The sequence below is a fragment of the Apus apus genome, chromosome 15 (genome assembly GCF_020740795.1).
Source record: "Apus apus isolate bApuApu2 chromosome 15, bApuApu2.pri.cur, whole genome shotgun sequence".
Taxonomy (NCBI): Eukaryota; Metazoa; Chordata; class Aves; order Apodiformes; family Apodidae; genus Apus; species Apus apus.
In genome coordinates this window covers 9550085-9836321 of record NC_067296.1, presented here as the reverse complement: position 1 = coordinate 9836321, position 286237 = coordinate 9550085, and the positions used below count along the sequence as shown (strand labels likewise).

The window sequence follows — 286237 nt, the reverse complement described above, 5'->3', positions numbered from 1 at the left end:
CTTTTTAATGCCTAAAGTTCAAATGCTTTGTACTGGAGCTAGACACAGACCTCAAGGCCCTATTTGTGTTTCCAGCCCAGGTCAGCTCACCCATCTTTAAAGAGCTTTTCCATACAACTTCCTGCCCATAGTACAGGTGAGATAAAGGTGGTCTCTGCACAGATTTCTATATTATACTGGCATAGGGTGGAAAGTCTATTTGGTGGGAAAGTCTGTGATCCAGCGATTAAACTGGACAAGGGATGTGAACAGGCACTGGAACCTCCTATTGTTCATCTCAGCAGCAGCGAGAGCAAACTACTTGCTATGAGAGCATTTTATGCTGTCTAATGTTTGTGGGTGTCTGCATACATAAAAAAACACTTCATACTGCTGCTGAATGACTTTTTTCTCCCTCCTTATTTGGATGAGTTCCAAAGCCAGGATTATAACTGCTCTTTGCTAAGCAACAAATATTAGCTATTGCTACTTCATAAAAATCCTGCACCAATGTATTTAACCAGTTTATCAGTCAGGAAGATGATATTTTCATATTTGCTAGCCTGGAGCTTCACTAAAATTAAGATCAACTGAGTACAACTATAACAATTATCAATTTTCATTCTTGGATAACAGCTTGAAATTGCCTTCAGGAAAAAGGAGGGTCCTTTGCTTTGGATGCAAAAAAAAAAAAAAATTATATATAAAATTAACTACTCTTTCTCCCTCAGGCTAAACATGTGGTTAAGCTCACTAAAATTATTCAACAACTTTACATGTTGCATCCCTATTTGCTTTAGCTTTTTGGTTGGTATTAAAAAAAAAAAAAAGCAGCTGTCAGGTATATTAAATTGCATTCTCAGCCTGCACTTCTACCTATCCTGTACTAAATTACTTCCTGCAGCCAACTGAAACTGTACTGAGTGGGGAAATTTGAAGTACCTCTGAAAAAATGCCTTCAAAACTGCTGAGGCCAATTATTATATCACCCACTGGATGCAATACATTTTCAATCCAGACCTAAATACACTATTGGTAACAGTGGAAAATCCTCTTTACCAAAGCAGTTTAATGTTAATTGAGGAGAAAATAGTTTTACTTCAGTAGCATGATAAAGGTGAAAATATTATAATATCCATTGCTGAATGCTTGGTGATCACAGAAATTAGATTTTGATCACATTAAATTACTTGCAAACTGAGAGGTGAACAAACTGTCTCCTAAAGCTTCTGGGCTTAATTTCCGTCTGTGGGCCTGACATAAATACCTGGAAGATCTGGTGGCTCCATCCCTCAGCAAACTTCTAGCTGGGCATTTTCCCGATTCCTCAGGCAAACAGAACAAAGCTTTTATGTACTCTTTTTAAGAAAGCTCCCAAGGGCAAAGAAAATTAGCTACATTAGAAATCAAAATAGTTTATGTCAAAATAGAAGAGTAAGCAAAATAAAATTGTCCTTTCCTCTCCCCCCCTTCCTTCTACCTATTTTTCTATTTTAAAATGCCAGGTTGTTTATTTATACATTTATTCGGATGCAAAATGAGGTTTCTTACATCATTAAAAAAAAAAAGTGTTTTGTTTTTTTTTTCTCCAAAGTATTTTTCCTTTTGAAGATTTCCCAGTGAACACATACTTAACCATTTTTAATAGATCCTACCAACCGCAGTGAAGCAAACACATGCAACCCAATACTGAAGTAATGTCATCTCTGGATTGCTTAAAGCTGTACAAAGATTAAAGCACCTCAGTTCTACCTTGCTCAATCTGCAAGACTGCAGACTTCTACTTCAAGGCACGTGTGGCACTGCATTGCATGGGACTGTGTATCCCAGGAAAAGGTCAAAGGGACTGATATCCTGTTGAGCAACATTTTCTATGAGACAAATGGAGCATCAGATCAAAAGGGAGTAGGTTGAGTAAAGGATCAGCTAGCTATCAATTTGAAGACACAAGAAAGACAAAACAATTTCATCAAGAAAAAATTAACTTATGTAGGTAAGGACAGATGGTGAAACTGTTTCAAGATATGTTGATAAAACTACTTCATCAAAGTGATAAATTGTGTATAAAAGTAAATCTCCTGGTGAACCCGGACAACTTTTTTTTTTTCCAGTGAGAACATTTCCACAACAGAGTGTGCCATTTGTGATTTCCAGATGTAAGATCATAATAGGAAAGCAGAAAACATCCCCACAGGTTGAGGTACACCACGTCAGCAACTGCATAAATCTGTGCCCTGTTTTCAGCTTATTTGGTTGAAAAGTGAGACACATCATATTTCAGAGGTGGGAGACAACTGAAAAGTAAAGATCCCAATTCTTTCTGATACTAACTTCTGACTACAGCCAGCAACCAAAAGAGATGTCTAGATCTACAGACCTAACTGTTTAACTTGGCAGCTACGCCCCAATTAGTGCTCAATGGCAGAGAGCAGTTTCCTTCCCAACAATATGCCAAATGCACTTCTTGCTGATTAAGCTGCATGGGTGAGAACAATTCCACCACTAGAAGAATGAGTGGCACCTTCAGGAAGATTATTCATAAGGGGAGCTGCTAAACTGTAGCCCAGCAGGGCTTTCCCTCCCCTACTCTGCTTTAATCAAGAGTACCAGGCAGCAATTAGAGCCACCGAAAACAGCTGCTCCTGTACCATTGAGAAGCGACCATCCTGCTGGGGCTCTGAAGCACTGCCCTTGGTTTGCAATTAACACACTGCTAACAGCTCTCTTCAGATCAACAAGCTATGACCACAGTCAGAAAAACACATTGGGCAGATTCATTTTCAATCACAAAGATAAGTCGCAGCAAGGCAAAACAATAGCACACTGGGCAAAGAATCGCTTGGGGATCTCTCTTCAAAGACACAGATACCTTCTTCCCCTTCCTATGTTCCCACTGATAGTTCAGTAATGCTTGGCATTGGTGACAACACCAAGGAACTGTTGGGGTAAAATTCTGGAAGTCTTTTACACCTGTTATGCTATACCTGACACTACTAAACGATCCATGATTCATTCTTTTGCTGAGGCAAAGTTGGCTTATTTTGCATACGTCATAGTAAGAGGTAGGGTGCTCCCAGCTCCGATTTTAGTAGGAATCAATTAGTAGGTATGTTTAGTTCCTGTGAACACCTTGGCCATGGGAGATCAGGGTACAACAACTATAAAGCAGTCTACAAAGAGCCTTTCCATTACAGTAGTTTCCCAGGAACTTTCAAACATTTATTTTGTCCTCGAGTCTTCTGTGTCTGGAAACACAGACATGCTCAAGCTTTTGTAGATTAATGTAAACAGCATATGAAATTGAGCATAGCATTAGGATTCAGGCCCCTCTAGCTCCTGCAAATGTAGAGGAAGTTCAGGATTACTAACACGTAACTGCGGAGTTGGGGGAGCCAGCCCAGCATCTGACTTTTCCCTTGGTTCAGATTTCCCTGCATATAGAAAGAGTGGGTGGATATGGCAAAACATACACTATTTATGTATCAGCTGATGTCACATCTGAATGCAACTCTAGATTTACTATTACAACTCTTCCTTCATCTAGGCAATAACTACTTGCCTGCTAAAAGGCATCAGATTCTTTTATTGTTAAAATGAAACCGGACCTGGTACCCTGGGGCAAGTGATTTCAATCTCCAAGTTCATATGGTTTTTCTTGCTGACATGACTGGTTTGAAGAAGAGCCAAAATGCCAGCGGCACTTGCCCTTGCTAAGAAGAACCTTGAAAGACATTACAATGATTGTTAGAGTACGCACACAATTTTCTACCATAAACTGGCAGATTCTAACTGTTTCGCCCAATACTGTACATGAGACTGACGAGAGAAGGACACAGGAGGCAGTTTGTGTCCTATTGGGGAGGAGATAAGAAATCTTGGGTTTGAAGGAAGTAAAAATGTCTCCCAAGTGTCACCCTGTACTGCCAGCTGGTCATTCCTTGAATGCAGGAGGCACTGACTGATCATCTACACTTGCAAATAGCAGGTTTTAGTGTATTCTAAGGGCTGTCTTGCACAAATCAATCATAACTTCGTGCATTTTGCTGGTGTATGTGCTATTGCCTCACCAGTCTTTTGAATATCAGGCCTGATGCTTTAGGAGTACAAAGAATTCCAAAGAGTCACCAATTCTGAAGTGATGGAAAAGCTTCTCGATTGCTCAATAATATAGGAAATTTCAGAATAGTGGTATTGCATTTTTGTTGTTTCTACAGCTGTTTCCACACATTTGTGCTACATTCCCATGTGATCCACTGTAACAACACAAACACCCAACTCTGCTGTACAGCACATTATTACAAATCTACCAGACAACATATGTAATCCTGGAGGAGCACCTTGCTTAGTTCATGTCCTCTGCTTTCCCTGCAGTCAACAGAACTGTGTACTCTACAAGGTCTCTGCAGTTTTCATAAAGAAATTGTATATCATGCAATTTAAACTATATGAGCTCTGATTTATCTTAAAGGAGCATGACAGTTATTAAAAATATAATTTTTTCCCTACTATTCAATTGCTGCATTTGCAGCACTTTCTAGGCAAAGGTTTAGTATGGTAGGTTAGTCTATGCTAAGCAGTTGCTCTGAATAATTGCATCCAACAGTTCCAGTTTTTCTGGACCTGCTGCATTTTTCTACATTTTGCAAACACTTTAGGAAAAAAAAGGGGGGTCGGGGGTGTCAGAAACCACAAAAAAAAAAAAACAAAAAAACACACACCCCACCACACACAACAGGCTGCAGCTACTAAAATCCTCAGGCTGCGAGTCAGCTCATGGAGCTTCTGGCCCATGGCATCAACCAGGGGCCTATGTGCCTGTGTGATTGCTCTAAAATACTTCAACCAATGTCCCTTCCTGTTGGGGTAAGAGACTCACACAGATGCAACTTCCTTAGCCACCCAAAGCACTTACTATGCTCAGCTGAAAGCAATGTCAACCACTTTGGCTCCAGGACCACTTTTATGAAAACCGAGGCTCAGATGACTCCATTGGTTTTCATTTACAGCTTCTGCTACATTGGTACACGTGTATAGACCACTCTCTGCCAGGCAGAGGGACTCTGACCAAGCTAGCAGTGGGAGGCAGGGATGCTGCTTGCAGCTTTCCCTGGCCCTGATCCAATGCTGCAGTGCTGTAGGAGTCAGGGCACACCATGGGCAGAGGGGAAGCTGAGCTCGGCACCCACTAGGGAAAACCTGTGAGGACAACATCACTGTCAGGAACAGAACCAACATTAGCTGAGGTTCCATTAGTAGCCTTTTTGTATGAGCAAAAGGCTGCAATGGTCTTCCTGGCCAAACATTCCCAAGAGCGCTCCAGCAGCTTCTTGCAATGAGAAGCTACTTCTTCCCAGTCAGTAACCTTGGTCCAAAGGCAGCCACATACTCCGTGGCAGACAAGCATATTCCTTGTAAGTCTTCTTTCCCACTTCCAGAACTAAGTTCAACATCCTATTTATTTCTGTTCTTTTTTTTTTTTCCCTTTAAAATAGACTATCATTTTTGATACTGAAGCTTGGATTTACATGATCTCACCATTTGAATAAAGTACTGAATTAGCTGCTTGGGACTAAATGATGTAAAAGCAGTTCACCTTTATCCCCAATCTACCATACCTGGAGAAAAATGTTGTATGCAGTCATTCCACAGATACAGCTTTTGGTTCTTGATTTTAACTTGTAACCGAGTGTATTTAGTTTCCCCAGCATTCAGGATATCTGACAATTGTTAGCAGCACACAGAAGTCATGGACTCATGTCACTTCTAACTTTATCAATTTTAATTTTTTTTCTCTTATTTCCTAGACAGGAAAAAAACCTAAGTCTTCCAGAAATTCTCTGTGTAAGATGCAGACCCCAGAAATGAGACAACATGCCTACCAACAGCAGGCAGTATCAGAGAAGGGCTGTAATCACAAGTATACCCTGTACATTGGGGGGGTTGTGTTTCTGGATAATCAGGTTAAATATTTTGGTCAGATGATGTTTCTTAGGCAGCCTTAATTTCTTCAGCAACCTTAGAAGGACAAATATAGCTCTTCTGCCAATCCTTATTAGAATTCAGACATCTTTTCACTCTATTGTTCCATTTAAAAAAAAAAAAAAAAAGGCAATTTGTTAGATTTAGAGATTAAATGCAGTCTATTCCAGCCCAGCAAAGGGTTCTCCCCCTGGTAACCACTTTTTCATAAGACACTCCCTTAGAGCTCCCAAACTCTGGAATATCTGCCCAACCAATGCAAACCAGGAGTTTAGCCCTCCTAGCTCACCAGTGAGTCTCTTCACCTTGCACTATGAGGAACTGGGAAGGAGCTGCTAAATAATGTGGGATTCTGACAGAAGTGACAGTTTCTTTTACCAGACTATTTTGAGTCTGTATATATGTAAATAGTCTGTTAATAGACAGCAACAGATGGCTCTTAACTTGGCAGCAGCATAATTATAGCTACTTTTATTTGATCTGAGGTGGTTATGGAGCCATTTGTTTATTAGTGTATTTTTAAAATAAAATCATCTGCAGTGCCCAAAGCGTTGCTTGGTGCTCTTTTCTTACAGTTTGTAAAACTCCACATCCAAATGGGAGGCAAGCTGATCTTTCTTTGGAGCTTTGTCAGTGCAACAATAGGGTTCTGGTTGCATCACTAAGTATTCATAGCAAAGCAAAAAGAATCAAAATAGCACATTTCCAGAGCTGTGAATTTGCAGTTGTGTTCATCCATACATGAAGATGACTAAGCTTCCACGTATTTTTTATACTACTGTTCACATAACTGAGGGTAAAGTGACAAGTAGGCAACCATGGGGATGCACTGGAGACATGCATTTTGGAGTAGTCTCACACTGTTACAGCCACCTTGCTCTCAAGTACATTAAGATCATGTTAGAAAGTCACAGTCTGATACGCGCTGGCAACCCTAGATGGCCTTATCTTATTTCTCTCAGCAGGACAGGAACATGAATGGGTGGATATCAATGGTTCTTTCTGATGGCTACATGGGATTGATTTACAATTCTGACTGTAAATCCCGCCCTCATTTCTCCAATCGCTTGCTGCATTTGTAAGAGTCATGCAGAAGCAAGGATGGCCTCCTGCATCATGGCGTGCCAGCCCCACCTGCATATGCACAGAATCATTGTTTCCACTAACAACCATCACTGCCACACACACTCAGACACCGCCCCAGGACGCAGTGCAACTATCCTACTTGAATAGATGCATCCAGGGCAGACACAAAGCAACTTGTGTACCTCCCAGTAAAGGCATGACAAACACAACATCCACAACTGTGGGTTGTGGAGCAAAGCAAGAGGATGGAAAACGAGTCTGGGCTGCACTGGCTTTCTGATATTGACATATATGCTTCTTGGAAGATTTATACACAGATATTAAATACAACTAAAGTATAGACAGACTATAAAAATGGCCTCCCTTACCTACCATCTGCAGCTTCTAAATTAAAGCACTGCTAAAAGCACATACATGCGGACAGAGTAGGCACCCAGCTCACAGACTTCATTACTGAAGCTACCATTTGCAGTCAGCTTTGCAAGATAGGACTTTGCATGCACTGGAGACAGTTGTGCAAACAAATGAGGGCATCAAGTCTCCACAGCTGGAGGGGACAGTCACAGCAGCCTCAGACTGGGGAGTTTAGCTCTGTAGGTTTGCTGGCGTCTCAAGCAGGTTTGACAACAACACTGCGTTCCTCTCTCCAACAGTTGCACAGCAAGTGCCTCAGCAGCCCAAAAAAGCTCCCTGCCAGCCTCTGTGCAGGCATAAGCCAAGCTACCAACTTGCTCACAATTTGTTAATTAGTCTAGCACGACTGAAAAAAAAAATAAATAAAACTCAGAGGCTACATTACTCTTAAAACACGCTTGAATTTTCCCTTTATCAGTTATCATGAAGATGGGTCAGGCAAGGGTTTTGGTCATCCTATCACCTTTCAAATTATTTTTGCTTCAAAACAGTATCTTAATCTTTTTTTTAAAGTTTGCTTTGATCTAAAATTACATTTAATAAAGACTTGCAGGGGAAAAAAAAACAAAAAACAAAAAAAGAAACAGTAAAAATATCCTCTTAAGACAATGAAACTTATTAAAAATTAAGAGGAGGAAATAGTCACCCTTTTAAATTCAAGCTAGCAGGAGTATGTAAGAGCTCAATCAGCAGCACTAATGTGAACTCAAGCCTATTCCAAATGTCCCAACCTTAGCCTCCCAAACAAACTCTTGTTTTTCACTCACTTTAACAGAAGACCTCAGCCCCACTCCCACCTACTGCCATCCCCTTAGTCCACTTTTCTGAAGATTATTCTTCAGAGTAGAAGACACATCTTGGAGCCATACCTCCTTCCATTCCAGCCTTGCACTTGTCACAGGCAACACCAACACAACTGTGTGCACCACCCAACACTCTGCTCCTTCAGCGCTCTGTCCTTGGCACAGTGACATTGACAGCTGTAGTTCAGATGCCAATGGGGATGCATGTCCTCTTGCAGCAAGACAAATTGGAAGTGGCATGTGGAGGATGATTGACATCACATGTAAGTTCTTATTCTGTCAAAGCTTTACAATGTTGTTAGTTGTCTTTGCCACAATCCTACACAATGTCCAATGTCTACCAGGCTTTTCATCTGTTCCCAGTGTTCACAAACTCCTTTCCCAGGGTTGTACATATACCTTCTTCATAGCCTAAAGTCATGCAGCCTTGTGAAAGTTCCTTTGCTATGTAGACGATGCCGCAAAAATATTTTTGCTAGCTAGATTTATAAAAGAAAATATTCTCTGAAATTCAGAGTGGTTTTAAAATTAAAAATATCAAAATTAGATCTAGGGCAAAAACTTCTCATGCATTACCAAACTCTGCATCTAATGGGCAAGACTAGGGTGAAACAATATTTTTTTTTTTAATAAACCAGGTTTTGAATTCTCCCTTTGCAGTTTTGAACCAAATTTACCTCAATATTCAGCCAATACAGGGAACTGCTGGACCAATTCAGCTGATGATTACAACAGTCCTGCATCCTGACACCCACACAACCCAGCTCTGGCTACATGTAGAAAGACACCTGGCAGTACCGTGGCACAGAATCACCTCTCCACAGTAGGAAAGAAAAAAACCAAAATAATAAAATAAAAAGAAAAAAATAACTCTCACTCATTAATAAGGTTTTACACTTCTGCCCCAGAGGAGAAAGATTTTTGCTTACCTTATTCAGAGAACATTGCAGAAATAATAATCAAAGCATATTGGCAATCCTCTGGGTTTTTTTGTTTGGTTTGGTTTGGTTTTTTTAAAAAGGGTTTTTTAATCATCTTACAAGGTTTGCTCTATGATCTTACAAGGTTTGTTTTATGTGGATTTAGCAGAGTCAGCTCCTGCCATCACTGCTGACTTCAGACTTGTGAACCCAGGAAGGCAAATCCAAAGATCATTTCCACTAATAAGTATCTGTACAGCCAGAAACTGCTGGGTACCCAAATCACTGATGAACTTGCTAAAATTGTGCATGCTAGATTGTAATAAAATTATATAAAACAAAAGCTAACCAAGACAGAGACAGTTTTAAAATATTCAGAGATGTATCTAACTCAATCAAACATGGAATGTGGTTCTTGCTTTGGGTCTGAGAATCTGTTCAGGCATTAAAATGGAGAACAACTTAAAAAAAACCCAAACCATATCCTTACTAGAAACTTCAATACTCTGCATACAGCAGTAACAGAGCCAAGATAGTCCAATGGAGATTCAGTTTCTTCCTTGGACTACCTGTATATTCACAGTTCCTGCCATGCCCATTGTGCTGGGATGTACCTCCCCATCCTCTGAGGGTTCAGTTTCAAGGATTTAACAGGTGTTTAGTTTCTAAGCCTTTCTCCAGCTATTATATCATACCATAGAGCAAACTTTTCTTCAGAAAAGCAAGACAGATCTTTTTCTACAAAAATAAAAGAAAGAAAGACTTAAATGCTGTGCACTAGAGAGCTCAGTGCTCTTTTTTTTTAATATTACAATTTCAAAAGCTGCTCTGAACCATATTTGAATCCATGGTAACTCAACCAATTTCATTGTAACTTTTAATACTTGTTTAGTAAGGATTAATTTTATATAAAGGGAAATCCAGAGAAAATAAGTCCAATAGCACCAATCTTCGCTCTCTTGCGTGTTATTTTCTATTAGTAACAGAAGGATGCTGAATATTTTGCTAAAAGGAAGATGAGAATTTTAGCTTCAGGAAAAGATGTCTCCTCTAGACTTCTGTAACCCCTTTATTTATTCTCAGATTTCACAGGAAGCTGCAAATACTATGAATCTTGACCAGGAGAAGGAAAAACAAAAATCAAGTCAAGATAACAATGGTCAGACTTTATTTCAGCTCCCTGAAAGTGTCAAGATAAGGAACCACAGCTAAGAGTTGGCTGAATCCTCAACTTGTTCTCAGGTCTGCAAAGTTGGAAGCAGCATGCTTCATGGCCCAAATGCCCTTTGCTCATGGTTTTGCTTGTGAAATTCAATTTAGGTTGTGGTAGAAGAGGGAGAACAGAGCTTTGGAGAGGCAATCAGTAGTGGAGACACCTTGTATTGAGCTTTCTCTGCTGGAGTCAAAATGCACATCTAGCAGGCTGTCACTCAGAGGTGACTCCTCTGTATGACAGCGTGAACTGAACCATGCCTGTTCTCTGCTGCACACTAAATGTAATGTAAACACCAAGAATGTCTTCATGCATGAATTAGGAGAAGGATTGCACAAGTTTAAGTTGCTGTCTTGCTTAGTTTGGGAGAACTCATCAAGACACAAGGCAAGCTGCATATGGTACTGCCTTGCCAGTATCTACTAAATAGTGAACGATGAAGTGATATCCTGGGGTTGCAGCATTTACCCACACCCCATTCACAACTGCACCCATCTAGCTTCCAGGATGGCAGCAAAGGAAAACAAACCAATCTGGAACATCACATTACGTGGGTTGGAGGAGTGTGTTTTGAGTGATGGAGCAATTGCTGAAGAACCACAGGGTATTAAGCAGATGGTACTTCAAACTTGAGTAGCATTTCCTGCCTTTGGAAAAATCAATCACTTGAGACACATTAGCACAGTACTACATCCTGTCACACCAGCTCAGGTGAGTATAAACTATTCCAACACAGTCCACATTTTTCCGTGCAGAGAGGCCAGGCTGGACTGCTGCTGGGTCCAGTTAGCTCACCTACATCTCTGCCTGGTACCACTCGCAGGGCACAGCACAAGTTGGGGTTGCTGTTGTCTGGGCCATCAAAACATTCTGTTGCAAGGGTTCACACATACTTTTTCTTTTTTAAATTACAGTAATTCTATTAAGAGTGATCAGAAGAACGAAATAACAAAGTGAACACAGAAGTCTTATCATTAGCAAAAGATTTCATCAGAAAAACACCTACAAGTCAGGGCAGGAACTACACCTTGCTTTTTGTTTGGAACGCAGCTTGTGCCTCCTCAGGACTACCACAGTGCAAATATTTAGTTATTTACTGAAAGAGGAAAAAAAAAAAAAAAAAAAAGAGTGTGTTCTACAGTTGCATAATCAGGATTCCAGAAGCTTGGAGATGCTTAAATTAACACATTTTTTAATTTTAAGAAGCTTGAGTGAAGAAATTCAGCCCACCACCACTGAAGTATTGTTATTTTGTCTCCATGGGACCTCACTGCTCAGCACATGGGCAGATGGTGCTTGTAGAACAGGAATCCTCTCCTTACTTGGGATGTCCCAAGCCTAATTTACCAGCTGTCATTAAAAAACAATAATGTATTGGCAAAACAGACTTCAACAAATTTATCTTTACTACAGCTTGATAAGATTAGCTGTTTTTTGGGTCTTACAAGGATTTCAGGTTTTGGTTTGTTTCAGGTTTTGGGTTTTTTTTCATTCTGGGGTCTTTTTGGTTGGTTTGGGTTTTGTTTTCTGTTTTTTCTACAGTAGCTGGAATACAAAGAAAAATATCTCAAGGATTAGCTACTTCTGGATGCCCTGCTGGATATGCCAAAGCCTAATTTACTTAAAAGAGCAATCAGTATTTTTATGACTTATAATACATACAAGTAATTCCCTGGGCTTCACTCAGAGCCATGGCTGCACAATAATTCCCAAGACCTCAAACGATACAGTCAGAAACACTGTTGGCTTAAACAAGAAGGGAAAATACCTGGTATGGGAAATCCATCCCAATGGTTCAAAACCCTGCCAAAATTACAAGCCACGGATTTTTTAGACAGAAATTGATCCCTAACCTTCAGACAGGGTCATCAGAAACAGCAGATTAACTGAAGCATGTGTCTTACATACATCTCCCTAGTAGGCAAAGCAGCTATCACAATTTTATCTGTTAATAAAATACATTCTTTATAATTTGCTCTGATCTGATACTAAAAATTACAGGGATGTACCAGGAACCTTTCCCATTACATCCATCTGACAAGTTCTGGTGGGTGATGAGACTAGGCTGGAAATTAAACTTAAGAAGTCAAAATTATTCCTAACAGTAAGTAGTCTGAAGTGTTTGGTATCACCACCCAATATAAAAATTACAAAGGCATCAACTGTTAAAGAAGCTTCTCCACAGGACCCTTCTGCACCTGAAGAGATGACAGAGTTTGCTCTTTCCAGGATCAAATTAGGTTGCACTAGTCAGCAGCACAAAACTTAGCCCTCCTCCACCCCCATCCAGCTGCAGTGCACTGAGCACTGAAAAATATCTTGATTTTCTCCAGAAATCACCCACAGAATCACAGAATCATGATGGTTGGAAAGGACCTCCGAGATCACTGAGTTAAACCATCAAGAGTCATGCAAAAGGTAGCCAGAGTTTTCATCTAGCTGATTCATTAGCAAAGGCAGATATGACATGATTCAGTCAAAGCTTTATTTCCCATGATCTAAAAATTTACTCTTCCCAACAAGTGTTGGCTGCAGCCAATTACTGATCCTCTTGGCTTACACCACCTGTATTTCTGATGAGGACAGATCCTCTCCAATAAGCATTCTTCTAATTGGGCACCTGCATGTGCCCCAGATCAGTTTTAAGATTTATATCATCCCTGTTGGTGTTGTATATATGATGTATTTAAACACCTCTGCAGGAGCACAAGTAAGTCTAAGGAGGAAAAAGGCAAGAGGAAAAGCTATTCCCATCAAGAGCTCCAGGTATTTAACTTCAGTGACATCAGAGCAATGGCTGGGGCAGAGAGTGGCTCCCCAAAAAGGCAATTTCAGCACTTAACCTGGATACTTAAGGGACAGGACATGAATAGCCCCACCTGCAAGCAAAGTGCCCCAGGTTACCCAGATTGTGTGGGGCAGGGTAGGAAACCAAATCCCTATTTCCCTACACTCCCAATTAGTACCTTCCTTGCTGGCTGTGCCTTCCCTCACCAAACTGTTTGTGAGAAACACTTTTACTTGCTGAGCAGAGACAGATTTAAAGAACTACAGTTCACTGCAGAGTTTTCCTCCCTCCTCCACCACCCAGTAAGCAATGCTGTCCTGAACTAAAGCAAAAAACTGGCTGTAGGATTTGTTTGAGCAGAAAAATAATCCTCTTTCAATAGGTGGGAGCAGGAGAGATGTTATGAATTCTCTTTTTACTTTCAATTGAAACTTCTATTTTTTGGACAAGAAAAAGTTGGAATTTTTTTCTTCTGTAAATACAAACATCCTTCCTTCAGTTTTAGAAGGAGAAAATGTTGATATTTTATGTTTTTAAAAAACAAAACCATGGAGAACTAAAGAAGCTGCAGTTGCATTGTGATATATTGTACCAGTCAGAAACACAGAATACCTTGAGGTAGGTTTTCTTAATATTTTCAGAAAAAAAAAATAAATCAGTAGCTGTAGAAGTCTCTTGCAGTACCTGTCTGAGGTTAAATCAGACAGCCTTCAATTCTTCCTGCTGCTCCAAACAGCCAAACCCAAAATCTGCTGAACACAAACTCCAGTCACTGCAGTGCAGGTAAAATCAGGTTCCCCTTCCCAAGACTTCAGTGATTTTATTTGCTCTCACTAATAAGTACTATTGATAGATTTTTTTCCTGCTATCTGTGCATTTTCCTCTGGATCCTGACAGGCAAGCTACAGGATATAGCACCTCCAAGGAAAGAAAATCCTAAATAGCTTATTCTCATGTACCAAGTCAGGACCTCTCTCCTCTTGACCTGTTGGATAGCTTCAGGTTAAATTCCAGTCAAACCCAACAAAATAAAAATCAACTTTTTTCACTGTGCTGTCCTCCATTTGTGGGAATTTTAACAATTTGCTGGTAAACCCAACTCTTAAGAGCTGGAGTGATGACTAATCACTAACAGACATGTAGTCACAGCTGCTCAGATATTTCTTGTCTAAACTCAACTCTGAATAACTTAAGCACCTTAATAGAAGTAGAATAATAAATACAGTCCAAATATAGGCAGCAATCCAACGCAACCATCACAGCTCTCTCTTAAATCCCCCATCTTTCAACAGTGCTCACTGCAATAGCTCTTACTATTGTATAACAAGAATGTAATAGAAAAGCAGACTAGGACAGACTGGCATAGTTACCATATTCACTGCTTTCACCTAATTCTTTTTTTTTTTTTTTTAAACTGAGCACGTTCAGGTTTGTGGCAAATTCTTTCCCCATTCAGTACAATAACCCCCCTCTGCTCTAACAGACTTGGGCAGAGATAAATCAAACATGTATGAGTCTGCTGGACAGGATGGGGGAAGGGAAACTCTACTGATGGTCTGAGCCTGGGGTTTCATCTCACTTTAAGGAGGAGGAGAATCTCAACCATGGCTACCTTACCCTGGTCAGGACACACTATGCAAGGTTTCCCAGGTGAGACAGAGCCTAGCCAAAGTGCTGTCTGGGAGCAAAATACCTTGGAGCCAAGTACTCACCCAAAGAACAGCCAGCATGGGCACCTGGGCTTCCTATTCCCAAGGGAATTGCAATGGGGTAAGGAAAATAAAAAAATAAAATCCACTGTTAGGCAAACAGCTTTCTTTGCTTTAATTGGTAGGGTGATGGCTTCATTAATGACAACTTCAGGCATCAAAAATAAATCTTGGCTGTGTGTTCAGAGGATCCTGTGAATTACTCATAGACAAATGAAAACAAAGAGGATATATTTTTAAGCTACAATTGGGCGTTTCTTATATGCTTTTTCCATAAACTTAGTTTTGTTTTTTTTTTCCTGCAACAACAATATGTATAAACTCTTTTGAATTAAAAATGGTTTTTAGATAATCATGGGATTACAGCTTTACAAAGATGAAAACCTATGACTACAAGTAAAAATCAAACAAGTTTATGGGGTATTGATTTTCTCTCGGATAGCACCAAGTTAATTTGGCTTAGGTTCAGTTTGCAAAAAATGGACTCCACAGAAACAGGATTATTTTGTCTCAATAGCAATATATATGTAGCAACTCAAGTGGCTATCACTGCTTTGAAGTTTTCCTTCAAAAGGATATGGATTCTCAAAATGCAGAGCAGCGCTTGAATATTATTTAACTTTGTGAGGAAAAGTAATGCTTGTGTGTACCACCATACACAGAGACATCTAGCTGTATGTATCAGTTTCATTTAGAACTTAGGTATGAACTAAAAAAAAAAAATTTTAGGGTTTTCCAACCCTTCAATTTAAAGGAAAAGATTTATCAGAGCACAGACTAAGGTAGAAGTTTGTGGACAATGACCAAGAATTTCTCAGTTTGAAACAAGACTCAGTGGTACAGCACTTAAAAGCTCATCTCTCCTGTGCCTTCATTCTTATTAGTACTTTTAGTGGAAATAAGAAAACATCCATGCATCCCTGTGTGACTACAGACTTCCATCTTCTACTGTAACATTTACTTTATTGTACTGAGGTCAAGTGGAAGGTCAACCTACTCGAGGTGAAGGCTGCACTAATATAGTCTCAAAACTTAGCAAGGAGAAGCAACATTTTGTGGGCGATGCTCCTAGCTTGTCATGCAGATCCTTTGTGCAGGAGCACAAAAGCAGGAGCAAGACGACTTGGAGGCAACACAACAGGAAGGTGCAGCAAGGAATCCTACAGTGAACACCACTCAGTCTGGTACAAAACACAGACTCTGGCTCATAGAGCTCCTTCAACATCCTCTGCTTTCCAGAGAGATCTCAGCTGTCCACAGGCTCAACCTCAACTACATTAGGATCACACCCAGCAGTTTGTCTAGGGACAGCTTCCTGAACTGATCATTAGCCAAGGTTTTTTTGTTTGGTAACAGGAAAGAGTCCCTTCTGGTCCTAGGAGAGGTTATTTAAGTGCTGCACCTGGGCACATCTCAGAGCAGCTCTTCTGTATCACTCACCCTGAGTGCTTCTCTTCCTGTTTTACATACATAGCTACCTCGTTTTAAGCCTGTCAAGTGAGTCCAGCCCCCCAGGCAGAAGGGTGGTACCTTCCAACTTTCTGGCTTGCCATGGTCTGTTTATCAGATCTAATGAAGACATTTATGGGTTGATGGTCTGACAGATGCTCAATTTTCTGACTGGATGAGGAAGTCAAACTGTTATATAAGAAGCCAACAAGTACCATTCATTCCTAAAGCAATAAAACACTGCTGCACTTCCAAGTTAATTGGCACATCTGAGCCAGTTTGCTGGGAGTGTATTTAATCAAATCTAATCTTTAGTTCAGGGCTTCTGTAGCACCCTGCACTACACTATTTGAGGATCTAGAACAGTCATGATTGCTATTACAATGCACTGTTTTCCGTAGCTGTATCCAGGATCAAAACATATTGCTAACACAGCAAAACATTATTGGAGACATTTACACCTTTCACCATTTGCACATGTGGTGGGGGTTAACATAGAGGTTTCTCAGCAAGTTTAAAGTTTAGAAGGTTGCTTCTTGCCTTTACCCAGAAGACTCACATTCTTAAACATTCTGAAAATAGTTAAATATTTTCCTATTAAAAAACAAACAAACAAAACCCACAACCATCCCCTAACAAGGTTTTCCCAGCACCAGCTGTCCTAGGTATTTAATAGAGGCACTACTTTGGCATCCATCATACATTAAATTCAGGAGAGCTTTGTGCTAAAGCACTAAGGCTTGATGGGGCACGTTTTATGGATTCGTTACACTGTGCCTCTGGAGTAATGCAAGACATGAGACCAAAGGCTACATCCCATTGGCTGCCAGAGTCATTTATTAATGGCCCCATTAAATACTCCCTCAAGCTTTCAATTGCAGTTATCCAGTTTTCTTTAAAATTATTTTTGACTTACGCTTCTACAGCTGAAGAGTATCCTTAGGGAGTCACAGCAAGGGCTCCAGGTCTGGTGCCTGAAAAGCCCTGAGACCAGGACCTTGGTGCAGAGGCATCAACTCCACTGTGGGGCTGGAGGCCTCCTGCCCTCAATCCCCGTGTTCAAGAGCCACAAGAGGGGAGAGATGGTCACCCTGCCTTACATCAACATGGTATGTGGGTCAGGCAAGGGACAGCTAGGCTACCCTACTCCTCTCAAAGCTCCAAAACTCTATCCCTTCAAAGACCAAGGATGCTCCTTTATTCACACTCCCATGCACAGCAGGAATAAAGCATTATCATAAATTGCTTGGAGTATGTGGGAAATACAGTTCAGGAGTAATTCACCTTTCTTACTGCCATGAATCAGTGGTGCTGTAAGATGCACAGACAACAGGCCATACAAACTCCATCATGTTGACCTTCAAGGGCCACCTTCCCCTCCGTAAGATTTCTATTCTCTCTGCCACTGGATTAACTGCATTCACAGACAAGAATCACTAGCAGTACTGAGCTTTGTGCTACCTCAGGAGAGAAACATCATTAGCTGGAAGTGACAGTATAAAGCGAAAACTCACAGACCTCTAAATCACTCCCCTGGCATTTACCCTGTTGCTGCTGTATTAGCAAATGTCAGGCTGCATCTTTAAAAGTAGACCTGTCTCTGCAGCAAAAGCCCAGAAAGCTGGCAGTTGAGAAAGCAGAACGGATGACAGTTTTTGGCAGCAGTTTCAGCTGTCTTGTTGGGTTTTTCAGATTAATCAGCCCCTTTGGAACACTGAACAGATCATCAGGACAATCCCTCAATCCAAGATTTTGTGCAGTGGGGAAAAAAAAAAAAAAGTCATAAACTTGAACAGCAGCATAACAGAGGCAGCTTTCTGAAAGAAACTCAGTCTTGGCTCTGAAAAGGTCCTTATCAAGACAGTGTCTAAAGCCAATGGCATGCCTGCACTGTCATCCCTCTGCATGTGCTCACACATGGCTTGGTTTTTTTCAATGGGATTTTTCAGGAAGTCATGAACTGGAAAAAAATGTCTCTCTGCACGCCCAGTCCTACCATTTCAAACTTTCTTGAATATATCTTGCTTCTGTTGCATTTCCTCCCACCATGGATTCCAAATCCAATATACTTACATGCCTAACCCTCCAAAAAATGAGTCAATTGGTGTTAGGAGTTACTTTCCTTGTTTCATGTTTTTACTACTTCAGCACTATTGTTGCTGTTAAAGTAGATTTCAGGTCTCCTCTCTCCTCACAAGGCATCTACATTTCAAAACAAGAAGAATATCTTGGCATTCCTCTGGTTGTTTACTTGTACAAATAGTCCTTTGCACCTGGACAAGTATCTACCAAAATCAGTGGGTGTCAAAGGCTGCCTGTTCTAACCTGGATGCAGAACACTGTCTACATTTTATGGATCAGAAAAAGCATTTGCAATTAATAATCACATTAGCCTATTTATTAGACAATGCAACCAATATTTCCTTATTGCCCTTGCTGGTAGGTAGAGAATTCTGCAGTGTAAAAGCAGCAGACTTTGCTATATCAGTTCAACCTCTTGATAATCTAGTATAGCTCTTTACAGCACTTCATAGTTTTGGCCCCCAGTACTTGAAATTTAAGCAAAAACAAGTAAAAATACTACAAGCAAGTTTGCCAAAGATTTTCACCCTTCCTCCATTACTCAACCAACTAACAATTAGCTGTTATGAAAGCTTCTGCTCACTATGAAGTGTGCACTGCTTTCAGCTTGCCTAAGATAGCAAGTATATTGGAGCCAAAATTGATTTTATATTAATACACTGTGCTCTTGACCCAAAGGCCGAGCTCCCTCTACTTGTCACCATTGCTTTCAACAAGGATTTCGTATGATCTGTGAGACTGCTGTACACCTGGGGCCAATGCTTGGCGTTGCCCCTGCACATCTCTATGGCCTTCCCTTCCACTTCACACCAACCAAGGGTTCTACCATCCAGAGAGAAGGCAAGGTTTGAGCTGTGACACCTGCAGCAGGTGCTGTCTGTGCCCCAGCCCTGCCTTACTGGGGTGAGAGCACTCAGGGCTAAATCCCCAGCCATCCCCAAACCCCACTGGCATGTCACCTATAGAGCTGATTGCCCCCCAGAAATGGATCCCCACGCACAACAGTAGACTCACACTCTTTCACTGAAACAAGGGGTTTACTTCCAGTAGGAATGGTTACAAGTGACTTAATGGCCAGCCCAATCACCCAGAACTAGTAAACCGCCTTATGCTCTGGGAGACTCCCATGGTGTGGCTGTAACTTAATTGTTCTCACAAATTCCATCCAAGCGTGCCCTCCACTGAGCACCCCAGCCCCCGCCCAGCACAGTAGCTCACCTGCAGCAGGCTAAACCTCACAGGTGCTATTCCTACACTAGTACAATTCTGTCGTCTCCATCTAATCCATGTGAGCTTGGCCTGCACACAGCTCCCCTGCTAACACATTGTGGTGGCTTCACTCCTGCTTTTGCCTGGTGATCTTACTCTCTATGTCCAGTCACCCACCTGAAGTCTGTGGTGAGCTGTGGCCATCACCAGGGAGCTGGGTGGTTCAAATAGGACGTGACAGGGTTGCAAAACGCATTACCAGGGAGTTGTTCTTATCACAAGCATTTTTTACAGCAATAGCCCTGAGAAATCCCATCAGAGAAGAGATGACTCAGGCTCCTAGACACACTTTACACATCCAGACATTCTTGCATATGAGAAACTACTGCATATAAAAAATGGCCTCTGCCTTTTTGTGCCTCTCCTCTACACTGTCATAAACAAGAACATAATTTCAAGAGATGCTGTCGACTTATATTTAGCCCAGTTTTATATTTTATTTAAAAATAAAAGTCTTCTGTAAAGCATAAGACAAATAGAATTAGAAAACAATTCCTTAAAACAAAACAAAAAATTGTGCTGTTGCCTTTCAAACCCTTACCCTGTAGCACTGAAAACTTGGAATTGTCCACAAACGAATATGAGACTGACATGATATTTATTATCCAAGCTTAAAATAGCACAGAACAAACAGAATACAAATCATGGCAAGTAAAAATTAATTTAAAAATTCAATTTAATAATCTAACAGTTTAGGGGCAATATGTGGTTTATATTGGCAGTGGCCTTTTAATCTTACAAATCATATAATTAAGAAAACTTAATTAGTAAAAGCAGTGTCTGAATATTAGAGTTGTGAAAATATCTCAGAAAAAAATTGCAAGTATTGGCTTGAACTTTAAGCTTCAGTTCTGTGTCTGCATGCACTTGAGTTAAAATAAATAAAAGGCAGGAATAAATAAATGGCAGGAGTATCCAGGAAATCATGAAGTTAGAATATGCACAAATAACAAAATCGTAAGTGCTTGCACAAGGGCCCGAGGCACAGCCCAGCAATGGGAAGCAGCAGCGCAGTGTGTCCTGTCCTGCTTCTCCACAAACTCTCCCCACCACGGCCAGGCCAGCAATGAGGAAGAATGATTCCTTGAGCCAGCACAGGCATCCTCTCTTCCCACCACCCGCCCCAGAAAGCACGCAAACTACTCAGCCATGAAGAGAAACTAAATAAAATAAAGACAGCTGTCTGATTAAAAAAAGTTGCACGCGTGTCTGTTTGAAGAGAGCCCTAACTTGTTTCATATGCCCAGAGGAGAGCAACCAACAAAACAAAAAAAACACACACACAAAAAAAACCAAAACCAAACACCAGCTTCTGGCAATTTTCAATCTTAGAAACCCAAGTTTCAAACCTGCATTTGAGTTAAAAGGCACCAACAGGCCATCATGTCTGCCTCTCAGGAGGGATGAGATTCTCATGAGCTGCAAGTCCTCAGAGCCAAGACATTTATCTCCAGTCCAGCCAGTTTTAACAGTACAAAAACTATTAAACTCATATTTCCTTTCTCAACCAAGGAGTCAAGGAGAATCTAAACAACGTGAAAACTCCAAAGGCTTTGTACATACAAGTGATACAGGCACTGAAATAATGACATCCACAGGCAACATTTACACTATCCTTACAGCTTTAGACAGAAGTGGGAAATAAATAAAAAAATAATAAAAAAAAATCATAATGCTGTTAAGTGCCAAAACACCCTCATCTATAAAATCCCGGGGAGACATTTGTTTGCCTCAGAAAGACAGAAGTCTGGTTCACTTACTACTGGGCCACAATAACATTGCAGAAAAGTTACAGTTTGCAGCAAACCATCCTAGACAGAAAGCCTGGCTACATTTGAAGTTTCTTTTGCAATATTTATTCAAGCGAGCTTTTGTTGTTGCTGCTCTGCTTTGGGACATGTATTGTATTTTTCTAAAGAGGTGATTTATCATTGCCTTCAAAAACTAAAGAATCTTTGTTATTATTCTTAAATTCATCTGATTGCTTTGTTTCTGGGGGACAATTCAGTGACTGGAGTTTGCTTTATGGACCATTTCCAATATGGGAATGAAGTTAGGAACCTAAAGCAGATCCAAACTTTACCCAACAAGCCCCAGGACCTTTGAGTGTTTTGAGTCCCCCTTCTGCTCTTAAATTTGGTCCTACTTAATTTGGGCCCTCAAAATTTACACATAATTTCAGGGCTTCACCCTGCATCTATCCTTCCCTCATCCAAGATCTTTTTGCTTCATACCTTTGGAAGGAAACCAGCAATAAGCACAATAAATTGTAAGTTTAAAATAAATAAATAAATAGAGAAATAAGAACACAGGATAGTGTTCTTTGAGCCCTGATTTTTGTTCTTGTAAAACAGAAGCCCCTAGTTCCACTGCTCCCTCAGCACCCATATCCCTTCACAGCATGGGTGCAGGTAAGGGCTTTCCCATATATCTTGACACTCCTGCGCAAGGAGCTTATGGGCAGCAGTTCTTTGTACATCAAACATGGCTTTTCAACAAGCCCCTTTTTTTGACTCATTATCTGAAAAATGTGGTGGCCCTTGGCAGGTGACATCTGGCCTGAAATAATAACATATTAAAGGTTTTAGTCTCCTATAATTGGGAAAGGTTTCCAAAGAAAACAGAGGCATACAAACAGCACCTCCCAATCTTGAATGTGTATTACCCAAACAGATGGCACCAAGCTAACCCATGTGAGCCACTCCATTCTACAGTCAGAAAGCAGGGAAAGCAGGGAAAAGTTGTCTGCTTCTCAGATAGACCCTGCTCTATCTATGCAGACACCTGCGCCAGGAGTCTATCCTGATGGTGTCATCTTTTTTGCTTCCTACAAGTGCACCACATTTTACAAAGCAAGCAAAAAAGATCTAGATACTTCTTAGTCGTTGCACATAGGCAAAACATCCCATTGTTAGTAGATGTATGAACCCCAGGTATATGCACAAACCTAGTGAGATTTAATAATGGATTTATTCTCTCAGCTGCAAAACTATCAGCATGCCACAGAACACCAAAGAAGGGAGAAGCAATGATCTGGTCCTTATTTGTACCTGTCAGAGAACTCAAGGAAGAAGTCTGACCAACCAAGAAAATTAACATTTGTTTCTGACAGGGATCTATGCAAAGCAACAGGGTTTAATTTAGGGCTCTTTTCATCAGAATGATAACAGCTGTCATCCGCTGTGTGAGTGCGGTAATTACTGAATCTCTATGTGCAAAATTAATACCTGATGTTTCATTTACACAATATCTCAATTTGCAGTCCCAGAGACAGACAGAAACATTCCCATGGAACAACCACCACATACCCCACCTCTAAATTCCTGCAATTTTGCAGCCAGCTCCCCCCAAAATCCTGGTAGTTTCCATGTTCCCTCCAACAAAGGGCAAAAGAGTCTGTGATAGTATTTAGGACCCTAGAGTTTCAAAACCCAGCCTGATTTATCCTATTCTTGCAGAACCTACTTGAAATAAATGAAGTTTTATTATGCAGCATGAATATCCTGTCTCATCTACAATTTTAACCTATTTCTAGAGTTATCTGCCACACACAGAGAGAACAGATTTTTGTTCCATTTTCCATTACTACACCAGCACAAGAAAATAAATAAGAAGCCACAGACTAAGGATTCAGGCATCTTTTTGTTTTGCTTTAAACAAAAACATTTGTATATATTTATCAATCAAATTGTAACAGACCTGAAAACAGAGCTTGGTTACAGATCTCAGTTTTCTAAAGTTGAGAAATTTTGTTGTTATTGTTTTAAATAATTAGTTCTGTTCCAGTTTCTTAATAGAAACTAAATTGGATTTTGAAAGCTAAGGAGCCTGACGAAAGAATGTAATGCTTTTGCTTACTAATAGAACAGTCTAGCTAGAATCATTACGGGAATGAAAGTAATTTAAAAAAAAGCTTTTCCATCAAAACACATGTAATTGCACAGTAGAGATCAGTTTAAAAGTATATGTTTCCTGATCATTAAAACAAGTGAAGTAAAATTATACGTTTTGCAGAACTGCTCGTACCAGCCTGGGCTGTATTATGAGGCAGGGGGCCAAGAGCTAAGTGCTTCCAACCACTGAAAAGTACCAGTAATTCCTGTATAACTTCACACCTTGGCGAGTAAAATGGTTCCAGTGTATTATGTTGTTTTTTCATCAGTTGAAGAGGATGTGGAAAATAACTTTGGATTAGATAAATCGCTTGGAAATCTATTTCAATCAATCACGTACCCCTTTCTAGCCATGCCCTGAAGATGTTTTGCCTACAACTGGTTTGCATTCAAATGAGTAAGCCTGTATTCCTTTTGCATACACTGCCATGCAGCAGCATGCTGCAGTTTGACAGGAGATGCCTACCACTGCCTTTCTACAACTGCTTTCCTGCTTAAAACTATTATGTAGCAAATCCTAATTTTAGCGTTTGATTAATTGTCAACACAAAAGCAAGGAGGTGAGAAACTAAATGAGCTTGTTTTGATATAATTGAATGAGTTTCATGTTAGGCAGCAGATAAATATGAAATGCCCGATTTATCTAAATATTTTAAGGCATCTGCTTAAAACCAATCAACTCCAATGCCTTTTCAGCCAGCCCTCGACAGTCTTGATTATCATACAGCTTGGGATTTTAGAGAAGCAAAGGAATCAGGACATTCATTTCCTTCAGAAATCAAATGAAGCCTGAATGTACAGGAAAAAAAAGGAGTTTCTATGAAGAACAGCCAAAAGTCAGCCTGAAGAAGATGTTTGAAACAGAGATGGCCAGAAACAGGTTTTCTATTTGCAAAATAAAGTCAAGTTGAAGTGGGAGGAAGAGACAGAAAACATGATTCTTTTCTACATCAGCATAATTCAAGATTTAATTTTTTTTCTTCTCCCCTTCAAGACAGGATGTTTTGTTACACACTTTTTTGTTTCACCAACAGGTGGTTTTCTGGAGAAGCTGGCAGGGAACTGCCAAAGAATTTCTTGACCTTGTTTCATTTAAAGGAAGACATTTAAGTAGAAAAAAAGCTTGAAACCCAGGACAGGAAAATTAAGTTGACAGGCTTGCTTGCATTGAGGAATGACTTTTCAGTAACTGAAGTTACAACCTTTTAAAATTATTTATTCTAACCCATGGTGCAAGAGAGCTTACAGCAGTTATTAAAATATTTATATAATCATAAAATCAGAAGAACAGGGCTAGAAGGGCTCTCAAGCAATTTTCCAGCTATTCCCTTTCTCAATTCAGACTGAAGTTTGTCTAGTTTTTTTCCTCACAATCTATTGCAAATAACATCTTACTGCTAAAAATGTTTTTCTTCAAGAAATTGTTTTTTTCCGGATGAACAGAGAACAAATTCTCTCCCTTCTTTTTGAGGCTTGTAATGCCTTCCTGGCCTTGTCTGCAAGCAAAGCAACCCAAAGTTCAGTCTTTCGTTTCCACAATACAAGTGGAATATTATTTTCTACATTAATTTTCAACATTACAAAACAGTGTTTATTACAAAACAGTGATTTAAGCAACTAAACTTAATTTTAGATCACTGACTATGTGCAAATGTGCTTCTAGAAGCACACCTTAAATACTAGTCATCTCCAATTTGGAGACTCAAAGAACTATTTCATCAGCAAATGGCTTTGTTAGGAGGACCACTGAGTGACTGTAGGGCCTTCACAATGGTGTGCTGTGATACTTGTATCTTGTCATACAATTTACTGTCACACCTAGATGGTCTTTGACAGGGACATCTCAAAAACAGAACTGTTGTCCTTTCTACAACTATGGTCAACATTATCAATTCCTCATTCATGCAAGATGTAAGACTAGGAAGACAGATGGCAAAGAGTGAAGAGCGATCAGAACAAATAGGCATGTTTGTCAGCTGCATGAGTTATATTTGGAACTCCTTTGAAACTCATGACAAAGTGTGTCCTGTGTACTGCATCATCTCCAAAGCCTAGAGTTGAGCTTAAATAAGAAAAAAAAAAGTTATTTAAGAGGTCAGACAAACATTCACAGCAAGTAACAAGTGTTTTCAACAGTTACACCTTCAGTTCTCCAAAACAGGAATTTTCATCAAAGCAGATTCCTGAAGTTTAGAAAATTACACAGCCCTGCTTTGACACCCGTCCTCTCACTACCAGTCACAGTAGAGCACAAATGGACATTCCCATGTCCTGATGCCAAATCCACCACTACCAATGTATCTACAAGAAAAAAATTTCAAAATAAACTAGTGTCTGACAGGTTGGCTCTTCTACTTAGGAAATGTCAATTTTCCCATTTGACATACAGTTAAGGAGTGAACCCACTTGCAAAAGGAAGGCAATTGCACAACTGAGCATGCACTGTGGCAATTTTTGCATAATTAGCAGAATACATTTAGTCTTAACCTTCTGATGAATTCAGTCACACCTGTTCATATGAAATCAATTAAGAGACCTTAATCATCTTAGACAGTTTCCAGCACTCCATCCACAGGTTCAGGCCTGTTTCTTGTATTGCGAAGTTTAAATTATATTTAAAAAGAAACAATTATCCTATAAACACAAAGACCTAAATTATACCTTAATAATTAAAACCAGTTACACTTTAAGTCTGCAGCTTTTTGGTGACCACACATATATCAAACAGAGCTGTCCACTTTGACTCTGATGAACGGAGAGGCGAACAGAATAACCCCAAAACAAGGTCAGCATGAACATGTCTGTGTGCCCGCCCTGTGCAGGTGTGTGCCAGAACACACACTCCTGTGCCTGGATCTGCTGAGGACTTGTGAGGTGATGTAAGGGTAAAGTCTGCTAACAGGGTCATCCAAGGAAAGGAAGCCCAGACTGCCTCCCTGCAGCATCCAAAATCCCCATTCTTACAGAAGAATTTTTGGGGAAGGACTTGATTTCACCTTGCTTTAGGCACGTCCCTAAAATAGACATGGACAGCAAGGCAAATAAATCATGCTTCAGAAGTGCCTGTATGTCTTCACTACGAATGGAGCTTCCACAAGGAGCTGGGGTTGGACAGCTGGAGTTGAAGGAGACAAATCCCACTGTTAGTGGGGATGTACAAACCACACCAACATATAGTGAAAGAACAAGGTGTATGAATCCCTGCTCACTTGTGAAGTCAGAAGCTACCTGATCAGGTTAACTTTCTTAATAAATAAATAAAAAGAAAAAAGGGAAAAAAAAAAAAGAAAAAAGAAAAAAAAGAAAGAATAGTGTTACTAGTCTCTGTTGGGCATAGTTTGTGGTTTATAGCACAAAGAGTCCTGGCAGCGTTTTGTGCCAAAGAAGAATCTAAATCTCACATCTGTGTTTGTTTCTTGGATCTACTATGCTAGCAAGTGAGACATCCTAAGAAACCTTAAATAGATTATTGAATACAGCATTGAATTGGTGTCCAGAAATAATTCAAAATGAAGAAGTATTGTCTTAGGACACTCACGGGCTGCCTAGTGGGATACACATGAAAGATGCCTGGAGTGCATAGAAGATTTTGGAGCCAAACCTCTCTTTAACCTACAGACCTGCACAAGACTGCATTGAGGTGAAACAAACCAAATTAAAAAATCAGTGGCTTTGACTGAGGAAAACCTGTCATTTACTCTGTGTCATGTGAAAACTGACCCACTCCACCAGGCATTCTTGGAAGCTGAGATCTTGATCAGTGTAAATAAGGAGCTTCCCTTGCAGTAGCATTCTTGCTGTCTTTCAAGCCATGTTCTTTACACGGTTTTTAGAAGGTGGATGAAAGAAACAAGGTGTGTGTGGGGGGGGGGGGGGGGGGGGAAACAACAAAAAACCACCTTTTTTTCCCCACAAGCTCTAGACAGGGAAAATATCAAGTAGCAGCTAAAGTCTGTTAGAGATCAACTTTTGTTTTATAAACTTTGGGTTTCATTCTAATTGTTAGGGAGACACATAATAACTGGATTGAACATGATTTTCTTTGGATGATCTCCCTAAAGCCACAATTAATGTAAATACCAGTGTCTTGTTAGTAATTTCCTTTAATCGGTAAACACTGAAATGCAATGATCCGACCATAAATCACAAAGTAAATAAGCCTGCAATGGTGTTCAAGCTACATTGCTTTTATGCAGTTTGTACACAAGAGGTGATAAGGGAAATGTTTTGTTAATGGGCAAATTCTTTGACTGCTTAGAAGAGTTTCATCACATGAGAAAGGAGCAACTTTCATACTTTTCCAAGCAATACAAATAGCGGCTTCTAGGGGTACTCGCACAAACAGGCTTGAAGGGGGAAAACCAGAGTCAGGTCTCAGGAAGTTTAAAGAAACTTGGTGTAGCCATGGGATCAGAGACCAGACTATAGTCTGCCTTCTCAGCTCACAACCCTGAACGAACTTAGTCTCATTCGTGCATTTTCTTCAGTTGCTTTTGAGGGGCCTCTAGTGATGGACAACATAAACCTGCAGCAGGAGCTGACTGGCAGCCTCTCTGGCCCCTTCTGTGTGCTAGGAGACCAACAGTGGAGGAAGATGATCTCCAGCATGCACAAGTCTGACTTTCTGGTCTTGCCATCACTATGCATCTCGTGTTTTGGCATTTACTCGCTGGTACGCAAGACTACACGTATTTTAATGTCCTATTTTCACTTTATAACCAGATACACATTTAACAGCTAAGAATACACATTTCCAGTGAAACAAACAAAAGAGTGAATATCCAAATAACTGAAGGAGATTTTAGTCTCCCATCAGCCAAGATCCCTCTTTGCCAACTCACCTCTTCTCTGCCAAACACTCAGTCACAGACTGAGAGAGTGCAAGATGCTACAAAAATATGCAACAGTAGAAGATGCTTTCCAGGCAAAAAATTGAACATCTTTGCCTGAAATACAATGACACACACAGGGCAAAACAAAATCTGACTCCATGACCAGACTGTCATACTTGGTGTGGCAGGGCTATTCATTGCAAACACACCAGACATTTACAACACAGTCTTGCCTTCACACAAGTGCAGCAGATATCCCCCTGACCAAGTAAAAATCCTTGTGTTTAACTCTTTTGTCAAGGGAACATTTAGACTCTCAAGAGTAGCTACAGAACAGTCACTTACAGGTGGGACAGAGCTCTCATTCTCCCAACAGGGTCTCAGGAGTCTGTTCTCAGGCAGGCAAAGCTGTCACTAATAGCTGTGAGGAAAAAGATGGAGGGATAATAAAATGAATCCCTTTGCCTTTCTAAGCAACCTAAGTAACATCCTTCAATATCCAAGCATCTTGCAGTTCAGAGTTGACCTGGTTGTTCTAACTCTCTCCAGGGTTAGCATGCAAAATAAGCATGATACCTCATTTTCAGTGATAAGAAAGATACATGCCAAGAGGAGAAATAATTTCTTTGTGGCTATGCAAAAAAATTGGATGTGAGAAAATGAGGCACACAGCTGTATTGCAGGCTACAGTTTTCTGCCAAGATACTTTCTAGACTCTCTAATATTGATCTCTGCTTGGGTTAACTTATTCCACTGGTGGAAGGGAACTTTGTTTCCCATATCCCCAAAGAGCAGGGCTGTTATTCTGCCAAATACGCTAGTCTATAACCAGCTCAGATATCTCCGTGCTGCATTACAGTCTGCAGCACAGACATTCACCACATCACCTCAGGTCAGAGACTAGAGCCTAATCCTTTTGCCATGTTTCCCTGTAGGAACTTCACAGTGCTAGGGCTTTGCTCATCTCTACAACCAATGGTTTTGCAATGCCCAAACCTTGCCAGGATTGCAAAACATGTTTAAAGTTGCACATTTTCCAAGTCACAAAAGGTTGCTCAGGCCCTCCCCCAGTACCACAGCATGTTTGCACAAGGGCTGGAAAATACGCCCCAAAAAACCCCCAGAAGCTCCACATCCTCTTGGAAATTGATAGCATCTCAAAAGTTGATCAGATACATGTGAATGTAGACACATAGAACATGAATTTATTATCCTTGTGCATTCTTACATTCCATTTCCCCATCGTTTTTCCTCTGTTATTTCTAAGTCCAGCCCTCATTTCCACTCTGTTTCAGTTTTCATTATGTTCCTGGTGCACAAGCTACACATCCCGTTCCATTTTGATCTTGCCATGTAGTTAGAAGTGCCTATAGGTAATTTGCAAGGGCCTGAGACCTCGCTGCAGTACATTTCTCAACGTTAAGCTCCTGCAGCTCCCTGTTGATCCAAATCACTCTGAGTTTTATTACCCTCCTTTGTATGGCCTGACTCCCTGACCTTGTAGTTTACAGTCAGCCCAGCCCTCACATTTCCATCACGCTTCTCAGCTAATGTTAGATTCAAGCCTTTTAGAGCCGCTTGATACAAGAGAAACCCCTAAGAAATCCTGAAGGGTGGAATTAGGAACACTAACAGCACAGAAGCAATAAGCTTGCTCCCTAGCAAGCATGATCAAAATGATGGATCTTGCCAAAAGTGTCAGTTGCCCAATTTTTGCTCTTACCAAAGCTATAGCATTTCCTTCACACCCTTTAATTACTCAAACCTTACTTAAGGAACGTGGTTCAAACAAATAAACATAAAAAAAAGTTACAACAACGTAGCATGATCTTGACATACAAGATGTCAGAACCATTATAAATCCCTTTATTCCAGAATGATGTCTTTTGTGCTTAGAGGCATGCTTGCTATTCATAGATCTACTGCTCAGCTGTTCCAGTTTTTAGTTCTGCATAAATGCCCACTCATTATGTCCAGAGGGTTTTGCCTGTAGCTTTGTGTTCATAGCCTTGAGGCAAATGTCTTGATGGCTTAGGGAACTCACAGCGAATGACCAAATAACATCGGATTTTCCACAGCAACGAAGCCATTATGGGACAGCATTTCTATGTAACAGCACCCTTCAGTGTGCAATCATTATAACCAAGGATTTAACCAGGCTCTGGGGACCTAACAAAATCACTTTGAAGCCAAAAATCCACAGCGAAATTTTAAGCATTAGATTTCTGAAATGTTTCTCTCAACTGCTTGAGTCAGGCAGCTTTGTCAGTTACAGTAAGACCAAGCGAAGGGGAAGGAGTTTTATGCACATCTTAAGAACAAACCCAAGTATTCAGAGCTGTGCACGCAGAGCTGGGGATGCAGCTTGGATTCACTGCACACAGTTTTTTGCAGTTTATGTGGCACCATCATAAGCACACACACCAAAGTCCTAGTCAAAATTAATATTTTGAAGGACAGAATTTTAGCTGTTGCTAAAATTTCTAATTATGCTGCTCACAATTCTGAGGGAAGTCTGTAGTGAGGCTGTAGGAGATTACAACAAGCTGTTGCAATCCTCACAGCTCAGGGAATCCAGGGCCTGAAACCCGGGCCCGTTTCAGCTGCAGTACTTCCCACTGACTGACTAAGAATTGATCTGGGGGGATTTCTGCTGAATTAGGTCTCTATGCAGATCAGGTTTATAACAGAGAAAGAAGGAAAGTTTGAGATAAAAAGAATCAAGGATATAGCATAAGTGTGGCATTGTGCAAGCGTGGTGGGTTGAGCTTGGACCGCAGCCACCCACCCAGCTTCCCATCCCCTCCTCAACAGGAGGCAAATGCAGACGAAAGAGCTCGTAGGTCAAGATAAAAACCAGGGAGATTCCTTATCAATTACTGTTGCCAGGAAAACAGATTTGATTTGGGGAAAACTAATTTAACGTACTGCCAATTCAGAAAGATTTGGATGGTGAGAAGCAAAGACAGAATTAAAATAGCAGCTTGCTTCCCTCTGCTTTCCAGGCTCAACCTCACTCCTTCACTCCTAACCCGCTACCTCCCACCCCCTGCCCCAAGTGGCACAGAGGCCCTTGGGAACAGAGGTTCCTCCCTCAGCTCCTTCCCCCTTCCTTTCGTCCTGCTCCAGCCCAAGTCCTCCATGGGCTCCCGCACCTGGAACAGCACCTCAGGAGCAGCAGGGCTCTCTCTCACACTTTCCCCCCTCACTCCCAGGCAACATTTTGCCCCTTTTTTATACCTCTTCTCACAGCGACACCTCCAGCATCACCAGAACCGGCCGGGGGCAGCGCCTCACCAGAACCGGCCAGAACCGGCCGGGGGCAGCGCCTCGCCTCTCGTCAGAGGCCGCGGCAGCCCGGGGACAGCCAGCCCACACAGCAAGCGAAACATCGACTTTGAGAAGCCTTCAAAACAGCCTGGGTCTCTCGTATGAGGGAATCTCTCAAACTGGAAGGGAAACGACAGCCAAAAGCCGTCAAAACATCCTCCCCGCTCTTCGGTCTGTGAAGGCCAGACTGCACCTGCACAGCCGTGTGCACATACAGGCTTCCAACAGGAGATTCCCCTCACACCCATCCCGATCACCTTCTGTGCTGAGCTGGAAGGGGAGCTCATGCGGAAAGAGCTGCTGTTTTGATGGGGAGCGTGTGGAAATAATTATATGCAGAGCAATCTGTGCCAGGCAGCCCGCGTCCCTCGTCCACAGACCTCATGTGGGGCAGTCGTTAATGAGCTCCCTGTTGTGGCACATGAGAAACTCCACCGGTGCTTCGAGGAGAAGAGGCAGAACACCTGCCTGCTGCACATATGGCTGCTTTCTCCTAACAAAGGCAGGGAATGAAATTCAGCCAAGGACAGAGCATGGAGTGATGTGGTTTGGAGAGCACAGTGCCCTGGTCCTACTATTACTGGGACAGCAAGAACAAGGCTCTAGCTTTTGGATGCTTCCTTCTATCCCTTAACACAACGCATCCCAAGAAAGCCAGCATTTTGCCCACATCTCTGAGAATGAGAAGCTGTGCTTTGATACATCCACAGAGATGCAAAGGGTTGGATAAGGACTGCATTGATGAGGCAGGAAGTTGAAACATGTATCAGAAATGCGTGACTGCATGGAAAAATCAGAGGTGTACTGAGACAAGTGACCCCGCTTGTATAAGAAGGTGATGCCATCCAGCACTGGAATGCAATGGAAAAGGGGATCCCAGTCACAGGGCTATGATATTTTGAGATGACTCAGAATAGCTAGCTACACAGCAGGGATTAATCTGACTGCACATCTCACCCCAGATACAGCATGATTTTTGAATCTCCAAGAAGGCTGGATTAAAAGCAGCAGCCAGCAACATCACTGTCACAACAAGTTACTGCTGCCAAGAGAAGTAACAGGAAGAATAACCTCTATACTACAGAGGCTTACAAAATGGTTCAACCCAGTGGCAATGCTAGGCAGCATTTTAGCCCAGCAGTGACTCACCATAAATGCTCACATGTTCCTCGTGCTTGAAAACTGTGGAAGTCTCCCCTTGGCATGTCCTGCAACTGCCCCACTGCAGCCAGGCTGCAGTTGGCACAGGCTGGAAGAGCAGTTGTGCATTTTGCCCTCAGCTTCTTCCTACCTGCAATGCAATTTCCTGCCTGCCCAGGTGACTCTGAATTTTCATCCTAATGGAAGAAAGAGTCTGGGCCTCAGGGGTTTTTGGGGTTTATTTTAGGTACATATTTTTGTGAGGGTATACATTCTTTGACACCCTTTCCCTTGTATTGTAAAGGTCAGCTAATACATGCCAGAGGGAATACTCTCCTTTTCACAGAGACTTAAAAAAAAATAAAATGGAGAGGAAGAAGTTTAGTTTTTTCCATTATTTGCCCAGATCAGACTTCAGAAGTTTTCAGGTTCCTTCCTCAGGCACAAGAGCCACCTTCTTTCCTCCAAACTGCTCTTCTAGATTAACTGGGAACCACAACTTATGTTGTCTACAAAGTAATTGGGACAGAGTCCCAAAGTCACCTGTGTGTGAGTCTTTCAAGCCTCAGAAATAAGTACAGGACACAAGAGTCAACTACGCAGATTTTTAGCAGCCAGACATCAAGTCACCAGCTCCAGGAATCAACTCTCACACCCAGCAGCACAGACAGGTTTTCTTGACTCGTAATGTGGCTCATTAAACTCCCAAGAGAGGATATTCCACAACATCCCAGCTCCAGCACATAGCATAATAACCACTTCCACCTTTCTGAGTGGAAGGTGTTGACACCCCTAAACACACACTGATCCAGGCCGTATGTGGGGTTCAGGGAACTGCATGTAAGAACCACAAAAAGGGTCGGCTTTCCTTGTGTCATCCTGATAATTGCAGTATAATCACACAGCCCATCTTGGATTCGTGCAGGCACATAAACCCCAGGGAAGAAAGGAAGAATGGGAGGAAAGGAGAAAAAGAGTGTTGCAAGTTAAATGAGCCATATTAGCACAGACACAGAGCTACTCCTCCATGCAACCCTCCCTCTAAGCAGGTGTATTTCCTTTTTTTTCTTCCCGTTTTAAGTTTGCCCTCTGGTACAAGGCAGGAGATTTCCCCCTCCCCAACTAGTAATTCTATGAAACTTATTTAATAAGTAATTTGAAAGGGGAGATATGAGGAGATGAAACAGAATAACAAATTTTAATAAGTTTCTCACCAGGCACAAGTGCAGTTCCTTGAACAACCACTTTATGTTGTATTGGCTGTGCTGACAGCATAGATTTCCTGTCCATTACACTCTTCACTCAGGACCACAGCGCAGACCAATTCACACTCCTCACAACTCTCCCATAGCAAGCAGCTATTTGCCTTTATGGACATGTCTTCTTGATCTGCTAAGTGCTTAGATATTCCACTGCTATTCATTTCAGTAGCAGTTATGGGCCCTAAGTATGTGCCTGATCTAACCGTAGATACTTCACTGTGACAAGATAGAAATTCACAGCTCCTGCATCCAGACTAAGCAGCCTTTCCTCTTCACAAACAGATGAAACACACATATACATGGGCATAGACATGGACACCATTGCCAAGTCCTGGGGAAAAGCTGAAGACCACAGCTTTGGGAGTCCTGCAGGGAGTGGTTGAGGGAGGGATTAGTAAACCAGACCCTGCTAAAACAAAGCCTCTCAGGAAATCCAATACTGCTTCTCATTCAAGGCTCTTCATGACCTACAAGTATAGGGCTGTGCTGGAAGCAGTTTGGTTGGTTCAGTTAAACCAGCTATTAAAATCATAGCCAGTTCCTTAAGCAACAGCTGAAAGTAACTTCCAGCCTGCTGTGCTGCCCAGCCTGGCTACCCCATTCCCAGAGAAGGCACCTGCCCTACCACAGTCAGGGAGCCACGCACCCCCAGGTTTCACACTGTTAGGGGAGCAGATGACTCGATTTTCAAACCCATGTTTACAGCCAGCCAGCAGGGACATTTTTTGCCTTCTGCCCTCCACAAAGTGGTGAATTTCTCTGCCTCCTTTTTTTTTTTTCCCTGGTGCAACAGCTGTAGCTAATGAGATCCATGGCCATAGGTATACTCTGGGATATTCATCAGACTTTCACAAGCACCAGCCAGCATTTCCTAATGCATTGCAGCAGAGACAGTGTCTAAGCTTTCTAATTCCTGGATTTTTTTCCCCCTCACCTCCACGTATTTTTCCACTGAAGACCTTGTGCAGGATTAGCCTCTACAGGAAGCAGTAAACCCAGGCATGTCATCAGCAAACTGATCAAGGTGGCCTGTGCACAAAATTCACTCACTCCCAGTGAGCCAGCACTGGCCAAGTCTGTGAGTAAGGTGCATTTCTGGAGATCATAGGACATTTACTGACCTCTGAATTAGCAACTGAGTCACCCACGGTAATTAAGCAAAGCGAGAACGCCTTGGTTTTGTGACTCGACTGGCTTTGGAAACCTCTCCACACCACAGCCCTGCTGTGGAAGGAGGGTTTTCACCTACATGAGGCATCCAACAGGTTTGGAGAAACAGCTCCTTCAAAAGGGGCAGGTTTCTCCATCGCTGGTCCAATATTCACTTTCTGTTTATGGTCCTGCCTCTGGCTTTTTGCTTTGCCCAAGTATGTGCACACCATGACAGATTTCCAAATTAGATGGTCAGCCTTGAAATTGCTTCAAACCCCACTACTGACACTGTCATTGTGGAAACCACGAGTTTCTGATATCCTGTCTTTGTAAAGCTCTTTCATTTATTTTCTTCCCTTTTATGCAAAAAACAAAACAACAACAACAAAAAAAAACAACCAAAAAAAAGAAGAAAAAAACAACAACACAAGCAAACAAAACCCCAAGTTTCCTCCGTTTTAATCTTGTAAAACACATTATGCAAATGCGTGGGCTTTATGTAAGATGATGGCCTGCGGCCATATCACCCCTGGCTGTGAGCTCCCAACATCTCCAGCCCCAACAGGCCGGGGCAAGCTCGGCGCTGGCTGCCAGAGCTCCGGAGCGAGCCCTGAGCTGCCGCCGGGGCCCCCGGGTCGGGCAGCGCCCACGGGTGCCCCACGGGGACCCGGACTTGCCAGCATCCCTGCGTCCAGCACCGCACAGCTCAGGGCAAAGCGCTTCCCAGGTGAACACCAGGACATTTCCAAGGGGCAAAGGAGAACGTTTGCCGTGTCCTGCCCAACCCAGGCACGCAGAGCTGTTTGAATCAAGCCAAACAGCTGATCGCGCTGCTTTTTTTCTGTTTTGGTTTGGGTTTTTTTTTCCCCCCTCTCATGTCTTAAGATACATGAAACGAATGCAAGGGAAATCCCATCACTGATTTAACACGTTTCTCTCACCTTCTTAGCTAGCACCCAACGCCTCATCTTTACCTTTCTGAAGCAGTTTGCCACACGTACCTTGCCCACCAATATGAAAAAACCCGATTTATTTTAGCTACTTGTGTTGCTTTTTAACACCCAAACCACGCAATTCCTGAAATATACTAGGCAGAGGTAGTTTTGACTTCAATGTTTAACAAAGATCACTGGTCATTCTGAATCCTTCACCTAATCTAGCAGTATTTCTGGAGTGAATCCTTGGAAACACTTTCTGCAAGGAAGTTAACAGGAGTGCCTCACAACAGCTTTACCAGGATCTTATCAACTTTTATCTTCCACCAGACAAAGCCACTAAGTACAGGTATTTATTTGCCAGACAATACAAAGATTTCCTACTATTGGAGCCACAAAACAGCACTTGAGGCTCTGAAGGGAAGACCCTAACGTTTACCTAGAAGCATGCATAATTTTTCTCCTTCAACGTCTTCACAACAACCTCATACACATGCAGATGGGCCCTGGCTACAGCCACTGTACACACCATTGTCAGACACCAATGACAAACGAAAAAGTAGCCCTACCTTTGCTGAAGTGATTGTGCTGATAAGTCCCAAGGAAGTAACTCAACCCAACAGCCCTCAGAAAGTGAAGTTTCAGACTCATATCTGCTGCACTGCTGAAGTCAATTAACCCAAAACACAGCTGAACCCCCTCACTTCATCAGATGACCTCATAGCCCAATTTCTAAGTGTGCTCTAGGAACTTGTGTGTGAGGTCTAGAAAACAGGAACCTCTGCAGTAAGGTAAAAATGGTAGCTCTAAGTAATGCCTGTGCCCACATTACATCTTTGCCTGATTCACATTAATTGGTTACAGCCTGGTTAAAAGCTATACATTTTAAACTCAGCTGTGAAAGGGCTTTTTTCTCTTAGGAGGGCAGGGCCAGAACCTATCTGCACTGATGTTTTTTATAATATCCCCACTGGGGTTTCTTGTTCAAGGTTGTAAAGAACCAGAGCCTCATCCAATATTTCTGGTGTAGAAAATACCTAATTTGGGCTTAAAAACCAAAGGTGACTTGGCTTTGGGTCTCCAATGTAAGAACCCCTTGCTGAGAGGTTCAGTGCTCATTGCTTTCTTAGGGACACCCAAGGATAGATGTCCACATACTGGACAGTGGCTTCTGACAGTTTAGGACCTGCTCTGGGTCTGACCAAGACATTGAGCCACATGGCTTCCTCTCCACCTTTGTGCACCTTGATCTTAGAAAGCTGTTTCCTGGCATCTCCAGCTCTGAACATCCTCCAGCTTTGCTATATTCTCTGGATTTCACCACACCTTAGCCTTAAATACAGAGCACCATTTGGGGGTAATTAGAGATTCTTAATTAGAGTTATAGATTTAAGGATTCAAAGCTTGACAAATGAGCTCAGGTAAATCTTGCTGCAAGAGCTGGAGAAAATCACTGGTCCCAGGAACCTGCCCTACCCCTCTGCTGGAGGTTAATTGCTGTTTCTCTTGCAAAGTCAAAAAACACATGTACCTCCATCCCAGCTGCTCTGGCTCAGAGTCCAGCACCCAGATCAGCTCCAGCATCATCCAGCTGCCAGGCTGCACCCAGGGACAGACTGCACTCTGCCTCTGCTCCTCTGTCTTCCAGAAGCCATAGCAGAGGCTGACCCCACATCTGCAGCCCTAGCAGCAGGGCTTAGGAGTGCAGGCCTTCTCCTTCATCCCTTGTGGCTTTTTCAGGTCTGTGGTCTTTCCAGGAGCAAACAGAAGTGCAACAGCCTCACACAACATAAAGGGCATCTTGATACCTTACAAAGGCAAGATAACACATTTCACTCAAGATGCCTTAAAACCTGCACTGTTCATGTGGTTCAGGTTTGGCTTTGTTTGGGTTTGTTGTTTTTTTTTCCTTTCCTTCTCTACAGCTTTGATGTGATGCAAAGGAGGAATGACAGGATAGGGACATGGCAGAAGTGATTTCTACTCCTAGATAGGCACTGTCCTACCAGAAGGCTGCAATTGAATATATTCGCTGGCATTTTAGACCACTTTTTGTTGTTACTGAAGAACTCCTTCAATTAACTAGTAACCTTTTTTTTATTTTTTATTGCAGTGTTTAGCTGAAGAACACTACCTTTCAGATCCTCTTAGCTTAAAAGTGCCACCTTTCCCTCAGTTTTACACTGTAAATGTAAGCCCTAAATCTTACCTAGAAGATTACTTCTGTTATTTTGTTCATTGTAAATCTCTGAATTTTCTGCTATGTTTGTGAACACGTGTTTGAGTTTTGTGGTAGAGAGAGCAAGTGTCTGTATGATTACATGCTTTTAATTTTAAATTATGGGTAAAACTGTAGATCAATTGGAATAATCAGGGAACGTGTTACGGAAGAGTAGTAGCCTGTGAGCCAAAGGCCTTCACAAGAACCAGTTAAAAAGGGTTGTTTAGCCAAAATAGAGGAAAAACTGAATATTTGTGGCCAGCCCTTACATAACAATGGCACATGAAAACCAGCTGGAACATCCTTGCAAGGCATAAAGGAACATCCTGAAACTGGAAGAAAACTTATTTATATAACCCTGTGAAAGTGAGAATTAGAGAGGGAGAAGGCAGCAAATGATACAGAACAGAATTTACCCATTTATTAAAAATATGGTTGCAGTGTAGGCCCCGTGTGACTTCAGCAGAGGGGGCACCCATGCAGCTACACACTGTGACCTTAGGCAAGAGGAAGCAGCAATGGCTGGACACCAGACACGTTATGACAGAGCACAGCTGGTTTGGATAACACAGATTTTGCAAAGACAGTATCTCTGGCTGCAGCCAGGCTTTAGGAACAAGTTCTCTCTCATTTGCATAACTCCATCTGCATTTCCTGTGGCTCACCACCAGGCCTTGGGTCACAATCCCAACAGGATCCCAGAGCTCTCAACAAAACTGGCTCCAGCTTCCCTGTATAAAAACCTGCAAATCAATGAACAAAACCATGGTATAGTCCAAATATATATATATTTAGCAAGAGGGAAGTACCTTTGTCCCTAACCTCGTAATGTTCTTTTAGTGAAGTCAACAGTTTTGGGACAAAACCTTAACAGCATATTTAACTTAAAAAAAGAAAAAAAATAATCAAGCTCTTATTGCAGAATCTGTTCCAGCAGGCAGGCCAAGCCCACTGAGAGCACTAAGGCTGCACACCATTAGGCCAAAGTAGCTACAAGGTTGTACATAAACATCACATATGAAAAAATAAAGAGCTCCAACAGATAAGCACAGCAGGCTATCACTGTGTGTTAGACCCAATTTGAGATGTATTGCTGGGTTAATTCATACTGCAAAGTCTGAGGGAGCAAAGGAACAGAGAGCAGAAGGGCTGCAGCCAAAAGACAATGTGAAACAAGGTGAGACAGACTAAATGGTGAAACCAGTGAAGGGTATAGCAAAAACAGACAAAAGTGAAGATAACTGAAATAGGTTAAGGCAGATGTTTGTTCATTTTCCTTGTTTTATTATATTTATATATATAATATATATAATATATTTATATATATTACTAGTTTTGCATCATTATTTCTCTCTGAAGCAGTGAACACTAGAAAAAAAAATTTTTAAACTGAAAGTAACACTGCCATGACATCAGAGGATCTAAAGAGCTGGAGCCTTGAATAATCATCAAGTCTGCAATTAATAGTTGTGTTGCCTGTCAGGTGACAGGGTTGCAAAGGCCTTGCCCTCAGCTCCTGTAGGTGGAAGGGAGCAGCATTGCTGCCTGCCATGACTCCAGCACTGCCCAGGAAGAGCCCAACATCCTCAGACACATCCTGCTGCTGCTGGCCGAGTCAGAGGTGGTCGAAACATTTTCCACAAACCATTTGTATACTGACATGGATTCAACTATTTTGTGGATATGTATGAAATAACTTTTTTGCAAAAGTGCAATGCTTAAAATAGTCCATTTCGACCTCAATTTTTACTTTGAAATCCTAGTAGTGTGATTTTTCCTTTATACAAGACCAAACCCGTTATTCTTCTGGGAGAATAGCAAAGGACAAGATGGGTGAGTCATCTGAGTATTCCTTCAAAGGAAATGAACACTGAAACTTCAGAGTCTTACGTTAGAACTTTTTGTAGCCAGCCCATGACAAGCCTATATAAAAACAATGAAAAAGCATGGAGTATTGAGGATCAGGAAGAAACAAACTGATGCCTTCCTGTGCATTCAGATAACTCTGCTTCTTAGATTTCCTAAGATATTACTAACCTATTAAAATGTTTTCCCCAAGATTAATAATTTCAGATGTCAAACAAGTTCAGATCAGTTTTAACTGTTCTTTTTAATGAGAAGAGCAGAAGACATGGCCCTTGTTTTGTATTACTGGCCCAGCTCATAAGGTAAGTTGAATCTCAAAATGATTCATCATCTAAAAGATACTGTAGAGGAAAAGCATAAAGGTAATGGAAACACATTTCTATTATTCCAAAAATATTAACAGAACACAAGTCAGTACATTAGACAATTGACTGGCTTTGCTTGTATGCATGCAGGAATAAATGGACACATCCTTATTTCCTATCCCAAGGGGCAATTATTTCAGAGTCTGGTTTTGTGTATTAATAAAAAGCAAGATTCCATCATCTGGTAGCTAAAATATCTTACTATATACACACTGTATAAGCAGTTCAACAGCAGAAACAGAAGAAAAACCCTAAACTCTTGCATCACATTCTCTAAACGAGCTCCTACCATATCTAGCATTTTTTTCTGTGTATATATAATCAATAAAATATATTATCAGAATGGTATATTGTTTGTATATTTTTAGAAGCTCTGTGAGTCATCACATATCTGGTTATGCTTTTGTCTACAGATAATCCAAAACGTTTATGTCTCAAATGCTGCAATGAGTCTAACAAATGAAAAAACTTGAATTTCACACCTCTGAAGGAGACTGGATTGCAACTCAAAAACCAGTTTTCTCCCCACTTACCACCAACAGTCATTCCTTTCTTTGGCTTTTCCTTTCTTCTCCCTGCACACCTTCAGTATTTTGTTTTTACCCTTCAGAGAAAAAATAATGAAAACATAAAAGGAACTTATAAACAAAGTATAAAAAAAAAAGTAAATATTGCCTCTTCTCCATGTCTGTGGATGAAACACACACTGCCATGTTGTGAGCCAGTCTGGGCATCTCTGGCCCAGTGTCCCCATCCATAGTTCACCCTAGCCACATGCCTAGCAGATTAATCAGGTGCAGAAATGGCAAGGACAGAATAAAGCCCACGTTTGTGTTCCTTTTTCAGAAAGCACTGAAAAATATTTCTTTCAGAAAGGTTTGTTTGTCTGTTTTTCATCTGAGACACCAAATGCCACTGAAAGCCTCAGATCCTGTCCCACCACTACCACACAGATTACTTTGGGGACTCTTTGTGCAAAATGCTGTAAACTTCCTCTAATCAGTAAAATTGGGCTGAAACCAGATGGGAGACCTAACAAATTTCACATGCACATTTTGCAAGTATTTGTCAAAGTCAGATCCACTCTAAGACAAAGCTGGTAGGATGGTTATGACTTAGAGGAAGCCTCACAGTTTGTGTTTAAGTTGCCTATTAAATAGGCAACTAGCACCACAATGACATCTTGGGAAGAAAAAAAAAAGATTCTTGGAGATACATAATGTGTTTAATTGAAACCATAAGTTTTACTGGCAAACAGCTTCATATTTCTGTTCTGTTAATCTGAACAAAGTGCTGCAATTATGACTCAATACATAATGTCCTCTAGTGCTACTCACCCCACATTCCCAAAGTAGAGAAAGAAAACAAAACTGTTTTCAGTTAACAAAACATTCCATGCTTCTATCCAGAATACTTTTATTATATGGTTATCATACACATCAGAATTATATTTGGAACATTTACAAATATGTAAAGATAGTTCAGAACCTCCATTATTCACATACACACTCACACACTCATTTTGCATGTCTAGTCAGTTATCAGGTGAATGATGCACAAAATTATTGCTTTGTGAACATACACCTCAGATTAGATATAATCTTCAGTGGCAAGAATTGAGATATTAAAAAAGTCTTAAATACCCTGTATAACATACCTGTGCATAAACCTAAAGATATGTTTAGCTTACCCATTACCTTTGTAATACTTACCAAAATTAAAATTTGAAACCCATTTATAAAAAAAAAAAGTATTAAAAAGTTCACCATTATTTACAAATCCGATTAAATTACACATAAATAAATATTTACATTCAACACATTGTTTCCCTTAATACACATAAAGCCTCCCTGGAAATATTTTTTGGCCTTAATAGGCAAAAAAAAAAAAGTTATGTGCCTATTCTTTCAAGTTTCCCTCCCAATTTAAAAACAAGACAATATAAATATGTGAATAAAGCTGCAATATCCTTAGACACCAAAAATTAATTTTCTAAAAGCTTTTTCATTGAACTACTCCTTGTTAAAAAAATATCGAGATAATATTCACTGCAGCAAACCATTACTGCAGTTTTTAAAAGCCTGAATATTTCCATAAAAATAAGCATGTCAAATGCCATCAGATAGCATTTAAGTCTATCAGGATCTTAGTACTCTCCTATGATAATCTGAAAATAAAGGGGAAAGAAAAAAAAAAAGAAACCCACGGAATAATCTTACTATTTTTAAAGTTTATAAAAAAAATTAATGTACATAAATCTATATACCATTGTTTAATACTGCTTTATTGTTACTGTTGCTTTTAGAGAGAATAAAACCCTGAAATTGTTTCAGATAACAAATAGGCTTCCATCTAAAATCTGTATCTTAAAACTATACACGAAGAGGGTCTAGATACTTAGATGTGGAAAAGAAATCTAAATATATCTCTCTGTATATTTTCATCAAAACCCCTTTATAGCACCACTGTTACAGCAAAGGATTTCAATACACTTGTACCAAGTACTTATCTTCAGGTAATTGCTTCCACAGATAAGGGATACTGCAGCTTTTAGAAAGACTTGTCTGGTGGATCCAGGGGGAGTGAAGATCCTGAATCATTTTTTTACCTCCTCTCTTTAAAAAAATAAAACACAAGGGAATAATAATAATAAAAAAAAAAAATAAAGAGAACCCGAATCTCTACATTCCCCCCCGAGAAGAAGATCCCAGTTTGTGTTTAGGAGGGAAGAGTTAAAAGTCTGCTTTCTCTCCTTTTACTTCCTGTGCTTATCCATTTTATCAATGGTTTTGTTGGTTTCTGCAGGGCTCTGGTCGCCAGCGTTCATGTATGTTTTGTCTGCTATTTTTAATGCTTCATTTAGGTAGTTCTGGACGGATGTCATGGCAGCACAGATGGCAGCACTCCCAAAGCCATGTGTGATCAGGCTAAAATGAGTCAAACAGCCCTGGATGCCAGGGTCCAAGATGGGACTAGGTCTTGTGTTTCCAAGAGGAGTTCTGTCCTGAGTGAGGAGGTCTGTGAATTCCTTACAAATCTGCCTGCAAGACACAAATTGTTCACACTTTACACCGTATTCAGAATTTATGCAAAATAAAAAAATAACAGAGAAAGTCTGCATCAGCTGTTAGGCAGTTCTGCAGGAATCCATCAGCAGCAATGCCATTGATTAAAGCCTACTTATTAGCACCAGATTCTGATGAATCTTCTGTTTTATCTGTCACAAACACACATACACACTCTGCAAAATAATCTCTCCAACTCTGGTGTCTGTCTGGCTTCAAATCATTTGCTCTAGATTTGAAGGAGGGAGTGGGAATTCAGGGCTAGTTTCTATGAGAATTTCCACAGCTGCAGTTAAGTCATTTAGAAAGACTAAAGCAGATGAATAGGAGATTCAATTTAGTTGTGCATATTATGGGTATGTGCCCTGTTTAAGAGAGAAGAGAGACCTGAGCCCTGATCCTGCAAACACTAACACATATGCCTGGCAAAACATGAATGGTTAATAATGCTCAAGCATATGTTGTTTGCTGCTTGTAAATCTGTCCCCATGACAGGATTTCACAGGAGCTGAGCAATCGTAACAGAATTACCACTTTATCAGAATTTCTCAATCACAAATGTCTTCCAAAAGATGATTGTTATCAGTGCCAATAACAATACTAGTAACCAAAATACTGAGGAGTGGAAGGAATAGTATGCTCAGTAAAAAGCATAAGGTTTAAGCTATAGGAAACAGAGAGACTGTATTTATAAATTTCTAAGAGATGTATTCTTTTAAAAGTGGTTCTCTTTTTCAGGAGGACTGGATTTAATTCAGCAGCAGCAGGAGTGTTTTGCGTGCCTGAGCTGAGCTCAAAGTCAGGGCACCTCTTCTCAGCAGTTTAAGCAGGCTTTTCTCAGACCCTCTGCAGAGCCAGGGTGCTTTCCAAAGCAAGGAATTATGTGGACCCCAAATCAGAAAACATGTCGGACTAGAGCAGATAATGAAGTCAAGGCTTTCTTAAACCTCAGCCTGGGAAGGCTGGGGCAGGGGAAGGGGGAGAGTGAGCAGTCACTAGTTTAAGGTTGAATATAGGTGTAACTTGACACAGGTATTTCCTAGCAGAGACCTGTTCAGTACGTGTTTTATTTACAGGTACAAGTGTCCACAGAACAGCCATAACAAAGCTTCTCTCTCCTTTACCCTTCCTTCCCTGTGTATCAAGCTTTGAAACAGGAATTTAATTAAGCACAGGGACTTTTCACGTTTATCAAAGGTTGGCTTTCACTAAACTACAAGATCTTCAGCTACAACTGTGAAAAGGGACTACCCGCAGAACCCATGGGGAAACTTGTGCTGCAATTGCCAAAGGCAGTTACAGGGACATAGTTGCCAAGCTGCCCTTGCACCCAGCATGCCTGACAGCAGCTCTCCTTGGAGATGCCCCTCTGGGCTGCACCTACACAAAGGTAGGTGAGCCTGATCCCAGTCCCAGACACTGGTTCACATTCCCAGGCCACACCTGCTCTCCAGGTTGGTCCTCAACGCTGTCAGACCTAAGGACATCTTTTCCTTAGAGATACAGCTGTCTCCAAATAGGAGTTTTTCTGAAGTTTTTACTACGGTTAAAATGAATATAACTGGCTCAAACTGCTTTAGTTATTGTACAGGATTATTGTTATTATTAGTATTGGTTAAGACTAAAATAACTACTGCCATAGTTGAATTCAAACCAAACCAAAATAAAAAATTGCTTAATCTCCCCGATTAAAATTACATATAAAAATGTACCAAACTGTCCCCAGCCACAGATACTCAGTCAGCAAAAGCATCTCTCAAAAAGAACGGGGAAAAAAAAAAAACACAACACACAACTCCAAGCCCAAAACTTACTTTGCAGCAAGAAGCATATTCTTCCTGTTTGCCATTTCATTGCGGCCCATGTGTGGTCTTGTTAAATACTCAGCCACTGCTTTGGAGGGAAATTCTGTCTCACATACATAACCGAAGTCACGAGCAAGATGTACAGCTTCACCTGGCGTGGGTAAAAGGGAATGCTCATTAAATGTAGTAACATCTATTCATTATCAAGAAATCAGGGAAATAAACGTGCTGTGAATTTTTGAAGTTTATTCCACTGCTGTGTTACCTCTATACCACTCATTGCCATTTTCTAATTAAATAGATTAGGGTTCCTTTCTAAATTTGCAACAAGAGAGACCCTACACAGTGACTGCCAAAAAAATTATCTTGCCTTTATACTAGAAAAACTCCCATCTCTATCCAGATTAACTGGAGCAAAGACTAGAATTAGGTCTAGCTCAGGTTCCCCACCGATATTTAAAAAACCTGGCAACTAAATTCTACTCATACAATAAAGGGCATCTTAGTTTAGTATATTCTCTAAATACTTTCCTTCTAATAAGAATTTTCATACAGAAAATAAAACAGTAAAGTGTACAACTAGGCCACTTTTTAAAATTAAGGCAATTTAATCAGGCTTTAAAAAAATGGATTGGCATGATCAGCGCATTACTTGTCAGGTACAGGTGGTGCACGTGCACACACCATCTCTCTTAAACCCAACTTCTAAAAGAGGTTTTAAATGGAAGTTGCTGTATTATTTGAGCTGATGTAGAAGTGAAATGGCAATAAAGTATTGTCAGATCACTTTTCACTTCTCAATTGCTGCTTCCATTCCTATTAAATTATACTACTACCAGGAGCTGCTTTAAATAGAACCACAAAACATAACCCCACACATACATACAATACATATATATCACACACACACCTTTTAAGTCAGCTTAACTGACAGAGGGTCCACACAACATGTTACAGATTAAAGGGGCTCCAGTTTCCTATCAGGAAGTCAAAAGCTATAAATCTCACTTTATATGCTTGTTTATTAGAAAAGCTTCTGAGGATACCGCTGAGGTAGGGCCAGTCATTGGAGTCTGCTGCCCCAGACTTTAACCCAAACCCAACATAACGTGGCAAGTTCCATCCCTTTTGCCTTCTCTGCCTGTCCCTGCACACACCCTTACAGAACTGAAACCTGGCCCACTCAAGAGACACAGAGAGGACAAACACACATTTTTAACATCTTGGCACGTTACTGCATCCCTGCCAGCATCCCTGCCATGCAGCCATGTGAGGAAGAGGAGCTATTAGCAGGGTTTGTGCCAGCAGAGCTTTGAGGCCAATGGCTTAGAGGAGATTTGAAGGGAGAAGGAGGGGAGAGGAGGCCCCCCCAAAGGCAACACAGCATTGAGTTGCTGAGATGTTCCCCTCAAGTTCACTTTACAAGAAACAAAACCTCTCTATTACGTTCATTGACTTTCTAGCCTTTCCATGCTCTGCCTAGAGGACAAGAGCTGTGCACGAGGGGGGATGAAAAAAGTTTATTTTGAAGACATGTTCAAGACTGACCTTCCACCAAAGATGTCAACAGTGTCACATTTGCAGCTTTCCTTCTACCAGCAGGAAGATTCAAGCCAATTTTATCCAGTTTTTCCCTTAATGATCTGCCACCATTTTTAGATTTGGCCCTGTAATAAAGAGGGGGGGAAAGGGGAAGAAGAAAAAAAAAAAAGAAAAAAAAGGCTTATTTATCTTCAGGGAACTCTTATTTTTAAAGATGAAAAATTCCAGTTACTGACATTCAATAGAGTTCTAGGAGGGGGGGGAGGGGGGGGTGTGGAAGATAAAAAACAGGCTCTTTTTAAGTGACCTACTTTTTAAATGCTCTACTACAAACCAGCCAGGATGAAATACAGCAGAGGTCAAAATCATGTTTTAAACTGCACTGTTGAAACAAACAGCTGTAGAACAATCAAACATCATATTTAAGTGTATGCAAAACAGGACATAGTGTCCTTGTAATGATTAATCAAGATTTAATAAAAAATCATTCCATGGCCAGACAGTTTGTCACAGGAGTAAGAAAGCTCCATGAACCCTATTTGAGACAAAAATCCAGCCTTAAACAGAAAATGAGAATTGCTGTCAGAGCTGTTAATAGCACTTCTCCAGAAGTAGCAGAAGTGCAAAGAAGTTTTATTTCCAAAACCTATTAGGATTCAGTGTTGTTGGGCTTCTTAAAAATCAGAAATTTGCTAAAAGGCTTCCTTAGCTCCTCATTATGCAAACCTGGCTGCTCACACACACAGGCACGGGGTGGGAGGAAGAAAGAAAGATCACAAAAATCAGACGGTGGGGATGGTGGTTCAGGGAGTTGCAGCCTACCTTCTGAGAACTCCTCCTAGCAAAGAGGCATTGAGACACTCGGGGGGCGAGAGCCGCCTCTGCACCTCTGCTACTGTCACTTTGTATTTCGATGTGGAGCTGAGGAGGGAAAGTCTCCCCGGAACCGAACAGAATACTTCATTGGGGTTTATGACCACTCCAATTAATCCATCTTTTTGGCAGGGGAGACTCAAAGCACTATTTTTCGTTAAGGAAATGGGACCTGTGGGAGGAGGGAAAGCAGGTATTTAATGAAAGGGAAAAATAAATAGGAAGTGGCAAGTGAATTCCCTTTCTACAAAAAAACCACCAGGAGACAGGATTTCGTATTGAATTAACTGCTCGCACTGCTGACCCCCGTCCCCAGCATCTACCTGCAGCACAGAGCTTTGCTGCAACCTTTGGGTCCCCACTAGTCCTGAATAGCTATAATTTTACCACACTACATTTCAAGAAGGTGCCAAACACGACCGGAAATACTTTAAAAATACACACATAAAGACCATCTCTGAATCAACGAGTTCGTAAATCCATGGTTACGAAAAGTCCGATACAACTACTGACTCCAAATTAGCGTCCTGCAGTTACTGCCAAATACCCGAGCCGGTTCCTGCTCAGGTTCCTCTCAGTTCCTGCTAGGGATCAACTCCCACCTCGCACACGCAGATTTAAGAAAGCGCCTTTGGAACTTAACCTCAACAAATTCATGACAGTACGACAGAAAGAGGGATAGACCGCAGAAGAAAACTGAAAGTAAAACATTGCTCGTAAATAGCTTCAACCTTTAGGTGAGTAGGGACAACAAAGGCTTTGCAAGGAGCAAACCGCAGCGCCAGCTTCTCCATTTCCTGCGAACCCACCCAGTTAACCCCCGCTGGTTGTGCTGCTGGCTCCCAGCACCGATCGGAAAGGGTTAAAGAGCCGAGGTCGGCCTCGCTCCCCGGAGGGGGAAAGATTTTTCACTGGTGCATCTGACAGCGAAATTATTCTCCCATGAGCCAGGCGCAGCAATCAGCGCTCTGACAAACACTTCTGCTTTCCCTCAGTTAGGTATTTGTTTGAAGTCTTCAGAGGAAACTTCCCCGGATTTTATTTTTTTTCTTTCCTTTTAAGCACAAATTTGTTTTAAAACAAAAGCAGGGGAAAAAACCCTAAATTACTGTAAATTGAGTCAATACGTCTTTCTCCCTCCTTAAAACCTCAGCTAGAAAACTAGTTCAATTAAGATAAAGCCGAACAGGCTTATGCCAGTGAACTCATTACCTTAAAGTCTTGTGAAGAAGCTGAAGGGGTACGGGGAGGCGAACAAAAAACAACACAACAACAAACCACCACAAAAAAAAACCCACCCAAAGTGCTAACAACGACAAAAGCCCCGTGTCACTTTATGCACATGTATCCCAAGGCTGCATTAAATTCAGTCCAAGGTTCTGGTTTCGATTAAAGCCACACACACGAGCCGGGCAGGGATGGCCGGTGTCCCCCCGAGGGCTCTCACCACCCGGGCTCGCTGCCGCCGCCAGAGCGGGGCAGCCCCAGGGGTTTGTCCCGGCTGCCACCTCCTTCGGATGGCGTTAGAAGAATCCAGCGACGGAGACAACACAATAAACCCCCTCCGCCCGCCCGATCCGAAGGCGTCAATCTACCGGTGCGTCATTAAACTTTAACTATTGACAAGGGAAAGTCACCTGCAGTGCCATCTTACTGACCTTTTCTAATGACTGTCTGGTCATGCATTAATAAGTGTTGATCTTCCACGTTCTGGAAAGAGAAAGGGGAGAAAGTTTTGCACCTTGAAATGAGAGAGAAGGAGCTTTGGGGAAACCCGCCCCACGCCTCCCCATTTTAAGGACAGAAAGAGAGAAAAGGCGGGTTTCGCTCCAAAGAAGGGGAGTGGGGTCAAGTGAAGCTGGAATGTGCAGCAGGGGTCGGTGCCTGGCTCCGCAGCGGAGCGCTCGGGCATCTCTGCCAGCCGGGGAGCGGCTGTGCCCCCCGTCTCCCACGATGAGCTTACCTGCACCTCCTCCATCTGATGGGCCATGTCGTGCAGGCCCAGGTTATCAGCAAGCGCAGAGGCGTCCAGCCCGTGCCCATGGGGCAGGAGGAGCTCGGAGCGTCGGTACGTTTCCCTGCGGCCGCCGGCGGAGCCGCTCTCCAGCGCCGAGAGGTGGGGGACGAGGCCGGGGCGGCTGTGGGGGGCGAGGCCGGCCGGGTCCTGGCTCTGCCGGTTGGGCCAGGCGCTCTGCTGCTGGCTGGGGGGCGGCGGCGGCGGCTGGTGCAGAGGGTTGATGGAGAAGGGGTCCCCGAGGTGGGAGTAGGGATCGCTGGACTGGGAGTAAGGCAGCGGCTGGTAGGGGGGTGGGAAGTAGGGGGGCTGGAAGTCAGAGGCGCCCGAGTGGGAGAGCGGAGGAGCCGGGCTGTACAGGTGCTGGCTGACCGCCGAGAGGTGGGGGAGCCGTGGGTTCCCGTTGCTGCTCCCATCGTGCCGGTCCTGGAAAGCACAGAGGGGTAGGGGAGAAGGGAGGCAGCCGTCAGCGGGGGGCTGTCGGGCGGCGGGGGCACCCCAGGCCTGGGGAGCACTTGCCGCTCTGCTCCTGCCCAGGAACTGTGCTTTCTTAGACACTTCTCGTAGGAAATCAGCCCCGCTCCCAGGGAAGGGATTACAAGCTCGTTCTCACTACCCTCCTCATCAGGAGTACAACAGACTATATACACCCCGCGCTTGTGCAAGCCGTTGCAAGAATCATTACAATGAGAGAAAAAAATCCAATCGGCGACGCAGCCCGATATTCGACGTCCTGCTCCGGCTAGGGAGGAGACTCCGACGCCGGGGGCTGTGGACCCACTGCCCTTCGAGACCAGGGTCGTGGGCAGAAAGAAGGACAGGGGACCCCGGCTCCCCGTCCCTGCTTCCCACCCCCCCGGGAGCCGCTCGGGGCACAAGCTCTGAGCTCTGGCCCGGCGGCTGCTGGCGCGGCAGGAAAGGACGGAGTTTCTCTCTCCAGACGTCCCATCTCTGAGATTCTCCCCCGATTTCAAGTCTCAGCAGTCACAGCTTAAATGTCTACGTTGAGCTGATCCAGGGATTTAGCAGCTCTTGGCTTCACGGTCATTAAAATAACAGGGCTAGTTAATAAGAGGTGAATGGGGTCTCAATGGAGCGTGAAGCGGGGACTGCAGCTAATCTGCAGGAGCCAGGCAGGCAGAGCCAGGCAGGCAGAGCCAGGCAGGCAGACCGCGACCAATGGAACCAGGCCGGGGGGAGGGCGCCGGGACCGGGGACACGGCCGCTTTCAGAGAGAACAAAACTCGGGAGCAGCTCCCGCGGAGTAAGGGAACGTGGAAAGGAAGGGGGGGCAACCACCGCCTGGCCCATCAACACAGCGGTTGCTACCTGCCGGCTGGCTCCCCGCAGCTCCCAGCCCTCTCCCGTCCGCAGCGGGGCCTCGCAGCCCGGCCGGGGCACCGGGACCGCGTTCCTGCCTCTGCCCCTGGCCCCGGCTGGTTCTTCTCCCACCCGCTCCGGAGGGTGAGACCCGGTTCCCGAACGGCGAAGTCCCACCGGCCGGGGGGGGGACGCGGGGTGCGGGCTCGTTTCTGCCAGCCGGGGCACTCGCCGCGTATTATATCAGCACTTAAAAGGCTCGGGTGGAGGGGAGGAAAATTATTTAAAAAAAAAAAGTGAAAATTTTGCGTCTGCAAAGAAATAAAAATAATAAAAAATACACAAACCCAGGATCTTCGGGAAGGGACAAATCCCGCCCGGCGAGGAGGCAGGAGAGCCGGGCGCCGGCTGGAAGCGAGTGGAGAGGGAGGGCAGCGCGACTTGGGGGGCTGCGGAGCTCCGCACTGCCCCACGCCCGACCCCCCTTCCCCACTCCCGTTCCCTCCCCGTGCTTCTCACCTCGCAGTCCTCTTCATACTTGACATTATCTGCTAGTTTCCACAACATGGCGTCCAGCGTCCAAACCAGGTATGTGGTGCCGAAAACAGACGAGAGCTCAGCCCCCCCCCACAGGCGGTAAATCCACGTCGGCGCTGGGGAAGAGGAGCTGCCCCCCGGACGGAGCTCAGTTGGCAGGCATGAAGGCAGCTGACGGACTAAACCTCCGCACTAGTGGTCACTCGGGTTTTTTTCCCTGCCCAGACGCCCTTAATGGCAATAGGATTATCATAACTCCTCCCCAGGGATGGCTTGGGAGCCGCGGCCGCCAGCCACTCAGGAGGGAGCGCGCAGCCTCTAGCCACTCCTTCCGCGCTCCGCTCCGCGCCCGCGGAGGGGTGGGGAAGCAGCACAGAGCCGGAACCCCCCCTCAGCGCCCCCGGAGAACTCAGGGTGCGGGGGGGCAACCCCAGCCCTCGGGAAAGGGGTCACGCGTGGGCATTCCCCCCCGCACCCACGCTGCAAAGAGGCTGCCCCAAAAAGTCCCCCCACGTGTTTAGGTTGGTGGGGTTTTTTTTTTGTTTTTGGGGGGAGCACCCGACACTGCCCTTCCCCTCCATGCGCGGAAGGACTTTGCTTAAATCCACGCGGAGAGCCGCGCTGCCGTTGCCCCTACACCCGGCGGCTTCTGGGCGAAAGAAACTCGGAAAAAGTCCTCCTTGCAAAAAACAGAAAATTCGATCGCCAGCCTGAATTCAATTTGCATAATTGTCAAGAGTTTGAATTACTGATTACAACTTGTAAGCTACCAATGTTTAAGGTATAATTTACTTAATTATCCGACAAGATTATGGCAGTTGTGTTGAATCCCTGGTAGGTAAAGCAGCACTGATTCAGCGCCTCCGATTCGAGGCTCTGAGAATTGTGCCACCGGTTCCTCGCATCATTTTATTTATTCTCCCTCCCCCCTCCCCCATTTTTTTAAACGAAAATCCCGCCTGTCTCGTCTTTTCGCGCAAACCTGGGGCTGGGGAAGCAGGTGGGAGGTGAGACAGGCATTTTCGGACGCCGTGAGCACACTTTCATCTAAGGTTAGAAAATACTTCCCTACTAAATTGCTACCTTTCTGCAGCCATTTGATCTATGCAGTTATGTGTGTCAGACAAAATGAACATCGTTTTCAAAAGCAACGACTTCTCCCAGTGTTTTAAGGTGCATCCGGATCACTGCTCATTTACATGAGAGGAGCAAGTGTTTGTTTATTGTGGCAGGGACAAAAGATGACCCTGGACAGTGCTGCTGCGGAGATCTCGGCTATCAGTGCCCGGGGACCAGCAGCCTCAGAGCTATTATTAAAGGCCCGAGCTAGACCCACGTCTCGAAATTTAAACCAGTTTATACTTCCCTCACTTTTTTTCCCTAAGGATGGGGAAAGAAAAAAAACAACAATAATAATTAAACAAAAAAAAAGCCAAACAAAAAAAAACACCACAGAAAACCCCATACGATTAAACGTGTGATCTAAAAATAAAACCGAGGAGCACGGGGGTGCTCAAAGTAACTGTTGGAGGTGTTATCTGCCTTATCTAGCACGCAGGTGCTGATTTGCAGCAGTTGCATTAAGCCCATCATCAGCAGGGACTCCGCATTATCATTTTTGGTGGAGTCTTTATTTATTTTTTTTAAACGACGGTGTTTTTCTTCCAGGGATGTTTCTTTGAAATGCAGTTCGCGACGATTATTAGCGAGTGTGCTTGCGCTGCTCCTGGCGTCATTAAGACTAGGAATCTAAATAATAAAAGACAGGGGGAGCTTAAAGTTCATTTGTATTAAAGGGACAAGATGGATTTAGAAAGAAACGAGGAAGGGAACCGTCGGAGCTTCCCAGGTTTGGGATTAGCTCGTCTTCCTTCCAGAGAACCTGTATTGTAGCAACGTTAGTAATTTTTATCATAAACTCAGAAGTCAGATTTTCTGTCTGCTCAAAATGTCACACTGAGTGGCGACAGTAATTTTCTCATTTTTTAGAACTGTAGAGGTTTGAACACCTTCTTTTTATTTCTTTTGGTGACCAAAATCACGAATAATTCAGCTTATTATTTGTTGTGTGTATATAAACTGTATTTATAAATAGAGGCACAGAAGAGTATGAGGGATTTATTAAAAATTGCCTAAACAGGGCGAGCAAAATAAGTACTTGGCTTCCTAGAAAACAAACCGAGAAAGCAGAGAAAAGGCTAAATACGGGGAAGTTTGGGACAAACTTTACCGCACATCCACTTGCTCCTCGGTCTCTGCTCGCAGCTGCCAGGGACGGGCACAGGGGTCCGGCCTCCCCGGGGAGCAAACAGCAGGCAGGGCAAGGCAGGGGGAGGCACTGCCTGCCCCCCTGGGGGGGCCGGGAGCGGGTCCCTCCGCGCAGGTGATGCCGCCCCCGGGACAGAGCGAGGCTCCTGCCCTGGGGGCAGGATGCTTTGATTAAGTAAACAGCTCGACGTCTGGGCAGCTGGGAGGGTCGGGCTTTTTTATTATTATTATTATTATTATTTTGGGGGGGGTGGGTAGGATATAACGCTTTTTTTGGGACTCCCCCTCTCCGAAGCGTGGCTTTCCGCAATCCTGTCCGCTTTTGCGCAAACCATCAGAGAAGCGGGGGCCACCTGCAAATCACACCCGCGGCTGTGCCCTCCCGTGCCCGGCCAAACTCTCCCTTTCCAGGGAACTCCCGGGCACAGAAAGGCGCGGGCAGCCAGGGCTGCTGGAAGGACACGGTACCTCCCTGGACACTCCCTTTGAGACACGGGTCAAAGCTGTGCAGGAATCGAGGAGCAGCCAGGGAGGTGGCTCCTGACAGGTGGCAGGTTTATTTACTTATTATTAAAAAATAATAATAATTTTTAAAAAGCTCTTATTTTAGGGATATCCCGTTTCCAAGGAGAAGTGGTTTATTGCTTCCTGGGGGTTTAGTTCCCCCGCACACCTCTCTTTATGAGGATCCAGTTTCCCATGGGGGACCATAAAGCACCCCAGGTGTGAACACGCTCTCGGGAGAGGAGCCAAAGCCCACTGCCGAGCCTCTGTCCCAGTCGGTAGTTTTCCTATTTGGCATCAATTAAAAGGGAGCGTGGGGATGCTAATTAGTTACATCCCTCTTCCTCTAAAAATTATTTAAACATGCATGTATCTGTATCATTAATGAGACTGCAGCAACCTGTCCGGATTGTCGCCTCAGCTCCTGCAGAGCTTTACAAAGGCAGCTACTGCCCCGCGGCCCCGGGAGACTTTCAGTGTCACTTCCACACCGAGTCAGTCCGCGGGGAGGGGCAGAAAGCGGGGTGGGTGTGTGTGTCCTCGCCCCACGCAGCGGAGCCCACCCGGGCTGCTCTAGCCCGGAGCGGCAGGACCCGCTTCCCCAAGCCCAAAGCCGGGGGGGCAGAGCCGACCCCCGCCCCGGCAGGGCTGTGGGGGGTTTCTGCTCAGGCGGGACGGTTCACGGGGGCTGGGGAGGGGGATTCTTGAGGGGGGGGGGGGGACAAGTGCAGAAGTACGTACTTGCCAGTCGATCCTCCCCAGCAGAGCCATGGACGTGCGGCAGCTGCCTCCGTGGTGGAGCCGCGGGCACCTGGGCGCGGAGCTGCGCGCCTGCGCATCTTATCCGCGACCACCCCCCAAGGCTGTCCCACTTTCCCAAAGCCTGGCCGCGGCAGCCCCTCAGCCCCGGGAGGGAGACGAAGAGCCGGTGCCTCTGCGGGGTTTGCTCTCCGTGGCTGCCTCGCACAGTCGTTCCCCGCTGCTGGACGGATCCGGCCAAGCCGGGACGTTTGAAGGAGTTTTTTGCCGCTTATCCGCCGTTCCTCCTCCTTTTACGGCGCCCCGGGGGATGGGAGTGTGTGCGTGTGTGTGTTTCCCTGTGGCTGCTCGCACCGGGAGCATCCCTGACCGACGGGAGCCTCTTCCTCGCCCTCTCCCGCTCCCCGGGGGGCGCCGCGGCCGTTCGGGAAGCGCTGGCTCAATTTTACGGCCCCAGCGGCTGCCTGGGCTGCTCCACCTCCCCTGGGGCTCCTGCATCCCCAGGGGCTGGCAGCGTCGGATTCCAGCAGGGCTCTGGCCACCCACACTAGTATTACACCAGTATCTGAGGTGCTGTGGTAAAGCCGGAGCCCCTCCGGGGGTTTGTGCGTGTGCCGGCCCCCAGCCGCGCCCGTCCCCCCAGCCGCGGTTTGCCCCTCAGCAGAGAAAGCGAAGCTGATGGTGAGCGGAGAGACCACCGAACCCTCATCTCCTACTCAGCTGTTTGCTTCAGCTCCCAGCCCCTGCTTCTGCAGGAAACGAGAAGAAAGCGTGCCCACGCCGCGGCTGGTTTTTTTTCCCCAACCTATTAATTTACTTAATAAACACGATTCCAGCTATGTTTTCTTCCTGCTCGTTCCCGATACTGCTGGAGGAGCAGAGTCCCCTGGCCAGAGTGTGCTGTGAGCCTGCAGCGCAGAGGATGTGTTAAGCAATTCAGCGGCAGAAGTGACAGAGTTGGACACCAGGCACTTTGGGGCCCCAGGTTAGATGCTGCGTGGCATGTGGCAGAGGTTCAGCAGCAAGGCACAGCTGCCTCGGGCTCCTGCAGGACGTTTCTCTGGCTTTTGTACATAAGAAGTTTTGTCGAGCTGGATGGTTTAGCGGCAGCAGACGAGACACCTGCGAGGGAGGGAGCTCATGCAAGCCTGCCTGCAGCCACAGCATGGGACAGGGCTGAGGAAGACCCAAATTCCCAGCCTGTCCGTGACCTTGAGGCAGCAAATGACCCAAAACATGACTGCAGCTACATCTACCTTGGTCTCTTAATTCATAAAACAAGGACAATGATCCCAGTACTGGTGAGAGCTGGATTCTTATCAGGTGGGACTAAAGGAAAACTGGGAGCCATGGTCCCCAAGACCTTGCATCTTTGCCCAGTGATCATGAGGTACCTCCCTAGGGCTCTGACATTTTGCCTGCATTGGTGTGATCACTCCGTTCTGGAGAGATGCTCTGATTTTATTTTTTTTTTTATTCCCTCCATTTTATGTCCATTAGGAACAGCAGTGGCATAAGCTTCATTGCTGTTAGCCAGAGTGTTGCTCCAGAGGATGCTGTTGCTGGACTGTGTGTAATTGAACTCAGTTCGTTAGTGCAGGAAGCAGACTCCACATAAAAAATGAGATCAAAAACCAAGAACAGCCCAAATACCACAATGCTAAATGCAAAATCAGGATTCATGCATTTAGTCAGGCTTTTTTCTGAAAGCAAAAAGATAAACAGGCTCTTGGCACAGTATACATAATTCATACTTTAAAAATAAAGCCTTGGTGGATCATACATTTCTACAGCTAATTGCTTATACTACAGTAAGAAGAAAAAAGGCCCCAGTACCACAAAAAGAAATAATCCCATAGGCAAAAAACAACAGAAAAGCAAATACTTCAAAAACAGACACAGAAATGAGCTGAAAAGAACCCCACAACGTTGCTCAGCTGCAACTCAAGCTGCAGCTAATACAAAGCCTTCAATACGAGCCTCCCATTCCTTTTGCCCTTTAAAAAAAAAAAGGAGTGGACACCGTCACTGAGCTATACTTGCCCTGTAAAAACACCTGCCATGAGATGCTCTCTTTCTTCTTGCCTCTGCTTTCAGGGTATTTGTAGCCTACATGAAATCATGTTTTAAGAAAAAACCTGCTGGGGCACAACACTGATGGTATGGGGAAGATTCCTCCACTGACAGAGGTGGGCACCAGGTACAAAAAGGTTTTTCCCATCCCCAGCTTTGAGGGGTCCTGCAGCCTGTGCCCCTCCAGGGAACTCATCAGGTGTGTTGTGTTTTTTTAAATATCCACTTCTCCACGTACATACACACACAGACATGCATAATTTCAAAATCCTAATAGATGAATAATCTAAACAATTTCAAATATTATTTTGAGTTATAAAGGAGTTCAGAAGAGATGCAGGCAGTACCTGTACAGGAGAGGAATTTACACAACAGTCAGATGCCTTATTTCTAGTTGCCTTTCATTCTTCAGTCATCTTAAGGAGTGGTGAAATCAGCCAGCTGACCTCAGTGTCAGGGAAATGGGTCATGTGAGTTGAAGCTGAGGATTTTCCCTGTAGACAATTTAAACAAGTAAAGAAAACAAATTCAGTTACTCCAGTTTCTTGAAAAACCCTAATCCTTCTAAATAGACTTGTTCATCAAAGCTCAGCTGGACAAAACCTGAAATGTGTCACATATGGGGGAAAGAAAATGTACAAAAATGTACAAACACAAAATTCAAACTCTTTGGCCTCTTTGTTGCTGAGCAGCAAAGCAGAGCACAATGATACTCTCTTCCCTTCCATGTCCTGGTTAACAGGTTATCACAGGTGTCTGCTGGATTGTGATACATTGGAAAAAATACCATGGGTTTGGTGGTACAGTGTTTCCTCCTTGGTGGTGTTTCTCCTTGCTGATGTGCTGGTGAGCTGCAGCTGTGCTGCATGGCAAGGCAAAGCAGAGCTGAGTGGGGAGAAAACCTGAACTGCTGGCAAAAATCACATCAGTCAAAACTCTACACCTAATGCACTCTGTTAGTTATAATCATGCTAATAAGGAACCAGTGAAGGGCTGTCAGCATTATAAAATAGCAAGTGCCAGCAAATACCTCCAAATTCTTCCAAACCTGCTTCAAGCTGCATTCTCAAGGACTTGATTTTGCAGGTGAATCTGAAGAGACAGGATTCCAGGATTATGTTGCACTGTTACTGTAGCAAATACACACAGGGTCTGGGTTTGTTTGTTGGGTTTTGCTGTGGTTTCACTGTTGTTGTTTTTTAAACAGATCCATTTTTTTCCATGCAAAATTATTTGCAAAACTTCACGTGGCACAACTGCTGCAAAAGCACAGAGGAGTTACTCCATGGGGAAAGAATTCACAGTACTTAGAAAGCTCTTTTCTATGTCTGGCTAAATGCATTCAGGTAGGATTGCAGGACAGGATTGGGATGTCCAGATTATTTTTTTCTTGTATTAAACCCCTGCATTCTTCATTATTTAGTAATAAAACTGACTTTGGGCAGCCTTTCTGGCATCTTCATTTTTTATGCATTTTCCTTTGTCATCCCTTTTCCCCTCTGCCTAAATACATGCACTTATGCTCCAAGGAATGCTGCTGTGATGGGGCAGCTGTGGCTGTCCATGCCCAATTCCTAGCTCTTTCTTTGCCCATGCTACATTTCTACCTGCTGGAGCAGTGAAAATTGCCCAGAACATAACAGTCCAGAGAAGTCTGAGAGCCCCAACAAAGGTATTTGCTGGATTTCCAACTCCTGACATAGCTGTTTCAGGAAAGAGCCAAGAGTTCCCATTCCATGGGAACAGTCCAAACACTACTGGGCAACACAGTTTAAGCAGCTTTCAATCTCCTGCTACTAGTACAAAAATCCATTGCTGGAAATCACTAAGTCAGTATAAATTCATACTGCCAATGCAAATGTATTAAGAAAGAAGCTGACATTAGCTTGGTAGCAGCAGTTTTATGATGCACAAGACGTCTTCTGCCCACACCACTGCAGTCAGACACAGTCCATCTTTTGAGAAGTCATCAGGTAAGGTCTGTCGAGGAACAAGAGGGAACTTGGAGGGCAGGAAAGGCAGTTTTTACAATTAAGAGCTGTATCAGTGCAAGATGGATGGTTGTCTTTGAAAGCCAGCCCTGATGCTGAGAGGAGAGGAATGAGGCCACCACTTCCTTGTGCTGGGCTGCATTAGAATTGAAAACAATGACAGCAGCGAAACAAAACCAGCTCAGCTGAACAGATGCAAATCCAGTGGCAGACATGGGCTCAAACCAGGTCAAAGCTGCACCCATGCAAATTATGGGTTAGCCCAGAGCGCGCCGTGTCCACACTGAGGGTGTGTGCTGGTGATGATGGTGTGTGCTGGTGTGCTGCCAGGATGACCTGAACTCCAGCCTGGGTCCAGGCTGTCGGGCAATGCTTGCCCTGGGGGAGAGCTTGGCAAACTGCCCTTTGCAAGCAGGGAGAGCCTCTCTCCAAGTCCCCTTGCCAAGTGCCAAATGCATCTCTCCTTGGGGACTCTGTGCATACAGCTACGCAGCAAAGCTGTAGAGAAAAGACTAACTAGCCCGAGGGGAGATTTGCCAGTATAGGCAGACCGATAAAGCACTCCTCTTGTGTAAACACAGAATACACCAGCTAAAGTGCTCTTCTGTCAGCATAGCTTATCCCAGCATAGTTTTGCCAAAGGAATCCTTGCTTGCGTTTCAGCGAGACTGTAAATCTGTTGTAGCGTGGTTAGGAGCTGCTCAGAACTACACCACCACAAACAGCACAATCTCTTTACCAGCTCGAGTGTGTTCCTAGGTTTCCAAGGCACAGCATTGTACTCTGCAAGGGCAGGTATTGTCTGCTCTCTCCCAGCCACCATAAAAAGCCACAGCAGCCACCACAATGGCCACTGAAACATGGTCATGAGGCTAGGGTCCTCCAGAGCCACCAGTATTCTGGGAACACCCAGGCTTCTGTCCATGCCCAGGGCACCAGTTGCCACTTACACCTGTGGCTTCTTCCAGCAAAGCAAGCCAAACCTCATCAAGCCCACATTGCCTTCTGGAGCTCAAACCTGGCCCTCCTTAATAATGGTGGCATGTACATAGTCACAGGGAGGCTTTGCAATGAATGGGAGGGAGGGATGTGTTCATGTTTGTTGGCCACAGATGTTGGCCAGTGGTGGATTCCTGAGAGACTGAGAGAAGAGCCCCAGACTATTGACTTGTCTATATAAAAGTGCACTAACAGGGGAGGGAAAGAGTATAAGTACTTGAATTTGTAAATCCTGAGCCCTGCCTTCCTAAAAGCAATACCTCAGCTTCTCTGGACAGAGTGTAGTGCCCCTGAGTGCAGTCAGTAGTGTGGCCCTTGTCTGTACACAATGAGGGGAGTGTACATCTTCAGCAGTCTCCATGTCTGCCACGCTCTGCTCACCTCCAGCTCTGCACTCCCTGCGCACGTAGGCAGCACCTCATCCTGCCCCAGCAGTCTGGGGATGCCTTATTTCTTTGTTTATAGTGGGGAAGCAGGAAACATGGAAATGTAAAGCATTATCTACAAGCTACAAACACCTCCAGCTCACCCTGCCCCTGCCCCAAGCTGGCCAGATGTGATCTGGGAGCTCCAGAAGCCCTCGCAGCACCTGAGACACCAATTCCCTACCGGGGCAGGCACACTGGCTCCTGCAGAGCAGCAGCTGCCTCCTGGCAGCCTCCCAACCCCCCTGACACACTGAGCCAGTTCACAGCAGGCACAGGGAAAGCTCTGGTCTCTGCAGACATGCCCAAAGGGTCTTGCTCAACACAGGAAGGCTGTGATGGCAAAGAGGTGATGCCAAGACCCGGGCTGTGACCACAACCTCATCTCATCCCTCGGATGTGGGAAGTCCCTGGGTAGGGGCTGCAGGCTGTGTCACCCTGACTCAGCTCTGCCAGTGGGCTGTACAGGGCTCCCCATGCACACTCCTCGCTGGCGGGGCTGGACCATGCCAGAGACCTTCAGGCTCCAGTCTCAGGACAGTCTACCTGAAGCATGTAATTGATGCTCCTTGTAATTTTAGCAGACCTGGTGCCATTGCAAATGCCATTCTTATCTACCTAAGTACAGGTCCTCTCTTGAACTGCTAACAATGTCATGTAGCAATTTGTTACATAAGCTCATTAAGTTTTTTAATGTATCTATGTTAATAGGAATATAAATATGGAAATCTTAATTTCAAACCTGTTTCTGAAAGCATTAGCTGGGAAACGAGTCTGAGGAAAAGCAAACATGACCCAGGAATACCCAGGGATTTATTCAGGGTTTAGGTATCACTGTGATGGATAGAGCAGGGATGCTGCTGTCCAGGTAGTTATGCTCCTCACTGATCAGCTCTGTTACCCTCTAAAATCACACTCTCAACGGAAAAACCTAAGTTACTTTGCACTGTTCTTCCTACCCTTAGCTATGCTACAGTGACAGGCTACTTCTATTTATGGGGGGTTTTGTCTCTTATTGCAAATTAATGATTAACACACACAAAAAAGGCCTCTGGTTCTCCAAACGAAGCAGTGACAGCAACTGCAGCCCAAACATCCACAAAGAAGAAATGTAAATGGAATGGAGAAATGCATTTAAAAAGTGTTCAGCCGTATTTCATCCATATAAATTTTCAATATCTTTTATAGCAGTAAATGCTTTCTCAGGTGTATTCATGTCTGGCTTGACCTCTTTCATTTTGTGGTATAACATGGGAGAACATTTACACACCTCATGATCCTGTTCTGAAAAGAACAGGCCACTTATGGTGCTCTCTGACCAGGCTCATCTGCTCTGGCCCCTCCATGACAGCTTCACCAGGAGCAGCTGTATAAGCTGTATTCATTGTCCCGGCACGTGGGACACGTGTACTGCTATCAATACATCACCACAACACTCCCCGTGCCTGCAGATGGAAGTTAAGGTTACATTACAATGGTAAGAAGTTACCTGCTCCATATTAATTCTCCGTGCAAGGCTGTGCTGCCAGAAGATGCCAAATCCAGTCTGAAGGCATCTGGGTGCCCAATCAGCAATTCCACGTCCACATTGAAGAAAATACCCTCTGTTGGTTCAATTCAATTCCACTTTTTAAGGCATGAATTGGCTGGGGTACTGGCAAAGCATTGTGCTGATGTACATGTACCCATGTGCTTCATCTCAGCTGAGATGCACGTGTCATTGCAGCCCTAGTTCTCATCAGATACATGATGCTGGACACTGCACCAGGGCCCAGATTCACTTTTAGTGAGTGTGGCCTCAGGCTTCTCCTCTGGGGTCAGCCACATCAGTGTGGCTCACCAGTGCCAAAAGTGGGGGGGGGGGCTTTCCCTTTTATCCCTTCATTCTCCCTTTTCTGAACTCCCAGCAGTAGGATCCAGCTCTTGGCCCTTGTTGGACCTCTCCATGCATTGCTTTTGTTGTGTGAATTTTCTGCCAGGTCAGTGACTTGAAGTGGCCCTCAGAGACCAGACACCCAGCAGCTGGCTCCAGCCTTCAAGCAGTTCCTGCCGTGCTCTTCCCCACCAGCCACCCAGGCCATTAACATGCACCTTCCCGTCCCACTATATTCCTCACCCAGTACAGAGGGAAGCCGTTTCTAAAACTTGGCTTTTTTTTTTTTTTAACAAACCTTTAAAGGTGCCACAAACACTGTACAACTCCTGGGATAGGGAGTGTCCCTGACAAGAGGTATGTACGTATTTTTACCTATAGAGGTCACCCACTTGGTGGCAGACTGTCCCGACCGGCAGATGGACAGCGCGGATGAAGGATGGGGAATTGCTCCTGCTCTCTCACAGCCTCTGCCAGGCCACGAAGACACTTCAGTTCAGCCCAGCCTGGTGTTGATTCAAGCCCAGGATTGACCGTCTGGGGCCAGAAAGGGTTAAGAGGGCCAGAACGGGTTAACAGGGCCAGGACGTGCTGTTCCGAGCGCCTGTCATCACTCTCAGCTTTTATAAGCGATTTCTGACACTGTGACATTGGTCGGTAACACCTGACCTTAAGCCCAGCCGTTTCTAGCCAGTGTATCGGTGGAAACCTTTCCTCTGGGTGCAGGTGAGGCTGGAGCGGCCGCCGGGGCAGCAGGGCCGGGGCAGCAGGGCCGGGGCAGCAGGGCCGGGGCTCCGCGCTCCCTGCCCACCTTTCACATGCAAACGCTGCCAATGCCCTGCAGCCCCTGCGAGCGGCCATCGGGTGTCATTGGCATCCATTGCCAAGTATTTCAAGTCGTTAATTAGGCAATAATGACCAATGGGAAGGGCATTTCCTGGCTGTTAACTGGAGCCTCCTGACCTCGAGGTCAGTATCAGTCACCCAGGGATTATTAAAACACGGAGAAAAGCAGGCCGGGAAGAGCAAAAACTCACCTTTTAATGTGGCGAGGGTTTCTCCGTTGCACCAGCCAGCAGGAAAGGGCCGGGACCTGCATCTTACCTGCACCTGGGCTCGGGCTGCAGCTCCTGGGGGTGTTCTGGTCTCTGCCCCTCTCTTCCAGTGTCCTTTCATTTCCCAATTAATCTCTGCAGCCATGAAGAAACAGAACACTAAATATTCAAGGATTATATAGATCTAATACAACTAAAATGTGAAGATGCAATTAGCAATAAACTGGGCTCCTGCTGGGCCTGTATGTACTAATCCTTCCCCACTTCTAAGGGGAAGATTTACACCTACTCTTCTGGTTTAAAATTGGGACCTTTCTCCCATTTAGCCCTGGTGCTTGCCCTGCTTTCCCTTACAGGTGGCTGCATTTCAGTACAGTGTTTTCTCTGGGTTAATTAAACTAATGTGAATTACTGTATTTCCTAAGGGGTGACCATATGAAATACTGTATTTGTGTTTCTACAGAGAAACCCTCTGGTTAGAAGGTTGCCAGCAATGCATTAACCTCTTCAGCCTGGCCCCGGGCCAGAACTCATGGGCTGTGTCTGAAGGACAAGTAGCAACAAAAATTAAAATCCCCATGCCCTACTTATCCACGCAGAATTTGGCAAATTAACACCACTCCAAACATACTTAAAGGTGAATGAAGAGCCAGAAGGAAGCAAAGAACCAGTCAAACCTACAAGGGGTGGGAACCCCCCTCTTTCCCTTTCAGGGAGGATGCTACTGCTGCCTGGGTGGTGGCCCAGTCACTTGCATTGATACCTGAGTCACCAGCTCATAAAACAGCCAAGGGCCACAAGCCAGACACTCTGACTGGGGGACTCACCTTCCCTCCTCCAAGTTCTGCATGTATTTCTTCAAACTTTCTAGGCAAATCCTTACAATTATACCTTGGTAAACACAGGCAATAAAAATAAAAGAAGGAAAAGCTTATGAGCATGCATGGAATTGTTAAAGGCAGAGATGCTGCAGCAGTTTGCTCAGCTATGAAGTTGTCTAGTAAGGATTGCCCATTCCTGAGGACCTCCATGAGTGACTTCTCTGAGACCTCTTCATATTAGTAGGAGTTTAGCTGGTCATACACAGCCAATCAACGATGAGATAGGATGTTTCAAATTCACATCCTTAACCCAAAGTAGCTTTCATGGTCAAGATTAGCTTTTGGCTAAGGAAATGGTGGTAAGATAATGATACAGAGAAAACTGTCAGGTTCAGAGCTTTGAAGGCTCAGGCTTTTGAGGAAAAAACAACAACAACAAAACAACCTAAAAGCTCAGCCCAAAGTTTGCAGTCTGTTTTTGTTGAGCTATCCTTGGCAGACCTGCAAATAGGCAAGGATTACTGCACCCTGCCAGAAGCAGGTAGAGTGAGGCAGCACAGACACTCCATCCTTAGCAGCCTTGGTGAGAAGAGGACAACCCACAGATCCTGCAGCACTGCCAGCTTTGGTCTACAGCCTTAGCTACAAGGTTCCTGAGCTGCACCCATGCTCCCAACCCAAGCTACAATCTTGGACAGAGAAACAGACACAGAGAAAAGCCTCACCTCCATTACAAAACAAGCAGGTTAGAACGAGGTACCAGAGCTGCTCTCTACCTGTGGACAATCGGACAACTCTCCCCAGGATGTTTCCCACTAACCAGTAGCCAGATATAATACTGAAAAATTAACCCATTCAAGAAAACACTTTTGTTTTGTTTTGTTTTCTTTTACATAGTATTTCCTATTCCTTTTTGCCTGAGGGATGCTCTGAACAGCCCTGTTTAATATGCACCGTATCCAAATGATCTGTCAGATCATCTCACCTGGATGCAAGTCAGGGTGTTCCTCTTTTCCTGTCCAGCTTCATCTCCTATTCCCAGAAAAAGCAGGTAAGTCCTGTTACCCTGTCTGGTGATCTCTGATTATTTACTGTGATTTTTCAAGCCAATCATGCTATGTTGGCCCCAGAAGTACTAGAAGATGAGTGGCTCTTCTGGAACACTTCTTGGGGATCAAAATTCACTCCTTTTTTTTCCCCAGGTGGTATTATTCCCTTGGGTGGGTGTGTTAAACCAGCAACACTGGCAGGAGAATGAAAGGACCTGTTATACTCTGGCACAAGGAGGTTTTCCCATTCTTCATGAGGAACATAAAGCCCTTGAAACTTATTAAAAATCATACAAAGCAGGATTTATATGCAGCCTAGATTGATGAGCTATGTAATGTTACCTTTTAAAAAAATAAATCACACAGTGCTCCACACCCAGCAGAAACCAGGGAAATAAATGCTTTTAACAGACATTGCTTCTTCTGACTTCTTTAAAAAATATTCCATCCTGTCTATACAAAAGGTTGGTGAGGAATTTACAAAGGTCCTAATCCCCCCTCTAATCCTTTAAAAAGCCGAGCTGTGATCGCACAGGCTGTTTTGTGGTTATGTGTCTCCAAGGGCTTGTTTAGATACTTAAGAAGAGATACCAACTCACTTTTGTCATAGAAAATTGTTTGGTATGTTTTGGTTGCACTTTAGATCTTTCTAAAAAGAAACATCAGGTCTGCTTGGAACAGTAAACCACCCCATCCTGGCTCATGGCGCTGCCGCAGCTTTTGGGGACAACCAGGAGCTCTTCTCCATAGAGGAGGCCACATACTTCAAATTTGTTGAAGATGGAAGAGCAGAAATGCTCCTCTCCTTGCTTTCTGCCTTGTCTTTCTCCTGTGCAAGTGGGGATAGCAATGGCTCATCTAAGTTTTAAAAATCATTTTAGGACCTACATAGAAAAAGCTCTAGTATATTATTACAGTGGTTGGTGGTGCCTTTAGTAAGCACTTCATGGAGAAGATGCCTGGTTTAAGTTGTGTGTGATAGTTCTATTTGCACAGATAACCGGGGCACAGACTACTCTTAACTGCTCCTATGTGTTTAATTAGAGCTGTAGTTTTAATCCTTTTAATTTGTATCTCTTTCTTAATAACTAAGCTTGGCAAAGGTTGAAAAGGAGTAAGTTTCATTTCAATATTGAGTAAAACTTGGTAATAGCAGATTGTTTAGCAATAAAGGTTACAGCATGTTCTTTTAAGACTATGGGTAACAGTTTGGCTCCATTAAACTCTGTACCTAGCTAAGCCTAGGTTTTTATCCTTTGAAAATAATTTAAGAGAAGCTTAATAAAAATACACTGGAGCTCAGCATATCATCCAAGCTTGCCATGGGAAGTTTAACTATATCAGTTGGGTGTTACTTGCCTGCAATCCCTAGGCAAGGAAGATCACAGGAAGATTGATTACTTTTTGCAGCACAGTTCTGAAATCTTCATGCAATTGTGTTATAAATTCATATTTAATATTTGCCCAAAAGCAGAAAAAGAACTCGCAGACTATTGCAATACCTGCTGATGAAACACTGTCAGAGGTTAAAACCTACAGGAATGCTTCAAGCTGAATTAGTGAAAATAGTTTCAATCATCTCAAAATCCTGAACCCAGAGCTATAGAGAGAGAACTGTACCTATTTCTCAAGCATTTGCTCTTTATTTAGAAAAAATTGAAATTTAATTTCAGAAAAAAAAAGACTTGCAATTAAATACAGTGTAACTTTAAAAGAAGAGCAGATGAAATATTGAGTTTTAGTTGTAAATATTAGAACAAATTTTACCCAGCATCCTGGTGGACCTCAGCCCCAGTCAAATACCACAAGGAGATAATACAGATTCCTCATCCAGAGGGCTCCTGGTTTAGAAGAAACAAAGTAAAGAGATGATGTAAAAACACAAGTGACTTTCAAAGTGACATTTTGGATATATTCTGTGCTGTGATCTGCTTCTAGACAGTTTTGCTGTGCCATCAAAACCCAACATTTTGGTGTTAAAAATTATCACAATGGAGAATTGTCTGTGCCCATTCAAACTTCATCTGGAATACCCAAATAGGTATCTGCTTCTTTTGGTGTGTTTGACTAACTACCCATGGAGGCCAGTTCTCAGCATGTTTAATGTTGGTGATCTCTAGACACTTGCCCATGGACACTAGGGATCACTATAAAGTGAATACAAGTTTATTTTACTTCGTTGACATGCACAGGTCACTTGGAAATAGCCCAGGAATCCCCAGAGGCTGGTGTAGCTGGCTGGAAAGCAGCAGTGTAGATTTGAAAAAGGCCAAGTGTAAAAGCAATGGCTTAATTTGTGCTCTGGCAAATAGCAGCATCCTTATCCTCAGGACAACTGTCATGCTGACAGCAGCAGTGCAAGTTAACAAATAAACCTCAGTTTTCATTTCTGAAGTTGTATGGGGGTAGCCCAGATCACAGACAAATCCTCAGCCCAAGTCGCTGCACTGAAGCTGCTCACCACTCCTTCATTTTGATATGATTCCATAGGAATTCTTGTTCCAGATGCAGCAGTTTCACTATTACTTTCAGCCAGCATTCCTTCCCGTGAGTGCTGATGCCTATACTGAAATTAAAGGCATGTCTCTGCACGAAACTTGCTGCAGCTGCTGCATATCTGCATTAAGTGATCTTCAACAGTCGTGTGAGCAGCATGTCTGCACTGCTTGGATTCTCTCTGCTGAATTTTGCCTCCGATTGTTGTGGCCACACAGCACAGAGATGTTTTGAAATCAATAATCGGTGCTCTGGTCAAACTTCTTGCTCAACATTGCTCCATGTCTGTGCTGTCCCTGTTTGATGGGACATTTCATGCTGGGTATTATATGACACTTCCCAGAAGGCATCAGAGTTCTCGGACAAAATTATATAGTTTTCATAATTCCTTTTGTTCATCCTGTCACTCAGTTGTTTTCATATGGACCATTTTCTGACATTGCTGAAGAACAAGGATAATCCTGTGATCATGAAATGCCACCATCCTGGAAAAGCACACGAAGCTTACCACACCAGCAGAGTTCTTTGTGCAGAGGGACAGAGGGCTGTTGATACTTGCAAACACCCTGCTTCCACTTCCACGAGGAATAAGCTGAAGTGAAACTGAGAGTTCAGCTGTTGAGGAGAACCTTTTATCAAGAAGATAAATCTGAGAGGGGGGTTTTCAAAATAAGACATCCTGCTACAGCATGCACAGGTACTGGGCCAATGAATATACTTTCTTAGGAGGCAGTAGATGGTATAATCCCACTTGGTGTCCTTGCCTTGGGGTACAAAACAGTGTGTGACAGACAGCACTTTCAAAATTACATTTGCATGTGCAGAAGGCTCAGTTGTGTTGAGGCTTTCTAAGCATAGCTGGTGGTAGTTTTTCTGATCCTTCTGGAGTGAAACAGCAAAGGATTTAATGATTATGGTGATTTGGCACTGGAGAAGTGGTCCAACTCTGGCACAGCTGCATTGACAAGTGTATCCCCAAGAGAAGGATCCAGTGCAGAGGAAAACTGACAGCAACATGGGCTGTCCCTCCATCTCACCTGCAGTTGCTCCTAAGGACCTGCCTGCCTCCTTTCTGCTGTTCACCTTTTCTATTGTACTTCCAAAATCAGTACTGCAATGATCTTAGTGATACAAATTCTCTGAACCTACCTGCCTTTAATTCCTTCTCTAACAATACTTCAAACTACAGCATTTGAACCAGCATTATCAGCTACACTTGAGTTAGAGCACAATGGCAGCTCTTGGGGAAGAAACAAGAGGATGACACCTACTCCCTTGCCTAGCCAACAGTGCTAAACCACTGCCTTGTCTTTGTTTTAATTTTTTTTTTTTTTTTAAATAACTTGGTGCTGAGTGCTGGAATCTCTCCCAGACATAGCCTGGCTTCTCCTGGTAACAGCAAATTCTGCAAACTTCCCAAAGTTTGACCTGAAGCTTCTCTGACCATGCAGCACCTGTACCAGAGCTCCAAGTGCTCCTCACCTCGACAAGAGACACACACTCCTACTTCACCTCTAAACCCACCCAACTGTGCTGATAGCACAGACACAAATGTACAGGCTCCCAGCAAACATTGCTTCCAGATTCAAATGTCTTTAGTTTGAGCGGACACAAAACAACCTACAACAATGGGAACTGAAGGTAATCACCACTGGCTGTGCAGAGCATGGGCAGCCCCAGCAAAAATGCAATCTGCTTCCAGAAGCAGCATGACTCCCACCAACAGCACCTTGCTACAGCACACTGTCCTGCAAGGACAGAGCTGGGCTACCGTTTAGCAGAAGGCTGTTTGCTCAGACCTTTAAGGACAAGGAAATATAGAAGCAGAATTTACCAGACTGTACCATGACTGGTTGTAGGGCATGTGGTCAACACAAAGGAACATGACAAAAGCAGAGCAGGTGCCTCCCTCATGCCCAACTGCCTGAAATTGTCTGAAACCATACTCTGATGCCAAAGGCTTGAGTAGGATGTCAACCTTGCAAGCAAGCCAGATCATTGTGCCATCTTCTCAAAAAAATCCTTCTCTGCCTTTGATATGTTAATCCTGCATAAGGCAAATTCTCCCATTAGAATACAGTCCATTCTGGTCTGCATGCAATCTGCATTATCCAGTTCAAAGTTAAATTAAAAATCCCAACCTGTGTGAATGTTGCAATCACATTATGAAATCTGTAAATCTATTTTTAATGCCTTAATGCTGCTCTGGTTGAACAAGGCAAATAGACTGATGCATTGCATTTGCTTTACACTTTTTGAGATTCTCATGCACTAGTTAAATATTCACTCTGCAGCGTTTGCATTTCCAGTACTGCAAGACCCTAAAATAGAAGACAAGTTTTTCTGTCCCTCTTTTGTTTTTAAAATTCCAACAATGGGTAACTTGACTTGGAGATGTCTCCAACTCAAATGTGAAGTAACAAACATTGCAAGGAGAGTTGCTGAAAACACTTTGATGCAATACAGCTGCCAGAACATTTTATTTGATTCCCAAACAAGCAGCTATTTAAATGCCGTGTTTTTTGGGGGTGACAGAACCAAATATTTTATTTCAAATGTAGGAAACACTCAGCATTAATTCCGTGAGGAGCTGGAACTATGTGAACATAGGTGGAACAATGCAAGCAATGGGCCCAGCTCAGCTATCCCAAACCAACATATTACAGAACATGACTTTGGGGAGTAGTTGGCGCTTTTAAGTCTGATCTTGAATGGAAACAAGCTCTGAAGCACTGGAATTTTGTGTGGAACAAACCCTCTATTTTCTGACCAACTCTTTGAAAAATCAGTGTACTAAGCACTCAAATAAATCCTGCTGTTTTCACTTGAGAGCCATCCTATTAAAAGGCACGCAGGGTTTCTCCACTGTCTTCTCCCTCTAGAGATGCTTTGCAGTCCATCTCTGTCTCGCTATTAGTGTTTATCCACACACGATTATGATGCACTCTCTTGAATTACGGATGTACGGAAACAACCGAGGAAGAAGGGAAGGACAGAGACAAGAGATTTATCCTGCGATCACCGATCCTTCAGGGCAGACACGCTAGCAAACTTGTGTGCTCCCCGACCATACACAGCAGCTCTTTCTGCACTCCGGCCCCCCGCGATGCTGGCGCATCGCCTCCCTAGTGCCGCGCGGTGCCAGGAACCAGAGCAGTTGCCGTAGCTGACAGAAGGGCAAGCTGTAGCAAGGCTGGCGTTCTCTGCAGCCGTTTATTAGGCTGGAAAAAAAAAAAAAAAAAGGAGATGACTTAGAGCGCGGGGAGTTTCAGAAGGAGAGGCTTTAGAAGAGAAACGCAGCTTGGGCTTTGCGGAGCTGCGAGCCCGGGCTGCGCCCGCCGGGCTGTGCTGCCACCCCATGGCTGGCGCGGCCGCTGCACCGCGGGTTCCGAGGTGCCCTGCCTGCTGCAGAGCCAAAAACTGGGGGAAAAAAAAAAGGCTTAAGGAATAGAAACAGTTCAGTGGCCCAGGCCAGCGCGGTTTCGGCTCCGCAGCCCGTCCTCCAGCTGCAAGCAAAGGCGTTTCCCCGCCCTCCCGCCTGGGATGCACGGCTTTGGAGCCGGCATTCCCGGAAGCATCCCTCATGAACATTTACACGTACTCGTCGTCAGGTAGTTTGGGGTGTGTGTGTGACACTAAATCTTCAGCCATTCCGTCAAATTCCAGCTCTCTCCTGCGGTTTTCCAGCCGCGGAGCGCGAGGACGGCTCTGCCGCTCGGCCCGGCCGGGCGCAGCTGGCGGCAGCCGCGGCAGCCAGTCAGACGGGTGTGTTCCCCTGGTTAATGATTCCTTAAAAAATGGAAACATGCAAACCAAATGAGCTATGAGCAGCTTAAATCTCAATGGGGAAGTAAATGGCTACAGCTTAAGAGATCCAACCAGCCCAGCATGCCCGCTGCTGACCACGATTCAAATGCAAGCAGGATCTGTGTCACTGAATTAATCAAGAGTGGTTGTGCAAATATTAGGAAAGCCAAGAAAAAACGTTCTTGGAGCAGAAAAATCCTGCTGTGCTGGATCAGCTCCATGGACTAACTAATCTGGGATTCTGTCCTAGCATTTACCAGAACCAAGTATCTCTGATAAAGGTGCAAGATATGGACACCTAATCTCATCTCCGAGCCATAAGGACGTTAATACTTAAGGGAAACATTTACAATAAATACGTAACAACTAGGTAGTCTTAAGTAGACACTACAAAACACGAGAGTTCGACTTCAGAAGCTTGAACAGCCAAGGCAGTTTTAATGACTGAGTTTTCATCTTTGTTAGTGTAATTTATTGCTCTCAACCAGATCCCAGCAGGGAAGAGGAGAGCCAGCTTCAAAGGACAGTTACAAACTTACTAAAAATACATGTAATCACATTAGGAATACCGTGTTCTCACAAGTAACATCTAATGCAAGCCTGACTGGCAGCTGCTGCTCGCACAGACGGGTGGGAGGTGGGAGCTTGGCACTCTCAGCCCTGGATGTGGAAGGGGAATCGTTGAGAGGTGAGAAGAGCATCTGCAGGTAGTGCGGTTGGGCTCAGCTAATAATAATTTCCATTCATAAGCATAAAAGGCTCAAGTCTTCCCACCCCCCTCCATTGCCATTTTAAAAGTATCTGACCTAATTATTACTATCCCTGTTGTGTAAATTCAGCACTTTGTCAGTCTGAATAAATGTACATTAGCCTTAACATGAGTTAAACAAGTTTAAACAATGAAGGAAGCTTTGTAAAGCTCCCCTGCTTTTTAACTTACTTGACACCACACTAAAGAGCCCATTTAGACTAAAGAGTTCAGCACATTTTGGGATCCATTAAATATCCAGGTTGAGACTAGATATTCCCTGTTTCTTTTTTAATTTGTCCTACCTGGCCGCTAACGTCAGCACAATTGAGCAATAAGCTGCTTTGCATTTCTTTAGCTTTGTAGGCAAGTTGAAGAAAGCTGCACCCATCCTGTTCATCGCTGCCCTTCCAGTGCTAATCCAGCAAACCCCACTCGTCACTGCAGAGTGGATACAAGTGATTCCTCAGAATTACCATTAATTATGAAAAGAGGAAACTCATGGCACAAAAATGTGACATTCATGACTGGCAGGGAAAATTACACTGTCAAATTGTTTCTATTTTAGGCTAACAACTGTACAGAGTCAAGTCAGCCTTTGCCAGCCCATTCCTTGTCCTCTGCTTACAAATCACACCTGATCACAAGATACTGACAGCTTTTGTCTTCCAAACATAATAATTAAGTCTTTAGACATCCCATGCAGTGGGGAAATAACTTACATGGGAGAGAAAGGAGTGACAGATTGGACATCCATCCAAAACCACAGAAGGAAGAGGGAAACACCTTCTATACAGCGACAAGCTGAGAGCCTATCCCAAATCAAACTGCCACCCAATTCAGGACGTGGCCTGAAGATGGAGACAGTTTGGCTGAGGCAGCCCACCTGACTGCCAAAAAAATGCACCTCAGCCCCGAAGTGCAAATGGGGCAAAACCAGAGCATCCATAACCTGCCCATTCTCTATTCCCGGTTCTCCTGATCACCAGCAAGCAAAGTACTGTCCGATTTTTGTAGGCAGCAGAAACGAAGGAAGAAAATGAAGGTAAGAACTAAGCAAAAAAAAGTTGGACAGATCAATGCTTCTGCAAGGGGAAAGAGGTTGTGTTTCACGAACTCACACCCTTAACTCTTTAAAAGACCTTTTGGAGACGGTCATGAATACTACACAAAGGCTGAATGCCGCTGGATGTGTTACCAAGAGCTGGGAGGGCAGCATTTTAAGAAGGTAATCTCATTTTGTTCAGTGTCAGAGTGAAACTGGTTCTTTCCCAAAAAAAAGATCTGTGGTCAATTTGAAAATTGAATTCTGTCACTGACCTGTAAGAGATAGTTTAATCCACATGAATTTAAATGCTTGACAGAACCACAGCTTTGCAATTGTTATCAGCACCTCCACAGTCACTGGGCAGTTGGATGGATATTTAGATTAAAATCCTGGTTTACAGGCAGAATTCCCATCAATTGCAGATGGATTAGAGGTTCCATCCCTCTTGCTCGTTCTGAAGGTTGGTAAAGTTTAAAACAGGAAAAAACCCAACTCAATTATAATATTGAGATGTCAGGAAGGAATTCTATCAGTTCCATCTTACAGAAGGAAATCTGTGCTGTCTAGCAGTAATCAGTTCCATATTTGTCAAGCCTTCCAACAAAACACTTTTTGTCTATGATTTGCATTCATCTTAGGACATACTGATTTCAGACCCTCTGTGGATTGTAATGTATAAACAGCCTTTTTATTTTTAAATGCAACTAAGAAACTATTTGGCAGGGTCACTGCAGCTCTGAATCCTGCAGAGCAAAAATATACCAACTGCAACTGGCGTCTGGGCTGCAAAGCAGGCATGACAGGGCACTTAAAGACAATCGTGTGTGTTCAGTTTAGCTAAGAATAGGACATTAAGAAGAAATATTTTAATCTAACAAGCATCATGTTTTAAAGGGAATTTTAAGCTTTTTTTTTAATTTTTTTTTGTCAATTTGACAGGCATGTGATGATCTCATGGCATGGAAGTTTGAGACCGAAACAAGAGAGGCTGCAAGATTTCAGTAAAGTTTCCCCCCCTGTCTTTGCAGTCTGCATGCAGTTTCCCACTGCACACCTCTCAAACTTTATTCCCATTAGAGAGAAGATAGTACTATGATTACTTCTAAAAAAATATTATTGGGAAATAAACTATGCTTCCAGAATGAACACTGTCCCTTGAAACTTACTATTCACTAACTACAGCATTTTATCAGCAGGGTATCATTAAATTCCAGTCTTTCCAGAACGGATGCTGTGTTCCTCCTCTTCAACTCTGCCTTCCTGACGGCTGTAGGGGGGGGTGCTGCTGCTTCTCTGAAGGGGTTTAATCTTGTTTTCTAGGGATTCAGGGCTGCTACACCCTTACTTGTATCAGCAACATCATACACCAGCGTTTGATTTCAACTAAGATTGACAGAGATATAAACCCCTTGAAGACATGTAGTTTTTAGAGGTCTCGTGGAAAATGGCTGGAGAGACAAGACCTCCACCAGCAATGCCCTTACAGAGCTTGGCCACTGCCTGCCAGCAGGCTGGTCAACACATACCTCCAGCCTAACTGCTAATAGGAGTGCATGGGAAGGAGCTGATGGTACCAGCAATGTGGGGAGGTCAGAAGATGTGCAAAGAATGGAGGCACTAGAGCTTAGGGAGGAAAGCAGGGAAGTCATCTTTACTGCAGTGTGCGGGAGCCAGGAAAGAGCAGTTCCCCCCAAACCCACCTTTGTCAGCTCCAGGACGTCAAGGTGCAGGGTTCAAGGTGCGTGAAGTTCACTGTCCGGGGCACCCGCCAGCATGTTGCTCCATCAGCTGCAGCTGGGCATCACGGCTGCTCCACAGCAACTGCAGTTGCAGTTATGGGTTATCAGGACAAAGGGAAAAGGTAGATTACAGGATATCCTGTGAAACGACACAAAATACTGTGTCTGATTTGGCAGAGTGAGGAGTTAAGCTGGTACTAAACACTGACACCAGGTTGACTTCCACCAAATGTGACAGTGTGAACACCCTCAGGTAGTCAGGTCAGCAGGATGTGTGTCCAAAGGACTGAACGCTCCCAAGTGTGCAGACAGACAGACTGTCCACAGGATGTACGTCAGGATAGAAGGCTTTACAGTGCATACCTGGGCCAGGTTTCACGACCAGCACTTGATTACTGGCCTGTGTGAAGGAAGTCACTGAATTTCAGTCCAGTTCCCAGTGGGCAGGCTCCGCATCACAAAAAAACTGACACTAATTGGATCCTTTTTAAGCCCTTTAGAAGAAAAGCCAAGGCTTGAACATCATGGAAACAGAACTAACTGTTCTGTGAACTCCCCAGAAGAGACACATGGATGCAACGCTCCGGGAGACTTATGTGGCATCTCAAAAAAATATAGGTTTCAGATTCTAAGACTTCTGCAGTCTTCAACTTTCACCAACATTGAAATTCACCTACATTAAAAGAAAATTAAATTGCCCTCCCCCACAAAAAGCAAACCACAACAAAGCAAACATCCTCCAGCAAACCATTCACTCGAATCTATTAAAACTTGCCAAGTCAATGTTCCAGCCTCAGCTGCCGAGCCCAGCCTGCCAACAACAGAAGTGTCAGTTTTTTGCTCCTCTATTTTACATTAACAAAAGTCAATTGTGGCGTTGAATCGCTTCACATGCCAACAATATATCACATTCCTTCACAGCTGTTTTTCATGTAAAGGGAAGGAAAAGACCTCGTCAGTCACTGACAACGCTTCTATACACCAGGAACATTTTAGGAACTCCATCCACAAAGTCAGGATGGTAAACTACCAACCAAAATCCTAACAAAGTGGCATAGCACAAACTATCAATTCCAGGTAATAAATCCAAATATATATAGTTTCTTACACACATATATATATATATAAATAGAATAATTAAGCAAATCATGTTGTAGACATGAACTTACTTTAATGGATGAGCAGATGAGATGGAAAAACGTAACTATTGTGCTTCAATGAGCAGGGAAGCCTGTTTCCACCTCTGCAGGCTGAGCTTTGCCTAACAAACTATCAAGAAAAGGGAAGCAAAGCTGCTTATTATATTTTCTCATATTTTTTTAAGCTAAATGAACAGCATTAAGTTACTTTCCCTTAGGATTTGTAACTGATTTAAATAAAAGAAAAAAATGCACTGCTATAAAATACTAATAGGACTTTAACATACATTGTCAAAACAGAATTAGACTCCTGTCGTACATCTTGTAGTGCAGCAATTCTGTTGTGTGTAACTAACAAATAATAAAGGATAATAATGAAGAGGAAAACAATACAGAACAGAGAATATAAAGCTGATTACTAGACACGCATACAAAACGTGGCTGAGTACTTCCTGGAAGCTCCTGTAAACCTCAAACTGTTTGATGTGATGTATACAAGCATTCACATCTTTGGAAAGCAAAAATACTTACCACCATATAAATTCTACAACAAGCCAATTTTTAATTTTATCTATCAAAATCATAATAAAATCCCAGCAGTTTCATTCAACACGCTTGAATCCTGGAGACCACCCACAGAAATACAAACAGCATTTGAATCTCCCATTAACTATTGCCAATTATAAATGGGGACATTCTAAAAAATATATTATGAGGATAATTAATCACTTTCACACACAAAGGTAACAATGTAACATCATGCAGTGGTTTTAAAAGCCTCCTACATTCTGCATTTCTATTCTGGTTAGTTTGTGCCAAGATTATAAAAGCATATTTTAAGAGAGAAAGGTGAAAAAACTTCCATCTCTCCCTCTGGTCATTTAATGTAGGTATTATTGTATTAAAATATTCAGCCACTAAATCATTGCTATGGAATATTAACATTTTAAAATGATTCCTGTGCTTGGAAAAAAGCTAAGAATAATAGGGACAGAGGAAAACCTAGAAAAAGTTGTTTTAACAAGGACAACATAAACACTTGTGTATCTGTTCAACTGAACATGAAACATTATGGTCATAGGACAAGAGCAAGTTTTATTTAAATCAATGTCACAGGGATAAAAAGCTTAAATATAAAAGCGTAACTGAGCAATATACTGTGCTTAGCATCTTTCTGTAAAAAAACAATTAACAGCCAAATAATTGTTTGCTGTTAAGGATTTTATGTCAGAAAATAAACCAACGTGCACAGCAGATGCTGTGAAAGCAGCACATTTCAGTAGCCTGCAAAGTAAAACGTGCTGAGAAGCTACCTCCAGCCTTGCAGGGTTCCCTCCACAATCCACCAATGAGTTAACTCCCATGATAATGGTGCCCAAAGTTCCTCCCAAACAGGCAGTGACCGATCTGCCTGCTCCTATTCTGTCACCACCGGTTTTCCTTTCACCCTGTGCAAATGGTTTTATTCTCATGGAAGCTGCTAAATTCAAAATGGCAAATGGCTCCTCAGAAATGTACACACAACATTACTGTTTCAACAGAAAAAGTAAGGGAACTCATACTTCTGTTCTAGCATATGCTGATCTCTGACAAAAGAAATAAACCTCAGACCTGATACTTCTAACTTTAAAACACAAAACCACAAAGAAAACTCTCAACATCTTTTTTGGGAAAAAAACAGCCTTATTATTACAGGCTCATCTTTCTAGATTATGATTTACAAGTGAATATCTGGGTACTGAAAACAAGCTACGACTATAGGTACAAGAACGTTGTACAAACATTTTCAAGATCATGCTTTCATGTATTCCATCAAAAGGTAAATTACTTGAAAGCTGAAGCTTTAAGAGACATATTAGTTCTACTGGGGGCCCAGTTACCTTGTACAAAATAAAAGCTTTATTGCTCTTTTTACTTGCAGAAAGTTTTGAAAAGTTTGAAATTCTGTACTAATACATTGAAAACTATAAATGCAGTTGCAGTAAATATCAGCAGAAGATGAGAGAAGGCAGATCCTTCTACCCTTACTCCTACTACTGAGGACACCAGCTACTGTGGCTAAGAATGACAGCATCCAACTGGGATAAGAAAAGGAAAAAATTTGTGCAAATAATCCATCAGTTTAGAATGAGGTCTGCTGATACAACATTGATCCTGTTGATCTATTTCTTATCTAACAGAAGTTGCAAGTAACACAAGTTTATTAGTTATTCACAAGTTTATAAACTGAGTAATTCCAGATAACATCAGATGACAACAGAAGTTCTGTATCAGAGTTGTACAGAAAAAGCCTTGGGGCAGGAAAGCAGTGATGAATGTTAGGATCAGGCTCCTCATTGTTTCAGAAATAGTAGGCTGTGTGAGTAACCCAATTGGAACACTCTTCCTTTGAACGTTTTGCTGAGCTGTGTGATGTAAAAATAGATTTGTATGCCTCAGATTTCTCCTCGCTGTCTGCAATGGATCTCTTGGTAGTAGTAGAAGCAGCCTTATTGACCCTATTGACTTTTCCTGGTACAGATGAATTTCCATTATCTGCTAAAGAAAAAGGAATAGAATGAAGCATGCACAACAACTGGTAAAAGTACTGAAAAAAGACTGCATATAGAGATGAAGTATAGATATTTTCCAGGGCTATCGTAAATATATCCCATAATTGTACTCAACAGCAAACATCTTTCCTAACTGCAAACATGTTCTGGCTTTTAGAACTTATTCCCAAAACACATTTAGAAATCTTGGAGAGAGGAATTCTTTCCTACTTGTGAAAAATGGCTCTGAACTCCAGTCTTAAGAAAGAAACTTGAAAGTGTTCCACCACCCTGAAGTATTGTTCAGAAATGAGCTATCAAATGACAAAAGCTAAACTTGTGATACATTGTCCCCAGGGAATCCATCTCCTCCCTTTATTCTTCGCAAAGTCATTTATGACCAATCACCATGGTCTGCACCATCTCATATTTGGGATAGGAAAGTGCCCATCCCTCTATTTCTGATACCATCTCCCTCAGTGTATTATATCCACTGCTACAACCCCCCCACTCTCTTTCTTAGCAATTAATTAATGTCCCTCAAAGCTGAAGGGCAGCATTTTTAAAAGCATGTGCCAAGTCTCTTGTGCAAAGAAATGACTACACAGAAGTCTGCAGAAACTCTACATATTTAGTTGAACTTAGGCACAGTGGCATGTAAATAGCTAGCAGGGAGCCTGTCTGAAATGGCACTGAACTGCTTTCTGCCTGTAGTCATGGGAATTCCATGTGCAACCCTAAATCATCATAGATCAGACCCTTTTTATATTTGTGGAATGCTGCTTTTAATGCCACTAATAGTTGCCTGGAAAGAATTACCAAACACTGGATTTGAAAGAATAAACATGTATGCTGCAAGTCCAGAAACCTTAGGGTGCCATGTTCACAAATTAATTCTATGCTACTGGCATTCCTCAGTCCATGGATCTGTTTCTTTTTTTCCCCTCTCACTCTCTTGCTCATCAATGCAACTGCTGCCAGAAACAAACCAATGACCTGACAGTTTCCTTTACAGTCTTGGAAAAGAAAAGTACATCAAACTTTACTGGAATTACTAGGTTCCTAAACATCCTATAATAATCAGGAACTAAATATTTTTAAAAGTCTACTCTTATGAAAACAGACAGTAGGGGACAAGTAAAGCACTTCAAATGGAAATCTTCCCACCTTGTCACATAGTTTACCCACAGTTCATCATTTAACTATTCTCAGATTCTTCAAATAAATGGTATTGATTTTTTTCTGTGGCTGTAATGTACAGGATTTAATACTTCACCTCAAAACTCAGACTGACTGTAAATAATATATATTACCTAAAGTGCAGGCACCAGCCTTCGGATTAAAGGACTGCCAAGATTACTCCCAGCTGCATGACTACTGTAGGTACATCAGCACATCCTGAAGTTATATTCCACTGCTCCCACTGACACACAGCAAATTAGTAACTAAAATATTAGAATAATTGAGTCATTTTGGTTGGAAAAGGCCTTTAACAGCATCAAGTCCAACTGTTAACTCAGCACTGCCAAGGCCACCACTAAACCATGTCCCTGAGCACCTCTGAAATCCATGGTACCAACTAGGAATGATCCCTCCTCTAATGGTTTTCAAAGCAGAATGATTTGTTCACATTTTTTATATCTAGATTAAAGAATAAACACCAACCTGAACTTTTGGTGAAGATAATCTGCCTCTTTTCCGCAGAACTGGAATTGATACCATCCTTTTCATTCTTAGCCTTGGATGGACCTGGAGAATCTATGAAAGAAAAGAAATGACCTCGTGACTCTGCCTCAGGAGTGGGAAGGCTACACACAGTTTGTAGCTGTGACCTTACCTTCAGTGGTGTCTGGCTGAGAAGCTGATTCTGCTGACTTACACTTCTTTGATTTCTGAAACAAGGCAAGCAGAGATCTGGTAATGTACTGAAAGGATATACAAATCCCAACTTGTATTTTATAGACAGACCATTAAATTTAGTACATTTTTCTGTCTTATACAGTGGAACTCTTCCTTTTACATTATTGCTCCACAGTTTTGTTATTATTTCTGTATGGAAAAATAATAACCTTGGCAACCCTGAAGGCACCTTCAAGGAAATCACGCAGGCCAAAACTGACTGTCTGGATACAGTATTTTGGTTTGTATAGTTTGCAGAGGGGGTGTGTTATCATCAGCAAGGTAATCTGACACTGAACCCACAAGGCAGCACAGTAAATTGCTCAACATTCAACAGGACACAGTTAAAAGTAATCATAAAGACATTTTTCAATAAAATTTTCAGAATAATCTTGCGTCTCAGATCCACTTAATTTTATTTAGTTCATAAAAATATCCCTCCTGGGTAACTTTCAATAACTGGTCCCTTTGTTGCAGGACTGCTTGGGAAGAAAAAATGCAAATAATTAATCTATTTTTTTTTTTTAAGCATCTGTGGACCAGATTTTCAAGTTAATTTATGTTTGTCCAGATTAAATAACACAAAAAACAAAACAACAGCAACAAGAATCCCATTTCTGGTTTTCATTATGTAAATGCCAAGCTGAGAAAGAAAGATGCATTAAACCACTCATTGGCATTAGGATCACAAAAGATGGCTGTGTATACATTCCGAATGGTGTATGCATTTCAAGAAAGCTACACAAACTCAAAGAAAATAAATATATTTAAATCTGTCATAAAATTTAAGAGAACCCATGCTGCCAAGGATATGATGAACGCTCAAAGAAAAAAAATGCTGCATCACATGTTGCTGCAAAGCTCAGCCAGGAGATGGTGGCAGAGGGTTACTATTCTAACAGCAGACCTGGCTCTCTGGATGTCCTTCAGTATACACGAAAAACACTCCTTCAGGGTGCTCCCACCTTTCCTGTTACGGGTGGATTTACAAAGAAAAATGACCTCCCAGTGTCTTGGTATCTGAATTCTGAGTTGTTTGTGAGTACAGGTATATGCATATATAGGATACAATCACAGAATCATAGAATCATCAAATCATCCTGATTGGAAGAGACCTTGAAGATCATCAAGTCCAACCATAACCTAAATGCCCCCACCATAGCCTAATTTACCTGTTCAGTGCTTAAATCATGTCACTAAGCAATATATCTACATTTCTTTTAAATACTTCCAGGGATGGTGACTCCAGCACCTCCCTGGGCAGCCTGTTCCAGTGTTCAACAACTCTTTCAGTAAAGAAATTCTTTCTAACATCCAGTCTAACCTCTCCTGGCCCAGCTTCAGGCTATTTCCTCTCGTCCTGTCATTAATGAAGATATATTACACAAATTTCATCGTGGGCACATATGACCTCAACATGATGGTGGGAACTGGCATCACCAGGAATCACCCAGCACTACAGGAACAACAGAATATGGCAGATTTTCCAAGCAGTGATCTTAGAAACAGACCAGGAGCCTACGTGTGCCAGTATTGTATTTCTGGCTGTGGCCAGTAGAGGACCCTCACAATGAAACAGGCACTATCACATGAGATACAGAGAAGATTTTGCTCATTGCTAGAATTAACTAATACAAGGTCTTTGTTTCAAGAAAAACCTAAAATACAGCCAGCACATTGTCCCTTTCATACATTATAGCACACAACTGTATGATTTTCAGAGCACTGTGCACTGCCTGTTGCTGAAGACGGTTTCAGCACCTATAACTTCAATATCCTATTAGCAAAATATGCATCCAATCTCATCACTTTAAAAGGTAGCACTGAAGTACAACACAGGTTACGGAGTAAATCCTCCAGTCTGCATGAAGATTAGCAGAAAAAGCTGTATGATCACAGAGCAGAGTGCATTACAGAAAAGAACTCTTTCAATTTTGTTTTAAATGATGTATAAAAAATTACCTTTTCTAATTTACTTTTAAGTCTTCTATCCTCCATCCTTTTCTTCAATACTTCCACATCTTCTTTAGTACCATTAAGAATAATGACATCTTCCTCTTGAAAGGGAACACCACACTTCAAGAAAAAAAAAGGACAAAACTAGTTTTTTTCCCCCCCAGTATTTTAATGCTGTTGAACAGTTGTTAGAATTAATACTGTCTTTAAGCTCTAAGGATCTCTCCAATCCTTCCCTTTGTCATTGTCTCTTTTCCAATAGTTCTCTCTTTTAATACAGTCTAATGCATCATTTCACCTAAAATGTCAAACGGAAAATTTCAGTTGCTTTCACCACTGAGCAAAATAATATTGACAGCATCCTTCTTCATAAAAAAGAAAGTAAATACTCATCTTTTTAGTGAATTGTGAACTTTTGATAATCACATTTAAAAGCAGCTCACGTATCAATCTGCACAGCAAGTTATAAAAGAGTTTCAGAAATGTGAAAATATTTTATTCTTCTTCAAAGCCCTACAGGGCTATGGTAATGACATATTGATTCCACTAGCAGTCCCTTACAGACAGTACTTTTAACTAATTCTGTCTTTTCTTAAATAAAAGATCTCATTGTATTTTTCCATCCATGGGTTCCTTGTTTTACCTAGCAGAAAATGTACAGTGATAAACAAAGTAGCCCTAACTAGGATCTGCTCAACTTTCTGAACCCCATAGCTAAAAAACAAAATACTAAAGTACCTCTAAATTTTTCTTTAGTTACAAATGGACTCGACTGAGATCTCAGCATTCTGCTCTGGAATTTGCCTTTCAACTCAGTGAGAGAAGAAACAGCAACTGATGGGAGCAGTTCCTCTACACTAAGAACAACCAAAGGTGTTATTCCTCTTTGTGTAGAGCAGACAGCACCAGGAATTTTTCTCCTCAACAATTAGACAGGAAAACCTGTTTGTTTGTTTCTAATTATTATTATTATTTAAATTACTATGGGGATAAAATGGAGTCATAAAAAGTAGCATTACTCATTAACCCAGACTTGCCATCTCATTGTCCTTCATCTGGTTTATTAAATACTATGAAGTTTCAAAGTGCATTTATAAATTAATCTGGATAATGCAAGTAAAGTGTTTAATGTGATTCCGTTTGTTTTCTGGTTGAAGACACAGATGTTTCATAGCACACATTTTCAATCATTTGCTGAAGCTAGCACATTGACTATGATGTTTCATTTTCTAAGATCTCAATTTCCTTTTTTTGGTTGTTGTTTTATTTTAGTAAATCCAGAAGCTTTCTGTTAATCTGCAAGATTAGTTTATAATCCGGCCTCTGTCATTATTCTGTTTTCTAAACAAAGGTTTTGAAAGGTTACTCATGTATTTGCAGTAGGAATTAAACATATGAAAGGACATATGCACAGAACTTGGGACTGCAGTCTGCTCAACTGATGAACTCTTAAAAAATGAAATGTATTAAAAAAAAAAAAAAAAAAAAAAAAGGAAATAAAGACAGTGTCTTCTTCCCATTAACTGAAACAGATAATTTTTTGCTATGACAACAGCCAGATTATATTCCAGACCAAGCCATTCTAAAACATACTTTGAGTACAGCAAGTTACAGGCACAGAACCAACTCCACATTCCCAGGTTTCACTGACTCCAATAGCTACAATCTGTTGTTGCCTCATACAGGTGCAACACTTTTGAATTGCCAGCACCGTTGGTAGCACAGACCTAATTTGGATTTTTTTAAAAGCTGATTATCCCTTCATACAAAAAAAGGAAAGATTTTTATCTCAACGTTTTGAAAGGCTGAGATAAAAAGCATAAAGAAATTTTAGATTTGCAAATTCAGAAAGATTGTTCCTTCAGACAGAGGTTTTAAGGGTGTCACAGGGCCTCCCCTGCTGCATCTCATTTATATTGAGACTTTAAGTAGACATGAAGGTACTTGCTATAGTTTCTTGATGTTTTTGCAGCACCCTGAATAGAAGACATTCCTAAATGAGACTGAAATTGAAAACTATTCTGAAACAGACAAAAGCATCAGAACAGCAGCTTGCAGATCTGAATGCAAGATTCAATCTCTAATTGAAGAAGAGTGGGATGTGAACTGAAGGAGATGCTGCACAAGCAGCTTGACTTCTGTCTAAAAGCCCTTTCAGAGTCCAATTTTAAAAGTGTGTTCAAAACTGTTTGTATCTAAATGGCTTAAAGTGCTTGCATCAAGGAATTCTTGAAATGGTTTGCAGGTATGATGAAAAAATCTTCAGTCTGATACTCCTAATTTAGGTACCCAACATATCCCATGTGTATAGACATACATACACAGAACATCAACTTTACAAAAGTTGATCACAAAACCCAACTCGAAGCCTTAAAATTATAAGAACAATAAAGGTATTAGGGAATGTAAAAGACATACTAGCTTATGCATAAATGTACTCTTAACCTTAAACTAGGAGTGAAAGAAATTGTAAAATTACTTTTTCAAGTAATTATGATATTTTAAATCTCAAGTGATTTTGATACAGTAGGATAGCTTCTTATCTCTCTCAAGAGAATACAAGAGGGTTGTTTTTTTTTAAGCAATAATGAAATCTCAGTCCAAGATGATTTCCTGAATTCTGAAGTTTAAAGATTCTTTTTACGTTTCACCTACATAAGGCAACGGTTGCACAATATTTCTTGCTACAAACTACTTTTGAGACAGTGATTTATTTATTTTTTGTACAGCATCTAAGATGCAGTTCCATCCAGGACCACTCTAGTCTTAATATAATAAAAATAAACAACAGGCAAATATATATTTTCATATAAATGCTTACATGAACGTTGCAGTTTAACATCTTACGAGAAACCCGAAACCTCTTTCCCAAATTATAAACAGTAAGTTAACTCCTTCAGTCCTCCTAAAGATAATAACTTGGAAATACATAAAGACATGAATACTTTTCCAAAGCAATTCTCACCAGACTATGGAACATACATGACCACAACCTGACTATCCCTCCTTAAACAGTGCAGTGTTTAGAAAGAGGATTTGAACAGACATCCTGCTAACCAAGGACTATTTTACTGTTCACTTACCAGCCGTACAAGCTCCTGTATAAGAGCCAATTGCCTCTTTTAACAGTTAACCATGTTTTTAGACAGATACTTTTCCAGAGGTTCAATCATTAGAAGTTCAGTAATGTAAGATTTGATGAACACAATTTTTGACACTGCCACCCTACTCAGACGTACAATAGGGCAAAGAGTAAATGACGACTTGGGAAGAGCTGGAAGTCTCCCACACACCAATTCACAGAATGAACTTTCACTCAGAACTTGCAGCACCTTCTACAAAAATACTGTCCAAGCATAAGCCTCTATTTACAGAGCTTAAAGTCAGTGGTAATTCTGTATCTGCCATACCTGCAGCTGTGCCTTCATTTACTTTGAGATTTTCTGTTTATTTCTGACCAACACACTATTTTGACCTGAACATGTCCAAAATACTTCAGCCTTCTTACTTGTTTCTAGAACCCCAAAGCTTCCCAATTCCAGTTAATTTAAACTGTTAACTTTTCATTTATTAAAAACCCCAAGAACCTTTAAAAAAGTAGCAATAAAGTAAACATTCAATTTCAGAAGGAGATTTTTAATTTATTATCTTTTAAGCTTCCAGCTACTAGAAATGAGCAGAGGGAATTCTCTGCAGCACCTATTTGCTGCAAATCGGAAAGTTTCAGCAGGCAAACAGTTAAGACCCGGAGGAGGAGGAGAGGGTTCGTTTCCCTTCCAGTTCTCATCATCCAGCATGCTCCGTTAGCAGCGCAGAGGTTACAGCCTCTGAGGTAAAGCAATAAATACTATTTATAATCATCAGCCATCTACTCCACATACTTCAAAGTCTGATTTCAGTCCCTCAAAGGCTGCCTCAAAGAGTAGCAACAGAAATTTGGAGGAGCTCAAGTTTTCCCTCATGGCTGTGAAGCAGAGGACATTTCAGCCGCTGAACTGCAGGATAAATATGCGAGGCACTGCGGGAAACCAGATGAAGTCTTAACTGAAAACATTCACGTTAATGTTTAACCCCTTTCCCTTAGGTGAGCTCTCTGCACAGGCGACAGGATGAAGAACCCTGTCTGAATTCTGCTGAAGGACAACGGGACTCGCGATGTATTTTCATTACGCCGCCGTGTCCTGGCCAACCCTCTGCAAGGTAAGGCTGAACTAACGTCACTCGGGTTTTTGCTGGTGCTTTGCTAACACACGACACGCTTTAGTTTTTGTAAAGTGACAAATATTTTTACTTCTGAAAGATCATTTCACTTGAAAAAATACTCAGACCTGCAATAAGGGTAATTTTTTTTTATTATTATCACTTTATCATAGATGTACAACAGAGTGGAGGTCACTACTCCCACTGCTGTATCACAGAAACCACAATACTTGGGAATACTTACTATGCAAGCAACTTAATTTTTTTACAGCCCTGTAACTTACTGGTTGAAATAGCTTTCATATTATTGATTTTAAATTGTTATGAGGTCAAATACTCTATGCAGGAAAAAAACAAACAGAAAACCAGAGAAAAATAACAAAGATGAACAGGCAAACCTCCATAAAGCTGATGCAGTATTTTTAAGGAAGAATGATTTAAAATTTCTAAGGCTGTATGAACTGGTTTTGATGTAGCCGTTCTTTTAGTCAATGTGTGTCACAAGACAGAAGCAGACCCAGCAAACTGAAGGAAAAAGGAAAGCCAAGTAAAAAGCAGTTAAAAGCACTGGTTTTAACATGAAGTTTTTAGAAGACTGAATTTTGTCTTGCTTATAAAATGTCTACAGTGATGCCAACGTAGACACCTTTCAGACAAAAGCATATCAAAAGATTTGGAAATAAGGAGTTAAGCCTTTTAATAATTTTCGTAGAAAATTATTACTAAGTCATTTGCTTCACTGAATTCTGACAACATACAAACCAGCTTTTCTCTAATATTAAGCAGATACAAAGAGCACAGAAAACAGAGTATTTAGAGGTGCAGTGATGCCTTCCACAATCCTATGGTAGGTATAAACGGTGAATAGTACAATGATTTGTTCCTGTGAAATGCACAGCAAAGTATACAGCTAATGGGGTTTTGAACTGAGATGATATTTCACAGGCTTATTTTCAGGCATAATTCCAGTTTTCCCTAGAGTTCACCTCTTTAATTTAATGGAGGAGCTTAGGCTTACAACAACAATTTGCTGTTAAGTAGTATCTATAAAAGTAGCCACAAAGATGCTTGAAAATCCCCACAAACAGACACTACAGAATGTCAGACACTACTCTTGGCACTTCTAAAAATTAAGACAACTTTACCCTTTGGATTTACGAAGTTATCCATAACATGGAAAAGGTTGAGTTTCACAGAGACATTCTGATAATAAATACCAATAATGACCCTCTTGTGTAACAAAACTGAAAGGTAAGATGGGCATAGACTGGGTTATGCCTGCACAGTGAATCTTGTCAACAACAGGACATCTTGCTCTTCAAGGGCAGGAGAAAATGTGGTAGCATTGTCCTTGAAACCAGACAAAAGCTCAGGGGCTAGAGGATTCTTCTCAGTGGCAAATTTCATACATGCTGGGACTAACAGCTGCAATTCTAGCTCTAAAACTGGTGAAACACTAGCAGAAAGCTAATGCTTTCATCCTATAATATAACCTGAGGCTGAAAGATGTCAGATTTTGTTCTGGTAGGGAAGGCTTCATCATTTAGCCATTCCCCAGAAACATGTAATTGTTTCAAAATTGAATTGTTTCTTCCCACCTGATAATGGGAACTTTGTGTACTTTTATGCTGCCATCTAAAATACAGCTTCTAGATGCCATGCAGTTCAGTAGGAAAAATCCACAGTAAACATTTAACAACCTGAAACATCCCTGGAAGCTATTATTTGAAGGGTAATAAAAATGTCAGTGTATGAAACTAACAGGCTATAGCTTAGTTCCCTAGGGAGCTACCCTTTGCAACCTGTCCACAAAGATGTATTTAATGAAAAAAAAACAACAAGCCAAACAACCGATGAGCACACTCATTCTGTTCAGATGTTCTACATCTGTCCATGTCTTTGGGGTAAAAGCCCCAAATACTACTCCCAAGTACCCAGTGTCTTCAGTGTAATTTGGATGTCCAGAATGAACCTTCCATGGGATGTCCCATAGAGACCATCTCACATTCACTGATTCTGAGCAACCTCAATGCTCCTCCTGTAATTATTCACCCAGAATAAAATAGTTTTTCAGACTCCAGGTCCACAAAAACTAGTGCTTCCCTAATACACTCCCTCTCCCTAACTTCTGCTGTTGGGAACATAATGGCCTTTATGCAAATACATTCTCAGCCTTGGGAGTCAGCAGGTAGCAGGCTACAGCTCTGGTCTCTTTCATTGTTACTCTGAAAATCCTGGCTGTCACCTTTCAGTGGTGTTCCTTTTCTCCTGCTTTCTGCATAATATTGCAAGGTTGACATGGATTAGATATGCTGAAGTTTTTTGTAAAAATGGATGAAAGACTCACATCATGCTTGTTTACCCAGTAAATGTATCCCTTTGGGAGCTGAGAAGAAATAAAAATACTCTTCTGGGACCTGATTTCTTAATGTTTTTCTTTGGCCTGTGCATTCAATGCAGACTGAAGAGCACTGCAGACAGATCATAGGAGCAAAATGGATGAACCCTCCACCTAACACAGCTCCACTTTCTGGAATGCTAAGTGGAAAAGAGGCATTCTTCCAGCATGAAATCCAGTGCTTACCAGTAAGATAAATACATTCTTTCCCAACAGCCTAATAAGATTTGAAAATTGTGGTATTCTAGAGCATCCATTCCCTCAGTTCAAGTTATGTATTTTTAATGCTTTTAAATTGTATGCCTCATTTCTACTTTATCTACAACACCCTCTTTATTTTCAAGCTTCTAAGACAGATGTTTACTGAGTTTTCATTGAAAAAATCTATTTTTCACTTTTCTGATTAAAATGTAGAGCTTTCTAACCACAATAGTATTTCTATAAATAAACTGTCTTTCTAAAAATACCCTTGTTCTCTGTTCATACATAATAACAAATACATTATGATGGTGACAGCTACAAAGCATGAAGTATTTACAGAAGAAATATTAGTTGTGTTAAAAGCAAATTGATAAGACAAAACTAATTCTCTTTAAAATAAAATCTTCCTTAATTTAACTATTAAGCTTAATGGCAGTAGATGGACCCTTCCCCTCCTCTGGAATTTTCTCTAGGAAGTTCTATAGCAAATACTTCAAGGATAAATTTCATGGAATTACTCTGGGATTCAGGACTGCTGCACTCATATTCTTCTGCCTTTTCAACAAGGTATATAGAAGAAAAGAAAAAACAATCACAATGGAAAAACTCCTGTGCCAATACTGATAGAAACTACACAGTTATCCCTGAATGCTAATACTGGCAGTGTGTGTGCTTATCTCAGGATATGCACACATGCTAAAAATAAGAAGTGAGTGTTGTCTGGATGTTTTATTTTCCAAAGCACTAATACAAAGATGTCAGAGAGAAAAAAAAATAAATCTCTCAGAGTTAGAAACGTTTGCTGACTTTATAAGGATAAAAAACAGTGTATTTTGTGGATTATGTTTTTGTCTCTTCCTTTTGCTTATTTAATAAATTTTCTGCTGATTTAATTTACTGAATTCTGGTCCTCTAACAGAACTTAAGGTTTCCCAGGCCTTAAGGAAATCTGAGCAGCAGCTCTCCCTGAGCACCCAGTGCTCACATATCTTCCCTATTCCAAACCTAGACCTTGACTAACCTACAGCACTGGACCCACCCAGTGGCACTCACTTTGTCTCAGAGTAGAAGAAACACCTGTCCAATGTGCTATGCATGCACTTGCTTAAGTAATAAAGTGTAAAAAAGCCATTTTGGCTTCTTTGGATAATTTTGTCCTAGAAAGACTGATTCATGGCTCTCCAAGTACCATTGCCAGTGGCTGAGTACACTGCAGCATGCACAAGGGCACACACAGTCCCCTAGAACTGGAAAGGGTAATCTCAACATTTAAATATACATGACTAGCATGTAATCTATTAAAAAAAGGTCTAAACATTCTCTCCCTCTCTTTATCTCACCTTTCCTTTCAGACAATCTGAACGCTTATACAAACTACAATGAGAAGACACTATCTGGAAAATAGAAGATGAACCCACTTGATGCAACAAAATCAGGATTTTTAGTGTGCATTGCTGTCTGTATGTTCATCTACACTTTTATCTACCTAAAGGATACACTTTTCACAGAGCCAAATGAGCAACGATTTAATGCAAATATAGCAGAGTGTGGTTTTTACCCAGATGAACTTTGTTCAGCTCTTTTTGTGGGGAAAACTGCTGCCTTTAAAATTGGAAACTTCTGTCAGAATACCTACCAACCTAAACCACTCAGCTGCATTCAGACTTCGTGCAACTGCTCCATGGTTTTGAAGACTCTGCATTTTATCACCAGACCACTATCAGATGAAGAAGGAAATTTCTCATTGGCATACATTATCACAATTCACAAGGAGCTGGAGATGTTTGTAAAGCTTCTAAGAGCTATCTATATGCCTCAGAATGTTTACTGCATACATGTGGATGCAAAGTCACCCAAAGATTATAAGGCTGCTGTACAAAACCTTGTTAATTGCTTTACAAATATTTTTATTTCCTCAAAAAGAGAAAATGTTGTTTATGCAGGATTTTCAAGATTACAAGCTGATATTAATTGCATGAGAGATCTAGTGCGTTCCAAAATTCAGTGGAACTACGTTATTAATTTATGTGGTCAAGATTATCCCATTAAAACAAACAAAGATATTATACGATACATCAAAAGTAAATGGAATGGTAAAAATATGACTCCTGGGGTAGTGCAACCACTTCACATGAAACACAGGACACAGGTTAGTTACAGAGAATATATACGTTCTGGAGTGTCGTATGTGTACCCGACAAAGAATATAAAAGCTAAGCCTCCATATAACTTGACAATATATTTTGGTAGTGCTTATTACATACTCACTAAAGAATTTGTAGAGTTTACATTGACTGATGCACGTGCAAAAGATTTGCTTGAATGGTCAAGAGACACGTACAGCCCGGATGAACACTACTGGGTCACACTGAATCGTTTAAATGGTAAGATGTATGTTATTTCTACTGTGAGTAACTCCTGGACCAACAGCATTCTGAGGCCTCTGACACGCTGAGCTAGTGAGCTCCAGTTCAGAGCTTAACACCACCACTTAACTGAGTTACGTTGCATAAATATGGACATTTCTTCAGCCTTGATGCAGCCCTGTCAAACAGTCACATCTTCAGAAGGCTGAGAAACAAAGCTTGATGCCAGAGAAATACTACTTATGGTGCAGATCATTAGCTACAAAGCTACAAAAGTGGTGATTAAAAAAAGTAATTTATTTTTTGCTATGGAGAAGTTCATGCTCTCGAGAAAGAGAAAAGCAATAAAGCTAAGAATGATGCCTGTTTTTGTGATGTAAATAACTACTTAATGTGGTTACATTTAAAATAATTCAACAGTGAGAATCTTCCCTGTAATAAATAGAAACAAATCTTATCAGAACCTTATGTTTTTATAGATGCTCCAGGGGCTACACCCAATGCAGACTGGGAAGGAAACATACGAGCCATTAAATGGAAAGATCAAGATGGAACCACACACAAAGGCTGCAAAGGTAATGTGAAGTTTGATCACGAACACAGATGTGATTTGCTGACTAGCATTCATTGCAAACCATGCATTATGCTTTAAGCTAGCTATTCAGTGTGCACAGTGGTCATACATACTTTATTTTGGCAGTATCAAATAAACGAGCAAGCCATCCTACTAAATTACTGCACTGTATCCAGTCTAAATAGCCTCTGTTCTTGCAAAGATGGTCACAGTACCCATGTACTGACAACCACTCTTTCAACCTCCAATTACCAGTGCATTAACCTGACCAGTTTTCAGTGAAGAGCAGAGGGTTTACTTGACAAGCGTGTTGGTCACAAACTGTCATCAACATTGATTGACATCTCTTCAATTTGAACAATAATAAAAAAGGAGAATAGTGCTGACCATATGGAAAGAAGGCAAAAAAAAAAAAATTAACTATGTAACTGTATAAACTGAGCACAGTGAAGTACTGCATGGTTAAACAGGTATCCAGATAGATCAGGACTTCAACCTGCCCACCAACTACAAGATGCAGTATTAAACAGAGCGACAAGTCAGTGAAGCAGCTGGAGGTAGCTCATGTCCATCATGAGCAAAATACAAAATCAAACCCTGCCTTTATATTCCAAAATCTAGCATTATTCTCCAGACATATTTGAGTTATGCTCTATGTGAAATCAAAAGGTATTTTTTGTTCATAACACTACAAAGTGAAACTAGTTTTAAAAAATAATTCTGTTCAGCTTTCGTCTGCCCTCAGATACCTTCAATTTGTCCTTGCAGGTCATTACATCAGAGACATTTGTGTTTACGGACTAGGGGATTTGCAGTGGATTATTGAGTCACCTCATTTGTTTGCCAACAAATTTGAGCCTGCAAGATACCCACTTGTTACAGAGTGCCTGGAGAGACGGTACAGGCTGAAGGTGCTGCACCAGGCAGAGGTGCCGGTCGAAGATCACTGGCGGTTTCAGGAAGAGAACTATTTCAACATGAAGCTGAATGTTTGAGTTTAGCTAACATCTAAACAAGTGTTCAAACACCAACAGAAATCATTAACATTTTTAGCCATAAACTTCACTCTGTGCATTACAGCATGAGGGTAAGCACAAGACTGTACTAGTGGAGTAAGCAGGTTTTATTTATTCCCGTAAGATAAAGAGCAACAACTGCTAATAGGCTGATTCTCAATGAAAATTACTTGTCTAAATCTATAACTTGCTGAAGACAAGGGGAAGTTCATAATAAAGTGACTTATTTAACTGGAAACATATATATTCCTCATGTCTGCAACAAAAAAAAGCACTAACTGGTATGAAAACAATAAAATGGATGCAATGACTGATCAAAGATAAAATATGAAGAGCACAATTTAAAGTCATGTCTGTTGTATGTCTTATGAACTAGATTATTTTGAATAATTAAGTTCATGCTTCAAATACAAAGCTTGTAGATAAGCAAGTGACAACCAGTTTCATACACGGGTTTGGGGTTTTTTTTGTGTGGTGGTTTATTTTTTTTGCCCATGGCCAGACACATCTCTAATTTCATTGTGCAGCGTGGCAACATCACTCTTGCACTGCTCAGGCTTTGCTCCTAATGAATAGGGTGTGTGTGCCAGTAACAGTAGCAGGGGTGCTGCAACACATGGTGACTTTTAAGTGCCCCGTTTTGAGTCTCTGCAAGAGTTTAGGGCAAGGAGACATGGGAAATTTGAGGCCAGGGAACAAAGGAAGACAAGTGAAGAGCCATCTTTCAATCCCAGTGTACCTCACTGAGGGAAACAAAACTTCCCTGAACATTGCAACAGTCTGCAGCAACTGGAGAGAAGACCTAGCAGCAATCAGGACAAGCTTCTCATTCCCTAACCCTCTACAGATCAAACGCAGCACTGGCTGTTCTACCGTAAGGAAGTGGCTTTCAACACACAACACAGGCGAAACCAGGGAACAGTAACTAAAAAAAAAAAGAACAAGAACCCAGCCCTTTTCCAGGCAAGAGCTGCTCTTTCTTCTGCAGGACTCTCGAATTAATCCTTTTGCTTGTGAAAACAAAAAGACTGGGGGAATCTGAGGAGACAGAGTCTATAGGTGATGGTACTTCATACAGGATGACAACTCTGCCATGAGATTTAACCACTCCACCCTGTCTCCAACAGTCTTTAGTTAGGTGCTGCTGATGGAAAGAGACTAGGAAAAACCTGAACTGTGATAATTCATTTCAAACTGTTCATCCTCCTTTCGAAGTATTTGGGCAAGAATGCAGATTAAAATTTAATTCCAGTAAATTCAAATAAACTACCAATTATTTTGCATGAATTCTGATAGGAACTAATAAAATATCTTCTGGTTACTTGATCAGAAACTACAAATTATGAAAATCTAGAAGCAACGTAGATTGCTTCAATGTGTGCACAAAATATTACTCAGTTTTTACAAGAAAACAGACTGGGAGATTAAGCATTTTTCCCCCCAAAAAAAATCAAATGAATCAACAAATGACCTACCAATAGTATGAAAGTTTCTTGTTACAAACTTGTTCCTTGGTTCTTGGAACTGTACTGCTTATTTTCCCACACAAATTTCTTGGAAACATCATTTCTTTCAACTGAACTTTAACCTAAAGAAAGTCCGTCTCATCCCTATTTATTTACAGAACTTACAAACTCAACCCTAAGGCCTGTACTCAGTTTCATGTATTATCCAGGACTTGTGGCTAAATATTGCTGGAGATGCTTTTTTTTTGTGGAGGAAAATAAAGGGAAGAAAAAAAAAAAAAAAGCCATGCAGTATGTTCACACTGAGCTTGCTGAGAGTCCTCTGAAAACCATTACTGGAGCTAATAAGTCTCTGGCATGTATTCATCATAGAAATATTCATACTTAATTTCTCTTCAAGCCACACCCACTCCACTGCAGGACACTGCCAGCATTTATCCACACCATGTTGTCTTTTAAAATCTGAACGGAATGCTCCTTGTTACTGTCATGGCAGCACATCCAGTATCCAGCTTTTATCATTTGTCACCATCACACAGAACAATTGTCATGGTTGACTTCTGAATTGAAAGGATCAACTCAATAGCAAGGTGGTAGAGAACACGGGCTTGTTTTGCAGAAACTGGACCAGTCAAACTGGGAAAAAATCTGCACAAAATCCCCTCTTAAAATACAATTTAGGTATGACTTTACCCACATCAATCCAAGAAGAGCACTGGAGCATAATCCCTCTGCCTTAGAGGATACTGAATTTTAAAGAGTTTTACACATATAAACCCCCCCGGAAATTCATAATTAAATCACTCCATTCCCAATAATTAAGAAACAATATTCTACTCATTATTCTGAGTGACCATAATCACATTAAAATTTTGAAAGATTTTTTACTTCTAACAACAGTAAAAAATTAATAAAACTATGAAAGCTAAGAATACTTAAACATACAGAAAGAGCATTCATGAAGTCCTGTACGTGTTTTCATGTGGTGAGTAGATCAATCACAACTTTTAGATCTCAGCATCCAATGTTTACTTGTGTTTGGTGACTGCTGATACAGGAGCACAGTGTCAGTGTGTCCTTGCTCAAGGAAACACTGCTCTCTAACATACTGCACATACATTAACTCTGTATCTGAAAGATGTACACATAAATCCTGCTTCAAAAAGCCGGAGGCACATGTTAAATAGCTCTATATCTAAGTTAAACTTTTGATGAAGTGCTTTATATGGCACAGACTTTAATACCTGGAGTACTATTTCAAGTGTGTATTAGTCTGTTTACTCTGAAAACAACTGCAAAACAAACTTTCCAGTGATACTAGAAGTTACATTTTAAAATGTAATCTTGGCTTTAACTTCCAGGGCAACTACCTGGACTCCCAGAAGGACTTTCACCACAGATTCAACAGCCACTCTCCTGTCTCCAGACCACCTCTAGCATACTGTTCTTATACCAATAGTAACTTCTTAGACAGGAGAGCCAGGATCAAAAATTGGTAATGGTGCCTTTTTCAACCCTGCAAAAGTGACGTTGAGCAGATGCTGCACACCGCTAGGTTATTCTTCCATCATTTCTAAAAGCATATTTTTTATATATAGCAGACTTCCAAACAAGCAGACTCCAAAGTCTTGACCCATGCAAGAACTGGGCAGCCAGTTGAAACACGTGTTCCAAAACACTGAATCACTCTGGGCACCACCAAAATTTACAGATCAGCACTAACTCAAAATCTTTGAGGTCCCATCAAATACAAAAAGAAAGAGCAGAAACATCTAGCTTGTCCTTTTAATAGTCTGGTGGACAATTAAACATGAAAATAAGTGAGAACATCCTATGCAAAAGTGCAAATTTTAAACTGACAGTTTCTATGTCCCATATAATTCTTGCTGAAAAACAGGAAGCAGAAAACTCCAGATCTTCAGGGCTTCTGCTTCAGAACACACATCACCAATCTTTGTTACCTGAAAACAATGTTGCTTCTCTTCTGCTGATCCTACCCTGCACATTTTAGCATGTGACTTTGCACCAATAGATTAAATTTTCTCTTCTTACTGTACCTAATCTCAAAAATATGGCTCAAAGTACAGTTCTGTGAAAAAACCCAGTCTGAAATGTATTTGTATTCAAAAATTGCTCTTAGACAAAGCTCTTTCACAAGCCTTTTCAGTCTACACAGTTAGAAGCTTCAAAATTTGTCCCAAGCTCTTAATCTACAAGGCTCTCTCTCCAACATAAACCAGAATGCTTGGAAGGGACACCCCTCTGCCCTGAGCACAGGAGAGCAAGTTCCCAAAGTTTCATGAAGCACAACAGCTTGCAGTGTATAAATACATGTTCATGATCTAGCTCAGATGTTCTAGTTTAAAGCACATGAAGATAAGGCCTGCAGAACTCCTTTGGGCTGCTGGGTATCTGTGTTCTCTGGAGAATTTTTCACTGCATCATAACAGCATCTGTGTGACAAAGTCCTTTGGGAAACTGTAGCTGTTTACAATTTAGCAGACTACCAAGACTGCTCTGTAGGATCATATGCAGAATTAATACACAAGAACAGCTTATTTTGGAAGAGCTTTCTGGAATTTCACAGTAGTGGGCAAAAGAACTGCCACACAGCTCCTAGACTGGCACCTCACTTGTCAGTATCCGTGTTACAAACCTCATCCCCTGAGATAAAGTGAAAACAGATTCTGACAGAGGAAAACAAAGACTGGATACATAGAGTAAACAAGCAAATAAAGGGTGATTCTTTTTGACCTACTTTCATCATGTCACTCTCTAAAGTCGTGTAACAATGCCTCCACACACACAGGCACGGCAGGGGCACGCAGGGACCAGTATCTGGGCACATACTGGCAGGCAGAAGGTCACGAAAAATAAATGCTGTGGCTCACATGGATCCCACAGGTTGGATCTCAGTTGAAAAAACATATTATAATTCTTTAAATACAGCAGTTAGCACCAGTAGAAACACACCTATGGCAATCCACAACATTCAAACACTCTGTACTGGAAACAGTTTTTGAAAGAGCGTGTCATGTATCAGAAGAGGATTCTATTGATTTAATAAAAAACTCTAATCCCAGCATTTGTACTATGCACAACACTTCATTTTTATTTTTTTCTTCTTCATTAGTTCTAGTTCATGTTACTCTGTGCCCCATTACCACATAAAGACAGGAAGTGCTGGGGAAATCCTGGTAATTCGTGCTTTAGATATAAATAAAATCTTAGCTACCAGAAAGCTTGGCAACCACTTCCTCATGATCCTGTTTAGAAAAGTTCTGGTTCTCTTCTTGATTCTGAATACAGAACACTATCAGTATATATATGAAAATCTAACAATCTGACTTAAAAAATAGGAAATGTGGACTAAAACATGTTCTCCCAGCTAGTTACCATTGTCTTGGTGCGTGAAAATATAGTAATGAAAAGATAACAGACTAGAGTATATTATATCCACTTCATTATTTCTAGAAACATCCTCTTGTGAAGAGTTCACATGTATGTGGAAACAGCTGCATGTAAATAGGAACCTGTGATAAAAACTGATTTTTAAAAAAATCCAGAAAACATGTGGGATTAGTTTAGTTTTTATAAGATTATCAGACCGGCCAAACCATGGACAAAACATCTAATTCCTGCATTTACCAATCATGTTACACCCACCAATCAACAAAAAATTGCATGCAAACAAAAAACTTCATTAAAAATAAATCAGCATCAATCAGTATCTGCCAACAGGAAAGCAGAGTCATTAGGACTAAACCAGCATTCCAGAACAACATTAGCACTGAAAGCCACAACATGAGGCTAAACTTAACTAACAATATTGCACATCACCTGCAACAACTTCCCAAAAGAGTTTTTCTTTCACAGGTCTTGCTTAGAACAAATATATTGTATCTTTTATCAAATCAAAAACTCACCTTGTGACAAGCTTCTGCTTTAACTTCCTTGAGAGCACGTTCAGAGAACACACAGCCACAGTTTCTCAAGAAGCAAAACCTTCATAGGAAAGACAAGACATACAGTCATTTTTAAGAAACCCTATGTCTAAGAGATACATCTGCACAGAAGCAGGATTAAGCACAGAAAAAGGGCTGTAATGGGCCAGCAGGACACAGCTACTTTCTCTTTACAATTCTTGCAGCTAATCAAGGTACCAGTACCTTTAAGTAGGTAATTACTCATTTGCACAGTGTTAAGAAGAGAATGAAACAATTATTTGATACATTAAACCAAACCATGCATTTTTTTGTTTCATTCTCAGTATAATTCAGCATGGGTTTATGATGATCTCTCAAAGGAATCTCAGCAGGACAGGTGCCCTTGAGATGTTTTTGTACCTCTGCTATAGGTCTACACAGGCTGCTCTGGAATCATCACCACAATCTGTTTTAATTCCACTTAACTATCTCCCAGCTAATCACTATCTGCAGGAAGGAGGACTTTGCAACTGTCAAGCTGTGAACTTGGCCTCTTTTCACTCAACAGAAAAAGAAATTGCTTATTTGCCCAAACCAGGATGCAAGGAAATGTCCTTCCTCAGCCCAATAAAACCCAAATATTATTGCAGGATTAGAACAGACATACAATCCACCTCCATTCTGATCCTAGCACAGGGAGAGGCAGAACTGCTTGATGTGACACACAGGGAAGTCTCATCTAACCCCCTTCTGCTTGCCCATACCAGTTTCCTGTGGCTTAGCCCCCAAATAACTTGTAGGGCACTTATTCTTTACAAGCATTGCCCTCTACTCCTTTATTACATATATACATTAATTTAGGAAAGGCTTAACTTTTTATCTTTCTTCTTGAATGTGAAATGAAAGGACCCTTAGCAGTCTCATCAACCCCCTCGTCTGACAGGACAAATCTTTCCCACAAAGGCTTGAGGAAGTACCTGAATTGCAACATTATTGACTCAAACATTTTTACTTGCTCTATATTCAGTTTAGCTTAGTATTTATAAAAACAAAATCCAGAAACATACTGACCTATGTCTTCCATTCATTTCCAGTCCCACCACAGGGCATATGAAACGTGCAGACTGGATGTCATCATATTTGTCACCTTTTATACTCTCTTTATCACCACTCCAAGCTGGATTATCTGCAAGGTTTAGTTCTGTGACATTCTGCAAGATACAAATGCAAGCCTTAAGTAGTTTATTAACAATTCCTGAGTGATTATAACATTTCCTAAGGTTTTTTTTCACTGTGCTTTACCACTTCACAGAATAGTTTGGGTTGGAAGGGACCTTAAAAATCACCTAGTTCCAACCCCCCTGCATGGGCAGGGACACCTCCCACCAGACCAGGTTGCTCCAAGCCTTGTCCAACCTGGCCTTGAACACTTCCAGGGAGGGAGCATCCACAACTTCCCTGGGCAACCTGTTCCAGTGTCTCACCACCTACCCAGTACAGAAATTTCTCCTAATGTCTAGCCTAAGTTTCCCCTCCTCCAATTTTAACACTCCTAATACACAGTGAGCACACCAGCAAACAGGCTCTGCAGCATGTCCCAGCTCCCATGGCACACTTTAACATTAGACACAACCTGTTTACCTTAATGCTCTTGATATGGGAGGCAGCTTCTATCGGGGTTTTATCAGGTGACTTGTCCAGCAGAAACTCAATGAGGGCATCTTTATTATACAACCTGTAACATAACATTTTTAGGGGTCATATTTGATTCCCATAACATTCTTTTCTGTATCAGAGGGGTCTTCCCAGGGGCATCCATACCTGCCCAGCTCACAGGCTACGATGGGGCGACGCAGCTTCTCCTGGCTCAGAGCACAGTAGCGCCACCTGGCAACGAGCTCCGCGTTCTTGTCAACCTGAAGAGAAAAAAAATCCTCACGTTTTAAATTTGCTTTTGTATTTGCAGTTCATTTCAACACTAAGTCAGGTAGCACTTGAAGCATTAATCGGATCTCCAAGTATCTGTCTGCCACTTGCTCTGCTATCTTTCCTGATCTTTATCTCCCTCCCTGTACCGGTGCTGGCACTGTACAGTCATTACCTTCAAACAACCTAAGCAGAGCCCAAGCAACGTCCAAAATGCAAGCAGGTGGAGTGCAGAAACGGCCACATTCAACACCACCAGGCCTGGTCACACTATTCATCTACCAAAAGCGTTACCAGCAGACGCTGTATCCCCAGGTGAAGGAGGCCCCTAAGCCCCGCTCCTTCAGCACAACGACTTGTGTCCAAAACGCCCTCCAGAAGACAAAGGGACCTGGCCTGCAGGTACCCCCGGCATCACAGGCGCAGCCACCCTCCGGCGGCAACCGCAGCCCGGCGCAGGGCCGCGCAGGAGGGCTCTCTCCTCCCAGCTGCCAGCCCCAGCAGCACGGGCCCCAGCCCGCAGCCGCTCCGGGCTGGGCAGCGCTGCCCAGGCCTCCGCGGGGCCTCTCGGCCCAGGCCGCGCCTCACACAGCCGGCCCGACAGCCCCGGCCGCGCTCCCCCCCCGCCCTCCCCCGGCCCCTCCGACCTTCTCGACTTTGCGGGGCCCCTTGACCAGCTCGTGCCGCTTGGGGATGGTGCCGCCATCGCAGCCCATCGCGCCCCCCCCCTCAGCCCGACGCTTCCGCGCCCCGCTACAAACTTCCGGGGAAGCGCAGCACTTCCGGCGCGCCCTGAGAGCGTCATCGCAGCTCCATAGCAACCGGCCGCCGGGGCGTGGCCAGCAGCGCGGGGGGGCGTGGCCAGCAGCGCGGGGGGCGGGGCCGGAGGGCGCCCCGGCGCAGGAGGGGCCGCAGCGCCCCCGCCCGGCGCCGGGAGGAGCCGCCGCCTCCGCCCCAGGGGGCTCCCCCTTGTCATTCCCGGGAGGACCCCCCCCCAGGACCCCCACTCTGGGGGGGCTGCGGGCAAACGGGGCGCTCCCGGGCTGGCAGGGCCCGGGCCGCTCCCGCTGCAGAGACGCCCCTCCCGCCCGCGGGTCACACACACACCGGGTAACGCCGGGAGAGTTTAATACAAAACGGACACAGAGCCCAGGCGAAGGGCACTGGCCGCGCCAGCACTCCTATTGACAAGTGGCGGCGTCCAAGGAACAAGAGAAAACACGGAAGGAAAGAGAGGGAGGGAGCTGGTTTTCTCCACAGACACAGAACTGCCCCTTTTTGGGCAAAGACACGGGTACAATGTTGCCAAGCAAGGCCAGACTTTGAAATTCCAGATTAAAACTTGAAAATAAATTAATGGGGAAAAATTACAAACAAGGCAGGCACAGAAACAGGCTATTGGGGGGGGTTACAGGGCCTCCTTCATCCTCGTGTTCCAGGTCCAGGCTCCAGGGATGAAGCTGAGGAGCTGCCAGCCCAGCGTGGGTGCTCTGGGCACCCAGCAAGAAACAGCATCACCTTTCCAGTTTGTGGGAAGAGCTTCTCCATCTGCATCTTTGGTGACTCAGATTCTGTTTCTGTCGGAGCAACGTTCTCAGCAGCCTCAGGCTGGCACAGAGGATGACCAAGCCATGCTCCCCATCCATTTTCCAGGAGCCAGGATTCCTCTAAGTCAGTTTTCCTCTCTTCTTAGATACCAGCTGGAGCATTTCCCAGTAATGTCTGTAATACCTGCCAGATTCCATACTGTAACACATACGCATTAAAAACAACAAATAGCTTTGCAGCTGTTAAAAAAAAATAAAATTGTAATGACAGTTTTTCAGTGAAGTCCTCAGGGAAGAAATGATGAGAGGATTATCATAAAATATAAACCACTGTGCAGTAAAATGGAAAGAGAGACCTTACATACCAAAAAAGGAAAAAAAAAAAATTCTGACCTGTATAGATATTTTTTTAAAACAATAAATCAGCCACATAATAAAATAATTTTGCTCTAATGCACAGCAAACATTCCTGCCCAGCCACTAAGATGACAACATTTCTAGGCAGGCTCCGAACAATGGAGAAGAAAGTACAAATTTAATTTTCAACTCCTCTTCTGCATCTGCTGTTGTGTGGATCTTCACCTCCTAAAGCCAGGGAACTGCCCAGCAGGAGCTCCTAGAGGTGACTGAAAGTTGGTGTCACTGAGCTGTGTCTGTCCCCCTTGGCTGCCACCTACCAAAGGAACAACAACGATGAAGAATTTTCATTCCATCATCGCTCTAAACTGCTGTGTGTACTTAGCCAGCTCCTCAGTTTGATCCTGAAGTTCCCTTATGGCATCTGGGTTTGGATACTGAATGGCAGCATTTTTGGTGGCAAGAGCCAGATTCTTCAAGAGGCTGCAAAACCTGCTGCTGCTGTGGAGAATGTCGTTCCGAGCATCTCTTTCTTGAGTTTCCTGGCAGAGACAATCCACCAACTTCTGTCCCACCATAATGATCAGTTTGCTGTGGGATATGAAGACCTCGGGTGGCTGGTTGGTGCTCAGACTATTCGCGAACACACCGATTGCCTTGTGAAGTGCAACAAAACACAGCTTGCAGTGTTCTGAGAGAGCAATTTTCTTGGCAGACTCCTCCTTGCTTTGAATGACAGTCTTTTTTGCAGATGGCAAAACCTGGAAAAGGGTTAAAGAAAATAAAACAGACTCAACTTGGTGGCACACTGATTGTTTCTTTATTTGTTTCTTTATTTGCTCTACCCTAAATTCTTCACGCTTCCTCATTTACAGGGAGTTTTGTTAGTTAACAGTCTTCAAGTTGCCCCAGCCCAGGAGTCCTTTACAATCACTTCTCTTTCCATAACGTGCTGGGTGTCACAGTGGTATTTTCTCCAGTTGCCTTTTTTCTAATTTAGCTGAACACGATTTTAATAATGGACAGCACCCAAAGTGCTGCAGCTAAACACCAGCCCCTTCTGCAGTCTAGACTTCAAGCTTTCAGAGAGTACAAAACATTCAGACCTTATCTTTAATGGTGCTGACTTCATATGAGGGTTATGAATGATTAAAAGTGTACAATAACAAGGGAGTCAATCCTTATAGCACTGCATGACCAGGTATTTTGAAATAACAACTCTCACAGCCTTACCCCAAATAATACACAAAGGCAAGCAAATAAATAGTGTGTCTTTAAACTACAGAGGCTCATTACATTTGAGGAAGATTAGTGTTTTGCAAGAGGTTTGCAGCTGTAGTTCTAAGAACTGGTTCTGGGAAAATGAGCTATGAGGAAACAAACAGATGTCTCTATATAGATATGTGTGACTAAATGCAAAGTATTTTGAATTTTAACAAGCACAGAAATGAGGAACAAGAAGTCCTCATCATTAACAGTTTTCAAAATCATAAATACCTTTGGTTTTGAGTCTGTACTCTTCTTTGCTACTTCTTCACCTGAAATGATTCTCTGTGCCTGTTACAAATAAAAATAAAGGCAAAGTTGAAATGGTTTATATAAAATATTTAAATATAAATGTGGTTTTCCCTTATTTCAGGGGGAAACAACTCCTTGCTCTGCAGCCTTCACATTATGGACAACAATGGAACTGTAGTTTTTAGCCCACTAAAATTTAATGCCTGATCCTACAAGATTTAAGACTGAAACTAACATCAGCAAAACATAACACTTTGAAAATTCTAAGGACAAGCCAGCATTTCCTTGTGAAACCAGGAGAGTCATATTCTTAGGAGACATTTCAGTAATTCTAAGGAGAGTGATTCTAACAAACTTCCAAAATTATTCTAACAAATAAATTTGATAATTCACAGTAAGAGTTTAATTTGTTAAATCAACATTTTCTATGAAAACATGCTTTCCACTACACCTCTGGTTAGAAAGTTAACATTACTTGTATCTTGTGTCAAAGTCAAACAAATAAAATGTACTGGCAAGAAGAGAATTACCAGTCAAAAGATAAACAGATTGCTAACCCCCAGCTAAAAGCTCTCTCAAATGAATTTATCTGGCAAGCTAAAATACTGTGCTCACTGCTGGCTGCCTGCCTGGGTAGATTCTCAAATGCCAGTTCTCTTTTTTCGTAAAATTCCTGATCATCCTACACGTGCCATCCAGCACACCAGCGAAATCTTGAATTCACATAAAACCCGGAAAACAGGAAGTAGTGCAAAGGGAATTGGGCATTACTGCAAAGATGGAATAGTGCTGATAGCTTGTACGTGCCATAAAACCCAGGGGTACTAACCTGCAACTGAACATATTCACAGTCCTCAGTGGCGTTTTCTTGTGGTTTCTCAGAAGAGACCCGACTTTGGTTGGGTTTATCGGGAGCGTTTCTTTGAAGTGAGTCTATTTCTGTTCTTCTTGGGAGTGTAATTTGTTTTGCCATTTTGTATTCTGGGTTCACTTTTGCTTGCTTCATTTCTTGCTCCTTCTCATTCTTTCTGAAGAGGAGCTTTCCATTAGCAATGATGATGGATACGAATCTCTTGATGTCGTCTGGAACGGTGCGGGCCACCATGACAAAGCGATCCAGATCGTCTGGGTTGTTCTGGGGTTTTCTGAGGACCAAAGCCTCTAGTGACCAGTTGCAGTTGTTTAGAGCTTCTCTTGTTTCCGTTAAGATTTTGAATGAGTTACTAAGAATTTCTAGCTGTTTTTTAATTCTGGTCTGCAGGTTGCTATCAGCAAGGTAAGAGGCGTTTGCCTTTACAACTTGAGCAAAGGCCAAGAACTCTCCCAGTGACACTTTTATGTGATCCACTGCTCTATGGATTTCTTCAATGCTTTTCTCTAGGTGCTCTTGTAATCTCCATTTACTACTCACAAAGATCATCAAACTTGCAACCGAGCTGGATACACTGTGCTGCAATCTGGTCAGTGTCTCTATGGCTACGTCAAGTTCCAGTTTAATTTCTTTGGCAGGCTCTTCAGATGATGATGTAGAAGTAGACTCAGCAGAAGAGTTTGAGGATGTAGAGAGTGTGCTGCTCCTGCTGTCTACACTAGAAACAGATAATCTGTCTTGCTCTAATTTGGCATCTCTTGAGAGCTGTGGAGGAGCACTGTATGCTTGGTCTCCAGAACTATCACTGGCTTTTTCCATCTCTTTCTTGCACTGCCAAGCAGTGGGCAAACCTTTTGGAATAGCATAAACGTTCCCTCCAGAGATCTGTTTCTCAGCCTTTGAAGCCAGGAGACTTGGGGTTACATCACAGCTCCCATTCTGTGGCAAAAGGAGCATGTCCCGTGAGGATGGAACATCGTAAAGATGGATCTCTGGAAATGTTGATTTCCATTGTGTTGGTGGAACATCATATAACTGTGGATTTACAACTTTGGCTTCAGTGTTTGTTGTCAGTGCCTTGTACCTGGCTGGCGGTATATCATACAGCACCTGGCTCTCCAAGGAATGGCCAGAAGGGTTTTGTTTTAATCCTGATTTTTCAGGAGACACTGGAATATCATAAATCCATTCTGACTTTCGAGGATTTGGCAAGGTATTGTAGTGGCCCCAGAACTTTTTCTGAGATTCGTTTTCTGAAACATCAGTTTCTCTTTTGGGAGGGACATCATATAACTGCAACGGAGCACACAGGATTTAATAAGCAGTGTTTTATATAAGAAAGAAGAAACAAAGCTGATTTTTCAGAGTAACTGAGAACTGTAATGTCAGTGGAACTGCACCACAAAAAAGGATAGCCCAGAATTTTTATTTTCTTTCTAAAATGCATAAGCTGCACATAGGAAGGTTGAAATATTTTGAGCACAGGTGATTAAATAGAACAGCAATTTCCCCAGGCAGTGAAATCTGTGAGCTCTTCCCTGACTCCTTTGGGAAACTTGGACAGTTTTCTGAAATGGCTACAAGGGTAATGCCAGTTTATTAGTAGGTAAAATTCAACACTCAGTTTTACAGAATGAAGGGGGTATTATTTTATTAGCCTCTGCATAAGAAAACATCTTGATTTTCCAGTATTCCACATCCATATGCATACCCCAACCAAAATAAAAATCACCAACAGGCAACTGGCCATTCTCAAATAACTGCAATGAGTTGAGATTTTTCACATTATATAAGTTTACTAAGACAGATACAGATCTTGCCCAATGCCTTAAAAATACGTGTGTGCACAGCTGAAGTCTACAAGCTGGAGAATGCAAATGCAAGATCACTTCTTGTGTAAGAAAATCCAGACTAATACTAACAGGCATTTTGGGACAGATTGTACCTGTATGCCTCACAAGCACAAAGCACAAGGATGAGGGAGGGCAAGGAGCTAAAGGAGCCTGCAGCAACAAGGAACAACTGAGGACAGCACCAAATCGTAACATTTTAGAAGAACTGGCCAGGTCAGGCCTCCCCATCTGCAGAAAATGTGCCTGAGAAGGGGAGCCCGGACAAGGGTGTTTCAAGAGCAAAGCCAGAATCTTCCAAATTTCCCATGAACAAAGAATTCTAAGAAAATTTCATTTTGGAAGCAATGATAAACCATGTCTCCAAAAGCAGATCTGCTCCCCAGATGTTGCAGCTGGTCAGTACAACTACTAACAGCCATGAAGGTGTCAGGAATGTCAGCTTCAGGGAGGAACTGCTCATATGCCAGGGTCTCCCTTCTGGGCAGCTCCAGCCCTACTGTCCCTGCTGAGCAGGCTCCATGCAAGACTGGCTTCTCCAGTTGTGGGGCAGCTGTGAAGCTACAACACTTCTACTTAAATCCAGAAAACCAGAGTTTCTGTGCTGGGATGGTCCGCCCCAAGATCCCACACCTCAGCCCTGAGCATGTGTGCTAAGGAGCCTGTCAAAATTCTGTTGGATCCTAAAATCATTCAGGAAACCTGAAATATTTGACAGTCAACTAATAAAGAGTATCCATCAAGGCATTTTCTTTGGTACAAAATTTCAGATCAGCCCTTTCTTCAAGGATGGTACTTGTCAAACAGCAGGGAAGAGATTGGAAGCCTGACCCCTCCCCAAAGCCAGGTGTGCTCCACTCTCAAAAAAGGTGGCAGGACAGTCTTGCATGGAATGGGAACAGTTAGTTTTTATCTGCATAAATACTACGTTCAAGAATGTGGACTACTGCATTTGCTTTTCACACTACCATAAGAAGTTAAGGCAAGAGATCTTACTGCCTGCAGTTTAAAAAGCAAATGCAGTGGTACCCCAGTCCTGGTGGGTACCCTGACTGTCCAGGAGCCACCTGGTATTTGCCTCTTTAACATGAAGGACAAAGTACTGTATTGAAGATGTGCTGCTCTTACCCCCACAATCATCTTGGGGGAAGTTCAGCACGTGTGCCCAGCATCACACTAATGAAAGATTATTCTCTCGTGTCCAACAAGTCTTACTTACATTACTCACTGGTTGGTCTTTCTGGATAACACCTGCTGCCTTTTCTGGGCTGGAGAGGATGCTGTAAAGCTGCTTCTGCTCTTCCTGGAAATGCTCAGTGGACCTGAGCAGCACAGATCCCTTCCGTGTGGTGGGTGGAGTGGCACCACTCTGGGCAAAAAAAAAAAAAAAAAAAGGTTGACTTCAGTAGTTTCTAGAGCCCACTGAAGACTTCAGGTCTTAAAGGTCACACACTGCACAGGTCCTTATTTGGACAGCATGGGTCAAACTCAACCTGCTGGAGAGCTTCTGGGAGGGTGGTGGGCACTAGGTGGTGCAAGGCAGCTGCCACCTACACACCTGGCTTTGGATCTGAGCAAGAATCATCCCACATACAAAATGGGCAAGAGAAGTTTGTGGATAATTTGATAATCAATTAATTAGAGTGGACTCAACCCTGCACTGCCAGGGAGCATAAGGTGCACGGGGAGGCTCTGTGGCTCCACAGACCAGTCCCACACACACCTTTGGGTGGTAGGTGACGGGATGGGTCTGGGGCCTGCTGTCTGTCCCATCCTGCTCACCCGCAGAGGCTGCAGTGACATGCAGAGGAAATGTGGTGCCATTCACTCTCCCCAAGCATGGTATCAAGAGCAAGATCATATAACAGGATGGTGCAGTGGTAGATACAATCAACATGTTGCCCACACCCTGGGTGCATCATGGTTACATGGCCTAATCTCTTGCATCTTCTTGCCCAGGAGATGGGTTGTGTGGGTGACATTTAGTTCCTTTTTATATATGCACTAATGACTTCTGTAAACACTGAAATCTTCCTGATAAAATGAGACAAAGCACATTTCCTGGTGGATAAACCAAAGTAGAGAGGCTGACACACTGATACTGAGAATTCATCTGTACTCTGGAATTCAGTAATGGTAAAACTTCAAGTGTTTATTGGAAACACACCAAATTGAAGACACATTTATCTAAATGTCTAACAAATTCAAAGGAGAACTGTTTTAGGTTTTGAACTTCCCTAAAATACATGGCTTTCTGCCAAGTTTTACAAAAAGCAAACAGGGAAATGCTAGAGTTTACCTTAAGGTCTACTCTGAGGACTTACAGGGCCCAAGCTGCATGGAGGGGCTGAGGCAGAACTCACCTGGGTGAGCAGGGACTCCCGGCGCTGGGTGGATGGAACATCATACACTTCACTCCTGATATTTGGGACTGAAGCCCGGCACGCTCTCGGAAGAGTAAGCAGGTGCTTTTAGGGCGAAAAAAACCATACACAATCAATGAGAAAGCTGCAGTGAACAGTAAGCTCAGAACACCTTTGAAAACTCAATTAATGGACCGGGCCACCACTACAGTAATAACTCTTAAGTGACTAAAAACCTTTCCACTTTTCACTGATGGTGATAGACAAGAACTGACCTGACAGACAAACATGGTATTTTTTTTCCCCAGAATTCTCCTTTGACAGCATTTCTATTTTTTTTCAGATAAGAACTGGCACATACAAATCAAACATGATCTGTTTTACTAACCAAGGGAGGGAAATGATTTGGAGAAAATCCAGCTTCAATTATCACTTAAATCTGTAGACTACCCAAAAGCAGAACCACCAAAAAAAGAAAGTGGGGGAATTTCTACTTCTCCAGTCTCACAGAGTCATTAGGTCAAGCCACATTTAGTGGGATAAGAGCAGCAAAAAGGTACAGGCTGAAATGCTTTATTCTGCAGTTATGAACAACTGTCTCATTTGGAAGCAGTAAACACAGTTACCTTGATACCCTGTCCAGCTCCATAAACACAGAAGTCTGAGATGGGAATTACATTCTTTAGGTCACTTACGGACTAATTCTCCTGTTTGCTTAAAACATGATTTTAAAAGTTATGACCAGATCTGTGGGGCAATTAGTTAGGTTGCCAGAACCTCAATGTTGGGAAGGGACTTTCTAAAACAAATCAACCCTAAAAACGTGGTGTTTGGTTTATTCAGCGTGGGTTCAGACTGGCTCTACACAACCAGTTTCAAAAGGAATACTGTAAACTACTGACCCACAGAAACAGCACTGTGCCACAGTAATTTTTTAAAATTGGAGGTAAGTGTTGCAGTGACTAAATTTAGGGGAAACAAGCTAGAGGAACAAGAGTCCAGCTTTACAACTGCTTGCTTTGTCTTTGTCAAAGATGTTGGCTCTCATCTACAGAAAGAGGAGTGACCACAAAGCCCCTTAGCACGCTGCAGTATGAGCCATCTTGCTTGCAGACGCAGAAGAGACCTCCCTGAGAAGAACGAGTAAAAGATAAGCAACACCAAGAAAGTTATCCTTAGCCCATGTCTGTTTTCAGCTCTTACTGGGTATACAGCAAAAAGGAACCTTGCTGAATATCCTGTCTTACTACCACTTCAAGAACAAAATATTTAAAAGTACTTCCAGCCACAGTAAAGCAAGAAGGTGCTCAGTGCATCAGGCAACAAATAAAGAAATTACGAGGCTTTTCTACAGCACGAAAGCACACAGGCTTGGCAGGGATTTTGTTTTCTTTTATTGCTTTCAATCAGCTCCCTCAAAGACTTAAAGTGGCTTTACCCAGCTGCTTGGAGGACAGCTGAGCATGCCAGGAACTTTGCCAGTTGTCCCACAGGATGGACACGGGCAGCCCAAGTGCTGTGGTTGGTTCTGCCCTCGCTCAGGCTGCTCACCCCGAGCCTCCCGTGCATCTGTGTAGGCCTGGGTACAGCTGGTGTAGGAGCAGCTGTGACGTTGGGTAAGAGGCAGCTCAGGCAAATCATAAATAAATAATAAAAGCATGGGTTTTTTTTCCTTTCTCTATTAGAGTACAAAGGCCTAGGTATATAAACTCATAAAATGACAGAGACAGGAATAGCCACAGAGCTCTTCTATTGGGCCATTCATTCAGCTAAAGAATAACAGATGTCATTTTCTGCCTGATTTGCTGGCACAACATGGAAGAGTTCTATCAACTTTGTGTTTAATTTGCCTGCTTTGGGGTTATGAATGTGGAGACATCAGATCACAGCAAGTGCAAAAGGATTTTTTGTAGCTATTACTCAGTTTGAGCTTGCAGTTATGGTAGCTGCTCACAAAGGCTGGATGTGCTGCTGCAGTGCTGAAAATTAGGTTTCAGTCACCAGAGACGCACAGAGTTTGTGTTTTCCAAGCACCCATTTGCTACACAGAAGGAACCAGCATCTCCATTGCCATAATTTGCCTTTTGGCACAGCAGGAGGAGAGGTGGCCAACTAAGCCCCATAAATCAAATTATCATTAAATCAGCCCAAAAGTCTATATAGTTCAGGGCTATTTTTTTTTTTTCCTTTTTAAAATTAACATTTCTAGCATGATTTTCATACATGGAATAAAGATCCACCCAGGGCTGAAGAGCACATGGGACCGAACAAAAACTTGAACTGCCTCCACACCAGCTTCATTTACCTTTCATTAGAAAAGATTTCCCTTCCATTTTATGGGGAAGAAAGCACAAGTTTTTGATGTTAAGACACTTGCTGCAACCCGGTCCAGTGGAAGGTGTCCCTGCCATGGATAATATCCCTTCCAAAGCTTTCTATGATTTAGTCAAATTACATGTTTCACATCCATGTCTCATTTGAATGCCAAACACAAGGAGCAGGGAGAAAGAAGAGGCCAGGCCAGGCAGCACTAATGAAACCCTGGCAAGTCAGGTTTGCAACTCCCCTCTGTAATTGGAGGCTGATCTCATCCCACACACCCTGAGCACTGTCTGAGCAGCAGAAGAAATGGGCTGGGAGAGAAATTGATTCAGGCCACATAGTCAAAGTCTATATCCTCCAGCACAGCTGAAGCCAAGTGCTACTACTTTGTGCAAGCAGTGTGACAACCTTCTGCAGCAGAAGAGAGAGGCAGCAGCACTCTGAGCTTGCTGAGATGCTGCAAACAGATACCAGACCAAAGGCAGCAATCACACAGCAAAGGCTGATTTTTTTTTTTTATTGCTATGAATCCTCTTAATCCTCTTTCTGTGCAGACGGATACAAAGACCTCACATGCCCAGAGACCTCTGGATGGACACATGCAGTAGACCACTGGAGGAGAAAGTTCTGTGTCTTGTTATTTTAACTTTGGGGTAGGTTTGTAAATAATTTCTAGGTTTTTCCAAACAAATGGTATATTCTTTACTTCCTGCCCTATTTTGCAGCTGCTTTAAACTGTCAAAAAAGTGAAGGACTACAGACTACACAGACTCTCATCTGGTGCCCAGAGCAGCATTTCTCACATAATGCTATAAACTGCAGCAGAATTGATGGGAGTTTCCTAAACACCATTTATTTGAATGGCTTTGCTGCAAATTCCCCTGAAATGCTAAGGCCATTAGCCTTTACAATGTTCCCACCGTAATGATTGTTTTAACAATAACATTTGTTACTTTTGTGGCTGCTTATATTAGTACCTGGTTTGTTGAGCTTTGGGTCCTTTCACTGAGCAGCTGTGCAGCCAAGGCTGGTACCTGGTATATTCCTGGGGCAGGCAGGGTACAGACCCTCGCTGGAGATTTAACCCACCCTTCCATCTTCTCATAGGTAGATGATGACACAGTAGGCTTGGGGAGGGAGGGCACCTGGTAGATGTTTTGTTGGCCTGCTGGTGACTCCGCCAAGTCGCTGCGGGCAGGAGGAGGCAGCGGGAGAGCCTGGCAGGCAGTGAGGAGCTGGAGGCGGTTTGCAGGGGCCAGGCCCTGCCTGCCATGCAGGGAACATTTCCACCAGCCCTCGCTGCCAATGACATTTTGGTCCAGGACCGTCAGGATGTCCCCCTTGCGGAAGGCCAGCTCGTCCGAGCACTCCGCCTTGTTGTCGTACAGCGCCTTCGCCAGGGTGTTCTGGGGAGAAAACACACCCCAACACACTGTTACACCAACGAGCATCAGCATTAGTTGTCAGTTCAATGTTTATGTCCACCTTAATTTCCATTTCATTCAAGTCCACTGGTTTACACATTAAAAAAACCCCAACATTTCTCAGAGCATTAGTTTCAGAGAGTTAACTGTTTGCAGCCCGTGTCTGCTACACTCCCCCAAAGGCTCTTGCACAGCATTGTTAATGTTCATTACTTGTACTTTACAAACATCCCTGTATAAAAAAAATAGTGATATGTTCCCCACTAGCATTCTGTGACTTCTTTGACAGAAGATGCAAAGAAAATGCACCAACCATCCAAAAATAAAACTCATGCCTCCTTGCCTGCTTTCCGATTTACCTGAGGGCTTCAGGTGCACGTGAGAAGGGCTGTTTCTTATCTGATTTTAAAAAGTTGCTTATTTTCCTTTATTTCCTACCCCCTTCAATAGCCTCATGAAGACAGACCTCAAGTAAAATCAACACTAAGGGGGCTAATAAATACCCAGTGATAACACCAGTACTGAAGGGCAGTGGTGGGCTGCAGTCCTTCTGAAGACCCAGACTCCAGCTACCTGTGTCCATGTCTACCTCAGACTAGAAAGTTGCCTACTCAGAGCACCCCAGGCTAATTACTTGTGTGACACATACGTAATGCTCAGGGAAAAAAAAAAAATAAATCTAATGATGCATACAGTGTCACCAAGCAAACAGCTCTGATGGATGGTGAGTCTTCATGGCAGGTCTGTGCCATTTGTGAGCTTATCTTCAGGTAAACACACCCAAATCCCCAACACAAAGACAGAACCTGTATCTGAGCACTTCAGTATATCTTTCAGCATCTTCAGAGTACTCTTAGTGTATTTTTTTTTTTTTTAAGAGAAAACCAAAGCAGAAGAGTGACTTTCCTAAGATAACAGACAATCTGAGATACACCAAATATTTGTATTTTCCAGCTTCTTCCCCACAGGGCAGCCCTGCCTGTCTCAGGTGCAGCCTGAAAATTTCCCAAGTGTGTCAATCACCACACTGTATTTTTAGCATATTTATATTGGGTATTTGCTTACTCATTACAAGATGACAGTTAAAAGAATGAAAAATAGTAGCAGCAGGTAGCTCTGTTCACCAGAGGCATCTGTGCAAGGGGCAGAGCTGTGGATGGAGGGTTTTTCAGTAGAAGATACAATTTGCTTTCAGCTTTAGAATGAGACTGATTGCTTCCCCAACAGTGGGACACTGGCTGTGTGTCAGCAGTGGTTTCTTATCAGAAAGTGCAAGTAGTGTCCAAAGAGATAGCACCCAAATAGGAAACATGATGCCTTGTATTTTTGTCCAGAGCATTTGCTGTAAAGCAACAGCTGGCCTGAAACTGCAGCAGAAGAAAACCAATTTGTCAGCTCAGCTGATGAAAGTCGCCCGTTGTTGGAGCACGCAGCTCTTTGTCAGGGTGGCCATGAACAATGGCCCTTTCATGACAGATGAGCTTGGCCATCAGCAGCTGCCAGGGATGGACAACAGTCCCATTTGCCTTATGCCCCAGCCTGGTTAAAACAGTCATCTTGCCATGACCATGGGAGTCTGCTTTCCCTCTGGACAATGCCAAATGCTCTGAACCACCTGTGCAGAGGTCAGGCCTCCAGGAACCTCAGCAGAGTCCAGCCTGGGGAAGACTTGGGCTTCACATGGTGTTGCAATTGTAAAAACAAAACCAATCACTTTGTCTAATATTAATCAGTGACACTTCTAGACCTTGCTTTCAACATACAGATTTGCTGAAAGACAGACCCCCTCCTTCAGAGCTGAGGAGGCAGGACAGAGGGATGCTCTCCTCCTCTTGCAAACAGGCAACCAAGATGTGAAGGGCCTTATCCAGGCGGATGCAGGAAGCAGGGGGCAGAGCCAGGAAGCCTGAACTCAGGAACTGAGCCCCTGTCTAGTGCATTATAAAACAAGACCATCCTTCCCAGTTGTACCAACACAAACAGCATGAAAAAATTAGTTCACAGTGTGGTTTTAAAAGGCATCTAAATACTGACATTTCCCCAGCTAATTCTCTCTTGTGGAAACAGCACACTAAACACATTACTGTAACTAATTCTTTAATCGATGTATTAAACTACACAAGTCTAATTTCAAAACTCATTTGTTTTAGACTAAATATGCTGATTTCCACTAGATCAGAATTTGGCCTGTACATGAGTGAGAATTTCTGCAAATAATTACTGTAGACTACAACCTAAGTTACATGGAGGTACCCTTCCCACCAGGGGGAAGTTCAGTAGCAATAAAACTTGGCTGCAGCAGGTATTAGAAGGACAAATAATTGCAACTATTCTCTCATCTCTTTTCCTAAACATCACTGGGTCTGCTTTGCTGCCAAAAGAGTGAAGCAAGAAAACAGCCAGGTCAATGAAAGCAACAGGTCTAAGCTCCATTCAGCAGCAAAGCTATTCCACAAAAAGGTTGTCAAAGTTCAACTGATCAACATTTCATTTGACAAAGTCACGCGGGTGTATTCAGGGGCACCCACATGGAATTAAAAGGTTAAATTTTTAAGTTAAACTGTGAAAGTAAAAAACCTTTTCAACAGAGGGCTCTCTTCCCTGAGGCCCAGCACACATTCCAAACATCCAAGGGTCAGTCACCCACAGCCAGATACCAATTCGAAGCAGAAGACAGTGATTCAAATTCTGAAAAGTGGTCTCCAGTTTGTGGGGCTCAACTATGGCTTGTGGCCTCACATTTGTAGGCAACACAAGTACCCAGGAACTGCTGAAATAACTGCAATTGCAAATCAAGCAGGGGATATTGAAAAAAAAAAAAATAGTTGCAGGACCCTGGAAAACCTGACTTAACAAGACCAGCAAATCTGTTCACAGATCATCTCTTATACCATCTGTAGGGCTGGAACAAAACAAATTAGAGAAGTGATGGAGAAAGGCCCCAAGCTCCAGGCTATGGAACATGAGTGAACTGAAATACTGCCAGACCTCTGCAGGTCACAGTGGAGCTCAGACAGCAGAGGGGAAAAAAGAATAAAGAAAAACAAAGGTTCTTCCCTCTAAGGCAGTGCTAAATTAAATTCCAAGTGTCAGGACACATGGTTAGTACTATAGAGCTGGAGAACAAATCTTTTCCATCCACTTGCAGTTCCAGCATTACATAAGTGCACAGCAACATCATTCCAACAGGAGGTTTATGGCAGGTGAGTGTCTGATCCAACAGCAGAGACAGCTAAAGATGACCCAGTTCCTCTCCAGCTGTGTGGAGTGAGGTAATTGTAGTATAGGCTCTGGCTCATCTAGCGTGGGGCTGTTTGTCAGAGATCAGGCACTATCTGTGCTTTCAGCTGTCTAGGACATATGTGAGGAATCACTGTGGCAGCCCCTTTCTCTCATGTAAGCAGAAGCATCTCTGACCTGCCATTAACCATAAACAAGCACTGCATTCCCAGGGTTGCAGGGACCTTACTGCCTGGCTAGCAGGAAGGAGGCTGGGCTTTGGGGCCAGTGGGATCTGCATTGTTTCTTTCCTGCTAGAGGAGAGGAAACTGACTGTCCAGCACTATTATCCACAACATGCCATCCAGGGTCTGCTGTGTCTAGTTCTGTGTCATTTCATGCAATCCCATTAATATGTCCTTACAGTAACCAACATGTAATAAGTAATAAGCAACATAGATGAGATCAAAGTGTTTTCCCTTATTTGACATTTGTTGCTTCTTCCCTGTCAGCAGATCTGGAAAAGTTCTCCTAAGACAAACACCTTAAAAGCCCCATGAGAAAGCAACTTGGCAGACAGTGCTGCTCCTCTTCTCCCACTGAGCAGATTTTAACAGGATGATGACAGACACAGACCTAGTGAACAGAGGTTGCATCCTCTGCAACAGCTTCTTGAGACACTGCTGTAGAGTCCATGACCTCATTGGAGCAATGCAAATTACTCACATACTGAATGGATTTACAGGATAAGACCTCTGGTGACACACGTTCAGTTAACTTAGGTGTGAAGAAAAGTTCTCAAGTAGCTGGACCTCATCTCCTTTTGTGGGACTGTAGATCAGATGTTAAGATAAATCAGACTTTTTGCATCTTTCTAGTTGGTGGATCCTTATCCAGCAAGGCTTCCACTGCAAAACCTGACAGCCCCTGGGAGTCTTCAGCATGAAAGCTGTCAACTCATGTTTATTAATGGAAAGATGGAAAATTTTAATTACAAGTCAGTAAAGCTGGTAATTGTACAATTATATAATATAAAATTCTATAACCTTAAAATGGGAGTACTCACAGACTGACATCTGTGCTCTATATACACAATAAATATTTATGATAAGGCAAAACCCCCCACTATTACCAAGATCTCCTGATCCCTCTCCAATCCAAATCCCTCTCCTCAGCCTGTACTACTATGCAACAGAAAAAACCTCACCCTCATAAAATACATGCAAACGTTGATAGAAAACCCCTTCACAATTATAAGATGATCTTGTCTGCAAGTCTGCCAAAATAATTTCTGTACTCCTCTCTTACCACCCAGTTTGTATTTGGAAACTCCAGTTCGTTACTACATACTATTTCATTTTATCCATAGGTACTAGAGTACTTCACAGCACTTCTAATAATGATAACTATTATTATTAATATATTGTATTAAATTTGCTTCTAAAAAAACCTATTTAAATAATCTAAAGAGAAAAAACTACTGATCAAGGGAGTTTTTGTGGATAAAGAGAAATATTTATCAGCTGCACTTTCCAGATAAAAAAATATCTGTAAGCACTTTTACTGCAGGAAACTGGGACTTCATGTTTGAGAAAGAAAAGATACAACTAAAGGCAGCCGGTTGTGTTTGCTAAACGATTTTGTTCATGCATCAATGACACCCTCTGACATGTTTACAGAACTGTTTCCAGTTAATCTCTTCACCTCCTAAGAAAGCTGAAGAAATAAACATTCTTCATTGCCTCCATAGCTGGGAACATGCCTCCCAGAGAATTCCCTTTCAATTGGTAGACCAAGTGGAGTCGATTTAAGTTTTGCCCAGTTCAGTTAATTGTAGAAAAAATAATTTACCTTAAGTGCTCACCTATGTGTGCAGATGGAAGATGCCTTCCTTCCTGGGGTTTGCACATCCCACTTGATGTGCAACACCTTCTGTGACTTGCAGAAGGTCTTTCTACTGTATTTTTTTTGTTTGAATATGTTGAAAAAGAAGCGTTCTGGCCATAAAGTTTCCAATCTTTTTGTAAAAGCTTCAACAAGGAATGGATGTAAGGATGTCCTTTTATTGCCTATTCAAAGAGTTAATGGATTTTTAGAGGTTTGAACCAGGTGCTAATCAACAGGTTTTAAATTCTAAATGGTGAAGTGCACTTTTGATAAATAAAGAAGAGCCACTTCTTAAACTTCAGGCAGAACCATTTAGAAATTGTGCAGCTTCACTTCACAGAGCTGCTGGGGTGGGAGTCACAGGCCAGTTCTGTTAACTTTCCCCAAACATAGTTAATCAAATTCCAGCTGTGTTAAAACCAACAGAAACCCCCACTGTTTCCAGCATGATCAGGATTTCATTCCCGTTCACAGCATTTTTGTGTGTGTGGTCTTATGCCCAAGTTCAAGGAAAAATAAACTGCCATTTCCTGATATTTAAAAACCTGTATATCTGGATGTCTGGGCTTTGGTTCCTCATACTATCCAAAACTTTTGCCCATATGCTCCAAATTACTTCACTTTTTTTTTTTCCTAAGTCTTGTAGTATCTTAATTACATTTTTACCATAACGTTTATTTCCAAATATGGCTTTAAACACAGAAAAAGCTGCGATGAGCACGAGTATTCTCCTCCTGCCTTTAAGCAACGGATGCTTCAGAGACTTGCTAAAGCAGGATCCTTGCTCTCCTGCCTCCGTCTGCCCAGGGAACAGGAAGGAATTCCCAGGAGAGGTCGTCGGGAGCAAACTGCAGGTTTGCCATGTGCAGTGGCTGCGGGATGATGCTCTTCCCGCTGTGTGCACAAGCAGGGATGCCCCCCTGCATTGATGCCCCCCTGCATCCATCCCACCTGGCCTGCGGGGGAGGCTCTGCCCGCTGTCACAGCGACAAGTGACAAGTGACAGTGACCCAGAGGCAGCGGCTCAGGGCGGGTGTGCTCTGATCCATCATGAATCAGCACCAGCACCGCAGCTCCCAGAGGCTGCCGCTTCCTCCAGCTGGCTCCTTTGGGCCAGTTATCCGCCCCAAAACAAACCCCAAACAAAACACATGAATTCATTTTTAAGACCGCCCTCTTGGACGGAGTTTGGTTTAGCTGAAATTTTCACTTTTCCCCGGGAAAAGCAGGGATGTTGTGTTGTCGTTTGCCTTCATCCCCGCCATGTGCTGCTGCTCCCCGGGGGCGGCTGCTCCAGGTCGCCCCTTCCCCGGCAGCAACCCCGGGCACTTGGTGACCGCCCAGACCCTGCCCTGGCTCTCAGCTGGAGGGTCAGCCTGAAAGATTCAGTTCATTGCACAGCCAAAGAAATTTTGCTTAGCACAAAGCAAGCTGATGCTGGGCATCTGCGCTGTGCCGGAAGCCTGGGCAAAAACATTCACCTGTAAAATGGATTTCATCCATCCACCCGTTCCCCCCTCCTCCCAGCGCAGAGCGGCATGTCCTAAAAACGAGCACTGCCCCCCCTCCTTCCCTCTTCTGAGCTTCTGTTCTCCCAGCAAGGAACACTGCAGGATGTGGTCAGTTGCTATCCTAGAGTGCCCAGGCTCAAGTCACTCCTTGCAATTACACGACATTTTCTTCATCAAAGAGAGACTCAAGTTGTTAGGACATTTGCATCACCCAGTGTCTAGTAGTCAGTGTAAAACAAACAAACAAACTTTAAGATAATGTATAATGCAAATGTTAATCATTTAAGCTCATTATTTCCAAGAAAATAAGGAAAGCAAGGGCCAGCCAGGGTCATTCATGGAAACCTTTTTAGGAAGGCATATTCTTGCCTAATACACATGGTATAAACCCTTACCTTTCCTAGCCACACTGCTGTTTTTGATAAAGCTTTTTTTTCAGCCTAACTTGAACTAGATTTTCAAAATTAAGACCATGGCCTTTGTTAGTAACGTGCAAACAAGATCAACAGCACACTTCAAAAAACAGCCCTGACAGACACAGCAGACACACTGCACTGCAAATTAAATAAGCGAAGCAAATACATGAATTGCAACAGAAATACAATAATTTAGTACTTACAGTGACCTTCATTTTGTTGTCTCCTAGCTCCCTGTTACTCCATCACTTAAGGAGGAGGATGTGCTCTCCCCCAGCCCTTCCTCTCCAAGTCCTGCTGGGTGGATGAGGCAGGAGCACTCCAGGCTCTGGCTGGAAGCCTGAAGAGCAAATGCCCAGCCTCCTTCCACCCCCTGCTGCATTTACTGGGAGCCCCAGAGGGGAGCAGCTATTGGGAAGGAAGGGAGCTAATTAGGTAGCACAATTATCTGCAGGGTACAACTGGCCTGCAGCTGCTGGTGCTAATGAGGGCCTGGTGCAGGACACACAGATGTCCCTCCCGCAGAGACCCTGGGGAAACGCCTTTTCTGCTCTGCCTCTTAACAGGACAACACGGGGCAGGGGGGATGAACCAGAAAGGAAGGGTTGGTTTTTGAGGCATTTTTTGCAGTTTCATTTTTTTACTCCTGATTTTGTTGTTGTTATTTAAAAGGAGTTTGATATTCTTTGACGTTTTCATGCTCAAGTCTCTAGAAAACTGAGCAAATCTCCTTTGTGGCTACAGAAGTCTCTGCAAAATAATCTCACTGTTCAGAGGCAGAAAACCTGGGGAGAGCTAAACATGAACTGCAAATTAAGGGGTTTGTTTCTTTGATTATTCTTTTTTTTTTAAAAATCTTTACTATTATTAAATAATAGTGTTATTGAAAATTGTTCACAGTTGCTAATTTGCTCAGCAACACCTCTGCCTAGGCTGTGTTTCTGCAAATGTGCAGGTTTCACAGCTTTGTACGTGTGAGTATCTTGGGGTTTGCAAACTTCTACCGGTTTTGCCTTTGTGCCTGCTGCCTTTGCTCGGGCCTTTTCCTTCCTCTTTCCGCGGTAACTTTGAGATGAAATTAGACTCTCGCTCCCAAACCCACAATCGTGTAACTAGAAAAGCTGTGCATCTGGAACAGAAAATGCTGAATTGAAAATGCTTTCTCAACAAAATCTGCACCTCTGGGCTGGGACTAGGAGCAGACAAGCAGCTAATGCAGTTGACGAAATACGAAAGCATTCCTGGCGTGGAGCTCATTTGAATGCTTGTGCTGCTTTGCTTGTCTTCTTCTTGGTGTTTGTTGTTTTTTTTTTTTAATTATTTTTAAGATATGACAAGCAGCAGTGTTAGTAGTTTGAACACTCCACACAGTAGGTGGAGACCAGCCATTCGCTTATTACCCTGGAATTAATTCTTCAGGTGCTACCAGCATTTTAATCGATCCAGAAATACAACTAATAAACAGAAATACAACTTCTGGAGACAAAAAGACTTTCAAATACAATTAAATGTTCTCTTGGATTCATCGCAGACAGGATCCCTGCCGTGTGAGGGCAGGGACACGCTCTGCAGACTGTGGGAGAGCTACCTGGGGCAGGGACCCCCCCAAAGGGACTGTGTCCCATGCCAGGCACAGAGACACAGAGTGGAAGAAAACAGGCAATAATCCCAGAGCAGCACCCAGAGAGTTTCCCCCCAGGCCCAATCTCCTGTGCCACCATCACCTCCCTGGAGGAACTGGGATGGACTGGGCACACCCCACACAAAAATAAGGCAAGTTGAGAGTAGGAAGGGGGAGGTAAGGTGCTTACTCAAGTGCTTGCTTAATTACTCATGGTTTATTCTTCCTCAATCACTTGAAACACAGAATCACAGAATTATCGAGGCTGGAAAAGACCTCTGAGATTGAAGTTTGTGTTAACTGGCAATAAATGAAATCAGATGTCAGTTCCCTGAGTCAAGACCATTTTGCTCATGGCAGAACTGAAGTTTTACCTTCAAGACTTCCCCAGGAAAGATGGGCATTGAGTCCACTTCCACCTGACTGCATCCCTGAGAACAGACCCCTTTTTTGTCTGAGGCCCAGAGAGATGGAAACTTGACCATTGTCTCCAGTATTTCCTCTTGGCTATTTAAATAACTCCTTGCTCAATCTATTAGCTCTGGCAAATCCTATTTCGAAGCAGGTATTTGCTCCCAGGTGCCTGACAGCAGGCACCCTAGAGCCAGGAGGCTGAGGGTGCACAATCCACAGGTGCAGAGGAGCTCACGGAAACACATCTCAGGTTGTTCTTCACACAGTTGTTTATGGACAAGATGGAAATATGCAAATTGGGCATTTTGGAAGGGGAAACAAACTTTAGATTAACTTAATGTGTGTTTAAAAAACACACCTATTTTCCCTTTGGCAACAGCACAGACAAAGTTGTCGAACAGTACCAGAACTGTTTCCCAAGCACAGCCTGTCATGCTCACTGTGTTTTAAATTGCATCAAGAGGTGCAAGGTTTCCTGTGCAGGCTGTCACACATGTATATGCAACAGGGAAGAGGCAACATTTCTCTGTGCTCATATACTGAATTCATTTTCAGAAATGGTTTTCCTGGTGGAGGTGGAATAATTGGGGCACAGTGATGACATATAGAACTTCAAGAAGTCCAGATAGTAGAAAAAACGCGTCCTCAGTATTCTTGCATTAAGTATAGCATTCAAATATTATACTAAACAGCATGACATGGGTAGTAGGGACCTTGTAAACAGTTCACAAATTATATAGCAGAGATAAATTTGACTTTTTCAGTTGTTACTCAGCTGAATTTGACTGGGTGAGCTATGGCTGTGTCTAAAGATCTCACAGCAGAACAGGACATCAGCTCGCTACCATTACATTTGTTTAGCCATTGGCAATCCATGTAATAAAACTGGAAGTATTATACCTAGAAACAGAAACTCTCCTCTTTGTATAGAAATTAAAGGTGCTCTGCATCAATTTCTGATGACTTAGCATGAAAATAGTCCTTATATTTACATGCCTCTTTGGAAAATTTTGAGTGCAAAAAAAGAACTCCTAGAGCTAGTACTAAGCTCTTTTCCCCCATGATAGTATTACCAAATTTTCAGGAGGGAGTTTATTTACAGTAAACATTAAGATCATAATCCAGGATGAAAAGAATAATTCCATTATGCTATTTAATAGACTTGCAGACAGTAGGACAAGCAAGGCACTGATTTTGAATCAAGACATCAACATTTTCTAACACTTAAAGCTGCAGCATTTTCTGTGTATATATAAAAAAATGTATTAGATGCAGTATGAATACACAAATAAATGTAAAAAACCCTTATGAACCAGTTCCAGTCTTTCAAAAGAAACAAATGTAGTATTTAAAAATGTATTCTGGTTTTTGTGTAAGGTAGGGAGATGATCTATAATGCAACAGGTCACCTGGACTGTCACTGAAAGTCTCTGATGATAGAACCATGTCTCAAATGTTACTACAGGATAGCAATGAGACAGGTTTAACCCTTAAGTTTTATAGTTATTATTTCACAAGTGTGTTTATTCACAGGTATTTGCTATTTGAGGATCCTACTTTATTCACAGTCCTCCCCAAGAAGACATTTCTTCCAGTTAATCGTTTTGTCACAAGAAAAAGGGCAGGCAGGCAGTAGGTATGTGAACTTCGTATGGAGCCCTTCGTCCATGGGGTGAGAACACTGAACGTTGCCAACACCACCAGGCATCCTGCTGAGTTCAAACACCAAACCCTGCTCCAGGAACCTTTTTTCTTAATAGTTTATATGCTGTACTAAAAAAAAAAAACAGACATACCTTTGCAGTTCTGTCGGTTCCTATGTTTTTATCCATTGTTGGCATTCACCTGCAGCGTCACTTTGAGCAGCAATTAAGGCAGGACGAGGAGACTTCAGCTCTGCACAGTCACTGTGGGTTAGGAATTTCGTCTCAAGAACAGACATCTGACAGCTCTATCCCTAAAAGCATTGAGGAATTCGTAGAAAAGATGATCATGGCAAATAATTTCTGTGACAACAGGAAAGACTCCAAAGAGCAGAATGCAAAACAGAAAAGCTCTATTAGTGTCTAAGAATGAGAAAAACTTCTGACTGCAAGTGGAATTTTCCTTGATCTCTCTGTCACCAACTTGTCGCAATTAACCGCAGCCAGCAGTGTCACCCTTCTGTTTTGCTGCATGTTCCTGCATTTCCTCTTTTAGAAATGTAACAACTACAAGAATACTACAGCCACAGGGGGCTGCACAATGCTGGAGAGAAGTAAGAGCTCCACAATCCTATCAATTCAGGATTTCTAAGCCAACATTTTTCATGCCTTTCAAAGTTGTCTCGACTTTCAAGGCACCAACACAATTTTTGTTAGAAAGGGGCTTTGTGAAGACCCCACATATCACCATCCATCCCTGGGGGTGAACAATGTGCCAGACTCCTGCTGGCTGCACCAAGGCTTCAACACCAATGCTGAGGCTCCTGTCCTGTGCTGCAAGCAGAGCAGTTGTGCTGAGCACACGTGAAGGGTCCCTGGCAGCCACACCAAGAACTTCCTAACCTGAACTACAATTATCTTAGCTACTTTTCCTTTATTGTACTTCAGTATTTCCCAGGATTCAGTCTCACATGGCAGCCCCAGTGGACAGACTGGTTCTGTGTCTGGGAAATTGGAAGTATTGATCCTAGACCAGTACCCCCTATTAGGCAGAAAGTTTGAACTCTGTTTCAATGGGTGACAAACAAGCCAGATCCCAGAAGTGGCCTTTTAGAATTTGCTTGAGCCATGTCCCAGTGACTGCCAAGGAATGCTGAAGGCCAAAAGGCACAGAACTGTAGTTACCACTTGTCTCCAGTTGCTCCCATGTTGGCTTGACTCCTAATGCATTAGCTGTGGCATCCCCTGGGCCTGCTTCCATGATAGCTTCTTCTTCAGAGAGGGCAGAGTAGGTTACATGCCAGGTAGGTACAACAGCCCTTAGGTAGGTGACAGGGACTTTCTTGAGGAGGGGATAAATCAGGAGTATGACAGGGCTCTTCGGAGTGGAGCAGCTCACTGGGATGTAGCTCCAAGAGGTGCAGACTACACAGCTGGTGAAGGGCAGAGGGTGCTGCTGCTGGGCAAGTCCAACATGCAGTAATAACTGCTGGTCAGGACTTCCCTTTTCCTTCCCTGTGCTCTGGTTCTCCTTGTTTCCCCACCCAAAAAAGCCACCAGTAGTTTCAGAAGCTTGAAGGGAGGCAGAGCAGCAGCAGAGGACTGCTGAGCCTAAGAAATATCTTGCACAGCTGTAGCATGTAAGAGAAAATTAAATTTCATTCTCTACTTCTTTTACAGAACCATCCTCCAGTCTATCCTGTAAATCCCAAGTTGTATCTGATTCCAATTAACACGGCAGAATTCACCAAGCTTTAACATGTCCCCAAAGACACAGCCTTCCAATGTTCCCATTGTTTCTCCTTTGCTATATAGAAAGAAAAACTAAGACATTCCTTCTTTATATATTAAATAACTTTTTAAAAGGCAATCTTTATTTAAATACAGACAAAACCTGTACCCTCATCAGCCCTTGACAAGACACTTCATCAGTGGTAATGGAAAGCTGATCCAGCAGTAAGAACAATCTTACATTAAAAAATCCTCACAAAAGCAAGTGCTGATGTTTTGACTCAAGGAAGCCTCCCCACAGGTGGAGCCCAAGTCCACTGTACAAGGATACCTGAATGAACATGGTGAAAACTTTGCACAGGCAACTGTCTGCAAAAATAAGTAGTGACTTTTCAAACTTACAGAAGTTTAAGCACAGAGTTTCTTAATGAGTTACTTCTGTTGAACAAGGTGATGTCTGGGAAACTTGGACTATTAGCCATAACAGGGAAAAGAGAGAGTCAGTCTGGGTTTTTGAGTAACTAGAAAAAAAATGTAATTCAAGTGCTGTGAAACAGATGTAGAACGGACATCTCAATAAAATGAAACAGAGACATTTCTGAGGCATATATACAAAAACTAATATGCACAGTTTTTGTCTTTGAGAGGATATTCAAGGTCTCTATGGCAAAATGATTCTCACTTTCACATGCTGCAGCACTGACACATTTTAGAGCTGCAGTGTGGATACTCCTTGAAAATACAATTAATTTACTTTGAGGTCCCACTTTTTAAGATAAATTCAAAAGCAGACAAGATTTCAAGTCTGAGCTTTAATACCAGAACTAGAACACCATTTCTTGAATTCATCTGAACAATTTAAAATCCAGTTTCCAATTCTTATGGCACAAGACTGGCTCAGAATAGAAGGTCCACTTGGCCAATTACAAAACAAAACAATCCAGCAAAAAAAACCTGGACTAAAAGATACAAAACTGAGCTATACAAAGAATGATCAGAACTGAAGGCAGATTAAGGCTTCATTAAAATATATGCCAAGTTCTGCTGTCACTTGTGTAATCCTTTCTTAAGACTTCAGAGGGATTGCACAGATACAATGCAGAGCAAAACTGGCTCATACTGCCCAGTTTGAGCAAGATACAGTCACATTATCTCTCATGGGATTTAGAAAGACAGAACAAGTTGAAGTCCTTGCTGTAAGGAGCATTTTATTCTCCCCCCTCACTCCTTGAGTATGATTAGAGATGACTTATAAAATTAATGCCACACACACTAATAAGAAAATTAGCATGGGGCAAAACTTAATCTCAGTATTTTTCTCTCTTTCTGCCACTTTTGACAGAAGTAAAAAACAGACACAGCTCGGCTTTCATCTAGGCATCCGTTGGCAGTACAATCAATACAAGATGATAGAGTGAAGCTGGATAATCAACTGTTTGATAAAGCTGTCCTTAGTCTGTCGTTGACCTTCTGTACCAAAACCTAGCCCTGTAGTCATCACTGCAGGTCATGAAGCCAGGATTGGTGGGAGAATGGACAATGCAACGGACAATGCTGTTGTGCCCGAGAGAAAGAAGATTTCTCCGTTCAGCAGTTCTTGAATCCCAGCAGCAGAGACTTATGGTCCTTTCATCTGGAAGCAGCACATAGTCTTCTGTGTGGTTGAAGACAGCTTGTGTCCTGTGTACTTGTCGTCCACTCAAACCAGCTCCTAAATACATGCAGCAAAATATTAACCCAAACAGGATCAGTTTTACTAAGTTCCAAAGACTGAAGAACACGTTTCCCATCAGCTTTCATTTCTGCAGTCTACAAAGAACCTTTTTTTTCTCAGCTAGCTGACCAGTTCTACATACAACAGGTGAATCAATAATAAATACTATTTTGTAATTCTATACATGATATATTCTAAAATTTCTTAACTACTCCAACTCTGCTGAGTCCAATAACTCAATATGAGTGCAATGACTTAAGAGCACTTTTATCTTCTGTTTTTTGTATTTGTTCACATCTGTAACTGAGGGAAAAGACCACATATAGTAAAATGCAGATTTTTATTACCAATGACAACTTTTGTTTTTAATGTATGTATCATATGTTATATTATATGACCTACCTTGACTATACCCTTTCTCTACACCCTTAGAATGTGTTCCATACACAGACATTTACTTTGCAATCCACCTACCTGCACTCTGCCTGAGATTTTTGAAAAAAATTATGAAGAGGTGCTGCACCCTGCTGGCTGAGAGCAAAACAGAGCCAGTCTACAAAAAAAAAGGACTATGCATCCCAAAAGCTGATGCACAAGATTTTCAATATCCTGACTGCTGATGCTTAAGCACATTGCTGCTCGACCCAAAAGCTTTCCCCTGTCACACAGCTGCTACCACATGCAAAGCTTCTACATCCCTCAGCAGTTCTTAAGTCCTGCAGAGGTGAAAGGATGGTACTGTCAGCATGCTCCAAGTCTGGCTACCCTGCACACAACTGCATCCTTGGAAAAAACAACAAAACCAAAAAAGAAACAAACCAGCTGTAGCCGTTTTCAGAATATTCCCATGGCTTACTAGAGTTCTCTTTTGCAGGAGTCCAATGGTTAAAACAACTGCCCCAAAGCAGGTTCGGTTCTCTGGAGGAGCCAGAAATTAATCAGGTGTTAAGTTTTGAACCTCCCAGTTTAAATTGTGCACTAGCAATAAATAGAAAAGTCCCCAAATCAAAATGATCACCAGGAAGAAATGTGATGATGCTGTTTTGTTTTAGTAATCACTGTTTCTAAAACACACTAAAGACAAAATAAAACATAAAACCCTCTGCACAAATGTCCTAGTCCTTGAGGCAGTGTTCCTTTTTACTGTTCCCTAACTTAGCACAGCTTCTCTTCTGTTAATTAGTCTATATTGAGCGTTTTCAAAGATTTGGAGCAATGTCTCCTCAAAGCAGCACTCTCTCATTGACTTAAAGAACTACTACTCTTCTGACAATGTTACCACCCCTGCTGTGGGTCAGCACTTGGAAAAGAAGGTACCTGGAAGGTCACCGGCCACATACCTGTGTATTTCACCAGTGTTCGACCAGTGGATATCTCCCATAGTTTAGCTACAGAGTCTTTTCCACTTGACAAGATATACTTTGAATTTTTGGAGAAAATAGCAGAACAGACTTCAGCTCCATCATGTGCCTTCTCAAAAGTAGTGATGCAGCGATTTGAAACACCATCCCACAGTTTGATGCAGCCATCCTTACTTCCTGTCACATACATGTTTGCACTGGCGTTGTAATTGACTGAGCAGATGGCATCAGTGTGCTGGTCTTGAGGGTTGCAAGACACAAAACACTGGAAAGTATTGATATCATAGAGTCGTAAAGTAGGGTGCTGGGTGCCAACAAGTATGAAATCTCCAGAAGGGTGAAAAGAAATGGAGCGCAACATCTCTGCTTCCTGTTTGATCAAAAATACATAATTGGTGTAAGAAAGAAAAAGATCTGAAATGAGAATGTCAGTTCTGGTGGCCAAAAATCTAATTATCAGCACATGTTCTGTTGTTGCAAAATGGAAAATGCTTTCTATAGGATTGAAATAACAGGCTACCTTTAAATGTATCATAGGTTTTGTCCTAGAGCACCTTGCTCATTTTTGGGGTATTGCAGAGAAGCGACAGGAGGCTTTGTCAGCCAGCCACACACCCCAAAGCCCATCACCACATAATCCCAAACTCTGCTCCAAAACAAAGAGAGTATAATTGACTTCAAAGCTACCTGTCTTAGATTTGGTTTAGGTTAACAAAAAGCAGACAGGCACTGAAGACTATAGGCATCTATTATGCACAAACTCTTAACATGTAATTACCACAATGTCTGCACATCTGTAGCTGCATACTCCTGCACACCTAACCACTTGTAAACTCAGACACAATACAGCTCACTGATACCTCACGACTAAGACATTCAAGCTTGGGTTGCTCTGAACTGGTATTGTATCTAACCTGTATATATTTGAAGGCTCTTTTGGCAGAAGGTTTTGAATAATCAAACAATTTAAGTGTGTAGTCCCTTGAACCAGATGCTAGGATCTGTTCTGTTGGATGAAAAGCTAAGCACGTAACTTCATCCACATGATCATACAGAGTCCGAATAACAGGGTGATTTTCCATATTTTGCTGTGCTGTCTCATTCATCATGACCTACAAAGAACATCCAACAAGTCAGTGTTAGAAAGCAGAATATGCCTTTGACAGAAAAAATAAGGTTTGATGCTTGCCAGAGCGGACAAAACCAGCTACCTGACGCATGACATATATGTTATTAATCAGGTTAAGATCCTTGTATCTTTACAAAGGTCCACTGACTTGCTCAAGGACAAATTAGTTTCACTGGCAGGGAACTGGTGTAAAAAAACCATTATCACCTACTTCATAAACAGTCTAAGTCAAAATACTGTATTGCCATAAGAATTAAGGGGAGCTGCACCAAGTGGGAAAACTGCACCTTTTACTCACACAGGGCACTGCAGAGAATTTAGTGTGCACTCTGTACAAAAGCACCCCCCCACTTTTGAAATGCTGCATGATAACTGGAGAAAAAAATAAAGCAGCTAAGTAAGCATAGTGTGAAACAGTTCTGAAACACAGCTCTGGAGGCTGCAGAGGCCAGAAGTGGGGTAAAAAATGATCTGTGTTCATACAACACAGTAATTACCAGCAACTATTAGAAGCAAATTCTGGCTCAATTGTCTAGATGGCTGCCAGAAGTTACATGGGTATACTTGCCCTATTTCTTCTTCCTTTTCTTCAAGGGTATTTTATGAGCTGCTGTTGGAGTGGGAAATACGGTGAGACAGATATTTAGTCCAACCCTCTGAGCCAGCCACAAGGCACAGACATGGCATGAAACAGCACCTCAAGAATTCACAAAGTGGTTACGATTCAGGTCATGTTTACCTCAATGGGCATAGCACTTTTGGCCAACATTCTCTCTGTATCAAGAATTTTTATTGAGGCATCAGCAGATCCTGTAGCTATTAACTGTCCATCTCTGCTGTACGTAGCTACACGACACGGTCCTTTATGAGATGTGACATAACAAGTCTCATATTCAGAAGCCTCAGGAGACATGGTCTGTACATCTGCATCAAATTCCAAGTCAATTCCTGTGCCTGGAGCTACCGTATCTGACCGTCCAATTGCATATTGAACAGCACTGTCATCGTTCTCCATTCCTGAAAAGAGAGAAGTTGATGCACTTAAACCAGGTTAACCTTCTCCTTGGACAGAAAGGCTGTGGCCAGATCTATGCTCCAGACTTCTGGAAAGACTACAAGTCAGGTTTAAGAGAACACAAACAAAGCTGAGGTAGCAGAACAGGTTTAGCATTTACTGATTATTTTAATTTCTGTTTTACTGCAGTGAAGGAAAAAACCTAATCCATAATCAACGATCCCAGCATTGCAAAGGAAAATTTTTACTCCTCTTCACACCTACTCTATAGATTTTCTTTTTGTTTCTTATTTCCAGGATTCATCTACAGAACAGAGACAGTTCAGCACTGGAAGTGGCAACAGGGCAGACAGAAGAATTTTCAGCCTTATGCACAACTGTGATCATCAACTGATCAAATGCAATGGAGAAGTTTTTGTTGTTTCCATCAACAAACTGCAAGTGTAGCATTCTAACTGCAGACAAACAAAAGGCTTCAAATATTTATACTCTTGGAACTCAACTAGTTCAGGCAGCAGAACCAGTTCAGTTGCAATACAGAGAAGACATGATGTTATGGCTAGACCTCTTCCAGTATCTTAGCCAGCTTGTTTCAACAGCAGCTGAGGTATTTTGACCACAGGCTGTGGCACAGTTGTGCTTTCAGAAAGACACACACAGACAGAACAGGCAATAACTTTGCTGTGACCCTTGACTGTGAAGCTTATTTTCTTGAAACTGATAAATAAAGATTAGCAAAGACTGCCAATGGAAGGGCTTGCTCCCCTTCCAACACTGTCAGGAAGAATCATATAGAAAATATTTCTCAAGTTGGCAGAGAACTGTGTGGGTGAATTTTCTATTAAGTCTGTGGACTCAGTACTTTACGGAAGCTTATTTTTTACCAACTTGCCAGTCACCCAGGACCCTAAGCAGGTAATCTGATGTGCTGCAGAAGTTCAAATTAATAGATTTTGACAACACTCGTCAGTGATCTGTGTTGCTTTTAATGCATACTAAAGGATGAAACACAGAGCTAGAATGCCCTTCAAAAAAAGCCACAGGGGCAAAGGCTGTGTCTAAATATACAAAGTGTTATGCTATTACTAGACATAACCTTTGCATAAAATATGTCTTTTCAATAACACTAACCCCTCGATACACAAGGATTTAAGCTAGGGATTTAGAAATTTAACTTTCAGGTTAGCTTTTTATTCCAGCTTACCTAACTTAATTAGGTGCAGCAGTTGTTCAGATGGTGCACAGACTGATTGTGGTTTTATCTCATTTATCAAGCCATTGGCAATATTTATGTATCCATCATACAGCAGCTGACTAATTATCAGTTTATAAAGTTGCTGACGGTCTTTCAAACTGACTTTTGTTCTATACATTGTGAGCAAGGAATGCCTTGGAGGGGCCTGAAATAGATAAAGAAGAAAAATCACATACAAGAGAGTTGCGTGGAACAGCCACAACCTTTAAATAAAGCACATCCTGCTGCATTTCAGTGCAGACATCGAGTACTACCGCATTTTAGGTAAGAATGGAAGAAACGAGAAACCTGTTGTACTTGTTTGCTGTGGAAATTAAAAACCTCACCGATAAACAGCAGGCGAACTGCACCAAGGAGCAAGAGCGAAGCCAGAAGGAACGCGGCATTAGCAGAAAGGTTCTGTCAGGATCGCCCCCTCAGCCTCGGCAGCGCGGGCGGACCCGGCAGGGGATGGGCACACAGCGTGCGGGGCACAGCCCCGACCCGCTCCTTCCCGGCACCCCGCATCCTCCCGCCCCTGCACCCGCCTCTGCCAGCCCCGGGCTGCGGGACCAGTCACCGGGGCCGGGGACCAATAACCGGGCAGGGAGGGGGCGTGGGGGAAAGGCACTGAATGAGGGCGGGGAGTGCTTGTCCGCAGCGCGGCGGTCACAGAAAACGGGCTCCGAACGCCGGGCTGGGCGAGCGGGCTGGGGCGGCGGCTGCGGAGGGCGAGACCCGGCCCCGGCAGCGGAGCCAAAGGCGAGGGGGAGCCCGGCGCGGCCCCGGTACCTACCGTGCCTTCCTTCTGCCTCCCTCGCTCGCCCCCTAAAATGGCGACCGGAGCCCTGAGCGCATCGATGGGCGGCGGCGGCAGGGGAGGAGGCGGCGGCGGCGGCCGGGACCGCAGAATGCTCCTCCGCGAGGGCTGCTGCATCGAGCGCCCGCAGATCGATTGGAGGCGACTCTGCGGGAGAGAACGGCGGCGTCACGTGACCCGGGCCCGGCCCGGCCACCCGCAGCGGCGCCGCCGCACGTGACGCGTGACGCGCGCAGGGAGCCCCCGCGCGGCGGGGAGGGGCGGGGGGGGCCGGGCCCGGGGGTCCCATCGCCCCCGTTCCCCTCCCGGGGAGCCCGGGGCCTCGCCCGAAGAGCCGCGCTCAGGGCAGGACGCGGCCCGCAGGCCCCGCAGGCCGGGAGCGGCTCCGCGCAGGAGGGCGGATGATGGCCGGGGCGGGGGTTGGGGGGGAGGGTTGGGGGGCGGGATTCTTTTGTGTCCCAGCTGCAAAGCTCCGAAACGCCGCTTCCGCCGAGACACTGGGATCCCAAACACGGGGACGTGAGCGGGTTGTGAAATCACGAGCGGCCGGCCCCGCCGCGGAGCGCTGCAGGCCTCCCCGCAGGCCCGCAGCCTGTCCCGAGAGCACCACCGCCCGCCCCAAGCTCCTACTCACGTCAGCCTCAAGAAACGGCAGCCGAAGCGGACGCGGGTCAAGAAGGGGGGATGCCATGCTCCCCATGCCCCGTGGCAGCTGACGTCTATCACATGCAGCAGCGACACGACGACCTGACATCTTCTTTTTACCTATCCTGTACCACTTGTAAACACCAACACACACACCAGGGTCTCCTTCGCGCTTGTTTTCCGCACCGCAGCGACAGTTAAAAGTTGCGTTCGATCACGGTTCTTCAGAGGCCCGCAGTACTGAACCTGGCTTCGGCCGCCGCTTGTCCCTCCGCGGCCCAGGCCCCGCACAGGTGTGAGCAGGAGCCCTCAGGCAGCCGAGACACCTCAACAGCCTCACGCTCCTGTTCACGTCGCTACTCACAAACTGCGCTCGCGGACTGTCCGCTCCGGCGTCTCCTCCAGAAGCCGGGCGGCTCTGCAAGCTGCCGGGGGCTGCGGGGCAGCGCTGCGGGGCACGGGGGCCGGCGGAGGGGCGCGGGGCTCGCTGTCTGCGGGCAGCCTGCGCTGCGCCGGGCTGGGCGTCCCCTCCGCGCGTGTCCTCAAGAGCTGGCGGCACGTGGAGCGCTGCCCTGGGCTGCCCGGCCGGGTGAGTGCGAGGCAGAGGCCTGCTTCACCCCTCCACCCGTCCTCCCGCTCCTCGGGGCTGCGAGCTGCCCGCCGGGGCACCTACCTCACCCGCTGGACACAATGGCCCCGGCCCCACTCGCGCTCGGCTCCACGCGAGGTGGCAGCACCGCTCCTCCCTCGGCTCGGGGCGACGGGTGCGTGTGTGGAGGGGAAGAGGGAAGAGGCTGGTGCCTCGCAGGATGCGGGACTGACCTGGCGCCCTGCCCCCCGCCGCCGGCACGCTCCGAGGCCTGGGTGGCTGCGAGGAAGGGACGGGACTTGTAGCGTTGCCACAGGTGGGTGGTCTGGGCGTACGCGATTTGCGTAACGGAAGACCCGGGCGGGCAGACTTTGCGGAGCGAAGTGCGAGCGGGCGCCGATCACGCAGTTGGAGTACGGGCGGAGCCAGCGGCGCGGACACGGCACGTCAAGTGCGCATGCAGCGCAAACACCGCCCCCGGGGCGGGCCGGGTGCGCGGGGTGCGCAGCGCGCTGCCCTCGCGCATGCGCCCCACAGCCCGGCGGCCACCGGGCCCGGCGTCGCAACCAGCGGGGCGTGCGGAGAGCCAATCGGCGGGCGGGCCGGTTGAAAAGGAACCAATCAGCGACCGCGAGCGGCGGGAGAGGGGCCAATGGGGAGCGGCGGGAGTTTAAAGGGTATATAAGGGAGGGCCGTTTGAATTCAAACAGCCGCGGCGGCCGGAGCGAGCGGAGGCCGGGGGTGGGTGAGCGGGCCGGGCCGGGGCAGCGGGCGGCAGGGAGCGCGGGCTGGGGGTGTTAGGTTGTGGGGCAGGGCGGTGAGGTGCTGAGGTGCTGAGGTGAGGTGCTGCGGCGGGGCGGCAGGGCCGGCCCTTCCGGGCCCAGTCTCCGGACCTCCCGCCGTTCCAGTTTGGGGGGGAGGAGAAAGGGGGGTTTGAGCTCCAAGGCGCTGAATTTTCTGTGGGACTGACATCTGTCCGCTACGTCTCACCTGTAGGCTAAGCTGTATGGTAGCTCTGCTGCTCGGGCACTATGGACAAGAACACGAAAGAGAACCATTCCGGATACCCCGGTCGTGCTGCCAAGGTAAACGCCTGGTGAGGCTGCTGGGTGTTCCCGCGGCTCACACAGGAGCTGCGCGTTTCATACCGCCTGTGCTGGTTATTTCTGGTATCCAACAGGAAAAAAGGGGGGAAAAAACCTGTCTTGAAACAATGTTTTCTATATGCAGGAAACAATTGCCCATTTTCTGTATTTCAGTAGCTTTTTCTTGGAAACAAGATTGCCCAGGGACTTTTTTATAATTTATATTAGTATATCATACTTGAAATTTGAAATCCTCATGTTTTAAGTACAAGATCCTTTAAGGGGAAAGCAAGTACATGTAGACAACTGATTCCAGATGTGGCTTCCAAAAGCAGGCACTATGTTAATGTCACTATTGACATGCCTGAGCACCAGTACTAGTGTGTGTGTGTATTTATTTATATATATATATATATATCAAAATACAGGTGCTTTCTTACTATTTTAATGTAAAACCAACTAGGTCCTGGTAAGGTTTGAGAATAGTATAGACAAAGGTTGTTTTTACTCAAGCTGCCAGTATGTTATGTTAATGAATCAAACCAGAAGAGTAAATAGTATCTAGGGGAAGAAAAAAGTACAAATTGTTGCATAGGTACCATTAGAAGGTGAAAAATGTGAGAAGCTAGTCATTAGCACTTGAACTTAATTATAGGCAAAGGATTCTAGAATGACAAAGAATTTCTTATATATAAACCTAAACTACTTTCCCTTACTGGATGTAAAAGGTTCAAAGCAGAGAGTTGAACTTTACTAAATAAACTTGCTTTGCTCTGCTCAACTCCTATTGCTAATGCAAGGTATGCTAAGATGAATAACATTAAAGGAAGAAATAACTCAAATACTATGCCTTTAGAGTAAGGATCTGCTGCCTTAATACCTTTGGCTGATGTTCTTCAGATGTGTGTGGAAAAGTTCTGCTAGCTGTAAATAAGTACACTGCTGTAGAAAATTGCTAACTGCCTCTTGTCAGTGTAGAAACTTAAGAAGACCTTTACTCGTAAGACCAGGCTATCCTAGTATCTCCTGGTAACGTGCTTTGTGGTATTTTCCTGCTCTACTGAATGAAGCCTTGAAAGTTACAGTCTGCTACTCTATAACTAGCACATCATCTTTTCTTTTGGAAGGTTGCCAATCCCATTTGGGATAGCCCAAAACGTGTCCCTGTGTCTCAGCATTCTGCCCAGAGCCGCTTACTGAACAGTGGAGTCCAAGCACAACGTGTTCTGTGTCCTTCAAACTTGGCCCAGCGAGTTCCTGTGCAATCACAGAAATCTGTACTGTCAAACCAAAAACTGTCTCATCACCAGACAATGCAGCAGCCCCGACCAAAACTTCTGGTCCAAGCGACCTCTAGGCCTCAAGTTCCAAGCAAGAACAATGAAAAATCTCAACAGGCTCCAGTCCCTGGTAATTCTTAGAATGTTGTACATGTTTGTATTTTATACAGTTGTGACACTTAAGATACTTCTGCTGTGCAGTGCAGAAAAACTTAAGGTGATGATGATGTGGGACAGCCCTATAGAGAAGTACTTGGTTGTGCCCTGAAACAGAACAGCAGCACAGACTGCAGCTTAGATGTTACTGAACTGTTGATTTAGAGACAAAATGGATGTTTCTCTCCTTGAAAAATGTCCTGATGCTCACTAGTTAGCTGTGTATTCATGTAACTGGCACCCATGTATCACAGTTCTTCTAGTGTTAATGTTCATCTCTTCTAGACAAAAATACTGTAATTTCTTTTAGTGAGAAAGCTTATTAATATGTTAATTTCAAGAAAGTGTTTTAAATTACATTTTGGTAACACTGATAGCTGCTGTGCTGCTTTGCCAGTAGTAAGCTACACTAAGTTGTTAAAAATGTTATTGAATGTATTCTAAGAGCTGTTGCAAATACTGCACAGAGATCACCAGATTTGTTCCCCATGTGAATTTTTGTATTGTGTTCATGGGTCTAGTTCATAAAGTTGATCTACTTTTCTATACATAGCAAAGAATTCTGAAGCAGAAAGCACCTCTAAACAGAGAAATGAAGAGACTGCTAAAAAGAAAAGTGAAGAGACTAAAAAGTAAGTTTTATGCTTAAATTGTTTTCCCTGAGTCCTGTTGGATTAGGCTTGTTTTTAATTTCTAGGATTTTGTGCTGCAACTAAATTTTAGCTAAGCTAAAGGCTACTTGAGCCCCTTGGTTTTGGTGATGAGTGGCCCTACACTTCAAAGAGACTAATAAGAAACTCTAGGAAAGCTTACTGTGACCTGATAACTGTCAGGAACAAGGACTTGCTGTAATCTAAAGAAAACTTTTGGCTAAATGAGTAACAGCTCTTCCCATGAGATGACACTGATAGCCACTGCTCCAATCACAGAGTGTACACTTACAAACAAAGCCTCCTTCCTGTGTGTGAGAGACCGGGGTCTAACTAAGGATGAAGTTAAGAGTTGTTGCAGGGCTGCCTTGAACAGTTCTGAATGCACTAGTAATGTGTCTCTATCAAGTGTATTGGAATGAGCCTGGCTTGGTATACAGCGAGTCTGTAGTGGTGTAGTTCATATTAGTCTCTGTGCATAGACTTTAGGAAGGAAGAAATAGCCTTCAGAACTTTCTCTTCAAAAGTCTCAATGCATCTTTTATCCTCTTGGTGTTTTCTTAAAAAAAATTTATTTCAGATGCCTAAGTGTCTACTGAACAGGAATATTATAGATTGTAAACCTAGGAGTCAAAGCCCACACAAGTATCTAGCTTTGTAACTCTCTCTTTCCTTTTGCAGAAGGCAATGGTCTCTTGATGATTTTGAAATTGGTCGTCCTCTGGGGAAAGGAAAATTTGGAAATGTGTACCTGGCACGTGAGAAGCAGAGTAAATTTATTCTTGCACTGAAAGTGCTCTTTAAAACACAACTTGAGGAAGCTGGTGTAGAACATCAACTACGAAGAGAAGTTGAAATCCAGTCTCATCTTAGGTAAAGTTTAGTGACCAATTACACTTTGCTTTGTTTGTGTTCAAATAAACAAAGTAACCTTGTTTATGGTAACATATCCTGCTGAAGAAAAGAAGTTTCTTTTTAAACATAGGACACCTTGAAATCGCTAGTTAGGATTCTTGCCTTTCTGCATCTGCTTTATATATCTTGCAATGAAGTGTAACCTCTAGTTACAAATCTTCCTATTACAAAAAACCTGAAACAACAAAGACTTGTCTGCTGCTTGGGTTTATGTGGGTAACTGCAATTTCTTATGAGTCTGAGCTTGCTTCTGGTATTCTGCTTCCTGGAAAATAATCCCAACCTGCTGAAGAAATTGGTTTCCACAGAAAATGTTTAAAGTGCTTAAGCTTAAATTCCAAAACCCACAAAAATTGGCACCTTCAGTGATAATCTACTCTTCCAGCTGCTATAGTGAAAGCCATGTTCAAGAAGATATGAGTTAGCCAAGCTCTTGGCTAGCTGCTTGCTGGTAGGGAGTCTGAGCTGCTGATTTGATAAAAACCATCTGGTATGAAGCTCTCTTAATGGGTACGTTGTGAGCTGAAGGAATGCTTACAAGAAGTTGAAGTTCCTGTGCTTGCCTTGAAAGGCGGGAGGCAGGAAAAGGAAATCGGGAGTTATATGGACAAATAGCCTGTTCAGAAGAACATTTAAATGTTTTTGCAGGCACCCCAACATTCTCAGATTATACGGCTACTTCCATGATGTGACAAGAGTCTACCTGATTCTGGAGTATGCACCTCGTGGAGAAGTCTACAAAGAACTTCAGAAGCTTACCAAGTTTGATGAGCAAAGAACTGCTACTGTAGGTTGTTCTAGCTTGTTATACATTACTTGCTCTTCGTATCTGGAATATCTGCAGCATAAAGCTAGCTCTTCAGATCAAGTTCTATATTCTGTTGTGTGAAACAGTTTCCTTAGATGCTACTTTGCTTGTGTGCTTGTAACAAGGAGTAAGGTGGGAGGACAAGCTACTGCACAGCACTTACATGTTCAGCATTGCTTAATGCAAGTGCTGGGACACTTCAGGCAGGGTCTGTGTTGCCAGACTTTAAGGGCTTAAGGGTAATTGTTATAACTTAAACTACTGATAATGCCTGGAAAAGGCTGGACTGTAGCCAGATAAGCTAGAGTGACAATGTCCTTATACCTCAAAGATCTGTTCTCTTTCTAAATACAGTACATCACAGAACTAGCAGATGCCTTATCATACTGTCATTCAAAGAGTGTGATTCACCGAGACATCAAGCCAGAAAACTTGTTGCTTGGCTCAAATGGAGAATTAAAAATTGCTGACTTTGGATGGTCGGTGCATGCTCCATCTTCTAGGTGAGAATGCAATATATATCTTATGCAGTGAAATACTTCTGTAGTGGAAATGTTAGCTTTCTTTGTCACACAGTTGTGGAATGGAGGTAAATATGAACTTCCTAATACTGGGGTAAAAAGTCTTTTAAGAACTGGGCCACAGCAGCAAAGGTCTTAACACTTAACTGTTATAGTAGAGAGGGAGTGATATGATCCTGTTTTTTTTTTTCTAGTTGTGTAGTTCAAAACTTGCTGAACCTGAAACAAATGAAGAAGGGTTATAGAGGTCTCCAAGATGACAGACTAGCTCTTGTGTTTGAACATCACACTAGCAGTATACTTAAGATGTTTTCTCAGTTAGTCTGAATTGCACCTGACAAAGGAAGATTATATTTGATCTGGCAAGTGAAATGAAAAAAGGAAGCAAAAGACTGAATGTAGTGACTGAGATGCTTTAAAGCAAAAGTCAAAAACTTACTGCTGGAACTTCTTTCTTTATTCTGGTGGTGTTGAGTCTATCCAGGGTAGACAGCACTGAGCCAGATAGAAGCTAATGCTGGATCTTACAATTGTCATAATCAGTAAAACATTAACATACTTTTTTTTCAGGAGAACAACTCTCTGTGGGACACTTGACTATCTGCCTCCTGAAATGATTGAGGGAAGAACGCATGATGAAAAGGTGGACATTTGGAGTCTGGGAGTTCTATGCTATGAATTTCTTGTAGGGAAACCACCTTTTGAAGCAGCAACATACCAGGAAACCTACAGAGCTATTTCCAGGGTATGTGTCAACATTTATTTGTATTAACTCAACCATGCTGCCTTTCACTTCTGTTGTTTTATTGAAGCTTAATGGCATTTTGAAGAAGGGCATGTATTATAACTAGAACTGTAGCAAGACAAGGATAGGCATAAAACTAGATCATTAAAACTGTCTTCAGTCATTCAGTAGAATGACTAAGGTCTTAAGATACCTTATCTTGCTTCCTTGGTTATACCCTGTTTCCACCTGCATCTGAACTTCAACCTCTTTCATAAAGCAATTGATGTTCTCCATAGCTTTCCTTTTCCAATTTATAAAATGAATACGGAACAGTCGATGTTACTAAAAATACATAAGCTCAGTTTTTCCTGTTGCATACCCTAGAAGGGTTCCAGCAAACTAATCTTGTTTCAAGTACATTAAAAATACACTAGCTTAACTTTTGCAAGCAATGAGAACCTTGTTTCTTCACAATTGTAATGATACGACTTGATCTCATCTCCATTGGTGTAAGGTGCATACTCCCCAAGGCTGACACAGCTTCCCTTCCTAGAGGTATCATGGAGGGTAGAGTCCTTTGTCTCTCTGGTTTGGTTATTCCCAAAGAACTTTTGTGTCATAGTTACTGTCCTTCCTTTTCCTTAGGTGGAATTCAAGTTTCCTCCATTTGTAACAGAAGGTGCAAGGGATTTAATTTCCAAGCTCCTGAAGCATAACCCATTCTATCGACTGCCCCTGAAGGATGTACTGCTTCATCCCTGGATTACAGCAAACTCTACAAAGATGCCTGAGAGCAGAAAAAGTGATGTTGCTGCCTCATCCAGAACATAGTCTTAGCAGGGGAAACATCATGTGATCAACAAGAGGAGTCTTGTACTGTGACTACTGTAATGCTTACAATAGGAGAAGCAGGTCATGGAATCTAATGGCAATTGGAATGCAAATCTTTGTGTTTGCTGTTGTCTTAAACTCTAATTGCAATGTAAATTTTAGCTGACTTTTAGCTGGAGGTTGTGGAATACTTAATATACTTGAAATCCAGTTACACATGGGCCAGGTTTGTTGGTGTAAGTATTAAGCTGTTCAAGGCTCTTATGATGTGGTCTGTCCTGGTAATGGTTCATTGTTCCAACAGCAACAGGAAGCTGTGGTTCTAGCTTATTGGACAGTGCAATATCCCAGAGATACCTGCCTCCTAACTTGGCTGCTAAGGGTATCATCCTACCTGTGGTGTTATCTGAAACTGAGCGAGGTGAATGCATTTCTAAGTGTCCTAAAAATGATGTGTGCATTATTTTTGTCTCTTTTTTGTCTTAAATGTGAGCACTCAACTTTAAAAATAAAGACTTGTTACATACTGCTACCAGCATGGTAAGGTTCCTTAAGGCATTATTACTTCCACTGGCTGCCTCTAACCACTTGTCTTTACTATCAACACAGCCTGACTCCTTATCTGTGACCACTAAGTTTACTTCTCACCTCTGTCAAAAAGGAAGCTGTTATAAAGTTCTTGCTCAAAGTGCTGGTACCAGAAAGTAGGTGTGGACACTTCTTGTTCCATAATCATAACACAAGATTATAAGGTAAGTACTAAATGTGCTGTCGCTTACCTTGTGCAACCATTGAAACTCAGGCATTCTTCCTTTAATGCAGGTATTCAAAGACAATATGGTCTGAAAGCACTTCTAAGAGAGAGGTCTGGAAACTATTGTTTTCAAATAGGATATGTATTAAGAACTAATCTTAAAAACCAGTGTTGTAAGATACTGTTCCCTAAAATGTAGCAAGGGTCAGGCCATTTACCACCAAAACATACAAGGCAACTATATTCCAGTAAAACACTTCAAGCAGACTAAGACAAAGCAATTTATTATATTTTCATTATAGGACTTTAAAGTCATCTTCATTATTTTACAAACCATTTAAAAAATTTTGCTTTTACATGTAAGGATTCTAGTCTAGAATTTAAAATATATTCTCAAATTAAAATACACTTTGCAAAAATCTTCATCTAAACAAACTGCCAATACTTTATACAACAATATTTATCTTAATAGCTAATTGAATTCTGGTTATAATTTAAATGAAGCTCTTTTTCTCTACTGCAAGAAAAGTTCTAGCTAGTGCTGGTGACCTAAATTTTTAGGTGTATTTGCTTTAAATTATTCCTGCTTTACAGAAATTAAAAAAAAAGCTTGAATATTCCTTTTCTGTCAACTTCAGGCCAAAACATACATATCAGAAATTAATGATTAAACAAAGAAACCAAGTATGCCTTGTGATTATCCTGGAATGCTTTTGTTATCCTTGGTAACAGAACATAGCCCATAACTGATAACAGGCCGTGTAGGAGAAAGATACAGAAAGGCTTCTCTGAAGAGGGAAAAAATAAGCCCAAGTTAAACTTACTTTTAAGAAATCTGAGAGATTCTAGCTGTTCTAGAATGTAGTAGGTCACAGAAAACTACAGTGTTGGTTAAATGTTGTGGTACCATGGTAACCTTTCAACTGCTGTGTAGATGGTGCACTTTTTAACCTATCAAACACTCAACAGTTAGCTTCCATACAAAGAATGGGCATAATCTCATGGATTAGTCAAGAGTAAAGGCAGAGCTTCATTGAGCTGATCTGAAATTTATGCTTTAATAAGAGCTTTCTCAGCAGCAAGCTGAAGCTAGTATCCTAGACAAGCTGCCAGCTTCAGCAGCCATACTGCAGAGCAGGCATGGAAAAGGAAAAATTTGGTCAATTTTTAAAAATAAACAGCTAATCAACATGAACTTGCTGGCCCTTCCTCCTGCACATGTGGGTACACGAAGCAGCAGAGCACTGGCTCCGTGGGTAACAAGCCAAACAGCTGTGCATGACATGAGCTGTGGTAGTGACATAGCTTACAGCTCCCATGGAAACAGGCCATGCTTCAAGGATGATTCTCAGCCATTCTCAAGGCTGGTATTTTGAGCAGTGTTTAACTATGTATTATACATCAAACCTAGCATGTGTACCTGCTCACTGCTGTACTTCATCTTCAGACACTAAACCCTCATCTGGGCTAACAGCACAGCCCCACTGGGACCAAGATCTTGGCAAAGAGTTCTTTGTTTTCAAGGGGTACTCTCTTAAATCAGCTTGCTTTCATAGGGCAGAGGAAGTAAACTACACCTCTTCCAGTTTTCTATCTTAAAAAAAAACTTGATTAAGTAAGGGGCAGCAACAGAGGTACAAGGATGTATGTATCTGTGATGCACCTGCCTCTAGCACAAACTTAGGCTCACAAGTGAGCAAGGAGAGGATCCTCAGAGCCTCTGACTAGCCTAGGGGCTGGACTTTCTGAATGGGAAAGGAGTTAGGGTGCAATTTAATGTTATGGCTATGTGGAGTTAATAGTTGTTCATAACAACAAGAAATTACTAGCTTCTTCCCTTCCTCAGCCAATTCTCAGCCTAGTCATGTGGTCCCTTCTCAATTCACTACAGCAAGTAAAAGGTCACTAAGGTAGTTTTCTGCTATTTTACTTATGATTTTTGTATGAACAGATCTGTGTCAGAGCCTGAGCTATCCCTCAGAAGTGCAGTCCTAAGCCTGAAACTAAGGTTTACCAGAGAATGTTACATTGACTTCCTAGTTTTAGGATCCAGTTTTTACGTTAATTGAAATGTGGTGTGAAAATATTTGCATGTGCAACTACATTCTAATAGAAATAGCATCTGAATAAGGAAATAAAAACAATCTCTAATTGGTACACTTAAGTCTGTGAGACAAAAGGACAGGAATTGCTCTTGAGAAGCAATGAATTGTAATGCCTGGACTTCAGGTGCAAATTTGAATTTCATCCACAGGAGCAGAAAGCTGCTAGGTTTAATTTCCAGAGTAAAATATCTCCAGCACAAAGCCAGATCTCAGTACATTAAAACCTCACAGATACCTTGCCTCTGACTTGATGACCTTTGGGATATGTCAACACAGGAGGTAATCTGGTTACACTGATTTCAGTTGGCTCAGGATTCCTTCTGAGTCTATAGATCTAAAAAACCCCATAAACTTAAAGGACTTCAGGAAAGCCACTTCCTAGCCTGTAACTAAAGCACATTTTCAACCAATAAAATCTTCAAACCTGGAAGCACCACAAAGTGTTAGAACAGTGCATCACCTATTCTGGCTAAAACAATTATTACTGTGCAATAATTAAGCATATGGGTACTCCCACTTAAGTTAGTCCAGCATGTGTGTTGCAGTGCAAGATTGGGGTCATAATATATGCATTTCATAACAAAAGAGAACCCCTCCTACCACCTTAGATTCCAATATATACACTTACCAAAAGAACTATTAATGTAGTACAATATTGTTTATTCCACAGGAGAGAATCTTATTTCCCGACTACACAGTAAAACTAATGCTGCCCCTCTATTTTGACAAAAAAAGGCAGATTTAAAGACCTAGAACTGTGTGTTCTAAAGAGACTGCTCATTGTCAAGCATTTATATTACTACTTGCTATGGAAAAGATAAAGCATTTTAACAGGTTTTTTTTAAAAGAAGAAGTGGCAAAAGGGGAAGATAAAGGACAGCACTTTTCACAGTGTAACATGTACCTGCAAAAACAAGCAAGAGATGCAAGAAGCACTAACATGAATCCAAATACATCTTGTAAAGAAATTTAGCAATTTGGAAAGCTACATGGATATAGAACATGTAAAAAAAACAGTAAAAACCAGTCAGAATCATCATGGGTTTGGGGCAGGAGGTTTGAAGAAACCAATCTTCCGGCAGTATCGGACAAGAAATGGCACAGAAACCAGAGTGATGCTGATCCGCACTGGAGCAAACACTTTGTGAACAGCATAGGCCAGCACGAAGGTGCTGGTGCCAGCTGCCAGCTTGGACTGCAACGAGGATTCTGTGAAACCCAGTTTGAAGAGAACTGCAGCCATATCCACACCACTGGGGAAAGAGGAAACAAGATTGCTTTATTTTAAGGTTGCATGCTAAAAAATATGAAGTGTAATTTTTTTTCAGGGAATTTAATGTGATGTACTTCCAACTCTGGAATTTGTTTAAATCTAGATGTTATTAAATACTTCTGTAGCAACAACACATGCAGTATTTTTAGATGCACTTTTTTTTCCTAAATTGAGAAGTTCCCTGTGAAGTCAAATATGTTAGTTTTCCATCTGTATAGCTCCAGCATGTGCATGGAGAACGCTCAGCCACAAGCTCAACCATTATAGGTAAAATAACCTATTTCTCTACTTTTGAATTAAAAAAAAGAGATGGGAATTTGTGCTGGCAATCTTCCCAAAATTTACAATAAAGCCTATTCTGTGTCTTGATGAAATTTATCACACATAGATCAACTCAAACCAAGTAAAGTGCCTGTTGCTAAGCTTAGTGTTCCAACAGAGGAGTACAAAGCTTTTAAAATTGCATGTATCTTGGCTGAAATCTAGCAAGTGAAGGAAGGATTATGGATCTCGAGCATTATCTACCCAATCCATTAATATTTTAATTCTCTACAGACATAGCAGCTTTCATCAAGGTGCCTATCTTTGGAGTAATTTTCCAAGATAAGTTGTTACTGTTAACTTTCCCCCCTTCACTAGCCGTTATGGTATCTCGTAACTGGGAGTTACAAGTTTTCTGAAGGAAAAAAAATTTCATTGTTGCTCTGCCATGATGTAGTAAACAAGAGAAATGAGGCATTCCCACTGAAGTCAAGGGTAAATGGCAGGGAATGTTTTGAGAAACAATGTGTTTCCCTGTTTCCTCAACTGAAATACCTCATGCTCAACAGACCTATCTATAACTGATGAATTCCCACAGAAGCCACAGGTACCATTTCCCACCTGACTCTTGTACCATGATCTACTATTTTCTTTTTTATTCTAAACCTGTTTTAGTGGACCTCTGCAGTTTAAACTTTAGAAACTGAGTTAAACACCCAGAAAAATAAATTTATCTGTAAGGTCCAGGACTTGTGTTGCTCTATCTGTGCAGACCATACTGCTGTTTGAGAACAAAAGATATCTCTGCAGAACAAAAAGAAATTCTCTCATCTAGTTAGTTACTCTGTTGCAATTCCTACTCTGCTCTTTTCACCTTCCCACCATGGCCTGCGAACCTGTGCAAATAGACCATGTACACCTATCTCCTTTCATGCCTGATGGGAGATGAGATCCATTTATGGATCAATCTATACTAAAAATTCAGAAGATCACTGTGTATAGATCAAACAGGCACAGAGTAGATGTCTCCTTCCAGACAAAAAGCACAATGATAACTTTTTTTTTCTTTCTTAAATCATTACCTAAGGCTACTGAAAACAGTACAAACCTCACCTTGACACAGCCAGGTAGAAGATTCCTAGAGATATTAATGAAATTCCAACATGGAATGAAACCCCTACAGCACCATATTCTTTAAAAACTTGTTTAAGCTGCTGGGATTTGTTGAGTTTCTTGTTTTCACCACTGGGATCCGTAGCTGCCTTGTCAGGGGATACACCTGCACCCTAAAATGAAAACAAGAGCATTTTTAGAATTAAGCACAGTATCATATTCCAGTCAGTTGAACCAATCTGAAATAATGAAAGAAGTTGCCTGCACACAGTGCTGTTCAGAATGCTTTGGGAAAGACAGTAACACACTTTTGCCCCTTCTCACCAGGACAGCAGATGCCTGTGCAAGCTCCCTTTTCCCATCTATTCATATCAAAGAGATGCACTGAGCTGGGTCCAAGTTCTTACACAATGCAAGTTGCATAATTAAAGAGTTACTACAGTCCCAGTCTTCCATTTGATGCAAACATGTGCCAAGGCACACCCACACAGTGGGCTGACAGATGAGACTGAGGTGCCAAAGAGATCTTAGCTTACAAACACTGCTCATCTTTATGCAGAGAATCCTTATAACACAGTTTTTGGTTCAAGGGCTAAGCAGCTGATGGCACTGGAAGCCTACATGATGCCACACAGATGCTGGTTTACTAACAACTTACTGACAAAAGAGGTCCAACACCTAAGTTCCTATAAATCAGCTGAAAAAAGGAAGAACCCCAGCACTGCTACTGTTGACAGCAACCAGCAATACTGTTGCCACACTGTAGACAGTAGCTGCCCAGAAATGCCAGTGCTAGTGTAAACAGCCTAACTTCACTGAAAATGTTTGTCTGAGCAAGATTTATTGATAGCTTCTTATCCAGATAAAGCGTGTACTAAAATATACCCCAAAACAATCTGATAGTGCAGTGCAGGCAAAGAAGTGTATACACCCTGCTAGTACTATGTCAGCCCTTGGATACTCCTCACACTCACCATAGAAGAAAAACTAATTGGAGGAAGAAAACATTCCCACAAAGACAAAAAAAAAAAAAAAAAAAAGGATTTTTCTTTAATTAGTGAGCAGTCATCAGGAAAGATGAGTAGAGTCCTCTCTATTCAGCTGCATTCAGCAGCAGTCATGAAAAATGACAGCCAGATGAAAGGCTGCTCTGCCCACAGGACAGGTACAGCTAATGAGAGCCTGGCACCACTCTGTCTTGCTGCAGACTGGTATCAAGGCACACAAATTAGAAGAAAAATACTTCTGATTAATCCTTAGGCTTGGTGAAATAGTAAATTATGATACAAGACAGGCTTCTCTTTCAATAGCCACGGTAGGATGAACTCACTTTTATCAGTGATTTTAACTACACCAACCATACTAACCCCCCAAATAATTGTCTGCTGCTGTTTTTATCTTTTTTAACTGTAATTTATGTTACTTTATATTTAATTTTGACAGGAAATCATGCTGATCCATAAAAATGTATTTTAGGGAATTGTGTAGCTCTACATACTTCTGACTCTCATCTTTTAGAATTTTCAAACATAATGGATATTAGATTTTTTTTTTTGTCTTATGAGCCAAAGCAATATTTGAATAGAAACTGAAAATTGACTAAGAAAGGAAAACACCCAGTAGAAAAATAAATCCTTTATTGCTTAAACAAGCAGTTCTACTACTAGAAGGTAAATGAGGAAAAAATGTTCCAATATATATTAAGCAAAATAATGGATCCATAGTTAGCTAATCTGTCACATCCTGAATAACTTACACCTTAGAAAAGACAGCTAGTTATTTTCCATGTGATTCTGCTTAAAAAAAAAAAAAAAAAAAAAAAGTTTATTCCAATTGTTTAGACAAAGACTCAGCTTCTGGGCATGAAAACAAATATGAAACAGCATGTTATGCTTTGTAATGAGGCTACAGAAATTAACCTGGAAATTAAGCTGTAGAAATTGAACTGTAAATGATGCTTTGTGTGGAAAGCTCACATTCACAACTTCGGCACAGCCAGGAGTGTCCTACATAAGTCCACATAAACATGACCTAATAATCTACTGCAGTGTAAAAAAATGAGGTGTTAAGGCCTTCACTTGCTTTTCACCCTTAGCCAATCCAAATTTAAAACCAAACCAACGAATGGTACAAATTCACCGAAATTTGTCCTTGCCATCTCAAAAAATAAAATTAACCAAATGTTGAAAGCACAGGGAAACACATAATTAACCGGTGCAGGATGGAATTTAACCTCTCAGCAGACGAAAAGGCGCAGGGAAGGGACAGGACCCCTCTGCAGCCGTCCCGCCCCCCGCTGCCATTCCCAGGGACCGAAGCTCTTAAAAAAACGCTTATCGGTGTCTGTGTGTGACTGAAAACCCCTTTTTTAACTCTCCACTACTCCCCTGAAGTGCTCAGAACCTGCACACCCCCAGGGAGAACACCCCATCCCCGACAGCTGAAAAGCACTTCCAGGCCAGGACAGTTTGTGCCTTAATCGAAACTACCCTCCGCTCGAGTCGCGCCAGGGGAGGTTTAGACGGGATATTAGAAGAAACTTCTTCACTGAAAGGCTTATCGAGGGGGTTGATGGTGGCTGAACCACCAGCCCCGCGGCTGTTCACACGACGTGCGGATGCGGTGCCTGGGGAGGCGGTTTAGCGCCGGGCTCGGCGGAGTTAGGTTAAAGGTTGGACTCGATGATCTTAAAGGTCCCTCCCAACCACAACGGCTCTAAACCAAGCCCCTCCGGAGGCCGCGCAGCCCCTCTCACAGCGCGGTACCTCCCGGGGAGAGACGGCGGCGCTCCCAGACCCGCACCCCCAACCCACCTTGGGGGAAGCGCTGGCGGCGGATCGCAGCGGTACCAGAGGCAGCGGCGGGCCCAGGCCGAGCCGGGCGAGGCGGGGAGCGGAGCCCAAGGCGCGGGGCAGGGTGGCGAAGGGCAGGCGGGCCGGGGGGCCGGGCGGCAGCGGCGGCGGGCGGGCCGGGGGGCCGGGCGGCAGGCGCGGCGGGCCCGGGCGCAGCAGGCGCTGCATGGCGGGCGCGGCGGCAGCGACGGCCCCGAGCGGAGCGGGCAGGCCCGGCCGGTCGAGCGGCAGCCCCGCCCAGCGGCGGGCGGGCCGGGGTGGTTTGAGGGAAGGCGGCTCGGGTGGCCCTGCCTGCTGCGGGCTGGGGCGCTGCGTGCTTGGGGAAGGGCTCTCTCGGGACGCTGTGCCGCCCCTCGGGGCGATGTAAGGCAGCCCCCTGTTCCGGCTGGATAAGCCCCTTCCGCGCTCTTCGGGAGGAGCGCGGCGTTTCGGCGTGGTTTCTGCCGGGGTAGCTCGTTGGGCTGAGGGGGGACTTGCCTCTTCGTGCCCCTCGGCGGTGTGCGGGGCCTGCAGGCGCGGAGGGGAGGTGGTTTTCGTGGCTTTTCAGAGGGCTCCTTAGGTCTGCCCGTGTGTTCCGTCGGTCACTTTGTGCTTGAAGAGCTCTAGTCATTGGGCGAGGTTTTGTGGTACAGGGTAGAGTGCAAATACGGAGCTTTTCCAGCCACAAAGGGTTCGTAGCATCTCCGAGTCCAGAAGAAGCCTTCCAACAAGCACTGAGGTGGTCCTGTGTTCCCTGCCTCGTTTCTGTATTAAAACCACAGCAGGAAAAGTAGGAAATACCGTTGCTACTGAAGTGTGGTGCCGCTGTGGGAGAGCTGCAGGTGTGGGAGGTAGGGGCATGTTCCTGGCAGGTGGATCCCAGTGTCCTGAGGAGCTCTGTTTCAAACGGATGGTGGGTGATCTGTCCGCATTGGGTGCCTTTCAGGATCAGCACGTAGCTGCGGAGATTTCCAGACCTTTTGTGGTGTTTCAACCATTTAATGTTAATGCTACGACTAACCGCTGCAGAATATTTGCAAGCTGACTGCTGCCCTGCACAGTGCCAAGGGCTGTGGTAGCTGCAGTGGCTGCAGCTCTGAACTGGCTCCTTGTCACTGCAGGCAGGGATGCTCTGCCGGGGAGGGTGAGTACAGCCCGACTATGCTCAGGTGCTGAAACAATCCATCTGAACGCTAAGTTTTGGCAATAAAATTCTTCTCTTTTTCCTGATCACTAAGCCTTTCCTCTTCTGGCACGTTGTTGCTTTTGCAGTGATGTAAGCACACAGGGCTGAGCACAATAGGAGAGCTGTGTCAGAGAAATGGGAGGCTGTCCTTCTAGAAGAGCTTGCAGTTCAGGAGCACAAGCTGGAACTGCACAGGACAACACTGAGTAGCACAGTGCTGAAACGGCATGGTGGGTGGTTCTTGTTAAGTGCAATACACCACAAAACAGATGGGTTTCAAGGAGTATCTTGGAGGAAGAGAGGGAGAGAGATTTGCATTCAGTAAAACAAAGTCATTTCTGGGCATAACAAACAGCGCTGCCAATTCAGGGTTTTACAGCTCCTTTAGTTCTTCCTTCATAAATCTAGTCTCTGAATGCTCTGTAGAATAATGGTTTATTGGAGCACAATTTTACATATTTATTGTGTTCTCATATTTATTATGTTCAGTACTGTTCCAAAGCAATTTGATAATATATTTGCTGTGACTGTTTATACACCAGCACCACCTATGTAGACAGATGATGTTAGCAGGCAATGCTGTAATCACAGCACACTGTAATTTTGTCTTTTTTTCTGAATTATAAAATATCCCAGTAGTTAATTCTGGTCTCACTCTGTAAAGGAGACATCAGTCAAGCTCCACTGGCTGGACTGCCACTGGGCTCTGCACATACATACTGAACACTTCCCCCGTGTTTGTCTGGCAGACCCATTAGAGCCATCGCTTGGCAGAGAACCCTGAGCTGCTCTCCTGTGGCAGATGTGTTGTGCTGCTGCTGGATGTCTAGAAATCCTGGGCAAGTGCAGGAAAGAGCAGGAGCTCAGTTAATGAGGCATAAAAGCATTAGGGTTGGCAGTTTTATATGTAAGGTCTGGCTGTCTGCTGTTTACAAAATCTCAGCAGGAGATTTTGCTTAGAAGCAGGAAAGAATAACACAAACATTAAATGATACATGCTCCTTGAAAAACAAGCAAACACTTGGTCTTAAGAGACTTTGATGTGAGGATAATTTACAAGTGCAGGGAAAAGGACATTAGCTCCATCCTGTTCACTGTAACTAAGACAAAGGGGAGAAGGTACAGCTCTCAAAGACAGCTCAAACAGGTGCTTCTGCACAGGCACATGTTCATGTTACCCTGGATGTGAAGGTCCCTCTGTAATATGTACACCATTTACTCTGTATGTGTAACTATATTTACTTCTTTGCATGCTGTAATAGGACTTGGGGCCATCTTCCATTTGCAAGTTGTTATTTACTGCCTGAAATCTTCAGGATGCCTGGAATTTTACTTATAAGTCTGGAAGTACAAGTTATCTTGATGGTGCAGCTGAAAGGTAACTTGACAAGTAAGAGGTTGTGGTGGTTAAGACATGGACTCCAGGGTGAGAAGCAATGGAATCCTTTATTATGAGAAAATGCTCCCCTATATACTTTTGCAGTGGGAATAAGCAACTGGGATACAGAGAGTGTAAACAGCACTCACACCTGATCCTTGGCACATACACAGACCTTGGGTTCCCAGGATGTAGCCAATCATACACTGAACACAGGATAAACAGTGTTCTGATTTTTGTCAGCGTTCACAGTGCTGCTCACAGCAAGCCCTGGCTCTTAGCTGGTCATATTGTTTTGTCTACTTCTTTACAGATAGAGGAGGCCACTTTTCGTTTCCCCTTTTCTTTATTCTCCACAGGACGTTAAAGAAAAGATTGATAAGCCCGAGAACTCACTTGCAATTTGTGTGGCTCTTGGGAGAACAAGTCCTTAGACCTATCAAAGAACTGACTTGAACTTGTATTTACCAGCTGCTAACATGTGAGATCCCAGGGGAGGACATGACAGTGCATCCACCGGGGTGGGCACAACAGCAGTTGGACATGAAGGAGAGATTCACTTTTTGGTTAGTGAATTTCGCTGTTACATTCATATAGTGCATTTACATTTCATGTAAATAGAGATGATTGCTATTGCTAGTGAGCAGGACTGACTAGGCATTTTATTTTTTGTCAAATTAACTCCAGTTGTCCTATTGCTCTTTGATAATTAGAATATCAGTCTTTAAATGTCAATTTTTCAAGCAATGCCTTAATATTTTATCTCATATAAACATACTTCTTTCTCTGTCATTCATTTTCCCATAAGAACCCACGTATCAGAATATTTTGGTATCTATACTACATATAAGACAAACTGACAAAAAAAAATGGGTGCTACAAGATGCTGAAATATTTACAGATCTCCAAAGTGTAAGTCAGCAGCAGCTTACTTTGAAAAATGTCTTTATCAAATGATGTTTTGATGATGAAGAAATCTTAGGAGTCTTCTAAGTTTTATAAATTGCATGAGGGCAAATGCATTACACAATTTTAAAATAATTTCAACCACAAATAATTTGGGGATCATGAAGGTGACGATTCCAGAGTAGAATGCCTTCTAATGGGCAAGTAGGAATTGGTTCCTGCATGAGAGTGGGAGGCAATTGCTGATGTGTGATGGAAGCTGTATCATCCAGTATTATTGCAAATATAGTAATGCCATGTATATAAATATAATGAGAGAAGTTTGGAACTGATCATGAACCTCATTCAGAAAAGAAGCTAAGGCAATTTTTTTTAATATTACAGTAAATTAAGGGCATGGCATGTGAACTAGTTTTAAGTAGTGTAGTTCTTTAGTACATTGGCTTTTTCATGTCATGTTCCAAGGGTACTAAATTATGAAGATGAGGTAGTGCAGTAGTTGAAAGGTGAACATGCATTAAAATTATTTCTGGAAACAAATATCAGGAAATGTTATTTCCTTGAAATTAAACATTTTATCTATACAAACTATAACAAAGTGCCTTTTTATTATTTGAGGAATCCATATTAATTTTAAAAACATATTTCATAGGGCATCTCTGTGTCATGAATGCTTGAGTAGGTACAGGTAGTTTTTGGGACGTCTTCCTTCTCAAGCAAAAACAGAGGAAAATTACCAGAACTTGGTATCATCTTCTCAATGGGAGAACACTGCACTGCTAGCATAGCTAAATCCAAAGGAAGCCAGCCCAGGTGTTTCTGTCTGTGGGAGGAATTTAGGGTGAGAAAAATCTCCAAACAGGACAGCAAAGAAGGATCTCAGTTTCTGTGTCCAAAGAGCTCTTGGCCTTTTTGTCCTCTCTGTGCATAAGAATGCTGCCACTGAAGACACACACAACCTACTTCTTAGAAGTCACTGACTGTTCTCACCTATCAGTAACTATTAACCTGGGTTACATCTGAAGCAGCAATAATTGCTGTAGCCACTGCTAGTTCCTTGAGATGTGTTATCACATACCTATTCACAGTTTGGAAGACAGGTTTTAGCCTGTAACTCAAGCCACCCTTTTTGATATCCAGCAAAGTTTTCATTCCTCATGTCTGTGAAGAAGTTACCATCTTCTACCCTTAGATTGGTATTTATTTTGCAGTGAAGTGCAAACAATTAATTCAGGTACCTGAGGCTTGGCATTTGGATAAGATTTCAGATGGCTATTTAATTTATCATTCAGTGCAGTCCACTGTGGGGAAAGGTGTCTGCTCTAGACTCATAGCTCTGGAAAAGAGCTATCACACTTGTAAAACAGATGAAGTCAGTTAGCCCAGGGACAGTGCAGTGTCTTCTGCTGATGAATATAACAGAGAGGGATGCAAAATGATGCTCTTTAGTGATTTTTTTTTTTTTTTAACTGGTGAAGTGATATTTTGTGAAATGAAACATTATGGAGCCAATACTGGAAGCTGAATGTTTAAACTGTTTTGCCTCTTCAGGTTGTTTTACAACTCTTGCAATTACCATGACATTCAAATATGCACAGACTCCTATAGATTAATTATTTTATTTGCCTCACTACTCTACTGGTCATAATTTAGCTAGATGAGAACTTAGGAAAAATTACCCAAGAGATGTGTTTTGTGTTTTTTTTTTTTCTAAATGTTTAGCAATTTCAAATTGCTTTCACAAATAAAACCAGTTGTCCTCTTTCCCTTCAGGCTTAAAAGCTATGTAAATGGTTGATAATATTCTATTGGAGCAGCCGATGACTCAGATTCTCAAGTGCAGATTTCACTGGCCTTTGCTCCTCACCAGTATTGCAATAACACAAATTGTCAGCCTATTTAGATGAGAAACAAGTAACAGCCAAGGCCAGATTCTCGCTTTTCTACCTCTCACTTCATAATGGCATAATGAGATTCTGGCCAAACCACTGGGTGCCATGCAGCATTCAATCTGCAGTGTACTCTGAAAAGGCTGATGTGAGTTACTAAACACAGTCATTAGCCCCTATTTGCATAAGGTTACTGGAAATTGTTCCCACATCTCTCAGCTGGTTGTGCTGCTGCACTGGGACATGTCCTTTCCAAGCGAGTGACGCACTTGCTCTGCACTCTGATACATGCAAGTGACTTTACCTTGCAGGGTTTGAATATACACCTTCAGTTTGCTGAAGAGGTTCTGATGTGACTGGCCATAAGGAAAAACGAATCTTCCTGTGAACTTCCTTAAAAACACAGTTAAGAGGGCCAGGGTGGTCCTTAACTCCTGCCAGCTCTACAAAGCCAGCACTCATGAGCAGAGCAACAGGAGAGCCTTTGGCAGAAGGGCAGGTCCCCATGCTTGTGTCTGATCTGTGTTCTTGGATCAGAAGAACTGCATGAAGTTTCCTCAGACCAGAAGAGGAGCAGGTGCAGGAGGAGACTATTGCCTTCATTTGGTGTCATCTTCTGCCATTTTTTTTTTTCAGCCAGATTTTGAGATACGCCCAAAATTAAGTGACCAAACCTTAATATTAATTTACTTGCATTGATAAACACATTTAAGAGATGTAAGTAGCTTATGAGCCCATGGCCAGAGAGTGTTGTACATTACAAGCCACAGTTATAAGCAGCCTTTTGGTCTGCTGACCTTTGTAATAATCCCTAACAGGGAATATTATTTTAAAGCATCTACCCTGTTACTTGCCGAAGTTGTATGTCATATTTTCAAGTGTGATTTGGTTAAGTAGGACCACTACAAATAGTAATTCTTTATAGGGTTGTCAGCTTTGAGATCTTACAAAGTAAGGAGCCTTTTCCTGGGCTCTGAGTGTGTGATCCACCTGTTAGTAGCTGTATTACTAGTGTCATGTTACTGTACCTGGTCCTGATCTTGCGTTATGGTGATGCTTGTTATATGGTCTCAGTAGGAGAAGAGAGCCTCTTCTTTGGCTCTGGGCATATGATCACCCTGCGACTTGTGGTGTTCTTCTTGTGCCCCTAGTTAGCTGGCACAAGCACCCATCCATCACAAGTTAACAACTGGGAACGCAGATTGTCTGTCTGTCTGTAATTGAGAGAAGACTTTTAACATGTCTTGCAGCTGTTTCTTGAGAGCAGGCATTATAGGAACTTGATTGGGACCAGAGTTCAATGTATAAAGACTTTCTTTGGCAAATTATCTGCAATAGCAAGAAGGCAGAATGGAGGGATGTTGCTTGTTCACGGATAGATCTTTCTCCCCTGCCAAGCACATGCCTTACAAAGTTTAGTCAATGGATGGCACTGCTGACTTTACACAGCTGGGCTAGTTTTGGGAGCTGGCTTGTGCAATGCTTTTACGACTCACTGTTCAGTTTAAACTGTGTCTGAAAACTTGCTGTTGCAAAATGGTTACTTCAGTAGTAGTCATGCAGCCAATTCCCCTGGAGCAAAGAGGGAGGAGATGTTGTGGGGCATTGAGAAGCTCTAGTAGGGAAACATAACTGAGTCCTCAGCCAGTCCTCAGTCATCACTCCCTAGTTCTCATTAGCTCAACCTGCTTGGGCTCTGAGATAACCAGAAGTCATGTAACTGTTCTGTGCTGAGCTAATGAGCTCTGCTGAGGAAAAACTGTATTAATTCAGGCCCAAGGCCATGTTAATGTGGTTACCTGACTTCCTCATAAAACTTGGAGCCTCTGCCAAGTATAAGCATATCTACTGAGAATATGGATAGATATTGAATAAATTGCTGAATGTTTTTTGTATTGTTGCAGAAGGTTCTTCACTTGTTCTTTAGATGTGCATCCAGTTGACAAAATATTAATTCAAGAATCATTGTATAAAACCTACTACTGTAGCCAACAGGAGAGAAGAGCAAGGAAATATAGCAATGTGAATTTAAATGAAGAATCAGAGAGGAGAGCTGAAAAATTAAAACTAATAAGGATCTTGTGCAAAGTTTATTAAGATTCAAAGAAAAGAAGAAACAGAAAAAATGAATGAAAAATATTAGATTCTAATTCCAGAAGCCTGGATGAGTTTTAAAAAATAACCTGATTCCAAAAGCTCCTGAAGAAACTCAGCCTGATAACACTGCTTAGCAGGATGCAATTAAGTGAATAGTGTTGCAATAGCATAAAAGTGACATAAAGATTGATCTGTGCCTTAATTACCAGTCTGCTGTAACAGCAGTTTCAGTCCTGTGGAAACCCCAGGTGGTTTCCATGGTACATCATCCCCCACATACTAACAGATCACTTGTCTTCTAAAAATACTTTCAAGATAATTAAGAAAAATAATAAATCAGTAGACCATTTTACTTCTAACTGGGGGTCAGAAATATTGAATCCTTGAAAATCTAAAGGTTTTGCTAATAATCAGAAACAATCATCATCTTACAGAGCTACCTGCTTTGTTCTTGTTGTTTCTGACTTTTAATGGATGCAACATGCACCACAGATAACCAAGAGATGATTGGTTTGGGGAAGCTGCTCTGTTGTCAAAATGGAACTTAATTTTTCTGGCCTGAAAAGAAGGTATTTTTCATCTTTAGTGTTCTAAAACTTTATTTTACCGAAGATCAGAAAAGCCTTCAGGTGCCTTTGGCAGGACTGGAGGCAGAGGAATTGTACTGGAGGAAAAGGTCTAACAATATACATTGTTTGCTAAAAACTTGACTGGGTTGAGCAGGTCTGCTTTGTACTGACTCATGAAGCAAACAGACATCAGTGTTTATCAATTGCTGGTAACTGTCCATTTGAATTCAGCTTTTTGATGCAGGCTTTGGAGTTTGGCATTGTTCCTGGAAAATGCTTGAACACACAAACACTAGGCATGTGGTTGTAAGCAGTTTCCATGGGAATAGTATTTGAAGCTATTTAAGAATGAAAGAAAAATGAACACATCTGTTGAATGTTTTTATGCCAAAATAATTGATGATAAAAGATAGTGTGAAGCAGTTCACAAACAGAGACAATGGTGCATGGAGATGTTTAGTTCTGCTTTGTTAGAGGTGAAGTAGTTGTATGTATTTGTTACAGGCAAACACTGTGCAGACAGAAGTTACAGCAACACTTATAATTCTGCTCTATCTTACTTGATGAGCTGATGAGCACTGCAGTTTTTCCTAAGCCAATATTTAATATTCATATCTAATTCTCAATGAACAGAAGAGCTCGGGCTTAGTTCAGATTATTTCCTTCACGGTTGCTCCCGTGCAGTAACATCATCAGTGCTGGGTCTGAATAAACTAACAGAAATGAGGAATGTTAATTATGACCCAGGTTAGCCAGCTGTTACTGTTAGTGACAGTGTCATCCAGCTGTGATACCTGAATAGACTTTCTCACATGCCATTGGCAGTCATTAATTTTTAGGAGCTGATAGACCCAAGATCAATAACCTACCTAATGTATTTTCTGACCCACGTACGAGCAACCTTACATGTGTGAGAGTGGAAAGAAATAGTCTTGAGTCTATGATACCCCATTCTCTTACAGCTCTTTCCCGTGGAATAGGATGCTCCCCCAAGGCATCACAGGGTCCAGGACTGCCTCTGCAGAGATGCAGCTTTGGCTGTACCCAGCCACAGAGACAGCATCTCCTGCCTGCTTATTTGAACTGTTCTACATTGAGCACCATCATCAAGCTGGAACTGGGCCAGGGAAAACTCACTCGTTTCTGAAAGCTTCCCTTTTATGATGGAACAGGTATAAAAATATGACCCAAGCTTGAAGAACATGCTAACGTTTGCCTTGGTACATGTTGCCAAGCAAGACAATTAGGGCCTGACCTTGTGGCAAACTCAGCATGTGCTGTAAGAGAGGCTTTAAAAACCTTGAGACTTTTCAAATCTTTATTTAGAGGAATGAGAAGAAGTTCACAGGATGTACTTTGGTGGGCAATATTAATAAAACTGAAATTCTAAGCTCTGTATTCATGCTTGGCAATTTATTTTTTTAAAATTATGTAAAATCCTAGCTAGAAAAATGGTATTGATCTAGGTTAACAATAGGAACTCTTACATAAGCCACTGGAGCTTAAAAAAAAAAGCCCAAAAATAATTTCCTGAAAACTTCTAAGTGGAGCTAACCAAAGATCAAAATTGGAATAATTTTCTCCTGCAGGTACATTATGTTTAACTTGTTATCAACACCTGAACAGCATTTCTGAGGCAGCAACCATATATGTTCACAAATTAGGACCTGTATCGCATACATGTATTTTTGTAGGTAGAAATGCTGCAAATGAAGGAAAGAACCTTTCTTATTACGAAAAACACTGAATGATAATTTAAAAACCCCACCTTGTCCAGCTTTTTATTGACCTGCTGCAGACTACCAGATACCAACTTTCTGTTTTTGTTTTGCAGTTGGAGCACTTGCATATTATTTGGGTACTAGAATGTTCAGCATGGAAGGTATGTGCTCTCAGACAGATGTTTCATTCTATCTCAGAAGAATCTGGTGACTTTTTGCACACAGCTTAAAGCAGTATTTAGAGCTTTCTAAGAAAAACAAACTATACTTGTCCACTGCTGTAAAGTAGTTTGGACTTGGTTGCTTTCTTATTAATATGAATTTTTATTCTTATTTCAAAAAACAAGTTGGCTTTAGAATGTGCACTCTGGGCTGTTTATAGTGCTGAGCTGCTTTCAACCTGCTGCTTCAACATGAGGATGTGGGGCAGTTTCTTGCTGGCAAGCTGCTTCAGAGAAGCAATTCAAGATGCAGATCCTTAACTTTAATGATCTGGTAATAGCTGGGCCTCAGAAGCCTGACTGTGCCTTCAGGCTTGCAACTCAAGGCTCTGTGGAAGGCAGCTGCCACCTTCATACTGTGTTTTATCCATTGAAGTTCTGGCTTAGTACATGTAAACTCTTGTTACCACCGGGCCCAGAAGGTAAGGGAGAAAAACATCAATTTCCTTTAAAATTCGCTGGAGTTTAACTTTAGGAAATAGAGTTGATGAGTCAATTATCAGATAATCTGTGTTTAGTTGAAAATATTTAAATATAGGGAGTTTAAGACAAAAAAACCAATCTCCTAGAACAGAGAGAACTTCACATAGAAATGAGCAAAGTATTTTAAGTCAATAGAACAATTTCATCTTTTAAAAAAAACCTGGGTGCTTTTGAGCTGCTCAGTGAAAGCAAAGCAGAAGGAAATCTGATTTACCATGCATTTACACTGGCTTTCCAGCCCATTCTTTGTTAATGGAGTGCAGAGTAGCAGGCTGTGGCTGGTATATCTGGCTGTTAGTTTTAACTTAACTTTTCCTCTTTTTCCCTTTTAAAAATAGTAATTATAGAATGAACATTTTATTGGATTTGTTTTAATGTTTAAAGTGAGCAGATTCTCACTTGACACGGCTTGACATCTATTGATTTTAAGTTTTGTTTCTGCTTCATCAGCTGTATCCTTATTAAAATGACACAAACGATCTTCTGATATTTGATGTTAGAATTTAAGTTTTCAAAAATCTCTTGGGTTTTAACATTCAATAAACTAAAAAGCAGAGAGATCTTGTAGCCTGAGTGCTGAGGGCAGTTAGCAACATCTGTGGACTGGTATGACAGTTTTAACTGGAAATAACTAGACTTTATGTGGTGCTGAAACTGACATTTATTTTTCAAGGATTTCTCACTAATAAGGTTTTACTTTCTTTCCCTTTCGGCTTTAAATAGAAATGTTTTATTTAATTGATTTTTCAGCTTTCCCATCCTGGCAGAAATCAGACAGCCACCCATTTATAATGGAATAAGTAAAAGAAAAAAGTGGTTTGCATGTTGATATTCTGTGCACCTAAAATGTTTTGAGAGAGTAAACAAGTTGAGTGTCTGATTCTGTAACGTTCTTCACAGCAAAGCTCACAGTAAGTCCCAGCTTTTCCATGAAGATGTCATGGTCTTACAGAGTATTAATACATACATAATTTCTTCATTTTGCATAGCTGACATTAACAGATGGTAAGTTTCATGTTTCACTTGAGGTATCTGAATGACAATGTAGCCTCTAAAGTGTTCTTGAAACTACTTATACTTCCTATCCTTATGTAACGATGAAGGTAATTCTTATAATATTAGTTTTTTTTTTATCTGTAAAGGAATATATTAATTAAAAATGTATTTTTTTTGAAAAATCAGTGATTATTGTAATATAATGCTCTCTTTCAGGAACCTGACATCTCTCCTACATATTCTGAATTACCCTCAATCTCAAGTTAAATATTACTGTTGAATTTTCCCTTGTATCACTTGCAGATAATTTCTTTCTTTGTCTATTGTGCTTGATTTTCATCTTGCATTGAGGAAACCTGGCTCTAGCTCTCCAAGGGTGGCTACCCTGGTACAGAACATAAACATAGTTGCTAAGTGACTCAGTGCTGCAGTCAGTATTAGCACAGAGCACTGGGCATCCTGTTATTTCAGTCACATAAATAACTCTGCAGCCCTCTAATGATACAGTGTATTACCATAGAATTGCATAGCGAATTTAGCAGTGAGGCTAAATTAATGCCTTAATGTAGAGATCTAAAGAATGCACTAGTCTTTTATGTTGTGTTTCCCTCAGTTAATCTGGAAGGTAGACAAACAGCTTGTGATTATAATGGTGTAATTTTTCTCTGTCCAGTTTCAAGTGTTAGAAAAAGCTGCAGCCAGACATAGTCGTCACTCTCTTCTTTTCCACCAGGTGGGGAAGCACACCAGCGTGACTGGGAGGAAAGAGAGCTAAATAATAAGCAACACTGATTATTGCCAACACTTAATAGCCTTTCCCACTTAAAGTTCTGAAAGTACTTTTTAAAGAGGAGTAAAACCTTTAACCCTCTTTTATAGATGAAGAAGCAAAGCTAAGCAGCTTTCTCAAGATACCCTATAGAGTTGTAGTAAAGACAGTGAATCATCCTGCAGTGAATGAGACTAGAAACACCAGCACAGGAAAACTGACAAATCATAATCCTGCATGGATTTACAGTGAATGAAAACACATCTCATGAGCACTTCTCAAACTGAGATGCCTAATTTATGCCCAGTTAGGTGGCTGTACACGATTTACTTTTGCCATTTGAATTGTGGGCAGAGATTGTACCCACTGAAAGTGTCCTTCTCCATATTGTCTGATAAACCAGGTGGGTGTTGGAGGCTTATTGAAATTAAGGGGTGAAAGCTGGACTGAAGACAAATCACACTGGCAGAAGCAGGCAGATAGAAGGTATCTCTGGTTATGTTAACCCTTCAGCTGCAAGTGCAGAGTCGTTTGCACCAGCTTCTTCTGAGCTGGCAGGACGTGATGCTACCTGAATGCTCGTGCTTGGTCAGGGCTTATCAGCTAAAACACAGCATGATGCCAGTGAGAGTGCTGTGGCAGCTCTGTACAGAGGGCATCTCTGTGAGCTGTCCACTTGCAGTATGGCAGATCCTCAGGACAGTACTCTCCACAGGGAGCTCACAGGTTTACGAATCAAAGTTCTCTTCCATGTTTCACTGTCTTGAGAGAAATGCTTGACCTCAGTTATCTCAGTTTACTTAGATGTAGGATAGATTTTACAATAACCACTTAGCAAAGCACAGCTGGATAGCTTAAGGATTAAGTGAATGATTGAGTGATACCTGAAGCAACAGATAATCCATTAAAAATGTCTTATTTTGAAGTATATTCCTGCCTTTTGATATAGGTTGGCTCAAACTTTACAAGCCTAGCTCTGGGAAATCTGATTTAACCCTACTCTCAGACTTTCTGAATGTGTCCTGTTTACTGAAGGCCTGAATCCTTTTAGCATCCATCAGCATTCTTGTCTGAATCTTGCCTTCTGCAGAGATTTCAGCAACTGAGAACATGATAGTTAGAGCACGATAGTTTTAGGTCGTATCAAGATGAGCTCTGTACTTTCAATCTATTACAATATTTGATCTTTCTGACCCCAAATCAAAGCTAGTTTCTGAATCATTGCCATGGTGATGCACAACACAGCATATTGTTGCCAGTGCTTTTAGAGCTTTATTGCTTTTACTGCTTTTGAGCTGAAGAAAAAAATTTATATGAGTACATTATGTTGGAGATTGACTTACGGTGGGATGCTATATCAACACTTAATAGAATCTCTAAAATTGCATCAACATGAGTTACCAGAAAATTAAAAATACCTAAGTATCTAGAGCTGCAAACATAGACATTAGTGTACGAGTACAACCTAGCCTCTCCAACCAAAGCACTGAGGGAAGAAATGTTTGCTAGCAAATTGAGTTATTGTTTCTGAAAATTATCAGCTATCTAGCTTCTGGGTAAGCTTTCAATATTACCTATTCCTAAGAAACTTCTTTGGATTCACAGAGTGCCTACTGTTGTGAAGCTAATAGATGTATTTTTGATGAAAACATTTTTCCATTTGAATTGTCAGGGCAGTAACATACAGTCATACCCAGATAAGATACTTTAAATTCTAGGCTTAGTTCAGCTGAATTGCTTCATTCAGAATCTGGTATGTACATTGGCTTAATTATTTTTGGGACTTTTTTTTTCTGTGGTGATGATTTTATGTGATGATCAGATTGTGATGTTTATTTTGTATGTATGGTAAATTCATCTTAGGTCTGATGAATATATTTCTCTGCTCTTCTTCCCAGCTCTTTAAAAATATGCAGGATTTCCTTTATTGCTTTTTAGAACACCCTTTTTTAAACATCATGTTCTGTAGATTCAATTCCAATTTACCTGAAAACCATAAAGTGGGTGTTTGATATGAAATCCTAACAGTATTCAGGATTCAGCAGGAATCTTAAACCATTAACAGGTAGTTCAGACTCCACTCAGTGCAAATGACTGACAGAGCCCATTTGTTTTCCTAGATTAAGCAAGAGTCTTGATGTTCTACTGCCAAGATGTGCAACAATTGGCTGATCTCCCTTGAATCTGTGTCCTCTCTGATTTAGGCTGATAAAAGTGCAGTCAATACTATATAATTCACCTTCTATATAATTAATTGTAACATATTTTGTCATTTCATCTTACAACTCATTAATGAGAATAGAACCATTCAATTTGCATACATAAATGACTAGGCATTTATGTTAACTGGATTGTTAGAAACATCAGTATTGCTTGAAAATAGGTCTAATTATATACTGCTTCAGATACTGGGCATGATATTTGTTTGAATTGTAATGTGGCTAAATTATTATTTTGCTTAAGCTGATGAGTTCATTCTCATTTGTCCCTATTTATCTCCTTCATTCTGCTTGGTTTCATTGAGAAACCTTTTAAATCTACACAGCTGTCCCCTTCTGAGAAGCCTCCTCCTGAATTTCCAGCAATAAGGTGCTATTCTTCACAAGGGCAGAGTTATTGTAAAATGCAAGAGAGGAAGAGAATGTGACAGGATATTTTAAGTCATAGGACTGAACTTCCTTAGTGAATTTGGGCATTAGTCAAGAAGTTTTGCAGACATGGTTGAGGGAGTGGGACAGCAGTTGTACAGAGCTGCTCTTCGGGCCATATAGGGCTTCACGTGCTATTACCTGGAGGTAGGTTACCAGAGATAGTGCTGGGTGTTCTACATGTGATAGTACTGCAGATTTTAAGGACAGTGGCTTTACCTGTTACTGTTGTTATGCTGAGTTGGTACTACTCTGTTTTGTACTGCCAACCAAATGCTTCAAACCTTGTTGATTGCTTCTGAGGTTTGGCAGAGTTCCCCTCTTTCTGGCTGTGATGTCTGGAGCACACACTCCAGATGTATTACAGAAAAGTGACATAGCTACATGGGCTTTCCCTTCCATACTCCATGTCTGACCTTTGCACATGCAGTTTGTTTCTGGGTTCTCCTTGATTGCAAGCTGTGCTCTAGCTCTAGTTCCACATCCCTTTGCGTTTTGAATACAATGCAGAGTAATTTAATTAAGGGTGCCCTGAGGGAAAAAGAGCTGCAGCAGCCAGGGGACAGCACACAGAACATTAGTGGCATCTAAACAATCAATTGTATTGCAAAAACATTAACAGAAACTGTGACAAGTTGGTAAAAAGACAGTTTACACAAATACACATGGATCTCATGTTATGCTCAGAATCAGGACGCAGCACATTATTTGATGGACTATTGCAGCAGGCAGTGAGAGTGCTGTATTTTTGTGTATTGCTTCTTTTTTCTAACAGAGCCATGGCAATTAATGTAACTGATTTTTCTCGCCTCATTAATAATTCAAAATATGTAAACAGTATCTGGCATTGGTTTTGGAGGCTTTGCTAGAAACTTTCACAGCAGGAGTGGTTAGCTCAGTAAGAGAAAAAGAATGGTCTGGTCATTTCTGTGTGAGTTTAGAAACTGCAGGGCTCCTATAGAAGAATCTGCAGTCCTATTTAGGGACCTGATTTTCCTCACGTTGTACAAGGAGCTTTGCTCCCTTGCCAGCAGTGGCCAGCATCTTGGATGCATAGCCCTTGAAGGAAACCTCAGGTAAAATGCCCAGAAGATGTGTACATGTGTTCCACCTCTTTTCTTAAGACATTTATCTCTGTGAGTGACACAGAGTAGTGGGTCACAGGATTAAAAAGTCTCTATTTTACTGCTTTGTTTTTCTCATAAAACTTCCTAATTCCCTGAGGCTTTTAAAGGGAGAAAGAAATATCTTGACCTTGGTTTCAAAGAGACAGAAAATCAAAGGTCCACATACTTCTCCTCACACTTGCTGTGGCAGTAGCAGGGCAACTATATTTGCACTGATGTTAGTGGAAAGAAGCCTACTTCAGAGTTTTCCCATTGCAATGAGACTTTTGAGACTAGTGAAGTACTTAAATTATTTTGCAAGTTAAGTACTGCATGGTGTTTCAGGAACCGGCTTAAAAACTGATAAATCCAAACTCATTCAAATGTTAATGGCACTGAACTACATACTGGGCTAATTGCAAAGCTTTTAGTTATGTTGGTTGGCCATGCACTCCTTACCGCCCAGGAGTCCCAAATTACATATAATGGAAAAAAATCAAGCATTACATGATTACTGCAATGGCTTAGATTGCAGTCAGCCATAACATCCACGTCATCTGCACAGGAAACAAAAAGCTTTATTGTCTGGAAATTTTCCATTCATCCAAAAGATATTGGGAGCACCTAGCTCTTGACTTTTACATGAAAAATTATCGATCATTTGATGCTGCAAAAAAGAAAAAGGGGTTTTTCTTAGAATGTATTTGTTGTTCTGAAAGACATAAGGGAGATGCACTTAAGTAGATTAGTGAGTAAAAAGCCTGAGAAAAAGAAAAGAAATTCCTTCATTTTTGTGGATAACATTTTAAGTACCATGTCTTGATACAGTAAAGTGATGCACTGTAGTGTCTTTTTATGGTGAGGGGGCTTGTCATTGGAAAAGAACAGAGACAAGGACTCAAATCTTTGCTGTTTGAAGAAAGTACAGGAAATGTACAAGTAGCATCAACCAAGAGTAAAAGCTGCACAAAAAAATGACTGATGAGTATAAGAAATTCTGATGCATTGAAAATGTCTTTGTTCTTTTTCATTCTCCACAGACACTTCCTTCAACCTACTTGGCAATCAACTTGCAAGCAGTACAGTTTTATTCTGGGAAAGCAGTTGCAGATACATGCATTTTATCAGCAGAGTTCAGAACAGGCTATGGGGAAATGGGCCATCTGTACTGCTCTTGTGCCTTCTAGCTGGTCCCACTCCCTCTGATCAGAGAGAGGGCTCTTCTCCCAGTGAAGCTTCCAGAAGCAGCCAGCAAACTGAGGCCTCTGGAAAGCATACTGGCAGGTTTTGGGAGTGGTGACATTTTCAGTAGTGAACTTGCTGTTTGGATGCTCTTTTGAAAAACCTGGCTCAGCAAAGTTTAAATGGAAAGACTCTCAATATTACAGTGTCACCAGGGTTGAATCGTGGCAGCCTAGTTTTATTTCTCTCTCTCTAAACTCTCACTCCAGCCTTTTGCTCTCTTGGAGTTTCACGGATGCAGGTTCTTAAATGATGTTACCACTGGGGCCTGACTTGTTCATAGGTGGAGTTTATTTTTGTTCCAGGAAATTGCTGTGCTGCTTGGTGTGGGTAGAGTGAGAAGGCAGAGAGCTGACTGCCTCTGTAGCAGTGTAGGTCAATCCCTAACTCAGGCAAAGGGGAGTTTGAGTCAGATTGAGTTTTCAGAAATGTCTTACTGAACAAGGCTCTTTGGCAATGGGATGGAGAGGCCCCTGACAGCAAGGTACCAGAGCACTGATCATGATAATTTTTCAAGAGAGGGGTTTTGATCATTAGGATTTTCCCCTCACTTAATAATTTGCCTTATTGGATTAAGTGACGTTCTTAAGCATTTTTGTTACTATTGTTGAAGGTTATTTGGAGGTCTGAAGGTGGGCAGTTTAATGAGTCAGGGCTTGAAGCATTTGATTAGATGGAATAGAAAAACCCCTGCCAGTATTTCACGGCATGGTGTCAAGAAAGCCTTAATTTTTTTTGTGCTTGACAGTAAGAGGTAATTTATTTGTAATTTGCCTTTTATTTTTTTTATAAGAAACTTCTCTAATTGTCATTTAATGTACACTGTTGCATGCAACTATCTTATTCCACTTGAGTGACTCTTCCTGTGGTGGTGTCTACCTGTTTAAAACTGAGTTTTTTGTCAAAGCCAGTCTTGTGATGTCTCCGTAACCTGCCTCCCTTGAAATAAATATTCAACCAAAATATATACATTTTGGTTATTATACCAAGATATCCACTTCCTGCTCGGTATTAAACTGTATTATTCCTAGAGTCTGGGCTGGAAATATGATTAATAACAAGTTCTGATACAGAAAATAGCAAATGAAGGCAGAGTAATAGTAATTTTTCATTTGAATTGCAGACAAATTGGCTATTTTGCAGTACTTGTCTATGGCAATTATATGTTGTTTTGCTTCCTAATGCTGATTTCCTTCCACAGTTTATTAGCATGAATGTCAGGGAAACACTAGCATATTGTTTTTGTCTATAAACACTTCTGGCCAGGTGGAGAAGGCAGCCCTGTCTGAACTGCTGATTATATCTATTAGAGTTCAGGCACCCCTGCAAGATAGTGCTTCTGCTGAGCAACTCTGTTCCTGCCTGTGGTGTGGCACAGCAACCTGCTCACCATATCACACTGCTCATAGTGGCCATCTGTGAACGGCCTGATTTGTGACAATCTGGGGACAAGGTGTGCAAACCTTCTGCAGATGTAGTGTGTACTGAAAACCAGATCATCCTTCTCTGGCTTGCACAAATCACCCCACTGAGCTTAAACTGCAGGTTTGTGCTCTGCCCTGGAGCTGCCCAGGCTGCTCGGAGGGTTTGTCTCTTCTGTTATTCCAACATAGGCTCTGGGGCTCTTCAGAAATGCTGACCTACTGAGTTAGGCTTGAAATCAAATTTTGGCTGGATTTGCGCAGGGGACACCTAGCAGTTCACATTTTATGTTGCTTATGGTCAAGATCCTATATTCTTCCAGGACTCGATGTTCCCAGCTCTCTGAAGAGATTTGCCCCCAGCATGCCTTTAAATACACAGAGGAAATAAGAGGAAGACAACAAACAAACAAATTGCTTTTGTTTTCAAATTTCTTCACTAAAACAGTTGTATTTTGTAGTTCCACAAGGTAAGATGATAAAAATTGAAACAGCAGTTGAATTAAGTTCACAGAGGACCTAGAGCAGAACTGTTGAGATTTAAGCTTCCCACAAGAAGAATCTTTCTAAGTAAGTTATAGATTGTGTTGTGCCAGTTTGTCTTAAAATCAGCATTGTATATCTGTGGATCTCATTAGTTTTTCACAATTTAATTCGAGCTAGCTAGATGCAAGACAGGCAGCAGAGAGCAGAGGCTGCCTAAATTCTTACTAAAAGGATACAAACAGGCAACACCTTCCTACATGCAAATAACAAACCTAACTGAAAAACCCAGGTAATTCCAGATTATCTATGCACTGTCAGTGACTGATTCAAAGTTCTCCTTCACAACGAAAATGAATATATGGCTTGTACATATACATGTATAAATGCATAGATAGAGATGTATATATACATATATAACTCATGATGATGGGAAAGTTCTTCACAAACTGCTATTTTTTTTCTGTGAGCTTCTAATTATACAATGTGAAAATGCAGATTTTAGCTTAGGCACCATAAATCTACAGCCAATCTGGGTCTGGTTACATAGATGCTGACACAATGGGCAAGGTGCTGTTGGATTCACAAAGTAAACAAAATTATTTTTGAAGATGAATTTATTATAACATTAACATGATCATGCTAAGCAATGTTTTCCAAACAAATCCATGTTTTGTAATGACAATTTCTCACTAAGATATGGTTTGTTTCCAGACTTTTCCTCCCCTACACAAATTACTTTTTGCTTTTAACACCTACTTATTATGCAGATGGCTTAATTATCTTATATTCATTGCTATATCAATGTGGGAACTATATTCTTTGTTAATTCTGTCTTTCCTTTGTTCAGAAAATCTGATTGCTCAGAGTTCTTTGATGTGGTTTTGACCATGGAAAACTTTCATCCACCGTTTACAGAGATGTCTTACTGTACTTACTTCTTCAGGAAAAGTGATGTTAAAACCTTGTGTTACATGTTCTGCTCTTGCCAGCTTCTGATAAAACAAGCAAGTGAGTAGAATATCAGTGAAATAATTTTCTAAATAACAATATTTGTGCATATGCCTAGGAAGATATTTGCCTTTCCTGATTAGTCATAATACAACAAATTGGGAGTAACTGTCACATTAGAAGTAAAGTATTACTTCAGTATATCAGAATAATTTTTAATTAAGAACTACCAAAGGGACAACCTTTAAGAAAGCAAAACACTGAACTGTCACATAGCTCCAGCTACCCCAGAAAATTTTGTTCCTTGCTCTGTCTCTTGGCTGTTATCATCTGGAAAACGCTATGCCCTGAACTAAATAGCCTCCCTGCCAAGCTTGCTAGCTTCAGTATTTGACATTAATTAAGAAATGGTCTCCTGCATCTTTTCCTATCTCTTTCCTAAGCTTTATAGAACCGTCAGAGGTGAAAACTTACAAGCAGCATGTTATGGTGTCTAAATAAAAAATCCTATTCTTTTAAGAGAGGGCAACAGCAACTTTTTAAGCTTTTCTCTATTTCATTCAAAACTTGGGAAGGTCAGGGTCTACAAATTTGGATAGAAATTCACTGTCTTTGCCTGAAATAAAGATAAAAGATAAAAAGTCTCCTTAGTTTCTCAAGCAAGTTATCTAAAAAATCATACTCCTCTATTTTTTTCCTGAATATAGAAGTTTGTGTGACCTCTTACCTTGACAAAATTAGTAATTAGATGAAAACATTTAGTGTGCTATGTTTAACAGTCCCTGGTAGCTGCCTCTGTAGCTGAAGAAGAAAGTTGTTTCTGCCTTAGAAGTGGTGAAGTAGTGGCCTAATTTGACTTTTCCAGGCAGTAAGAATCTCATCCTCTTTAGTGGCTGCTGAAGAGGACCTTCCTTGCCTGCAACATTTGGGAATACTCACTACCATGCAATAATGTGCCTAACAAGAGAAAAAGAGATAACTACACTTAGAGCTGTAGCTGCCCTGAGGTGCCCCTCACAGCTGTATGCTAATGGCAGAGGCAGCACTTGGTTTCTTAATGCACTTATTCTGAGTCACACGGGGATGCTCCAGCAGCTTGAAGCCCTATAGACCAAGACTCATGCAAAACTGTTAAGGTGTAATGTGAACCCCTAATGAAGGGAGTGCTAATGGGCTCTCACTGCCTTTTCTCATCACGGGAATTGACTGTTAGGCTGATTCTCCCAGCTGCACCTTTTCAGTGCTTTGATTATCACCTCAGTATCCTGGCCCTTTTGGGTAGGTTGCTTCAGCAGCTCAGCTTTTGAAGCTGGAGAAGTCCTGGTTGCAATTGCTGCCCGTGCAAAATGGGCCTGTAGTGAGGGAACAAGGTTGAATGGGAACATGTGTAATGGCAGGGGATGTGTAGTTGTTCTGCCTTTCTTACAGTTTTCTGCACCTCTGTGAAAATGTAAGTCTAAAGAAATGTTAATTTCCCAACATGTCAGTAGGTTTATCTGTGCTTTAATGTTAATTCAAGTTAAGTTAATGACTTTGAATAGCTGGAAGTGTTTCTGATTCAGTGTATGGGTGTTTTAAAAAAGTAAGCCTTCATCCTGTTAATTTAAACTATATTCATTTTTACATCAACTAATGCCTGGTTATAATATTTATGTTAATACAGAGTTGTCTCGAGTCCATCATGTTTGGCCTCTGGCTTGGGAGTCCAGTTGCAGCTTTTTCCCAGTGTGTGTCCTTAGAATAGTGGTGATTGTACCAATCAAGTGTTGGTTTATTATTATAGTGAATGAGGACTGTTCTGCATGTTCTATTTTTTTTTGTTTTTTTTAGAATTTAGAACCTCAAATTGCACCAGTTAGGCTCAAAGGTGAGTACTGATTGTGTTTGCTACTAATAGAGACAGTTTGAGCAGTAGAATAATGGATTTTCTAAGTAGATCTCACTTCAGCACTGCCTTCTTTCTTTGTAATCACAGGAGAGAAATAGCCTCAAATAAAACTTTTGTGTTTTTTCATAAACAAAGAAATAAAAAATGTAAAGTGAGACAAAAAAAAGTGAAAATTCATAACTTTTTTAGGATAGAAACTTATCTGTGGCACTGTGAACATTCATACCATCAAAATAGCAGATAATAAATAGATTTCCATCACCATCCCAGAACAAGGGGGTATATCCTTTTCTGGTGCAGAGTCATAAGTGGATAAGAAGAGTGAGTAGATCTACTTTTGTAACTAGTGATTTGAGAATTATGTGACTGTTGTATATGTTTATCTTAACTCTTAGAAGTCCTGGTTCAAGTCTTCCTGAGAAAGTATATTTTTCTGGACTTCTGCCCAGTAGCCAATATAGCATTGCACAAACAACAGTTTTCCAGTTTTCATGGTTTCTGTTTCAGAGACATTTCTAACTTGCCTACAATTTACAAGCCTCCCCATATCAGGCAGGTTTATGGCTAATTTGCATAGCACTGAGTTGGAGAGTGTGATGGAAATATGATTTTGGCTCAAATCAGCACTGAAGCCAACAGCAAGGTCTTGTGTTGGTGCCTTATCCTGTGATTTTAGGTTGACTCTAACAGGTGTGTATTATGAGAGTGATGAATGAGCATTGTCCTATGTTGCAACCTAAATTGCTTATGAAATATATAATAGCTGTGATGATGTTAAGGTGGTGGGTGATTACAGAAAGTGGATTTGAAGCAAGCTTCCTCGTGCTTGTTATTTCTGCAAAAATTAATTTTAAACAAGAAGAAAAAAAATGCTTGTTTTCCAAGCAGATGTAAAGCATCAGAAAGCTTTTCTCTTTAAAATGAAACTGGTGGAGTCTATTTCCTTCAGCAGTGTGAAGGTTGACTTGAGCTGTGATCCCATTATGAGGTAGCCTAGGAAAAAGAACACAATGAAATGTTCAGCTGTGATGCTGTGCTGCTCTCTGTAATGAGCATCCCCTGTGCAAATGGGCTTCACCTGCAGCTCTAGCCTTAAGAATCTGCTTTATCTTCCTTCCATAATGTCTCAGTCCATTTAATGTGTACTATTAATTGAAGCAGAGCTCTGTTTTAATCTTTTAAATTTTAACCTTAAAAAATGAGCAGAACAGCACTATCTGAGTGCTCTTCACAGACATCTATACGGGCAGCAGTTTTTGGTAGTCTTTGTAGTGTTCTTTGAAGGCTGTTTCTTTCCTCCACCTTCCATCTGAAAGCCTATTGAACATGAGCATTGTGTTATGGTGTGATAAAGTGTGGTATTTGTACTAATGGCCATACTGATGACTGGAAGTATGCAGAATTGTGTGCCTGAACTTTGTAATTTACCCATTAGGACAAATGTTTTCAATTATAAAATATTTAGACAGTTACTGATGTGGAAATTGCTTTATATTAAAGAGGCAGACCTGGCTGTAACTTGCAGAACATACTGTGTTGAGCTGATTTAGCTGGATAACTTGTTCTCCTGCAAATTCAAATATTTGTCTGAATATATGAGGGGTTTGTAAGAAGTCTTTGAGCAAATGATAATCCTACAGTGCTTGTGAACTGCCTGATTTTCTTACATCAAAACTAAATCAATAAACCCATATAAATGGCACCTTTAGATGAAAAGGATATTGTCTGAGGTTGCCATTTCTCATACTGCATGTCCCTTGTTCAGCCCAGCACTCGTACCAAGGAAGTAACATTTCTTTTTATGAACAGATTATGCATTAGCTCAATAGTAACAACTCTGAAAGTGTTCACTTTCACTGCAATTAAAACGGGCAGATTCTCAGCAGATAGAAATGTTACTCTGGTTACTAGCATGGGTTAAGGACTGCAGCCCTGCACTAGCACCTGTTGCTGCAATGTCTTTGTTCTGCTATATGTACACACCTATAGAGTGCACTGCTGGGAAATGGTACTGTTTTGAGAGGCTTCTGCTGATGTTCCAGTCCTTTTATGTCTCTTAGATGAGCCCTCAGCTCTGTCCCTGATGACTAAGAATGGCTGAACACCAGTTCCAGGACTCCCTTCTCATTGAAGCATTAAGATCTGTCACTCAGCAGCTGATTGCAGTAATATGTCCTTGGAGTGCCATCCTGTTCTTCCCTTCACTTCCATTTCACATCTGGAGCTATTAGTATTCATTCACTGCCTCCTGTTGTGGGGTTTGGTCCTGTGGAGACTTTCTTTCCCTTCCCATCACAGACAGGCTTGTGATGGTTGCCATCCTGGCTCAGTGCAGGAGACTGCACCATAGATTTCCAAATAGTGAGTTAAAGAATTGGGAATCTGAAACTGTGGCTGGACAAATCCATCCACCATCTGTCTCTCTTGATAACCTGTAGGGAGGACCCATATTTTCACTGGCTGGTGCCAGAAAGTTTGAGAAACCTTTGAGGGATTTTATGTATTCTTTTTCCATCATCTTTGTGTGCGGGATGGAGAAGTCTGGCTTTTTTTTGCTCATGTTTGTGTAGCTCTGTGGACAGCACGTAGGATTAGGAGTTTTTTGCCCAGTGTTAGACTCTGTTTCTAGTTTTGTGAACGATACCACTAGGACTGTGGTTTGACATGGCTTGGTGCTATGATAGAAGGAAACAGGATTCTCAGTGATGTCTTCAGTTTTTATTCAACAGAACTATGTTTTCCTTAAAGGCAAAGCACAGTATGAATCAGTCTCATCTAAAATCACTTTTAAAAAGAGAAATAAGTAGGACATCAGGCACAAGAAATACTAAAGACACAGTAACCTGAGGCAGAATATCATGGCAAACATAGCACTGACAACAGAGGGTTTTTTACAAGTAGGTACAGTCTTTCCACACCACGAAAGACCAGTTGTGTGCTTTCCTGTGCTGATTTGATTCAGTTCATCTTAATGCAGGTGCTGCAGCAGTAAGACAGGCTCAGCTAACAGTACAGATTTTAGTACTGCTGAATTGTAATTTGTGAGAGACAGATAAAGCTGAAAGCATTCAGGTTTAGGTTACTTGCCAGTTGTTCAGATTTTCTCTAGTATCTACCTGAAATGTGGGGTAGTTTTTCTCTTTCCCTGCTTTGCCACATGCTCCACAGTGACCTTAGTGTGTTTTGGTTTTGTTGTTTGTTTGTTTGTTTTTTAGTTTAGGTTTTAAATTTTTTCTTTAAATTAAAGGTAATGAAATTAGGTATGTATTGCAACAGTGGGAGAATAGGGAAGGTGGAAGTCCTGAGGATGGGGTTATGGGAGGAAATGAGAACTTGATTGGGGAATTTAGGGTGTGATCCGAGGGCAAGGGAAACAGGGACCATAAGGTTGGTTTGGACTGATGGGCAGAGCGTGGCTAGAGCACAGGGAGAGATGCTTTTTGGCCCCGTGAAAATTACACACTCCATAGGACTGAGAAGTTAGGTCACTACCTACATAGGCTGTAGGATGCTGAGAATAAAGCACAAACAGGGCCAGTATTTGCAAACTGTGGCACATGTCTTCCCTGTGGACAGTCAGAGCTGGGTTCTGGAGCCAGTAGCAGTGAAACACCAGCAGCCTGGGTCATACCAAAACTAGTGTGTGAATGCACAACTGGAGGCAGAGCAGGTTGGGAAGCTCTGGTATGGATAACTGTTCCTAAACTGACAGAGGGGAGCCTCAGAAATAACAACCTGGTGACTCCACTCAAATTAAAAGAAAAAAAAAGTTGTAAGGCAAATTTAATCTTTCAGATGTTTGAAAGCAATAGACAGCCCCAAGGGTTTTAGGTTACTGCCCCTCCTAAAAGTGAGATGCTAGAAAGGTTCTAAGTAGACTTTAGAATGGCTTAGAGATTTCTTACTCTGGGAGTCTGTGGTACTACCTGTACATTGTGTTATATACAAATGGTGTCAACTTTTGCTCAGTTACAATATGCTATTTGAAGGCCACTTGCATGGTTTATTCCTATAAAAAGCAGAGGCAAAGAATAAAGTATTGTAGCAGAAGCTGCAGGCTTTACATGCCACCAACTTGCACACAGAGTTTGAAAATTATTACAAACAGCAGGTTCCTTGTTTCCAACGCAGGATTGTCCATCCACTGAGCTCAGTGTAAAGCTCTTTAGAAAGAGACTGACACATGACACATTTCTTAAGGTATAAAAATAGTATTTGCCACACACATTTCTTCCAGGCATCTAACTTAGCCAAATTGATAGCTCTTCATTTCAAGAAGTTTTAATACAAAGCTGAATTAAACCATATACGTTTTAGCTATTCCTTGTGTTTGAATCTGTGTAGTCTTCAAAATTTTCTAGGGATGGGCTTCACTGGTGACAACTTATCAAAAACATTGTTGTGACTTATTAGCACAACAAATACTGCATCTATTGGTGCATTCCAGTTTAAAAAAAAAATTAAGAATTGGAGGATATAATCCTGCTGTATCACAATAAGTACTATAAATGCCTTCTTCATCTGAGCCACTTCTATCAGGCAGCTGTTTAAGTCACACTGTCACTGATACAAGAGCTGATCTCTTCACCTCACTGATTTCTACTTAGAGTATTTCAGTGCAAGAGCAATGTTTACTTTCACCCTTTACAGATTTTAGTTATGTTGCTTTACAGCAAGCAGCATAAATGTCAATCTTATTTTAAAAAAAGGTGGAGGCATGGGAGTAATTGTAGAGCAATGCTGTTAGCTGTTGGTGTTTTGATTTGTCTTGCAAGTGAATAGTTTTCCATACAGGTCACTAATGGAATCTTTTAGAAAACATTGATCTGTGGATAGTGGCACAGAGATAAAGCAACAGGTACAAATGAATGGCAGAGAGAATATTATTTCAGTCTCTTTAAGGTGGCATTCCCTCTCAGGATTAATTTTTCCAGTAAGTTTCTCAAGTTATTTTGTAAGCCACTCTGATTTTCCTCCTTTTATAACTATTTGAATAATTTCAAACCATTTAGTTGAATCTGGTTTTCATTTTGAAAAGTATGAATCAAGGCATCAAGTGAAAGGTTATTTTTTTCTTTCTTGTGCCCTTCCTTCAAACAGGGCTTTTGAAGTTGGGGCTGTTATGTATTTAGATACAAATATATATGCATACACCTGTTGTGTGTATCCTCTCTTCTCAACACAAAGCTAGATGTTTACAGCATGCACTGACCCACACTCATGCCATAACAACAACACACTATTTCTTTGAAAGTCTTTCTCATCTCCAGACTCCGGAAAGCATAAATAAGTGGATCGATGACTGAGTTGCACATGATCAAAACCAGATAGGTATTAAAGTGTGAAGTGTAGCAGGCACAGTAGGGATTCATTGGGCAAGAGATGATGAGAATGAGGTGAAGGAAGAAAGGTGCCCAGCAAACAATGAAGACCCCAAGTAATATGGTGATGGTGACAGCTCCCTTCATGCAGGTGCGCTGGTAGGGTGCCCCGTCCACCGGCAGGGCTGCGATCCGCTTCACGTGCAGGCGTGCAAACAGGAACATGTGAACATAAAGGGAGGCCATGAGAAAAAGCATGGTAAAGAACATGGTGATGAGACAGACAATGACAGTTTTGCTTTCTGAGTAGGCAATGAATATGATGCCACAGATGATACAAGCAATCCAAATGACCACAATCAGGGTTAAAGCTTTCTTCACAGTCATGATGCTGTGGTAACGGAGAGCATAGAAAATAGTTATGTACCTGTCAATGGCTATAACCAAGAGGTTGCAAATTGAGGCTACCAAAGATATACAAATCATCGAGTCAAAAACATTGTCCATATGCTGAATAAAGTGGTCATCAATGATCAGATAGCCGTTGCTCAGGATTGCAATCATTATAGTCTCCAAGGCATTGGACATGCTTACTAACATATCTGCCACAGCCAGGCTACAAAGGAAGAAATACATGGGAGAATGTAGGTTTCCATTCTTCAGCACTGCAAGAATGACAAGGATGTTTTCCAGTAGGCTGATGATCCCTAAAGTCAAGAAGACCTCGGCTTTTATGAAGACCTGCTCACAAAATCCGTTGTTGCTTCTGTTGCTCAGAATTGAGTCATTGAAGTCTTCAGTGACATTAAGCAGCACAGGCTGAAATGAAAATGCAAAGTATGTGGTGTTCATTGTCAGCAAAGGAGCTTAATTAACAAGTGGTTATGGACCTGATAGAGCACAGGCAAAGAAAAAAAAGTGGGGGAAAAGAGGAAAAGCAAAAGAAGTCCTTCCAAGCTGTTGCTGTGCTGGATGTAATCAAGCAGGACTTTTCTTTAGTCACTTTTACAAGTAGTAATATGAAAGAAAAAATAAAAATCCACGTTTATGGTGAGTTTTGTGTCAGTTAAAGGCTGCTCTTCTTTTCAAGAAAGTGAGCTTTAGATCTTGCAGATATCAAACAGTTTTCTCTGAAGGAAAAAAATCATCATTAGCACATTGCTGGTTCTAGATTTCCTGATGATTAAAAGCACGGAGTTTGCTCATCTGCTATCATCAGCTGGAGCCAGTGCAGTTCTGCTGTCAGCATGTTGCAGCTCAGTGAAGTACCTAGTGCTATTTCAGTGGCAAGAAAGGAAAAGAGAAGCAAAGGATTTTTAAATGCATGAAAGAAAAAAACAACTCCTACTTAATCCTCGATGCAGAGCAGTGGCCATTAGAGAGCAAGCACCTTTCTGACTGACAGCTACAAGCACCAGGTACAGCATCCGCACAGCTGGGTCCAGCACAGGATCTAAAACTGTCTGGCGCCCTCTGCAGATGGCGAATAGGATGGATTTGCCTTAAAATTCCTCTGAAAAATGGGGTTTTCACCCAGCAGAACTTTATGCCTGTTCTCGGTAGCCAGGTCTTGCCCATGGGGGTAAGCAGGAGCAGGCAGCTGCTTTTTTTTTTTTTTTTTTTTTTCTTCTTCCCCCCCACCCCTTGTCTTTTCTCGCAAAAACTCATCTTAACAGGAATTGTACTGATTTCAAGCCTATGTAGGACCAGGGGTGTTTCCAGGCATATATGATCAGGTAAGCATAAGGTAGATTTTCCTTACACGTTATTCATTCAGACTATATCTCTGTAGTGAATTTACTTAGTTTCATTTTGTTTTTTATAGCACTCACTGATATCTGTATGCTCCATGACTCCTATTTTGGCAGAAGTGCTTTAGAATCAAAGCCATACAATGTCACATACAGTAATCTTTGGGGTTTCTACTAAAGGTTTGTTATCTCAGAAAATCACAAGTCTTTTCCAGTTTCATTTTGAGCCCACAGATTATTGAAATGCACCCATAATTCAATGCCAAGATTCAACAAACAGCTGTTTATTTTGTGCAGTGAGCCCTGGTTTCTTCTTGTCAGCTTTCTCAAGCTGATGAAGTGCACTCAAGATAGTTAATCAGGACACAATGACTACCACTGAGGAGGAGCTCATTTTTGCAAGGCTGGACAGATGTCCCTCCTTGCCAGCTCTGTTTTAGGGTGCTGTCTTGTGAAGTGGCACGTGGTGGCTGAATTCTCCCACGGTGAGGGCAGGATCAAAGGCAGAGCTCCTATTCATGGAGGAAAGCTCACCCTGGAGAAACAGCATTCTTCTGGGTTTAGCTCTGGATTACCTGCTGATGGAGGAGCACTTATGTTTTAGGCACCAGCATGTAAACCAACTAATAGGAGTGCTTTGCCATTTACATTTGAGTCTTGTCTTCCCCATCTGGTTAGTCTCAGCAATATAGTGCATTATCCTGTAAATATTGACCCTAGAATGCTTCATCCCTTCTTGCCACACTGTTTCAAACGAATGCTACATATTTCCCTGCCTTCCAGCTGAATCTGAGGATAAGCAGTTATGAAGACTGCTTCATCATGAATTCCTGAATGTATCTGACAGCAGGAATCAAGGTACCATTTGCACTGAGATGCAATTTGAAGTGGAAATTGCATGTTATATACCAAAGTGGATTAATGGCACTATTAGCTTTGTCATTAAGAGCTAAAAATAGTGAGCTAGAGCCTCATGTGTCTGAGTGCAAGCTCCTACTGACTAAGGTCTTTGCAGAAATAGGAAGAAGATGTGTTTGCACAAAAGACAGTGACATGTTAGGATTTACTTTCAAAATCTGTAAGAGGCTTTCACTGCTCAGCACTGGAGAATGTACGTGATCTGAAATTTTCCAATATATGTTGCAGTAACATATTAAAATAAATTGCTATCCCCCAGCTGTAAGTTCCTGCTTCATTTTCAAATGCACAGGTAGTAATCTTGTCTGTTAACTGAGCCATGGCAATTGTTGCAAGGCAGGGCATATAAAATGAAGCAATACTTGGTTTAGGTTCTCCCTCCACAGCAACCTAGTGAGGATTGGGAAGTTAGAGATACTTGTGTGTTCTCCCCAGATTTTGCCTTTTGTGTAGCTGTTCCCACCTCTTGTACCCAAGGCCTCCTGTGCTTAGGATTGTTGTTCAGAGGAGATTCAGGATGGAAGTCATGCAGTGGGGTGGGACCAGTACATCTGAATGTCTCATTGCAGCTCTCTTGATGTACAGAAAGTGTCATCCCCTGTTACAAATCGATGAGTAAAATACTCTTCTCACCTCTTGTCTTGGGCTCTGCAGTCCATGATTAATGTTATATTTCACAGCCTTCTCTCCAAGTGTTGTGAGAGTATGTTTATTTGACACCTAGGGAGCAGTATCATCTTTCTGCTGTGTTCTTGTTTGTTCTCTGGACTCAAAAAAACAACTCACTGTTGAAATTATTGACATTGTTTTTTAATCTTCTGATGTGCTGAATGAGAGAAGTCTTTGGTTTCTGTCCCTGTAGTTGCTATGCAACTGTCACCTACTCTGTGTAGTTCATGAGGCAATGTTGGACAGCAGCTGGGGCCATAGGTTGGAGGAGAATAGGTGCAAAGGAAGGTAAAGCATCTCTTGCAGCATTAAGGTCAATCCCCTGCTTTGTTAGTTATCATTGATGATTATATAATATCATTCTCATTTTATTCTTTCAGCTGCCAGCCCCAGATCCCTGAACTGTATTGTTCCATGTAGATGGAGAGGAGGAATCTCTGTGTTTCACCAATCTGTATGATATAAGTGATAAATCTCTGTGGTTTTGGTCTTTTTCTTTGCTAGTTAAACTATTTAATCCTCAGGGAAAGGTAAAGTAACATCCACTGCTAAGAGTGGATAATGGAGCTTTTTAAAGATAATTCCTTTGTGAGATTATTGAATGAAAAACCTTGCTTGTTTAACACTTGTCATGACATTCAAGTTGATAATGGCTGATAAATGCATATAATTTTGCTTTATTTTCTCTCTTTTTCAACAATAGTTTGTGGCAGATGAAATTGTAAAGTTTAATGGAAGTTAGAGGATAATAAACAGATGGTTGCCCACATACAGCAGGTAATTACTACTCTCCTGTGATTCCAAGTAGACAAAATAATTAAATACTCTTGAAAACCTCTCCTCAGTTTCATTCCTTTCAGGAAAGGTCATAGCAGTTAAAATATTTTATCTTAACAAAGCAAAAGACTTCTGTGCATGTTTCTGGAGTGCCAGTTACTTCACAGACTTTAATTTGGAAATACTTGCAAACATGTGCTTGAATTCATCACCTGGGCACCTGATAATGGCTACTTAGCTCTTTGCTGACCTACAGATTTATTTGATGCTGAAGAGCTGCCTTAGTAGAGTTTTAATTTTTTCATATGAAAATACTTGACAAAGGCAATAAATTAAAGTTCAGATCTTACTCACCAAATGACTTGTAGATCATGAGCCTCTTGAATATTGACTTAATTTAAGAAAAAAACTGTTTAGTATTTTTATCTGAACTCATGAAGATATCACCTGTTATAATAAATAACGGAAATATGATTTGGGCTGTTTTTTTACTTGGACATTATCAAACTCCAACAAAATTGGAAGTAGGAGCCTCATTGAATCTGGCAAAGAGAGCCTACAATGACACCACTTCAAACACTCAGATGATGAAGTGCTGTCTACTAAAATGCTGTGTTTTTCTTGAATGTCTTAGGGTAAGAGTGTTAAGAATGCTCTTAGGAAGCTGTCAGAGTCACAGATTGCAGATTCACTTGAAATATTAAATATCAGGTGCAATATTGGAAGAACACAATTGAAATGTTTTACAGAAGTTGTAGTTCATGCCCTTCACATTCATGTCCACAGCTGATAACATTATAGTCTGATGCTCTCTGACCTGAGGCAAGAATGAATCTGGCATCAACTAAGGTCAGTGGAAGTTGAACATGTTTGTACCAGAATAATGGAAGAGATTTTAAAATTGGAAGAGTAAATCCTCACCTGACACTAACAAGGGAAACCCTGTTAAGCAGAGCACTACCAGTTTGCATAATTTAGGATCTGACCCACTGAATTTTCTTTCAACCCTGGCTGGAGCAAAAAGCACCAATACTGCAAATGAAGAGGTGGCTTGCCAACCTTTGTGATTAGCGAGGAAAAGGAACATGCACTAGTGATTGCAATGAGGTGGCTTTCAGATGAGTGCTTCTATAATTTCAGCCAGCTAACAGGTTAATTTAAACAGATTCAACTTTGGGACATTACATACAATTTTCCTTCTCATCCAAGGGTAAAAAGAGACAAAGCAGACCTGATTGCAAAACACTTACCAGCACCTGCAAGTGCTTTGTCATATTCAAGGGATTTCAAGTGCTTTAGACTAATAATACTCAATATCAGTTTTGTCCTCTCATTTACAGAGTGAAAGACAAGAAGAAGTGATTGAACCAGCTGTATTCAGCTTCATCATGCCAAGAAACCTTGGAATATCTTCCTCATCTCCCTGGAAGTCCTTGTCTTCATAAATATTGCCCTGCAGTGCTGGGGCTGAGAAGTGAGTACATTTGACCTTTTAAAGCCTAATAACCTAAAGGTTCTGATGGACCTTATTCATGGCACTGCAGACAAGTGTAAGACACTTCTCAAAATGTTTAATAACCTTGGTCTTCTAGACCAGCACCTCAGAAGGTGCAGGTGCCAGAACACTAAGCCAATGAAGCCTGACTTCAGGAGCTCCCTCATCCATGGTTATCTGAAGGATATTTTGCCACAACCCAAGAAACTTTTGCAGAGGGGCAGAGTGAACCTTCAAACCCCTCCTGCTTCCTTTGACTCCAGTCAATTCTAATCTGTGCTCTATTATACCCTTTGTCATCTGGACTGGTTGTTAGTAATTTATAACTATACACATTTGTAATGTGTCTAAATACAATATATTAACAACATACAGGCTTAATATTCTTAAGGACTTTCTTTATATGAGCCAATGCTGCCCTTTCTCCTCCAAGCAATGCCAGCTTGAAAAGCTGTGTGGACTGTCTGGAGAGACCATGTGCTAACAGGGTGTCCAGAGGTCTGTCAGTGCCATAAATACATGCCCCTGCCTAATGGATTATTGTTCCTGTGCTGTCTAATTAAATGTCAGAGCAAGAAAGGGAATAAAATACTGCATCTACCATTTTGCAGTGGAGATACAAGATGCAATGCCAGGGTACCTCATTCCTGCATCTTAACCACAAAATACTTTTTCCCTGACTGAGAAAGGCAGAGAAATAAGCTCATTTGATCTCTGAGTCTGAGCTTCAGGTTTTCTCTCAGGTATTCTTGAAATCTCTTCCTTAATTTTCCATACTCAGATGACTGAATTACTACCAGGCTCTGCAGACTTCCCCTTCCTCTTTACTTTGCCCAGCAAATAGCCTGATGATGAACAACTCACTGACACCAAGGCTGGAATTCCAGAAAGCTTTTAGCAATAACCTACCACTGGCAAACATTGGTACCTAAGGTTCCTAAATAACAGCTATGACTGAAAAGACAGGTTAGAGTGCAGCTGAGTGCTCCCTACACTGTAAAATAGTGGATAATGAGGTATACTTCCTGGAGGAAAATTGGCAGGACAGGCTCTCAAGTTAGCCCATTTCAGTTTTCTGTTGCTGCTGCTGCTGCCCAGAACTGTGCCTGCAGGCCTGTTTTCTTGGGGATGCTCTTTCAGAGACTGTGCCAAAAGAAGCTGCCCAAAGGCAAGTTCTATTTCCATGAAATTCCTCACTTGAGCATCAGCTTTTCTCACTAATATTTAAAGCCAGCCTCTAGGAATCTGGCTTGCCTTTGCTGAGGTTAGTGATGTGTAATAGCTCCCTATTCAGAAAAGCTGGGCTTGCAGATGTGCTTGCTAAAGTCTATAACTTGCTTGAGCTGAAAATTACCCCACTGTGTGTAAAGAAGGGCAAGGGTTTTAGTGAAGGTTTGGTCATTATGTTTGCAACACTTGTGCCTAAAGCCTGCAAAGGGACTAGCTGTGTGTGCAGCACAGATGGACAACTGCATGCATAGCTCCACCCAGTATAAAGCCTTTTGCTTTATTTTGCTTTATTCTTACCCTGTCATTTGCTGACCAAGACTGAAAAGACTGTATTAGATCTCTCCTGGCACATGATGTAGTGGCCAGAATGAAATGGGGGAAGGCAAGGAGGCAGCTTTCTTCTTCTTTTTAATAGTGTTTTTTTGGTAAAAAATAAAGCATCTGTTTTGATTGATGAAAGGACCAAAGTTTCAAAAGGAGGTTGCAGGAGAAGACACATCCGTTTGTTAGAGTTCTTTCCAGGATGAAAAGGCCAACCTGGAATACAGAGCACTCTGACTCCTCTACCCTCTCTGCACCTCATTTAGAGGGTGGCACAGCCATGTTTCACACCTTTAGTAGAGTGATCTGGCTCTTGCCCTTGGAGGCTTCCAAGAGCCACAAGTGCTTTAGCTCTTTTTTTGATTGCACAACAAATTTCTTGCTACTTTGAACCCTTCAGCATTTACTGCTTGTCCCCCCTGTACCTCAGCCATTGCTGTGAGCTGGTGGACACCCTGGACACAATTACTGAAGTCCATCATATTCTGACTAATCTCATTTAAACCCGTGTATATGGCTCTTCAATTTTAAGCTACTTTGATAGTTTGAAACTAAGGTAGTGTCTGGTGCCATCTTGTGTCACAGAGGAGTAAATATATAGAGCTGTCACATTTTTTTTAACTTGGAATTATGTGGTTGCTTAGCTCTAAGGGGCATCACTGGATGCAGCATCAGTATTAACAAGGTGAGATCAACAGTGACATTCAGAGATCTAGAATTTTGCATGAAACATGTTGTAGGCAGCTGAAAAATGAGTTAAACGTGAGTCTGTGTAGTGTCAGCAATTTCAGCAAGGCTTTCTTGACTCTAAAGTGCAGGCTGTGGTGCCAGTGGGTGTGGACAGTGCTAGCTAAGGGCCATCAGGCTTCAACTAGACTTGAGAGGAATTTTTCAGAGCAAGAACTGCTTGGTTTTTTGTTACTTCATCACAATTTTACAAAATTATCCTTCTCAGGGTTAGATCACTGCTTTCAGAGAAGTGATTTTTGTCTCTGTCCCCAGGGCTCCTCCAGGCTGTGGGAGGTGGAGGGGACAGTGGAAGCAGTGGCTGCTGGTGGGACAGGGCAGCTTTGGTCCTTCTCTCCCTTGACTGAGGGATTTGGGGCTAGTTGTTGTTGTGCCCTGTGGCTGAGCAGCCAGCTGGGATGGCAGGTCACTTGCTCCCCACAGGGCAGAGCCCCAGGAGGACCTGGGCACCATGGGGATGCACCAGGAGAACCACTCTGACATTTTTTTATTAATGTTTGTTGCACACAGTGGGAAGTTCAAAGGAAACTGCTCAAGTAGATGCAGAACCATTATTTTTAGAAACATGTGGGTTGTTTCTTTTCCTGATGGTGACAATGAACTATTATCAAAGGCAGAAGACTGCTGGAAACATCTAATTGTTAAATATTCAGCAAGTAAGTGGTTTGTGCATAACTAATTCACAAAGGAACACCTAATAGCTCTCTTGCTATTTACTGATTTGCTGTATTAATGTTTCAAACTGCCACTATACTTTGCAGAATGTTTTGTACAAGAAAGTGAAGATTTAGAAAAGAATATTTGCTTTTATAGAAGAAGCTCTAAAGTGTCACCTCTGTCAGTTAGGCACCATATACTTATTTCATTTAATGAATAGATGTGTTTTCTCTACCTTCTAGTTCCTACCTTCGCCCCCCCCCGATTCTCCCACTATTCCTTCAAAATGTGCACACTGAATGAATTGCAAAATTAACCCAAATTACCTTAAAAAAATACACCCCATCTTTCACAGGAAAATATTTCTTTTACAGTATTTCTTATGAAGCATATGGAAAATGTTTAAACTTGCCGCATGGGCTTGCACTGCACAACCTCAGTGCTTCCTCCCAGGCTGCTGGGTTGGACATACTGCCATGCTGACAGTCCTGTCCCAGCCACCTCATCCCTCCCAGCTCTCTCCTCTCTCCCTTGGGCTTTATTTCAAAATCAAGATTACAAACGAAATAATAAAGATCAGATGAAATTGATACATTCTGGCTCACTCAGGTCTGCAGTGTGCACTCTCTTGACCCTGCCAGGAAAGGCTGGACTGGGTTTTGGATGTAAGAGTCTATTTTCAACAGGAATAGTTGAACATAACCTGTTCATTTCTCATATTGAAATTATTTCATATGTACAATTTCATATTGAAATTATTTCTGCTTGCAGTTTAAGATGAATTTTACAGAGGCCTGAAAGAAGCTGAGGTGCATGAAGCCGTGTACCCTGGGAAGGATTTATGGGTGAGAATATTGCAAAAACTGCCGGGATTTGTATGAGGATTGTGTACTGAGCGTCACTAGGTGTCACTCTCGACCTGAATTTAGTTTCACAGATCCAGAAGTTTTAATTGAAAATTACTCATCTGCTGTTTGCCACCCCCTCTTTTTTCTCCTCCCTTGTATTTATTGCACAGGGGATCTTCCAGTTCAGTGTAGCATAATTTGTTGTACATGAATATTTTCTTGCTTCAAACCAGGATCAAAATTAGGTCAAATAGAAATACCTAAGCTTTCCAGTGCCATCAATTTCTGTGCTAGATATTCCCTAGGGAAACAAAAGGCAACACCCCCCCAAAACAGGGTTTCTTTCTAACGTGTTTGGTTGGTTTCCCATTTTTGTTCAGAACTTTTTGGCAAAGTCATGGTAGCTATCATGTGAAATGAAGAGGAGGGTGTTCAGTTCAGCCCCAAAGATCTCATTTGCTTCAAAATACTGGATTTTTGCTTATGTTAAAAATGAGAGGTTATATTCTGGTGATTTATGTGATTTAATTTAATAATGCTCTCTTTTGAATTGCTAAGGGTTTCTGTTTTGATACTTAGCTGTTTCACTGAGCCAAATATCTTCAGTAGCTTCAAAGAATGTGAGGGAAATGCCAATATCATCTTGTTTTGGCCACCTGTGCCTGTAGAAGCAGAACGACATGGGAAAAAAAAATCCCCTCCTGCATTTCCTCTATTCCTTGCCTCTTGGTAAATACCTTTATTTCTTCGTATCCAGTCCAACCTCCTGCTCCATGACACACCAATGTCACTGTTTCACTGCTCTTTGTATCATTGTTCTGCCTCAGAGGTGCAGCCCCAGAGCTGTGGTGCAGAGAGGGGTTCCTGCTGCACAGCTCCCATGCAGGACACGAGTCCTGGCAATTCTAATAGTGACTCTGCTTTATACAGGGAGTCAACATATGATTTCTTGGTCATATCCTGCCTCTTGTGCTTCTCTAACATGTCAGTCTCCCTCCTTGCAGTGCAGTCCCATTGCAAGCATCCTTAAGGGCAGGAGCAAATAGTTAACAAACAGGCTCTGAGTCCAGATCAACTCCTCTTAAACGCTGGTAGAGACAGTTAGAAGTGACCTTCACCTCCTGGCAGGGAAGCAGGTTCTTTCTGGAGCAAGGCTGAACCTTGCCAATGCGGGCAGCTGGCAACTGGGATACCTGCCTTATCTCTCTCAGGGCTTTCCGTGCTGTCTTGCTGGGACTTTGAAAGTACAGTGAGGAATAATGAGCCATTCACAAGTAAAAGGCATAATTAGCCCTTCTTGATATCTAAAGAACCTTACACCTTGAAATATTGATCAGTGGCCTTCTGCTGTTCTCAGGGGGAGAAGGGACTCAATTCATCCTGAAAATCTAAGTAATCTTTGCAATATAGGCCCAAATGTTCTCTGTCTCTTAAAAAATAAAGGTGTATGTAAGACAATTATCACTTCTGGATGTGAGAAGGACCATGCTAACCAATCCTTCCTCATCCTGTCTATGATTCCCAGCACAGGCATAACTGACTTCAAAAGAGGCACAAAGGACCTGTCTGAGGGTGTCTCAGCCACGAGCTGGAGCACCCTGGCAGGGCACCTCACTTGGTAAATGGAAGGCATCAGTCTCCCAGGGTTGCCAGAGTGGCAAACTTGCTTTAAAACAGCAATTAAAAGGAAATTGTTCAGAGCCCCCAAACCAGGAAATTTCTATAGCAGGAGGAGTGAGTGAGTGGATGGTTGGATGGACAGATTGCCAAACGCCAGTGCTCAGCCAGCTAATGGCTGCAAACATTTAATGCAAGGAGCAAGCCCAGCATCCTACAGATTGGTATTTTTCTGTTGGTCTCCTTTGCACCTAGGAGTGTCTCAGCCTGCCATCTCCTCATTGTGGAGAGTCAGGCTCTGTGAACAGTGAAGACACTTTTTTATGTTTGCAGTGCAAGGCACAGTCTCTCCTTTGGACACTGAGCAGCACATATAAACCCTTTATCATGCCCCCCTTAGTGGCAGGATGTTTTTCATCCAGTATCTCAGGCCCTTGATGTACCTATTAATCTAGTCTAAGGAATGACACAATTGCTATATGCTTCAAGTAGATACTCTACCCCTTCTGGTCCTTTTCAGTCTTTTCTTCTTTTCTTCCTCTTTCCATTAGAAAATTGAACTGTTCTCTCTTCAGTTACTCATCTTTTCCACCGGATTCTTTTTCCTTGACCATGTCTCCCCATCTCACTTTCTGCTAGTTACCACATTTGGCATGCTTGTTGTCATACTAGGTCAGAGCCCACATTACAAGTGATGGAGTCATTAGGAGCTCTGGCTTCCTCTCTCTTTCAGCACCATTTCACAGAAAAAAGAGACAGTACGTTTATAAAATAGGTTTAGTCAGTAATTTTGAGGTGAAACAAGTTTGCAGTGAAAGGCTTTGTTTTTCCTCTCCAAAATGTTTTGTGAGAGCATTTTGGCTCTGCTGAAGCATTTATGCTTGAACCAGAAACAAAAATATTTCTACAAAGGTAATGCTCTTATTTATTTATTTATGTATTTATTAGAAATAATTATTTCATTCAAACTCTTGTTTTTTAGCCCAAAGTGACTTATTTAATGATGTATTCTTCTTGGATAAAGAAATGTTGAAGAAAATTTTTAGTGAGTTACTTTTGTAACTTTTACCTATTAAACAAATATTTCTGGTCTATTAAAAACATACAATTTCCACAAAAAGCACGAAATAATGAGTTCCCATAGGGTTATGCACAATATGCTATAGGAATACTTGTGGGGATTTAGCCTTTTAAAAAGCATGTAGGGAAATATCTGGTTTCTGGCATGTGAAGTGACTCCCAGGGCTGTGACATCCCCAGTGAACAGCAGAAGCAGAATAATGCAAACCATGAGGCTGACAAAAGAGTTCCACACCTTGTAGTTGGATACAGGAGTGAAGGAAGTTTGGAAAAAGCTGTTCAGAATCTCTGTTAGTAAATCTGAGACACATGAATTGTCTTTTTAGCCTAAAACCCATAAAGCAAGTATGGCAGATGTGCACTGCTGGGAGTGGGAGCAGCCCTGAGGCTGGTGGGCAAGAGCACAGGGCTCAGTGGTTCTCTGGGCAAAATCACCCCTGTTTGGCAGCAAGCACACCTAGTGCAAGTACTGAAGGGGAGGGGAAAGTAATTACAAAGTCATCTTTGACATTGGCTTTTTTTCCCTGCTGTCAGAGTTGTTAATGTTATTCTGAAGTAGAATATACTTTGCTGGTACAACACATTTACCTTCTGCATCAGTCAGACAGTGCTCAAAGTGCTTTTTTTTCTTCCATGTTGGTTCAAAACCTTTTCCCCCATACTTTTCATCTTCCCTGGAGGGTAGTTTATTTAAGTACTGAATCTTCCCATGTGTTTGCTGCAGCACATGATTCTGCCATATGTTTGAATCGATTAACTGAGAGGGAAAAAAGAAAATTACACCAGAGCCTTTATTAAGGGAAGGTGTAATTAATGACTTTGGATTAATTGAAAATGTTTGCTCTAAAAGTAGGAATTGAGCTCCATTCTGATTAACTGCTTTCTCACAGGCTTTGTAACCTTGCACAATGTGCTGTTCAGTGAGCAGTAGAGGGGAAAAGATCATCTCACATCTCTGCTGAACCTTTATAAAAGAAACCTGTAATTTTTCCATTTGGAAATGCTCTGTGGTGTTATAATCACTTTATAAAAAGAAGTTCCTTGTGATGCTTTAAAAAGAAAATCACAATTCCCCAAGGGCTGAGGACTCTAAGGGAGTATAGACCAATACTAGAAATTTGATTTTGAGTTAATAAGTTGCTATTTTATTTTAACCAAAGAACTTAAGATAGCTGCCAAAGAAACATGGTTCACATAATTTCTTTTTGCAGTTTAGTGAAAAAATTCCATCCTGTCATTCTGGACACAGAACAGTCAGAATTGAGAGCTCTGAAGGAAAGACCAGCTTTTATTAAATATTTCTTTAGAAGATCTGGATGTAGCTAGTCCTTTTTACATTATTCACCTTTGTTAAGCTAACTTTCTTTTGAAGAATAAGTCTTATTTTTTAATTAGTCCAAATGATTAAACCTGTTTATATTAGCATATATTTACCTTCCTTTTAATTTGTATTGCCTTAAATAACCTTGGGAGTATTAATTCCTAATCCTTTTCCCTCCCACTCATTTGCTGTTATGGTCTCTCTTGGGTGCATCTACAGTGTTTATGAAGTGTGAGCTTAAAGGCTCTTGACTGTGAAGCTGGTGAATCCTTTATGGCTGTCAGAGCTGCAGTTAGGCACAAGCTGCAGATCTGCCTCTGCCCTGTAGGAGATCTGCCTACAAGGTGAATGTGTTGGCCAGCTCTGCACCATGTCTCTCTCCACAGCTTGTCTCTGGCTTCCAGCCTGCATTCAGGTTGCCCTCACTTGCCTCTTTTGCAGTGCTGTCTTTTGGCTGAGCTCTGGCAGATTAATCAGCTGAGCTCCCCAGCAAAAAGTCCCTAGCTAAGTCAGCTGAAAGAGCAGGCAGGATTTATGGGTATGTGGGTCTGGGCCAGGGAGCCTTGCTCTTGTGCCCAGGGTGGTCCATGGCACTTCTGCACTGAACTTCTCAGCTCCTTCTCCCTGTGTTGCTGTTATTAAAAATTGCTTTTAGGCTAGTAAAGGAAGGAGATTTCTTGTCAAAACAAAAAGTCTCAATTCATATAAGGTCTTAAATATTTCATGTTTGACTTTGGATTTTCCCTTTTGCCTCTACTTGGAGGAGAAAAAAATTCAAAGTATGCAGAGTTCACCATTCAGCTGTGTCTCTTCAGAACTTTCAGTCTCTGAATTAATTGTGATACATTTTTGTGTCATAATAGAAGTCACTATATATAGGTGGGGAAACAGAAGTATATCTTTCTCTGTAGCTGCTAAACAATTTTTTGTCAGAGACAAGGTTAGACATCCAGAATGCCTCACTATTTATTGCTTTTTCCAATCTCTAGGGTCTCTACTCAGATACAGATAGTAAAGGTGGAGTTTAAGATGCTGGTTATCTTTGCAGGAATCTTGTAAATTAACCTGCAGGTGCCTTTGTGCTTTCATCCAATATGCACGTATTCATGCTGGAGTTTGAAGACGTATGTTAAAGATTGCTGCTGTGCATAAAAATATTGATGTTAAAATTGAGAATTGTATTTGTAATTCCTCAGGCAAACTTTTTTACATTTAATATGAAATTTGTTTTGGTAACTCACATTTTGGGTGTGCAGACAGATCCAATGTACAGTAATAAATCATAATTTCAGCATTTATGGCTGAGCAATTTCAGAAAGTCACGGGAACATAAATATCAGTTCAGGAAAAGTAAACCAACAACTTCTACATTTTTTTTTTGTCATTTCACAGAGCCAGCATGAGGAAGCAAACCAACATTATTTCACTTCTCAGCATAAAAGGAAGTAACACTTAATAAAAGCCATTGGCTGCATGATTTCATAAGAGAGAGAGAAGCAGAGAGAGAACAAGAACGTCCTGTGGAAAAGCAGGTGTGATTCATGAATAAACTGTAGTTTGCAACCCTATGCAATACTGATGAAACAAACAGAATTCTCACAGACATGGATAATGCGAGAACACAAGACACTTTTTCACAGGTAAAAGCAGAAAGTGTTATGGCTTGTGTGAAAGTGCTGTTTGGTGTGCATAACTGACGAGATGGCATATCAGAAGCTGAAAATGACTTTGCAACTTATTGGCAAGGAATTTGCAGTAGTTTGTTTAATGTAATTGATTATTATGTAATATGAGCTCAGACTGGTCTAGTATATCAGCAAGTTTTTGCAGAAGATGTGTATGAAACATTATTTTTCTGTGCCTTATTCTTAAAGAAGTTGTAATGTGTGAGGTTTCCCTGATACAATGAAAGGGACAAAGAGAGAAAATCAGTCTTTCTACTGCTGTGTTAGGATTTATTAATACTGTATGTTATCTGAGCTAAAAATTTCCATAGGGTAATTGGAGTGGAAAAAAAGTGGTTTAGATTTTAGGAAAATGCAGTCTTTTGATAATCATACTGGATTTTGAAGTGATTGATATACTAGAATTGAATATGCTTCAGCCTGCAGCACCGCCAAATTTGTCTGAGAGTGCCTGCCAGATACACAGTCGTGGTAGTGCTTGTTTCAGTACTTGCATGCTTGGAAGTCTGTTACCTGGAGAACTGAGCAGTGGAAGACCTCTATCCTAACTAGGATAGCCAATAGCATGTATTGGCAGAGATTTCCTGATGTGTGACCTGGAGTAAAAAGCAATTAGGAGAAAGAACAATTGTGTTACGTGTAGGTTGAGAAGGTGTGGTGGAGTGGTTTGAGTTAGTCCTGGGCAGCTACCAAGGGTGGCTTGGCTGGCAGTTACTGTGTGCTTTGATCAGAATGTGAGAACTGGGCAGAATCCAGCCCTGTGTACATGATTCCCCTTTTTCACTGAGAAGTAGAAGATACTCCTTGAAAAATTTTCTAGACAAGACTCTAGGCAAACCCAGAGCAATTTCATAAATCAGGGTTAGACCTTCTCATTCCTCTTCAGTTTGTCCAAGAGGAAAAAGAGCACAGACAAATTGCTGCCTTTGGTTACCTGCACACAACGTCTACCTCCTTGGCCTTGGAAAATTTTGTGAGAGCAGAGTACAGGTGATCCAAAGACAGAGTCATTTAGCATAACAGATATTAATTACTTCATCTGAAGTGAGAGCACCTGAAATGTAGTAAAATTGCAGGTCCTATCTGGCACTATTCAGTGTAACGACATGCAGAGGAGCTGGGATCTATTTGGAGAAGCTGTTAATGGAAGTGGTGTTGAAAAGGCAGAAATCCAGTCTGCAAGTGTTTTCCCTTTCTCTGCTGTCTGCAGCTCATGTGTTTATTGCTTGGCATTGACACACAGGCAGGAGTTGCAGCTTATGAATCGTTGCTCTTATTTCAGGAACTGCTGGGGAGGTCAGGTGCAGCACAGATGTGGTAATAACCAAATGTTTGCTACCAAAAAGGGCTTACATGAATGAGAGTCAGAAAACAGGAAACCCTAACCAGATGGTGCCACGTTTCTCTTTCTTTCACTCCCCAAGGCCTGCAATAAAGCATAAGGTTGTATCATCAAGATATTTTCAAAGCTGAACTTCACTTGAGAAAAGAGTGTGCCTTAAGCTTTTAGCAAACTACTTTTAAAACTTGACTATATGTCTTCCTGAGGCTTTTCATCTAAGTCTTCTGAGAGCTGATAAGATCACAGTGCAAGGTAGATTGGTTGTCAGCTCTTTTGCTTTTCCACCCTCTACTTTAATCAACAACTTTAAAGTAGTTTATCCCCATGGCTTTCCCATACCATTTTCCTTACACTTTTTGTTAAAGGCCACCTCTCTTAGGCGACTGATTTTCTCTCTCCACTCACCTTTTCCGAGGTAGCTTAGATCAGATTGGTATACCAAGAGATCAGTTCCATTTAAATAAGGCCAAATGGTTCCATAGTTTCTGATGAGTATATTCCTGAACATGAAAACCAAGAGCAGCTCCAAGATGGGCTATTGTTGTTGGACTACAAATCAGAAATCTGATGTTCTGCAGATCTAGTGGGGCTTCTAAGGACTTGACTATATATATTTGGTGGTCAGTGCAGCACAGATGTGGATTCGGAACAACCCGCTCATTGTGGTGAACACCAAATGTCCAACAGAGCAGAGGGTTCTGAGGCAGTTCAGCTTCCTTGGTTCAGCTTGTGTTTTGAACCTGGATGTTTGTAGGTTCTGCAGAACTGCTGGAAAAGATGTGCTCTATAAGTGCATATTGCTTTGAGACTGCACCTATGCTTAAAGCCAAATCACTTGCAGGCAGACTAAAGCAACAATATGGAAAGAGTCTGTGTGGGAATCAGAGCTCACCTTTCCTTGAAGTAGCCCCTTTTTACCTGAATAACTCACTAGATCATTTATTAACAAATCAGAATCCAGGGGAGGGGAGAAAGTTAGGTCAGAAATGATACCTCAGCAGATGGATGCTTGCTGGGGTTTTTCCTTAAGCTCTCAGACCTTGTTTTAATTAGAACATAATGAAGAGTTTGTTCATTAAATATTGCAGCCAATTAGTGTAAAATTCATGGAGACCCTGGGTGCTCAGTTAAACATGTACGAAATCACCATTGCATTCTTTATATTGAACTTCATATTTTTTACTTAACAGATGTTAAATAATTTGATTTAATGAGAATGAAATTAGTCTTGTTCAGCATTTAATAAATTCAGCAGTCTGATTTTGGCATGATATGTGTCTCCCTTGTACAAGATGTTAGGGCACAGAATAGGATGATAAGCTTGTGAACAGAAAAATGTGTTTTTCTCCAAAATAGATGTCACTGTTAAATAGTCTACTAATCTTTGTTTCTTTGCAAGATTAATTAGACTATTCTGTTAATAAGCAAATATGATAATCCTTATTAGTTTTTATCACTATGGATTATTTTAGTTACTGTAACTAAAGACACAGAACATTATTATTTTTAGTTACAAACTGAAATACTTCTATATTTGTCTATATTAGTTAGGGTTTGGAAAACATTATGGTATTTTTGAGGAGGTGAGGCTGCAAAAGCTTTCTCTGTAGGTCTTGCTCTTTGCTACTTCATCACAGTGGTGATGATGAGGCTGGATAATACCCAAACAAACACAACCAGTTATAAGAAAGTAGCACATAGTCTTCTGAAAGGAGGCATTGTCAGGGACCATCTCCATGTTGGAAATGAACTTACATAGGCTGGATGAAGTTTTCTAAATTCTGCCACTTTCCCTGAAAGTGCTGCTTTGTAAAGCAGTGAAAAGGTCTGCTCTTTGCATTCAGGCTTGGAATGAATTCAAATGCAAAACAAATGTGCAAAATATGGATCAAACAAGAAAGAGGTTAGGTATGGCACAAACCAAGTAAAGCATCTATGAAAGTATTATCCAAGGCCTTTGCAAACCATGGTATTCATAATGCTTTTGTTCTTCCTGAAGACACACAGTAAAGCGACATGCCATGATCTTCACTAGCCAGCCCAGGGCCTAGCATCATTCTTACTGTTTTCCAAATATCTAAGCTTTTTTGTTGTAATTTAAATTGTATTTCCTCTTATTGTACCACCCAGGGAGCCACCTGCTCCTTTCCTTTTTGCAGCAGCTGTTTATGTACCTGAAGACTGTGACTCCCCTAGCCTTCTCTACGCTGTGAAATCTCAGTTCTTCCTCTTGCCCTTGTAAATTGTGTTTTTTTCCAAAGCTCTGATTACCATCATTGTCCTGATCTGGTCTCCATGCCCAGATCTTTTCTGCAGAAATGGAGAACTTCATACACGACTCCAGCAGAACCCTTTATTGGTGCTGAGTGCTGGAAAGTTTGTGCTTTGCACACTGTGCTGCTGTCTATAACCTCCCAGCAGGATATTTTTTTTTACTGCAACAGCCTCACATTGCTAACTTGTGCCAGTTTCTAAGCTGCTATGATTTCTGGGTCTTTTTCTGGAGAAATATGTTCCTCAGGAAGTCCTTGTGAAGCTGGTAATTCCTGCTGAACTTTTCCAAGATTTCTATTTTTTTTCAACTTGTTGAATTGTATATGATTTCTTAACTTCTTATGATTTGGCAAACTTGCTTTGAGTTTGAATCCCCCTTGCAACCTGCTTGCAGTTTCTTTCCACCTTGATGTCAGAGTCTGCAAATTTAAGAAGCAAAATCTCTAGTCCATCACCAGATCATTAATGAGAACACCAAATAGTACAAAACAAAGTCAGTCTCCTGTGCAACACCGCTCAGTTTATCCTTGGAGTCTTCACAGTGAAACTCTGGTAATTATTTTCCAAGTGTTGTTTCCTGACAAGTTCAAAGTGCTGTTAGAGCAGGAAGGCCCTGCTGAGAACATGCCAGTCTGTTAAGTGGTGATCAAGGGAAACTAATGTATTTCCTTTGTGTGAGACCTATAAGTTGTCAGTTTTTCAGAGGGAAGTTTTAGAACTGTTTAGGCATTGAGACTCCTCAATGTGGCAATATTTTCAGAACTGAAAGTAGGCAGACTAGCTTGTGCTGTTTGCTGTGCTATATACATCTCATTAGGCACCAGTTTTTATTTTAAGTTCCTAAATATTTTTGAGAACTGGCTTTTTGAGAGCCTTTGTTGTACTTAATCACTATAGACCTTTATACCAGTAACAAAATAAATTATAACAAAATAAATTATAATAAAATACCTTTGGGCTTCTCTGTTTCCTACTGAAAGTGGCAGAATTACTGGTGTTTTCAAGAAAATCAAGCTACTGTTTGATGAATACCTTCTTCTTTGAATAAATGTTGACATATATTATTCAGCCAGATATAGATCTGAACAAATAATGCAAAACATTATTACAGATGGATAATTTATTTGATGAATAGCAGTTCTGTTTGACAAATATTAGTCTGCCTCTATGACTGGCTACAAAAGATGGCATTGCCACATAAAAATATCCCATCAGTCATCTGTATTGATATTTAATGTAAATTAAAAGTGAAGGCTTTTCAGATACCCCAGTCATACAAGACAGACACTCCCCTGTAAATATATGGGAACATTCAAAACACTTTGGGCCAAGTTCAAACCTACTAGAAGTGACAACAGTGGGAGATAAAAGTTGAAAACATCAGACTGGAACTTTTAAGGCAATACAGATTGTTTACACTGTCTTTAAAAATCACTTAAACAACACGTTCAATGTGCAGGCAGAGCTCAGCATAATATTGTGAGGAAGTAATATATCCATAAATTAAGCCAGTCCCTCTGATTTAGAGGGGGGCAAAAAAAAAAAAGGTGGTTTCTTTAAAAGCACAGATTGAAAAAGGAAGATGCTACTTGAAATTTAGTCACAGGTCAATCACTTTATTATGTCATGGGTAACAGGAGAGGTGCCTGAGGACTGGAGGATAGCAAATGTCACACCAGTCTACAAGAAGGGCAAGAAGGAGGACCCGGGTAACTATAGACCGGTCAGCCTCACCTCCATCCCTGGAAAGGTAATGGAACAACTTGTCCTTGGCACTATCTCTAGACATATCAAGGAGATGGGGGTCATCAAGAGCAGTCAACATGGTTTTACCAAGGGTAAGTCATGTTTGACTAACCTCATAGCCTTCTATGAGGAAATTACTAGGTGGATAGATGATGGTAGAGCGGTAGATGTGGTCTATCTTGATTTCAGTAAAGCATTTGACACCGTCTCCCACAGCATCCTTGTAGATAAGTTGATCAAGTACGGGTTTGATGATCAGGCAGTGAGGTGGATCAAGAACTGGTTGAAAGGAAGAAGTCAGAGAGTTGTAGTCAATGGGGCAGAATCTAGTTGGAGGCCTGTGACTAGTGGAGTCCCTCAGGGGTCGGTACTGGGACCGGTGTTGTTCAATATCTTCATCAACGACCTGGATGAGGGCACAGAATGTACCCTCAGCAAGTTTGCTGATGACACCAAGCTGGGAGGAGTGGCTGACACACCAGAAGGCTGTGCTGCCATTCAGAGAGACTTAGACAGGCTGGAGACTTGGGCGGGGAAAAACCTGATGAAGTTTAACAAGAGCAAGTGTAGAGTTTTGCATTTGGGGAAGAAAAACGCCATGCACCAGTACAGGTTGGGGGCTGACCTGCTGGAGAGCAGTGTAGGTGAAAGGGACCTGGGGGTCATGGTAGACAGGAGGATGACCATGAGCCAGCAGTGTGCCCTTGTGGCTAAGAAGGCCAATGGCATCCTGGGGTGTATTAGAAAGGGTGTGGTTAGTAGGTCAAGACAGGTTCTCCTCCCCCTCTATTCTGCATTGGTGAGGCCACATCTGGAATATTGTGTCCAGTTCTGGGCCCCTCAGTTCAAGAAGGACAGGGAAGTGCTTGAAAGAGTCCAGCGCAGAGCCACAAGGATGATTAAGGGAGTGGAACATCTCCCTTATGAGGAAAGGCTGAGGGAGCTGGGTCTCTTTAGTTTGGAGAAAAGGAGACTGAGGGGGGACCTCATCAATGTTTACAAATATGTAAAGGGTGAGTGTCAAGACGATGGAGTTAAGCTTTTTTCAGTGAAGACCAGTGATAGGACAAGGGGTAATGGATACAAGTTGGAGCATAGGAGGTTTAAGATGAATATCAGGAAAAATTTTTTTACTGTAAGAGTGACAGAGCACTGGAACAGGCTGCCCAGAGAGGTTGTGGAGTCTCCTTCGCTGGAGACATTCAAAACCCGCCTGGATGCCTTCCTGTGTGATGTACTCTAGGTGACCCTGCTCTGGCAGGGGGGTTGGACTAGATGATCTTTCGAGGTCCCTTCCAACCCTAGGATTCTATGTCCTGGCACTTATTTTGAAGCTTGTATACTGTCTGTGTTTTGCAGAAAGTGTTGTGTACTGTAGCTGAAAGGCACTGAGTCAAAAGAAAATCCCCAGAAGGCTTTACCTCAAAGTTGCTTTATCCTTCTGTTCTAGATATAAACCAAAATAAAATCTTCTATTATTAAAATATCTGTTTAAAAAATTGGACTCCAAAATGAATGAAAATATGACTTTACAATGGATACAAAATGTCAGGCATGTATGTTAAAACAGCATGTTTCTTTTTGTGTGGACAACACTAGCTTTCACTTAGATTTATAGGCAGAAGTTCATGAGTTCTGCAAAGTATTCTGTAGCCACTACTTGGCTTTTCCCTTTTGCATGGATCTCCCCTGTCCCTTGGAGCACTGATCCCAGCAGTGCTGGAAAGGAGCTTCAACCGTAGAGGGCAGAGGATGAGGAAGATGCCCTCTCTGTCCAGCCTTCCCTTCTGGGTCCTGTGGCAGCCACGGGCTGGTTTGTCTCTTATTCCTTGCAGCAGCAGATGAGGATGTTTAACACTGTTAATGTTTAATAAGGACAAGTGTAAGGAATGCTCAACAGTGAAAAGCTTGACTAGATTTGAATTAAAAATTCTCAGTTGTACGGGGAGCAGGATTTCTGCACGACTTGGTTTTGTTGTCACAGGACAGGGTAGAGTTTGGTGCATCTTAGCTATGATCTTCACCTGAGAGAATGTCTCACTGAGTCATACCAGTATTTGTAATAATTGGGGTGATATGTATAGCTGACTGCCAGCCAGATTTCTGTATGACTCCATGGCTGTACATGCACACATCCCAGGGCTTGTCTTGCAGTAGATTGCTGTCACATCATTACCATTCAGGTGGCATAGTCCACAGAATAACAATAAGCTGAGCAAAAGCCACATAGCTCAGAATTCTCCTAAGTATTGGAGAGAAGGAGTTGTCAGATGATGAGATGGGTCTTACATGCAGTGGTTTGCCACCTAGAGAAGCTGAGGTATGGTATCTGCATTGACTGTATAGGAGTCACAGTAATCCTGTGGTCAGCTGGGGAATGTGAAGCAGTGTCTGTCAGAGGGTGAGGGTCAGAAAGCAAGAGGCACAGGAAGAGGTTAGCCTGTTTTATCCTTTGCTCAACCAACTGTAAATTACCCAGATGATGTGGCTTTAACCCCTCTTTCTTGGTATCTCTTTCTTGGCTCAGAGGGTCTGGGGACCTTTTTTTGTTCATTAAAGCAATAGTTCCATGGATATTACATGCAAAACCTTCCACACCTCTTAGGGCCTCCTGTGAGACTGTGCTGGGTAAACAGAGAGTGGCAGAAAGCCCTGGATGGGGTCATGTAGAGTACTGTGTTGGCAGCTGCCCAAGAATAAGCCAGAAATCTTGTCTGTCATCACTAAACACATTTTACACTACATCTAGGCCAAAAATATACAAACCTCACCCTGCAGAGAAATGGGCACATAGAGAAAGCCTGGAGCCCCACGTTCTTCCTTCAATTGTGAGGGTTGATTTTTTTCTTTCAAATCACTTAGATGGTTATACTGAATTTTGTGTGGGTGTTGAAAATTTTATCTGAATTAAACAGTCTTCTTAACCTGGTAGGTAAATGAGTACATTATTGACGTAATCTCGTGTATTTACTTAGTGTGCATGCTTGATAATAGAAGCATTTAATTTTTCTCAAATTTTGTTTTCCAGTTTTGTATAAAACCTTCTGTTTGGTTGCACCAGTCACATTCTATTAGACAATGTAACACAATCTGACTTAGTGGCATTTCAGTGGATAATACGACAAAAATTGTTTCTTTTTAAGAAAAAAATGCAACATGAAACCCTACAAGAATGAGCATTACAAAAATCGTGGCGTGCTGAGAGAAAAGCCCCACAGATACAAAATGATAAAGGTCAGGACATGTTACTCAAGTCTTGTTTGCAAGTAAAAATACCATGCTAACGTGTGGCTGTCAAAAACCTAAACGAGCCAGAGAGACTTCTGACAAATAATTTTGACAGTTCTCATAAGCTGAAAATGCCTTCTTTGCCTCTCTCTTGTATTTTGAAATGTTTCCCTCTTGCTTACATATGTGCAGAGAGAAGTAGAGTTAACTGAGACATTAAAACAATGGGGTGCTGTTAAAAATAATCTCTACCAAGCACTGTCTTTTGTGTGCTCTCTGGGGAGTGCATTAACTGTCAGAAGTCTGACTTGAACTAACCACCCTGAATTTTCCATATACAAAATGATTTGCATATCTTTTGAGAGCATTTTTCTTCATACATTATTAAGCAAATTAAGAGATGTTTCTGTCTTGGGCAGAATTTCATTCTAGTCTAAAGGAGAGTTTGGTAAAGGTAAGCAGAACGAAGAGCTGAATACTTCATAGAGCCAAGAATGCATTCACTTCTGCCATTTTTTTTTTTTGTAAAAAGTAAAAAAAAGCTGAAACTCCAAAAAAAAAATTCTTTTGAGAATGTTCAGCAATGCAAAAGAGAAACACAGTGAATTAAAAGAAGATATCTTGGTTTTGGTAGAGGTGTTGTGGCAAATTTTCTTGATCCCAGGTAGAATATTTGGCCAGAAAGACAGACCTTAAGATGTCCAGTGCTTGGGGCTCTGCAGAGCATGGAGTGTGCTTGCAGGAGAACAGGGATGGTGAACCAAATGATCTACATCCTCACCTATATCTGAGAAAAAAATTTCAAAGCCTCATATTTTCCAAGCTGGAACTCTCATTTTTTTGGCCACTCTCAGTAGCATCCCTGCAGATGTTCACAGAACATTGTGTAGCTGGACAAAAACATGAGATTTGAATGAGAGCTGAGCTTGTTCATGGAATTACTTGTGTACTGAAGCAAAGTAATTAAATACTTCTCTTATTTATGTTAATCAGGCTGTGCCTTTGACATATGTGCCTTTTATGTTATCATCATCATCCTGCCTCAAAATCTTTGAACCCTTCTCATACAAAAAGACCCAACAGTTGCAAAAAATCTATGTAATTTCCTATCAAGAACTGTTATCCTGTGTAAATATGAGCTTGCATTTTAAAGCTGGCAAAGCCTTAAGGAAACTGTATTTTTCAATTCAAATATATCCATATTCTTGTTTGCTTACACAGAGCCTGTACAGTGGGGAATTATCTTGTTAAGATCTAACAGTATACAGTGTATGTGTGGTGTAAATATATGGCCATTTAAAATTCAAATACAGAATGTGGAGGTCATTGTAGGAACCTTCTGTGCCTCAGCAAGTGTGAATGAATTATCAGACTGCTTTCATTCTTTCCTCACTGTTCACATTATTATTTGCAGCTGGAAGCTATGCCATAAGTTACCTTTATATTAGCATTGAAAATTCCAAGGCTTTAAAACCAAAATATTTCTTCTTCTTTTAGTCCCAGTTTTATTTGTAGGCTGTAAAAACACTCTGTGTGTCTGTTGATCAAAAACTGCTTGAGATGTTAGAAATTCAGTGAGCTAAAGTGGGTTTGGTGTAGTGGGGCTCTGAAAAAGAGAGAGCTTGTGGATTTACTGGTCCCTGACCCCTGTGGTGTGACTGGCTCTTTTTATGTTGCCCATCAGACCTGTGCCAGGTGACTGTGGTGCTTTGGGGGGTGAAGATGGCCTCATTCTGCTGTGAGGCAGCAGTGCTGGGGTTTTTACCAGGGAAGCTGCTCTATCTGTGGAGAGCTGTGGGTGTAGCTAAATAGCAGGTGGCTGGTTAGGACAGGAAGATGCTGGGGTGGCAAAGCAACTGCTGCCTGCTCTGCCTGCCCCAGAGGGCTGGGAAGCAGCTTGGTGGCTGCTGCTGGAGGTAGCAATCATGAATCTCGGGTGGCAAAACTGGCTTATCTTAGGGGTTCTGGTTTCTACACACCCTCTGGCTCTAGGGCAGCTGCCCTGGCTTCCTAGGGATACTTGGCATTAGCTCTTTGCCTTCTTTGTCCTATGGCAGGAAGAGCTAAACCCATTCCAGATCTTGGTGCCTCATCCCTGGGGCAGCCAAATTCAGGTTTGCTTGCAGTGCTGAGGTGCTTTAGAGCCTCCTTGCTCTGAATGTGTTGGTCTCCTGACAGCTCCCCTGCTCCTTCCCACTGCTCCTGCAGGGTCTGGGAAACGCTCCTGGGAGGGCTCTTCACCTGGATGTCCATGTGGAAGAGTCTGAAAAGGAGAATTTGAAAGAAAAGTTACTACACTAAAATCTTTCTTCTCATGGTGAGCTCGCTCTCCGGAGAGTAAGAAACGTGATCTATTGTAGCTAAGTTACTGGGTAAAAAAATCACAAGTTCATGAGCTCAGATGGTAAAACCTGCACACTCCTTCCAAATTTCCAATTCTGCTGCTGTTGAGGAATGGATATTGCATGAGGGAACTCTTTGGTCTGCCTCAAAGGGAAGTTGCTCATTCCTTCTACAAAGTCTGGAAGAGCTTTACCAACAGTGTAAGTTGCAGAAGTTCTAGGTCACTGGTTACTCCATTTGCCTTTTTTCCCTGTTTGGCACCTGGTTCACTGAAGAGTTACAAACGTGTGTAAGCTTATTGACAGTGTAATCTCTGATTTTGGTAAAAGAAAGGGGAAGTGTAATGCCAGCCTGTTAGTGTATTTAGATAAGTTCATATGACACTTGTACCTGCTGGTACCAACATCAATTTTCCCCCCCTTTATCCTGGAAATTTTGAATGATTTTGCTTCCATGTTGCCTGTGTGCTGTACTTTACACTAAGGGTGAGACACAGGCAAGCATGCAAAATTGATGTTTTCACTTGCCAGATTTTCAAACTAAAAAAGTTTTCCTCCTGGCAGTTCTATCTCCAGATATTGCCACCCCATCTTCTAAAATTTTAAAAGCCCCTGTATATTTGATATCTTCTGGACTCTCACCAGGTATCAAAGGGAGATTGTATTTGCTGGGCAGCTTGTCGATAGAACATAAAATATGAACGAAATTGTAATTTTATGGCAGCTACCATAGCTGTACCTGTCACAAGTGCTATGTATCCTCAATAGCCAGATGAAAAAAACCATTTGATTGACTTTTTTTTTTTTTTTTCCCAAGTTAAACCAGGAAAAAATCCTCAAAATTATGAACATGGTGAAAAATAAAGAAGTGAGCATTGAAGGAGCTTTGCAGTTGGCACAGAAAGAGGTGTATGCTGAAAAGGTAAGGTCATTCCTTTGATCTATTTTACAAGACATGCAAATGTATGAGCGTATTCTGGAAAGCCTGGTTGAATGTTAGCAGCGTGTCTGCACTGCTTTCAAAGATGCAGGTGGAACTTGTGCAAACATAGATATTCCAGTTTGTAATCAAATCTGTTAGGTACTAATGGTTAATGCTACCTGTATCCATGGATATTCCATGTAGATGCTGCAGCTACACTAATGTCGTTACCTGGATTAAGTAGTTTAAATCTAGATCAGATGTATCCATATGAGTTCTGTTATTCCAAGTGCAACTTCAAGTGCTGTAACGAATGAAGGGCAAAATCCTTGAGCTGATATTGTGAAGCACCTCAGGAAAATGACGAGTCTAATCTCTGAGGGATCTTTTAGTGTTGGGTTGTCCTTGGGACATGACTGGTCACCAGAAGACAACTCAGTGTTGTGTGTGGCCACAAGAACAGATGTCTACAAAGTGCAAAGCCTTGGCCAGTGTGACTTCAGTTCTGACATTGTTTGTGGTTGACTCTGACCTTCCATCAGGCAAAAGCAGAATCAGTGTAAAGGTGGCTTAAAGATCAGATCGAGACAAAATTTTCATTTTTCTGCTCTTAAGGCCTTCATCTTTTCACTGAGAACCAGACTTGGATCATTAGCATGTTTCCATGTAATAGAAAGCATGGAAGTTCTTTTCCTGAGAAAAGTGGAAGCTGACAAAGTGGAAGTGGTTTGAGAATGGGGAGTACGTTAATTGTATACGTTGGTACCTCAGCCTTGTACTCCTCTCCATAACCCCTGTCCAGTATCTCTCTCATTGCAATCTCTGTCCCTCATCACCACAGAAGTGCCAGTAGAGAATTCTTTGGAGAAATTTTCACTCTCTTTCCCCTTCTCCTCTGGAGTTTTGAATCAGCTTCTCTATGGGAGCATCTCCAGGAAATGGTGAAATCTTATGATGTGCTAATGGCACAATCTGAAATCTTTTTCCCTGCAGGAGCTTGTAGTGATCTTGAGATAAACTCAGTGCTTCCTGGAATTTTTAAAAATAACTTTCTGAACTGCTTATTAACTTCTTGGCTGGAAAGATGTAGAAGGAGAAGCAAAAATAAAAACTAATGAAAAAGCAGTGCAAGTTTTGCAGGAGGGCTGCAGTCAACAAAAATATTAAACTCAGCAGTGTAAGACTACATGGAAATATATTCTCAGAGTAAGAAGAGAAAGGGCTCCTTTTCTACTTCTGCTGCATCCAGGTTTTTGTGATTGCTAATTATTTGAACGAAATCAAATTTAATATAGCTGGATCATGACCTTCCCTTCCCAGCATTTTCCTGAAGATTATAAAATTAGTCATTTTCCATACCCATGGCATAGCTGCTGTAAGGGGCCAGATAACAAATTGCATACCCTCCTATAAGACACAAAGATCTTCCCTTTTGCTGCTCTGCACTCAAGGGTCTGTAATTATTTTTCTTTAAAGTCACGTATGGTTCTTATTTGCTACTTAGCCCATTTAATAAAATGCTGGTACTAGTGTTTTGAAATGTGTTTAGTACAATCCATGGGCTCTGTTCTTTTCCTCCCTGCCTTCCTGCTCTCTGCTCTCCCTCTCACCTTCCATCCCAAACTGTGTTCCCTTCATTAGTTCAGCTGGACTTGTGTATATTTTCTGATTGTGAAAATCAGCTCAGGATGATGCTTCCATGTATAAAAATGTGGTGTTCTTCTGCAAAGCTTCCAGCACTGTTTAAACACTGTTCACTGAGGAAAATTTCACCTGAGAACACGACTGGATTTAAGTGGGCAAAAATTAGCACAGTGTTGGACATATTGCTGATTTCTGTTCTGTTTTTCAGGATGCACAGGATTTGCTAATTGGCTCTCAATTTAACTTTGTTATCTACAAATACAAGCACTATCGGTGGCAGAAACGGATTTTGCAGGTAGCTTTAAAAATTCTCCTTTTTGAAGCAATACATAAAAAATATAAGATGTTTGAGTTGCTTGGTAAATGTTATGAGATAGCTTAAAACACCTTGTGGTTCAGAGACCTGTCTGAGAGGTATAAGATGCTGAACAAATATTCTACCTTTTACATCAACAGTATTCTGGGGGTAGTATCTGAAACTCCCTCTACTGAGTGCCTGGGAGGGACTTGATGGTCTAAGAAACATGATTTGTCACAAAGATTATTGAGTGTTATAGGTTCTGCCTGGGAGTTGTTCTTATTAGTTAGCAACAGCAAATGCACACAAGTGATGCAGACATACTTAAACAGCAGTCCCTTTTGATAGGACATCACTCCATCTCCACTCTCTAAAACCTTGGGAAGAAACATTCCTGGGATATTGGCAGATTATGCATTTCATATCTGGTTGCTCTGTCTTGTGGAACCTTTTTTATATACCATGAACCCTTAAGGCTTTCGTGGCTTGCCCGCTATGAAAGCAACTGATTGATAAACCTAATGGTGCTTTCCTGGTTTAATGAAGTCAGTGACAAGGTCTAATGTTGTTTTCAGGAGCCTGAGTTTCACTGAATTTTTCCTGCAGTTTGGACATAATTTGCTAATGAGCAAATCCAAATCACACTTGCTAGAGGTTGTTGTTTTGTTTACTACATCCTAAGCGTAGAAAGCATGAGCTCCTTATTTCTCTCAATATCTACCAGTTTTTGGAATTAAAAGATTACTTGTTTAGACATAAAGGTGATGGAAAAAGAAGAAAGCTGTATTAGATGTGGAAGGTATCAGTCTGTGAATCTAGAGTAGTTTAATTAAATTTCTGTAGTTACCAACAGCCTTCAAAAGTCAGAGATAATAATGAGAATTGTTCTGCTTTGGAGAGTTCCTGCTATAAACAGACTGGGGAAAAGGCCACTGTTAGCATTTGGTTGGTGTGCTCTGCACTATAGGAGTAAAAAGTGGCAAGAATCATTTGAGACCAAAGGTAAATATCTAATTCAAGTGAGATCTGAGACTCTTCTGAGTTTGTCTTCTCTGTGGGCTGCATTCACTGAAGCTGGACAGTCAGATAATATTCACATCTTATTGTATTAACAGCTGTTTCTGCTCGGCAGGGACTGGCACATAGAACAGATACAGGAATCTATCTGTACCAGTTTTTGACACTACAGATACAGATTGTGCAGTGGAAGAACAACAATCCTATTTTGAAGCAAACAATTTTTAATTGCTACAGCTGTAAAACAGCAATAAAAGAACGTTACTATTATAATTTCTCCCTTCAGCTATATATGCACATATATGTGTATATGTATGTACAGGCAAAAATGTGTTAGATAAGATCTAAAACAAATCCTAGTAATATTTATATCAGAAAATAATTTCTCAGTAGTGTCCTCTTTCCTGACACAGAAGCAGCTGTTATAAAAATAACCACCTCCTCTTCATTTTAGTGCTGGGGCATAGGTTAAAGCTGTTAGTAATTGAATTTTTGCTGAGATGGTCATGACATGAGTTTGTGCTACCCTGGCTGCTGAATGGGAAGTTTTTGCCCTGGATTGTAAAAGACAAGGAGAATTTAAAAAGAAATAATATTTCAGAGGGATAAACTGATGCATATTCATCAAAAGGGAAACGATGTTACAATGAACATCTGTTTGTTTTGTGACTAAGCCAAAGATAGTACAGTATCATGATGATGGAATGTCATTTTTCATTCTACTCCATGACAAGATAGATACATATTCTAAGCTGCTCCTTTATCTAAATGCCCTTGCATGGCACTAATGGGGATGCTGTCTTTCCCTTTCATTGAAGAGGCATGATGGAGTCAAGTAACGAAGAACTTTCTATTCCAGATTGATTTCAACTCAAAGACCATTTTTAACATTGAAAAAGGAATTATTAAGAAACAGTTCCCTTTCTCACAAGTCAAAGCCTGCGAAGACACTGAAAGGAGACGCTTCAGCATTGTGTTTCATGGGCGACAACATTATGAGCTGGAAGCAGTGTCTCTTGATGATAAAAGGAAGGTAAGTTTTCATAATATCATAGACAGTTTGCTATAAATAACAGATAATGTTATGGTAGTACCCAGCAGGTTCCAGTGAATGGCAATCGTTATGCTGTGCATTGTGCCAGCAAACAGGTAGGGATGCTTTTATTCTGTGCATGTTCATACATAGAACAAAGGGAATGTGAGTTCACGACAGAGTTTGGCCTTAGGATTTTGCTACAGTGCACTAGGGCTGAAGATGTAAAGGCAGCTCAAGATGTGATGTGATGCATATCTTCAACTACACCTTGACTGTAGCTGGTCTCAAATTATATTAAATCATACCAACAAAATTGATGACATGCAGATTTGAATCTTGATTGAAATGATCTAAGCATTTCCCCCTATATATAAGATATTTATTAAAATGCATGCTTCCAAGAGGAATGAACAAGTCCATCCTGATGCTGTGAAAAGAAAGACGTAGTAGTTCATCTTTTTCCTTAAAATACACTGAAATAATACAAATTATCAGAAGAAGACAGCCTACGTACAACTAGGTATTTTTTTGATTAAAGGATTCAGCATTGCAAGATTTTGTATGAGCTGTTTTATTTTGATGTCTTGGTTCCTTTTGAGTTCTAGTTTCATTTAAATATTCCAAGTAGTTAATATAATTCAACTCTAGACTGAAACTTGAGAAACTCAAGTCATGACATTAGCACAAGCTTTCCACCTGAATGCAGAGATCTCACCTTTTCAGAGATGATCAAGTCTTGGAGTTGGTGTCATCCCACTGCTGAGGTGCTGAAGTCAGCTGGACAATTTAGGTTGAGGTTCAAAGTCTCAAGCAGCATGTAAGAGTTTGTATCCAAGCTTCTGCTGGAACCCATTTTTAAGGGTTTTTTCAAAGTCAGATTCATCCCTCATAAAACTGAACTGTTCACTCCACCTGCAGAAACTTTTATTCCAGATGAGCTCATTCCTCATGGTTGATTAGTTTAATTTTCAAAATAGATTATATTTAGCAGAAGTGCTCAAAAAGATACTTGTGTTCTGTAGTAAGAATGCCCAAATATGGCAAAAAGATGACTTTAAATTCATACCCACCTTAATCCATGCTATTTTTAACTGTTTTCAAGCCTTCATTCTTCTGCTGAGTTTGCTTGAGATTTCAGGCTAAATCAATCAAGGACTATTTGGGCTTGAACTGAGCTGAACAGAAACTCTGTCCTAGATTGCTTTGTTTACGAATTGAAACAGTAAAATTATGTTTTACAGTAACCCCTGCAGAATAAAATTGCATTCTCCTTACACTGACGAATTTAGAACTGTGGGCATGAAACCAAATGGCAGTTGAGTAGTTTAGCATCACTGAAAGACCCTATTTATTTTACATTTATTTCTTGTACCTATTTGGCTGCTGCTTATGATGTTGGCTATCATTTTGATACTTGAAAAAAAATCTGTTAATGTGTTATTTAAGGGAATTAACATGGAAAATATACTCCCTCTCTGCTGCTACTTGCTATATAGATAATATACCTTCTAAGCAGAGTTATACAGAGCAATTCATGCAAGAGACCAGCGGAGTCCTGCTCTGAAAGACCTGCAGAATATGACCTGATACATGAAGGACTTCTGGAATTGCAACAAAACACTTCTACATCCACTGAATGGGTGAAGTATGAACTGCATTTTCATAACTTCTGGGCTGTGGATTTTGTTAACATTTCTAATAAATGCTACAAGATTCGAATTAGCTGATAATAAGTTAATTATTTAATTGCTTTTTAAAGTTAAAATGGATGCTAAATCTGCATGAGATTAAAACATTGAAATTAGCTGTTAGTGCAATGGTGATACCCACTAAAATGAAGTTCTGGTGTGTGTTAGACACTGCTGTGTGCATTATGACACACATATAGAATGGTGATGGTGCTCAGGGTGTTTTTAATGCTGAGCCTTTGTTTGCCTCTTTATGTTTTACTCCATGTTCAGTCATAAGGAAAAGGAGAAAAAACATGGAAAAGCAGATAAGGAATTTATGAGTCGTGCTAGAGAACACTGACTCACATTGGCCAAATAACTGCTCCAAAATTCATAATTCATTCTTGTAATGTTCTGAACTGCCTTCCTGTGGGGCTGACCAACCATGGTGGCCTAATGGAGTGGAGGTTTCAGAGACAGGAATCATTATTTGGTAGGAAATGGATTGTTACCATTACTTAGTTCAGCCCCTAAACCACCACAGATAAGCACAGCTTTTGCTTCCACTTATTCTATTACTGAACTGGTGAACCAGTCATGATGATTTTACATAGTTTGCTCCCCATTGTATACACAACCCACCATTCCCCTGAGCCAACTCCTAAAATACCTGGAAATTGCTTATATTATCAAGGGAGAGAAAGAGAGAGAGAAAAAAAGTCTGTTTAGCAAAAACTAATGAAAAAAATTTAACATTGTAATTATCTGCACAGGGCAATTATCTCAAAAGACTTCACAGTTCACAGAAAATGATTTTAATTGTTTTTAGAAGACTACTACTGTATGTCTTGTAAACAATATCCTCAAGTGTGTCCCGGATTTGTTACCTTGCAATGTTTAACAAGTTTGTTAACAAACAAAAATTGATTTGTATTTATCTTGTGAAGCAAAGCCCTTGTTGCCTTCTTCTTGATATTAATCCTCTCTTTATTTTCTTTTTTTTTCTTTTTTTTGTTTTTTTTTTTTGGCAAAGTAACTAATGGTGGAAACATCTGGAGATCCGATTAAGCTCTAAGTCCCTGCTTTAAAGAAAGGAGAGATCAATATAACTGCCAGCTCCATTAAACAAGTCTTATCACTTTGACTGTTTATGTGGGAATAGATGCAATTTATATTTTATGTTTAATTCTTCTGGAGCAGCTAAACTTATTTAAATTCCTCATAGAACACCTTAATCAACTAGCCACACCTTGAAGAGAGAGTGGAGGAAAAGAGAGGTCTGATAGAACTGTCAGAATGATAAAGAAATGCAATAACCCTCAAGAAAAATGAGAATGCAGATGCTGAAATAAGAATAAAATCCACATACAGTAAAGCCCCGCTTTTTGGTGAATGTGGGACCTTTTTTATAAGGAGCAGAGCAGAATCCTAGAGGAGAGACTGAAGCAGAAGATTCTGCTGTAATAGAAGGTGTCTATGTTCAGACAATTTCTGCCAGGATTAATGTATAATTTAAATAGGTAACAGCCAAGTTTTGGGACAGTCACTTCTGATGGAAGCCCTAGGCAGCAGAATACTTTGACCCTTTCCTGCCAAGTGGCTCATTGGAAAGAGGGGGGTATCAGGATCTCCTGGAGTAAGAGCATGCACAGAGGCTTTTCCAAGAGGGAGAGTTACATGGTTGGGCACTACCTTATATTATGGTGATTTGTTTATAACTTGGTGGCAGGGAAACCTAGAAGACAGAAACTCTGAAGCCTTTCATATTATGAGCTGCTCAGTCACATAGTGAGTCCTTTAAAAGCTCATGATCCAAAAGACCCACCATCCCAAACAAATATGAATAAATACAGTGGGAAGAACAGAGTGTGGCTAATAAATTAGCAGGGCTTAAGTGTTTTTTTTAGTCAAAAGTAAAATCTTAGTTTTAGCTCTCTCATTAGGCCTGGCAGGCCAGAACTTCTTATTTTATGTCACAAATTACTTATGTGTCAGATGAGAGTAAGAAGCCCTTATCACAAAGGCTTTATGCTATAGTATAGATACTTTTTTGACTGTTCCGTGGCTGTTCCACATAAAAATGTGGACACTCATTGACATTAGAAAATGCTTTAACAAAGGCAAGGTTTGTGTAAATAAGTAGTCAGTGAAGAATGAACTGTATCTCCATTCCTTGTCCTTCAGGTGCTTGGTACAACTACGTGAAGGAGAACTGACTTTGTATTGCATTGGCCTGGGAGGAAAGAACAAGCCTGAAGACCTTGTAACAAATACAATTAATTTGTCAGGTGATAATGTGAGTGTCAGCAAGGAGAATGGATGCAGTACCTTTGCAGTCCAGACCAAAGAACACAATTATTTGTGAGTATAGTTGGTAATTTATAATTAGTTAAAGCAGAACTACTAAAAACCAGGTCAAAGAAAAGAGAATCTCAGTGTCCCAGAACAGAATACAACAATGGAGAAAAGAGGCCATCAGAATTATATAGATAACCCCTCCCACTGCTTTGCAGTGATTTGATGAGTATTTTGAGGAGGAATCTAAAGTACCACTTTGTGGAATTGAGAAGATATATTCAAATACTGCCCACAAAGACTTATCTAGCTGTCATGTCAGGAGCCAGTGAAGAGATAGACTGTTCAGCCTGATAGGACAGATGTGTGAACAGGTTCTGGCTAGCTTGTGCAACAAGCACAGTGAGACCCAGCACATTGTTCACCTTCCCCCAAGGTGGAGAAGAGGAATTACAAGGTAACTGCACCACAAAGTCAATATATGGCTAAACTTCAGCTCTCTTACCTTAGACACGTAAGTAATTAACTCTCTCTGAAGAGGTCAGAGTCAGCAGCACTGGGCTCCTTTGACAAGTAAAGCTGCTGAACATCATTCTGCTTAAATAAGAAATGTCTGTGTGTATTAGTCAGCATGTCATTTACAGTTCCTTGCATTTATATATGACATTCTTAAATTTCAGATTTCGAATACCCTTAACTGTCCATAATACCAGGACAGAGGAAGTTAGCAAGCTCCAGAAGGAATGGGTGTCTCTCATAGAAGGGTACTGTTCATTCTGCAAGGATGCCTCACCGCCCTGGGAGGGATCTCAAGGATGCACCTCCTCTGAAGCTGATTATGAAGATTTAACTGTACCTATGAATGAACAGAAAGAGAAGGCTCTCCACTTTGGTGTGAGTTCTGCCAAAAAAAGTCTGAACAAGTCTTCAAGCCCCCAGACAAAGCCTGTAGAGGCAGACACAGCCCCAGCATCACCACCTCTTTTACTTCCCACAAGTAAGGCAGAGGTACCACCAGCCCCACCTGTGTTCCTGCAGCCCTGCAGCCTCTCTCCATCGACAAAGAGAACCAAAGCCTTTCACTGGGATGTTGTTCCTTGTGAGAAGGTGAGGATGAAAGTGATGGCAGCTGTTAAAGGAAATAAATATTGTGGCCTGTATTACATGTATAGTTATATAGAGGTACAGCAGTGCCACAAAACAACCTTCTGTATGTTTGGATGGAACAACGTGACTCTGTTCTTTTGGCTTTTTGTTTACTCTGTCACTCCTATATTTTTAGATTCAAAAATCTGTCTGGGGATCATGTGACCCATGCAAGAAGAAAATAGATGTGTCCCGGCTCTGTGATCAGTTCCAGATCCAGGACATGGCAGTTTTTTCAGGCAATGAACCTTCAGTGAATCAGCACATCATGTTAGACCGAAAAGTTGCACACAACTTCAGTAAGTGTGTTAGTGTACTCCTTTCTGGAAGCCTGGGGTGAGCACTGCATGCATTTTCTATTTGCACTTGCTGCCATTCAATAGGCAAAGGAGACAAGCTAGTGTCTAAATCACATTTTAATTCCATGTCCCTCTACTCATTGGTAAAAATAGAACTCATGGCTCACTTGCTCTAAATGTGGACCTTAATCATGCGGAGTAGAAGCACCAAGTGCCTCCTCCTTTTGTACAAAATGTGTATATGCCATCAAGCACATGAGTTGTCTTAGGACAGACATGTAAAATCATGCATGATGCCAGTGAAATCCATGTTAAGACTCTGACTTCAAAGACTTCAAATGTTGTGGGCTGGAAGTCAACAGACAGAACTTGGTAGCTGAGCCCAGTATTCAGTCTCTCTCCTCCACTGTGCTCAAAAATATTCACGTAGGTGTAGATGGGCTGGTGTAAGGAGCCTCTGAGACAGCTGCAAGCCAGGTGCAGCAACTCTTTTGGCCTTTCTCTGGCCAGTAGCTTGGATGTGAACAGATGTCCTGAATGATCACGAACAGGGTCCTTCCATCTCATATCCCCTGTACAATTCTGCCAAAGACCTGACCTAGAACAGACTTTCACAGCTACTGAAGCAATTCAACAAATAGTCCTGGTCTTACTAATAAAATGATGTAAAGATCTTTCCATTCCTATGATGAGAAGTGGTAGATATTAAAGGAACAAGAGTAATTGTTCTTCAAAGACTACTCTGATTTCCATTATAGAAATATTTTTCAAAAAAGGTTCTATAACCTAATGGTTTTAAGAAATATGTGTAAAGAACTTGGGGCAGCTAATTTTGAAGTTTTAATGATTTCATCTTTATGAATTTTGATAAGAAGGACTACACTTTGGAGATTGTGTAAAGTTTTAATTGGGAACTGTAAGTGGAGATAAATTGTTGGAATTACTGCATCTGTTGACTAACAATTTGAAGGGTTAAAAGAAAGTGAGTGATACAAAAGTGCGGTTGCAGATAAAAAGAATTTTACTGTTTCAATTTGTAAACAAAGCAATCTAGGACAAAGTTTCTGTTCGGCTCAGTTCAAGCCCAAATAGTCCTTGTAATAGCACTTTTATCTACTAAATGATTGAATTTCTTTGAGGAAATTTATTTCTTTTGATTTGCAAAAGGCACCATTCTTCCTTTTGATCCTATTCCTCTTGCAACTTTTTTCATCAAGACATATTCTACATCTGTTTCTTCATCTTATCCTTAAGTCCCATCAGTGAAATACTTGGCGTATACTTATTATAATGGACATTACCTAGATCAAAAGTTAATTTGATCCTGAGGATCTTGATGAATCTTTCTGCAAGTGCTGCGAACTACAGCTCTTGAATAACGAATACAAAGATGAAGCACCAAAGTAACAGTAGGTTAAAATTTCTTGAGAATTTGAGTGGGTTTCTGAACACCAGAGAAAAATGAGAGTTCTGAGAGATGGTCTCCACACTAAATTCAAGCCCAAATGCAAATAAATAATTAGTCAAAATCAATTTCCACAATACAGAGGAAAGGGTGTCCGAAAGACAGGAAAAACATTGTCAGGTTTCCAATGAAAAAGTTTTGGGAGAAACTATAATGTATATGTTGATCCAAGAATGGGATCTAGTGGGTGAAAAATTGAGTTAGGGCTTAAAATAACAGCTTCTGTGACTTGATTGGTGTCTCTTTCTCAACACAAGACCCAGTTTCCCATATATATATGCAATCCTTCTTTTGCCTAGAAAAATAATTCAGCAAATCTGATGACTATAATTTATGCAGTGGCTTATTTCAACTAGTGATAATGTTTGAAAAATATTAAATGCTTTGTAGACAGGTTGTGAGAATTTCAAAATCAACATTTTACTGTGAGTTATTCACTCTGTTACAGTCTGTAGACATCACCCCACCTGAAGAGGTGCATGGATTAAAATGCGTAGGGAAGTGAAAGATACAAGGCATAAAAACTGTAAGAAGGGAAAAAAGGAAGATTCTGCCAGGTTTAGCAATAAAGCTTAGAAATTATAACAAAATTAAAGTGTGGAAGCTGTGTCATAGGAAGAATAAATGGTACATACTCCAACAGTCTCCTGAGAATCATTAACAGCTGACTTGGATCACAGCAAGTTCCTATAACCTGAAAAACTCTGTTGCCTTTTAGAATTGGGGGAAAAAAAAAAAAAAGGGTAAATCATACACCTCCTTCCTGAATTCTCCTTCTCAATCCCCTTGTGCTGCTCAGAGGAATTCTGTCACAGCAGAGACTCTGGGTCAAGTTTCATGCCAACACTGAAGCATTTAAACCTTTTTTCTTTCTCTGTTCACTTCCTCGTTCTTCCTTTTGATCTTCAGCCTTTGGTAATGATGACGGAGACTGACAGTAATTAGAGTAATTGGCAAAATAAAGTAGTCTTTTAGGGAGCAATAACCTTACAAATGGCTCTTCACCTGTTTGGGGAAGAGAGTTTTATTTCCATTTTCCTATCATAGTACACGTTATAAGCCAGCCCCAGGTCAGCACAGAGGTCTGAAACATTACAAAAACTCTTCATTAGAGTTTGGAATATCAGGCAGTGTGGAAGAAGCCAGCATTTCTCTTTCCCAGTTTGCCTTCATACATTCTTTTGAATCCTAGAAATTTAAACAAGTAAAAAAAATAAAAACAAATGGAAAAATTAATTTCTTAACCTTCAACATTTTATAATGCACCAAGACATTTTATTTTTATTTGGAAAAAATATAATTAATTGTAGTGCTGAGTACAAGAGAAATATGTAATAGCAAGTACTTGAGTACCCCCTGCTAACAGGATCTTGATAGTTCTGTCTTAAGCATTGGCTGTGTTCAGTCAGAAATGTATTTTTCCTTGACTAATGCTATATAAAGTTAAAGAAAATATGAAGCTGGCATTTTTGTCTTAGTGTTAGCAGCTACTAAGTGTTTCGGGGGTATTTTATTTTACTATTTATTTTATTATTTAATTTTTATTTTATCTGGAAAGTAAATATGAAATGTTTTGGTGATTTTTCCTTCCCTTTCTCCCAAGTAATTTAAGAATCATTTTTCTTTAGACATTCTTCTTAAAAGTTTCCGTATAAAGCCAAACGAGTTGAAAGAAAAACTGTACATTATACATGAAGAGAGTGGTGGACTTACAGATGAGCAGATTACAGCACTGAGAAGGTAATCTTGGGGGTTCCATTTTTTGTTTATAGTATATGCTATCTTCTGGAGAAGAAATAATCTCTGCAAATAATAGGAAGTTCAGGAAAGATGCTTCTGAGACCTCGGATCTAGCTTGACTGCCAATAGAATATTCGGGCTGCACACAGAAATCTGTCCTTGAAACTGAGATTTTAGAGTTTGTCCCCAAAATATAACTTCTCCTTGTGTGGTGTAGGAAAGGGGATTGCAAGAAATAACAGCAAATCTCACAGGATCTTGTGAACTGGTTACAAGGAGCAGAGTGATTAAAAGAATAGGTTGTGGCAGTGAGCAGGTGTAATTTGATAAAAGACTTTTTACAGCTTCTTTTACTCCAGCCTTGCCATCTGTTGTGGGATGAGAAATGAAAGAAACAAAAGGAATCCTGTTCCCTATTTAAAATTGTTTTGGAGAACAGGAAGCCAGGCAAGTGTAAAGGAGCTTCATGGGTTGATGGGTTATTAAGAATATCAGTATTTCTGAGTGGCAGAGATTTGTGGGTTTAAAGCAATATTGGTATATTTAAAAAAACTAAGTTACTGTATTGAGAGAAATAGATTTCAGGAGTGTAAGTGAATTATCAGCATGTGAAATTTGTAGTAACTGGTCTGTATCTCTCTGAATAGCTTAAGACAGAGGAAGAAGTGGGTTCCTGGAGCAGTGTCAGCTACATATCCCAGTCCCCATGTGATATTGGTACCATTTCTTAGACACATTAGTATGAAAGTTTGACATGAAATTGTTTCTTGCTTCAAAACAAGAAAACATTTGAGGCTGGTTCCCCTGCCACCAGAGGGGACCAGTGTGTCTCCTTCTTATGGAATGAGTTTAATTCTGGACTTAAAATCCTTATCCTAATCAGAACAAACATAGTAATTTTAAAGTCTGCAGAATCATGTCTGCACTTCTAAAGTGATATGAACAGGAACAACAGACAGGAAACATATGGAGTTAATGTCATTATGTGAGATCGCTTGGATGAAGCTTGCCTGAACTACAAAGGGATATAGGCAAGACACAGAATATTTAAATGTTTTCATGTACCAGTGTTCTGGAGGAAGTGTCTGTGCTGCCCCAGTGCTTCACCTGCTCTACCCTGCACGGCTGCACAGCAGGTTAGGAGCTGGTGAAAGGTGTTGAGCCCCACTGAGGTGATAGAGCCTTGTTGCCTTCCCAAAGCTGACTTCAAAGGCTTCAGTAAAAAAAAAGAAAGATATTAGTATAGTATTACAGTTTCTAATTGCAGTGGTGGAATTGGTTGGAAGATAATTGCAGTGGAATGTCTTGGACATGGAGAGTACTCTCTGTTGTTCAAGCCCTAATACAGCACTGCAGGTTCAGCCCAGGATCTCCACGCAGCTGAAATTAGTGTAACACCACTGAGATCACTGACTTACAGCATCTGGGCTCTTTGCCATCAGACAATAACAGTAATAATAATGATGGCAATGAAGCTTGAAAGATTTTTTTTTTTCCTTGAAGGTTTCCAAGTCTTACTTTGATAGCAGCAGTGCTGAGGAAATTTTTCTAGCAAGGGGTGTGTGAGAGAGATTGGATGCAGCATTGTTAAATGTTATACAGGATCGAAAGTTCAGTTCCTGGGATTCTTATTTATTGCCAAAATCCAGGAATGCATGTACAAATCTTGGAGTGAAAGGAAGCTTATTTTTCCCATTCCAACAGTTTAAAAAATGTTACTGAGATAGATGAGATGCGTTGCTGAATAGAGGGCTGGATTTCCAAGGCAGTTCAGTGCCTTGCAGCTCCCATGCAGACATCTCATGGAAGGAGCAGACACTGATCTGGTCAAATCAGCACTCAGACATTGGTCTGGAGCTGTGCTCTGCAGTGGAGTTGGTGTGACACAGGCAGAGGACATGTAGCACTTTTGAAGACCTTTTCATTCAATTTACATTGGTGCAAAACTTTACTGTGGAAAACTGAGGCCTCTAATTAATTGAGAAACTGTGGTTATGACAGGAGTTTAAACAGGACAGTCAGGGGTTGGAAAATTCCTCTCTGTGCAAATTATACCTGTCATACTGTCTTAGCCTGAGCAGAAAGTCTAAATTCGACTATTTTAAAATGAAAATAATTGAACCAAAATTACCTTTTCAAAACTGTGACCAGGGAGCAAAATGTTCTGGTCATGTATCCAGTTCAGGTTAGTGGAGGTGGTGGAATATTATTAGAAACTTCAGGACTCATTTTGATACAGAAACCTATCCATAGTTCCCTGAATGATTCTTTTACCTTGATGTCTTAAAATCAATTGCAAAACACTTTTTGTCTCTAGAAACTTACTTTTTAAGAACTGTGGGAGATACGTTGTTGCACTCATCCCCTTAGAATTGCATTAATTAAAAAATATATTTATGGAACATGTTCACGTATTCTTGTGTTTCATTTTCCATGGCTTCCATTGTTTAAAGCCTTAAGCTTTAAACCTTCTAGGTATTTTGCTAGTTTCATTTCATGAACATAATACCTTAAAACCAGTTGATGGGACATCTGACTTCTGAGTAAATGAAGATATTTGCTGTCAGATTTTTTTTTTTAAGTTTTTGAATTTGCTTTAGAAATTAAACTATTTTTAATGATAAGGAATGTTTCATTTGCCAAGAGATTACTGTTAATTTAAAGTGAGAATTTCCCAACAGATACCTGTTGTTTTTATATGACAATTCATTTATTATTTTTTTTAATAGTGAAGGGTGATGAATGGAATATTTTGTAATCTGCTTTAATATAGATTTAATAATTTAAAACCCAGCAATTATTCAATTGAAGTGTCATAATAAATTATTGACAGCAGTAGAAAAACTCATTGTTTGTCCTGTATTTAACATGCTAAAATCTTTGCTTTATTTTTTCCATATTTGAATAAATTTCCTTACATTTAAGAAAGTGTATATCTATCCCTATGAATGTTTAATCACACGCTGCAAATTTAGCAGCTTGTTGGCAGAGAAAGCAGAGAAGATAGTAGACCTGAATACTTATTTAAGATTCTTAACAAGCCTTCTCTCCTGGCAGCTAAAACATTGATTTAATTTTTCTTCTTTAAGATATGCTACGAATTCCCACAGTCAGGCAGAAAGATCTCCAAAGGAGGGGAACTGTGGTGGTGTGAGTTTATTTTTCCAAGTGAAGGCATGTTTAAAGACATCAGTTTTCTAAAAATCTGCTCTGAAGCACCATGGGAGGATATTTGGTTACCTTGTGCAGAAGGAAGAAAGTTGCAGGGCCTGTTACATGCTGAAAGGAGAAATGGATCTCAGATGTGATGCAGCTCTCAGAGAGAAATGTCCTTGCCCACTCTGGTTTCCTGGGCAATCCAAAAAAGCTGTAGGGGTAGGAGTCAGTCAGGCTGTGAGGCCCACTGGTTCATCACACCACAGCACCAGTCTGCTCTGCTTTTTCAAGTTTATCAAATAAGTTATTGCTGCAGAGAAGCTGAGTCAGCATGGCCATAACTGCTCCCAAGGTGTGTATTGTTTCTGGGTGCTTTAAAAGGTTCATCCAAGCAATGAAAACAAGGCACATATGTATCAAGCACAGAATTAATGAATCTCTTTGGAAATTATGGTTTTAACTCCTTTGTCACAGGGTTTTACAATTACCCAGGCCGTTGTAAATTGTCTGTGGAGCTGCAGGTGAACTGTTGACAGCTGTTTTCAAGCCTTATGTAGATATATATGTATTTCCAGAAATGCTGCTATATCTGCACAACATTTTTGCTTTCCATCACACAGTTGGCTCAAATGCCTATAAAATTCCCACGGTTAAAGAACAAATATGCTATACATAGAACACACTAAACAGTAAAAACTGTTGATGCATGGAATGGAGTGATATTTTTTTTTATGTTACAAGAATATAATTTTCATTTTCTGTTTTACAGATACATGCCAACACCAAAAGATGCAGAAAAGTACCAGGCACTCAAGGGGTCTCCTTCAGAGCTGCACGTGGTTGATCAGTTTATGTTAGAGGTAAGAAGGCACAATGTTAAAACATACCACGTTATTTCTTACCTCTTCTGGATAAAACCACTACAAGAGTCTGTTGTTTGAAACTTAATTTTACAGTCTCAGCCAGAACCTGTATAAGAGGATTTATCTAATAAGGAGTTGGGGCAGGCAGATATTATGAAGAGAACTGTATGGATTCCTTTGTGTCTCCAAGTCACATGCCATCCCCTTCCTCCAAAGTAGGAGCTGACTTATGCTGAGGTAGCTTTCCAAAATCTATAAGCATACAATTGTATGCATTTAATTCTTCTTGTTCACAGAAATGAGTGTCATTGACTTTAATTGTGTCTGACCATACTAGTAGAAGTGTTATCTTGAATTCACATATGGAGATTGCACATTCAGGTATTTTTATATTTGCCATGGTTTGTCTACAGGCACAAGGCCTGCAATAAAATTAACAAATAAGCATAGAAATTAGGAAAACTATGGAGCAGCTGAATGACTCAATATGTTATGAAAGACAGATGTGCATGTTTTGATATAAACATGGGTTTTGATTCCTTTTATGCAGATGTGTAAAATCCCTCACTTAGGCCAGAGGTTGGATCTCCTCCTTACCATACGTGAGCTCCCTGTGAGCATGAGAGATTTAGAGCCTGTAAGTAACTCATTACTCCTTCTCAAAATCTAGATAGTAGAGGACCCAGTGGACTCAGGAAATTTTGTGGGTTTTTTTTTTTCTTTTCTTTTCTCTTATAGCAAAACTCCTCCCAGTCCATAATGTGAGCAATTCATAATAAATCTAATAATCCAGGCAGACTCTTGGATAAAAACCCAAGCATTTCATGTTTAAAAGTAAAAAGCAAAAAGGTTAAAAAAAAAAAAAAATCTCTTTCACCATTAAAATTCAATTCATTTTGTGGGGTGATTCTTTCCCCACAGGCTGAAAGAATCCATCTAAAATCATTAGATACTTAGAATAAGTTCATTTGACCAGCATCTCACAGACATTTGCTGTTTTCAGAAGACTGAAGGAGACTGTTGAACCTAAGGATTACAGCATTGAATTGAAATGTTGCAAAGCAGATTTCAGGTCCCTCTCTTCCTTTTTCAGAATGACTTAGGAGTAAGTGGGATGCAAATAAACATTGTTCCAGTCTCATAGACTGGACCTCCTGGTTCCAAACCACTGCCTTACCTGCCAGGGTTTTTACATGCTTTGATTCAAAGCAAATTATTTTGACACAATCTACTTATGTGAAAAGGTTTCAAAGGTTTTTCTGTCACTCTGCATGGGAATGAAAACACAATTTGAAAGTTCTGCAAGTCTGACCTGTTATCCTCTGTCTGGCTGTGATTAAAACCATAGTAACAGTGAACAAAACTCAGAAGAGGAACAGATGGAAAACACTGGGGAGAGGCACAGATTTGTGACCCTGGTACAATGCTTCACCTTTGCTGTTCTCTACTGAAACCAAATATTTGAATATTTGGAGGCTATTAATATATCCTGTTTGCTTTGAAGGATATTTAATGTTCACTGAAGAGCCGATTAGTTGTCTAAGTATTTTCTTACTTATGCATGCTACCACGTTTGTAAACCATATATTTTACACCTAAAATTCTATGGGACAATCTGAATATTGACTTTCAGCACCCTCAGGCCTCGTGATGTGCTATAATGCTTTAACAATGCCTTTCAGCTCTCCCACATGTTTAATCCTTTCCCTGTTCTTAAATTGGTGTGTTAGTCACTGATGAAGAGAGGTGTGGGGCTAAAAAATACACATTTCCTAATTTTAAACAAAACTACCTCTTGTGTCTATAGCCCTAGAAGGGAGGTGGCTTCCCTGGGAAAACAGAAATTGATACTGAGTTTGATTACAGGAAATTATTCTGCCTGTGGGGAAACTGTGCTAAGAATTTTGATAAGTCTTCAGCTGGTGTAAACAGAAGGGAGGGAGGTGAAGGATGGAGAGCCTTATACTGTGCTTCAGGCTATCTGCTTCCCCTGGTGCCTGACATTTGGTGCAATCTGGTGGATTCAAACAGCAAAATACTTTTTCTTCAGAAGCATTTTTAAGAGATGAGGTTGAAGTTTTGGCAGGGCTGGTTTGGCAGCCAGAAAGGACGTGACCTCCATCAGGGGCAGGGCAACTGTGCCAACACCAGCTTTATCTTGGTGGAAGAATTTTAGCTGGTCCTTCCTGAAAACCCCTGGCCTTTTTTCCTAGGGAAGTTGAACAGGAAGGTATCCATCAGCTAAAGTGTCACTTGCTTCAGGTGGGGACAATGAGGCTTTTGGCAAAGGGAAGGTACAGGCACCATTTACTTATTCACATTTTCCATTTGACCTGAAGGAAGGTTTCTGTGTTTCAGCTAATAAACCAGAAAATCCAAGCAAGTAAGCAGCTACAAGCTAGCCAGAAATTCGTTGCTGTCTTGGAGTACATTTTAGCCATTGGGAACCATTTAAATGAAAAGGCTGGAAAAGAGAAGGCTAAAGGATTTCGATTGTCATCTTTGACCAAAGTGAGTAAATATTTTTCTTGTCATTGAATTAGTCATACTGTAGGGTATGTTAGCCATTAATAGTAACTCAGTTTTGCCCTGAATGTGGGGAAAGGCAGTCATTTTTAATGAGCAGCTAACATTTTAACATCTGCTGTTGATTCCACTTGAAACAAGATCCTGTTTAAGATTGTATTCTTTAATGTATGTTATAACAAGATGCATTTCCCCACTTCAGAGAGCAGCACTGGCTAGGTGGGGGCATTATGGTGTTGAACACATTGTGCTCCTAGTGAGGTGGAACATCAAAATGCTGATTACACTGGAGTAATTGCTTAGTGCTTCGTTTTACTCCAATCCAAAGGCCTTTGGCAGCAAGTGGTACAATGCTGTTTTAAGGTAAAGTTTAAAAAGGAGAATGTAAATAAATTAATAAAATCAAAAGGAGTGAAATTTGCCTGCAACAGTTTTAACCCCCCCATCATTGCTCTGCTGGATGATTGTTGTGATCTTTACTCTTTCCTGGCAGAGATCTGCAGTGCAAGAAGCACCATCTAGATCTTGGTTCTCTAATTGTCTCTACACTGACCTACAGCTTGTGTGACATTAGGCTGAGTTTTTCCTAGTTCTAAGGAAAGTCCTTTTCATCAGTTTGCCATCAGAAAATGCTGCTGCTGAGCACAGGGTTTTTTGCCTCCTCCTCCACCTACAAGTGGCAAAGCATCATATTCTTATCCTGAAAAATAAGAAATAGATACAAATTTCCTAAGCTGCCTTGTACCTTAACACTATTGTTAAATTATGCCTGATCTGTAAATAGAAGGGAGAAGGATTTTGATTTTGGTTTTGGAGAGTATCTTTCTCATCTGGAGCCTTGAATGTATGAGTAATTTTAAATTCTAGTGACAATTGAGGCACAACCTGCATTTTATATATATATGTGTGTGTGTGTGTATATGTAATGGCTGTAATACCACATCTATCATAATGAAAATTGCCTGCAAACTCATTTTCTGCCACAGAGCATCTTCCCAGATTCAGTTAAGGAACTTTACTATCATCATGACCACTGCACACTGCTTTTAAGTGGAAAGGAATAGTGGCTGTGTTTGGAGCTGCAAACTCAGCTGTGATCAGGTAGGGTACCTTCAGTTAGGAAAGGCCTGTGTGAATAAGAAGACACAAAAGAACATGGGATGTCAATGGATATGAATGTGTAAAGCTGATCTTAACCAAAAATGTTTGTGAAATGGCAGATTGAAAAGGAGAAGTTTAATTGCATTGTGTTTTCTATTCTTGTCAAATTTACCTGGGAGCTATCAACATCCCTGCTGGTATTTTTTAAAGTGTGATAGCTCAGTCTGTCAGTTATTGCTCTATTCTCTTTGCAGTTACCTCTGTTGAGGGGTAAGGAGAGGACATTCACCTTGCTTCATGCCCTTGTGGAAAAGATCATCTTACATGAGCCTGATCTTGTCAAATTTTCGCAGGAGTTGACAGAATTTGAAGCTGTTCCTGTTGGTAAGAGGAGGGAGGGGGAAAAAATAAAATCAACAAAAAAATGAAGTCCTTCAACTTCTGTGGAAACTCCCTTCCTCGCAACATGAATAATACTTATTCACATGTCTTTCTCTCTCTCTTCCTTTCCAGCTTCCATGAAGGGCCTCAGTGCTGAAGTTGATGGTATGTAAATGTGCTTTCTAAATTCAGAGAGAGATTTTCATACATTGTGCAGTCATTTGGAACGGGTTCTTTTTGCACTTCTGTAGTCCGTAAAGGAGGTAAAGGTTCAAAACATTGAGGTAAAGTGTTGCTATGGTGATACTTAACCTGCTATGTTACTGTGAAGAATTAAAAAAAAATAAATGTTAAAGTGTGTCCAGGTGGTTTAGAAATATAAAAAATATACTGCCCGTGGTAAATGGAGTTTATCATAAACTACAAATGTTAAGTGATACAAGTGCTCCTTAAAAGTTAGGGCTGCAGCAGAGTTTCCAGGAGCAGGCAATGCAGCAGGAGAAAACTTCCTGGAGTTCAGTCCTGAAGTTCAGGAGCTTGTTTGATCCAAATGGATCTCCTTCTCTAGAGAGGACTCAGACACTAATGGAGTCAACAGGAGGGAACAGAATAGGGTTGTTCAAGGGATACATTCATGACTGACTGTTGAACAGTATCATGAGATGATCAGTGAATTCAATGGAGTTTTAGATTGAACCCTTTGAGAGCTGATAGAGAAGGTATATGAGTGGATGGAAATGACTTGTGTTAAAAATTTATGAAAATCTTTCTTTGGAAAATGTGGCATGGGTGTTGACTGTAACTAGAGACCAATATATCCTGTTTCAGCCTTTGATAACATACCTGAATGAGAGCTGCTCTCAGCTTTCAGTCTGAAAAGCCCTTGTGCCTATTCTGCTGGGCTTTGGGAGTCAGCCAGGCAGGTAGCTTGAGGCTACTTAAGTGTGGGTCTTATTCTGTTCCAAGAAATTATGATTAACTTTTTAGTAGACATGAGTAACTAAAAATAACACTACTTACTTTCAGCCACTTGTGTTCTTTGGGGACAGAGTTGGTAGCAGTTCAAAATCACTAAATGTTTTAGACAGTTTTGAAAAGTCATGGGCAAAGTGGTACAGTGGACATGGTACCAGAAACTGTTGGGAGCTGTTGAAGGAGGTGAATCATGGGAACTGGAGGAGGTTGACTGGCCTTTTCCCTCCATGGATTCCTGGTGGTCCCAGCATAGTCGCTCTCGTCATCTGAGTCCCATTCTCCAGGGCAAAGAGGGAAAGACACGGACCAAATGCCACTGAACCAGCCTTTTTCACCATGTAGTTCAAGGCACATCGTGGGTCTCATCTGCTGCATGTATGGCATGAACACAAGGGGAAGAAGATGCTAGACTGCAGCCTGGGTCAGTTCAGGACTGAGCCCCTGGAGCCAAAAGGATCCTCTTCTCTCCTCATTGCATCCCGTGGGAGCTCCCATGGCAGCAGTCTGATCTAGTGCTCAGTGCCAGCTGGCAAGATCTCTTACTGTTACATAGAGTAGAATGTTTGTTCTTCTATCTTTAAAGGAACCCTGAAACTCCTACACAAAAACATAGGTTTGAAGAATGTTACTTTATTGCTAATCCCAATGCTCAAAGCTGGGAAAGGTCAAATTTATGGCTGCTGCTTAATCAGACTATTGTCCTCTTCATTATTCTGTGGGTGCTGTGATCACACAGTATTTTTTCCACAAGACTCGTGTCTCTTTCAGGATTTCTATTTCAAAACAGAAAGTTAATATTCCTAGATGAATGTAGTATAGACCCATATTTCCCTACATTTTCCATGTGTGCTAAATTAGACATTTGCAGTCATTGGGACACAACTGCACAGTAGTGACATTTCTCATTTCCTCTCTCTTTTTGTTAGTTTTAAAAAAAGAATTGGAAAATGTTATTCAGTGCAGACGGCTCATTAAACCCAAGACAATCAAAGCAACACCCCAGGAGTCACAGTTCTGCAAGGAACTAAAGGTAACATCATCACAACCTTATTGTGAGATGGAGGTAAAAGATGAGTATCTGCTTAGTTTATGCTGAGTCCTGCCCTGACAAGGTGGTCAGAAGTATTTGAGGGAAAGTGGCCTTTGATTCTGCTCTGATATTGTCTCATACTATAAACTGCAGCATGGGAAGGGCTTCCCAGAGTTTCTGGATCTCCTGCTTCTGCTTCACAGGCAAATGGGCTGGAGTGGATGAGGAACAGGTAGCCCCAGGGTTGCACAGGATAAGCACTTCAGAATAACAGATATTTTAGGAGAAGATCTTTAAGAGCATTGAGTCCAACTGTAAACCTAACGTTGCCAGGTCCACCACCAGACCATGTCCCTGAGCACCACATCTACATGTCTTTTAAATACCTCCAGGGTTGGTGACTCAACCACTTCTTGGGCAGCCTGTTCTAATGCTTCAAGCCTTTCCCTGAAGAAATTTATCCTAATATCCAATATTAACCTCTCCTGGCTCAACCTGCAGGCTTTTTCTCTCATCCTATCACTTGTTACTCGGGAGAAGAGACCACCCAAGAAATATCATCCAAGGGCACACCTAAATTGTGAGTATAGGTTGATCTAAGATGATTCTGCCCATGCTAGTGGCAGAACAAGATGGGTTGGAGGACACAATGGAGAGGCAGCTGAGCAGGCTGTAGTGAGCCCAGTTCAGGGCAGGAGTCAGCAGAGCCAAACACAAGGCCCTGTTCCTGCCTCCTTAGGAACTTGTAGCTGGGAGTGTTTGCTTCACATGCAAAAAGGCCAGGCTGCCAAATGTGGGTGCAAATTTGGACCTTAAAATGCTCATCTAGTTCTGTCAATTTTAACAGATTTAGGTGGCATCCTTGGATGATACAGTACAAAATTCTCAAACATTGATTGTTTTCTTTTGGTCTTTCACTTAATATTTGCCAGGGAACATGTGCACTTGATGTGTGCTTCTCTTTTGTGAAATGTGACATTTTCGTGACATTAAAATTCTGACTTGAATGATCTTGTTTTCACTGCTGTTCAATTCCTGCTTTAATACTATGTTCCTATACCAAATTAAGAAGTTTTATTTTATTACAGGATTTAATTCAGAAATATGAAGGGGATCTATCCCAGCTGTCAAAAAGATGTGATGAAATGAAGAAGCTTTATAGCAACATACTGGTATGTATCCTATTAAAATGCAATGAAACTAAATACATTTCTTTAAAAAGAAAAAAAAAAAAGGAAGAAAGAAGTGCAAGAAGTTCCCATATTTCCAGGTGCTTTATAGTTATGCTGTCCACAGAAACTGGGGGAAAAAAAATCAGGCTTAACAATGCTGGAATGTTTTGAATGAAGATCTGGCTTTTATTTTTCTTGAGATGTTACAGCCCACTTTTTTAAAGGGTCTGTGGTCCAAATATCAAAAGAAAAGTAGGTGTTCAGCAACCTTAGAAATTCAATGAGTTTAACTGTTACAGAAAATCACATATTTTCTGGTTCCTTCATGTCTTTGGCTGGTAGGCAGCTGCAAAATCTTCTGTTACTTGGGCTGAGGGTTGGTTTTTTTTTTTTTTTCTAGTGAGAAGCTTATAGTCCAGGGCATTGATTTAGCTACTGCTATTTTGAGTGAGGGGGAGACTAAGACAGAGATGTTAGTAGTAGCACAGATCTAAAAATGAGCAGAGCAGAAAGGAGGCTCCATGGGCAGAAGATTTCTGATAAAGGAACAGTCTGTTCTTGTTTATTCTTGTTCTATTCAGCCGTGCCTGCACCAGAGAAGCATCTAACTTTCTCAATCATTTATTCCTCTGAACAGGAGCAACTCATCCATGTCCAATACACTAGAAAATGTTATCTGGGTCAACAGGTCACACCGGAAGGAACAATAAAAGCTCCAAGCTGCTATTTTTATCATTGCATGTAGATTCCTGGTTAAGTACCATGTTCTTGGAGTGCGGTAGGAATTCAGGAGGTCTCTGCTATGGTAACAGCATTGCCTGGCAGAATAGTCACAGTAGGATGTTTTAAGGAAAGAGACAGATTCACTAAAATACAGTGCTGATCTCAAACTGGAACAACTTCCTGGTCCTGGGATTAGGACACAGGTTTAAGTGGTGAGGTTGGTTATTTTGGGGTTTTCTTTTCCTTTTTGATAGAGGGGAAGTAGATAAGTTTTGTGATGGGCACAGAAGATGCAGCCAAGAAGACCTTTGGGGACCTGTCTGAATGATGTAAGCAAGATGTTTGACTAAGGATAATTAAGTAGTAATGTTTTACTAAAGGTACTATTCTTAGAAGGTGTAAGGGTTTCTTTCTGTCTCTTGCAGTCTTTCATAGCTGGGAAAAATGTTTTGGTGTTGGGTAGCAAGCCAGCTTTGTATGGTAGCAAAGGAACTGGACAAAGAACTCAGTCCCAAACCTACAAAAAAGTTGAAGGACTGAGATAAAGCAAGAAGAAGAAAAAAAAAAAGGTGGAAAAATAGTGTTAAGGAGAGATTTAACAGTTGGGTTACATGAGTGGAAGTGGTTAAAAAGTATTTATCAAATTCCAGATGTGGGGAGGCTTTTGCTGGAAAACCATTGGGGACACTTCTTGTGTGGGGTATGGAAGAATTAGACCCATTTTATCTGAAAGTCACCTTCAGGGCGAGTGTTGTGTGGCCAGTCAGGTCAGGATTTCATTTGCTGTGTAGCTGAAGGTTTCCTCAAGTTTTAACCCAGCTGCTTTTTGTGCCCACCCTGTATTCTCTAAAGTTGGGCAACTGATATATTTCTCTCACTTAGAGTGGGTGTTTTTTTTCTGAACAATGTTATTGCTAGGCAGATTTTTTTTGCATATTTATAAAGCAGCAAAAACGTAAAGCAAATATAAAATAGGGTGGGTGATCAAAAGACCAGGCTACCATCTCAACCAGGCTGTCAGCAGTAGGAAGGAAATGTCCAGCCTACCTGGGGGAATACCTGATCTGGAAAAGTATTGTAGGTAGCCATGGAAATCATGTTGCACATGAAACAAAAATCCACAGGCCTACCCTGATGGTTTTATATTCTGCTTATGAAACCAATACTGACCTTGGCACGAGACACTCCTGTGGCATGGACAATAAATTGGGGATAGCTGCCTGTGGTATAGCTGTGGGCTATCAGCTCCTCACAGATGGTCATTACCTCCAGGAAACTCCCTCTCACTGCTGTGTAACTGATAGTGCACCATGGGTGAGTGGCCAGGTGTGCCAAAGATCAAGGGCTTGGCTCACTCAGGAGGTGCAATTAGGAACAGGCAAAACTGTTAATCAGGTGACACTGGTTGATATTCAAGTTTTTGTGACTGCATCATACCATGCCCACCGTGGCATATAAACCATTTCCCTAATGGATGCATTTTCTTTTATGGATGAGTTCATCTCACAAACTGCAGAGCCAGGAAGGTTCCTGATTTAGTGATTTTTTTCTCCTCTTCAGCTGGAGATCTATAGTCCAGCCAGAGAGAAGAGGTTATACAGAAATGCAGGTTACTGAGGTAATGCAATGACAACTCCTGGGGCCACTTTTGCTTTGATGTTTTAAATCTCAACTTGCTGGAGATTTTAGCTGGCTGTAAGTTTTCTCAATATGTTTATTAACGAAGGTATTTAACTTTTCATTGCTCTTTTGATTTCACTAAGATCCTGGACATGGTTTAGATTACTGGGATATGCTAATGTTCCATATTCTTCTCTTTCAAATTTACAGGTAAAATTTGGGGAGCCACAAGACCTAGACTCTCAGGAACTGTTTGGATGGATCTCTTCATTCATTAGTGAGTTCAGGAAGGCCTGTGCTGAAGTCTTGTCATAAGGACAACACAAATCTTACAGAGAGGTGAGGGAGAGAGAAGTGCAGGAAACAATGTTTAAGTTAATTGGTTTGAAAGTTTCTCTACTAATAAGTAGCACATAGACTGTGTATAGTCTGTGCAGCAGTATACCTTGATTTTAAGGGCTATTCAATTTATAATGTGTAACTGTTAAGTGGTATTTGACCTTGTAGGAGCATAGATCACTTATGAACCTCTCCCTCATTTTTACTGATGTATGTGCTTTTGTACTGTATATTTAGAAACACTTTTGACATTTTATCCTTTCTCTTTTTTGGTCTTTTCCTTTGATACCCAGGCTTTTGACTGAGTTGTAATTATTACTTTTAATAAGTTTCTGTATGGTGAACTGATTTTAGTTGGTTTTGCTGTAGTTTTCTAAACAATGCTTTACAAGTTTTATAATGAAATGGGAAACTGTTACCCACAGATGAGAATATTTAGCAAAGATTCTTGCCTTTCTGCTATTAAAGCATTGCAGCCTTAGTATGTAATGGTGAAAGTGTCTGGTTGGATGGCTTGGGTTTTGTCCCTCAAAGCAGTACAATAAAATAGTGCTTTTTATGGCTAATGTGGTGTGTTCAGGTAAAATGCTATAAATCTGTATGTGAGACTTGCATTGGGAGGAAGAGAAAATATCAGAGAAGCAAAACAAAAATGTATCATGAGGCATCTAAGTAATGGATACTAGAGGTAATTATCCCTGGCTTTCAAAAGAGAAAATACTTCTGTTGCATTTGTTGGCTTTTACATATTTTTAATTAGAATAATTATCTGGAGCTCAAATATATGAGAAGAAAAGGAGGCCTACAAATGCAAAGACAAAATAGATGCATTTAACACTGAAAGCAGAAAATAGTTCTAAAAGCCCATTGATAAAATGTGGCATTTTCTCTTCTACGTTTGCAAACACTGTTCTTTGACAAAATGTGTTTTACCTGATTTATTGTAGGTCTGACTGGCCAGGTCTCACAGTGTTTGGGCTTTGATGGAAATGCTGAATATTCTCCCAGACTTCAGTGCTAAGAGGAGTTAGGTCTGATCATCTGAAAGGTTTAGATGCACTAACACCTAGAAATTACATGATCACAACCCTTTCTCAGCTGGCATATAACATTTCTCTATATCCAGCATTTCATTTGCAGTTCTAGCAAACCTGGCACCAGCTGAGAATGCCAGTGGGTCCCACTGCTTAACTGCTCTGCCTTAAATCCACCCCTCATCTTACAGGATGTCTGAAAAGGTCTTTGAGGAAGAGGCTAAACAGACTGTATTTAGTATGCTTAATGTCATCTTCCAGGCACCTGCCTATCTATAGAAACTGTCTTGTGTGAGGCAGAGGATGCCTGAGCTAGAACTCTGCTTTGCAGCAGCAGCAAAGTGCCCAGTGGGTCCCCTCAGCTTTATACTGCCAGTGTCACTCCCACCCATAACTCTTCAAGTTGGCTGCACTGCTGAAGTGCATCATTTTGGCTTCTCAACAGTCTTACCAGGACTGTTCTTCCAGTCAAGACCGTGCACTCATGTTTCTCAGAGCCAAAAGGAATTAAAAAATTAAGTAAAAGATCAAATTTAGAACCCCAGATGCTTATTTGACAGAAAATTACAGAAAATAAAGGGATTTAATTTTATGGAAAACATATTGGCTGTATTTGCCTCAAGTTAGCATCAAAGCAGTGACATCTGGTTGGCACCAAAGTCAGTGGCATCTCTGTGTGTAGCAGCAGCTACAGTTCACGTCACTCATTTCTGATGAAAACAGGAAAACTATATTCCTTTTTAATTTCTTGCACCTCTATAGCACAGTGCCCTACACTGTGCAGGTACGTGCTCTTAAACAACACTTGCAGTTTTTGATGTGTCTTTACTGCTCCAAAACCTGAACCATCTTCATTGATATGTGAATCATGTAAGATAATCCTGAATGTAAGTACCATTTCCATGGTATCAAGATCCCTGCATCCCTGAACAGCATTCGTGATAGTCATGATAAGTTTAGTGTTTTTCTACCATTACCTTGATTCAGGAGTTCTGGGAAGTCTCTTCTAACTAAATAGTTTTTTCTCCTCCCCCTCCCTTCCCTGTGACTCACTCTTCTCTTAGTCTTTTTTATCTATTATTATATCTAACAGCTTGTGCTTGTTTTATAGCTCAGCTGGTGTGGCCTTCTCCAATTAAAAGATATATTCTACACAGTAGTCGATACCTGTGTCTTTGTGTGAATATCCTGGAGCATTAATTTAAAGAATTAATGTCCAAATACCTTCTTGGCAAGAAGTTCAAGCCCCTTCAGAGAGCACAAAGGTTTCCTATGGAGTGGAAGCTTACTGAGGAGATATGTTTCAATTTTCTCAAACAAGCTATTTCTTCAGTGCCTGTGAGTTTCAGAGACCTCCTGATTAATATATAAAAATAAACAAATAGACCTTGTTCCCTTCCTCCTTCTTTTTCCCAGGTGTTATTTTGCATAAGTCTGGGTTTTTCAAGTCTCTGAATCAACTCCATTACTAAGTTTTAGTGCTATAAAGAATAGTTGTTATGCCTCAGTGTTTCTTTGGAATGATACAAACCAGCTCTGAGTCGCTGTGTGCACAATATCTGTGGAATCTTTCCTTAGCATCTGACAGTTTTATCCTGCAAACCTGTAGTCAGAAAAGTCAAAGCATTAGGTGAACCTTCTGTTTGTGGAAACCAACACAACCAGGAGCACTCCGAGAAGGAGCAACCTGCAAGAACTTAGGATTTTTACTTCTGGGTTGTAGGCTTCTTAACAAAAACCACAAAGTTGAGATATGGCTCCTTATGATGACATTCTGTAAGTATTTCAGGTCTGTAAAATTAGTCTCAGTAGTCACTTGTCTGAAGTAAGGCTGTGGGTGAAATGCTGTAAGGATTTTTCTTCCATGACAGCTGAGCTGTGTAAGAACTGCTTGCTCCAGAAAGAAAGAGATTTTGAGAGCTTGTTTCCTGAAAATGCACATTTGGGGTGGTATGTGCAGTGCTTCAGCTAGAACAGGGAAGAGAATTTCTGGCTCAGTAGTTGTCTCCAGCAAAAAATGTGAATGAGAGAAGCCTCACACTCTGGGTTTGAAGCTCCTGGAAAAAATCCCTGACTTCATCTGCCTGCCCAGTGTGTCTCTATATTCAAATCTGCCTTGAATAGTGCAAGAAATGGAGCTCATACAGGCACGGGGCACTGGATTGACTTGAGCTCCTGGAGGGGCCAGTGTTACACCTGTACCAGCACTCACAAGGATTTTCCAAGAATTCACAGTTTGAAATGCAAATATTTTCCTCCAGAGGCAGAGATTTCCCAGAGTTTCCTCAAACCAAAAATGTAAAGGGCTGAAGATTATCCAACACTAGACTCAGTGGAAAAACAAAATTACCTTCCATGAGGGGACAGTTACATCCTAGGACAGTGTCTGAACTTTGCTTTCCAGGTTTCCTTTTTCTTTTTTCCTTTCCCATTTGAACAGGCAGACCAGGTGACAGGCAGGCTGTGCCTGCTAATTTGTAGAGATTGCAGCAGGGCTGGGTGGATGTGCTGTGCACAATTCCAGGGACTGAGATTTGGAAAACAGTTGTGATCCATTTCAATCTCTCCCACCTCTTGCAGCAGTGAAGAAATAGTCAAGTGTAAGTGAGCTGTGCATAGAATATGACCGACTTGAGCTTGGAACAGTCAGTTGGAAGGAGGAAACTAATGCTACACAGGTTAAGCTACACATAATTTATCTCTAAATGTGTTGGTAACTTATAGCTGAAAATTATTAAACCAACTACTGAAGACAGAGATAAATTGAAACAAAACCAAACCAAGCCACCTTTCTTTTAAAATTGCCTATTAAGCTTTGTTTCCAGAGCACTTTAGGTAATAGTACAAACACAAGAGAAAGTGAAATTTGCTCCTGAATTCTCAAGCAAACCAAGAGATACGGGTACAGTAAAAGACTCACTATTCAAGCTGCCTGGATAACTGGGTAAGTTACATAGTCTTGTTTCCTTTCTCTGATTGAAAGATTTTTAAACTAATTTTCTAACCTTCTAATAATTGTGAACTGCAAATATTAGAACTGAATAGACACTTGATGTTCAGTATTTTGCAGATTTAAGTTGCATAAGCTGCATGCACTCCCTAAGTTAGCCCCACAATTTGTAGAAGAAAATGTACTTTGAGATGATAATATTTGCTATCCAAATGATCTCTTAATCAAAATATGAAGTTGAGAAAATTACACATTCGTTTTAAAAGATGTGGTTTTGGGAAAAGAGCAGAAACAAGGTTTTAAGATACTGTGTTCTGCCTCTGAAAGACTCAAGTAAAATTTAGACACTTTGAGGTATTTTTCCACATTTGCAGTCACACATAATTCGTGGAAAGGTCAAATTTTTAGAGGAAATTTCTAGAAGGACTAGGGTCAGTTTTTCTCCTCTTCCTCAAGCCCTGCTGATCCCTAGCAAAACAAATGAAAAATTAAAAGAAAATGGAAGGAAACCAGAAATGTTGAAACTACCACAACAAAACAAATGTCAAGATTTTTATTTGGAAGTTTATTCTTCAGAAATCAGCTGCCTTTTAATCATGAAAAGTCTGTAGACAACACAAGCCTCTCTGGTTTTCTCAAAGAAAGGATTCATTTAACCCAGGACCATTTATCTCTTGGAAGTGGAAAATACACTTTTTGGGGTTGATCCCCAAACAGTTTTTTTCTTTTAAACCTTTTATTTAGTGAATTAATTTTAAAGAAAGTATTTATTTACTTAGCTTTGCTCCTTTAGGCTTCTCCAAATGGAGCTTCCCTGTGGTTGTTGCACTACTGTGCCACCCCAACCTCCCTCAACACCAGTCCTAGCAAGCAGCTTGGCTGCTGTGGAAAGGTCAGAAGACCTGTTGGAGGAGCAGAGAATAGTTGTTGGAAGCCATTGTTTGGGGAGAAGTAAAATAAAAAAGCCATGACCTGTTTCTGTTCCATGTGCCAAGGTGTTTCTAGAGATTTGGAGGGCTGTGCCCAGCTTCCGAGATTTGGTCTCATGATATTTATTCTAAACTAAAAGGAGAGAAAAGCTACTTGAAGGTCCCATACTGTGAATTGTGTTTGTTTTCCAATGGTGTGGAAATGGAGCAGGACCACCTGATACGACCGATGCTGCAAGGAGGCTGGAACCTGGTCTGGGTGGCAAACAGATGCAATGGAAGTTGGTAAGTTAAAAAAACGAAGCTTACAATATATAAACCCCCCAGTCTTTTTCTTCCATTAAACTTGGCACGTCTCAGTAGATGGCACTAAAAATCCTGATGTGAAGCCATTCCCTGTGGCTTCCTCTCTGAACATCATCACAAGTCTTCCAGTTAATCCACTCCCTTTAAATATCAAACAAGCAATACAATCAATGGACAGTCCCTTAATTCACTATCTTAGACACTTAAAAAAATGCAAATTATTCCCTTGGCAACACTATTTTTAGTTTTTCACTGGCCCTTGCTATGAAAACCACTCAGTGAGAAATTTATCTGGGACAGATTCTCCAGGGGAGAGGTGATCTGGGTACTGCCATTGATGTCAAAGGAGATGCACTAAATTACACCACTGCAGGATCTAATTTTTCTGTGGTTTCCTTGACACCAAATTAGCCACCTATATCCACAGAATGTATTCAACAGTTGAAGCTAAATTGACTGCCAGCAGATTGCTGCAGCTTTTGCAAACTCCACCCTGAGTTTCCTGCAACCATCTTGCTCAGTGAACAGACTCTGAAGCTCAGAGCAAGTAAAAAAAACCTCAACATGTTCCTACCCCTTCCCACCTGATAAAAGGGAAAGATTTTCCTGCTAGGCTATTTTTCTGGTTTTCTGAGTGTATCTTCTGACTTTATTCCATTTGGACAAAATTCACACTTCTTAGATTTTCTAGTTGTGTTTTAATGTGATAAGACTGTTGAGTTGTTCAGAGCAGGGCTTAGCAAAATTATTTATTTCATAAAATTGCATAAATAGATCAGGTAAATTAGTTGAAAACATAAATTTATGGATAGCCCAGCCAAAGTTAATGATGAAATTTACTGGCCCTTGCTGATGTTGTAAACAGTTGACTCCATCCTCGAATCTATGAAGGAGTAAAAAGACCCACAGGGTCAAATTTTACTCTCAGTTTTCCACTGATGTAAATCCAGATTGAGTCTATTGGACTCAGTGTAACAGTATAACTGTGGGATATTTCCAGCCATCCATCAAAGAGTAGCTGCAGAAAGATGCTGCTGGAAGGAGCCACAGACTCTGGCCACGAGCATTTCAAACCCTGATTTGCACTTTGTGCTTGGGCCTGAAGTGTGCTCAGGTTTGCAGTATTGGCCAAGCAGAAGGTTGGCTGCATAAGAAATGCTGAATAGAGACCTCAAATGCCAACACTGTCAGCATAGCTGGGACAGTTTTACCTTTGCACATATGCAGATAAACTGCTGATTTCATTTTCTTAATCACCTCTAAAATTCTCACGGAATTTTAAAATCCTGTTTTCCGCGATGGCCATCAGAACATAAATTTACTCTCACAGAATGCCAGGGAAATGAAAGAGGCCTGAGAAGCAGAAGTAGACAGTTGTTTTTCATGGATTTATCTGTCCTACTGCTGCAGAAGTTAAAAAAACCCAACACAACAACTTGAAGATGGAGTGAAATGAAGAGAAGTACATTCAAAATAGATAAACATACAGAAAAAAGTTCAAGCCAAGCAAGGTGCAGAGATGAAGCACACATAAATATCTATGAAACAGATCAAAACAAAGCCAAGAAAATGTACTCTCAATTCTGCATCTGTCTAAAACTTTTGTTCATTTTAGTAGTTTCAGCCATATACAAACATATGAATGAAGTTTTTCTTATATTCCTATAGGTTTTCTTTATATTTTAAGCAAACATAAAGCAAAATTTACTTATAAAACATTGATGAAATCTTCTTAAGAACCATTAAGTTCATTAGCCAGGTGATTTCGTTTTGGATTCAGCCAACAAACTGTGTAACTAGCAGAGAGCCACAGGGCCAGCTGTCTAAAAGACAAGTTAGTCTGTACAGGAGCCAACAGCCAGATGGAGACGACAACCAACTGAGGAACTACAATATTTAACCCAAAAGAATGTCACAAGACAGTAGAAAGTCTGGCTACTGAGCTCCACAAACACAGGTATGAGTCGACATCATTATTCTGCCTTTGGATCCAGCCTCCCTGCCCCTCTCACCCCCCAGTTCACCTCCCACATCCTCGTTAGGGTAACTTCAGCAAAAAAGCCAAGAGACCAGGACCAGAGCTGAGGGTTTAACCCTTGGAGGAGGCTGTTGGGTGCCCAACCAGCTCAGAATAAAACCGTGTTATACATTCCACAAACAGAAAGCTCAGCTTGACAGAAGGGAAATATAATGAGGATAAAAAAAAAAGAAAAGGAGAGGAAGGAGGGCTCCTGTTACCGAGGGGTTAGGAGAATTCATGAGGCCTCTAGGCACAGGCATAGAGCTCAAAAGCTAGAGAGGAAGTCTGAGGCAGATTATTTCTTCCTTTTGTAAGGCAAACGACTCATTATACAAAGCAAGATGTTTTTTTTTTCCAAAGAGATTTGAAAGGTACCATGCAATATTGATACAGAAATGGTATTTAATGCAGGTTTACAAGCCAAGAGGTAAAAGAAAATGTAAATGTAAACATGGTGTTTTCTTCTTGTTCTCCCTGTGGCTCTTCCTTTTGTCAGAAAGATGCCAAACATGCCTGCCTCAGTGCAGACAGTTCCCTGGGAAAGGGCACAATACTTCCAACTTGAGACAGATTTAGGCTTCCACAGTGTGTCCAGAAAGGGAAAGAAACCGCAAGCTTAATCTCACCGAGTTTCCATTCATAAGCATTGTTGCTATTTGTTTTATTCATTTTTTCCTTCAAAGGAAGAAAAAAAACCCATCCTGGTTAGAGGGAGCTGGATCAATACTAAGAAATTCTTTGTCAGATAAAATAAGAGTGATCATTAACCTTGCTGTTTATAATTAAACACAAACTTCCCTTTTAAACTTGTCTTTCTCACAGCATCCCCAGCAAACTTCCTTCATTTTGTTCAGCAATTGCAACCCAGCCCAACTGCTCAAACAAACATTGTTATTAACTTTAAATTCTCTTCCCACTGCCTGCATGGGGTAAGAAGGAGGATGCATTTCAGTATATGGTTAAGGTATTTTTGTGATAGGCACTCTTTAGCCTGTTTACTTTGGCATGGATTTAAGGCTGGATAATGTGTATTATTTATAGATCTGATCTCTCTGATGTGAACAAAGTTCATGGCTGCTCCAGCAGCTCCACACTGGTCGATGTGTGGACTCCCCGTGGCCCTGCCTTTTTCATGCAGCTGGCTGCAGCATCAGCTGTAACAGCCCTGTTATCTGCTTGAAAATCATGGGTAGCAGGCTCTGGTCCCCATTTAAGGTTTTGACCCATCCCCTCTGAGACTTTATTTCAGCTGCCACCATTAATGTGAATTGTGATTTGGTGCCATGTCTGAGAAGTCCAAACTGACGTTACCTCCAGCACAACCAAGTGTGATGCTCTACTTGTGAATGTCTGAGCATGCTAATTTTATTGTAGGTTATTTTAATTTTATTTCCAGGAATAATTCAATTTTTATTTCCAGTTCAGCTCTTTCCCCCAAAAAATGCACTTTCCCTGACAGTCTCTATTTTGCTTTCCTTTTCCCAGAGCGGAGGAAGGGATTATACAATTCTTAATCTCTGACAGATGATTTATCTTCCAAAATTGTCAGCAGTTTCAAATTTCAATGTAAATTTATGTACGTATTATAAACTTATTTGTAATTATTTGTGTAGAGTTAAAAAGCTAGTCAGCAGCATGAGGTACAGAATAATTTTTAAGCACAAGATGTTGAAATTGTGTGGAATTATTTATGCTTTTGTGTTTATTTACAAAATATTGTGGCACAAAATCTTTTCCTGTTTTCACACAGCTCTGTTTTGCAAGAGTCCTCCAGACAGGTGTTAGTATGCGTGGGCATAAATCTTTTCATCTGCAGATCCAATTTCTACAAAAGGGACCAAGTTGTGCTGCAAGTATTCCCTGTATTTCGTGTTTCCTTTCCTTGTTTACAGCAGGTGGTACTTCTCTGCTGGACTCTTCTATCCATCTTTGTTGGTGCCACTGAATGAGAGGATATTGATTCATTCCTAGAAAACAGTGACATTTCTTTTTATGTCTTATCTGACCAATGGGATTCCTTAAAATTTGAGCCTGGCTTTTAGGGATTACAGCATTTGTTACTAGCTAAGAGGATTTTTAGCTGCTTTATGGCTTGTTGAAGACTTTGCTGAGTTTTGCAGACTTAATGCTTCACCTTCAGTTCTCCACATCAACTGAAAAACAGTCCCAGCTCACATTAGCCTGGAGAAAGCCTTGCTGTTTAGTAGACAGTGGGGTTCAGGTGCTTTTTACTGCTCCTCTTAGATTCCCACTGCTACTTTAATGTCTTTTGTCTGTTAGCATCCAGATTTATGGTCTGCATTTGTTAGTGTGTGGAGCTGAGGTGCCATGTGAGCTGCCTGCATCCCGAGCCTCTTCTGAGCATGGGAGGAAGCAAGGTTTGCAGTCACAGCTCCAAAACAGATCAGCACCTTTCCTAGCTTGGTTTGAAAGGTAGAAAAGCTGCACAGAGGTAGAGGTGGCTCTGGACAAGAGGTGAATGAAGGCTGGTGGTTAATGTTTGAAATGGAACATTTTTGTTGCAAAGCAGTGATAGGCACAAAACAGTTACATTGAAAGCTATCTATCTAGAAATCATATGCTCCATTTCTTAGACTATTGGCACTTGTTTTGGTTGGAAATGTTTCCCCAGTTCTGCTTCTGTGAGCACTGTATCACTTCTACCAGTCCCTGAAGAGGGCTGAGGTTTCACCACGAGACTATTTCAATGGGACCGGGTGCTGCAGGAAGATCTTCTCTGGAAGTGCCATCAGCAGCACCAAGGCAGTCATGTTTCTAATGGTCTTGAAACCCCTGGGAGCATGAAGCTAAGGTACCTGCTCAGTCTTCCAATCCTTTCAGAACGCACCAGAAAAAGGAATTAGTACCGGGCAGAGGTGTCTAATCACCACGCTACCAGAAGCTGCCATTTGGCAGCACCATGAGGTGGTACCTGGCAACATCACTCCTCCAAGGGCAGTCAGGAAAGACCTGCTGGTGATGCCGGTGCCTGCCTGGCTGCCAGGGCTGCCTCCCCGCCGGCTGTGCCGCGGGAGCACTGGCAGCCAGCACAGGGCAGCGTGTGGTGCCCGAGCACACGCAGCCGGGGCTGTGCCCTGGGAGGCTCCTCCAGGTGTCGGTGCTGCCTTTCCCCCGGGCTGCAGCTCTTTCCCCCTCCTTTTGGAAACGGGGGACGTCGCACAGTTGCGTTGCTTTGCCTTTGCCTTTGTAGCTGCTTAAGAAGTTGCCTGGGAAGAAAACCATGTGAGTCTGTGCAGGGGACAATTCCAAGAGGAGTGTCTCTAGGAATGAAGTGTTGCATCTGCCCAGCTAGGTGAGAGCTGGGCAGGGTTGTTATGACATAACTCTTTGGAGGGGTTGGAGGGGAGAGAGGGAGAAAGAGAGAGAGAGAGAGAGAGACAGAGAGAGAGAGAGCGAGCGAGCGAGCAGCACCCTGTCAGTGGTATCAGACACAGGACCTGGCAGCTCCGGGGTGAGCTGCTTCTGCCTCTGCACCACCCAGAGCACCCTGCGTCTCCAGCTGGAAGGGGAGTGAGAAGCAGCAGCAGCAATCATGGCAACGCCAAATGGTTTTATTTCTTCGTGACCTCTCTCTTCTCTCTCTCATCAATAATTTACCGAAGGGTTTTGGTTTTTTTTCCCCGATGCAGCCACCCTCCCCCCCTTCTTTTCACTCTCTTTTTTGATGTGGAGAGAGGGGAGAAAAGGGGGCACTGGGAATTTTGTGCGGCAGCTTTTGTGGTGTGTTTTAAAGAGCTCGTGAAAGGACCCGGGTAAAGAAAGAGAAAGAAAGAAAGGGAAAAAAAAAAAAAAGGCACGAAGTGGTGGCGGGAGGGAGGAGGAGGAGGAGAAGAAAGAGAGAAAAGAGGCAGAGGGAAGAAGCCGGAGGAAAGAAGACTTTCAGCGCGGCGTTGCCGGGCGGTGCGGGTGTGTGTGCACGGGGGTGTGTGCAAGGGGGGGTGTGTGTGCGGGGAGCGGCTGCCGCTGCTGCCGGCGCTGCCTCCCGCGGGTGCGCGGCGCGGTGGCCGGCGTGGGGCGCGGAGCGGCGGCGCGGGCGGCCGCGGGTGCGGACCATGGGCTGGCGGCTGCTGCCCGCGGTCCTGCTGGCCCTGGCGCTGGGCGGCCCCGCGGCGCGGGCGCAGAACGACACGGAGCCCATCGTCCTGGAGGGCAAGTGCCTGGTGGTCTGCGACTCCAACCCGGCCACCGACGCCAAAGGCTCGTCCTCCTCCCCGCTGGGCATCTCCGTGCGGGCGGCCAACTCCAAGGTCGCCTTCTCGGCCGTGAGGAGCACCAACCACGAGCCTTCCGAGATGAGCAACAAGACCCGCATCATCTACTTCGACCAGGTAAGCGGCGGGGCAGGGGGGTGGGCCCCGCGGGACCGGGGTGCCCGTGCCCCCCGCCGGGACTCTCCCGGGAGAGATCAACAGGTGCCACCGCCCGCTCGCCCCGCGGGTCCCCCCGGCGCCCACACGGCGCCTGTTTCCTTAATTCCGGCAAAAAGCTGGGCCATGGGGGGCGGGCACCGAGGGGGACCCCCCGCCCCCCGAATCTGAGGAAGCGGAGGGGCCGGGCAGCTGGAGGCTTGGGGGGAGCCGGGGACAGCCGCCCCCTCGGGGGGGCATGTCACACCGCGCAGTTAGTTCCCCACTTGTCCCCCGGGGCTGGGGGGCGCGGAGCTGAGCGGGGCGCGGAGCTGAGCGGGGCGCGGAGCTGAGCGGGGCGCGGAGCTGAGCGCAGCGGGGGCGGCAGCCGCCGGGGCCCCGGGGCAGGGCGCTGCCGCCCCCCACCCTGCGCGGGGCTCCCCGAGGGGTGCAGGCTCGGACCCCGCCAGCCTCCGAGGGGAATGAGTCCCAGGAAGTGATGAGGGTGAAGCGGAGCCCCGAACGGGCTGCGCGGCGGGGGCGGCAGCCGCGGGGATGCGGGAGGCAGCGCTCGCTGAGCGCCGGGCGAGGACACGGCCCGGCAGCCCTGGGCAGGAAGGGGGTGTCCCCGGGTGCCAGCAGCCCGAGGAGATCTGAGACGGCTTCTGCAGGCTTGGAGAGAGGGAAAAACAAGAGCGAATGTTAAGGAAAAAAGATCATGCAACTTTTCTATAGCAAGCCCAGGTGGGTAGCAGAGCCCCTCTCAGCTGTCACTCCCACTTCATGTGGCCTCGGGCAAGTCCAAGGTAAATGAGACCGATGGTTATTTTGCTTCCTAGACTATATCATAATGAACGGTAAATTGTCGTGACAACTGAAGCCAGGTATGTCACGTAGCTTAATGCTGGCAATGCCACTTACCAGAACTTCACGGAGATTCCTAGTGGCTTTCTAGGGCTGTGGCTGGCGTAAAGGAGCCTGAAAATACCAATTAAAAATAAAGCATAATCAAGTGGAAAGAAAAATAGTCATTAAAGCAGATATTTAGCACATGGACGATGCACTCATTTAGTGTGTTCCCCTCTGCTACTGGTCTGTTTAATCAAACCCAAATTATGATTAGTGCTTACAAACCCAAACAGAGCAGCAAGGGCTCCCGGCCAGCTTCTGCTCAGCTACACCAGGTCTTTCAGTAACTCAGTCCGACTACAAACGGGTGAATAAATGGTATCGTTCACGTGCAGCCTTCCTCTCACAGCCTGAGACTTTCAGGAAGATGGTCTTGACCATTGTTTTTTAGCCCAAACCAGTATGCCACTCCCTGAATCAGTGTTTCAGTGTCATGGGAGGGGGGGGGGGGTGGTGGTGGTTGGGAATGAACATAAATGCCTCTTCTTCATCTCCTCTAAACATGGCTAGAAGAAAGGTCTTGAAGGTATGATAAAGCAGCAAAATAACATTTTCAACTCTAGGTTATTTATAGTAAAGTTGTACTATAAATATAACTTAGCTATTTTTATGAGTAATATTCTAACTTAATTGAGAACAGTAGCTAAACCAGTATAAATGTAAACGAAAAACATTTCCATAGATGAATGGTTTCTAAAATTAATAGTTTGTATTTCTTATTTAGCACTGCATACCTATACTAATTCCCATGCTATATTTTTTGTTTGTAGATCCTAGTAAATGTGGGCAATTTTTTCACGTTGGAGTCTGTCTTTGTAGCACCAAGAAAAGGAATTTACAGTTTCAGTTTTCATGTAATTAAAGTCTATCAGAGCCAAACAATTCAGGTATGTTGATCAGGTATGATTATAAATACTTTTACTTAAATTGTTTACTTAGAAATAGATCTTGTCTGAGTATTTAAAACTCTTTCAAGGAAAATTAGCTTAAAGCAACCTGTGGTGTAGAGTTGCTAAGAGTACAGTGAGTACCTTTAAATTGAACAGCTGTAATAAGGCAAGATCCTCACCTCAGATAAACCATCACAGCTCCACTTCTGTGCCCTAAGAACTGACTGTCTGGGGTGATACAAAAGTATCAACTAGAATGAATCACACAAGGCTGAAGCAGAACTCTTATATTTCACTTAACTGTGTAAATACTGTTTGAAGAATCATGTTTTGCTACAGGTTAAACTCACTGTTTTGACCACAGGAGTTTTGGGCATAGGTACCAGGTTTTATTATTTTTGTAACACTCTGTGACCTGGCTGGCAGGTCCTGATGCCAGGTGTCTGTTCCTGACACCACTCTGCTGTGGACAGAGGTTAGTTAAGGTGCTCTGCTTGCTCTCTGCTACTCTGAAAGGTTACACCTCTACAGAGGTACCTTCTAGGGAACCTTTATAGCAGTTCAGCCTTTTCTCCATCATATATATAACACATAAAAGCTGTGTTGTATATTAAAAAAAGAAGAGAAGGAGTGATTCTGCACTTCCTACTGTACCTTCATAGCAGCTGGAACTCCCAATGAAATACAAATACGCACTAGCTTAGAGAAAAAGCCTCTACGGTCCTGAACATCCCCTTGCTGAGTAAATTCCTTGAAGTACCTTCCTTAATCCTCATGCCAGGTGGTGCAATGTCTATAACATACAGACTGGCTTTGTAGAACTGGAAGCACATCTGTGGCTTCCCGTGTTTCCACCCCTGAGACCACCCAATTCATAGAAGTGTCTGATGCTTTTTTCCCTGATCTGTCTTGCTCCTGAATGTGGTTTTCAGTGTACAAAGCTGAGATGAGACTGATTTCTGCAGGAGTGATCAGCCATTTCTTTGTGGCAGCTCTGGCTTTGGGTTGCCTTTACTGGCTCCTGAGGAAAGTACAAGTGGCAGAGATGGCAGAGAGCTGGTGCAGGACACATTAACATGTCTGATGAAATTAATCTTCAGTTTACAACAGGAAATCTTGGTTCCATTCAGGTCAATGACAAAAGTCTAGGATGAAGTATTGACATCAAGAAATTCTCTATTATAAGCTATTTAATATGCTCAGACTTTGTTCCTTTCACTCTTTTAAATGCTGAAGGTTGAACTAGCCTAGGATAACTGTATGGCAGCCAGCTTCACTGGATTTAAAATATATATTGCCAAGAAGGATGTCAAGGCTTGGGTTCTGGGAGTCCTGTGCAGACTCATGCCAGGTTCTCAAACGTGGGAGTTGTGGGCTCATAACAGGGATTGTTAAAACCTGTAACATGACCTGAAATATCTTGAAGACAGAGTTTCTACGGTAGTGATAGATGGGTTTTGTTGGCTCAATTTTGGCATAGTTAACATGAGACCAGCTGCTGCAAACCTGTGTTGTGTCTTCTGCTGTGATTAAGATAGCTGTAAGATGATCTGCAGGGAAACCTGATCTAGAGAGATGGTACAGAATGAAAGAGATAAACCAACCCAAGCAATTGAGTAAACTCTTGATGCCCTTTTTTTTTTTTTTCATGTGTGCTAACTCGGAGGGAGGATTGAAAGCAGAGCAAACCAGCTTGAGTGTCAGCCACGTGCAGACTTAAACACTGCTAAATCACCTGAAGGCTTCCTACATAAGTGATGTTACTATGCCCCTGGAACATCTGTTAGTGCCATTAAATATCATTAAACTGAAATTGGTTCCCTGGGGACACCTGATTAAGTGGATTTCCCAGACAGGCCAATTTCAAATCAGGGCCAGATCCTGCTGCCCTGATTTATGCTGAGCACTAATTTATTCCATGGCAACTCCCATTAAAATTAATGGGAGCATATGCAAGGCCAGCATACTTGATATGAATAAGCATTTAATAATTCACCCCTCTGTGACTGCATTATAGCTGCTTAAAAAGAAAAAAAACAGAAGAAAGCTAATAGTTGGCCATGGGGAAATGAGAGATGCTTGGATGTGTCCATCCCCCTGTCTTTATCTACAGTGTCTGTGATGTTGCTTTCAGACCAGAGGCTGTGCTGACTTTCAGAAGTGTTGAGTAGAAAAATGGATTCAGTACCAAAACACCAGTGGAGTGGTTCATAAAGCCAAAGGTCTGCTCTAGGCTTTAAAATTAGGCTGCTGTCAGTGACGGAAGGGACATGTTTTGCTCTCGATGAGGTGTGAGTTCCCAGCCCACTGCAGACTCTGACATCCCATTAGGTGCCTGTACTGTATCTGTGGGTGCTGAAGTTTCTTGAAAATGTCTTTTTTGCTCGTGTGTGCCTAAATAACTGTGAGGCAGGCAAAGTGGAACAAGCTGAGACTGTAGCTTACAGGTCCATATCACCAGAGTTCCAACAATTAATGTGCCCAAGCAGCAGGTGACAGCAATGTCACATTCATTGCCCTTCCCACTGACCTCACCCAGCTGCAGGGTGAGCCCAGGAAACCCCAGCGGGCTTGTATACTCCAATTAAGTGTAATTATTAGCGTTAAACAGACAAACAAACAAGAAACCCCAGTGAAGATTGGGACTGTAGCAGACCTCTTACACTGTAGTTAATATTCACTGATATTTTTCTGTTAATTAGAGCTTTTCAGTGGCTTTTTCTCTTGTAGGTTAATTTGATGCTAAATGGAAAGCCAGTCATTTCTGCTTTTGCTGGGGACAAGGATGTCACTCGTGAAGCTGCTACTAATGGAGTCCTGCTCTATCTAGACAAGGAGGACAAGGTTTACCTGAAGTTGGAGAAAGGTAATCTGGTCGGTGGCTGGCAGTATTCTACATTTTCTGGCTTTCTGGTCTTTCCCCTGTAAAGTCAAATTTTCCTGTGACATTCATCCAGGTGTGGACTCATCATTGCCTCTGTTACATGAAGAGCATTTTATCATCATGGGATTGATGTTTCTTTATTGTTCTTTCATGGTTGAATATGGATTCTCTTTATGGATTTTGGCTCCATCAGAACTACTCAGAAGTTTCACAGAATCTTGTGTGTTTAAATACATTTGGATTGAGACTAAAGCAGACAATAAGTATCTATGCTTAATGTTACAGTCTAAAGCTGCCTGCAAGATTTATTCAGATTTCATTTACTGGACTTTCTGGATTCATGGGAGAAATGGATTTTCTTTAATTATGAAAATGACTGGCAACCAGGTCTCTAATTTAGGAGAGTTTGAGGTCAGACTTCAATCAAGAGTTAGTGTGTCGCTGCCAAAGAACTGTATATTGATATATTGGTCATACCTGTTTTTGTCATTGGGACTTAACTGACATGATCTATCCCATTGTCTTGAGAAAGGTAATTATTATTGATAAGTGGTTGACTTTAATTCTCCTCTGCGTGTAGTGTGTTGGATGGGTTACCCACATATTTATGCTCTGTCCCCATCAAGTCTAGCTCACATAAAGCTGAGAGGTTATGATTGCATTTTAGTTGGATGTGTAAGTATTCCTCTTCTCCACGTGCTGGTTTCTAAAAAGAAGCAGCAGAATCTAACCATTAAGGAAAATATTCTTACCAGGGTTAAAGGCATTCAGGCACAACTTTGCAAAACAGCTTTGCCCTGCAGGAAATCTCATGCTTGTTCTAATTAACATGATTGATAATAACTGCTTTATTAAAAACCTAAGGGATTCCTTCCTTAGACACAACCACTTTATTAGCTGGAGATGAGACCCCTTTGTTTGAAATTATGTCTGTTTTTCAAACCTTCTGATGTGTTAAAGGTATCATCCTGGTTTTGCCTTAACTCCATAACTGTATATAATTTTAGATCATATGTTTAACAAATATTACATCCAAATAGCTGGTACCTACCTGGGTGCAATATCTTTTTGGCTTTTTGTACAGGTCATAAGAATTCATAAACTTATTTATTATATCATTGTTACATAATAAAGATTAATGTATGTTAGCTGAATTTTTGACCTCTGGATTTTGGAAGTCACTTCATGCTATTTTTTTATTGGATATAATTATTATATGCAAAGTATAAGCTTTTGGGATTCACAGAAACTGTCCTGGGAGGCAGGCAAACTGTCACAGTTTAGTCTGGCAGAATCCTAGAGGTAATCAAATGATCTAGAAGAAACCTATGCATTTTACTTAAAAACATTTAGGCAGAAATCTTGGCTTCACTGAAGTTAGTGTTAAGAATCACATTGATTCCAAGAATTTTGGAAGAGAGCTGTGCTTTAGGTTTTGCTATCAGCATTATATTCCAGTGCATTCAAACTGCATATCAATTAAAAATGATTAGCAGTTCCTGTGAAAATGAAACCTCCACCCCTCGTGCCCAAAACAATACACTGAATTTGAGGGATATTTGTGCCTTGCCAGATCATGAAGGATAGAATTCTAAATTCTTGAGAAACATTTTGGATGCAAGAATGTCTAGCAATCTGGGACCTTATCTAAATGCCACTTTGGCCTTGGATTTGCTATTTTAGGGAACCTGTTTCCAGTTGTTCCCTTGTTAGCCAGGTGGAGGGTATCATGTTGTTCCAACTGCTGTAGATGGATATTTGACTGATTTTGAAGTCTAATCCATGCCTGGTTGATGTTCCAGATAAAAATGTCAGGGAATCAGTGGCACAAAATTGTGTCCAAATTCCTTATTTTTCTGGACTGAACATACAGGATTTTTTGGGGGAATTTCAGGAAGATAGCTGGGTACATTTGCACCCCTATTGGATAAGTCAAATGAGGAGGTAATTTCTTAGACCCAGTATTGTTTCTGCAGGGAATACTGTAGTTGGGAGGATGTGGAAAGACAAGGCAGGAAGGTGAATGATTTCCCCTGGCGAAAAATATACACAAGTTTTCCATTATGATGAACCAAAATGTATCACTACTGTACCCAAAAATGTGTGTGTGTATATATATGTGTATCTAAAAAACCCTGGGATTGCAGCACATAATATGCATGATATTATCAAAAGGTGATTTGTCATAAGAGTTTCTTTCAGAGAGGAACATCAGTATTTTGTATAAAATTGGTAAAATCTGAAAATCACCTTACCCATGGAGATATATGTAACGTAAAAGAAATATTGTTCCTACACAGAAGAAAAATGGCATTAAAGGTGTCAGTATACTTTTCAGAATTATCAAATGTATCTAATTTCTTTAGTTTGTAAACACATGATCTTTAAAAACTGCCTTTAGCATTCAGCAATAGTACTGAAATATATTAATATACTGTTGATTTCCCCATGGCAAAACATTTCTGATTGCTTCAGAGTCATTAACAGTTAGTTAAACCAGAGAGTCTAGGAAGTTATTAATTTAAGGAGATATGCTCTGATGGAAATGTCCTAAACTTTTCTCCTTAGCCTCTAAAATCAGAGTTACTAATTCTTTTGCTAAAGGCAAAAAAAATTCCAGAGAAGTGAAAGTTGCTGAAGAGCAGCTCATGTTACCTTCACACAACACCAGACACCAGCCCCACTCAGAGGAGGCCTCTTTCAGCTCACATTTAAACACGTTAATAATAACAACAAGCTAAGGCTTTCAGACTACCATTTGAGCTACTTTCCAGATCTTAAGCTCAATTTCATTGTATTGTCCCATGCCTCAGCTGGAGCAGTAAGAACTGCTCCTCTAAGAGGTGTCCTGAGTAGATACACTAGCCTGGATGGAGCTGGGACTGGAAACTTCTGTCTCCTTTCCTTTCTGTCTCCTATGTTACTGCTACAGTAGTTTTCTTCTTCACAAGCAGCAGCTCAGGAGACACTTCAAATTTCAAAGGGTATTTAAGATTAGGGGTTTGATTTTTTTTAAAAAAAATTTTAAGAGCTTTATTGAGCTGCTCTGGAAAGGTTAGAGCCAGATTTCTGCTCTTGTTTAATTTGTTGACGTTAGTCCTATTGATTTTGGTGGGGGCAGAGTTTCCCAGGCTGTGTGCATCCCTGCTGCAGAGCATGCTGAAGATCTGTACCCACAACCTTCCACATCCACCCACTTTGCAGTCAATGTTGTAGCTTTCAAAGGTTGATTGGGCATGAAAACTTTCTGGCCATGTGTGATGAAGAGAAGAAAACTGTTACTTTCTGAGAATAACCTATATATCATTATCAGTGATCACTTTAAAAGGGAGGGTAGTATTTTTACCCTTTAATTTACATTCTATTTTTATTTTATTCATATTTTATTATAAGATTAAGGGAAAAAAAAGAACCATATTGTCCTCCTACCGTGTTTCTGGTAGATCCAGGAATACCCTGGTCTCCTGGATTCATTCTGTGTAGAAAACTGCTCATTTCTGTTGATTCCTGTTTGCCACGAAGAGGGCAGGCTATATATGCCAAGCGACTGTGGAGCCAAAGAAGATACCAATCAAAAATACCCGAGTAATGGAAGTCTTTTTGGAAAAAGGCACTTTGAAAATTCCACAAGCATTTCTGTCTTGCCATAAAAAGGAAAAACTAATTTGGAAGCATAGAGAGGGAAAACTTAGTATTTCATTTTTATAAGCAACATTTTGCACTTGTTTTGTGTTAAATACATTGTTTTTCAAGCAGTATCCAAACATTTTAGAACCATGGAATCATAGAATTATTTTGGTTGGAAAATACCTTTAAGATCATCAAGTCCAACTGTTAACCCAGCACTGCCAAGTCCAGCACTGAACCATGTCCCTCAGCATCACATCTACATGGCTTTTAAATACCTCCAGGGATGGTGACACCACCACTTCTTGGGCAGCCTGTTCCAGTGCCAGAATATTAATTAAATTACTTTTGACAGGTCGAGGCAGAGTAAATACTGTAACCTCAGTGTTACTACTGAGAAAATGAAGGTGGGTTTGGGAAATGACCAGCCCTGTACCCAGTGCTGACTCACCCACTACTGGTGCTTGGTGCTGTTCAGTTTGTTGGATGGCTCTTTTTTCTTCTAGGAGGCTTTTTTTTTAAAGACAAGATGATTTTGGAGTGAATGGCATATTGCTATATTTCCTCTTCCGTATTATTTAGATGTCTATTTCTAGAAAGATAAATGCAGTGACACAGGAGTTTTAAATGACCTAAGAAACTCACAATTAGCTATCAACTCTGTCTTTTTTTTTTTTTTTTTTCCATCCCCCAAAGAACACATCTGCACTTCAAACAGCAGTTTTACAAGCAGGTTTTAGGATAGAGAAGATAAATGCAAGAAGCAGGATGTCATAATCACAAGGAAGCTGAACCATTAACATGAAATATGGGCTGAAGCAGAGAAGCAGATCTATGTTCTCTTAGAAAGGTTTCTGAGTGGGTAACGTTTTACCTTAGCAATTCAGTACAGTTGCCTTCCTGTTGTAAGAGCTCTTTATAATATTCAAGCTCTTTGTCTTCTAAAGACAATGTTTGTTAATCAGATGACTCAATGTAAATAAATGAAGATCCACAGTGACAGAATGTATTGGCTGGCACATACCACAACAACGTATTTTTATGTACTATTGTTGTCCAGACAGAAAAGGCTCCTTTGAGAAAACACATTGTCTTAAGACACTGAGCTGAAGTTATTTATCTGTTGCTGGTTAGGAAAGAGGGGGAAATAAAAACCCCTTTTCTACCCTGGAGCACTAAGGGGAATGCATACAGAGAATAATGATAAAAATCAGTCACTGTTGTGTAAGTGATGATGAGAATAATGGAAATGTGGCTTGAATAGCCTGTTTAGAGAAAGCTATGATCTAAGGCATTTGATGGAAACAATCACTGTTTTAATCTTCACAGTTTGGGGAAAGGGAACAAGTCTGTTGCATCATCTTTAACAGATTCGTTTCACTTTTTTTTTTTTTCCCATTTTTCCCTTCTGCCTAGTGGTTCAGTTTAGATGAAAAAAACAAAAAAAAATAGCCTTTCTGATCACTAAGAAAAGTTAATTTCTTAAGAGGAAGGGGGGGGGGGGATTTCTTTTTTCCCTGGTATCTGTTGTGAGGGGAAAAAAAACAACCAAGAAGGAGAGAGGAAGAAATGGCAAAGCTGATTTCCACTCAGCTTCACCTAACGATGCTCTTGGCTTATCATCCAGTTCAGTAATTGCCTGAACATGTTCTGCTTATCTGCATAATACTTTTCTACAGTGCATGATACTGACCCATCTTGGTAAGGCCACCATATTGTAATCTGATGGGTTTTAATCCTGCTGGAGGAAACTAGATGTAGAAGTGTAGTGCAGAGCACTGGAGATCAGCCAAGAAAAGAGCTTTATCTCTGTACTGAGACGTGTGCTTGGATTAACTCCTGCAAAGCAGGACTGTCATCCCCAAGGTACAAAAGGCAAATGTGTGTACAAACATTGACACACTCAAAAACAAGCTGAGAGGACAGAGCCTTCTGAATTACTGCTGACACAAGGAAAACCTCTAATCTCTTTGTGAGGACATTTAAATTCTCTGTATGGTTCTAATACTGGAAGCAGTCAGATCCCCAGGGCACCAGGGCAGAGTGACCAGAGCTCTGTGGAGGGGACAAGGCCTGCCTCCATGTGGAGGATCTGTATTGACCCAAGTGTTGGGAGCCTCTGTAGAAGTCTTAGAGCAGTATTACTACAGCCAGGCATGCTGTCAGCTTTCCTGGAGTTTTCCTCAACTTAAAAAGCAATGTTTGGGGTTTTATTCCATCCCTTTCTTTGCAAATGAAGATCTATTTACAGTGAACATATGGGATTCTCAGACAAAGTCAGTCTTCAAAATTAGCACTGTCTGAAAATAAATTTAAGAAAAAGTTCTAAGCATATAGCCAAATTTCTCTTAAGTTGAAGGCATGCAATTAAGTAGCAAAGCAAATTAAAATCAAAGTACATCTGTGCTCTACTACTCGACTAAACATAAAGGAGTAAAATGGATTCTGGCATCTGTCCCACGTACCTGCACAAAGAGCTCAGAAGCTCAGTCCAACAGTGTAAGAGCTCAGGACGCGACTGTTCCTGCTGTGCAGAGTGAGGAGCAGCCCCTGGGCAGCCTCACCTGGCACTGCTGGGGTGGCTTCTGCTCCTGAGATGCATTTGCAGGAAAGGAAGGTTAGAGCTGGGGTTGGAGCTTCTTCCTGCATCAACAGGGCTCGATGTGGCTCCTCCAGAGCCACTCAAGCACCCTGGCAGGCCTGACCAGCAACGCTCCGACCTACAGCAGGTTGCAAAATTTTACTTGAAACAATTCCAGAGCAGGAAACACCATTTGGATTCAATTACTGTTTGGAAAAGAAAGAAGCATTAGAAGAAATACATTATTTTTGCAAACAAAAGAAGAGAATTGTTTTGGATCAAAAAGCTTCTGCGTTCAATTTTAAACTCATGCTTCATTTGAAAGATGACCTTGGTTCAAATGGAAAAGAGAAAGAATTAAAATGGAAAGAAAGCATTTGAACTTCTGAAATAAATATTTGAAAAGAAAATGTTTAGGCTGCTCTAAAATAATTCTTGTCACTGGAATTTCATTTGGGTAAAAATTACACAATTTGGGAAGTTAGTTCAGATTTTTTGGGTTACTGTATTTCCAAATCTCTCCTTTATTTTTTTGAAAGAAAGAAAAGGTTTTTCCCTTTTATCTTATGAATTGATTTGCTAAAGCACACAAAGCTGTCTGTTGAAAGGTCTGCTCAAAGATTTCACAAACTGTGAGGGTTTTTTTTTAATTTCAGAATATATCTTTAGTGTCACAGGGAGGGCTATTTTCTTCTTCAGGGAGGGCCAAACACTGCAGATTTCCTCTGTTGAGAAAACCTGAATCATGTTAAACTCACCTGGCTTGGAGATTTCACTAGAGGCTCATATTTCAAGTTCAGTGAAATTTTCATTAAGACCTTCGACACGTCAGGGTCAGGCTGTAGAAGAAGGGGTACAGGTTTCTCATAAAAGACATTTTGTGCCTACAACCTGGCTCCACCATCACCCTCAGCTACTGCTTCCTAACATGATGCTGGTGGCCAGATTCAAATTCTGGTTGTCTTGCCAGATGCTCAGCACTGGATAAGCACCTGGTCAAGAAGTGTAATCAGTCCCTGCAAAGCTGAGGTAGAGGGACATGTGTCCTCTTACCCTTCCCACACCAGGTGCCACACTCCCTGAATTCCTTTCCTCTCTGTGGACTTGTGGCCAAACAGAAACATTAATGTTGAAATTAAGATCAGTATTGAAATACTGACACACATGTTGGCTTAGTTCAACAGTTATTAGTGCAGGTGTGTGCTCAGTTAACCAACCACTACCTGATTTGCCCCTGTTGGACAATGTATTTTTATTTTTTTATTTTTTTTAATAAGATAAGACAACCAGAGGCCTGTATGAGCACTGAAGAAAGTTACCAGCTGTCTGAGAAGGGATTCAAGTCCAGACCTGGCAATTGCAAAAAGTCATACAGAGCAGCTGTAGTCACCAGTGCACAGGTGGAACTAACCAAGGCAATGCAGATTTATAGCTAGAAAGGCACAAGATAACCTGATGTACACGTAACCTGTTTAAGGACACTTCATTTCTCATTTCTTTGGGAGAAATAAGCTCTGGTTCATTTCTAGAAAGCAAAACTGTAATCCAAATAATGAAAAGACTTGAAGAATGAATACTTACCCCACAGGAATATTAAGGCAGTCACTGCTGTCTAAGAGAAATGAATTCTGTAGTGGCATCATGTGCTTTAGTTTCTGTGGACTGTTTAAACGGTTCCTACCAAAATAATAAAGGCTTCTGAAAACCATCTATCTTTGTCTTGAATTCAATACAGGTATACTAAGATTGTCTGGTTTAGTCTGTAGTGAACAGTTACTCACTGAGCATGATTCAGCTGTCATGTACTTTTTGTGCAGGAATTACTTAACTGGATGAGTATGGAAAAGACTTTTCTTCAGGTCTCCGAGGGACAGCTGAGGGTGTATAACTTTGATTGAAAATGTTAGAAACAGAAAATACCTTAAGTTAAAAATTCTGACTGAAAGCTGCAATCCAAGTCCCCAGTTTATATAAGTTGTACTGAATATTATGCACATACATCTGGTGGAAAAGGCTGTGTGGGTTTTTTTCCTGCTTGTTGGTCCCATCTAAGACATAGAGCTGGATTAACTGGGGTTTCCAGTAATGATAACATGCAAGATAACAATTGTGAGCATTTCAAAACTCTGACCATTTGTCAAAAGCTCATCCTGAGATGAGAAGTTTTACCAAGCACATAGTCTGGGTTTAAAGATGAAAGATTGCTCAAAAATGTCCAAATGTAGCAAGGACACTTTATGGAGAAAAAAACCCCAAAGATGGCTCACAATATTGTGTTTCTTTAGATGCAGGGAATAAAACCCTGATGTGCAACACCACCTGCAAAGCTTGCAAAAATAACATTGAAAAAGTCTTTTAAAAACGTCTGCATCTTAGAACAGCGTGATATTACTGGGAGTTTGGGCCCCCAACTGACGTATGGAAGAGTCAGGGAGAAGCTTCTGCTTTGCCCTGAGTTTGTCTCTCCCAGACCTCAGATGTATCATTAAAGCCACTGGGTTGTTTGGTGCTAGGTAACAAGGGGAAAGTCTACAGAGGAGTAATGTCTGTCCAGATCACAGACCATTCAGCCTAGCGTGATATGAAAAGAAGTGACAGCTTTCCTTGGTGCTCCTCCTGGCTGTTAGCACCCAGGCTGTGCTGGAGGGTTCTGCTGAAGGTGAGAAAACTGGCTGCCTCCTCCTGCTGTGCATGAGTGTCAGTAGAAAAGTCCTCATCTCATACATTGTTAGTGACAATGGGAACATGCTGTTTAAGTAGTAAATAAATCAGTAGCCATTTAAGTGAAGTTGCCCACTGTGGAGCTGTGCAACTTGAGGGGCAAGCCAGGGATGCCTATAAAATTAGTCTTTTTTCTACAGTAAATCTGAGTTTAAGGTGTTCAAAAGGCATTGTTAAATTTTTTCTTTCTTCTGGAAAGCTCAGCTAAGGAATTTGGTTTTCATGATGCCCCTTAGGGTACCCACAAAGTAATAAGTCAGCATCATTTTCTAGCTGCAGTTGATAACATTTATTGCTAATTCTTTAAACCCTTCTTTAAAAGAAAACAAGTCTGCAACCTGCACTGCACCCTCAGGAATAATCTTTCTTTTCCTCAGTTTGGTAATTCAATTGTGACTTGTAAACTTGTGCAGTTGTAGCAAAAAAAGTATACAGTCAACTCTAATCTATCTGGAGGAAAGTAAAAAGTGCTTACCAGTACTGGTATAGTAAATCCTGGCTGCTTTATTAAATAAATGTAGAATTTCACTCAGAAGCCTTAAGGAAGAAGAGTTTTAGAATAGCTGAACAATTTAGCACATTCTGAAGCTGAATAAAGATTGATTCATTTTTGGAGTGAGATTTAAACTGATGGCATACCAAAGCCAACTTAAATTAAATTGAAAAGTATAGGCATTATTTATGTCTTCTGAATTGTGAAAGGCAAAACAGCCTACTGGAAAAATTATTGTGTCTCATAATCCTTCTGGAAAAACACAGATCTAAAAAAGATCTCATAGCTATTTATAATTATAAGTCAGATCTTGAGTAGTCTTTACATAATCATTGCACACATCAGCAGGACAAGATGCAGCAGAGAGTTAAGCACATGTTTCATGCTAAAAGCTGAAGCAATTTCATCACATTTGATCTACTTGCTTCCATGTCTAAAATAAAATCATGTCTGCTTAATTTTTTGTTGCACCAACAGAAAAGACTTTACAAGGATAGGTAATGCTTAACAAAGTAATTTGACATGCAATCAACCAACCAGATTTCTCTTGCTGTGCTAAACCAAGGCCATCACTCAAAGATGAAATCCCCTCCCCTCTCCCAGGAGTCTGACAAACTGTAACAGCATGGGTGGATTTGGGCACCAAACTCTGCCTTCAGAGAAGGACAAAGTCAAGATGATTCACAGTAGTATTCATAAAAAATCTGTTGTCTTCTAGCAAAGGAAGGGATATGACAAGACAATGAACATTAAAACCACACCCACTTTATCCCAGGTGAGGTTCTGGGAGCAGATGTTGCTTTAGCTGCTTTGCTCTGGCAAAACATTGTGAAATGAACCCTTACAAAATTATAAAAGGCAAACTATTTTGTTCAAAGAAAGAACAAAAGGGTGGAAGCAAAGATTGAGGGAGATTTCTTACAAGCAGAATTTACTATTATTTCTTCCTTTGTATTATTGCAAAAAGATGAAGTTTTACTGAAGAGTCTTCTTTCTTTGAATGAGTCATGGTAATAATATGACATTTTATACTGCTTGCCTCATCTGTGGAAATTCTCTTATGTCAAAATAGTCTAGCACTGCAGAGCTGTCCTTATCACAGCTGCAGAGAAAGAGAAACTGAGTCACAGACAATTTACTTGCTTGGTCTGTCCTCAGTCACCCTGGGAATGATTATCAGAAAGGGACACAGATCTCAGGTTCCCAAAATCTGCTCCCCAGCTCTAATTCCTTTGACTTTAGTAATCAGAACAATTTTAAACAATGATCTTCACTATGATCTCACGTAGCTTGGTGTAAAGAAGAGAAAGCTCAACTTACATTGGGTTACACAGTCACAGAGGTGCAAAAATGCACTTGAGAGCTGAGCAGGGTCACAGCTTGGAAAAAATGCATTTCTACCACATAGGGTCATGCCAGAAACCACCAGAGAAGGAGGAGAGTAAAGTCTGTCTGGTCAGTTGATTCTGACCTCCTGCAAATTCACCACAATGGGGTTTTAATATCTTTTGTTGATAGAGCATGAGCCAGGTGATGAAGCAGATGAGTGTCATATACATGCTGGGATCGACTGGACTCTGTGAGAGTAGGAGTCTGCAATTCAATCCTTCCTGTACAGTGTACTCCTGTCTTTTATACAAAAACACATTTGATACATCTAAGTAATTATATAGGCTTTGGAAATCTAGACTTGTTTTAGCATCTCTAAATACTTCACATATTTTTATTCCCCCAATATAACCAAGGTTATTGCCAGTGCAGAAGCACCGGCATCGAGAGGGTTACAAAATATATTACCCTTTAATGTATTAAAGATGCTTTCTCAAAATTCATACTGGCATTGGGAACACACAAATTCCCTTTGGCACTCTGTCTGATGTTGTCTACATAGATTGAGGCGAGTGCTTGGCATTTATCTTTGAAATGGTTAGGCACTGGATTATTTATGTATTTATGCATCATGGTTTCTAGCTGCTTATTCTTTACTAACAGATAAGGAGTCCCCATTTAGACTTAGAAATGTAAGTCTGGGTGAAGTGGTGATACTGCAGAATATGCCTATGCTGGTAGGAGTGTAAGCAAGATTAATTTATGTGGCCACAAGCTACCAGGTCACTGGTCTTGAACACAGCACTGTTGGTAAAATGTAGTTAAGCCAGTACTTTGGAGACAATTCTGAATGGCTTTCATGTTGGTCATATGACTGCATTTAATTCCCCTGCTACACAAGTATTTGTTGGGAGGAGGCTGGATATCCTTGTTAGCTATGTAAGTAAAAAGAACTTTAAACATGAAATTAAACAGGATTAAATAATCTTAATTCTCTCTAAATTCTAAAGTCTCCACCTCTGTAGGAGTTGCAGTAAAACAATTCCAGCCCCTTAAACACTGAGGCATGTGTTGAAGGGCAAAGCAAAGTGTAGTACACCAACAATATTTTTTTTTCCTCTTTGAAGTTGAAGAATTTTGGAATTTTCCACAGAGAAAGCAAGAACCAGACAGCACAGGGACATTTCTTTGCTCCCAGCTTTCTTCCTAGCTACTATTTTACAAAAAATGTTATAGAATTCAACAGTGCAGTTTAGCAAAGTTTTTCTCAGCTCTGTGCTCATTACGATGGTTCTGGAGGCTACAGAAATGCCTGTAAGCTGCTCAAATAAATCAGGTCACTAAGTGAGGGTCAGAGCTCAGTGTGCTTAAAAACTGGTACTAATTCAGCCCAAATCAGCTCACAGGGAGAACTCAGACTCACTTTGGTTACTTAATTTGCAAGTCTTGGGGCCTTTTTGGCTATCAAAGGAGCACAGCTGACTGCTGAGTCTGAGCTAGGAAATAAAGCAAGCGGAAGAAATGTGTGAATGAGGTGACTAGAGCCTCTGCTACTGGTTTTTGGTTTGTTTTGTTTCAAATTTCTTTTTGCAATATGGCCTCAAGCACACAAAAATAAGAAAACCTATGCTTTATTGGAGTGGTCTGGCCAGAACTGCTCTACTCAACAGATGACCAACGGATCCTTAAAACACAGTGTTCTTATCTGATATAGGAAACCCCCTCCAGAAAGTGGAACGTATTGCTGAGTGTTGTGAGAAGAAAGCTCTAAACTGCAATCTTGAAATTCAGATTTCCAGGGCTGGGGGGACTTAAGTCAACACACAGAGTCCTAACTCACCCCTGTGATTTTAGTAAAAGTCACATCCCAACTCAGAATGGCATTAATTCTGCAGAAATGGTGGGGAAAATCATACATATTTCATACTGGGACTTCACTTTGATTCATTCTTATTCCAGTTTCTGTATATTTACAACTTTGCAAAGCTCTCAGGGTGGACTGGATGATTTGTCTTGACATATGTGGGATTTGTCAGCAACTACGTGTGTTTGAGACACTGGTACGGACGCCCACTTTACGCTGCCTTATGCAGCCCATGTCTTTGTTGTGAAGCAGCATGTTAAAGCCTCAGTGCAAATGCTCTGTTTAGGGTTAAAACAACCTTAGATGAATTTCAGAGGAGTGCTGGGGTGGTTTATGCTATTCCATACTTAAGGCACTTTTCTTCTCCTGAGCATTGAACATTTTTAGTACACTCCTAATTGACGTACTTTATATCTTTGGTTGAGTATCTTAGATTGTTTCTTTGGGAAAAAAAAAGCAAAAGCAAAAAAAAAAAAAAAAGCCATAAGCAAGCAGAAGCAATGCAACTGGGCCGCTTAGTGTTTTCTGCACCACTGTTGTGCAGGGGTGTGGGGTGGTCCCTGGTCCAGAGAGCTGCTGGCTGAGCAAGACTTGCGCTAGGGAGCAGCAGTCAGGGGCAGAGAGCAAACAGCCCCTGTAGTCAGCGTGGCCACTGAAGCTGTGACTGCTCCAGAGATTTGTCTCCTTTCCACACCAACAGCAAGCTTGTTCAGGACAGCTGTTCAACACTTTTGAATGCACAGTGTATTTATAAATACAGAGGCTGATTCACAAGAGTCAAACTTGCTGATCTGTGAACTGGGCCAGCTCTGCTTATTCTGCTTTCCATTTGACATGGCTAAAATCGTCTTACTTGCTTTCATGAGACTTTGGCTAAAGCCTTTCATTTACTGGGTCTGCAGTTTCTCAGGAAGACTGTGAGATACTTTCTATTGAATTTGGATCTGAAACTTATAGAGACTCAGCCTATTCCTATCGTGTAAAATCAAACCTAGATTTGATGACATTTCAGCACCACAGGTAAGATCTTTTCTCAATCAGAAGGTCTGCAGAGCCTACACAATGGCAGTCAAATTAACAGCCTTAAAAACAAAGACAGACAGAAGCATCTTCTAATAGGGCATTTCGGTCTAGGAAGACTGGCATTTGCTTTCACTGCATGGTGATAATGAAGCTGTTTGCTGTGTCCTTTTTCAGATAATTCAGGCATTCACTGTGTGGCCACAGCTTAGAAAAGTAGCACTTCAAGGAACTCAACAGATAACCCTTCATTTTCCAATGCAAAGAAAGCATAAGAATAAAACTAGTCCTGATTGTTAACAAAGATATATTGAGTTACTGATGAGTTCAGCATCCCCTTTGCATCCTGCTGACTGCTTTCATAAAGTTCTACTTACTGCTGTCTGCCAAGGTTGTCTGACTCTGTTGCGTATGCACAGATAATAGAGTCTTAAAAAAATAGCAGATAACTGATAATCTTCAGCCCCTTCACTAAGGCCACCCTCCTCCAGAGCTGCACCCTAAAGGAAGGAGCAGGATAAAGACTAGAAGAAGGCAAAGAGTGTGCTGTACAGGACAGGAAAGGGGTTACAGAAAATTGGCTCCAATTAGGAATCCAGCTTGTTTCCCTAAATCTATCAGCTTATTGCTCAGTGTCTTCAATGGGCAAAGTAAAACCATAGGTGAGCACATGGGTACAGGTTTGAGGTCAGTTGACAGAGCCATAACTACCATAACTTGCCTGACAGTAAGTGATTGAGGTTTAGGTAGTTTATAAACTACTCTGCTTACCTACAGGAATAGATATTTTCTTATTTGAGAGGGATTGTAAGGACTGTGGACAGAGAGGGACCTCATGTGACAAGAAAAGTTGGTACTGATATAGAATTAGGAAAAATACCCTACTGGTAATGAAAATCATAATGTTGGATTATAACCTGCATGTACTTCAGATCTAAATGGACAGATTAAAGGTCAAAATAGAAGACTAAAAGTAGAAAAATAACATTTTAGGATAAGCAGCTAAAACGATTAAGAACATCTCAAAGTTGTAGGTAGTTTCTGTAAAATACTCTGGTGAAATCCAGATTGCTAGAAATCTTCAAGCCAATGTTTGAAAAATACCAGCCAGTAAGAATCTGGAAATCTGAGCCCTTTGGAAGTCACTTGTTCTGTTAAATGCTTAAGTTCTCACCCATCTTTTTTCTGTCCTCACCAGCACTTTTGGATTTAGCCACAAAAGGTCTCTAGGATTCAGCCCCTGTTTGAAGCCTCAACCTGTCTAGATTTGGGTAAAAATAAACCATATTTTATTGTCTTTTATGAAGTAGAGCAGCAGCATCTGGCAAAACAGACACTGGTGTGTATGTTGCAGGTTTTCACGTGGTGCTATCTCACCCTTCCCTAAGATGCAGAGAGAAGTTTGTTAACATGTAAACCAACATGTAAACTCTCCCAGGAAAACCTGACAAGATCCTTTTTATCTTGCAGGGCTGTAAACTGGGCCATAACCACGTCCATCCCTGCAGCTGCCTAATAACTTTTAATTGCTTTGTAACTCAGAAGCAAATTGTGTTGATTTAATTGTGTTATAAAAGAAGGGTTTGCTATTATTTCTTTGCAATGTGCAAAAAGCTGGCTTGCTGTTTGGAGAATTTACTGTCTCTTTTTCTTTTTTCTTTTTTAATTTCAAGTTAATAGCTCTTCTGACAAACATGAAAGAAATGTATTTATGACGTTATCATCTCAGTTCCCATATACCTCAGTCTTGGAATGTGTCATCACTTATTCAAGTGTTAGCTTTTGTTGTAAGTTTTCCTCATTCTAGTTTTATTGAAAATTTAAAGAATGTAATGAAAGCATAATCCTGATACTTAATTATGGCATAAGCCTGGTAGAGTTCATGCATAACAAAAATGCCAAGGCCTGTATATTCTGCTAGAAGCCCTTACTTTTAAACAATGCAATTCATTATCCTTGAACATCCTGGAGGTTTATTGCTTCAGATAAAAGCATTCAGAGCACCTTCTCTAAGATTATTTCTAGAAGGAAACCAATGTGGAATAAAAGATAATTGAAGTATCTTTGACAGACAGGTTGGTTTTTTTAAGGAAGTGTGCTGGTTTAATAAAGAACCTCCTTAAACAAATTTATGAGAAACTGTTTTGCATAGAAGATTTTGGTTTATGTCAGCCTAGGTCATAATTTACTTTATTCTGTGCCTTTAAATATACCATTGTACATTTACATTGGTGATCTGGATGCCAGTTTAATTATCTAATGTCAGCTTCTGTAAGACTGATAAAACTATTAAAACAGAAATTCGGTGCTAGAGGGGAATGATGCTACTAAAACTGAAAAATAGCCCTTTAGTTCTGTCAGCAATACTGGCACTGCTGAATTTCCTTCCAATACAAAAGGTGTTTGGTGCAAGTACTGCTGAATGGAAGCCCACGATCATATGATGAAGACAGACAGAGCTAAATCTGAGAGCTGTGCCTTGAAGAATTATAGTAAGGTGGCTATTTTACTGCAGTAAGGATTTTGACACTAATTTGACTGACTGCTGTATGTATCTTCTGGAAGAGGAAAAAACCAATCCATTAAAGTGCTACATTTAAATAAAAGCCCCCAGCAAATTGCTTGCCACAGAGAGCTGTTTGCATGAGAAAGAAGCAAGGACATAAGATGCTTTTTCAAACTAGTGGCATATGTTTTCTTGATAAAATGTGTAATTCTCTGCTTCTCGTGGTGCGTTTTAGCCATCAGGTCTAGCTGAAAGAAACGGACACTGGTTTTATCAGTTTGATTCAAAAACAATGTATATTTCCAACAGCCAGGTTTAGTAATACTGTCTTATGGAACAGCTTTTATTTTGTTTAATCAATGATATTGATTTCCCTTTAAATATAAAGATTGCACAGTTCAACACTGGATGCATCAACAGTATTTTAAAGATGAAGTGACTGCCTGGTTGGTTAAAGTTTCTTCTCAATATATCACCCTTTGTTTAACAATTTTGTTTAGAATGAGTCTTCATGAATTACTGGCTTTTGCTCCTTAATAGTGAAAGCTTTATAGTATGATAAATAAAGTTTTAATCAGTTTTCAAGGCTCCATATATGCATTCTGGATTATTTTTTATCATTAACTTTATTTAACTAAAATACCATTGTTCAGGGCCCCAGGGGTCACACTGGGGGTTGCAGGCTGCTGGGGGCACATAGTCATGACCACAGGTGGGATATAATGTTCTTAAACCAACTACTTTTGGATAATTTGGTTTGGAAGTTTTGTTTGGATTTCCTCTTTTCCTGGCTATTCAAAAGAAATACCTATTCCATTTGGTTGTGGGGGTTTTGGTTTCCCTTTTTGTTCTGGTGTTTTGTTTTAATAAAAGTTATGATCTGGAATACCTGGGCTGCTTCTGATTTGTTCTCCTATTCTTGTAAAATACTCCCTCTTCTCTTTATGTTCTTGAGGGAATAACTAACAATTAAGAGCCTAGGGACAATAAAGAACAATTAAGAGCTCATCCTTGTCTCACTTTTCTAGGTCTTTTCCCATAGAAAATGTTAGAGGAAAAGGTCTAAAGCAAGTAAGCTCCAAAAAAACTTCATACCCATCCTCTTATTATCTGTTAAGTGTTTTCATTCAAAGTCTTAAAAAATATTAATTAGAAGAAACGCATTCTTGACTAGCCCCAGCTCCTCATCCTTTTTTGCTTTTCACCAACTCTCCCTGTTTCAATTTGTTACAACTTTTCTTTAAAAGAATATAAGGAATGGTAGATAGTGGTAATGGTGAAGGGAATCTGCTCCCCAAACAACTCTCATTTTCATAGGTAAGAAATTGAAAGGATCCAAGTTTTTAATTCAAATTATTAAAATGGACTCCAGCTGAAAGAAGAATGCCTATTTCATTCTGGATTGAAACTTTTCAGAAACCTTTAATGGAAAATTTCTGAACGGATTTTGAACACCAAAAAGAATTGTAGGAAAAAGGAAGTGAAGCATTTGACCATCTGCAGCATAAAATGTTGAAGTCTGATCTTTTTATCCTGTCTGTAAAGAAAGGCTGATGTGTCCTGAGAAGTGTTTTGCAGTTTCTGTGTTCACTACTCTGAGCTGCTATTAGCTGAGCACAGAAACCTGGAAAGCTGTTAAGGCTCATTCTTAAATAAATTAATATTTATTAAATGCAATTAATGCTTTCACACACCATTTGCACCTAATAGAAAAGATCCGTAAGCTTGCCAGAGTGTGTGAAATGCATTTATTTATAGCACCCCAAAATATCCTAAGTTCTTTGTCAGCCAGTGTACATAAGCAGAACCAGAAAAAAAGAATCATAAGACACCAAAAAGCTCCTTCCCAAAACTCTTGAATGCTGTTTGCTCCCACACTGGGGGGTGGATTAACTGGGATTCAGAGACACAAAATTCCTGCACTGGTGCTACACAAAGGGGTAAAAGTCATGAAAATTAAAAGAAAAACTATAGCACGACTTGGACTAATATATAGGAAATTACACTGCCACGTGTCATGGAACATTTAAACTCCAAATGACACTTTCAACATAAAAAAGCCTGACTGATCCAAAACATGTTTGGGACAGAATAAGGTACTAACAAATTATGGCAACATGAATTGCTGAATATTTTTGCTGGAGATAAGACAGAATAGGTACAGAGGCTGCTCCACAGGTTATCATTCTTTCCCTTGTAGATATTTGTCTTTGCTCAGTATGCTTTCTCTCAGTCCCTTTGTACCGTGTTGTCCTGTATAGAGCTGAGCTGATTATATTCATCCAAGAATTACTAAAAAAAGCCACCAGTAAGACATGAAGTGGGAGCTGGAAATGTTAGCTCTCCTTACTCCTTGATTTGAGCAGATCTTCAAGAGGATGATGGTGAGCAAGGGCTGTGCTTTTAGTCCCAGTTATCACAAAACACACACGGTGATGACAGCAGACAGAGAATGAATGGCATAGACATATTAGAACAATTAAGCATGTCTCCTTTCTGCCTATTTTTATTAATTCACTGAAGCTACACAGATTTATACCACCTGGAGCCCTGGGACCATATGTTGTTGTACAGGCTGAGAAAAAAAGACCAAGATCCTGTAGCTCAGGATTTTCTCTCGCTCTCAATTTGTGCTTGTGGCTTCATGTCTTTCCACTGTGTCCCAAGATCCTCAAAGTTGTCTTTCCAACACCACCAAATCCTATTAGTATTGCCCCTGTAGCACAATGTGTTTGATATCCTATAATGCAATACAAGCCAGCTGGTCTATATTTGACATCTGAATTGTGTTAAGAAAGGAAAATCATTATAAAATGAATATGGTGAGACTCCAGTACTCTGGATGATACCCTATTGAAGGCTGCTCGTGTGCTACTGAAGCCAAGGAGAAAGAAAGGACATCATAAATGCCATAAAGAGTTTGGTTTGGTTTTTTTTCAGTCACGGTGTTGGAATGTGAGAAATTCCTATTTACTTTGTTCAGCACCACAATTAGTGAAAATCCAAGTGTCTGAAACTGCATTTTATACTGTAAATTATTAGATAATTAACCTTAATGCACTCTGCTCAGAATCTCCAGCTTTCTAACATAGCTGAGAGCATCTTTCAAATGCAACAATACATATGACTGCATCATTGCTTAATTATAAATAAAATGACCCTCTAATGCAATGTTAGGGATTTGGCTGGTGCTAATGGAGAGGAAAAAAGAGGGATAGAGAAAATGAAATAGTCTTTCATCAGAGCACAATGATTCATATTGCAAGGATGGAAATAAAAAAGCATCCAACCAAAGGATGCTTTACTTGCACACTGATTCATTTTATTACATTTGTTGTCTTACACAAAGGACTGTGTTTGTCCTCTTTCACAACCAAAAAATATTTCCCACCTAAGTATACCAACTATATTCATCAGGAGAAAGACAATGTTCATTCTAAGTACTGGAAGATGTAGATACATGTATTAAATAAAATATCCTCTATGTTTGAGGACATGTAGGGGAGAGAGCTTTTATATCACTGCTGGCTATAGAAACTTGACTTAGGTTTGAGGCCCTGAAGTTGCAGAACCAACACTCTACACTCCACACCAGAAAGCTCAGGCAGGACAGCTTCAGGCAACAAATTCTCCCCCTCCTGGGACAAGATGGGTTTGTCCTCTAGAACGTTTCCTTTTGCCTTTCCCATCTGTGATATTTGGAGTGCTAGATAAGCCTGGTGATGCAGAAAAGCCCAGAAGTGATGGCTAACATCCATACAAGAGTGTCACCAAAGTGGTTAGATGAACTCTGACAAATCCCTGTCAGAGGCAGGGTCCAGGAGAGCAGACCCACATTCTCCTACTGCAACCAACATACTTTATCTCAGACACATGCTCCACCCTGACTATGAAAAATCTCACCCAGTTTTGTCAAACCTGAGAGTATTTTGCCTTCAGCCTCACAGCTGTTAGCAGATCGTAGCTAAATAACAGCTTACATCCCAAATAATATTAATACTAGAAATGCATTATTTTCACAGTGAGCAAAATTGCTGTGACTTCATATTTGTATGAAAAGAAGAAGGAAAAAAGGAAAAGAACACATCTAGTAACATATTGCTGGTTATGTGACTGTTTCAAAAAAGCATCTATGGGTTGTTTTTGTATCATCTGAAAGGAGAGGAAGAAGGAACAGGTCTGATGGCACAAATGAGATCTATCATTAAAATGCAGCATTAAAATAATGCTTCAAGATTTCTGTGTGCAGGAAAAGAACTGAAAGGGCTATTTGTCTCTTCATGGGTGTGAATAAGTCCTATTGACAGTAATGTGATAGGTTTGATTTATGTTGAGCACAGCTCAAGGCATGAGGTTCGTTTACGCTGAGTAAAAGTGGTGAAGCTTATCGGAGGAATATGAATAATCTGAGAGAAGCCTTTAAATTTAGCAGCAACCTTCAACTCCTGTGTGCTGTTAGCAATGACGTGCTGCACTAGCTCTCCAAAGCTGAGCAAGGACTGCAGACTTCTTAAAAACAAGGGAGTTGTAGCTGCAGTTCCCCCCACTGTGAGAGCACGTATGTACGGAAGTGTCAACACAGGAGTGTTGACAAGAAAACAGAAGGAAATACAAGCCTTTATACAGCAGATTATTCATCTCCTGTATTGCAGCTTTCTTTTCTGGCATATAACATGACTGAAAAATATTGCACAGTCCGTGCTTAAAAAATAACATTTATCTAAATAACATTTAGAAAATTGTCAGCACTGAGAAACAGGAAGGATCAAGGGTAAAAGTCCAGGCTGTTGGGGGTGGATCTGCCCTGCACATGGACAAAGCTGCAGATGTTGGTGCTCTCCGTGAGAAGAGAAAGGCAGGCTTGTGTCCCAGCACCAACTAATGGAGGGGATGAAGGCAGCGAGAAATTGAAGGGTTAAGAAAGCAGGGAAAGGAGAGAACTGGTGCCACCCTGTCTCACTTAGGTGATAAATGTGGGGAACTTGCTAATTGTGAGGATTCCTCAGGTTCTGGTAGTCAGGATACTGAGGTCTTGGATGACTTTAACACACTAAAGAAATGTAAGCCCGTAAACTCTGAGCAATCAGATAGGAAAAGTGTGAGTTTTCATTTTGGGACGGAAAAGCAGCGCCCGATTTTGGAATCAAAGCCACAGCCGGAATATGCTTATGAGTTCTTTGAATGTTTTGACCCCAAACCAAGCACTGTTGGGAGGGGTGAAGGAGGAGCAGGGTGGAGGATTTTTGTCAGTTCAGCTAACAAGCAAACCAGCTACGTTGCAAGAAGTCTCTTATGGCTCAACACAAAGTGATCATTTACCTCTGTCTTTTCAGTTGTCACTGAGAAGTCAAACCCAACAAGCAGAAGCACCCTGTGTGTCACAAAATTAAGAATGGCTTCTTAGAAACCAGCTATTTCTCTAAAAGCTGAGCAGCATAGGTCAGATCCAGAAACTGGGGCTTTTCATCAGAAGGCAAAGAAGAAGGAAAGAGGCTTTTTCTTTGTTATCTTGACCCAATCAGCTGGATTTTTACTTTCTATGAAAGACATGCCATCTTTGTCCTCTCCTGGCTCTTCCTCAGAGGCTCAGCATCATCCTTAGTATCAAATACAGCATCCACCCACCTTTGAGGGGAGGAACTGTTCACCTATTACTCCACAAAAAGCACTTTTATTCTTTTCTAGTTGCACCAAAAAAAAAAAAAAGAAGCTACAGAAGCTTGAAAAGAAAACATACAAAGTTCTGAGAATAATCACTTTCATATTTTCTTGTAATTATAATTTAATTATGAACCTGATTTTGCAACAATGTTTTAAAGTAGATAGTTAACATTACAGTACTTTATATGCAATTGTCTGCTATTGAGCTTCCTCATTATACAGCAATTGCACATAAATTTCCCTGTTGATAAGCATATTTTTTGCCATTTGCAGATTTCACTTGTGATCTAATAATACAAACCACTTGATCCAAGATCAACGGTCCTGTTTTACATGCCAGTTTCCAAGAAACAGTTGTTAAATATTTGATATTTGCAGGCAAATTGCAAAGAATAAAATTTTTGATATTGTTTGTAATAGCCTTGCCCAAACCCATGATCATGCATCTGAAAAAAATATATTTATTTAATAAATCAGAGGTTCATTCCATCTGAGGTTCCCTACTCTTGAGTTAAATTTCTATCCTGGTTGAGCAGAGGGGAACCCTTTCCTGTGAGCTTTATGAGAATAATATTGCATAAAGACTTTCATCTGATTACATATTGACTTTCACACTATGCTAGGGGAAACGTTTCATTGGAGCTCACTGAGAGAAAGGGGAAGAGGTGGAACATGGATTTTTGTCATCAGGTTTTCCAAAGAAGTCTCTAATTTTTTTATTGTGTATCTCTGGACCATTTTAGAAAATGGCATGAGGTGCATCTTCTGGGGAAAAGGGAAGACATGCTTCCACAAAGAAAATCAGAACATAAGAAGGTTTAAGACTTGGGGGATAGTTGTGAGCACATTTTAAAATTAGGTCACTTTTGCTTCTACCTGCCACATTGTGGTCTACAGAACTGGAAGCTGCAGTGGCTCTGGTAGGACCAACCAGTTCAGACCCTGAACTGTGCCTGCCAGTGCAGGGCTGTGGGGAGGTACCTGAGCTGCACTAGACTTTCGAGAAATTCCTCAGGCCTTTCCAGACATTCAGCTGTGCTGGGAGAGGCATTTGGCGAAGCTCCCAGAGATCTCTTAAGCTCTGGGGGAAGACCCAGGTAACCTGTGACAACAAACCTTGCCAAATCAATTATATTTGCAAGCAGAGAACAGCAGGAAGGGGAAGGACTGTTTTCCATGTGGCATATGCTTTTTTGGTTTCCTTCTCCAAACTGTCATGCAGAGTGATCTAACAGTATTGCAAAGACTAAAAGAAATTGATTTAGCCATTAAAAAAATTAGAGCTCTCAGTGCTCTGTCAGCTGTAGCTGGAAGCAGAGTTCAGGCTGGCACTAGAAAATGTATTAAATTCTTAGAGTCCACAGAGGAGATGAACTTAAAAAATTCAGTGGTTGATCCAGTCCTGTATTTTTACAGGACAGCAGAGTGCTCACATCCTGAAGTACCAGCAAAGTATTCAGAGAGATTTTATACAGCCATAATTCTGCTTTGGCAAGATGGATAAGACTGATGGTTCAGTTCTATCACTGTCTTTAATCCAACCTACGAAAGCCATGACTATCCTGGCCCCAGGCTGAGCTGTGTTCTTTCACTTCCTAGAGTGGATCTGGAATTGCTCCCAAATTCCACTGGGGAAGTCAGAGATCAAATCTTTACATTTTGAATAAAAATGCTAAATACGTTTGCATTTAATAGAAGTAAAATAAACTCATGAAGATATTAAGCTAGGCTAAATCAAGCTCTGTGAATAATATGTACATCTTTGAAGTGCACAGCCCTCTCAGTTTTTATATCTGTTTACACTGATACATTAAATAAGTTATGGGTAATCGTAGTGATTTGATGGCAAAACTTTTAAGTAGTCTGAAAAAGGCAAAAAAACTAAATAAAAAGAGATTAAAATGTTCTAGTAGCCTGAACTACTTTCTATTAATAATTTCACTTGAATGTAAAACGTACAAATCTCTCTTGCCAAGGAATTAACAGCTGGTAAATAGACATACATTCCTCTTAAATCAGGAACAAATATAGAGCATCTATATCCTGAAAGCCATAACAACACACGCAAATAAACTTCACTGCCATATTAATAAACATAGAAATGTTAATCCAACAGCATCATAAAATATTCCTAGAAATCTGAACAGGTAGGATGCAAGCTAGTATGAGTCAATGAGTCTCTAATTTCTTATGTATTTGAGTCACACTTGAAAATGGAATATAAACAGAGACTTCTTCAACTCTTGCATCTTTAGATACTTTAAACAAACATAAAATGCTCTGTCTTTGTATTTCCCTTTTGAATAGAAATGGTCTTCCCCTGGGTTGACAACTTATTGATACCACAACCTTGCTACCTCCTGAAGCCATGTCAGCTGAATTCACTTAAACAATGCTGTTCCTTGAATCCTTTTGATTTCAGAGAGAAATCAGAAGGTAGCAAAAGCACCCAGATTAGACAGAGCAGCTGATCTATGGTTGATGAGTGTCCACTCCTCCAGGTCTCCTGGATCCACCTTGAACAGTGCAAGACATAGACTTGGCTCTTATTGTCTGCATAAATTACCACTGTGGGTTTTTTGTTTCAGGAATAGCTCCAGCTATTTTATAAACACATATTACAGATTTATGAGACAGAAGAGTATGTTTGATACTACCACCTTCCCATAGCTTTGTTCTTTCATATTTAAAAGCACAGCTGGAAACTTTCAGGGGATGGAAGATATGAGATATATAGAATAAAACAAAGCAATCTTAAAGGTATGAACTAATATTTCATATATCACAGAATAGTCCCTGGCCCCAGATTTGATCATTTAAGAGTGATTTCTGGGAAGTTAAGCTATGCAGTTCATAAAATGAATATGTAGTTGCTTTCCTAAACTGATTAAGCAATTCCCATGTCTGTGCATCCCAATCAGCTAATTGCAGACCTCGATCTCCATTTGCATATCTTCTGTCACCCAATTGGCATATACAATTACTGAGCATGGAAACTAGGAAAAATATTTTACATCCTAACAGTCTGAGAATCAAAACTCTAGGTCTTTCTCTTATCTAACTTTCCTAATACATTTCACAGTGTTATATATATATAGCAGATGTTGGCCATTCCTCATTCAGAATAATGTAAGTTTTTCAGTGCAAGCTGAGATAATGAATCAGACAGTTTCTGGAGGGGTTTTAGATAAGTATCTCATGTAATTAATAAAGCTAAAAGAACACACACTGATCCTGTTACTTCTTGTCCACCACCGATAACACTAAAATACAAATTTTGCCAGGAAAACGGAATATTTATATAGAAAATTAATAGAAAAATGTTAGAATACAACTTTCCTTATTTCTCATTCTTTCCATGTCTACCACCTTCTCTTCCTCTACTGCACTTTTTTTTATCGGCTTTGTCAGAGCCCCTTTTTTTTTTACTGAATTATTAATTATATGTTTGCTTTATCACCTAAGGCCTCAACTGCACCTTCCCCAAACTGCTTGCAGACAAAAAAGTGAAGGTGTATTTGGAACGTGATTTGGAAGCAGACTCCTCTCCTCAAGGTAAGGTTGCACTTCATCCCATGCAAGCATTAAATCTTTATTGCCTTTTGAAACATGAGCAGCTTCAACAGGGAGAGCGGGACGAGCACTGGTCCAGGAAGAAGGGCACGTTCCTGGAGGGTCTATCTCAGCTCCCCAGGGGGAAGGTGGAACTGAGCTGGGAGAGTGGGATCCACCTGAAATGAACTGCTGCCCTGTGCCCCTTTGTTTATTACAGCAAAAAACTGACCCTCCCTCTCTTTTAAAGAAAAAAAAAGGAAGGAGTTCTATGAGACAATTCTTCAAATGATGACAGAGTAACAATGAGGATGTGTGAGTGCTGGTTGTTCCCTTCTGAGCCAGCACTGGCAACTCCCTTACTAATGTACTGCACCTGGTGAGACTTATTCTGTGTCTCCCTGGCATGGCAGTGCAGTTCAAAAGCAGAAAGGAGAACTGCTTTTCTCTGAAATTACTGAGGCAGTTCAAGATGCAAATAAAAGTGACAGTGTTTTCTCTAGGAAAAGATTCAAATATGCGATTCTGATCCAAAACTGTTGTTGAAGTGCTGTAGGTGTCAGTGAGCTTTAGCACCCCCCTTCACACACACAGGCAGGAGTTATGTTCCCACCCTTTCCATCATCAGCCTGATGCACAAGTCTCTTGAGCTAACATCAGTCTAAGCTGCAGGAGAATTTTATAAATTTCAAATCTTAACAAGTCAGAATTTATGGATAGAAAAAAACAAAGAGATGGATAGAAAACCTCATCATCTTAAAGGGGAGCTATGCCTCTGAGGTAGGAAACACACAAACCACACCAGTGACAATGGAAGCAGTGAGCATGCACACACAGCTGAATAAAAACTTTAAGTGCTGTTAATCATCACTTACATATAGAAATCTCTGAGTAAGAATAATGCTGGCAGCTCCCCTGACTACACTGGTTTGGGGTGTAGAGCCAGAAATGCCTTTCACTTTTTAATAGTTTTTGAAATTATATTTTAATGGATTAAACTCTTAGAAGGTATGAACAGACAAAAACTGCAATAACTTCTATGGAGTAGTGCCAATTCATTCCCTAAGGCAATCTGTCTCTACATAAGAACAAGAAGTAAGATTAAATATAGTTAATATGAAAATATAACTTTTTTCTAGATTTGTTAAAAATACACATTTTCTCACCATTTTAATGAGAAATGAGCCTTTTGTAGTAAAAGAACTTAGGCAATTTTCAAAAAAGTTGATGTTATTGTATCTTAACCATTTAAAATTAAGACTGCTCAAAAAAAGTTTTTCATATCAATGTTACTTGATTCAGACACTGTTAAAAGAGTAAATTTTTAGTATTCTGAAACATTTGTATCAAGTGCCACTGAAGAAAATACATTCTCGATTGAAACACTTGATTCAGTCTCATCACAGCCTGCCAAGTTGAGAGCTAGCTCCTTCCAGATGAAATATTTCAGTATTCTGTGACATGTTATCAACCTGCAGCTCTTTGAATGAGGTTCAAATCAGACCAAGACTTTGTCAAACATGGAGAAATAAATGGAGTTTCAAACTCTGCCTTTCTAAAGCAGCCCTGGACTTGTCACTGCCAGTGCTGAATGCTGCAACTTCCTTCTGCAAGTCAAATTGTTTCATCTCTAGTCTCAGAGGCTCCTTTTCTTTGAGGTCAGTAGATATTCAGAGCTGGGAACTTTACAGGGCTTTAATAATCATCTGTGGATTTTGAGGAATAGAATACAGCCATAATGAGCTCTTGGTTGTTGTGGTTTTTTTTGTTTGTTTTGGTTCGGTTTTTTGGTGTTGTTTTTTTTTTTTTTTCACTCAAAAGCTAAGCTTAGCTACAAGATTTTATATGCAGAGATAGTAAATAATTTCTGTGTTCCTTTTTCTCCCAGGCCTTTGGCAGTCCTCATGAGCAGAGCACTGCCAGGGCCACTGCTGTGATTCTGTGTCTCCAGCAACACAAGATGAACCTACCTTTGATACACTTGCTATTGGAGCATGCTTTACTGCTAATCTGCACTCTGTATTTGCTTGCCAGAGAAGTTACAATACAACTGGGAGCACCGGGTTGACTGTTTTATGAGCAACCAGAATTCAAATGTAGTTCTGTTCTGCTGGGCTACTAAGAAAAGAAAGAGAACAGAACGCTTGCTGGATTGGAGAGCCTGCACTTCTTGCCTTATACAATCCATCTACTTCTGTATCATTTTTAGGAGGTATTTTTAAAGGACAAATACTTTTAAAGCCACAGTCAGTATTTTATTGCATTCTCAAAATGTACTTAGTGCCTTAAATCAAATGCTTTACCCTACTACTTTACAAAATATATGCAGAACCCAGCTATATATCATCTGTAAAAATGTCACCCTCTATTAGTTTCTTCTATTAAAATGCATCTTTATTACCTTCTGTAATTATGAGAAATTTAGGCTTGTTTATATATTTCCCCAGGTAGAGAAATCTGCAGCATCTTATTTTTCCAGCAGACACCAATGCAATGTGCTTTTCTCATGGCTAACGGTCGTTATATACTAAGACTAACCAGTAATGTCAAATACTACTACAATTTTAATGAGATTCTTCTAATTTTATTGTTAATGGCTTGAATTATGACAGTGGTAGTAGCTGCTTTTCTGGTTCAGATATGAACCATCACTTAGCCTAAGAATTCCTTGCAGCTCAACTGTGATTATACATACAGAAGCAGAGAAAATAGTACTTCTATTAGAATCAGTGACAAGCTGACATAAATCAGAAGCAAAGATCACTCATATGAGTAAAAGCTTTCAGGATTGAATCCTAAATCTTCAGGATGGAATTCTGGCCCCACCGAAGTCAAGAGCTGATCCAAATTGTACCTGCACACTACAAAGCAGCTTTGTTTAAAAGTCTATATGCACTTTGTCTACTCCAAGGAACAGATAGGGCAGAAAAAAGATTTTAAAAAATTAAACTACTAAACTTTAAAGCTTTTCTAGACCTCATGCAAAGAGAGGTTAATATAAATAAAACAAGACCTCAGTAACTCTGAATTTTGTATTATAATAAAATGACTTTCACTGTGTTCACAAGCTCGAGGTAAAATTCAGCCCTCAGTGATGTAAATAGGAATCCTTTCAATATGCATGGAAGTACTGACCAGGCCCTAAACTCCTATTTTCCTTAAACAAATGTGATCAGAAAAACCTGCTTTTAAGCCTCGTAAGATTAGACAAGACCATCATGGAGCTGTCACCTGATGATCTAAAAATATTTATGAGAGTTCTGCCTCCCATGCTAGAAAAACTCAATACCTTTTCTTGACTTTGACATTGTCATTTTGCCTGCTGTTGCTTCAGTAGCAACCATGTCCTGAGCTGGGGGTGCTCAATGAGTCTGACACACTTGTGCAGGTGTTGAGGGACTGGATGGTGCTCAAGTCTGACACACTTGTGCAGGTGTTGAGGGACTGGATGGTGCTCAAGTCTGACACACTTGTGCAGGTGTTGAGGGACTGGATGGTGCTCAAGTCTGACACACTTGTGCAGGTGTTGAGGGATGTCTTGCAACCACCACACAGCTCACCCTGGCCCACAGTGCAGGAGGAGCAGGAACATTGCCCCCATTCCTGGTGGGTCTGACTGCTTCGTGAACATTTACTGTAGGAAGAAGGATCAGGAGGAGCCTATAGCACTTGACCTAAGCCAAAGTAAAGCCACAGAAAGTTGCTGAAGCAGGGAACAAGTATTAGCATCTTACCACTTTGACTGCACGTGTGTATTCCTGTCTAGTAAATACTCCACGGGTTCTATGTGCGGGTACATTGGGAAACATTTTTGATGTCTCAGGTATGTGCTCTCATTGCCAGCTATCCCAGAGAGATAAATCCTCAAGAGCAGCTCCTACTGGGCTTGATGGGTGAGATATGGGAGTGAGAGGCTGGTGGTGGGTCTGGGAGCAGTCTTTCTCCAGGACAAGAGTCAGCGAGATGGGAGAGGCAAAGTCTCTTAGACCAGCAGGCATTTCAATGAATAGGGGACTGGACCGTGGACCCAAACAGAATCAGAAAGGAATCTGACTGCAGCTCTGACAGTTTACTAGATTCTTAATTTACTGAAATATGTACTTGGTGATTAATTCGATTAATTAATTCAATCTGAAATCAAGGTGCTTTACTCTATTTTTTTCCCCAGTAACAAACTGAGCTGTAACAGTCTCTTTCACTTTGCATTTCTAACTTACAGCATTCAATTTATCAGAGAGAAGCCAGCAAATCAGCTGCAGCCCCAATTTCCCTTTTTCACCTACAGAGAAAAAATGTTGCTAATCAACAAGAAATGCAATTTTGACTGTGTCAAAACTGCCTTTTGCAACTCTGGGCAATTATAACAACTCTATTGGAACATTTGCACTCCTGTGGTACTGTTGAAATCCTGATATTTTTCAAATTACACACTAGATAGAAATACTGTATTGAGCAGCCTTTCCCCAGTACCTTGGGATGGACTGATCCCCTTATCCTTGCTGAATAGGTATTTTCTCCAAGAGCAATGCTATTGACTTTAGAGGTACTATTTCCAGTATCAGGTTTTAAGAAACTATTTTGTCTCCTTGGTTTCAGCTGGCTATTAGGCAGAACTGAGAAAGGGCCCAGGATCATAACACCCAGAGCAGTATCTAGAGCTCCCTCAGCTTCTGCCTTTGCTAATTCAGAAAGTATTTCTGTCAGCAAAAACTAAATTGTTTCACTTTTCTCAAGTCAGTATGGAAAGTTTTCACACTGGCCTAGAAATGCAACTTCCTCTGCTATGATTCAGTAGGTACCAGACACTGGTGCCTGGCTGGGTTTTGGTGCTGGGGGTACTAGTACAGGTCATGCTGTAGGCTGGAAGAAGCAGGAGAAAGCTTGTGATTGCTGTGCTCCAACATCAGCACTGAAAGGAACCAAACTTCCTCCTGCTTTGCCCACAAAACAGTATCATCAGGTCCAAAATGCTGGGAGCAAAAGCTGTACTACTCTCCTCCCTGTGAATACATTTTCTCAGTTTAAAAAAGCTCATTTCCAATGTGGTTAATTTTAAAAACAAGCTCAACTCCCATTGCACTCCGTGGGTGCTAAGTGAATATTCACGGACTTCACCACCACCTCAGAGGTGGGATTCAGAGCTTTGCTAATTTAGAGGCTTTCCCCCAGTGTCACTGCCAACCTGATTCCAAGCTCAGTGAGCCCTGAATTCAGCAATGCTTCTGCATGCAAGGTGCACACGCTGCCCGGTGAGCACACCTGAGCTGCTGCTACATTTCCCAGCTACGAATCACGTACCTTAAAGTGGATGCCTGGTTCCTCATACTAATTGGACTGGTAGCTTACTGGTGTTAGAACAGGATAGTATTTCTTATAGATTATTAAAATTATGATTAGGCTGATAATGAGTTAAGAGAACCAGAAGCAGGACCAGGAGCTGAAGTCCTGTACTCAAAAGTTTACAGGATTAAGTTTTTCTGGATCTATCTCACTGAAGACAGGGGCTGTTCGGAGCCTGTCCTTGATGTTCTGTCTAAAAATCCCGTTTGTGTTTTACCACTCATCTTCCCTGTTCACATCAGAGGTTCAGAAGTGTAACACAGGCTTGATTTGGGTAGCAAAACTATGGCATTTTCCCCCAGTATGTAAAGAGTGGTATTTGATTTCAGAGCATCTTTTCAATTAAAGGAATACTTGGATATAACCCAGAATCTTATAATGCAATTCAGGACTCCTTAATCCTCCCCAAGTTCTCTTCTCTGGCTTCTTCCAAAAATTGTTTTAGTCTCTTTTCTTATATTTTTTTCCTTTAATTTTCAGTCTTATTCATTTTTATTCTGATTAAGCTCTGAAAAGCCTTTCTTCATATCATATTCAGATTGATAATTAGTTTGAAGGTATTCATCAGCCTACAATAGCTTTTGTTATGGTGCATTTTTTGTAAAAAAATAATTAAAATATTGCTACCTCCTCACTCCTGAGAAGCCTGTAAGCCAACTTCCACAGATAACAGGGAACAGGGTATGAGTTCTGCTTTATCTTTTGTGCCTTGGATGCCAGAATTAAAAGAGATATAGATTTAAATATAAATATCTGTTCAGTCAAACACTGACACATTTACAGAAAACAAGGGTAACTCTAAATGCATTTATGTGATCTATAACTTCCTTTCTTACTGTTATTCCCAGGCTCATAAATGGGTAATCCAAGAAGGATACAAAGTTTTCTCCCAGTGTGCTACTGTTAGTGTCAGGTTATTTAACTTCCCTCAGTCTCTAGACAGAGGTTTCCCCCAAAGTTACATGGACAGGAGTGGATCCTTGTCTCAGTTCCCAAATTAGGTAATCCATGAGTCTCCCATAGAGTGGCTCACTCTTCTGTACATGTTTACTACCTTACCAGAGCTTGCAAGAAGACTTTTACTAAAGGAAACACTAAAGCTGTTCAGGTCAGTGTGAGGAGGCTGATGTGAGGGTTGGATAAGCCCTGGGTAGCATCGATCAGTTCCTGCCACCTTCTAAATCCCTTTATATGCTGCCATGCACACAGTGCCAATCGACTCTCTAGCAAGTAAAAATCCTCACAGGCACAGGACGAGGATTTGGTATTTTCTTGATAGAAAGCACCAATACTGAAGCAGATGGTAAAGGAGAGGGAAAGTATCCAGAGATTATCGAGTTTTTATCTTGCAATCTGCCAGTAATCGTGGCTTGGTGACCTGGGATGAAGACAATGAAAGAAACCAGGAAAAGAAATCAGAACAGCAGCTGAAGTCAGACCTATAACAGCAGAAGGGGAAAAAGGAAATTAAAAAAAGAGCTTTCCTCTCCTGTACCTGACATTTTAGGAACTGACTTTTTACTCTGTTACAATAGGGAAAATACACAGTAAAAAAACAATTTGCCACTATTTTTCCTCCTAACACACTTAAAAAACTTCCTAATAGCTATTAATTTTGTCAGTTTTACAAATAAATTGTCAAGTGCTGCTTCTCCCTTGTTTCATAAAGCTCATGTGGTTAATGCAGGGGACCCAGCTCTGCTCTCAAGAAGATGCCAACACTACACACCAGGTACACTGTGCTCCTGCTCTACCAAGTCATCCACGGACTGGTGGACACAGAAGCTCCCTCCCTGCACCTTGATTTTGTGCCACAGGAAGGGCTGTACAAACCTAGGTTTCCTCTCCTCATCATGGCACGAGGGGAAGCCACAAGACAGGATGGCCATGTGGAGCCCAATGGGCTGCAGCTTAGATACCAAGAAATGGATCTGCTTGTGGGTATTAATGAAAGAATCTGACTCATAAGAAGCTAAGAAAAAAGAGCCTGTAGATTTCATCCTTCCTGATACTGGCACAGAAACTTGGAGCCTATGATCATGTAGTAAGGAAACTTGTGTGAAAGTAATTATTGCCTGGCCTCTTGAAAGATCAGGGAATAAGATGTAGAAATATACTGCAGCTGTGAACATATATTTTAGAAGAGCCAAACAAAATTCTAACTTCAAAGGCTTTGGGACGTGCTCTTAATCTAGAATAGGGGGTCTGTGGGTTTTTTTGTCCTTCATGAGAAGCAGCTTCTTAAACACAGCCTGAACGAGAGAAAATGAGAAAAATAGGCAGATTGCTGAGCACGAGAACAAACAAATTCTGATTCCTATGGATCTGTGTTGCTCAATTAATTAATTCTGTCCAAATTCTACTAAGGTTTCTTGCCTTCTGCATCTACTGGCTTCTGCATGTAGTTGCCGTCTCCCAGGTTAGCTATATTTATATATATTGATTCCCTGCAATATTTTCTATCATAGACAAACCCCTGGTGCCTGGTGTGGCTACAGAGGAGTCCCGAGCAGCCTGGCTGTACCCAGCCCCTCCTAAGTCCCTATCAATAGTGATTTCTGAATGCTGAGGGCTAAAGCAATCCACTGTCTCTTCCTTCCCTCCAGTCCCACTGGCCCCAAGCACTGAGCAGTCCCCTGGCTCACTGGTTAAGGACCTTTCCTTGCCTCAGGTGTATCTCCTGATTGATGCCTGCTGTGTTTAGAGTTTGAAAGCTGTTTCTTCCCAGGTCACAAATTCCCCTATGTGTATTTTTGGAGCTCGAGATGCTGCATGCCCCGGGTAAAACTTTTTCAGCATTTTCAGTCTTTAAGCATTTATAATACTGCTGGCTGGTGTAGATTCTCTGGTGTCTGATAAAGTGCAAACTCCCACTGCAGCTTTTCTCACTTGCTTGTTTGCCTGAGAAAACTGAAATCAAGCAATGGGAATTTTTAGAAGGGAACAAAGGACAGATGTATACTCATAAACCTCCTACCCACCCCCAAACCACAATGATTTCCATAGGGAGCCAGGCTATAAATAAGAGAAAATATCCCCCAAAAAACTCCTAGCGTTTGTATACCTCTACAAGGCACAGTGTTGCCTTGAATACAAAATGGCTGTCTACCTTGAAAGCCAGAGGATTCCTCAGAGATTTAAAGGTATAACATACAATGAAGGAATTTGTAGTAGTCATCCAGCTCACTACAACATTCAAGCATTTTTGGCAGAATGAGAGTTTCTATTTCTGCTACAAAAGCCATTGGAGAGCAGAAAAATCCTTTAGCAAATGTCAGCAGCAAAAAAAAAATAGATATATTCCACTTTTTATTAAGCTACCCTGTGCTAATCTGTTTTAGACACTGGTTTCAAACTGTGTAGCCAGAGCCTTCTGTTTTGTGTTGAGACTGGGCTGATCTTACATGCCAGGTGCAGAAATGCCTTTTGCATACTCAGACACAGTTTGAATCTCTGCCAGCACCTAGAGAAGGTCCTGCTGAGACTGTGCTGCAGAAAACTGCTTCTGAAGCTGGAGAATTTCTCTTCCACAGCCCATACAGATGGTTAGGGCTCATCTACTTGACTTGTCAGCACCAGGTACCATCAGTTGTGCACTCACCTGGAGTTTCCCAAGGATCAGCAAAGGTTGATTGACTATCTGGCTTGTGATTGAGAATACAAAGAAAATGCTTGACAATATTACCCCATTACCATCTTGTTCCCTCTTTTGATGTGTGTGCATTTTTCCAGGGAAAGCAGTTTCTGTGCCAGCTGGCAGCAGGGGAGAAGCCTCCTCTCTACAGTGCTGGCAGCAAAGTAGCTGGAGATCACAGCCTTCATGGAGCCAAGCAGTTGGTTCAAAGAGACCAGGGCTGCACTCCCTGGGAAGCTGGCATAGGTAAAAATTCTAAGAGGTCCTTGCTTCTCTATAGTTCAATAACAAATCTGGGAGGTCTTGATGAAAAAGTTTGTGATGCTTCCTTTTCTGATCAGGGAAGATGATGGTGGGGGCAGCTCAGAGACATTCCTCCCTAACAGACCGACGTGCTCTCTCTGGGCAGAACATTAGGGACAAGACTTGTGTGCAGCTCTGAGGCTTAACATCTGTGGCTTTTCATCTAGATCAGATGACCTGGCACATCACTAGAGCTGCTGGTCCAATAAACTTCACCCGCTGTGAATATGGTCAGCTTTACTAAAAGATTCACAGAAATAAGTGTATGGTTTCACAACTTAGTAGTCACTCTACGTAGTAAATATCCTGAATGTTTTCTAAAAAAAGTACCAGCCCAGACCAATGGTTTTGGAAATAAATGTAAAAAATCTGTAAGTCCATAGCACCAGGATGGTAGATACTCTGATCAGTGAGTTTTCAGATGTGCCAGGATCTGGCACCTAGGGCTGCTCACTGGGAATTAGCTCCCTACTCTGCTAGTAGCTCATGTTTGCTCATCCCAGTATCTGAATCTTTAGTTACCTCAATGCCCTTGTGCCTCTCAGTCCTGTTCTTTCTTCAAAGCCAGTCACTTTTTCCTGCCTAGGGACTAAATAGAGAAACTTGGACTTTATATTATAAGCATCCAACAGTTAAATACTTGAAAGGACCCAAGTCCTGTACAAAACCACACACAGTTTCAAAGGCACTGATTTCAGGCCATTTCCAAAATCTGAGGGTCACATACACTGGGTTTTAATTTATTTTATTTTCTCCTGGATAAATCAGAAGCAATGCCATTGGGGTCAGTGGAACAGCAATGGCTTAAAAGCAGCCTGAAAGGACGGATGACTATAAGGTGGCATGGAAGCACATTCTTCATGGCAAATGTTACATGAATTTGGCACAAACCCTTCCATAAAACACACCACGAGAGTCAAACTATTGAGATGACCTCATTTCCTTTTCTAAAGCCTTGTCTATCACACTATATTGAGAATGGTCAGGCTTATCAGCAGATGTACCAGAAGACACCAAAAGCATATTCTTATAGGTCTTTTGGAGATCAGTTCAGTTCTGGTAATTTTTTCCCATAGATCTGAGGGGGCCAGGTCTGACAACATTAACTAAAAACAATGCTTTAAAATTATCTTGACAGTGTCTTATTCCATGGAATTTTATGCAAGAAGGTGGAGGAAAAAGATGGAGGCAGTCAGGGATTTTCAATGAAAATGGTGGCTTAAACCCCAACATTTTTCTATGAGAACATGTAATTTTTTATTAAAAAGAATTCAAATAATGCATCTGGCATCCAGGTATCTTCTAGGAAAATGGGAACACTGGGAGCCAAAATGTGCATTTAAAGTTTCTTGAAACTTTTTTTTTTTTTCTGGAAATTTTGAGAGATTTCTGTTTGTTTGGGAAAAGGTTGCTCTGTCTTTTGTTTTTGTGGTTGGTTATTTTCAAACCCATATTAAAAATGAGATAAAAGTTGTGTTTTCTAGCCATCAGTATTGGCTGACTTACGTACCTTATTTATTTTTCTGATTCTACATTCTTTCTTTTATTGCCAATATAGACACTTCCATTACTTTTGAATACAAACTAAATGAAAATCTGTGGTCCATTGTACATTCCCTTTTCATTGCCTAGGAAACCATGAAAGATTAGCAAGGCAAACTTGTGAAGACACATAATATCCATCATCTGAATGGCTGTATGAAAATGTATCTCAGGTATTAATACTGCTATGACAGTGAGACAGTAGGTTTTTACATCCAAGGCACAAAGGTGTCAGCAAATCCCTTTTGAAACTGCTAAAGTGAAGAGTTCAGGGGACAGAGCCTTGAATCTGGTCTTTACTTTCCAGCCTTGTTCCTACTGTGTTAGCCATGGTAAGCCTCTACATCACCCTATATATAATCATCTTCCAGTAGATTTCTTCTTATCAGAACTTTAAGTCTCAGGGCTGCCTGTCGTCCTGTGTCTCTTTGCCCCCAGTGCAGCTAGACCCTGATTCCAGCTGAATCATTGAGAATAGCAGAGTGTGATGCTGCAGCATGCAAACATTTCTTTTTCCTGCTGATTTCCTTAAAACGTTCCTCCCCACTGTAGGCATCATTTCACATAAATTACAGCCCATCTGTCTCAACCCAGCCTCCCAGACTTTCTGAACTCCTTTGTTGTGCAGAGGATTAGACTGACCAGGGGTCTGTCCCAGAGCAGCATTTCCCTTGCCTTGTCCTTGACCTGCCCACACTGAAACGTGCCCTGGGAGCTGTTAAAATCTCCTAAATTGCAATATCTCCTTTTTTAAGTATAGGAACATGTTACAATTACTGCAAATGCCTAAGGCAATGAATTCTGAGCTTTTAGCAGCACCCATTGTATTCACGTCTGATAGTCTTTTTTTTGCAAGCCAAATATTTGATGGAATTACAGTTCTGGCATCATGAAAGGGAATAGTTATCTGTTACTTTCTCAGTGTTTCCCAGCCCAGGGAGTCTGTCTTTGCAGATGACAGCAATAACACAAAGCACTCTTATCCCAGTAACCTGAAGTGCTCTGGATCTCAGACACATTACAGATTTACAATTACACTTTGCTGGTACCCTGGATGAAAAGAACTGCAAACTCATCATTATAAAGAGATATGCAAATCCCTCTTTTGTTTTCAAAGAAACCATTTAATTGTCTATTTTTCATCCTCACATTTTTCCCAGCAGTTTCATTAGCTGACATGACAAAATGCCAGCTCATTTCATATTTAAATATAGGACTATTTTGAAATAATATATCTTTACTTTGGGAGCAGCTTCAGAGGGTTATTATTCTATTAATAATATCCAAAAGAAAGAACTTAAGCCCTTTTTTCCTATTTGCAAGGTTGACAGAAAATGTGTGTTTTCTGTAATAAAATAAGGTGCTTTTGGTTGTTTTCTTTCTTAATTTACTGCAACTGTAGATGCTTAAAAAAAATAAAAAACAGAAAAACAAAGAATCCTACAAAGTCACCTACAAAACCTACAAACACCTACACTGACTGACCATCTTGATGACGTGTGTGCAAAGTAGACATGTCTTAAACATTAAATTTTGGGCCACAGTCTCCTACTGAGGGATGTAGGTATGTACCTTCCTCCATCTCCTTTGATGCTTAACCAAAAATCCCTCTCAGAGCCCCTTGCTACAATAGGCAGGTCTCAGTCTTTTGTTAGGATTAGCTGCTTCAGATCAGGCAGCAGTTCAGCCTTTGACCTAGACTCCTGTACTGAGATATTACTCTATAGCACAACTAAGAAAACCTGCTCATCATTCTGGCACTTATTTTTGTCCATTCCACTAACTGTAGGTGCAAAAATGTCTCCACACAGTGGGACTGAGAGTACTGAGGCTTGGAAACAGGTGTTGGCAACTGGTTCACTATCAGTGCAGGAGAATAAGTGAACCTGTGCAGTCACCTAGAGGAGCCTGCAGCTCCCAGTGGCTGCTTACAAGTCACCTGCATTTTCCCAGCCTCTTCCTCTAGGTCTTTTCCTTCCAGGCTCATAAAAAAAACCCCACAACAAACAGTGAGATCTTTGCTACAGTTTGGGAAGTTTTGGATCCTCCATTGTTGGAAATGCTCCATTCACTCATCCTTCCAGCTTTAAATGTTTTTTTTTTTCTTTTTCTCTTTAACAGCTTTCATAAATACTGGAGGTGTGGATCCTTGTGCTTCTCCCTGCAGAATCACCTTCTCTTCCCGTTTACAAATTTTACTGTCCTTTAGTATAAATCTCCCCCTTTCATGCACACAGGAAAAGCAGAAATGTAATTACATATATCGCTACTGATATTTCCATTGAAGTAATGGATTTCTTGCTAATAATAGACAATAAATGAACACAGTAACAATGGACCCATCTGAATTCTCACTTACACTAAACTGATAAAAGCAAATTCCAATTCCTTTACTATTTTTTATCAGATGCTGTCAGTGTAAGTGACTCATATGGTGGATAATGCTTTGCTATCCCCGCTGCAAGATTAATGCATTAGCAAAGTCCATGGACTTATAGAGAACGTATTTGTAATGTCTGAAAGCTTGGTTTTACTCTTTAGAGGGGACACAGAGAAGTACTTCTAGGCTCATTCACAGTTCTAGCCTTATACAAGAACGTAATGGTTTATTTCAGAAGAGTTAAAAAGGAACCTGGCAAGCAAACATGAAGTTTATCTCCTCTCTGTTGTACTACAAAATTCATCCTCAGACAGAAGATCTACAAAATGGTCCCAGGACTTGCTTAAACTCTGATTTAAGACTTAGAATAACAGGAGTGAGGGTCTCTGTGAGGCAGCAATGCCATTCCTTTCAAAAAAACAGGGTTTCCAGCCCTGGCTTACATCCTGAGTAAGTTCACGAGAGCCCCATTAAGCTCCTACAAGAGCAGAGTGCAGACATCATCCTTTCACATTCTTTTCTAAGCAGGAAAAATCCAGGGAAACACAGGTCAAACAGATATATAGCAGGTATAACAAGTATGGAAAGATGTTGCCTTGGCTCTGAAAAACCAGTCTGGTTACCACTAGGCTAGTTCACCGAGGAGCTACAGATGAGAATTTTCTGTGGAAAATGAAATAGTTCCTTTTTCTCCCCAGTATAACATGTTGACTCATTGAAATAGGAACATTTTCCAAGTTCAAAGTAAAATTTCTAATCAAAACATGAGAGAGAAGGAACTTACATAAGACATGGAAAAATCTAAGGTCATGTCCTACCCTGTCTAATGATGTCCAGATAAATGCCCTAATTGCACAGCTCTGAATATCTAGGGCAGATCTCACACTCTTTCTTGAACAATTTCAAAAGAAAAAAGTCTACTTCAGAACTCCCAGTATTTTACAAAGTATGTATTCCTAGACAAGTATAATGCCTGAAACCAGGGAGCTTCAATTTCCTTCTTCAAGGAGGACTTTAAAATTTCAACCACTCCATACAATCTTCTCA

General features: G+C 41.5%; 10 protein-coding genes and 2 long non-coding RNA genes across 24 annotated transcripts; 4 read left to right on the top strand and 8 right to left on the bottom strand.

The window, feature by feature from the left end:
• Positions 1–43442: 43442 nt before the first annotated feature.
• Positions 43443–55386, bottom strand: TFAP2C (transcription factor AP-2 gamma). Of its 2 annotated transcripts, none has more exons than XM_051633385.1 (7): positions 55357–55386; positions 49936–50412; positions 49631–49682; positions 47922–48144; positions 47106–47224; positions 45567–45708; positions 43443–43728 (listed from the first exon to the last, which is right to left on the bottom strand). In XM_051633385.1, exons 1-7 carry the CDS (start codon positions 55384–55386, stop codon positions 43443–43445), a joined length of 1329 nt encoding a protein of 442 aa, XP_051489345.1. The 2 variants fall into 2 exon arrangements, with proteins under 2 accessions (XP_051489345.1, XP_051489344.1); XM_051633384.1 differs by lacking the exon at positions 55357–55386 and adding an exon at positions 51826–51873.
• A 21789-nt stretch (positions 55387–77175) lies between these two features.
• On the bottom strand, positions 77176–101878 carry RTF2 (replication termination factor 2). 2 transcript variants are annotated; one of them, XM_051633387.1, is made up of 9 exons: positions 101744–101878; positions 100992–101086; positions 100812–100905; positions 100242–100381; positions 99171–99249; positions 83030–83143; positions 81006–81060; positions 80834–80926; positions 77176–79175 (listed from the first exon to the last, which is right to left on the bottom strand). In XM_051633387.1, the coding sequence occupies exons 1-9, from the start codon at positions 101810–101812 to the stop codon at positions 78979–78981; spliced, it is 936 nt and encodes a 311-aa protein (XP_051489347.1). In that variant the 5' UTR covers positions 101813–101878; the 3' UTR covers positions 77176–78978. The 2 variants fall into 2 exon arrangements, with proteins under 2 accessions (XP_051489347.1, XP_051489348.1); XM_051633388.1 differs by having other exon boundaries at positions 77176–79172.
• Positions 86805–94124, top strand: LOC127391092 (beta-1,3-galactosyl-O-glycosyl-glycoprotein beta-1,6-N-acetylglucosaminyltransferase 7-like). Of its 3 annotated transcripts, XM_051633379.1 has the most exons (6): positions 86805–86855; positions 87108–87223; positions 89684–89809; positions 91175–92206; positions 92668–92763; positions 93531–94124. In XM_051633379.1, the coding sequence occupies exons 4-6, from the start codon at positions 91231–91233 to the stop codon at positions 93755–93757; spliced, it is 1299 nt and encodes a 432-aa protein (XP_051489339.1). In that variant the 5' UTR covers positions 86805–86855; positions 87108–87223; positions 89684–89809; positions 91175–91230; the 3' UTR covers positions 93758–94124. The 3 variants fall into 3 exon arrangements, with proteins under 3 accessions (XP_051489339.1, XP_051489340.1, XP_051489342.1); XM_051633380.1 differs by lacking the exons at positions 86805–86855; positions 89684–89809 and having other exon boundaries at positions 86867–87223; XM_051633382.1 differs by lacking the exons at positions 86805–86855; positions 87108–87223; positions 89684–89809 and adding an exon at positions 89825–90389.
• Positions 101879–102336: 458 nt separating the features above from the next.
• Positions 102337–124517, bottom strand: CASS4 (Cas scaffold protein family member 4). Of its 2 annotated transcripts, none has more exons than XM_051633373.1 (7): positions 124213–124517; positions 112902–113330; positions 109603–109707; positions 108459–108608; positions 105348–106682; positions 104498–104557; positions 102337–103761 (listed from the first exon to the last, which is right to left on the bottom strand). In XM_051633373.1, the coding sequence occupies exons 1-7, from the start codon at positions 124255–124257 to the stop codon at positions 103348–103350; spliced, it is 2538 nt and encodes an 845-aa protein (XP_051489333.1). In that variant the 5' UTR covers positions 124258–124517; the 3' UTR covers positions 102337–103347. The 2 variants fall into 2 exon arrangements, with proteins under 2 accessions (XP_051489333.1, XP_051489334.1); XM_051633374.1 differs by lacking the exon at positions 124213–124517 and adding an exon at positions 120585–120667.
• A 1394-nt stretch (positions 124518–125911) lies between these two features.
• CSTF1 (cleavage stimulation factor subunit 1) lies at positions 125912–134740 on the bottom strand. Of its 4 annotated transcripts, XM_051633375.1 has the most exons (8): positions 133698–134740; positions 133040–133210; positions 132214–132409; positions 130734–131011; positions 129780–129977; positions 128845–129235; positions 128324–128422; positions 125912–127501 (listed from the first exon to the last, which is right to left on the bottom strand). In XM_051633375.1, exons 1-8 carry the CDS (start codon positions 133815–133817, stop codon positions 127242–127244), a joined length of 1713 nt encoding a protein of 570 aa, XP_051489335.1. In that variant the 5' UTR covers positions 133818–134740; the 3' UTR covers positions 125912–127241. The 4 variants fall into 4 exon arrangements, with proteins under 4 accessions (XP_051489335.1, XP_051489336.1, XP_051489338.1 ...); XM_051633376.1 differs by lacking the exon at positions 128324–128422; XM_051633378.1 differs by lacking the exons at positions 133040–133210; positions 133698–134740 and adding an exon at positions 132591–133009.
• A 273-nt stretch (positions 134741–135013) lies between these two features.
• On the top strand, positions 135014–141802 carry AURKA (aurora kinase A). Its single transcript, XM_051633383.1, has 9 exons — positions 135014–135038; positions 135294–135382; positions 136510–136792; positions 137372–137450; positions 138150–138341; positions 139032–139170; positions 139546–139694; positions 140283–140457; positions 141085–141802. The coding sequence occupies exons 2-9, from the start codon at positions 135329–135331 to the stop codon at positions 141268–141270; spliced, it is 1257 nt and encodes a 418-aa protein (XP_051489343.1). The 5' UTR covers positions 135014–135038; positions 135294–135328; the 3' UTR covers positions 141271–141802.
• A 490-nt stretch (positions 141803–142292) lies between these two features.
• On the bottom strand, positions 142293–151557 carry FAM210B (family with sequence similarity 210 member B). The gene is made up of 4 exons (XM_051633407.1): positions 151510–151557; positions 149590–150135; positions 146777–146949; positions 142293–145382 (listed from the first exon to the last, which is right to left on the bottom strand). Exons 1-4 carry the CDS (start codon positions 151555–151557, stop codon positions 145166–145168), a joined length of 984 nt encoding a protein of 327 aa, XP_051489367.1. The 3' UTR covers positions 142293–145165.
• A 978-nt stretch (positions 151558–152535) lies between these two features.
• LOC127391064 (formin-H-like) lies at positions 152536–230914 on the top strand. Of its 2 annotated transcripts, XM_051633338.1 has the most exons (21): positions 152536–152737; positions 169573–169733; positions 180924–180997; positions 182338–182471; positions 191706–191953; positions 203748–203852; positions 205705–205791; positions 207671–207844; positions 209344–209492; positions 211702–211878; positions 212493–212919; positions 213095–213257; positions 216351–216462; positions 220388–220478; positions 221032–221118; positions 222840–222992; positions 224363–224492; positions 224622–224654; positions 226391–226494; positions 227583–227666; positions 230220–230914. In XM_051633338.1, exons 5-21 carry the CDS (start codon positions 191918–191920, stop codon positions 230322–230324), a joined length of 2217 nt encoding a protein of 738 aa, XP_051489298.1. In that variant the 5' UTR covers positions 152536–152737; positions 169573–169733; positions 180924–180997; positions 182338–182471; positions 191706–191917; the 3' UTR covers positions 230325–230914. The 2 variants fall into 2 exon arrangements, with proteins under 2 accessions (XP_051489298.1, XP_051489299.1); XM_051633339.1 differs by lacking the exons at positions 152536–152737; positions 169573–169733; positions 180924–180997; positions 182338–182471 and adding exons at positions 185371–185446; positions 186219–186292.
• On the bottom strand, positions 176525–177880 carry MC3R (melanocortin 3 receptor). The gene has a single exon (XM_051633340.1). The coding sequence runs from the start codon at positions 177732–177734 to the stop codon at positions 176757–176759; it is 978 nt and encodes a 325-aa protein (XP_051489300.1). The 5' UTR covers positions 177735–177880; the 3' UTR covers positions 176525–176756.
• A 7317-nt stretch (positions 230915–238231) lies between the features above and the next one.
• On the bottom strand, positions 238232–240963 carry LOC127390966 (uncharacterized). The gene is made up of 2 exons (XR_007890977.1): positions 240520–240963; positions 238232–240421 (listed from the first exon to the last, which is right to left on the bottom strand). It is a non-coding gene; the product is annotated as an uncharacterized LOC127390966 (long non-coding RNA).
• A 457-nt stretch (positions 240964–241420) lies between these two features.
• CBLN4 (cerebellin 4 precursor) lies at positions 241421–261998 on the top strand. 4 transcript variants are annotated; one of them, XM_051633168.1, is made up of 4 exons: positions 241421–241936; positions 243634–243750; positions 246484–246619; positions 261743–261998. In XM_051633168.1, the coding sequence occupies exons 1-4, from the start codon at positions 241661–241663 to the stop codon at positions 261748–261750; spliced, it is 537 nt and encodes a 178-aa protein (XP_051489128.1). In that variant the 5' UTR covers positions 241421–241660; the 3' UTR covers positions 261751–261998. The 4 variants fall into 4 exon arrangements, with proteins under 4 accessions (XP_051489128.1, XP_051489125.1, XP_051489126.1 ...); XM_051633165.1 differs by lacking the exon at positions 261743–261998 and adding an exon at positions 246711–247791; XM_051633166.1 differs by lacking the exons at positions 243634–243750; positions 261743–261998 and adding an exon at positions 246711–247791.
• On the bottom strand, positions 242298–246676 carry LOC127390965 (uncharacterized). Its single transcript, XR_007890976.1, has 3 exons — positions 246604–246676; positions 242876–242932; positions 242298–242626 (listed from the first exon to the last, which is right to left on the bottom strand). It is a non-coding gene; the product is annotated as an uncharacterized LOC127390965 (long non-coding RNA).
• Positions 261999–286237: the final 24239 nt, after the last annotated feature.

What these genes read in the sequence shown, in the direction of transcription:
- CSTF1 (XM_051633375.1), bottom strand. Translation starts at nt 133,817, where the DNA reads ATGTCAGGTCGTCGTGTCGCTGCTGCATGTGATAGACGTCAGCTGCCA. An exon ending in TGCCGTTTCTTGAGGCTGAC is followed by an intron (nt 133,211 to 133,697) that starts GTGAGTAGGAGC and finishes TCTCTCCCGCAG; the next exon opens with AGTCGCCTCCAATCGATCTG. An exon ending in GGAGGCAGAAGGAAGGCACG is followed by an intron (nt 132,410 to 133,039) that starts GTAGGTACCGGG and finishes TATCTATTTCAG; the next exon opens with GCCCCTCCAAGGCATTCCTT.
- CASS4 (XM_051633373.1), bottom strand. Translation starts at nt 124,257, where the DNA reads ATGCCAACAATGGATAAAAACATAGGAACCGACAGAACTGCAAAG. An exon ending in CCCAAAGCTCAACAAACCAG is followed by an intron (nt 109,708 to 112,901) that starts GTACTAATATAA and finishes TCGCCCTAAAAG; the next exon opens with CACCTGCTTACTCTTCCGAG. An exon ending in GTGAATATGTTCAGTTGCAG is followed by an intron (nt 104,558 to 105,347) that starts GTTAGTACCCCT and finishes TATTTGTAACAG; the next exon opens with GCACAGAGAATCATTTCAGG.
- LOC127391064 (XM_051633338.1), top strand. Translation starts at nt 191,918, where the DNA reads ATGGATAATGCGAGAACACAAGACACTTTTTCACAG. An exon ending in CTCTTGATGATAAAAGGAAG is followed by an intron (nt 207,845 to 209,343) that starts GTAAGTTTTCAT and finishes CTTGCTATATAG; the next exon opens with ATAATATACCTTCTAAGCAG. An exon ending in AGTTCTGCAAGGAACTAAAG is followed by an intron (nt 226,495 to 227,582) that starts GTAACATCATCA and finishes ATTTTATTACAG; the next exon opens with GATTTAATTCAGAAATATGA.
- CBLN4 (XM_051633165.1), top strand. Translation starts at nt 241,661, where the DNA reads ATGGGCTGGCGGCTGCTGCCCGCGGTCCTGCTGGCCCTGGCGCTGGGC. An exon ending in GCATCATCTACTTCGACCAG is followed by an intron (nt 241,937 to 243,633) that starts GTAAGCGGCGGG and finishes TTTTGTTTGTAG; the next exon opens with ATCCTAGTAAATGTGGGCAA. An exon ending in TTACCTGAAGTTGGAGAAAG is followed by an intron (nt 246,620 to 246,710) that starts GTAATCTGGTCG and finishes ACATTCATCCAG; the next exon opens with GTGTGGACTCATCATTGCCT.
- LOC127391092 (XM_051633379.1), top strand. Translation starts at nt 91,231, where the DNA reads ATGAACCCACTTGATGCAACAAAATCAGGATTTTTAGTGTGCATTGCT. An exon ending in CACACTGAATCGTTTAAATG is followed by an intron (nt 92,207 to 92,667) that starts GTAAGATGTATG and finishes ATGTTTTTATAG; the next exon opens with ATGCTCCAGGGGCTACACCC. An exon ending in CACACACAAAGGCTGCAAAG is followed by an intron (nt 92,764 to 93,530) that starts GTAATGTGAAGT and finishes TTGTCCTTGCAG; the next exon opens with GTCATTACATCAGAGACATT.
- MC3R (XM_051633340.1), bottom strand. Translation starts at nt 177,734, where the DNA reads ATGAACACCACATACTTTGCATTTTCATTTCAGCCTGTGCTGCTTAAT.
- TFAP2C (XM_051633384.1), bottom strand. Translation starts at nt 51,873, where the DNA reads ATGTTGTGGAAACTAGCAGATAATGTCAAGTATGAAGAGGACTGCGAG. An exon ending in ATCAGATGGAGGAGGTGCAG is followed by an intron (nt 49,683 to 49,935) that starts GTAAGCTCATCG and finishes TTCTCTTTCCAG; the next exon opens with AACGTGGAAGATCAACACTT. An exon ending in CCAGACAGTCATTAGAAAAG is followed by an intron (nt 48,145 to 49,630) that starts GTCAGTAAGATG and finishes CTCCTCCCACAG; the next exon opens with GTCCCATTTCCTTAACGAAA.
- RTF2 (XM_051633387.1), bottom strand. Translation starts at nt 101,812, where the DNA reads ATGGGCTGCGATGGCGGCACCATCCCCAAGCGGCACGAGCTGGTCAAG. An exon ending in GTAGCCTGTGAGCTGGGCAG is followed by an intron (nt 100,906 to 100,991) that starts GTATGGATGCCC and finishes GTTATGTTACAG; the next exon opens with GTTGTATAATAAAGATGCCC. An exon ending in TTAAAAGTAAATTAGAAAAG is followed by an intron (nt 81,061 to 83,029) that starts GTAATTTTTTAT and finishes GCCTTGTTTCAG; the next exon opens with AAATCAAAGAAGTGTAAGTC.
- FAM210B (XM_051633407.1), bottom strand. Translation starts at nt 151,557, where the DNA reads ATGGCTCTAATGGGTCTGCCAGACAAACACGGGGGAAGTGTTCAGTAT. An exon ending in ACGGGGGAAGTGTTCAGTAT is followed by an intron (nt 150,136 to 151,509) that starts GTATGTGCAGAG and finishes CCGCGCCTGCAG; the next exon opens with GCCCCGCACACCGCCGAGGG. An exon ending in TTCTACCTGGCTGTGTCAAG is followed by an intron (nt 145,383 to 146,776) that starts GTGAGGTTTGTA and finishes CTCTTTCCCCAG; the next exon opens with TGGTGTGGATATGGCTGCAG.
- AURKA (XM_051633383.1), top strand. Translation starts at nt 135,329, where the DNA reads ATGGACAAGAACACGAAAGAGAACCATTCCGGATACCCCGGTCGTGCT. An exon ending in TCAACAGGCTCCAGTCCCTG is followed by an intron (nt 136,793 to 137,371) that starts GTAATTCTTAGA and finishes TTCTATACATAG; the next exon opens with CAAAGAATTCTGAAGCAGAA. An exon ending in AAAAGTGAAGAGACTAAAAA is followed by an intron (nt 137,451 to 138,149) that starts GTAAGTTTTATG and finishes TTCCTTTTGCAG; the next exon opens with AAGGCAATGGTCTCTTGATG.